The sequence below is a fragment of the Chiloscyllium punctatum genome, chromosome 5 (genome assembly GCF_047496795.1).
Source record: "Chiloscyllium punctatum isolate Juve2018m chromosome 5, sChiPun1.3, whole genome shotgun sequence".
NCBI lineage: Eukaryota > Metazoa > Chordata > Chondrichthyes > Orectolobiformes > Hemiscylliidae > Chiloscyllium > Chiloscyllium punctatum.
In genome coordinates this window covers 40,692,793-40,981,150 of record NC_092743.1, presented here as the reverse complement: position 1 = coordinate 40,981,150, position 288,358 = coordinate 40,692,793, and the positions used below count along the sequence as shown (strand labels likewise).

The 288,358-nt window shown below is 41.2% G+C and overlaps 1 protein-coding gene and 1 long non-coding RNA gene across 4 annotated transcripts in view; both read right to left on the bottom strand.

The window, feature by feature from the left end:
- Nucleotides 1-48,781: 48,781 nt before the first annotated feature.
- On the bottom strand, nucleotides 48,782-270,652 carry smarcc1a (SWI/SNF related BAF chromatin remodeling complex subunit C1a). Of its 3 annotated transcripts, none has more exons than XM_072570120.1 (28): nucleotides 270,486-270,652; nucleotides 250,236-250,355; nucleotides 246,494-246,579; nucleotides 244,270-244,351; nucleotides 243,577-243,669; nucleotides 238,346-238,415; nucleotides 237,364-237,433; nucleotides 231,090-231,165; nucleotides 229,011-229,142; nucleotides 214,153-214,277; nucleotides 209,176-209,300; nucleotides 206,940-206,999; nucleotides 205,364-205,401; nucleotides 195,169-195,296; nucleotides 188,412-188,483; nucleotides 179,940-180,053; nucleotides 174,997-175,150; nucleotides 173,518-173,634; nucleotides 165,289-165,348; nucleotides 160,527-160,785; nucleotides 150,615-150,776; nucleotides 134,917-134,975; nucleotides 131,836-131,962; nucleotides 114,749-114,915; nucleotides 108,120-108,254; nucleotides 101,686-101,941; nucleotides 52,404-52,583; nucleotides 48,782-49,100 (listed from the first exon to the last, which is right to left on the bottom strand). In XM_072570120.1, the coding sequence occupies exons 1-28, from the start codon at nucleotides 270,609-270,611 to the stop codon at nucleotides 49,027-49,029; spliced, it is 3,267 nt and encodes a 1,088-aa protein (XP_072426221.1). In that variant the 5' UTR covers nucleotides 270,612-270,652; the 3' UTR covers nucleotides 48,782-49,026. The 3 variants fall into 3 exon arrangements, with proteins under 3 accessions (XP_072426221.1, XP_072426222.1, XP_072426223.1); XM_072570121.1 differs by having other exon boundaries at nucleotides 131,836-131,959; XM_072570122.1 differs by lacking the exon at nucleotides 250,236-250,355 and having other exon boundaries at nucleotides 270,486-270,648.
- A 16,971-nt stretch (nucleotides 270,653-287,623) lies between these two features.
- LOC140477019 (uncharacterized) overlaps nucleotides 287,624-288,358 on the bottom strand; it is a 1,524-nt gene continuing 789 nt past the window's right edge. Inside the window, exons 2-3 of the long non-coding RNA XR_011960638.1 lie at nucleotides 288,103-288,338; nucleotides 287,624-287,943 (exon numbers count right to left, since the gene is read on the bottom strand). This is a non-coding gene — a long non-coding RNA (uncharacterized lncRNA). The remainder of the gene's footprint in view (nucleotides 287,944-288,102; nucleotides 288,339-288,358) is intronic.

Below are 288,358 nucleotides of genomic sequence, written 5' to 3'. Positions count from 1 at the left end.
CCTTACCAACTTAATAGAGTTCTTTGAGGAAGTGACAAGGTTGATAGATGAAGGAAGGGCTATTGATGTCATATACATGGACTTTAGTAAGGTGTTTGATAAGGTTCCCCTAGTAAACTAATAGAGAAAATGAAGTCACATGGTGTGCAGGGTGTTCTCGCTAGGTGGATAAAGAACTGGTTGAGCAACAGAAGACAGAGAGTAGTAGTTGAAGGGAGTTTCTCGAAATGAAGAAAGGTGACCAGTGGTGTTCCACAGGGGTCAGTATTGGGGCCCACTGTTGTTTGTAATATACATAAATGATCTGGAAGAGGGCACTGTTGGTATGATCATAAAATTTTCAGATGATACGAAGATTGGTGGAGTAGCAGAAAGCATAACGGACTGTCAAAGAATACAGGAGGATATAGATAGACTGGAGAGTTGGGCAGAAAATTGGTAGATGGGATTCAATCCAGACAAATGTGAGGTGATGCATTTAGGCAAGACTAATTCTAGAGTGAATTATATAATGAATGGAAGAGCCTTGGGAAAAGTTGATGGGCAGAGAGTTCTGGGAGTGCAGGTCCATTGTACCCTGAAGGTTGCTGCACAGGTGGATAGAGTGATCAAGAAGGTATTTAGTATGCTTGCCTTCATTGGATGGGGTATTGAGTATAAGAGCTGGCAAGTCATGTTAAAATTGTTCAAGACATTGGGTCGGCCACATTTAGAATACTGTGTACAGTTCTGATTGCCACTTTACCAAAAGGATGTGGACACTTTGGAGAGGGTGCAGAGAAGGTTTACAAGAATATTGCCGGGCATGGAAGGTCCTAGCTATGAAGAAAGGTTGAGTAGGTTAGGGTTGCTTTCATTAGAAAAAAAGGAGATTGAGGGGGGACCTGATTGAGGTTTACAAAATCATGAAGGGTATAGACAGGGTGGATAGAGACAAGCTTTTTCCCCAGGGTGAAGGATTCAATAATGAGAGGTCACACTTTCAAGGTGAGAGGTGGAAAGTTTAAGGGGATACACGCGGCAAGTAATTCACAGAGAGGGTGGTGGGCATCTGGAACACTCTGCCAGCAGAGGTGGTAGAGGCAGGCACGGTAGATTCATTTAAGATGTGTCTGGACAGATGAGTAGGTGGGGAGCAGAGGGATACAGATGCTTAGGAATTGGACGACAGGTTTAGACAGTAGATTTGGATCGGCTCAGGCTTGGAGGGCCGAAGAGCCTGTTCCCAGGCTGTAAATTTTCTTTGTTCTTTAAATCTTAAATTATTGGCATCTGAGAGTATCCTTCAATATTCTTGGAGTTTGAATCAAACGATCAATGGAAGAGTGTGGTTGTTATATTTGGACATTTTAAAGGTCAGGTGTGATCTTGATGTTTTTGCTTTCCAGGCCAAATAGGATCAAAAGCAGGATATTTTCTGAGAAGGATGTCAATTAAATGGTCACGAAGACTTGGATGCTAATAGACCATCTGGATGAGATTTAGAAGAAGGTGACACATTTAATGCCTATCAGGCACGATTAGGAATTGGTAATGTGTGGGAAAAAAATGAGCCGGAAGGTATACAATGGACGTTAATAGTCTGTACAAAACGCTGATAAAGTTCAGTGAGGACTTCCTGAATTCGTTGCAGTCCTTACGTTTGGATTGTGCTAAAGTGTCTCATATGAATAAGCAGCTATTCTTAACTGGCACTGACTCTTTGGCTCACAGCATCACAGAATTGTTACGATGTAGAAGTAGTCATTCTACCCATTGTGCCTACACTGGTAGTAGCCTATCTCCTGTCTTTTCTATATATTGCTGCACACCATTTCTATCCAAATAGTTATCCAATGTGCTCTTGAATGCTTTATTTGAACCTGCCTTCACCACATTTCCAGGCAATGTGTCCCTTACCCTAACTACTTGCTGTGTGAACAAAGTTTTAGATTTTTATGCACATCACTTTAAATCTGTACTGTCACGATCTTTTGTTTTGCAAACAGCAACAGCTTCTCCGTATCTACTGTATCCAGCCTATTCATAAGTTTGGAAACCTCTGTCAAATCTACTGACAGCCTTTTGATTTGAACTTTGGTGCCACATGTATCTAAGTACAGTGAAACATTTTGTATCACATGTAATACAGGGAGATCGTAACAGACAATGACACACAGATCATAGTTTGATTGAACACAGCAAGGCATACAAAGTTATGGTTGCACAGGAAGTGTACTAAAGCAAGATCAACATTAGATTAGAAATTTGAGAGGTCCATTCAGCAGTCTAACAACAACGGGGAAGACGCTGTTCTTGAACTTGTCGGTACAACTGTTTAAGCTTTTGTATCTTCTGCCTAATAGAAGAGGTTGGAAGAGATTATAACCGGGATGGGAGAAGATTTTGATGATGTTGGCAGCCTTTTTGCAGCAACAAGAAGTGTAGATGGTGTCAAAGTATGGGAGGTTGGCTTGCCTGTTGGTTTGGGCTGTGTTCACAACTTTCTGTTGTTTCTTACAGTCCTGGGCAGAGCAGTTGCCATAGCAAGCTGTGATTCACACAGATAGAGTGTAAAAGTTGGTGAAGGCCCTCATGGACACGCTGAATTTCCTTCGCCTCCTGAGGAAGGAGCAGTATTGTTGTGCCTTGTTGACCCTCGCGTTTACATGAGTGGTCCAGGACAGATTGTTGGTTATCGACATTCCTAGAAACATGACGCTCTCGACCCTCTCCACCTCAGCCCTGTAGACGTAGATAGGGATGTGTTCTCCTCCTTTCTTCCCGAGGTCATTGATCAGCTCTTTAGTTTTGCTGATGGTGAGGAAGAGATTGTTATCTTTGCACCACAACCCTAAACAATCTATCTCCTTTCTGTATTCTATATCGTCATTGTTTAATATCTGGCCTACAGTGGGAGTGTCATCAGCAAAGTTGGAGAAGGCACTCGGATGAAATTTGGCTACACAGTCATGAGTGTACGGGGAATACAGTAGGGAGCTGAATACTTTTGGGGGGAGTGAGGGGCTTAGTGGCAGGTGGTGTTCTTAGGGGGCAGATCTTTGTTCTGTCCAAGGAATTTGTTGATTGTTACTTTAAAAATATTCCTGGGAAACAGTCATTCCCTTCAGCATTTATGGAATAAAAGAGGATTTTGTTGTAACACAAAGAATAGATAATACTGCCAGATTTCAAAACATCCCAGAAATTAGACTGGCATCAATGGGACAGAAGAGTTAAAGACAGACTGAATAGAAATGAACAGGACTGCACAACTATTACATGGTCACCTAGGGTGGCAGGATTTGAGCAAGGGGGATGTGAATAGAATTGTGTGACTTTTTAACAAATCAGAAGCAAATGCCAACCAGCAACACACAAAGCTACCTAGGCAGCAACTCACATTCTGTAAATTTCTGACAGATTCTGAAAATGGTAAGCGATTGAAGAGTCAAACAGATTCTGTCTCCAATAAATCAAAGAACTGTGGATGCTGGACATCTGAAACAAATAAAAAAAAAACATAAATTGCTAAAGAAACTCAGCAAGTCTAGCAGCATCTGTGGAGGGAAAACCGATTCTGTCTTTCTAGCTTCTGTGTGTTGTGCATGTTCAAAACAGTTACCCACACTGGCACAGGTACCCCTGAACACACAGCACTTGAACGTGCAGAAGATTTGAACCGAATTCATGGAGGTGTCAGGCTTCCAGTGAAATGGTAACAATTTGGAGGTAGTATTTTGGCATGAAATAAAACATATCATCTAAACGATGAGAGGTTGTAGAACTCTGAGATCCAGAGAGTTCTGGGTGTCCGAATGCATTCATCACAGTAGGTCAGTATCCAGGTAGAACAAGTCATTAGAAAGCTAATAGAGTATTATGCTTTATTTTGCAAGGGGAATTGAATGCAAGGGTATGGAGGTAACGCTTCAGTTGTACAGGGCATTTATGAGATCATATTTGGAGTACTATTTACAGTATTGGTCACCGTACTTATGGGAAGATGTCAATGAGTTGAAAGCAGTTCAGAGAAGCTTTTGTAGACAACTACTGGGATCAGTTAGCTGGAAGGCTGAATGGCAATGCAAAGTAATGCCAGCAGGGTGGGTTCAGTTCCTATACTGGCTGAAGTTAGCATGAAACTCTTCCCATCCCAACCTCTCCCCTCGCCTGAGGCTTGGGGAGTCTCAGGTTAAGCCACCACCAAGTTGTCTCTCTCTAATGAGACAGCAGCCCAAAGGTCTAGTAGGAATGAATGGATTGCCTTAGGAGGAAAGGTTAAAAATTACACAACACCAGGTTGTAGTCCAACATGTTATTTGGAAACATTAGCTTTTGGAGCGCTGCTCCTTCATCAGGTGGTTGTTATCAAAGCTACATGATAAAGTAGCAGCATTCCTAAAGCTAGTGCTTACAAATAAACCTGTTGGACTATAACCTGGTGTTGTGTAATTTTTAACTTTGTCCACCCCAGTCCAACACCGGCTCCTCCACAATATGAGGAAAGACAAGCCCTATAGTGATTGGAGTTCAGAAACATATAAGATCCTGAAGGAGCTTGGCATGTTTGCATGAGGCTGGAACCTGGTCAGAGGGGGAGCAAAATAATTTTCTAAGGGAAAAATGTATCTTATCCTGGCATCAATGAATTTGTAATGCTCATGTTCAAAGGCAGCAAGATCTTTCAAGCTGCAATTCCCTTAACTGGCTGCTAGCCTGTTTATAATAATTCAATTTGGTATAAAATAAACTCTGTAATTGTTTAACTTTGATTAATTTTAATTAATTGAGCTTCATTCTGAAATACAACTTATTGTACTCATTTATTTAATGTTCCTGATTTTGCAGGTGAATGAACAGCAGGAACATTAGTTTTGTGCATGTGAACTGTAGATATTGGTATTTGGACACAGTTATTACATAGTTATTAAGATATGTATTAATACAGTTACTAAAGTATTAAATATTATCGAGATAGTTGGGCAAGCAATATGTTGCTGTTATAGTGTGTATGGGCACTGTTAGACATTGGTATGATCCACAGTGACCACATCTGCAGCAAGTGTTGGCTGCTCAAGGAACTTCTGCTCAGAATTGATCAGCTGGAGTCAGAGGTGTAGACACTGTGAAATGTCAGACAGCAGAGGGGAGGAACCTGGGAAATGTATTTCATAAGCCAGTGATAACCCTTAGGTTAATAACATGAAATTTGGTCTGTGGTCAGGAGCAGGGAGGTGTGACTGCAACTGAGGTGTATATCCTTTGTAGGACCCTCAGCCAATGTCCTTGTCCAACTGGTACAAGGTTCTTGCTCTCCATGTAGTCAAGAGCACAGGGATGAATAAGGGTGATGAACAAACTTACCAAAGCACCATAATTTAAAGGTGAGTGTGTAACCACTTCCTTGGTGTAGGGAGAAAAGAGAAATGTAAAAGTAATAGGGGATAGAATCACTAGGGGAATAGATACTGTTCTCTGCAGCAAAGGACAAAGATTCCTGAAGGTTGTATTGCCTACCTGGTGCCAAAGTTCAGGATATCTGTCTGGATTAAAGAGGTACACAGAGTGGGAGGGGGAAGGATCCAGTTTTCATCTGTGTAGATAGCAACAATATGCAAAAGATGAGGAAAGGGGTTCCATTTAGTGATTATGAGCAGCATGGGACAAAATGAAGAAGCAAAAAGGTAATAATCAAAGCATTACTATCTGAGCCATGTGCAAATTGGCATTGGTAAGAAAGATTGGAGAGGTAAATGTGTGCAAAATAAGTCCCATCACCAAATCACACTTAATTCACAGGTGGAGAGTCCCTGACACTGATCCAGCTCCCTCAGAGCCAGCTCTCAGAGTGAACAGGACCTCTGACACTTTTTTATTTTATTAAATAATACAGTTTACAAACAATTGACATTAATAGCTGTATACAGAGAAACAGCAATTTTACAAGGGAGAGGAATGGCAAAGCCAGGCCTGAAACCCTACTGTTCAACCAGTTTTCAGGGAAATGACAAACCTCAAATCCCTATTTCACTCATTACAAAACAGTAACAATGATATTTGTACATAAAAGACAGTCCAATTACATTAAAAAAAGTGCACACAATGCAGACCCCCAGCAACTCAGCAAGCCCCCCGTCCCTCCCACCTCCCAGCCACTCTAAGGCAGCCCACGCCGATGCCCCTTCCAGCTCACGGTCCACCCCATGTCCCTTCCAGTTCTCGGTCCGTCCTGACACACCTTCCGACCACCTTTAGAACAGCCATCCTGCTTCCCTAACCTCCCTCCCCCTCCCCCACAGGACGACAGCAGTCAGGACTGCCTACCCACCTTCCAGCCTCCCTACCTGCCCTTAGCACCTTCTAGCCACCTCTACGAGGGCCTGCCCTGGTACCTGTCTGGGGTGACAGTTCTGAGGACTGTCTACCCACCTTTGGGCTTTCGGTCTGCCCCTACGTACCATTGGGCTCTCACCCACCCCGATGCACCATCTGGCCTGTGGATTGTCCTGACACACCTTCTGGCCACTTCTCGGACAGCCCTTCCCCTTCCTAGGGACGACAGTGCACAGGGCAGTCCACAAGCCTTCCGAATCTTGGCCTGCCCCTACAAGCCTTCTGGTTCTCAGCTGCTTTGAAAACACCTTCCGAGCACCTCTAGGAGAGCCCGTCCCGATCACCCCTTTTCGGGATGATAGCACTCAGAACAGCCTATCTGTCTTCTGGCTCTTGGGGTGACCGACATCAGGGTGCCACCCACACTCCGGCTCTCGGGGTGACAGCTTTCAGGACAACCTATGAGTCTTCCAGCTCACAGCTAGGCCTGCCAGACCCAGGGACACAAGACAGTGCAGGTGATAAACCCAACAAGTAACATGACAGAGTCAATTATCAGCAAACAGAGTCCTTTCTGGTACACTAGCAGAGTCCATTAGCATAGACCGTTCTCTTCAAAATATCGAGTCCATTCCCAGGAACAGAGTCCACTCCAGTATATAAAGTGCATTGTCAGAAATGGAGTTCACTCCAAACTGCAGAGTCTGTTGCTAATAACAGAGCCCACAACCAAGGGCAGAGTCCACTCCTGAAGGCAGCAAATGCACACCCCATAGCACACAGGTGTTCAGTCTCCATGGAGTCCTGGCCCATCCTTGGAGAACCAGGCCCACTCATGGGAACACAAATCATTGTAAAGGTGCAGTTAACTCACATGGGTTTGGACCACTCCCAAAGGCAGGATCTTCTCCCAAACTCCAGGTTACAGCAAGTGCTCACCACCTAGCACACACAGGTGTTCAGTCTTTGCAGAGGCCTAGTCCAAGGGTCAGCCTACCCACAGGAACAGCTCATCCTGTCAGATGTATTTTCTCACAAGGAATCAGTCCAAATACCAAAACAGTGAAGCTATACAAAAAACAAGGAAAACTAGAGTGCAGGGGCTAAACCCTGCCACAAAATCAACATTGTCCTTTTCACAAAAGTGAAAGAGAAAAGAGTAACACACAGGCTGTAACCAGCCAGTGAAACAATAGTTCCCTAATGAATACCACTTAACAAAACTGGCTTTGTAAACCAGCCAGTTTAAGAATCAGATTTCCCCCAAAAATCACAGAAACCAACACTGGTGGTATACACTGGACGTGTATAGTCAGTCCCTGGAGTCAGTCCCCTCCCTGACACAAAATGAAGAGTTCTTGACTCTGAACCAGCTCCCTCAGAGCCAGCTCTCAGAGTGAACAGAACCTCTGACATTTCCTGTTTATCTCTGTCAGCCAGAGCTCCCTGGTTGGACTAGATTAACAACCCCAATTGGGAACACATATTCTGAAGTCTATCTGGCTGACCTTATTACAATCACCACATTGTAGCTCAAAGATTTCAGTGGGAGAAATGGGTTCCAATTAATGGGCCTCTGGGGGAAAAGAGAGCTGTTCTGTTGAGATGGACGTCCTTAGAACAATGCTGACACCACTGTCCTGACCAATTGTATAACTAGTATTATATAGATAGAGCATTAATTTATCCAGTGCAAAGTTTCCAATTGAAAGGAAGTTTTAAAAAATCAAAAAGAAATGAAAGAACAGAGATGCAGAGTACTGAAGCAGCAGTCATCTATGTGTGACAGGACGGTATTGAAAATATAACCAGAAGATTGTAGCATAAATTAGAACTTGAATAAGTAACAATGGTAAAAGGTCAAAACTTAAGGTTCTTTATCTGAATGCACACCATGTTTGTAACAAGTTGGATGAGTTGACTGTGGAAATAGAAATAAATGATTTTAATAGCTCTTACAGAAATATAATTGCATGGTGACCAGGACTGAGAACTCAATATTTACTACGCAACATTCTCTATAAGATCAGGCAAAAAGGATGAGGACAAGATCACATAGTTAATCGTGGACTATATCAGTGCATTAGGGGCAGTTAGTGGAATAGTGCTCATGTCACTTGACTAGCAATCTAAAACCCTGGCCAATGTTCTGGGGACATGGATTCGAATGCCACTATAGTGTATGGTGAAATTCAAATGCAATAAAAAAAAATTTGGAATAAGGAGCTGATGTAAGGGTGAATGTATAACCAGTGTTGTCTGTTTAAAATATAATCTGATTTGGTAATGTCCTTCTGGCTAGCAAATCGGTCATCCTTCCTTGGTGTGGTCCACATGTGATTCCAGATTCACAGCAATGTGGCTGACCTCTGGGCATTAGGGATGGTCATTTACCACAGCCTGTGAACTAATGAAAAAAAAAGTATGGTACTGACTCGCGGTATCAATGCAATAGATCGTGATGTGGAATAAATTTGGATAGAAATAAGGAATACCAAGAAAAAGAAGTCATGAGTGAGAGTCATCAATAGCCCTTCCCCCAAAAGAATCCCCTCTCTACATGATAACATATAAATCAGTACATACCAGAGGTAGATAAGAAGGGCAGTGCAATTATCCCAGGTGATTTTAATCTGTGTATCGAATGGACAAATCAGATCAGCAAAGGTGACATGAATCAAGGATTGTTTCTTAGAACAGTACATTGCACAACCTACCTGAGAAGATGTTATTTCAGATCTAGTAGTGCATAGTGAAGTATGATTAATAAGAGATCTTGCAGTTAAAAATATAGGGAAAGCAATGGCAACATAGTCTTCATACAGCTTTCTCAACTCATTACAGAGGTATGAAGAAATAATTGTCTAAAGTGGGAAGGGAAAATCTTCTAATGAGAAAGTCAGTTGATGCACAGAGGCAGACATTTACACAGATTTCGCTCAGTAAAAACTTATTCCAGTCAAAAAGAAGGAGTTGATGTGACGAATGAGCTACCCATGGTTAACAAAGGCCAGCAAGGAGAGAATCCAATCGAAACCAAAAGCAGATAAACTAGAGGGGATTGGGAATTCTTTTCGGAACAACAATGCGGAGCTAATAATTTAATAATGAGGGAGAAAATTAGGTGTGAAAGTAAATTAGTAAGGAATATAACCACAAACAGAAAGAACTCCCATAGGTATATAAAAACAAAACGACTAGTTAAAGTAAGTGTGGGATCCTTGGAAGATGCAACTGAGAATTGATAAGGGGGAACAGAGAAATGGCAGATGACTTAAAACAATATTTTGCATTGATGGTCACGCTAGAGGACAGACAAACCTCCAAATGTCAGATAAACAAGGTGTTAATGAGAGGAAGCATCTTGCAACAGACTCTATCATAGGAGACAAAGTATTTAACAAACTAATGGGACTAAAGGCAGACAAATCATGTGGACCTGATGGCCTGCATCCAATAGTTTTAATGGAAGTGGTTGGACAGAAATTGAAGGCATTGGTTGAAATATTCCTGAACTCACTGGATTCTGGGAGAGTTCCCAAAATTGGAAAACTGCTCACGTGAAGCTCCTGTTCAAAGATGGAGGGAGACTGAAAGCAGGAAACTATCGGCCAGTTAGCCTAACACTTGTCATCACAAACGTGTTTCAGTCCATAATTAAGGAAGAAATAGCAGGACATTTCGAAAAGCTAAATGCAATTGAGTGGTATCAAAATAGCTTTGTGAAAGGGAAGCCATGTTTGACAAATTTCCTAGAGCTCTTTGTGGGTGCAACAAGCAGCGTTAATAAAGGGGAACTGGTAGATGGAGTATACTTGAATTTTTGGAAGGTATCTTAATGACTAGAATGCAGGGATAGTGGGTATTATAGCAAAATTTGTAGAAAGCATTAAAGTTGGTAGTAAGGTACACTACAATGTAGAAATAAAAAAATTATAAGTGAATATGGATAGCTTATTGAATGGACCAACATTTGGCAGAAGGAATTTATTGTGGATAAGTGTGACGTTATGCATTTTGGTCAGAAAAATAGAAAAGCAATTTATTATTCAGAGAGAGAGAAAAATCTGACTGCTTTGTTACAGAGGGATCTGGGTGTCTCTGTGCTTGGATCTCAAAAAGCAAGTATGCAAGTGCAGCAGATAATAAGGAAGGCAAATGAGAATGTGGCATTTATTGCTAAAGGAACAGAATATAAAACTAGGGAAGTACTGCTACAACTGTTCAAGACATTATGAGACCAAATCAGGAGTATTGCATACAATTTTCATCCCCTTACTGGAGGAAAAATGTTGTATAATTGGAGGCAGTTCAGAGGATGTTCTGTAGATTGATTCCAGCGATGAGAGGGGTTGTCTTATGGAGAAAGATTGAGCAGTTTAGGCCTATACTTTCTAGGGTCTGGAAGAATGAGAAGAGATATAACTGAAGAAGTATCTAAAGATGCTCAAAGGAATTGACAAAGTAAATGTGGAGAGGATGTTTCCCCGGGAGAGGCACAATCTAGAATGAGGGGTCATGCTTTTAGATAAGGGGTGTCAGATTTAAAACAGAGATGAGGAGGAATTACTTCTCTCAACGTACAACGGATGCGGGACATTGAATAAATTTGAGGTCATAGATTTTTAATTAGCAATGAGATTACAGAAAGCAGGCAAGAAAGTGCAGTTGAGTGGTGGAGCATACTTGAGGAGATGAATTGCCGATTCCTGCTTCTAGTTCTTAACTATAACTGAATAGCACAATTGGCAAAATTACTCTGATTACCTCTTCAGAACGCTCTCAAAATAAAACACAATTTATATTAATGCTGTACTCTGTAATGCCTACTTCAGCACCTATTCCAGCAAAACCACAAGAGTCATGTTATGAATGAGAAGTGCCCACCTCCAAAAGCAGCAGAGTCTCTAGGTCCATCCAATCCCTAGCTACACTGGCCTTACCTTGTTCAATATTTTGAGCTCAGTATGACTCTTCTTTGGCACTCCACTCCTTAACAGCTGAAAGAAAGAGTTTCTGATGGTTTCAATTCTGAAGAAGATATATACTGGACTCAGAAGATTCTCTCTCCATAGATGCTCCCAGCGTTGAGTTTCTCCAGCACTCTGCATTTTTATTTCTGTTCTGAATCTCTGAGCCTGGTAGCAAAGGCACACTATCAGTTGTTTGGGAAGAAAAAATTATGTGGATTTCAAGCATTTTGGAAGGTGATATTCACCATGTTAAATTGTGATGGAAGAAACAGTCCAGTTCGTGTTTTTTTACTTCCAAATATTTATGAGGAAACTGAATTAAAAATTTCCAATCTCACACCAATTTCAATCATTTTTCCTTTGATTAATTTGATTTTTAGATTTTGAAAACTAATTCATTCAAAACTTTACTTGATACAGAATTAAATTGTTATTTTTAAAACATGGATTTTCTTGTTCAAAAAAGAAGAGAGAAAAGTAATACTTTACTTGGAAAACTTATGAAAAGTTCTTTTGAAAAAATGGAGAGATTCTCTCCCCATTTTCTGTGTCTGAAAGATGCAGCGTTGTTAATGATCAAATTATTTAACATTCCCAACCTCAATGATACTGTCAGTGAAACAGCTGTGTCTCAGAGAAGAACAAGGAATAAACTGAAAACATCTGACCATAGATTAGGTCTGACTGTTCTTTTCCCTTCCCTGTGGGGTTGGCTAATTAATTACATTTGTTCTTCAGTTTAACTTCTTGTAAAGATAGTAAATTTAAATAAGGCACTCAGAACTGTTAAATGACACACAACATCCGCTCCAAGAGCACGTTAACAATGCCAATTACTTTGTATTTGCTTTTAATTCATTCATGTGATGTGAGTGACATTGGCGATTGTGAATCCTCTGAGAGAGGGAAGTTGAGAGTTTCACAGGGAGTCCGTGGATGTAGATACATCCACAGAGCTGTTAGGATGGGAGTTCCAGGATTTTGATGCAGCAAAACTGAGGGATATCGTTCCAAATCAGTTTGATGTATGAATTGGAAGGAATCTTATAGATGCACTGCCCTTGTCCTTCTAGTTGATAGAAATCAGGTTTGGAAGGTGTTGTCTGTTCATGCATATATAAATTATTTGAATGCAGGGGACAATTATATATGGCAGATAATTCAAAACCTGGAAATTGTAAGCTGTGAGGAGGATGCAAAGAGGCTTCAAAGGGATTTCGATAGGCTTAGTGAGAGGGCAAGAGCACAGCAGATGGAATATAATGGTGAGAGATTGACTAGTACTAATTTCCAAAGGGACCTACTTGTCCTTGTTCATAAGTGACTCGGAGCCAGTATGTAGATACAGCAAGAAACTCAGAAGGCAAACGGTATGTTGGTATTCATTGCAAGAGGGTTTCAGTACAGGAGTAAGGAAGTCTTACTTCAATCAGACAGAACACTGGTGAGACTGAGTATTGTGTGCAGTCTGGCTCCCTTGACGAAGGAAAGAAATACTTGTTGTAGAGACAGTGCAGCAGAGGTTCACCAGACTGATTCCTGGGAAAAGAACAGAAAGTTCTGGAGAAGCCCAGCAGGTCCGGCAGAACCTGTGGAGAGAAACAGATTTAATACTTTGAGTCCAATATGACTTGTTCGGAACAGAAGGGGGAATGGGAAATCATGCTTTTTTATGCTGTTGACAAATAGGGAAGAGGAGCAAGTAAACAGATAGCACCCAGAGCAAAAGATAAAGAGAGTGCTAATGGTAAGACAGATTTAGATGCAAAATAGATCTTAATGATAGGTGTGAGTATGAGAAAATAGGTCAGCTGTGTTGAGAGCAAACCCATTCTAACAAGGCACTTGGGGTTAGTGGAGGAGCAGTTAATCAAAAAGCAGGACAGTTTTCATGCTCTGAAATTGTTGAACTCAGTGTTGAGTCCTCAAAGCTGTAACATGCTGAAGTAGAAAATAATGCAATTTTCCTCTAGCTTGTATTGGGCTTCACTGGAGCATTGTACCAGTTCTAAGGCAACCATTTTCGCAAATCCTACCATAAATTTTTACCTGAGCCATGTGAAAACTGGATAGAGAAAATCAAAGCAGAAGGACGTCCGTTTAGCTCAAAGTTGTGGGAAAAGTGAATTCTGGTTCATGGGATATTAGCACCATGACTGAGGAAAGTGGGGAATGTACCATTAGGACAGTTTCTACCTGAACCAGAATGAGGCCAGTATCCTTGGGAGTCACATAACTGGGGAAGTAAATTGGTTTTTAAATGAAATAGTGGAGGGATGGTATCAAACTTTGCAAGATCTGGTAAATCAAAGAGCAGAGATAAGGCAAAGGGAAATGATAAATGGACCTGTCATTTTTTTTTTAAGAGAGCATAAATTTAAGAGTTAAATCAGCAGATAGTCCTGGAGGATAAACAAAGTACTCCATATTTGAATGCACATAGTATTCAAAAAGAAAAGATAATTCAGAGAGTAAATGGAGAGGGACAAAGTGAGAAAGGGAGCAATTGAGCTCAAGATAAGGAGTAGTCTAAGAGCTTGAAAGCAGTGCAAGAGGGGCAGTCTGAGAGTGTAAATATGGTGCATGAAGGGAATGGTGAGAGGAGATGAGAGTCTGCACTTGGAATGTCTCCTATTGTTGGCTCTTACCTCAGAAAAAAGGAAGAATTGGTGAGTACTAATACATTTTTACACCAGGCTGATTGGAATTTGTAACTTTTAAATGATCAGTTGGTAGGTCAGGGCTAGGGTAAAGTGCAGGGCTAGGTTTTGTAATTTGTAGTCAGCATTCATGAGGCAGTGAACTACGTGGATACATGTTTAGGGATTGTGGTCATACTGAAGGTTGGATGGATACTAAGCAGTGAGGGAATGGGTGACTGTCAAGCTGTCTAAGAGAAGCATACATGCATGGCTGGAGTTACCAAAGTCTATTTTGCTTGCTAATCAGCATTTCGGCTTTTGATACTTATGAGGGCAACAGTTCCTCAGAAGACACTACAGGCAGCTCAGCTGTTCATAGAGTCAAGGAAGAAAAACAGAAGAATAATAGAAGATTCCATGGTCAGTGCATAGTGTTTCAGCAGTATGACTCTGGGATGTATGTTGCTATTACCCTGCTGCCAGGATGTTACAGTACAGCTGCAGGACATGTTTAATTTGGGGGTCAGGGGGTGGCGTGTGGTAGGATGATCAGTCATAAGTCATGGTCCATGTTGATATCAGTAACTTAGGTAGGAATGCAAATGACTTCTGGGAGCTAGGTATGGCATTCAAAGACAGGAGCTCTAAAGCAGCAGTCTCAGGATTACTCCCAGTCCCACGTGCTGCTGAGCATAGGAATAGGAGCTTTGAGTGATTGAACATGTGGCTGGAAAGTGGGTGTAGGAGGTGGGCATCAGATTTGAGGGACAGTTGATGGAGCACTGGGAGCAGTTCTTGGGAAGGTATGACATATAAAAGCAACATGGCCAACAGCTGAAACAGGGCAGAGATAAATAATGTCATGGGGAGATTTGTTACTGATGGTGGGGAGGCTTTAAAATAAATTGGCAGGGAGATGGAATCCTGAGAGCAAATTCAAAGCAGGTAACAAGAGGCAGAGACCTCGTGAGTCACTCTGGAAGACACAGAAATAAAGGGTAAGAAAGGAACTGCACAAAAAATTGGTTGTATTAAAAGGTGTTTATGGAAAGACAAGGAATGCAGTGAATAAAGCTGATGAGCTGAGGGCAATGATAGACACATTGCAGCATGATATCATTGCTTTATCAGAGAGTTGGCTTTAAGACAGGCAAGGCTACCAGCTCAACATTTGTGGATATAGGGTTTATGTTGGGTTTTCAGGCAGGATGGACAAGAGGATGAAAGCAGTGGGGGTATAGCACTATTGATTAAAGTCATAGTTGTGGAGGAGGGACGCATTTTAAATAAAGCCTCACATTAGGGCACATGACAATCCAAAAATAAAAAGGGACAGCCAAGCTGTTAGGTGGGTGCTATAGAAGCCTAAATAATGGGAGAGAATTAGAGGAGCAAATAGGTCAACAAATGTCTGAGTGACTTCGGGGACTGCTCACCTTTCATAAAAGTGACAGTAATGACATAGTAGGTTGGATATATAGGAAGAAATAATGGGACCTTCTCAGAAAGGCACAGCAATCATCATTAGATATTTTAATCCACAAATATGGACTGGCAAAGTTAGGGGGCAAAGGTAACCCATTGTATGAGGAGTTCATACAATATTTTCCAAATACTTTCTGACAACAGCATGTTCTGGAGCCAATCAGACAGGAGGGTACACCAAAATAAAACAAAGAACTTTGGATGCTGGAGATCTGAAAACAAACTGTTGGAGAAACCCTACAGACATGGTAACGTGTGTTATGAGAAAGTGAAGTTAATGTTTCAAATTCAGTGACTCTTCTTCAGAACTGGAGGTTATACTAGCATTGGTATTGTGCAATGAGACAGGATAAATTCAAGAGCTTATAGTGAAGGCATGCCTAGATGGCAGTGACTATAATAAGCTTGAATTTTCCACTCAATTTGAAAGAGTGTGTTGTGGCTGCAAGAAAAATTTGATAACATTTAAATAAGGGAAATTATGAGAACATGTGCAAGCTAAAGTGAACTGGCAAATTAGGTTAAAGAATACGTCAATCATCACCATCATCATCATTACTGGCGGTCCCTCGCAGATGAGAATGGCTCTCTTCCACTTTAAGGTTGAGTCCATTGAGACTCAGACTGGTGTGGTTTCTGCAGGCTCTGTTACAGTTTGGGTAGAAGATGGTTGTGGAAAGGGATGGTTGGGGCGTTAGTGTCATAGTGCACTCCTTTCACTGTTTTTGTCTGGCTTCTGCTTTTTCATGACAGCAAGTCTCGAGCTGCTCCTCCTCCAATTTGGACAGTATTGGGCCAGTGATTCTCAGGGTCAATAGAGATGCAGTTGCAGATATTTAAGGGGATATTTCAGAATACATTAGAACTTTGATATTCCGAATAGTAATTATCCGAATTTCAGATTATCCGAACAAGATCTCAAGGTCCCATAAAAACATTACACCAAAGAGGTAAGTGAATTCAATTTACTGAAGAACATGTGAAAACACTGACAAAAACAAAGAAACACAAGCACCTCAAGTAACAGCGACTGGATATTTTTTAGATAAAGGTTACTGCTTTGCAAAAATAAATGCTTTTTTTCCACCACTTTACTGGGCCGTTCATGAAAAAAATGGTGGAGAAAGTAAATGTATGTGTGAAGTGGTGTTTCTGTCCGATTGCAACATGAGTTCAGCAGAAACTGCCAAATGCTCTTGTGATTGTAGAAGCTGTTTGGGAACCTAGTTTAATGCTGGGATTTCATATATTTCTGCGATGGCAGGGTTTAGTCCTTCTGCAATTTGCAGAATGTAAAGATTAGTTTGTGTAAATAGCAGACTCATCAAAATTACAGATTTAAACAAACTGTCCGGTAGAGCACAGATTAGCATGGCTTCCCTTTTTAAGGTCAAATGGATTATCCAAATAATTAATTATCCGAACAAGAAACCGCCTGCCCATCTCATTCAGATAATCAAAGCTCTGCTGTACACAGAATAGATATCTTTCAACAAACAAGAAAATCCTAAGGGACAGACCAACATCAGTGGATAACTAGAAAGATTTAAGATAGTATCAGGCTTAAATAAAAACAAATAATTGTGCAAAGCGAGAGACATTTCAATAGATTGGACAGAATATTTTTTTAAAAGAAGCAAAGAGCAACTAAGAAATTAATAAGGAGGAAGGAAAATAAAGTAGAAGAGAAATATTAATAGGCAAAATATAAAAACAGATAGTAAGAGTTTCTATAAATATTTTAAAAAGGAAAATAGTTGGCAAAATGATAATTGGCCCTATAGAAATTGAGTCAGTAACCTTAATAATGAGAAATAAAGAGATGGCAAATTAATTGAAGAATCTTCACTATAGAGATACAAAGAACACCCCAGAAGCAGTTATAATGAAGAAAAGAAAGGGATTGAGGAATTTCAATATTTGAATCACCAGAGAAGTGGTACTGGGTAAATTGTTGGAGTTGAGTCTGGTAAGTACCTGGATCCTGATATATTTCTTCATAGGATCTGAAAAGAAGGGGCATTGTTGCCTGCACATCAAGATCCAGATTATAAATATATAAAGAAGTTAAGTATCCCAATGCTGACTCCTGGGAAACACTACTACAACTGCCCTCTGGCCCAGAAAAATCCATTGAGCACTATTCTCTGTTCCCTATTACTCAGCCAATCTTGTATCCACGTTGAAACTGGCCCTTTTATTCCATGACCGATAACTTTCCTCACCAGACTGTTGTGTGGCACTGTACCAAAAGCCTTCTGAAAGTCCATACATAGCGCAAGAACAGCATTACCCTTATTGAGCCTGTTACCTTCAAAACCTTCAGCAAGTTCCCCTTTAGAAATCTATGCTGATTTTCCCTCATCAATTCACCTTTTTCCATTCTATTCCACATAATTGTATCTCGAATCTTCCCACCACTGAAATTAAACTGACTGGTCTGTAAGTACTGGGAACATCTTCAGAATCTTTCTTGAACAACGCCACAAAGTTTACAATTATCCAATCTTCTGCCACCTCACCCACATTCAGGGGAAGACTGAAAGATTATGGACAGTGCTCAACAATTTCTGCTTCACTTTCTTCTAAAATCCTTCATGAAACCATTAAACTACTTTAAAGTCTAATAACTTCCTCTTGCCTGCTCCATAATTCAATAGAATCATGGCTGTTCCAACATGCCAAATGTTTGCTTTCCTGCCCTTTCCCCATAACCTTCAATTGCCCCACTAACACCCCCCCCCCCCCCCCCCCAGATCAAAAGTCTATCTCAATCTGAAATAGGACTCTTTCAACTGCTCTGTGACAAGGAGCTCCACAGACTCTCAACCTTATCAGAAAGGTAATTCCTCCTTATCTCAGTCTTAAGTCTGTACCCCTTCATTCTGAGACTCTGTTTTACTATGAGGGGAAACATCCTCTTAGCATTTACCCTGTCAAGAGCCATAAGAATCATTTATATTTCAATGAGATCACATAAATTCCAAGGAGTAGAGTCCCAACCTGTTTAGCCTTTGCTCATAAGACAATCCTTCTATACTGGAGAACTTCCTCTGAACTACCTCCAATGAAATGATATCATTCCTTAAAATACGGGCACCAGAACTTCTCTCAGTATTCCAAATGTGGTCTCACCAGCACCTTAAAAAATTGCACTAAGAGTCTCCTGCTTTTATACTCCAACCCCTTAAAATAATGGCCAAAATAGGAGATGTAAAATACTTTATTTTTAACAGGCTTTGTGATGCAGTGGTAATGTACCTAATTCTGACTCAGAAGGCCAGGTCTCACCAGCCCCAGGCATGTGCCTTAACAGGGTAATTAGAACACAATACCTACAGTATTACCTTTTGGAAGCAGTAAGAGGGAAAATTTGAGACTGAATAACACCAAGTGTCTTTCAAGTTAAGGACATTCCGCCTGGCAACAGCTGTCTGATCGCTTGAACTGCAGATTATTAAAAATTATGTTAAGTGCCAAGAGCAGCAGAGTGTGAAAACGCACAGAGCCTGCAGATAGAAATCATCCTCCTCCCTTTCTCTCTTCATGTGAGGACAAAGACAGAAAACTCCAGAAAGCTTAAAAGAGAGACTTCATACAAGAAAGACTTAAGTTGACATAATTTGTAAAATATATTCATTCATAAAATGTCACCATTACTGACTGGACCAGTATTTGTTGTTCATCCCTAGTTGCCTTTCAGAAAGTGGTGATGAGCTCCTTTTTGGAATTGCTGCAGTCCACGTGCTGTTGGTACACCCACAGTGACTTGGAGGGGATCTTGCATGTGGTGATGTTCCCTTACATCTGTTATTCTTGTTCTTCTAGCTAGACGCAGTAGGAGGTTTGGAAGGTGATGTCAATCATTGAATTGAGGGGTGACTATCACTGTGCATATAACATTTCAAAAATCGAAAGGGCTGAGAAAGGAGAAAGACTTTCCACCTTCTGGTCTGGGCTTTAGTCTTTTGCTCTTCAGAATTCTGTTTACTCCATTGGTTTTTTTTATCCCGTCCTTGGTATATGCTGTTCAACCATTTGTGTTATCAATTAGAAATATTTTCTCTTCACAGCGCTACTTAAAGTTGTGTTACAATGGTTATTTTTATGTTCCTAACAAAAACCTGGCATTTTTTTTCCCCTGAGTAACAGTCAGTCAGGCAGGGTTTTTGATTGTCTCATTGGCAGTTTTATGCATTTATACATTTAGTGACGATTTGTGAAACCAGTGGGTCATGATCATCAGTGCACTTACTCCTGTTGAAGTTGTGACACTTACAGAAATTTAAAAATCATCTGAATTGCCATGAAAAGCTGGTCAAATTTGTCCCTCTTCTTGTGGATATATTGCTCTACATTATCAGGTTGATGCCGGTTTTGGTTTTGTTCTGGAACAGTTGGTATGCAGCTAGTTTTGCAGCACACAATCTTTGATTACAACTTGACTTTGTTGCGATCAGCAGCTTTTGCTGTGTTCACTGAAGACAACCTGAAAAAGGGTGGATGGGTACAAGGTTCGAGTAATGTATTGTACAGAATGTCTGGAGCATAGGAGACAGCCAGCAGCTTAGGCAAGTAGTTTGCTGAAATGTATCAAAAATAAGGAAACAATTAGCGTAGTTGAAGTAGTTTAACTGCATATTCATACAAGAGAACAATTAGCAATTAACTGAAGGAGCAGCTTTTATTTGTATTTGATAAGAAAGTCATGCTAAATGACCCCAAGATCACAGGTCATTACCATCACCAGCACCTGATCTCAAATGGTCAAGCCTCCACTCACAGAAGATATGAATTCATAGCTTTCTGTCATCACCGAACAAATTCTACTGCAACTTTGAGTTTTTGAAGGCCCCAGTGATGTTCTACTGTATCTCAGGTACTGCTTCCCTTTGTTATTCCTTCAGCTACAGCTACTTGTGTTGCGACACTGTTCTGTCTATCGACCGACACAAATCAAGTTCAAGACTATCAATTCTGGCCAAGTCCCTTGAAATTTAATCAGTTTGAAATTAATAAGAACGATGAACAATTTTTTGAACAACATGGCTGCTTTTTTGCTTGAGATAAACTGGGACATAAACCAGTTTGTACTGTTATGAAGATGTAGGGGTACTGTACCTTTAAAGGAGCTGAAATTTCTGGCTAGCAGTGTTCTGAACAAGGTAACATTGTAACATTTAGCCAAACTAAGGATCTAAAATCTGGATTTAGGTTGTTGTCAGGAGCAACCATTTAATACACGCCCTTACTGACAACAAAATGGCTTCTTAATGCAAGTAACATAAAGCAACATAACAAAATGACTTCTTGGCTGCAAATTGACAATTTGATTTAAAATGGCTTATAACCCTGTGAAAGCTGCATTCCTAAACTAACTGAACCAAAGATTAGCAGACAATGCTTCCTTCACAGTATGGAATTAACTAAGCTAAATAGGACATTACTAACCGTCAGAGCTAACCTTGGAGATGCAGATGCCGAGAGATAAAATGTGCAAAACAAAGTTAGCTCCTAAGAAATGTCATTGGCTTAACCTATGCCTATAATATCATTTTATTACGTTTGCTCTGTAATTAAGGTTGTACTATTCCTTAAGAACCATATAGAAATTGTCTTTGTTTTAAGCCATTTGCACAGTTTCTCCACGGGACACAGAAGTGTTTAACCTCTGTGTTGCTGGACAACCTGTGCCCAGCTGTGATAATAAACCTGTGACATCTTGTTGAATCAGACCAAACTGCTCATGTTTATCGAGAGACCCCTCCCATGGGTTGAGATCTTCAAAACAACTAGCTAAGAGCTGGGTTACCTTGGGAAAAAACAAATTCAAATTCGGCCAATTTAAATTATACCGCAAGATACCAAACTCCAGTCAAGTTTGAATTTAGTATTTTGACTATATTAAAACCAATGAAACAATCCTATGCTTTGGGATATAAATATCAGACATTTTGAACAGTTACCCAGAGCAGCAAAGAGCACCAACAAAAACAGAAAGATACAGACTGCCCACAGAACTGCTTCCTTAAAGGTACCTTTATCTATCAAAGACCTGTGAAGCAGAATCCCTAAGAAGAAAAGAAGACAGAGGAAAATCAACAGAGGACACTTGGTTAAGCTGACTGGTTTTGAAACATGATTATATTATGTTTTCTAAATCATAATTGGGATTTTTAAAAACGGGGAAAGTGAGGACTGCAGAAGGGCTTATGGCCGAAACGTCGATTCTCCTGCTCCTCGGATGCTGCCTGGCCTGTTGTGTTTTTCCAGCACTACATTTTTCAACAATTTTTAAAAATGGGACTAGTATTGTAGAGGGTTCTGTGAAATGTTGTTGCTTTCACATGGCCATTCTTTCTCTTGTACAATAAAAACAAAAACTGCTGGGGAAACTTAGCAGGTCTGGCAGCATCTGTGGAGAGAAAACAGAGTCAATATTTCAGGTCCAGTGACTGAAGTGTTTGTTCTTTGCTACTAATGACTTTTTTTTCAGCTCTGCACTCGGCCCTCATTGCAGTGTTCGCTGAATGAAAGATTTAGTTACCCTGTTTCTCAAAACTCCTCTTCCTCCTTTATTGAACGGTCAATTTCATTGATTTCCTTCAACAGATCAGATCAATCATCGCGTCACTTATTGACAGTACATTAAACTTTTATGGCTATTGAACCAAAGACTTTACACTACATGCTGCACTTGATTTGATTTTATTTCATTTATTATTGTCACATTTAGGGAGATGCAGTGAAAACTATTGTTTTGTGTGCTAACCACACAAATTTATCTCACAAAGTACATCAAGGTATTAAAAAAACTGCAGAATACAGTGTCATAGCTACAGAGAAGGTGCAAAGAAAAATCAACTCTAATATACAAGAGGTCCTTTCAGAAGTCTGAGAACAGCAGAGAAGAAACTGTTCTTGAATCTGTTGGTGCATGTTTTCAAACTTCTGTATCTTCTGCCTGATGGAGACAGAGTATAAGTAGGGTAGGTGGGGTTTTTGTGTTGGTTGCTTTCCCAAGGCAGTAGGAAGTAGTAGGCAGCAGCAATGGAAGGAAGGCTGGTTTACTTGATGAACTGGGCCGCATTCACAACTCTGTAATTTCCTGCATTCTTGGGCAACAACAGTTCCCATACCAAGTTGTGAAGCATCTGGATAAGATGCTTTCGATGGTGCATCAATAAAAATAGTTAAGAGTCATTGTGGGCACCTGAAAATCCTTAGCCTTCTGAGATGGTAGAAAATTGATATGCTTTCTTGACTGTAACATCAATGTGAATGGAACAGGACAGAGTGTTGTTGATATTTACTCCTAGGAACTTATCACTATGAGCCTTTTTTCTGATGAGATTTTACAGATGATGATGGAAGCATGTTTTTATTGTAGTGTTTGTCTATTTTGCATATTGCGGTGTCATACTGTTGCATGTTTCATTTTTTAAAAACTTAAATTTAAGATTGTTTGATGTTCATCTTTATTAGAAAAGGGGGAAACCAATATCTGGTTAGAAATGTAGGTTTGATAGAGAATTGCAGAATATTCAACCAAAAATAGCCTGTTCCTGTTCCAAGCTGGCTCCTCAACATGCTCTGAAAAACCATTCAAGAATTCACTCTGTACAGTGTACGTGCTCATGAGATTTAACCTGTCTGTGTGTGATATATATATATATATATATATTTGTGTAAATTTTTTGTGTATTATGTATTTGAAATCACTAATAATTACTGCATTTCCCTTGTTACATGAACCTCAACATTCTTAATTTATATCATGCCTGATTTCTAAACCTTTGTGTTGCTGGACAACCTGTGCCCAGCTGTGATAATAAACCTGTGACATCTTGTTGAATCAGACCAAACTGCTAGTGTTTATCGAGAGACCCCTCCCGTGGGTTGAGATCTTCAAAACAACTAGCTAAGAGCTGGGTTACCTTGGAAAAAAACAAATTCAAATTCGGCCAATTTAAATTATACCATAGCACTGATTTGTGCTATGTAATAAATTCCTACCAACATTTAAATAAAACGAAATAATTGATTTGAAATAAATATGAAGTGCTAAAGAAACACAGCAGGTCTGGCACCATCTGTGGAGAGAGAGAGTTCATGTTTCAAGTCTGATAATGATTCTTCTTCGGAATGCTCCACCATAATTTGAAAGCGAGTACAGGATTAAGGATAGGATTCTTGGCAGTGTGGAGGAACAGAGGGATCTTGGTGTGCAGGTACATAGATCCCTTAAACTGGCCACTCAAGTGGACAGGGTTGTTAAGAAAGCATCTGGTGTTTTGGCTTTCATTAACAGGGGGATTGAGTTTAAGAGTCGTGAGATCTTGTTGCAGCTCTATAAAACTTTGGTTAGACTGCACTTGGAATACTGCGTCCAATTCTGGTCGCCCTATTATAGGAAAGATGTGGATGCTTTGGAGAGGGTTCAGAGGAGGTTTACCAGGATGCTGCCTGGACTGGAGGGCTTATCGTATGAATTTAGGTTGACTGAGCTCGGACTTTTTTCATTGGAGAAAAGGAGGAAGAGAGGGGACCTAATTGAGGTATACAAGATAATGAGAGGCATAAATAGAGTCGATAGCCAGAGACTATTTCCCAGGGCAGAAATGAATAACACGAGGGGTCATTGTTTTAAACTAGTTGGAGGAGAGTATAGAGGGGATGTCAGAGCGGGTTCTTTACACAGAGAGTTGAGAGAGCATGGAATGTGTTGCCAGCAGCAGTTGTGGAAGCAAGGTCATTGGGGACATTTAAGAGACTGCTGGACATGCATATGGTCACAGAAATTTGAGGGTGCATACATGAGGATCAGTGGTCGGCACAACATCGTGGGTTGAAGGGCCTGTTCTGTGCTGTACTGTTCTATGTTCTATAATGACTTTTCCTTCATCTGAATTCTCTGTTTGTCACCCTCCCAAGAATAGAATTCAAACCTGCTCCAACAGCACTTGAAAATTTCCCTTAGTTCATTTATCCTGGAAATGCTAAGCTGTGACTCATTCTCCTCGAAAAGGTCCTAATGCCCCAGAAACTGCTTCTGGAACCCCATTTTCTTTCTGTCTATGTCATTGGTACCAACCTGGACCATGCTATCCCTCTTCCAACAACAGCCTGTAACCCTTCAGTTTTTGGATGAGTGGTGCTGGAAGAGCACAGCAGTTCAGTTCAGGCAGCATCTGAGGGGCAGCAAAATCGACGTTTCGGACAAAAGCCCTTCATCAGGAATTCTGCCTGAACTGCTGTGTTCTTCCAGCACCACTAATCCAAAATCTGGTTTCCGGCATCTGCAGTCATTGTTTTTACCTAGTTGATTGTAACCCTTCAGTGACATCCTTCACCCTGGTGGAGTCACTTCCATGACAGCAACAACACCTGTCTGTTCCAACCATTCCGCGATTTAGTTTCCACTCTTTCTTTTGCAGCCGTCCCCACCCCAGCCACCTTCACATACTGCTGAGGAACAGGTTGTGCCATGAATCTGAGTACTGCTGAACCATACATTGTGCCAGAGACTTGGCTTCTTTTGCTGCATTCATCTGAGGAATTATCACCCTTGTGAAAAACAAACTATCTTTGCCTCCACCTGGGGCACGGTGGCTCAGTGGTTAGCACTGCTGCCTCACAGCACCAGGGTCCCAGGTTCGATTTCAGCCTCTGGCGACTGTGTGTAGAGTTTGCACATTCTCCCCATGTCTGTGTGGATTTCCTCCCACAGTCCAAAGATGTGCAGGTGAATTAGCCATGCTAAAAATTGCCCACAGTGTTAGGTGCATTAGTCAGAGAGAAAATGGGTCTGGGTGGGTTGGTCTTCGGAGGGTCGGTGTGGACTTGTTGGGCCGAGGGGCCTGTTTCCATACTGTAGGGAAGCTAATCTAATCTAATCAATTAAGTATCCCTATTTAAAAAGGTTGCACATAGACATTAAAACGTTTAAAAATAAAGATATAGAGGAGTTAAATATCACATGGAATCCAGTGGAAGTTAGCCAATTGGATACAAAATTGGCTTGAAGTTCGGAGACAGAGGGTGGTGGTAGAGGGTTGCTTTTTGGACTGGAGGCCTGTGACAAGCAGTGTGCCACAAGGATCAGTGGCTGGGTCTGTTGCTTTTTCTCTTTTATATATATGATTTGGATGTGAACATAGGAGGTATGGTTAGTAAGTTTGTGGATGACACCAAAATAGGTGGCGTAGTGGACAGTGAGGAAGATTCTCAGAGTATAATGGGATCTTGATCAGATGGGCCAATGGGCCGAGGAGTGGCAGATGGAGTTGAATTTAAATAAATGAGTTGTTGCATTTTGGTAGGACAAATCAGACCAGGACTTATACAGTTAATGGTAGGACCCAGGTAGTGTTGCCAAACAAAGATCTAGGGGTAGAGGTGCATAGTTCCTTGAAAGTGGCGGCACAGGCAAACAGGGTGGTGAAGATGGCTTTTGGCTCACTTGTGTTCATCGGTCAGAACATTGAGAATAGCAGTTGGGGTGTCATGTTGTAGCTGTGTGGGACATCGGTGAGGCCACTTTTGGAATACTGCATACAATTTTGGTCACCCTTCTATAGGAAGGATATTGTGAAACTGGAGAGGGTACAGAAAAGATTTACAATTATGTTGCCAGGAAGAGGCTTCACTCCGTGATGCATTGGAGACTAAGGGGTGACCTTAGAAGTTTATAAAGTCATGAGGGGCATGGATAAGGTAAATAGCCAAGGTCTCTCTCCAAGGGTCAGATATCTGAAACTAGAGCCATAGGTTTAAGGTGAGAGGGGAAAAATTTAAAAGGATCCAAGCGGTAACTCTTTCATACAGAGGGTTTTGCATGTATGGAATGAACTGCTAGACAAAGTGGTGGAGGCTGATACAATGACAACATTTAAAAGGCATCTGGATGGGTATATGACTCAGAAATGTTTAGAGGGATATGGGCCAAATGGTGAAAAATGGGACTCGGTCAGATTGGGAAATCTGGTTGGCGCAGGCATTTGGACAGAAGGGTCTAGTTCCATGCTGTATGTCTCCATGACTCTGTAAACTCCATGGCAGCTTTTAGGTAAGGAGTATACCAAAAAGGGGGATATGGAGATGACGCATCTGCTACTGATTAAATTAGTGTCCAGCATATAAAATAAGGAAGGAGGCATGGAAAGACAGAAAGCTTCATGGCAACTGGTGTAAAAGTAAAATGTTAATTGCAGGAGAAACACTTGAATTGATAAGAATATTAAAAGATTCTTAGCAGAATAAATACCATTATAAAGCAGAATAAGACAACACTAATAAAGTCAAAGAACGGAAATATCTTCAGTGATAAACATTTAAAATTGAAATAATAAGAGATGAAAAGAGTTTAAAAGTGACTAGATAAAACCTGACTAGTTCATTGAGTAATTAAGGAATACAGCAACAAATGAAAGTTGAGGGAACATATTCAGAGGATTAACATAAATGGATACAATGCAAAAACAGTCAAAATAATAAGACCCTTGCAATGAAATTTCAAAATTATAAGGTGCCTTCCTGGGCTTACACTCATCTCTGGAATATTTGGATAACAGGTACACCTAATTATTAAATTTAGCTCCGTCTACAACACCATAGTTCAAACAAAACTCATTTCCAAACTCTGAGACCTAGGACTCTGCTCCCCCCTCTGTAACTGGATCCTCCACTTTCCTGACTCTCAAACTGCAATCAGTAAGGATAGGCAGCAACACCTCCTTCACAATAATCCTCAACATTAGTGCCCTGCAAGGTTGTATACTCAGCCCCTTACTATATCACTTAATACATCCCGACTGTGTAGCCAAATTCAGCTCTAACTCCACTTACAAATTTGCTGATGACACCACAGTGTGGGTCAGATCTCAAATAACAGTGAGACAGAGAAAGCTAAGTGGCATGTTGCAAAAACAACTCTCTCTCTCACAATATCAACTAAACAAAGAAGGTGGTCACTGACTTTAGGAAGCGGACATGCCCCAATCTATATCAATGGTGCTGAGGTGCAGGTTGTTGACTCCTTCAAGTTCCTGGGATTAAATATCACCAATGATCCATATCCATTCACATCAAGAAAGCAGACCATCAATTCTACTTCCTCAGGTGGTTAAGGAAATTTTGCATGTCCACAATGACTCTTATCAACTGCTATAGATGCACCATAGAAAGCATCCTATTCTGATGCATCACAGCTTGGTATGCGAACTGCTTTGCCCAAGACCGCAAGAAGTTAGAGAGTTGTGAATGCAGCCCATTCCATCATGAAAACTAGTCTTCCTTCCACTGACTTCATCTATATCTCCTGCTGCCTCAAGAAAGCAGCCAACATAATCAAAGACCCCTTCCAGCCCGGTTATATACTTTTCCACCCTCTTCCATCAGGCAGAAGATACAGAAGTTTGAAAACATATACAAACAGGTTCAAGAATAGCTTCTTCTCCACTGTAATTAGACTTCTGAACAGACCTCTTGTATTTTAGAGTTAATCTTTCTCTGCACCTTCTCGATATATTCTGCATTCTGTTCTATTACTCTGATATACTTACACAAGATATGACTTGGCTGGCTAGCACACAAAACAATACTTTCCATTGTATCTTAGTACATGTGACAATAAAAATTAAATCAAATCAAATCTCTCACTTAATATGTCATATTTTCTCAGACCTTAACATATTGCATATTTTTGGGACTTAGAGGTAAATTTGTTTTGAATGTTAATGGATATCCTATTCTTAGATATTGATAGATATTGGATATTCCTAGATGTTCTTAAATATTATTGAAATGGATACAACCAACATAAAAATAGATTTTATAACATTTGTTATTCCATCTTTTAGAGTCATAGTCATAGAGATATACAGCATAGAAACAGACCCTTCGGTCCAACCTGTCCATGCTGATCAGATATCCCAACCCAATCTAGTCCCACCTGCCAGCACCCAGCCCATATTGCTCTAAACCCTTCCTATTCATGTCTTTTAAATGTTGCAATTGTACCAGCCTCCACCACTTCCTCTGGCAGCTCATTCCATACATGTACCACCCTCTGTGTGAAAAAGTTGCCCCTTAGTTCTCTTTTATACCTTTCCCCTCTCACCCTAAACCTATATCCTCTAGTTCTAGACTCCCGCACCCCAGGGAAAACACTTTGTCTATTTATCCTATCCATGCCCCTCATAATTTTGTAAACCTCTATGAGGCCATCCCTCAGCCTCTGACGCTCCAGGGAAAACAGCCCCAGCCTGTTCAGCCTCTCCCTATAACTCAAATCCTCCAATCCTAGCAACATCCTTGTAAATCTTTTCTGAACCATTCCAAGTTTCACAACATCTTTCCGATAGGAAGGAGACCAGAATTGCATGCAATATTCCAACAGTGGCCTAACCAATGTCCTGAACAGCCGCAACATGACCTCCCAACTCCTGTATTCAGTACTCTGACCAATAAAGGAAAGCATACCAAACACCACCTTCACTATCCTATCTACATGTGACTCCACTTTCAAGGAGCTATGAACCTGCACTCCAAGGTCTCTTTGTTCAGCAATACTCTATAGGACCTCACCATTAAGTGTATAAGTCCTGCTGAGATTTGCTTTCCCAAAATGCAGCAGCACCTCGCACTTATCTGAATTAAACTCCATTTGCCACTTCTCAGCCCACTGGCCCATTTGGTCAAGATCCTGTTGTAATCTGAGGCAACCTTCTTCGCTGTCCACTACACCTCCAATTTTGGTGTCATCTGCAAATTTTTGATAGCTTTCGACACACAAGCATATTTAAATGTATGACTTGTTAATTTGTTCATAACATTGTGAAATTAGTGAATAGTCTCATTTAAGACTTATTTTTATGTTATCACTGAAATAAGTCCAATCTCTAATGTACTTTGTTGGCAAATGAACATCTTATATCCCTAAAGTATCTGCGCATTTATAGCATAATTAAGGTTTATTAAATTTAAGCAGGCCATTTGGAAAACAGGATTATTATCAGAAAGCTTTTTATCCAGTGAAATAACTATTTTAATCTTACAAACCCAAAACTTTAAGCATTTGTGAACTTGACTGTCAAGAATATGTTGGAATACTATACATTTGCATGGACTAACACCCAAGAAACTTGATAACATCCAGGACCAAAGCAGTCTGCTTATTGGCACGACATCTATGAACATCTGGTTCTCTAGGGATGAAAATGTGCTATCGTTACCTGATCTGGGGTACATTTGACAGTATGTAAAGTAGTGTGGCTGGCTTTCAGCCAGGCTATTCAAAATGGGCAGTAAATGCTGGCTGGTCTTGTTTGAGATACCTACTCCCATGAATGATTTTAAAAAAGTAGCTTGTGTGTTTTCAAAATTCTAGGAAATGCGAACCAAGGTATTCCACAAAGAGTATCACAGTTACTGATCCTGAAATTATACATTGATGTATGATCCACAAGGTGGTGACCAAAAGAAATACTTCTTATTAGCTTAGAAAGGCTGAAACAATGAGATTTAGGGTTATCACTTTTGATAGAAGTAAATTGCTGAAGAATTTATAACAAAGCAGTTTTCTATTTTTAAAATGCATTTAGTAACAGTCACACATGTAGGGGAATGACACAAAACTTTTACTGTACTGAAATCTGAAATGCTCAAGTTTGACTAGATAGCTTGAGGCTCTTTTCAGTAGCTGATACCAACAGCTTATAAACAAAATGCAAAATAAAACAATTGTGAAATTGTATTTTTCCACTTCTCTGCAAGGAAATTACTCAATATAAACACTGTAAGCATTATCTCAAGGATCTGGGCATTCCTGACAAATTTCATGTTTGTTGTTGATCACTCATTTCATTTGAGAAGGTACACTGTCAACAAAACACTGCATTCTATTCCATGCAGATGCACCAATTGTTCCACTGGTGTGTTCCATGATTTTGATCTGACAGTGTGAAATAACAGTGATAGTTTCAAGTCATCACAGTAGGTGGTTTCAATCAACTAGGAGAAAGTGAAGACTGCAGATGCCGGAGATCAGAGTCGAATCAGTGGTGCTGGAAAAGCACAGCAGGTCAGGCAGCATCCGAAGAGCAGGAGAATTGACATTTTGGATGAAGGGCTTTTGCCTGCTCCTTGAATGCCTGACCCGTTGTGCTTTTCCAGCACCACACTAATCCACCTAATCTGCACAACCTTGGACACTATGGGGCAACTTAGCATGGACTATCCACCAAATCTGCACATCTTTGGAGTAAAGGAAGGAAACCAAGTGGTAGCATTGTTTTCATCAGTGATGGGAATTTAAGGTGGAGTACAGGATGTTAAGCAGACTACTTTGCCCTGGATGACATCAAGCCTCATGTATTGTTGGAACTCGGGCAAATCGGTAGATGTGATCCAAGTGGACTTCAGTAAGGCGTTCAACATGGTTCTCCATAGGAGACTGGTTAGTAAGGTTAGATCTCACGGACTACAGGGAGAACTAGCCATTTGGATACAGAACTGGCTCAAAGGTTTTTCAGACTGGAGGCCTGTGACCAGTGGAGTGCCACAAGGATCGGTGCTGGGTCCTCTACTTTTTGTCATTTATATAAATAATTTGGATGCGAGCATAAGAGGTATAGTTAGTAAGTTTGCAGATGACACCAAAATTGGAGGTGTAGTAGACAGCGAATAAGGTTACCTCAGATTACAACAGGATCTTGATCAGATAGGCCAATGGGCTGAGGAGTGGCAGATGGAATTTAATTCAGATAAATGCGAGGTGCTGCTGCATTTTTGGAAAATCAAATCTTAATAGGACTTATACACTTAATGATAAGGTCCTCGGGAGTGTTGCTGAACAAAGAGACCTTGGAGTGCAGGTTCATAGTTCCTTGAAAGTGGAGTCACCGGTAGATAGGATAGTGAAGAAGGTATTTGGTATGCTTTCCTTTATTGGTCAGAGTATTGAGTACAGGAGTTGGGAGGTCATGTTGTGGCCGTATAGGACATTAGTTAGGCCACTGTTGGAATATTGCATGCAATTCTGGTCTCCTTCCTATTGGAAAGATGTTGTGAAACTTGGAAGGGTTCAGAAAAGATTTACAAGGATGTTGCCAGGGTTGGAGGATTTAAGCTATAGGGAGAGGCTGAACAGCTGGGGTTGTTTTCCCTGGAGCGTTGGAGGCTGAGGGGTGACCTTATAGAGGTTTACAAAATTGAGGGGCATGGATGGGATAAGTAGACAAAGTCTTTTCCCTGGGGTGGGGGAGTCCAGACCTAGAGGACATAGGTTTAGGGTGAGAGGGGAAAGATATAAAAGAGACCTAAGGGGCAACCTTTTCATGCAGAGGGTAGTACATGTATGGAATGAGCTACCAGAGGATGTGGTGGAGGCTGGTACAATTGCAACATTTAAGAGGCATTTGGATGGATATATGAATAGGAAGGGTTTGGAGGGATATGGGCCGGGTGCTGGCAGATGGGACTAGATTGGGTTGGGATATCTGGTCAGCATGGACGGGTTGGACCGAAGGGTGTATTTCCATGCTTTACATCTCTATGACTCTAAGAAGGTTGAGAGGTGACTTAATTGAGACATATGAGATAATCAGAGGTTAGATAGGTTGGACAGTGAGAGCCTTTTTCCTCAAATGGCAATGGCTAGCATGAGAGGACATAGCTTTAAATTGAGGTGCAATAAACATAGGACAGATGTCAGAGGTAGTTTCTTTACTCAGAGTAGTAGGGGCGTAGAACGCCCTGCCTGCTACAGTAGTAGACTCACCATCTTTAAGGGTATTTAAATGGTCATTGGATAGGCATATGAATGAGAGTGGAATAGTGTAGGTTAATAGATTAGATGGGTTTCAGATTGGTTCCACAGTTTGGCGCAACATCGAGAGCTGAAGGGCCTGTACTGTGGTATAATGTTGTATGTTCTGTACCCCTTAAGTTTACATACCTCAATCAGATCCCACCCCCCTTCAGCTCCAAAGAAAATAAGTCCAGCCTATCAAGTCTCTGTTCATAATGGAAACATTTTATCTTAGGCAACACGCAGGTGGTGATGGCTTAAGACCTTCTCACTGAGTTGGTAAATTTGATTGCAGATATTTTGTCACTATTCTAGGTAATACCATCAGTGTGCCTCTGATGAAGTATTGGTGTTTATGTATCTGGATCTGCTGGGGTTGATGGTGTCCTTTTTGGTTTTGTTGCTGGTTCTGTTTCTTAGCAGTTGGTATTTGGGGTTCAACTCTACATGCCTGTTAATGGAGTTCTGGGTTGAGTGCCAGGCTTCCAAGAATTCCCTGCATTTTTCTGTTTGGCTTGTCCTAGGATGGATATGTTTTCCCAGTCAAATTGGTGTCATTCATTGTCCATGTGTATGGATACAAGTGATAGCTGATCATGTCTCTTGATGGTTAGTTGATGCTCATGTACCCTGGTGGCTAATTTCTTTTCTGTTTGCCTTATGCAGTATTTTTGACAGTCTTTATATGGTGATTTGTATACAATGTTGGTCCTGTTCATCGTGGGTATGGGACCCTTTATATTTGTTAATAGCTGTCATTGTGTGGTAGTTGATTTGTCGGAGTAGTCTGGTGGTAATTTCTGATATGTCCTTAATGTATGGCAGTGTATCCAGATGTATTGTGTCTTCCTATTGTGGTCTGTTATGTAGGTATCGGCAGACTATGCCTTTTCAGTTCCTGTTATTTCTGAATATGTTGTGTAGGTGTTTTTCTGCTTTGATAGCTCTGGGATGATGTAGTGTGTTATAGCTCATTTGAACAATGATTGTGGGTGTTGTAGTTGAGTACTTGGTTTGTGTGGGTGGCCTTTTTCCTGTCAACTCTGGTCTGTAGTGCCCTCTCTCCCTCCTCCTCTCCCCCCAACATTTACTCTAGAGAACCTGGCAATGTTCTGAGACCTGGGCTTGAATCCTGTGATGGTAGATGTGGAATTTGGTTTCAATAAATATCTGGAATTTGGAGCCCCATGATGACCACTAAAACACTTTCAGTTGTCAGGAAAATCTGTTCTGCTTCCCCAAGGCCCCAGGAAACAAAACCTCTGTCTCCACTTTGTCTGGTCTACATGTGACTCCAGACCCACAGCAATGTGTAGTTGACAGTTAACTGCCCTCTAGGCAATTAGGGATTGGTAACATATGCTGGCCTGGGAAGAGATTCCCACAGCCTATGAATGAAAACAAAAACCCTCTTCAGCGCAATTATGTCCTTCAGTTCATGGTGGCCAGAACTGCATCCAGTATTCCATCTGTGTCATAACCAGTGAGGTAATGATGCCAGTCCCCCTCTCCAAAAGACTTCAGTGAATAAGGTGAGCCCTTCGGACAATCAACAATTGCGTCATAGCCACCACTAGACTTCTAATTCCAACTGTCACTGAATTATGCATTATTAACATCTTGGGAATTATCATTGACTAGAAACTGAGCTGATAAACCAGACAAGGTTACAAGAGCAGGTCACAGGTTGGGAATTATGAAGTGAATAACTCACCTGTTAAGTTCCACCAAAAGTTTATTCACTATCTACAAAGTTTGCATGAATACTCTATGAATACTTGCCTGGATGAATGTCGAGTCATAGAGATGTACAGCGTGGAAACAGATCATTCAGTTCAACCTGACCACGCCGACCAGATATTCCAACCCAATCTAGTCCCACCTGCCAGTACCCGGACCATATCCCTCCAAACTCTTCCTGTTCATATACCCATCCAAATGCCTCTTAAATGTTGCAATTGTACCAGCCTCAGCCACTTCCTCTGGCAACTCATTTCATACACGTACCACCCTCTGTGTGAAAAAGTTGCCCCTTAGCTCTCTCTTATATCTTTCCCCCCCTCACCCTAAACCTATGCCCTCTAGTTCTGGACTCCCCCACCCCAGGGAAAAGACTTTGTCTTTCCAAATACATGTACATCCTGTCCCTCAGGATTCCCTCCAACAACTTGCCCACCACTGAGGTCAGGCTCACCGGTCTATAGTTCCCTGGCTTGTCTTTACCGCCCTTCTTAAACAGAGGCACCACGTTTGCCAACCTCCAGTCTGCCGGCACCTCACCTGTGACTATCAATGATACAAATATCTCAGCAAGAGGCCCAGCAATCACTTCTCTAGCTTCCCACAGAGTTCTCATGTATACCTGATCAGGTCCTGTGGATTTATCCACCTTTAACTGTTTCAAGACATCCAGCACTTCCCCCTCTGTAATCTGGACATTTTGCAAGATGTCACCATCTATTTCCCTACAGTCTGTATCTTCCATATCCTTTTCCACAGTAAATACTGATGCAAAATATTCATTTAGTATCTCCCCCATTTTCTGTGGCTCCACACACAAGCCACCTTGCTGATCATTGAGGGGCCCTATTCTCTCCCTGGTTACCCTTTTGTCCTTAATACCTTTGTAAAAACCCTTTGGATTCTCCTTAATTCTATTTGCCAAAGCTATCTCATGTCCCCGTTTTGCCCTCCTGATTTCCCTCTTAAGTATACTCCGACTTCCTTTGTACTCTTCTTAGGATTCACTCAATCTATCCTGTCTATACCTGGCATATGCTTCCTTCTTTTTCTTAACCAAACCCTCAATTTCTTTAGCCATCCAGCATTCCCTATACGTACCAGCTTTCCCTTTCACCCTGGCAAGAATATACTTTCTCTGGATTCTTGTTATCTCACTTCTGAAGACTTCCCATTTTCCAGCCATCCCTTTACCTGCGAACATCTGCCTCCAATCAGCTTTTGAAAGTTCTTGCCTAATACCGTCAAAATTGGCCTTTCTCCAATTTAGAACTTCAACTTTTAGATCTGGTCTATCCTTTTCCATCATATTTTAAAATGAATAGAATTATGGTCGCTGGCCCCAAAGTGCTCCCCCACTGACACCTCAGTCACCTGCCCTGCCTTATTTCCCAAGAGTAGGTCAAGTTTCGCACCTTCTCTAGTAGGTACATCCACATACTGAATCAGAAAATTGTCTTGTACACACTTAAGAAATTCCTTAAGTGTTTGGAAAGTTAACATCCCCTACCATGACTACCCTATTATTCTTACAGATATTGGAGATCTCCTTACAAGTTTGTTTCTCAATTTTCCTCTGACTATTGGGGGGGGGGGGGGGGGAGGGTCTATAATACAATCCCAATAATGTGATCATCCCTTTCTTATTTCTCAGATCCACCCAAATAACTTCCCTGGATGTATTTTCAGGAATATCCTCCCTCAGCACAGCTGTAATGTTATCCCTTATCAAAAATGCCACTCCCCCTCCTCTCTTACCTCCCTTTCTATCCTTCCTGTAGCACTTATATTGGTATCGTGGAATATTAAGCTGCCAGTCCTGCCCATCCCTGAGCCATGTTTCTGTAATTGCTATGAAATCCCAGTCCCATGTTCTTAACCATGCCCTGAGTTCATCTGCCTTCCCTGTTAGGCCCCTTGCATTGAAATAAATGCAGTTTAATTTATTAGTCCTACCTTGTCCCTGCCTGCCCTGGCTGTTTGACTCACTTCTGTTCTTAGCTGTATGTGTCTCAGATCGATCTCTTTCCTCACTATCTCCCTGGGTCCCACCCCCTCACCTAACGAAAAACAGCCTCAAGTCCCTCAGCGTTTCCTCATAAGACCTTCCCTCCATACCAGACAACATCCAAGTAAATCTCCTCTGAACCCTTTCCAAATCTTCCATTTCCTTCCTATAATGTGGTGACCAGAACTATATGCAATACTCCAAGTGCGGCCACACCAGAGTTTTGTACAGCTGCAGCATAATCTCATGGCTCTGAAACTCAATCCCTCTACCAATAAAAGTAAACACACCATATGCCTTCTTAACAACCCTACCAATCTGGGTGGCAACTTTCAAAGATTTGTATACCTGGACACAGATCTCTCTGCTCAGCCACACTACCAAGAATCTTAGCATTAGCCCAGTACTTTTTATTCCTGTTACTCCTGCCAAAGTAAATCACTTCACACTTTTCCACATTCAGCTCCATTTGCCACATCTCAGCCCAGCTCTACAGCTTATCCATGTCTCTCTGTACCCTACAACATCCTTTGTCACTATCTACAATTCTCCCAACTTTAGTGTCATTTGCAAATTTACTAACCCCTCCTTCTATGCCCTCATCTAGGTCATTTATATAAATGACAAATGACAGTGGACCCAAAACAGATCCTTGCAGTACCCCACTAGTAACTGAACTCCAAGATGAATATTTCCCATCAACCACTACCCTCTGTCTTTCTGCTAGCCAATTTCTGATCCAAACCGCTAAATCACCTTCAACCCATGCCTCTGTATTTTGTGCAATAGCCTCTGTGGGGAACCTTATCAAATGCCTTACTGAAATCTACCACATCAACAGCTTGACCCTCATCCACTTGTTTGGTCAGCTTCTCAAAGAACTCAATAAGGTTTGTGAGGCACGACCTACCCTTCACAAAACCATGTTGACTATTATTCCTCTCTAGATGATTATAAATCCTATCTCTTGTAACCCTTTCCAACATTTAAGTCAGAAGATTGAGAGAATTGGTTCCCCAGGTTGCGTGTCTAAGACCAGAGGGCACAAGTTTAAGGTGAGGAATGAGTAGCTTTGAGATGTGAGGAGTTTCTTCACCTAGAGGGTGGTAGATACATTGAAATGTGGATGGCGGAGATATATGCTCTCACAGCATTTAAGCAGTGCCTGCATCAGTATTTAAAATACTATGGCATTGGTGGCTATGGACCAAGTGCAGGTAAAAGGGATTAATGTGGTTTGGTCTTTGTTGATTGGCACGGACATGTTAGGCTGAAGGGCCTGTTTCTTTGCTGTATGAATCTCCAGCCTAGTACCACAATGTTAAAAAAGATGATGGTCAGATTCATTCTTGATGGTAATTACCTGCTAACTTTGTGAATATTACTTGCCACTTATCAGTTTAATACCCAAATATTACTCAAGTCTTGCTGCATGTGAATATGGATAGCTTCAATATCTGAGGAGTTGCAAATAATGTTGAATATTATGTGCAATCAGCAGATATCCCAGCTTCTGACCTTATGGTGAAGCAGCTGAAGGTGGTTGGGTATTGCAACGCTGCCTAGAAATATTTCATGAACAGTTTTGGCTTCAGGATAGAGAAATATGAGATAAAAAGGTATCACAGTGGAGAATATCATTCAAAATAAGCAACTGATTTTTATTTGAATTTGGAAAAGATCCATTTGAATGTTTCTAAGCGATTCCTATTCCACACACACACACCCCTTACCTAAATCTCAACCACTTGCCCTACTGTCAATCTCTTTCTTGTCAGCATGCTACCAAATTAACTCCAACCTCACATTTTTGGTGCAAGAAAAAAAAACAGCTAACAAAGCTAATGTCTACCTGCGAAAGAAACTAGCTGCTACACCACTGTTAGTCTCCTCTTCTCCCAGAACACGATTTCCTTGTCTTTTCATAACACTTTCAGTTTTACAAATTATGCTTCCTTTGCTCCTTCAACTCACTCACTGCTACTACTTAATGTTGTGCAGTCAATCCTTATCTGTTTTGCAGCTTCTTCATGTTTCAGTCAGGGACTCTTGGTTATAAGCCTCACCAGTCTGATTGTTGGCGTTCAACCAATAGTAACAGAATATATGGAACAGAAGCAGGCCATTCAGCTCAAAAAGTGCATTCCTGTATTATATTTTACTGGAACCATCTTTTCTCATTTAAATCTACCATTGAAGTCATGATTTGGACATGCCGGTGTTGGACTGGGGTGTACAACGTTAAAAATCACACAACACCAGGTTATAGTCCAACAGGTTTAATTGGAAGCACACTAGCTTTCAGAGCGTCGCTCCTTCATCAGGTGGTACTTTATTTCCAGATACATAGCCTTTGACAATAGCACTTTCTCTCAATGAATGTGGCATCGCAGGGGTTTAATATGCCTGACACTCATCCTTTTACTTCAGCCAAGTCTCCCTGATTGGATCAGATTATCAGCCCCAATCAGGAAACTCATTATTTGAGGTCCAGCTGGCTGACCTTGTTATTACCACTACATCCCTCTCCCTCTTTGACCATGGACACAGGATGGTCCAATTCCTTTGAGAAACTCCTGGGACTTTTTAAAAACACTGGGTCAGGTGCCTCCAATCAGAATATGACAGGGGAGGTGCGTAATGATCAGGAGCTCGCCTCATGCACTTGGAGTGCCCTTAATAGATTTTCATTCCCTTCTTCCAGAGGCAAAGAGGTTGTGACTTCCGTCCTGCCCATGTGACACTTCTTCACATATCTCTGCCCAACATACAGGGGCAGTATAGTTTATAGGAGTTAAACAAAGTTTATCAGTCACATCGACGATTGTCATCACAATGTTTAAAGTAGGTAATTATGAATTTACAAAACCCAATGAATGTCAATGTCCTGTGGTAACATGGGAATGGATTACAGACACTGATTATCGTATTCTTCATGATGAGGTATTGATGGGAAGAGATAAAGGCAGAAGGGTTTTGTCTGCAGTAAATGAGAGATTTGCATTCCTATGCTAATGGAGGGGAAAACAGACAAAATATGGGAGGCAGTTTTACATAATTGTGGTCAAGGCTATCAGTCTTGTCTCAAAAGGGCTCTGTCTGGGGCTTCAGGGGGAAAATCGACATGGGTGGCTCCATTTCTGAGATACAGTCAGCCTCCCTCCTACTGAGATGTTCTGTCTGTATCGTAAAAGTACAGGCTTTCTGCTGATACTGCAGTAAGTCCTTTAGTAATGGAATTTTAACCTTTGAGTCCCCAATGTGTCCTGAAACAGAAGCAAAGCATGGAACTAACCCCTCGATGGCATTTTAACTTCCTCAAATCTAATGGAAGGCGATTCAATGCATCTGCATTCAGTACTCAGCATTCTGGCAGTATAATTTGTAATAATAAGCACTTTATTAGAGCCCATCCTGGAATGTGGCCAAAGCTTGGGACAGCACTGCTTTACCAGGGCAGCATGGTGTCTGAATGGTTAGCACAGTGCCAGGGGCCTCGGTTTGATTCCACCCTTGAAAGACTGTATGGAGTTTGCACATGTTCCCTATGCATGGGTACGTTTCCTCCAGGTGCTCTGGCTTTCTTCCAAAGTCTAAAAATTTACAGGTTACATGGATTGGCTATGCTACGTTCCCCATAGTGTAAAGGAATGTGTTGGCAAGGTGGATTTGCCAAGGGAAACATAGGGGTGCAGTGATAGGGTGGTGGCTCTGGATAGGATGCTCTTCTGTGGGTTGGTGTAGCATGAGGCATTCCTTTACAGTAAGCCATATGGGGAGATATCACATGTCAAAACCTTTTTTTTTAAGGTCACAATATGCTAACACATTAGAGGACGATAGTTATTTCATCAGCAAAAGTTAGGGCCTATCTCTGCTGCTGGGAAAACTGAGGGGATTGAAGACATAAATCCCCAGGGCCTGACAATCTCCATCCCAGAGTACTTACTGAAGTGGCTCTAGAAATAGTGAACACATTGGAATAACGTCAGATGAACACAAATATTCAAAAAGGGAGGTAGAGAGAAACCAGTGAATTATAGACCAGTAAACCTAATATCAGTAGTGGAAAAGTCTCAAATGCATTATCAAGGACTTCATAGCGGAGCACTTAGGAAGCAGTGGCAGAATCAGAGTTGGCATGGATTTATGAAGGGGAAATCATGCTCAACAAATCTGTTGGAATTCTATAATGATGTAACTAGAATTGACAAGGGGGAGCTAGTCAATGTGGTATATTTGGACTTTCAGAAAGTGTTTGACAACTTCCCACATAAGAGATTATATGCAAAATTAAAGCACATGGGATGGGGGAAGTGTATTGAGATGGATAGAAAACTGGTTAGCAGAGAGGAAACAGAGTAGGAACGAATGGGTTCTTTTCAAATTGGCAGGCAGCAACTAGTGGGGTGCACAGGGATCAGTGCTAGGAGCCCAACTATTCACAATATATAGTAATGATTTGGATGAGGGAACAAAATGGAACATCTCAAAATTTGTAGATGATACAGATCTGGGAGGGTGAGCTGTGATGAGGATGCAGAGATGCTTGAACATGATCTGGACAGGTCAGGTGAATTGGTAAGTCAATGGCAGATGCAGTATAATTTGGATAAATGAGAGGTTATTCACTTTGGAAGCAAAAACAAGGTGGCAGATTACAACCTAAACAGCTGTAAATTTGCAGAGGGGAGTGTATAGCAGAGCCTGAGGGTTCTTGGACATGTGTCGCTTAAGATAGGTATGCAGATGCAGATGCAGCAAGCAGTAAAGAAGGGAAATGGTATGTTGGCCTTCATTGCAAGAAGTTGCGAGTAGAGGAGCAGGGATACGTTGTTGCAGTTATACAGGGCCTTGGTAAGGCCATGCCTAGAATACTTTGTGCAGTTTTGGTCTCCTTTTCTGAGGAAGGATGCTCTTGCGCTCGAGAGAATGCAGCGAAGGTTTACCAAGCTGATTCCGGGGATGGCAGGACTGACGTATGAGGATTGACCAGGTGAGGATTGTTCTCACTGAAGTTCAGAGAAGTGAGGGGGACTCTGAGACTTACAAAATTCTACAGGACTAGACAGGGTTGATGCAAGGAGGATGTTCCCAACGATGGGTGTGTCCAGAACCAAAAGGTCACAGTCTGAGGATTCACGTTGGACCATTTAGAATGGAGATGAGAAGACATTTCTTGACCCAAAAATAATGGTGAGTCTGTGGAATTCATTACCACTGGAAGCAGTTGATGCCAAAACATTGAATACATTTAAGAGGCAGCAAGATGTAGCACTTGGGGCAAATGGGACCAAAGGTTATGGGGAGAAAGCCATGGACAATTAGCCATCATTGACGATGAATGATAGAGAACGTGCTCAGGTCCGAATGACCTCCGCCTGTACCTATTTTTTTTGGGGGGGGGGGGGGGGGGGGGGAAGGGGGGACGGACTACTTTTTCCTTCTTAGGTTTTCACCTGTCTTAGAGAAAAATGCCTCAGAACAATATTCAAGTTTCCAAGTGCTTCTATTAGTTTTCCCTGTTAAGAGGACATCATCTACATAAATGGCCTGAGGTAGACCTTGCAAAATATTCTCTATCGTCTCCTGAAAAACTGAAGAGGCTGATGATAAGCCAAATGGTAGTCTCATATTGGCACATACTCTTATGGGTGTTAACTGTAGCATATGTCTGAGAATCCTGGTCCAACTGCAAATGCAAATAAGCATAGCTTGTGTCAGGTTTTGTACACAAATCCTCCATCCAACCTCAAAACAGTTTTATTGTTTGAATTCCCAACAAAGTTGAACTGATCCACTGTACTTCAAAATTAGTTTGACTAGTGTTGCCCATACCTGGATGATATCTTCAATCTCCAGTCTTCTGAATCAGGCTTCTACTTTTGCCAATAAGGCAAATGGCACGAGACAGGCTTCAACAGCTTCCTCGTTTCCCCTTCCCCCACCTCATCCTAGTTTCAAACTTCCAGCTCAGCACTGTCTCCTTGACTTGTCCAACCTGCCTATCTCCTTTTCCACCTATCCACTCCACTCTCTCCTCCCTGACCAATCACCTTCATCTCCTCCCCCACTCACCCATTGTACTCTATGCTACTCTCTCCCCACCCCCATCCTCCTCGAGCTTATCTCTCCACGCTTCAGGCTCACTGCCTTTATTCCTGATGAAGGGCTTTTGCCCGAAACGTCGATTTCGCTGCTCCTTGGATGCTGCCTGAACTGCTGTGCCTTCCAGCACCACTAATCCAGTCCCTTATGGAATTGTTGCCTATCAACATGCAAGTTGCTTTGGCTCTTCTGATAGCCCCTAGATCTTCCCAGAAAACCACCTGTTGTTAGTTAATTTGGCAGCCTTTTTCTAATTGAAAAATTAGAATTGAATCTTTCACAACCAGTTTCACCCCATCAAGACTGGGTCTGAGCAGTCTACTACAATAACTAGTAACTGAACCAGCTACCTTTCATAAGAGACCAGAACAGAGGTTGTACTCTTAATCTGCAAAGGTTCCCTGGTAAAGGTTCTCAGCCGAGCTGAAGGTTTGCACAAATTTAACCGAGCAAATTTTAATAAAAGCTGATTTTGCAATCATTGTTGCAGCACACTGTATCAACCTTATTTGAACTGGATGGCCATTTAATCAGATTGGTTTATTGTGACTGTTTCTGATTTGGATGAAGCTCAGCAATTGAACTGTTCCAAACCAGATACAGATGGAGTTTCCAGGGTATGAACTCTCCTGACACCCTCTTTGATACCAGTCTGAATTATCTTATTCCATTTAAGTCTAGTAGAACGGTGTTGCTGTCCAAAATCCACATAACAATTACAATGTCCCACTTCCATTGTCACTGAAATAACACTTCAAAAGGCCAGCATCCCATCAGTTATTGTTTATAAATGCACAGCCTTTGACAACGGTACTGCCTTTCACTGATTCAGGCATTCCAAGGTCTCAACACCCATGACATTTACCCTTTTATTTCAGCCAGGTCTGCCTGACTGGGACTATAAATCTGGTCCAGTCAGGGAACTCATCCATTGAGGTCCAGCTGGCTGCCCTTGTTAGTCACCACAATTGCCATCTATTTCCTTCTCCCTCTAGCTACCCCGCAAATGCATCTGTATTACTTGCTTCAACCACTCCATGATGTAAAGTTACATGTTTACCAGGCTTTAGGCAAAGTGGCTTTCAAATCTCCAGTTGGAGTTCTTCATGGAAGTCAAACTGTAAGGCAACACAATGTGTTTAATCTTTTAACTTCCAGTTTATCAGATGCCCTTGCCATATTTGTTAATCCATCCAATTTAAAACATGGCAATACCTCAGCATGTTAACAATGAAGGTGACTTCACATTCTTGTCCTCAGATGTATCTGTATGACAACAGTCAGACCGACATTTAGTTTAGTTTAGTGTTCTGCTCTTAGCTCACAAAGGTCCCTCATCTCAAGTCACATATAGTGGTACGATGCTCACAATCAGTTCAACAGCTTGCAGGCTCAAAATGAACACTTTGTTTTTCAGCAAATTGTGATACTAAGTCTGAATGGGTAGTCCAGTTCAATAGATATTGAGTCATAGTACCAATGATGACTGAAGCATGCAGAATTTACTTGAACTTCTTGAATGAGCAAAACACATGCCAATGCTGATTTTCTTGGAAGAACTGCCAAAGTTTTCTGTTGGAAATATTTTTAAAGTACTCCTTTAAAATATTTAAAGTATTTCTTTAAAATATTTAGTCACACAATGCTAGCATCACTGGCTACGGTCCACCCTTAATGGTCCTGAAGAATGTGGTGAGCTGCCTTCTTGAAGTGGTACAGACCTTAGAGACAGCTGTCCAAAAAGAAAAGCACCTGACATGAACATGATTGGCAGACAAATAGGCAGAGATCCATCCTAAATAAACATCTAAGCAAAGAATTTAACCCATTTAGAGATTCCATATTAAGATTGGTCTTAATGCATTATTCATCTGTAACTGTTTTGTAGGATAGAACCAAAAAAACAATAAAATGAAATACAAGGAAGCAGCTTTTCTCCGTGCATTCATCTGGACTGACACAAGAAACCAATCCAAGAAAGGGAACATTAATTTATAACAGTACAAGAAGATGTTGATTAGTTAAACCATGATTGGCATGAAATACAGCAGGAACGGTCAATTTTAGTTAACTGAAATTATTCAGGCTAGGCAGTCAGACTCCAATTGGTCACAAGGAATGCAATGGCAATTAGAAGTCTCCATCACCCTTTTCTGAATAAAAATGCATAGAGAATTCATTTTGCCAATAAAGAGCAGAACAGGGTTAATCTCTTTAGTTTACAGTACAAGCAAATACATTACACTGAGCCTGATAATCTTTAATTTCTGGTGTAATTCTTAGTACAGCCCAAATTCATTAGTAAACTTGTCCAATAGCCCGAGTGCATCTCAATTGGACACAATATCTAAGGTTTGCAAGCAACGGCTGGTTGACTATGATTGACACACTGCCAGTGATTGAAGGAGGTGTTGTTGATATGGGACATATGGCTTACATGCCTAGTATAACACTAGCACTGAAATTCATCACATTACTCATTTCCGTGGTAGGCAAAATGTCTTTCGGCTTGATGGCAGCTTGCTAGAGAAAAATAGCAGCATCAGACAGATGGTTTCATCTGTCGCTCAAAATATTTTTTAAGCACATTACCCTTCTAGCCTGGGAACTATTCAGGACCAGAAATGGTAGCTATAGACTCTATCCTGAGTTTGTGCAAAATACTTGTCGGGGGGGATTTTATAAAATGACATATAAACGAATCAAAGGTGACATGAGAAACAAAAACCTTTGAGTTGTTAGGGTATGGAATGCACTAAATAAAAACGTGGTGGAGGCAAATTCAATTCAGGCAACAAAGGTAGCATTGAACACATTTTTGGGGAACAATAACGTGCAAGGCTTTGGGGAAAAGGAAGGAGATTGGCACTAAGTAACACATGATGGGCCAACTGGCCTCTTCTGCACTGTAATAATGCTATTATTCTGGGATCTTGCAAGTCAGGATTTGATTAAGGTGGCCATCAGCACACAGGATTGTTTTGATATGTTTTTTCTGCACATTCGGCTTACGTGGTAAATGAATGGTAACGGCCTTATTCACAAAGTTGACAAGAGACTTATCGTGTAGCACGCGGAAATGTATGTACTGGCCACTGATTACAGGCATGCAAGATATGGTTGAAAAATCGGCCAACTGTTGTTCCATTATTAACACATTGAGGAAACAGTTGTTCTACTTAAACATGCAGTGCATGGAAATTAATGTTTATAAACAAATTCTCTGAAACAGCTGCAGATTCAAATATTGCAAACATGCCCTCCAAGTGGAGATGTCATCGAGACTGCTAATCCCTATGGCAACACACAAACCAAGTTTTACTGCCTTGCCCGAGATTTTTTCTTGAGGTGCACCAAGATTCACATTATTCCCACTGTATCATTGAAATTATGGTGCAATCAATCAGCATCATCTCATACTGCGTGGTGTTCTCGAAGTTTGGTTTCTTGCAATAAACAGAACTGACACAAAAGACAAAAATTTCTGCTTCATATCTTTGATTTTTCAAACAATATTTGGTATTACCAAGCAATGATTTAACCAATTATACTTCACTCTATTACAAATACAGATCTATTACATCTAGAACAGATAACTGTAGCTATTGAAATTGGAGCAGACAAACAAATGTAGTCAGGAATGTTCCAAACTTGTAAAAAGAAGGAAGATCAAATTATTAAAACTTCAAAAAGTAACACAACAAAATGCTCAATAAAAGATATATTAAGGTCAGAACAGAAATGATCAACTGTTCTGATGGACGAATTTCAGTCAGAATTTAAAAAAAACCTACACCCATGAAAATTACTGAAATCCAAATAACAATGAATTTAATAAATATCAAGAGGACATGAACTACCTTAACCAGCTATTGCTTTTTAATTTTCAAGTTTAGCACTTGATCACAAGTACAAAGGCATCGATGGTTCGTTTTCCAAGTGTCTATATCCCTCTTATCAATGCATTTCAAATTTGAAAGGAAATAACCCAGATATACATAAAAATTCTAACTTAAAGTCACAGAGTTTTTTGGTTTAATTTTTACAGGTATTACAGTGGACCCCAAGCAGTACCCGACCAAGCCACAAAACATTGGGAGAGGGAATGAAAAGGGTGATTTAAAGGAGAGGAAAGATCAGTAGAAATGTTCTAAAGAATCATTAAAATGGTATTATGGATCAGTAGAAAGCAGATTCAGGCACACATCCAGACATATGTCAAACAAAAAAATGTTGGACTCCCAACTGTATTTGTCCAACAGCCGCAGCCCGGACAGACTGTCACCCTGTCAGTGAAAGGAGCCTTGGGCAGGGCTGAGAAAGAGAATCAAAAGAATAAAATTGGTTCCAAAGCCACCATTATCCAGTACCATAGCAAAAACAAATCTTAGCAGATTTTATGTTGCATCTTTATACACACAAACCACATACTCTTGCAACTAAAAATAACCAACTTATGTAAAATATATTATTAATATAATAATTGATGCAAAGTTATGCAATTACAAAAATGCTTTTTAAAGTAAGAGTAAGAAGGAATAGAACATAAAAAAGCTCCAAGACATGCAGTGGCCACATGTGTCACACAGATGTCACTTTCAGACATATCTTTACACTTCAGTCATCATTAGATGAATTAGAATGACCGCAGAGACATGGCTGCTCTTTCAATTTAAATAACATTGCAACTCTAACAGCAAATGTTAAAAAGGTAATTTTCAATTAAAAATGAAATGGCCCTTCCCTCAAAAGGTATCATAGCATTGCTGATTTAGAAAAGCGTGGTTGAAGTCCAAATCAGTACGGGGATTGAATCCACAGTCTACTTCCACATGAACTCTCGAAGCAAAAACAAATGATTCACTCCAGCTAACTGTCCTCTATATACCAAAAAATAGTACACTTCCCATAAGTTAAAGAGAAAATACTAAACGCCTAAGAAAGAGAAATGATTTCTTTACTGGTAATTCTGATATTTGCTGAAGCAACAACTGCGACCAAAGCCATTCAGGAATAAGGAGGAAAAACAGGACCAAGAATTTCTGAGGCTTAAGTTAGCTTTTCCAATGTAGTGCTTGAACATTTGTACATGAACTAATAGCATGCTATAAATATCCTGAGTTACATAGAGATCTCTCAGTGGTTTCATTAGACCTCTGCAAAGCATAATTTTACTTGCTGACTAACAGAATACACTGTAGGAAAACAAAACATTGCAGACGAGGGAAATCTGAACCCAAACAGAGAAATGCTGGAACCACTTCTTTGTTCTGATGCAAGGTTACAGAGTTAAATCATTAACTCTTTTTCCATTCACAGTTGCTGAGTTGGATATCTATCATGTTCTATTGAAATTCATAGCATATTGACCAATTAAGTACTATTCAATGCTATTCTCAATCAAAAACAGAGATCTTCCATAACGTAATGGTTGTATTCTTGTGCAATCTCACATTATAGAAAAATTACACTTTAGAAACAGCACTTAAAGTGTTGGTGATGTAATTATGTTGTAACCAACACGTTTTAAAAGTTCACACTTTAGAGAGTGTCCCCAATCTGTCAATTACGTTACATTAACAAAACACATGTTACAGCAGAACAACTTCTATTTATATTTCTGCACTTCCTGTAGCAATTGAACCTGCACCTCCAAATCACCATTTTTTCCTCGATACCGGTCTCAGCTCATTTACTGGCTAATTAGTTCATATTTCTCAGAAGGATACAAGATTTTTGTCTCATTGAGGCTATCATTTAAAAAAGCTGGTCCCAATCACCACGACCAAGCAACTATCAATTTGGTGACCGCAGTTCAAATAGGGTGGAGTTGCCTGGCCCTCAAGCATAGTTTATAGACCTCTGCAATGTGACATACTACAACAGTAAACTAACAAATTCAAATCACTGAAATACAAGAGACACCCGTCTGGACTATTCCACTTTTCGCGCTGTGGGCCTTCCCAAATCTGGTACTCCATGTCAGTGAATCAGAATTCTCTGGGATTTGCATGAAACAGGTACTTTTCTTTTTAAAGTGAATTAATCACAATTAGCTCTTGTATGGCAATTCTGTAGGAGTGACCTTCAAACACCTTACTGCTAAAGGACAACTGCAGCCCAGAGCTGAAAGCAAGTACTCCAAACATAACAGTTCTGTGCAATCTGAAATCAATGTATTGTGTGCTTTGTCTGTAAACCACAGCTCTGCTACAATCCAAAATTCAGCAAAGGAAAGGAATGCATTTTGGCTTGGCCAATTATTTATGAACTAGTTTTGCAAGTTAGACTGAAGAAGCAGATTTATCTTTGATCTTAAGAATTATATAAAGCATGATCCATTGTGTAGAGTACCTGAGGACCAGTTAATGCTTTCAAGTTTGAGAGAGGGAAGAATGAAGAGAATCTTCCTACAAGAAATTAAATTATTTGATTAAACCTGACTAACATTGACAGGCAGAAAGATTTTCTTCCAACAATGCTGCCTTTGGTCAATAATCTAGACATATATATGCTTATCAGCTGAAAGTTCTGCTTCTAAAGCAGATTTACAAGACTGCCTAATAAAAGGTACACCATTTCTAATCATGAATGAACTGCAGTGACAAACAAATCTAATACAAAAGCCACAAGGAGGTAGGGTAGAATAAACCAGTTGTATGAAATCCACACAGACAGGGAGGTAGACAAGTAACCTGACTTTGTTTCTGGAAAAAGTAACTACAATGTATTTTATTTTTTTTGCCAAAGATTTTCTTTTCCAAAAAGAAATTTTTACTGCAATAAAAAGTAGGGAGCAAAAGTAAAATGGGAAGGCAAGCATTTGAATTCAGTGTCTTCAAAAAGGGAGGTAGCTGGACAGAGACGAGTAGGAGATGGTTTCTTGGTTTCACTGTTTAAGTCTCCTACTGACAGTATCATGTGCGAATAATCCATTCACACTGGTTATGGTACTGCAGATGCTTGTGCTGTTGTTGTGGGCACCACTACACCATCTGGCTGTACAGCTGGGCCTGAATCTGGAAAAAAAAAGGCAAGATTGATTAGCTTTAACAGACAAAAGTGTCAATGACTACTCTCTAAACAAAAGGTAATTTGCCTCCTTCCATGGTGAAGGGGCTTATGCCTGAAAAGTCGATTCGTCTGCTCCTCGGACGCTGCCTGACCTGCTGTGCTTTTCCAGCACCACACATTTAACACCTTCCATGGTACCAACCCCACTAACTGCATTGACAATGGAAACCTCAGTTTAACATCTCAAGAGAAGGTTTATAACTTATAACACTCCTTTAACACCACTTAAATGTTCAAGTCTTGATCAACAGAACAAAAAAATAAAAGAGAACAGGGTACGACTAAAGAAGTCAAACCGATGCTCGAAAACCAGGAAACATGGGTTACCTAGTTAAATTTCCATCTGCTTTTTTTGATTTATTCACAGGATGTGGGTGTCTTGATTAGGCGAGCATTTACTGTCCATCCCTGTCTTTACAATTTGCTGCTGAATTGCCTTCTTGAACTACGGTAGTTCATGTGCCGTAGGTTCACTGATAATGCTGTTAGGGAGGGATTTCCAATACTTTAACAAAGCAACAGCGAAGGAGCTGAGATATGTGCGATATATCTACTGCCATTACCTTTTCAGGTTATGGTTTTAGAAGGTGTTATCAAAACAGCCATGGTGACTGGTTGCATTATATTTTCCAGATTATGCATACTGCTACCAATGAGTTGGTGATGGAGAGAGTGAATGTGTAAGGTGGGATGTTAATCAAGTAGCAGCTTTGTCTTGAATAGTACAAAGCTTCCAGAGTGCTGATGGAGCTATGCTCATTCAGCCATGTGTAGAGTCCTCCTCTCATTGTACCTCTGACTTAAGGCATGTAACTGGTGGGTAGATTTGAGAGTCAAGTGAGGAGTTACTTGCTACAGAATTTCTAATCTTTGGGCTGCTTTTGTTGCCACGGTATTTATGCGGCTGGTCCACTTCAGTGCTAACCCCAGGATATTTATTATGGGGCTCATTCCAGTGTTCCAACTGCATTGGAATAGTTACTTTTCAAGCACTCGCCTTCAGTACTACTGTAAAACATTGTCAAGATCCACAGCTTTTGCCGTATTATTCCTTCAGCCTTTCCTTGATATCACATGGAAGAAACTGAATTGGATGAAGGCTGGCATCTGGGACATTGGGGTCTTCAGGAAGAGACAGAGATGATTAGTCCACTCAGAACTTCGGCTAAAGATGTTAACAGGTTCTTTGGTTGTTCTGATCTGCTGGGCTTCCCAGCATTGAGAATTTGTGGGGCTTCCTCTCCCATTATTGTATGACAGTTCACCACCACTCACAACTCGATAGAGTAGGTCTGTGGAGCTTCCTTTTGATTTGTTGGTTGCGGGATCATGTAGCGATATTGCATGCTACTAACCATGGAAGGAATCCTGTATTGTAGTTGCACCAGAATTTTCGATGAATCTGGTGCTGCTCCTGATATGCCAACATCCACTCTTCATTAAATCAGGTTTCATTTCCTGGGTGGTAAAAGTTGACTGGCGATAGGCTGAGCTGGTGGGTACAACCTGGATGGTTGATGGGAGGGATGAATCCGGTTGGTGGCTGGAAGGAAGGGTCAGTAGGTGGAATGGACGGGAGGAAGCAGGGCGGTAAAGTTAGTTGAAATTAGGGAACACAATGTTGGATTCTCCGGGGTGGTGGCTGCCCTGGAGAAAGACAAGACATTGTTCCTCCGATTTGCGGCCTGATTCACTGTGGCAAAGGAGGCAGAGGATGGTAATGTTGGAGGAGGAGGAGGATTGGGAAGGGAAATTAAAATAGGCAGTGACTCAGAGGTCAGGCTTGTCTTTACAGGCCCGGCTGAGATGCTCAGTGAAACATTCCCTAAATTCATGCTTGGTCTCATCCATGCAGAGAACATCAGGAGCACCGAATGTAGCAAACTATGTTGAAGGAGAGGGTCCAGCCAGGGCCCCAAAGAGTCCTTTAAGGTGAAACTGAGGTTCATCTGCCTCTCCTCCAACCTAGTTCCGCAAGTTTACATTTGGTCTCACCAACATGGAGAAGACCACATCAGGAGTACTGGATGCAGTAAACTAGGTTGGAGAAGGTGGTCCATCCAGGGCCCCAAAGAGTCCTTTTACGTGAAGCAGAGGCTCACTTGCCTCTCCTCCAAACTAGTTTAATGCATCCGGTGCTCTTGATGTGGTCTTCTCCACATTGGTGAGACCAAACGTAAACTAAGGGAACGTTTTGCTAAGCATATCGGCCGGGCTGTAAGGGCCAGTGTGACCTCTCAGTCGTCACCCATTTCAATTTCCCTTCCGACTCACTCTTACCTATCCATTCCCAGGCCTCTTCCATTGCCACAGTGAATCAGACTGCAAATTGGAGGACCTCCACCGTATCTTCCCCATGGGCAGCCTATAACCTGGAGAACTCAACGCTGAGTTCTCAAATTTCAAATAACTTTCCACCCATCCCCCGACTCCTTTTCCAGCCCCACCTCCTGCCTTCCATTTCTTCCACCTACACTTCCTTCCAGCTACCAACCGAATTCATCCCTCCCATGGACCATCCAGGTCGTACCCACCATCTGTATTCGTGACCTCACTACTTTGCTCTTCTCTCCATCCATAACTACACCACCCCCCCACCCTCCGTCGTCCCCCCCCCGCCCACCTTATCTACAGCTCCCCTATCCCCATCCCAGAAGAGTTAAATCTAACACATCAACTTCTCCATCTCCTGATGCTGCCTGGCTTACAGTGTTTTTCCAGCCTCCTGCTTGTCTACTTGGGATTTCAGCATCTGCAGTTTCCTTGTCTCTCAGGCAGTTGAGATCAACTAGGTTGCCGTGCATATCCAGTCACACACAGATGAGGCTAGAGGAGGATGGCAGATTTTCCTTACCTAAAGAACATTAACAAACCCAATGGGTTTTAACAACGGACAATGCTTTGTGTTCACCATTAGATAATTTTAATTCCAGATTTACTTGTTTAATTCTAGTTTCACCATCTGCCATGGTAGGACACAAACTCACGTTCCTAAAATAGCAGCTTTGGTCTCTGGATTACAGTGCAATAACAGCACAACACTGCCATATCCGCCCTTCTTGGAAAGGGTCTTCTCAATCCACTGGCCAACATATCTCCCTCAAATTCCCAAATGCAGACAACCTGGTTATTCATCGCTTGGATGTTTATTTTGTTTACATTTCTTGAAATGATCATATGTAAATGAAACACACAGTCCATTGCACAGAAAAGTGAAGGCTATAGTTTTGAGAAAGAAAAAAACTTACACATGCCATTGGTGGCAGCTGCTGGTCGTGGGCCCAGCATGTTACCATGTGCTGCTGCTGATACAATGGTTGGTGTCGGATGGGGAGGTGCTCCTGATGGAATATTTGGAGGAAGGTTCGGTATCATACGACCTGCCATGGCCTGCCCAGTCATCATTGTCCCAGCTCCTGACATCTGACCTATTAGAACAAAATCAAAACAAAACAATTAACTAGTGAGACTGAAGATTTATCAAATCATTAATTATCAAAAGTATACAACCAACTTAGCATACTAAGTTCAATGTAAGTATATTAACATATAAAATTTATAATTATGAACTCAAGTTGGGCATCAACTAAATTAATGCTTCACTTGCATGATTCAATGCCTACAAATACTTTTTATGTTATTGCTAATCGTACATGTAATTCAGCCTTCATGTTGTTTTCAACCAGAGAAGAAAAAGCACAAACTGATTTCAGAACAAAGCTCCTTCCACATTGCCTTCACAATTTGGCTAAGAAGAAACTGTTAATCTGCCCTTCCACAATATTACTGTGGATTCAATGGCATTTATGATAACAAATTGGATATAGAATCATAGAATCCCCACAGTATGGAAGGAGGCCATTTTGACTAATTGAGTCCACACCAACTCTCTGAATAGCATCCCACCCAAGCCAACCACCCCACCCTGTATGGCTGCTATGGATATTTCACCTAAGTGCACATCCCTGGTCACCATGGGTTATTTTGCTTGGCTAATCCACCTAACCTCCACATCTTTGGACTGTAGGAGGAAACTTATGCTGGCATGGAGTGAACGTGCAAACTCCACACAGACAGTCACCCAGGGCTGGAACTGATCTTGGGCCTTGACAGTGAAAGTAACCACTAAGCTCCTGTGAGTTGCGGACTGTAAAGTAAATTATTTTAGTTTTTCATGCGATGTGAACATTACTGACAAATTTACGATAGCCATCCCGAATTTCCCTTGAACTGAATGGCCTTTCCAGGTAGCAGGTTGAAACAAGACAGATTTCCTTTGCTTCAAAGGCCATTAGGAGAAAGTGAGGACTGCAGATGTTGGATATCACAGTCAAAAAAAGTGTTGTGGTGCAAAAGCACAGCCGGTCAGGCAGCATCCAGGGAACAGGACAGTCGATGTTTTGAGCATGCGCTCTTCATCAGGAATGAGGGGTGGTCCAAGGGGGCAAACCACATGGATTTTTAGAAAAAAAGTGATAACTTACTGCCACCATTACAGAGACCCAACTTTATATTCTAAATTTATCAAGTGAATTTAAATTTCACCAGTTGATGTAGTGGATAAGAACTCATGTCCTGATGAGTATTAGTCTGGGCCAGTGATTACCAGTCCAGTGACATGACATCACAGTGACATCATGTCACCATCTCCTTAAATCACTGCAAGTGAGCAAGCTTCTCACTTCATTCATTAAGACAGGCACATCGAGGTTAACGCGTCAGCAGACTTCATACCAAATCCACTTAACCCCACAATTATTGAAGAATCTCAGGTAGAAAAGTGATAACGCACTTCCAGTACTGCTTGAATTCTTCAGTGGTTTTATCTACATAACCAAGGAAAGCTTCATTCATGATTTGGAGCAGAATGCATTTGCTAAACAGTACCATTAAAAGACCACCACTGGTCTCAAAATGGAAAAGGGAGGAAGCTCTAAACAATAATTATTTCTAGTTGTTTTACAATGACTACACCTATTACAAAAGTAAAATGCTATGAAGTATGCTGGAAAACACAAAATTATAAAATAGAAACACAATTCTGAAAACAGTCAACAGGATTTGGTAGCATTAATGGAGAGAGAAAGAGTTAGCAATTCAGGTTATGACCTTTTATTTATTATGGTTATATCTAAAAAGAGGGGAGTGCTTCTGCTACATTTTGTAATTACAAATACATCCATACTTCCAGAAATAACAATACTTTGTTTGATATATTATGTAACAGAATGCATCATCACTGGGACAGAATCCAGAAACTCCTTCCCAAACAGTACTGTGGGTGTATCAGTTGCGAAGATGGCAGCCGCCATCACTTTTTCAAGGACATGTGGTGATAGAAAGTGAGCAATACCCATATCCCACGAATAAATAAAATTCTCTGCTTCCTGTTAGCTAACCAATCCTTTATCTACATCAATATGTTAGTCCCTACACCATAAGGTGTGAGCAGATGTAGCCACCTTTGATGGCATACCTTATCAAATGCCTTTTAAGAATAAATTAGACCACTTTTATCAGTTTCTCTCAAATCGATCATTAACATTATTTCTTCAATAAAAAGAGATCAAACACAATTTTCCTTTTAACAAAGCGATGTAAGCTTTGCCTGATCACACTGTCATGATCTTTTTAAATAAACTAGCACCTTTTGTATAATAGAACTCAGCTAATGGAACAAAATGTAATAGTGAAGTGGAAGCACCTCCATAATTCATTAATTCATTTTATTATCTGAGTCTTGACCATAGTTGCCTGAAACATCAGAGGACAGCACAGGTCTGCATCAAAACAGCCCAAGGTCTCAGACACAGCTGTAGAATTTTGCTATCTGCAGCACTTGAAGTTTCCCAACTCCACTTAGTTTATGCAGCAGAAAAGCATTTGCACTCACTACTGATCATTAAAAATGTATTACAATTACACTATCCCCTTCACAAGATTTCCAATCATTTTTTTCCCAACCACTCTTGCCACAGAGACACACACAGATAAACAGAAAGGAGGAAAAGAACGAACAAACCTCTGTATGGGTCAAAATACAGAGGTTTAACCACTTCCACGATAGAACAGAACGTGGAGAAGTTAACTAGAAGGCCACATCTGCGAGGAGAACTGCTGGCAAGTATGGGCTCAGAGTCCAGTTCATCACAATGATGAGTCCCAAAACTCTCACATAAACCAAGCCAATGGAGTTAAACCATTGACAAACCATGATTTCACCTGAAGTCGTAACATTCTCAAGGAGCTAAAAACTCTCATCGTCTAGGAACATGAGAGGGCATGCTATCAAGTTCACTCAATTGTAACCAGAATCTACAGAAATCAGGAATGTACCTCAACCCAATCCCTAATCACCGGCAAATAAAATTAAAGGATGTGACCTGGTTTGAATGAAAGGGAAAGATAACGATTCCAGGGTGACAACATCATGATATTGATGGAACTCTAGTTGCGGTGTTCACTCAGTCACCAATTACTTTTCTGCACTCTACTCACTTCTGTGTGCCCATTATTTCATTCATATAAAAAGTATGCAAATCAATAGAGTCATAGAGCTGCACAGCATGGAAATGGACACTTCGGTCCAACTCCTCCATGCCGACCAGATATCCTAAATTAATCTCGTCCCATTTGTCAGCATTTCACCCACATCCTCCTAAACTCCTCTAATCACGTACTCATCCAGATGCCTGTTAAAACGCTGTAATTCTACAAACCCCCCCACCATTTCCTCCGGCAGGTCATTCCACTCATGCACCATCCTCTGTGTGAAAAAGTTGCCCCTTAAGGTCCTTTCAAGTTTTGGATTCCCCTACCTTGGGGAAAAGACTTTGGCTATTTACCCTATCCGTGCCTTTTATGATTTTATCAACTTCTATAAGGTGACCTCTCAATTTCAGGCGCTCCAGGAAAAATAGCCCCAAACTATTCAACCTCACCCTATATATTAGATTTCATATTGCAACTCTTGCTGTTACATTGTTTAATCATAGGAAAATTTATGTCTGTTTCTGCATCATCTCTCGGAGTAATTTGTTCTTTTTTAAATAGAGGAAGTGAAACAAAGCTTAAAGTTAGATCTCGCACTGATGTTTCATTTTTGTTACTCTTTTATCCATTATGGTTTGGAGTTGTTAACGGTGAGCTGAAGACCATCTTTGGATTGTGGGTAGCAGCTTGCGTTTAACTTCCAGGCCTGGATATTAATTGCAAGTTGACGCTTGATGAAAAGATTCCAGACTCTTTGAGACTGGGATAAAGCAGTATGTTTAACCAGATAACAGATTCCTGGCCATTGAGGAGGTCACAGCCTGGAAAAGGTGCCAATAAGTCTGGGAAAGAACATGATGGTCAAACATAGGAAGAGGCCAGAGTTTGAACTGGTGTTTGGATTATACTTCTCAGAATGAGTTTAGCAGTTGATGCTACAGCATGCGGGATTTGAACGCTTCCTGCCGAACCTCGCAATGGAAGTTCAGAGAATAGAAACTAAGGTACAAGCATTGTTGGAACTTCCTTAGACTGTACTGAAAAGATAACCCTGAGCGACGTCTTTAAAAAAAAAACAACCAAGAAACCATCATCCCTGCCTGTGAAACAATGCATTGCGAATTGCTGAAGTACTCTGGCCAGTTTTGTTTTTTAAAAACTTTATCCCAAAAACAGTGTTTGCTGGTTTTCATTGTTTTCAGCTCCATTCAAAAAACAAAGTTTAAATAATTGACATCAATTAGATATCTTTGTTGTTTAATTTTGCTCTGATACTGTCACTGGGCTTTTAATAAATGGTATTACGAATAAGTGGTGAAGTCATTTACTTAAGCCACAAACCCTGTTGTACAGAATTGATAATTCAGAATGTTTGGGATCGGTTATTCAAAACAGTCTGTTTATTGAACATAACAGTTAATTTTGAAGGTTTTCAAAAGCTTTAACTTTACTGTGTTACGAATACAGAGGGAGGAAGGATTCAGTAAGAGTCGTAGAGATGTACAGCAAAGAAGCAGACACTTCTGTCCAACTCATCCATGTTGACCAGATATCCTAAGCTAACACAGTCCCAATTTGCCAGAACTTGGCCCATGTTCCTTTAAATCCTTCCGATTTATATACCCATCCAAATGCCTTTCAAATGCTGCAATTGTACCAGCCTCCACCACTTCCCTCTGGCAGCTCATTCCATGCACGCACCACACTCTGCGTGAAAAAGTTGCCCCTTAGGTCCCTTTTATATCTTTGCCCTCTCACCCAAAACCTATGCCCTCTAGTGTGGACTCGTCCACCCTGTGGAAACGACCTTGTCTATTCACTCTAACAATGTCCCTCAAGATTTTATAAATCTCGATAAGGATCACCCCTCAGCCTCAGACACTGCAGGAAAACAGACCTAGCCTATAGCTCAAAACCTCCAAACCTGGCAACAGCCTTGTAAATCTTTTCTGAACCCTTTCAACTTTCACAACATTTTTCCAATAGAAAGGAGACCAGAATTGCACGCAATATTTCAAACAATGTCTAACCAATGTCCTGTACAGCCACATAGATAAGCTGCAGAGCTGGGTTGAAAGGTGGCAAATGGAGTTTAATGCGGACAAGTGAGAGGTGATTCACTTTGGTCGAAGTAACCAGAATGCAAAGTACTGGGCTAATCGTAAGATTCTTGGTAGTGTAGATGAGCAGGGAGATCTGGGTGTCCAGGCACACAGATCCTTGAAAGTTGCCACCCAGGTTGACAGAGTTATTAAGGCGGCAGACAGCGCTTTAGCTTTTATTAATAGAGGGATAGAGTTCCGGAACCATGAGGTTATGCTACAGCTGTACAAAACTCTGGTGCAGCCGCACTTGGAGAATTGTGTACAGTTCTGGTCACCGCGTTATTAGAAGGATGTGGAAGCTTTGGAAAGGGTGCAGAGGAGATTTATTAGGATGTTGCCTGGTATGGAGGGAAGGTCTTACGAGGAAAGGCAGAGGCTGTTTTCATTAGAGAGAAGGTTGAGAGATGACTTAACAGAGACATATAAGATAATCTGAGGGCTAGATAGGGTGGACAGGAAGGGCCTTTTTCCAAGTATGGTGATGGCGAGCACGAGGGGGCGTAGCTTTAAATTGAGGGGGCAATAGATATAGGACAGATGTCAGAGATAGTTTCTTTACTCAGTAAAGAAAGGGTATGGAATACTTTGCCTGCAACGGTAGTAGATTTGCCAACTTTAAGTACATTTAAGTTGTCATTGGACAAGCATATGGACGTACATGGAATAGTATAGGTTAGATGGGATTCAGATTGGTGTGACAGGTCGGCGAAACATTGAGGGCCGAAGGGCCTGTACTGCACTGTGATGTTCTATGTTCTAACATGACCTCCCAGTTTCTATACTCAATACTCTGACCAATAAAGGAAAGCATACCAAACACCTTCTTCACTATCCTATGTACCTGCGACTCCACCTTCAAGGAGCAATGAACCTGCACTCCAAGGTCTCTTTGTTCAGCAACACTCCCTAGGACCTTACCATTAAGTGTATAAGTCCTGCAAAGATCTGCTTTCCCAAAATGCAGCATCTCTCATTTATCCAAGTTAAACTCCATCTACCACTCCTCAGCCCACTGGCCCATCGGATCAAGATCCTGTTGTAATCGGAGGTAATCTTATTCAGTGTCTACTACACCTCCAATTTTGGTGTCATCTGCAAACTTACCAACGATACCTCCGACGTTCACATCTAAATCATTTATATAAGTGACGAAAAGTAGTGGACCCAGCATGGATTCTTGTGGCACTCCACTGGTCACAGGCCTCTAGTCTGAAAAGCAACCCTCCACCACCATCTATCTTTGAGCCAGTTCTGTATCCAAATGGCTAGTTCTCCCTGTATTCCATGAGTCTCCAAGAGGGAAGCTTGTTGAATGCCTTACTGAATTCTATACAGATCGCATCCACTGCTCTGCCCTCATCAATCCCCTTTGTTACTTCTTCAAAAAACTCAATCAAGTTTGTGAGACATGATTTTCCACACACACAGTCATGTTGACTATTCCTAATCAGTCCTTGCCTTTTCAAATACATGTAAATCCTGTCCTTCAGGATTCCCTCCAACAACTTGCTCACCAATGACATCAGGCTCACCAGTCTATAGTTCCCTGGCTTGTCCTTACCACCTTTCTCAAGTAGTGGTACCACATTAGCCAACCTCCAGTCTTCTGGCACCCTACCTGTGACCATCGATGATACAAATATCGCAACAAGGGACCCAGCAATCACTTCATTAGCTTCCCACAGTTCGAGGGTACACCTGATCAGGTCCTGGGGATTTATCCACTTTTATGTGTTTCAAGGCATTCAGCACCACCTCTTCTGTAATATGGACATTTTTCAAAATGTCACCATCGACTTTCCCACAGTCCATATCTTCCATGTCCTTGTCCACAGTAAACACTAATGCAAAATACTTGTTTAGTATTTCTCCCAACTCCTGCGGCTCCACACATAGGCTGCCTTGCTGATCTTTGAGAGGCCTATTTGCTCCCCAGTCACCCTTTTGTCCTTCATGTATTTGTAAAAACCCTTTGGATTCTCCTTAACCCTATTTGCCAAAGCTATCTCATGTCCCCTTTTTGCCCTCCTGATTTCCCTCAAGTATACTTCTACTGCCTTTCTCCTCTGCTAATGATTCTCTCAATCTCTCCTGTCTATACATGGCATATGCTTCCTTCATTTTCTTGAACAAAACCTCAATTTCTCTTGAAATCCAGCATTCTCTACATGTACCAGCTTTGCCTTTCACCCTAACAGGAACATACTTTCTCAAGACTCTCGTTATCTCATTTCTGAAGGCTTTCCATTTTCCAGCCGTCCCTTTACCTGTGAATATCTGGCCCCAATCAGCTTTTGAAAATTTTTCCCTAATACCATCAAAATTAACCTTCCTCCAATTTAGAACTTCAACTTTTAGATCTGGTCTATCCATTTCTATCACTATTTTAAAACTAATAGAATTATGGCCGCTGGCCCCAAAGTACTCCCCCACTGACATCTCCATCACCTGCCCTGCCTTATTTCCAAGTGTAGGTCAAGTTTAGCGCATTCTCTGGTCGGTACATCCAGATGCTGAATCAGAGTGGGACTGCCATTGTGTTAAGTGCATACAAGAAAATTTTCGATGTTTAGAAAGTTAAAAACTCCGACCATAACCACTCTATTATTCTTACAGAGAACAAAGATATCCTTACAAATTTGTTTCTTAATTTCCCACTGGCCATTAGTTGTTCTATAATATAACCCCAATAAGGTTATCAGCCCTTTCTTATTTCTCAGTTCCACCCAAATACCTTCCCTGGATGTATCTCCAGGAATATCCTAAGTATAGCAGTAATACTATCCCTTATCAAAAGCACCACTTCCTCTCCTCTCTTGCCCCCCTTTCTATCCTTGCCACAGCATTTGTATCCCAGAACATTAAGCTGCCAGTCCTGTCCATCCCTGAGCCAAGCTTCTGTAATTGTTATGATACCCCAGTCCCATGTTCCTAACCATGCAGAGTTAATCTGCCTTCCCTGTTAGGCCTCTTGCATTGAAATAAATGCAGTTTAATTTATCAGACTTACCTTTGTTCTCTGCTTTGTTCCTCCCTGCCTTGACTGTTTAACTCGCTTCCTTCCCCAACTGTACCAGTCTCAGATTGATCTCTTTCTTCACTATCTCCTTGGGTGCCACCCCATCACCTTACTACTTTAAAGCCTCCTGAGCAGCTCTAGCAAATCTCCATGCCAGTATATTAGCCCCCTTCCAATTCAGGTGCAATCTATCCTTCTTGTGCAGGTCACTCCTACCTCAGAAGAGATTCCAATGATATAAAAGTGTGAACCTTCTCCCCTGCACCAACTCCTTAGCAACACATTCATCTGCTCTATCCTCCTATTCCTAACCTCACTAGCTCATAGCACCAGAGTAATCCATATATTATTACCCTCGAGGACCTCCTTTTTAAATTCTTGCCTAACTTTCAATATTCTCCCTACAGAAAATCATCCTTGTACCGTCCTATGTCGTTGGTTCCAATGTGTACAATGATCTCTTGCTGGCCCTTCTCCCCCCTTGAGAACATTCTGCACCCTCAGACATCCTTGATCCTAGTACCAGGAAGGCAACACACCATTCTGATTTTTCACTGCTGGCCACAGAAAGATCTATCTGTGCCCCTGACTAGAGAGTTCCCTATCTCAATTGATCACTTGGAACTTGACGTACCCCTAACTATATTAGAGCCTGTCTAGATACCAGAAATTTGGCTGTTTGTGCTACATTCCTCTGAGAACCCACCACCCACTACATTTTCCATAACAACACACTTGAAATGGGGATAGCCACAGAAGACTCCTGCACTACCTGCCTACCTCTCCTTCCTTTCCTGGTGTTAACCCTCTACCTGACTGTATCTGCAGCTTTTCTCCCTTCCTATAATTGCTATCTATCACACCCCCAGCACTTGTAAATTCCTCATTATCTCTAACTGCTTCAACTGATCCATTCAATCTGATAGGATTCGCAACCAAAGACACTTCCTGCAGATATAATCCTCAGTAACTTGTAAAATCTCCCTAAACTCCCACATCCGAAAAAGCATATCACTCTACTAAAGGTCATCTTTGCTCCTTTACAATCTACAGACCCAGAAAATAGCACCGTCTTTTTGCACTAAAAAAATGTCCCTTGCTAACTTAATATTTATGGCTTATATTTTTAAAATTTAATCAAAAGAACCCACTCTCCTTACTACTACAGACTTACAGCAAAGCTATCCAAGTTGTAACATGCATCAATGTAAAATAAACTGAAGACTATGCTTCGTGGACTTGAGGCTAATGGGTACAGCATACAGAAAGCTCATCTCCAGCATCAGGACATGAGCTACGTGCCAATTAGTGTGTGAGCAAGAGCGTGGCAGCAAGAAAAAATGAGAATGCAGTAATAAAAAAAAAAGAGCACAAGTCAATTTGGAAATTATCTCATTTCAAAACAAAAAGGCCATCACAAATAAATACTCTAATGACAACTTTACATGTAACAAGGCTGGAAGCTACTTTACAGCATTTCAAGATGAAAAAATTCATAAAATTAAGAGAGTTGCAGAGGATTTCCAATGACATGGTAAGCTCACCTGACAATATATTCTGTAGGCAATAGAATTCCTGTCTCTTCTGTACTTACATTTCCATGAGGACAAGCAAATTCATAAACTCTCAGTGGAGCCAGACTAAAAATACATGAATTTTTGTTTTCTCTCCAGAAGCCGAGTTGTATATTAAAGACTCTAATCTCAGTCACTGACTACAATAAACTTTACCTAACTGAAGGTAATCAGGCATCAATGTATAATACTCCATTCTGTTAATCAGACGCTCACTATCTTTAAGCCAGATAGAGCTTGACCTATCAGTTTGGACCTTTATATCCTCAGTTCTCAAGCTGGCATTGTCAATAGAAATTACTATCTATAAATAGGCTCTGAAGCTCCATTCATCCATGTTAGTATCAGCCGTGGCTTAGCGTGACAGAATGCAATCTGTGGTTGCGACCACCAAGAGGGTCACTGGATTTGAAACATTAATTCAGTTTTTCTCTCTACAAATGCTGCCATTCCTGCAGAAATTCTCCAGGACTGTTTTTGTTTCAGATTTCCTGCATCTGCAGTTTTTTTGGTCTTATTTACAGCAAGTACAAATGGGTCTATTTCAGATTGGCAAACTGTAGCTTATGGAGTGCCACTTGAATCAGTGCTGGTCCTTACTTGCAATCTGTATCAACAATTTACATGATGGTGTCCAAACGTATGGCAGTTAAGTTTGCTTATGACACAAAAGTAGTTAAGAAATTAATCTATCAGGCGGATGAGTGTTTGCAAAAAGATAAAGAGATTCATTGAGTGTGCAAAATATTGGGACATGGAATGCAATGTGAACAAATACAAACTTTGTTTCTATTCCTGTGATAAAGAACGAGTACAGTATACTATGTAAAAGGAGACTGAGTGCAGAACTTGGTGATACAAAGGGATGTTTTGGCACGAACATTTAGTACGCAACCAACAAAAGTGATTGGAATGGCAGGTGGAAGTTGGTGCTTATTTCATGGGGAATGGAATATACAAGCAGGAAAACTTAACTGAAGCTGTACATAACATTGAGACCACTCTTTGACTACAATACACAGTTCTGGTCTCCTTATTTGAAAGGAAGGCATATCTGCGTTAAAAGATCAGAAAAGGTTCACCTGACTCATACTTGAGACAAAGGGTTTATCTTATGATGGAAGATTAAGCAGGTTAGGCCAATATCCATTGGAGTTTTGAAGAATTTGATGGAAATGTACAAGTCCTTTCAGGGACTTGATACTGTGGTACCAAGAGGATCTTTTCCTTTTGTTGAGAATGTTAACACAATGTAATACCGTTTAATAAGAGGTCTCCCTTTAAATGTTGAGACGAAGGTCATTTTTTTCCTCTGAGGCTTATTAGAATGAGAAATTCTCTTCCTTAGACAGCAATGGAGGCTCGGTCATGGAATTTATTCAAGATTGGATGAGCTTTTTTGTGAAATTAACAAGATGTAAGGAGGTGGATTAGAAAGTGGAACTGAGACCACAAACAGATCAGTCATGGTCTCATTGAACAGCAGACACAAAGTGCTTAATAGCCTATTCAAATTTCATGGTTTCTCCTCTGAGCAACCATGGCAATTAAGCAGTGGAGATGAACCATTCCAGACACTGAAGGACAGCCTTGAACAAACTGGAGCAATTATACCAAATCTCAAAATTACGGCTCAAGAAAGAGGCCTTTTGGCCCATCTTGTCTCCGCCATTTTTATTATTTATACCAATCTCTTGCCATTTCCCCATAATCCATGCACACCATTTCTATCCAAATAATCATCCCCTTTGAATGCCTTAATTGATGCTACCTCCACCACATTTCCAGGCAATACATTACTTGCTATCTGAAAAAGTTCTCTCTCATTGCCCTTGCTTCTTCTACATATCACTTCAAATCTGTGCCCTATTGTTCTTTTTTAAGTCCGTAAGAAATAGGAATAGACCCCCTCAGCCTATTCCACCATTCAATAGAATCATGGCTGATTGGAAACTCATGTCCACTTCACTGTCTCTTCCCGATAATCCTCCATTCTCCTACTGATCAAGAATCTACCACAGTCCTAAATCAATACATGGACTCTGCCACCATAGCGCTCTGTGGCAAGGAGTTCCAAAGACTCTCAACCCTCAAAAAAGAAATTCCTCCTCCTCTTCATCTTAAATTGGCGCTCATATATTCTGAGACTGTAGCCTCCAGTCCTGGACTCATGAGAGGGGCACATCCTCTCAAAGCATTTACCCTGTTAAGCCTCTTAAGATTCCTATATGCTTCAATGAGACAGACAATCTCACATTCCAGTAAGTAGGGCACCAACTGGTTTAAACCTTGCTCATAAGACAATCCCTCCATACCAGGAATCATCCTTGTGCATCTTCTTTGAACTAACTCCAATGAAATAATATTCCTTCAGAAGAAAACCACACTGCTCACAGTACGTCAGAAATGGTCTCACTTTAAGACTTCCTGACTCTTCTTTTCCAACTCCCTTAAAGTAAGGGTCAACATTACATTAGCTTTCAAAAGTACCTGCTGTAATTGTGTGCTAGCTTCTGCATTGAATGCAATATTCAAATCCTTTTGTATTGCAGCTTTCTGTAGATTTTCTCCATTTAAATAAACTGTTCTGTCTTCTCAAGTGAATTTCACATTGAACAGCTTATTCCATTTGCCATATTTTTGCTCACCTACTTAATCATAAACATAAAATCCCTGCAGTGTGAAAGAAGAGCATTGAAACCATTGAGGCCACACAGACACAGTGAAGAGCATCCCACCTCGATTCACCACCTTACCCAATCCCTGTAACCTTGCATTCTCCAAAGGCTAATCCACTTAACCCACACATATTTTAACTGTGGGAGGAAACCCATGCAGACAGGGGGAGAATGTGCAAATTCAACAAATACAATCGTCAGAGGATGGAAACAAACACAGAGCCCTGGCACTGTGAGGCTGCAGTACTAAACAATGAGCCACCCTGCCACCCACATCGATCAATACCTGTCAACTGTTTGCATCCTCCTCACAACTTGCCTTTCCACTATTTTTTATCGTGATCACTCAGTTCCAGGCCTCATTACTGTCTTGGTCCAAATTTGGCATTAAACAGCACATGCAAAACTGTCAATATGAATCATGGCAAGAACTCTCCCTTGGTTGGAAATCATGTCTAACTCAAAGCAAGATGGTTTCAATTGTTAGAGATAATAATCTCAGCCTAAGAAATCAGAATTCATCGGGCCATTGTTCCAAGCTCAGTGAGCTGCATCAAATACTAACCTTCCATCACAAGGTCAGAAGAGAGATGTTCAGTAATATTGTACTTAGTATATTTGCAACTTTTTACATAGGGGCAATCCACCTTAGTGAAGCAAGACCTGTACAACATTTGGCAAATAGCTCACAAAAGATTCACTCAAGAGGGCAATCAAAACAAAGTAGCCTCCATAATAAGCTGTCCCTACAATCACAGTATGATTCTTCTCCTGTCCCTGCTGTAAAGGCTCTAAGCTGCTGAGAGCTACCACTAACTGGGCCAGGATACAGGGACTTTTGCCCAGGATGAAGTGGTTGGGGTTGGGGGTGAGAGTTGGAATCAGCCAGAGAAGGGCAAGTATGAGAAGAGAGTATTTCAGGAAGGTTTGAGGAGGGTGAAGGCTGCAAAAACTGAGGATGAGTAGGAAAAGGAAGCTGCAAGAGTTGTGAAGTAGTTGGAGGTCACAGGAAGGGATGGTGGAGGAAAGAGGCGGCTGCAGGAAGGGAAAAGGGGTGGGGGGAGAATGGGTCATTGCAACAGTTTGGTTGAAGAGAGAGGTAGTGGCCTGCAAAGAAAAACGTGTTAACAAAGGGAATAGTCAACTAACCTGGAATCCATGAAAACCCCAAATTGTTGAGTAATGGAATGCCTTGTTTAAGACTGCATATATTCAGGAACTAAGATGCTTGGATTTTAAAAAAAAATCAAGAGGTTCCTACGGTAATGAATGCTATCAGCTGAAAAATTTAAACGCTGAAGTTCAGATCTGACACGCAGTATATAGAATTGTAATTGCCCGGTTAAATTGATAGAAATGTGGCTAACATCTGGAAAGTGGGACGAATGTAGATTTAGAGAGTAGTCTCTGTCGATGCAAATTTTATGGTCTGAAGGGCTTCTTCTCTCCTGCATGATTCTAAAAAATGCATTCATTGTGACCTCACCAGTCAGCAAAATAGGATCAGGAGTAGGCCATTCAACATGATTGTGGCAAATCAACCAACTCTTCCTTCTTCCCATGCTCTTCAATCCTTTTAGCAATGGTCCCTTTAACGTGTCTGAACTCCACAAGTCACTGTGCACCCACAGGAAAAGAAAGGCAACACTTCCCTTCAGCTTAATGAACAACATCAAGTTGCAAGTAGGTGCACCTTGAATAAATTGCCTTAAAAAGTGCTGAAATATGCCTTAGTTATTTTGAAAAAGAGAATACTTTCTTTTCATGTTGTGGCTTTAAATGCAATGGAGAATGATAATTGTTGAAGATATTGATCAATTATTCTAATTCTTATTGTTATTGTTTGCAACACCAAATACCCCATATGTCAAAGAAATACAGAAGGTATTGGTATTAGCTGACAGCATCACCTCAAAAATCAGTTAAAGAGAATTAATTATAGTTAACCTGCTCAGCCTAAGTAAACATTATTACAAGCATTCTGGCACTGATTCACTTGAATTACACAACTCAATAATTACTCTGCAGACACTAGTGGAGCTTTCTTAATTTATCTTTCATCAGACAGAGTTGAAACATTTCACACGGTTAGACAGTACAGTTGCTTCAGGGTGAAGCCAAAAACCTTGACTGAAGCCAAGTTCTCATCAGAAACACAGAATACCAACGGACCAAATACAATTCATTCAGTAGAATCCTGGACCGAGCTCAGTGTTCTCCTATTTGTCTATCGTCCCGCTTTGGATATAAAAAAGCTACAATTAGGCTGCCAGATTTCATTTTAACCACAAAGACTCCTAGTCCAATGGATGCAGAAAAAGGAAGTTTGAGTGTGTTCAGGCAAAGAAGTCAAATTTTTAAAAAATACTAGATGCAAGGCATGAATATCAACTGGAAATAAATCCTGAAATTGTTCTTTGTAGCATTGTGGGTATACTTGCACCAGATGGAGTGCGGTAGTTCAAGAAAGCACTTTACCAACACTTTCTCAAAACTAATAAGGGATAAGTAACAAAAAACAGTCCTACTGGTAGTGACCATGTCCTATGAAAGAAAGAAAATTGGATCAGCAATAAGCTTTTCAGATCCTTGAACTTCGTTCTGCCTTGCAGTTGAATCAAGGCTGATCTCTCATTTCAAATCCATTTATCAGCATGCTTCTATAGATCTTGAAATGCTTATCCTATCAAAAAATACTGTCCAAAATAGTGACATCCAAGGCTCTAGGGCATTTTTACCAACCATTTTCACCTCCCTCCTTAATCTACACCTTGAGATCCCAATTTTTCATGTTCAAGCATTAGCAGGGGCAAATTATTGTTCCTTGGTAGCCCAAGAGTTCTGAGCCCAATTGTAATATAAAGTTATCCTGCCAGCTAAAGTCAAACATAATGCGGCACAGATTAAGGATCAATCCTGGATGCTCTGAGTTTTTCTATGCAGAGCAACCATCAAGTCAACACCAAAATATTTGAATGCAGAATGACACAATTTTGAGGACTTGCTTGTTAAAAATTCACATTCTTAAATATACCACTGGAATGTCAAGGAACGCTTCCCTATTTTTCTCCAAAGTTACCTTTCAGCAGTTATGTATTAACCCAGTTAAGCACAAAGTAATGGAGTCAGGTGACAAAATAGTTTTGGAGAAGTCACACATTGGACTCAAAGCATTAAATTGGTTCCTCTCCATTGATGCTGCCAGATTGGTTACGTTTTTCTACTTCTTTCTGTTTCTTATTTGCCACATTGCTGGTAAAATCTCTCCACTGCTACCAGGCTTTGTTTATCTCCCCTCCTGGTGGCATCACCCCTTGCTAAGGAACCGAAGAGTAAAGAGCACAATGAATGCCATAAATAAAACCAGCTAACCTGGAACAATCTGGGAAAGCAAACCTCATATCATCTCTCACCATTTCCCATCCTTCAGCCCTCTCTGAACGTATGCTTTATGTGGAGATTTTGAAACACATTCATAGCCACCCCCTCCCATGAACTTCGATGATTAAGATAACACCACTTCCCTGCACACCTCCTTAAAACCTTATTTCCATCAACATCTTTCTCAGGAAAAAAAATCTGTTCTTGGCACAGTGTTAAACTGCGAAATAGGCGGCCTTCTACCAGTCACCTGCCCTAACTATACATTCCACAACTCTTATCCAATAGCCACATCCAACAATAATTTTCACATTGCCTCTGCTCCTCTTCTTCTAATGTGGGAAATTCAATGTTATTTCTCTTAGAAAGACAGCAACTGCTCACTTAACTTAGGTTTGGAAGGTGCGGTCAGAGGAGCCCTGACTGAAAGCAATAGGTCTTGTAAATGGTACACCTTAATGCCACTGTAGTGGTAGGGGTAAATGGTCAAGGTGTGAGACGGGGTGCAAATCAAGTGGGCTGATTTGTCCTGGTGCTGTTCAGTTGAGTTTTATTTGTCCTATTTTGACCTTGTTGGTCAGCCTGCTAATCTCTCCATTTCCTTACACTTCGTTTTTTTTAAATGAAGAAATGCCATTAACCTATCAAGTTTGGTTACAAAAGTACAGTAAACAGTGTATTTCTTCCTTTTCTCTTCCAGGTCAAATATGCTCCTTACTCACTTCTACAACTCACCAGATATCAGTTCTGTAGAGCTAAATCTATTCCAGATTTCAAAATTGTTGCCATACAGAGCAAGGCACTTGCAATATAGAGCCAAAGTGCCCAATGTAAGGTTTGTAAATCTGACTGCAGTCTTCAATCTTCATGTCCCTTGCTCCATCAGAAACTATGAAGCAGGTAGTGCTGCTCCAATGATATCTTCTTTGTCCCATCCTCTACTTATATACTCTGAACTGAATGAAGACTCAACAGCAAGCTCAAAATACTGTAGTGAAAACAAATGCAACAATTCTCATTGGAGTCGGAGAGTGACTCAGCTTGGAATCAGGCCCTTCAGCCCAAACCAGTCCATGCTGACCATGGCACCCAGTCAGCTAGTTCCAACTGCCTGCATTTGGTCCACATCCCTCTAAACCCTTCCCATCCATGTACTTAGCCAAATGGCTTTTTATAAATGTTGCTATTGTACCTGCCTCAACCAGATTCTCTGGCAGCCCATTCCATATATGCACCACTCTCTGCGTGAAGTATTTGGTTGACAGTTACACTTTACTTAGCTTCAACAGGTCAGGAACAGTACTGATGAACATTCCACATGTTCTTTGTTCACTCCTAATTGCCGTTAATGGCGAATCATTACTTGTCCTTGGCAGCAATAATTTTTAAAAGCTTCCCAGCCCATTCACACAGCATGAAGATTCACTGTGGAGTCACTTGTTAGCTTTACATAATAGGGACTGGCAGGATCCACTCGGTAACAATAAGGCAGCTTTCAGTGTTATTTTGTACGATGCCAGCAGACAGCTAACTAAATTTGTTCTGAAAGTAAAGTACTCAGATGCTGGCAATCTGAAATAAAAACAGGAAGGGTCGGAGAAACTCAACAGATCTGCAAGCACATGGAGAGAAAACATGAGTTATTGCTTTGAGACCAATAACTCTTCTTCAGAACTGAGTTGCTGTTCTGAAGAAGTGACATTGGCCTGGGAATGTTAATTGTGTTACGCTCTTCACAGATGCTGCCAGACCTAAACTTGCTCTATACAATTTGGATTGCTCATCTAACACCATAACCACTACAAAAAGGTTGGGTCATCAATTTGCAAAAAAGAAAATGGAGTTGAAAAATGGTATAGGATGGGAAGTGTGGGTTTACCTCAAGTTATTCAAACTGGAATTCTTCATTTTTAAATCTTCTCTCTCACCAACCTATTAGACAATCTAAAGCCCGCAGATGGCAGAGTAATTTGAAGTCAAGAGGGATTTGTACAAGAACCCTTTAGAGGCAATTTTGCATTACCTAATCCTCCTTGAACTGTTCCGAAAGCTTGTAGGAGTAATTAATTGAATTGATGAGGAAAAAAAACTATATTTATAAAGTATTAATATCTTCAAAACACTACACTTAGGTAGCATGATGAGGCATTATATAAATTAGCTTTTAGACCCCCTCAATTCCACAAAGATGCCGACTGAGGGGAATATTGACAAACACTAAGACAAGGGAAGAAAAGAAGAGGTAATCTGGAAGGTGATTAATAATATTCTCCCAAAGATATGTAATCTTCAAGGAAAGAGCAAAGACAGCAGAATAATTAGTTTTAAATAATCATGAGGCAGCTTCAGAAACCAGAGTACTTTCACTCAGATGTCAAAGGGTGAAATGCTGTTCTCAAAGTCAGCACTATTCACCACTTACCTGCCCACTTAAGACAGCAAGGCCACAAGAATGATTAACCTGGGAAATTAAATTGTGACATTGCTTTAGAATAGTATCTTTTCATGTGGCAGTCATTCAGGGAATGGTTGGGCCATCTTATTGGATCACCCCCACCAGAACCTCACAGCATACTGGTAGAAAGAGAACAAGAAAGAGTAAAAGCACAGGGCAGGTAATGTAGGAGGCCAGAGTCCATCTTCCTCTTCAGGAGGTGAGGGGAGGTGATGGAAGATCAATTGAAATCACAGATTCCATCCTAAAAGTAGAAGACAGATGTTTATGGTGGGTGAAAACATGACACCAGGTTCACATGATGTGTCCCTCACAAAGTAATGTTACTGTGCAGCTCAAAGACATTTTGAAGGGACTGGGTGAATAAGTGATGCTCCATGTTGTCACCTGAGCAGGGAACCTGACTGAGGTGTATGAATGCCATTGACAGGGAGGATAGAAAGCAACTACTCCACCTAGTTGAAGGGTCAATAACAAGAGGGCACAATTTTAAGGTGAAAGGCAGGAGGTGGAGAGGGGATTGGAGGAAAAATTATTTCATCAAGAGGGTGGTGGAATTCTGCAACACATGACCTGAGGGAGTAGTTCAGGCAGGAAACCTCAAGCTTTAAAAGGTTATTTGGAGGCTGTGGGTCAAGTGCAGATTTCAGCGTAGCTTGTGCTAGTGTAGGCCTGAAGGGCCAAAAGGCCTCTCCTGGACTTTACAATTCCAGGATTCTAACATAGTTAGCGAAAGAAACGAGTCCAGCAAGCTTTTCATGGTGGGAGCTCAGAAATAATTTAAAAAGTAGGACCTCAAGGGCAGCAATCTCAGCATTGTCCCCAGTGCCACTTATTAGAATTGATCAGATGAATGCGTGACTGAAGGATTATTAATCATATTTCAGAAAATATGAGTTTGGGTCAGGCTTGACGGATTGTCCTAATCTTTTCCATATTATTTTAAAATAAATAATTTTGATAATTTTTTTTAATATTACAAAAGCTAAATACAATTCAAAACAAGACAAAGAAAGAACCCAAAAAATGTCAAAAGTACAAATTGCCCTCGTATACAAATGTATAAATATAAATATTAAAAAGCTCAACTAACTACTTAAATAAACAATAACTAACAAACTAATAATAATAACAACAACAACAACAATAATAATAATAATAATAACATGGCTCAGCAAAACAAAACACTAACTCTTGAATATCGAAAGCATTAATTTTCACATATTCACACCTTCTCAGGTCCCGCTCTCTGGATACTGGACTCGTAAAGCACATTCGTTACAGCTATACAAAAGCCCTTATTAGCGTGGCGGACAAATCTGTGTCCAGGTAGTTCAAAAAGGGCTGTCGTGTCTTATAGAAATTCTCAGTTTTGTGGTGCATCATACTTGAAAGTAAGGATGCTCTAATATTTTGTAAAATGTGCATCTACAGGGATATTCTGGGCAGGCCAAGAAGAGGAGAGATCAGGTCCTTCTCCACCCTAACATCCAAAATCCCCTCCATTGTCCCTGTCGCAGCGCTCCAGTATGTTTGAAGCATGCCACAGGACCAGAGAAAATGGGTAAGAGTGCCCGTACTAACTTTACACATGGGGCATGTTGAAGATACTCCTTGTTTAAATTTTGACAAACTATCCAGAGCCTTGTGGAGAACCTTAAACAATCAAGATTGGGTCCTACTGCAAATTGATATCTTTCTTGCATTTTCCCAATTATCTTCCCATGCCTCTGAGGAGACCTCAATGCCTAGCTCTCTCTCCCATACCCTACAAAACTGATCAAATTCATCTGAGGGCCACCCCATCCCCAGGATATGATATAGAATGCCGATAGAAAGTGTACTCTTAGCTCTGAGCACTCTCTTCTCTATGTTGGATTTGTCGGCATCAGTCAAAAGTGTAGGCTTTTTTTTTAAAAGTAAAAAAAAATTTCTGGTGGATAGCTCATATTTCCACTCTCATTGATCAAAATACATCATTGTGTCTTCCACAAATAAGTCACCCATGTAAGACACACCCCTAGCAGCCCAATGTTTGAATCCTGAATCTGTCATTCCCATTTGAAAACCCGGCATACCCATTATAGGTGTAAGAGAAGATGTTTGGCCAATATTGCCTTCCCTCTGCCAAATTGCCAATCATGCTTTAACAGTATTGATAACTATTGGGTTATGGTAATATTCTCTAATTGTCCTCATTTTGTCCAAAAACAGCAAGCTCGTAAGGGGGGTGGGGGGGAGGGGGGGAATTTGATAACTATATTGAAAGAGGATCCCCACAAGCCTATCACTCACGTAAGTTACAAACAAGCTTAGTTGACAGTTTTTAACATCCGGGAGATCCACTCCCTGCCAATCTATGAGGCAATTGCAGTTTAGTTAATTTAATAAGGGGCCCCTTAACATGCCAAATAAAAGAGCTGAACGAGCCGTTCAGTCTCCTGAATGTTTGCTTAGCAAAAATCGGGGGGAGTATCTGCATAGGGTACAACAAAAAGTGGAGAATATTCATCTTCTGATGCACTATCTGACCTAACCATGAGACCGGAAGGGCCTCCCATCTTTGAAGGTCTTGTTTGATTTAAATAATTGAACAAGATTAGCTTTGAACAACCGATCAAGAACTGGAGTGATGAATATGCCCAAATACATAAAATCCCCCGTGACCATTTAAATGGGAATCAAGACCCAGCACCTTCATAAGACCACCCACAGGCATAGCCTCTGACTTTGCAAAATTAATCTTGTACCTCGAAAAGGTGCCAAACGAACTGATGCACTGTATCAGGCGAGGCACCAAAACTGCTGGATTTGACAAAAAAAAACACGAGGACATCGTCCGCATACAATGAAATCGTACGTAATTTTGACTCCACTTCTGGAGCTGATATATTGGGATCCCTAAGAATGGTGATCGAACCGCTGGCAGAGGCCAATGTAAAAAGCAATGGCAAAAGGGGTTAGCCGTGTCCGCTGCGCTTTAAAAAAAAATTAAAATTGCTTGATTGTACCCAATTGGGGATGACTACAGCGAGAGGGTCACTGTAGAGAACCGTTACCCATCTTATAAAGGCTTTGACCAAGCCAAACCGCTCAAGAGTATTAAAAAAAAGGTACAGCCACTCAACTCGGACAGACAAGCTACTAGCCGAACCTGAATTTATGTTTAGAAACATCCTGAATTCATTACACAAATACTCCACAAACTTGCTATCCTTCAGGATAAAGGGATCCATTCACAATGCACGGGCCCACTATAGCATCCTTAATCTTAACCAACAGGTTCAGTGGAGTATGATCAGAGATGGTAATATACCCAATCGTGCAAGGTGCCACCAAGTCCAGGGAAAAGAAATCAATCCTGGTGTGACATCAGTGTGGATTGGGGGAAAAAACATAAAATCACTGCCTGTCGGGTGAGGAAACCTCCAAGGGTCCACCAACCCAAACTCCACTCATACATCCACTAATTGTTTAATTTGTGCAGAGAGAGGCCTTTGGGCTACCTCTCTACCGTGGAATTCATAAGATAATTAAAACCTCCCTCTATGATGGTATGCCGAGACTCAGGACTGATCAATTTCGAGAACGCATCAACCAGAAACTTTAGGGGATGGGCCGGAGGACAGTAAACATTTGAAACACCATATTCTCCCCTGTTTATCAGAGCTTTGAGGATAACAAACTTCCTCTGTGACTTTAACACACTCTACTAACTTAAATGGGAGATTATTCCTAACAAATACAGCCACTCCCCTTCTTCTGGTATTAAGAGATGAAAAGTAAACCCGATCAAAGCCATTCTGCTGTAGTTTCAAATGCTCCCTGTCATCCAAGTGTTCCTCCTGTAACTAAGCAACATCCATCTTTTCCTTTCTAAGACTGAAAAGCACCTTCTTCCTCTTAATTGGATGAGTGACTCTCCTTGATGTTCCAGGTACACCATTTAATCAAGTCATTCGCCATAACCTTCTGCTGTAACGTTTAGATTCCAGAGAGGAGGAACTCAAACTACAAATCGACAAGCCTTAGTGTTGCAAGATCCATCAAACATAAAAACTGGGGGTGAATCTAAGATGGCGGCGATCTGAGAAGATCACACTGCAGAGCTTCGCATTGCAACAGGAGCGGAATGGTCCTTTAACCCGCCCAACCCAGGTCATCAGGATTTCTTGGGGCGTTGGAAAGATTGTGGAGCCCCAAGAAACATTTAAAAATTGACTTACCTGTATTTTCAGCTGTCCAGAAAAGCCTAAAAAAGGGAGGAGCATCAGAGGCCGGGTCTGCATCAGCCTACAGCAGCCTCGAAGCAGATTACTCTCCAGGACCTGGTGAACCAGCTCTCGAAATCTCGCGAGATGCTGGGGAAACAGATTGAAGAGAAGCTGGCTCCAGTCTCTCTCATGCTGCAGAAGCAAGAGCAGCAGCTGGGAGACCTGGAGAAGAGGACGGATGAGGTGGAGCACAGGGTCACAGTGGTGGAAGCTGATGCCAGTTCATTCAAGGATGAGATCCAAGCCCTGAAGACGCAGAACTTTTCAGCGACGGTGATCCAGAAATGAAAATCTTTTGATGTTGTCAAGAAGACTGAAGGAGCTTGGGATTCAGTACTCCCCGAGATATCCAGCAGTGCTTCGGATCACCTTAGATGGATCCATGCATCTCTTTGACACATCGAGAAGGCAAGAGACTTTGTGGACAAACTAACCAAATTTAAACAATTGTAGTATGTATAAATATTGTTGCTTGGGTATGTGTTTATCATTCTGTAAAAGAAATAGAGGAAATCCAGTTGGAGTTTTGTTTTTCCCCCCTATTGATAATAGTTTGGTTCAAACTATGTCTGGCTGTGGTTAAGATGTACATTTTAAATTTCTAAGTTCGGACATACCAAAGGATGGGTGGGGTATTTATTCCCTTTGTTTTAAATAAGAGAATATTTTTTATTCATATTGATATTCTATGGGGTGTTTATTCTTTTTAGCTTGTGCTTGCAATACGGCTCTAGCTGGGAGAAGTGAAGGTGGTTGAGATGGTTAGATGCCTATTTATGGGCAGTTCGAGACAGGTAGTTGCCCCTTCCGGGCAGGGGGTGGGTTCCCCTACTCAGTGCTATTGGCGCTTTATATATTGGTTTGTTTTCTGGTTTTAGTTGTTTTTTATTTTTAATAATTTTGTATATTTGTTAAATGTAGTGGTTTTAGTTTATGTAGTTTTTATATTTGGTGGACCATGCGACACAAAGGCTCAGCAATTTGTCGTTCGGGTTCCTCCTCTCTGGAATTTAAATGTCATTGCAGAAGATTATGGCTAATGATTTGATTAACTGGTGTACCTGGAATATCAAGGGAAGTCACTCACCAATTGAGTCTTGAGTCTTAGAAAGGAGAAGGTGGATATTACTTTGTTATAGGAGACATATTTGAATAACAAGAAGCATCTGAAATTACAGCAGAATGGCTTTGACCAAGTTTATTTTTCATCATTTAATACCAGAAGTAGGGGAGGGGCTATACTGGTTCGGAAAAGTCTCTCACTTAAATTGTTGGAATGTGTTAAAGACACATGCAGGAGGTTTGTAATTTTTAAAGCATTGATAAATGGTGTTTTAAATGTTTATTGTCCCTTAGCTCATCCTCTTAAATTCTTTGCAGATGCTTTTCCTAAACTGATAAGTCTCAAGTCTTGGCACATGAGATTTTAACTGCCTCATGGACCCCACAGTAGACAGGTTGCCTAAAGGTCCCTCGATACCCTCTGCGCAAACAAAACAGTTATTGGGTTTGTGTGGGGAATTAGAGTTGGTGGACGTCTAGAGGTGTCTCCATCCTACAGGTAGGGATTTCACGTTTTTCTCCAATCTGCATAGATGTCACACGAGGATTGATTTTTTTCTGACCCCTGCAGTAACCCTGGATCTGGTGGCATCCTGCACAATTGGTAATATTGCCATCTCTGATCACGCTCCAGTGTACCTCATGGTTAAAATTAAGGGTGTTACAGTGGATTCAAGGTACTGGCAAATGGACCCCTTTATTCTCATGGAGTATTTCTCTAGGGAATTTTGGGCATTCCTAGACCTCAACATAGGCTCAGTTGATAGCTCACCTATTCTCTGGGAAACTGCCAAAGCTTATGCCAGGGGGTTAGTTATTACATATTCCACCAGTAGGAAGTGGCAGAAGGGTGAGCAGCAACGTCTCCTTGAAGCATGGTTGAAGGAAGCCGAGAAGGCCTATTTTGACAGACCCTCGTTGGTCAAACTACAGAGGATTATGGCACTGCGGTGTGCACTAAATTCCGTGCTCATGCAGGTGGCAAAGAAGGAGCTGGCTTTTGCAAAGCAAAGGTTATACGAGCATGGTGACAAGCCAGGCAAATACTTAACATACCTTGCCAGAAAGAGAAGTGCCCCACAAACCATTACAGCGATTAGGGAAGGGTCTGGGAACCTAACAGGTAATTCTAAAAAGATTAATGCGGTGTTCCAGAGATTCTACTCTAAGTTATATCAGTCTGAGAATTGTGAGGAGGAGCAGGCCAAAATGGAATCCTTTTTTTCGAGATCTGAAGTTCCCGGGTGTGACTCCCAAACAACAGTCCTTTCTCAATGCCCCATTATCAGAGCAAGAAATGCAGGAAGCTATGAGGCAGCTTCAGACTGGAAAGGCGCCTGGTCCTGATGGACTTCCCAGTGAATTCTATAAGGAATTTATAAGTATACTGTCAAGCCCAATGCTGAAAATGTTTAATGATTCATAGAGTCATGATTGTCTCCCACCATCTGAGAGGGGCCAATATTTCACTTATCCTTAAAAAAGGGAAGGATCCGGAAGACTGTGCTTCATACAGGCCCATTTCGCTCTTAAAAAGATCCTCTCTAAGGCTCTTGCGTTAAGGCTGGAGACTTATTATTATACCCTCTATTATTAGAGAGGATCAGACGGGCTTCATGAAGAGTCGCAGATCCTCCAATATTGTAAGGAGGTTGCTTAACATAATTCAAGTGTTCCAACAGCAGTCAACATAGGGATTGGTGATTTCTTTAGATGCAGAGAAGGCATTTGACCGAGTTGAGTGGTTGTACCTTTTCTATATTCTAGACCGGTTTGGTCTGGGTGAAGTTTTCATAAGATGGGTAAAGGTTCTCTACAGTGTACTTCTCGCGGCGGTCACTACCAACGGGGTAAGATCAAGCAATTTTAATATTTCTAGGAGCAGCCGGCAGGGCTGTCCCCTTTCACCATTACTTTCTACATTGGTGATTGAATCGTTGCCAGAGGTCATTCGTGGGGATCTCAATATATCAGCTTCAGAAGTGGGGTCAAAATTACATAAGATCTCACTGTATGCAGACGATGTTCTAATTTTCTTGACAAATCCAGCGGTTTCAGTGCCTTGACTGATACAATGCATTCACACGGTTGGTGCTTTTTCAGGTATAAGATTAATTTTGCTAAATCAGAGGCTATGCCTATGGGTGGTCTTACGAAAGAGTTGGCTCTTGAGTGACTATAGATTCCCATTTAGGTGGTCACGGTGGGGGGGGGTGCGGTTTGTGGATTTGGGCATATTCATTACTCCAGTTCTGGACTGGCTGTTCAAAGCCAATTTTACTCAATTATTTGAAAAAATTAAACAAGATCTCCAAAGATGGGAGGCACTTCCAGTCTCATGGTTGGGTCAGATAGCACTTCTTAAGATGAATATTCTCCCTTGTTTGCTATACCCTATACAGATGCTCCCCCTGATTTTCAATAAACAAACACTCAAGAGACTGAATGGTTGGTTCAGCTCCTTTATCTGGCATCGTAAACGGCCCCTCATTAAATTAGCCAAACTGCAGTTGCCTCACAGATTAGGGGGAGTAGACGTTCCGGACATTAAAATATACCAGTTAAGCTCGCTTTTGACCTACGTGAGTGATTGGGTTTGTGGGGACCCTCTTTCAATGTGGCTAGATATCGAAATCTCCCAGGCAAGGTGCCCCCTTACCAGTTTGCTGTTTTTGGACAAGGTGAGGATTTAAACGTTGGGCAGTTAGGGGTATACCTTGCATGGGTGATTTATTTGAGGGAGATGTAATTATGTCCTTCGATCAGTTAGTACGGAAGTACGAGTTACCTAATAGAGACCGCTTTCGTTTTTTTCAAGTTAGGGATTTTATTAAAAAAAAACCACCACACTTTTGACTGATCCCTGTCAGTACTTTATATCACCAATTGCGGGGGTGCCACCTCAGATGAGTCTGATTGACTCTGCAAGATGTGGGAAAGAGCTGGATGTTGAAGTTTCTTCAGAGGTATGGAAGGATATTTGGGAAAATGCAAGAAAGATATCAATTTGCAATAGGACCCATGCTTTACAGTTGAAGATTCTGCACAGGGTCCACTTAGCCCCAGACCGTTTGTCAAAATTTAAACCAGGGGTATCTTCAGCATGTCCCAAGTGCAAGGTCTGCACAGGCACTCTTACCCATTGTCTTTGGTCTTGTGACAGGCTTCAAAACATATTGGAGTGCTGTGGTGGGTGCAATGGAGAGGATTTTAGGTGTCGGGGTGGAGAAGGATCCTATTTCTCTCCTTTTGGGCCTACCCATTGTATTTCCTGCAGACGCGCGTAAGAAAAAACTTTTCAATATTCTTGCATTCTGTGCAAGGAAGAACATCTTGCTAGGTTGGATATCCGAAAACCCTCCAGGCCTGTCGGGTTGGCGGAAGATTGTTATGGAGCATATTCTCCTGGATTTTCTCACAAATATGGTACACCACAAAACTGAGAATTTTTTACAAGACATGGCAACCCTTTCTGAAATACCTGGACACAGAATTATCTGCCACACTAACAAGGGCTTTTATATAGCTGTAACGATTGTGTTTCATGAGTCCAATATCCAGGGAGGAGAAACTGTGAATGTATGAGTGCTTTTTTGGCTGGGCTGAGTTATTACTATTTATTTGTTTGTTGTTAGGTATTTATTTATTTAGTTAAATAGCTAATTTAGGTTTTTTTAATTTTATACTTCTCTATATATATTTATACATTCGTATAGGAGGGTGGGTTGGGGAATTTTTTTATTATTGGGTTTAGTTTTGTACTATTTTTGTACTGTTTGAATTGCATTGTTTTGTATTTGTTGTAATATTTAAAAATCTATTTTTTCTTAATAAAAATATATTATAATAAAAAACAAAAACGAGGTAAACTAAAACCACAACAGTTAACAAACTGACAAAGCTATCAAAGACTATATACATCAAAATCCAAAAAAACAAATCAACGTATTAATTGCCAATGGTGTTGAATTGGGGAACGCACCCCCTGGACAACTACACATCCCAAAACCCAACTTCCCATCTTGTTACCAATACGGCAGCCCAGGTATTTAAATACCTGAACCAGGCATAAACTGCCTGTAAGTGGGCATCTAGCCATCCCAAACATTTTACGCCCCGCCCTCTCTTTATACACATACCACTCTTTGCATGAAAAAGTTGCCTCTTAGGTCCCTTTTATATCTTTTCCTCGCACTCTAAACCTATGCCCTCTAATTCTGAACACTCCCACCCCAGGGAAAAGACCTCATATGTTTATCCTATCCATACCCTTCATGAGTTTATGAACCTCTATAAAGTCACCTCTCAGCCCTGTTGATCCAGGGAAAACAGCCCCAGCCTGTTCAGCCTCTCCCTACAGCACAAATTCTCCAACCCTGGCAAAATCCTTATAAATCTTTTCTGAACCCTTTCAAATTTCACAACATCTTTCCGATACGAAGGAGACCAGAATTGCTGGCAATATTCGAAAAGTGGCCCAACCAATGACATGTACAGCCGCAACATGACCTCCCAACTCCTGTACTCCATACTCTTGACCAATAAAGAAGTCTACCAAACGCCTTCTTCACTATTGTATTGACCTGTGACTCAACTTCAAGGAACTATGAACCTGCACTCCAAGGTCTCTTTGTTCAGCAACAATCCCTTGGACCTTACCATTAAGTGTACAAGTCCTGCTAAGATTTGCTTTCGCAAAATGAAGCACCTCGCATTTATCTGAATTAAACTCCATCTGCCACTTCTCAGCCCATTGGTCCATCTGATCAAGACCCCATTGTAAGCGGAGGTAACCTTCTTCGTTGATCACCATATCTCCAAGTTTGGTGTCATCGGCAAACTTCTTAATTGTACCTCCTATGTTCACATCCAAATCATTTATATAAATGACTAAAAGTAGTGGACCCAGCACTGATCCTCGTGGTACTCCACTGGTCACAGGCCTCCAGTCCAAAAAACAACCCTTCACCACCACCCTCTGTCTTCTACCTTTGAGCCAGTTCTGTATCCAAATGGCTAGTTCACCCTGTATTTCACAAGATCTAAGCTTGCTAACCAGTCTGCTGTGAGGAACCTTGTCAAATGCCTTCCTCAAGTTCATATAGATCACATCTACATTTCTGCCCTTATCAATCTTCTTTGTTAGTTCTTGAAAAAACTTAAATCAAGTTCAGAGTGATAACTGCAATTGGAAAACACTAATCCGATTTGATAAAGCCAGCATGGGTTTATGAAAGCTGAACCTTATCCAACAGAACTACTGGAGTTTTCTTTGAGGACGTAACTAGTGGAGTTGATAACAGACAGCTCGTCGATGTGGTGTATTTAGATTTAAGGAAGGCTTTTTATGAATTCCTTCACAGAAGCTTAGTGAGCAAAGCAAAGGCACATGCTACGGTTAACATATTGGCATAGATTGAGAACTAGTTGACAGGAAACAGAGAATGGGAATAAATGGATCTTTTCCAGAGTAGCAGGGAGGGCATACTGCTACGCTCAGTGTTGGGCCCAATATATATAAAGTATTAGGATGAGGGAACCAAATGCAACATTTCAAAACTTGCTAATGAGGCAAGACTGGGCAGGATAGTCTTGTGCGTGAGAAGGATGCAGGGGGCTTCAAAGTGATTTTGAAAAATGGAGTGAGCAGGCAAACACATGGCAGATGCAGTACAATGCTGCTAAACTCGAAGTTATACTCTCTCTGTTTTTGCAACCGAGTGTATTATTTAAATGGCGATATGCTGGTAAATGAGGATGTACAAAAGGAATTTGTACTCCAATCAGTGAAAGTAGACAGGCAGGTACAGTAAGCAATTAGGTAGGCAAATGGCACATTGGCCTTGATTACAGGAAGTAGGGAAATCTTACTACTGTTATAGAGGACCTTGTGAAATCAGGCTAAACCTAGAGCACTGTGTGCAGTTTTGGTCTCACTACCCAAGAAAGGTTATACTTATCACAGATGGAGTTCAGCAGAAGTTCACTTGGCTGATACCAGGGATGGCAAAACTGTTCTGAGGAGACGTTGGCTTGTTTGGGTCTGTATTCACTCAAACTTAGAAGGACAAGATAGGACTTTGTTGAAAGTTAGTTTAAAATTCTGGACAGACTAGATGCAGGGAACCATGTTTTCCATGGTTCAAGATTTTTTTTTTAGTGGGAGCAGCGGCCGAGGAAAAACGAACCCGGGAGACTACAGCTAAGGTAAGACAGTTTGTTACAAAATTACTTACCTGTAGCGGGCAGCGGTGTTTTTTATCTCTCTCTTCACAAAAAGAGCGGGAGCAGCAGAGGAAGTGACGGCAAACAGAGGGGCAGCCGGGAAGGAGAACGGTGAGTATAAATACTCAGCCTTTAATCACCAACGGTCATTTGAGTGGGAGCAGCGGCCGAGGAAAAACGAACCCGGGAGACTACAGCTAAGGTAAGACAGTTTGTTTCAAAATTACTTACCTGTAGCGGGCAGTGGAAGTGAGGTTGGAGCGCATAGCTGGGCGGGAAGGCAAGTGATTAGTATTTGAGTGGGTGTGTTCTAGACCCCAGGTGCTACTTTCGTAGGGCCTCCCTCCCACCCTCCTCCTCTAACCTAACTTTAAAGTCCACAGGTTATTGATTCAGTGTTCTTGTTTTTGGAGACAGTGTACAGTCATGGCAGCGCAGGCGGTGGAATGTTCCTCCTGCAGGATGTTTGAGGTAGGGGTGACCACCGATACTCCTGCCGACTTCGTGTGCAGGAAATGCAGTCAGATCCTGATCCTCACTGAACGAGTTAGGGAACTGGAACTGGAGCTGGATGAGCTGAGGATTATTCGAGAGGCTGAGAGGGTCATCGATAGAAGCTACAGGGACATAGTTACGCCGGAGAACAGAGGTAGCTGGGTAACAGTTAGAGGTGGGAAGGGGAAGAAGCAGGCAGTGCAGGGTTCCCCTGTGGTCGTTCCCCTAAAAAATAAGTATACAGCTTTGGAAACTGTTGGGGGGGACAGCCTTGCAGGTGTAAGCTGCAGTGAAGGGGTCTGTGGCTCTGAGATTCAGAAGGGAAAGGGGGAGAAGAGGAGAGCGCTAGTTATAGGGGACTCTCTAGTTAGAGGGACGGACAGGCGGTTCTGTGGACATGGGCGAGACTCTCGGATGGTTTGTTGCCTCCCGGGTGCTAGGGTCCGAGACATCTCGGACCGTGTCTTCAGAATCCTTAAGGGGGAGGGTGTGCAGCCAGAAGTCGTGGTACACATTGGCACCAATGACATAGGTAGGAAGAGGGGTGGGGAGGTCATTCAAGAGCTCAAGGAGTTAGGCTGGAAGCTAAAAGCTAGGACAGACAGAGTCATCATCTCTGGGTTGTTGCCGGTGCCACGTGACAGAGAGGCAAAGAATAGGGAGAGAGTGCAGTTGAACACGTGGCTGCAAGGATGGTGTAGGAGGGAGGGCTTCAGATATTTGGACAATTGGACTGCATTCTGGGGAAGGTGGGACCTGTATAAACAGGACGGGTTGCACCTGAACCAGAAGGGCACCAATATCCTGGGGGGTAGGTTTGCTAGCACTCTTCGGGGGGGTTTAAACTAATTTGGCAGGGGGATGGGATCCGGACTTGTAGTCCAGCAAGTAAGCTAGCTGTGTGTCAGGATGTCCAAGACTATAGGGAGGCTGTGGAGAAGGTAGCACTGACAGGGACTACTTGCGGACACAGAGATGGGCTCAAGTGCGTATACTTCAATGCAAGGAGTATCAGAAATAAGGTGGGTGAACTTAAGGCGTGGATCGGTACCTGGGACTACAATGTTGTGGCCATCACGGAAACATGGATAGATGAGGGACAGGAATGGCTGTTGGAGGTTCCTGGTTACAGATGTTTCAGTAAGATTAGGGAGGGTGGTAAAAAAGGAGGGGGGGGTGGCATTGCTAATTAGAAATGGTATAACGGCTGCAGAAAGGAAGTTTGAGGGGGATCTGCCTCTGGAGGTAGTATGGGCTGAAGTCAGAAATAGGAAAGGTGCAGTCACCTTGTTGGGTGTTTATTATAGGCCCCCCAATAGCAGCAGAGATGTGGAGAAACAGATTGGGAAACAGATTTTGGAAAGGTGCAGAAGCCACAGGGTTGTAGTTATGGGCGACTTCAACTTCCCAAATATTGATTGGAAGCTCTTTAGATCAAGTAGATTGGATGGGGCGGTGTTTGTGCAGTGTGTCCAGGAAGCTTTTCTAACGCAGTATGTAGATTGTCCAACCAGAGGGGAGGCCATATTGGATTTGGTACTCGGTAATGAACCGGGACAAGTGGTGGGCTAGTTAGTGGGTGAACATTTTGGTGATGGAGACCACAATTCTGTGACTTTCACCTTGGTTATGGAGAGAGATAGGTGCGCACAACAAGGAAGTTTTTACAATTGGGGGAAGGGAAATTACGATGCTGTAAGACAGGATTTGAGGAGCATACGTTGGGAGCATTGGCTGTCAGGGAAGGATGTGGTGGAAATGTGGAACTTTTTCAAGGAGCAGATACGACGTGTCCTTGATATGTATGTACCGATCAGGCAGGAAAGAAATGGTCGTGTGATGGAGCCTTGGTTGACGAGGGAGGTTGAATGTCTAGTAAAGAGGAAGAAGGAGGCTTACATAAGGTTGAGGAAACAAGGTTCAGACAGAGCAGTGGAGGGATACAGGAGAAAGCAGGAATATGGCATTGAGAGAGAGGATCAAGCATGATCATAGTAAATAACAGAGCAGGCTTGAAAGGTTGAATGGCTGACTCCGACTCCTAATTTCTATGTTCATATTATTTTTTTCCCCCTGGCTGTAGAATAACATATTATGATCTCAGGAGTCAGGATAGGCCATTTCTGACATATACGGAGAAATTTCTTCACTCAAGGGATGTAAACTTGTGGAATTCTTGACCACAAAAGGCTATGGAGATTAAATCAATAAATAATTGGAAAATGACAGAATATTTTGAAAAGGTAAAGATATCAAGGGAAATTTGAATGAGCCAAAGGGCATAGTCCTATTTTTTAGGTTTCTAAGATGTAACTACACTTGGCTGACTGTAGATAAAATTATTCTTTTGTCTGGTGCTAAAAAGCTCAAACTGTATTTTATGCCAAATCACCATCAGCACATGGGCAGAGGGGACTGGTGGCAATGTGGACAGCAAGACAGATATCAAGAAGTGGCTTTGCACAGCTGTTGATGCCACCATTTTCCGTGACTGGTGATATCAGTATCAGTTCTTGTGCAGACTGTTCATGTTGACTTTAAAAGTTAATTAATGTGAAATTAATGTATCAGTTCCCCATGATGCCTTCACCTTTCAATGGCAGGGCTCTTACTCAGTATGTGCAACAAAATAGAATGCGCCCTATGCTTAATAAAAGGAGCTGTATGTGCAGACAGATGACAGCTTGTGTGGAGCGCTGGCATTGAGCATATGAATAGTGCAAGTTCAACATGGTGCTGCAGTTACTGGGATGCACCATTTCAGCTGACTGAAAGAGGGTAATAAAGACAACAATGTGGGTGCAGAGGCTTCATGAACACTTAGTGGTGAGCTCAGGCCCCTCATAAGAAACCGCACACTTTGGTCAACCCCCAAAAAAGGGCAGTTGTTTCCATCATTTATGACTGACATTGGTATTATCTTTGCAAGTGTAAAAACCTTGCACGTGGCATCTACACCATTTATCGGCTTAAAAAACAATGTAACATTTGGTTGATCAACATGATTAGCTGGTTGTCTGGAGAAGACAAAACAATTTCGAATTAGGCCAATTAGTTTAAATTACACCCCAAAAATACCAAAATCCAATCAAGTTTGAATTTAGTATATTGACAACCTTTAAAGCCAATGACACAATCCGAGGCTTCGGGAGTACAAGTCTGGGGGAAAATAAAACAGCTGGGAGGAGAACTGCCAAGCCACCAGCACCTGCACACTGCCTGGAAAATAGCTCTCTTAAAAGGTACCTTTATCAATTAGTAACCTGTGAAGTAGAAATCCCTATGAAGAAGAAAAGAAAACAAAGGAAGACATCACAAGAAGATTTGACATCTGGCTGGTTTTGAAAAGGTGAATTTTGGTAAATCTTAATTGGGGGTTTTATTGGACTAGAACCTCACTTTCTCAAAGATTTAACCTACTGCGAATCCTCTTACAAGGATGCCTTCCTTGAAGAAGCTCTCTTTCTCCCTCTACAAGGATTTCAGTGAGTCCCACTCCAGCATCTGCAGTCCTTACTTTCTCCTCGAAGGTTTTATTGAACTAGTATTATGGAAGGGAAAGTAAAAGATAGAATAGAGGAAGTAGTTGTTAGTTAATTACTCTGTTATACTTTAAGAAATAAAGTAGTTAATTTTTACTTTAAATAGTTCTTGGCCTCTCAAATTTTAACAGATTACTGCACGAGATAAACATTTTCTGTGTTGCTATTTTAAATTAAGTAGGAGGGTTTACCCTGTGTCATAACACAAGGCTACGGGCCAAGGGCTGAAAAAAGGATTACATTAGTTTGGTAGTTGTTCTTGATACACATGGACTCAATGGGACAAACAGCACTTTCTGTGCTTATAGTTCCCTGATTCTGAAGTGCTGAACAGTTTAACTAGAATACCAAATACCATGAGCCAGGAGTAGGCAGGCAGGATTAGTTTAGTTTGGGAGTATATTCAGTATGGACTGGTTGGACCAAAGGGTCTGTTTCCGTGCTCTATGATTCAATAAGTGCACAGAACCAATGTCGAAGTCAGTGTGAACAAAGATTTTGACCAAAGACACAGTAACTTACTCATTAATTTAACGGACTCATCTGTGGACATACCTGACCAAAACCCCTCCTGTCTTGAAGAACTTCATTGATACGTTTCTGAACTCCTGACTCAGTCTACTCAGGATTGAGGTTGTACCGTGGATCTTCACATGACTGTACAGGTATATTGTAAATCTTTGGGAACATGGGATAGGATTTTCAATGAAGTAGTGGGATTCAGAGTGCAGGATTACATCTGTTTCATCTTTTTCTGGCACCATCAAGGCATTTCGACTTCAAGCATTTTAAATGACTTGCAGCAAGCTCTTTCAGTTACTTACAAGAATGCTGCTGTGCTTCATGGTGGGTGAGGCGAGAATGTCTTGGTTGCATTTGTTCGACTATCATGTAAGTCATAAAACACAAAATAGCAGAGGATGTGCTTTTGAGCCATCCAAATATTGTCCAGTCCACTATCAGTAGCTGATGTTGTAGGAATTCCACCTAAACACTTCTGAAATTGACTCAAGACCATGAGTACTTGTCTCGTAGTCCTCTAATTTAATCCAGAGAAAATGACATTGCTGAAAGAATTTCTCTTGCACTCTGAAGGGGCACTGACACACAGTCCAGGTCTCCCTGCAGTCCAAGAATGTGGTAGTAACAACTGTTAGGGACATTAGGACTTTTGTATTTACTTGTGGAATGTTTATTCTCAAACATTTTGAATAATAGAGATATATAGCATGGAAACAGACCCTTTGGTTCAACATGTTCATGCCGACCAGATATCCCAACCCAATCTAGTCCCAGCACATATCCCTCCAAACCTTTACTAATCATACACCCATCCAAATGCCCTTTAATGTTGCAATTGTACTAGCCATCACATCCTCTGGCAGCTCATTCCATACACGTACAACCCTCTGCGTGAACAAGTTGCCCCTTAGGTCTCTTTTATATCTTTCCTCTCTCACCCTAAACCTATGCCCTCGAGTTCTGGACTCCCCCACCCCAGGGAAAAGACTGTCCATTTACCCTATCCATGCCCCTCATAATTTTGTAAACCTCTCTGAGGTCACCCCAGGGAAAACAGCCCCAAGCCTGTTCAGCCTCTCCCTATAGCTCAAATCCTGGCAACACCTTGTAAATCTTCTGAACCCTTTCAAGTTCTTGATTCACCTCCAAAAGGTTGAGATGGTGTCACTGATCCACTGGTGAATACTGTAAAAATACTGTAGCATCAACTAGGCGGATGGGAAGTGAATCACAGAATTTAAAACTTAGCTAGTGAATAGACAGAGCACATGCTGAACAGGAGCAGACACAGAACTGCTGAGTAAGTGAAGTAATATATTTGGGGGATTGCGTTACCCGAAACACTACTGAGGCAGTATTCCCACCCGTCCTCCTCCTCCTCCTCTAACCCAAAAAAAAGGTTCTGTGCGTTGGATTAGTAAGGTAACATTTTTTTTTCGACAGTCTCTTTGGGGGATTAAGAATAGTTGAAATGGTGGTTATGGCAGTTGAATGTTCCTCCTGCAGAATGTGTCCCTGCTGACTGCATCTGTGGGAAGTGCACCCTACACCAGCACCTTGAAAACCCACGTTAAGGAACTGTAGCTGGAGCTGGATGAACCTCGGATCATTCAGGAGGCGGAAGGGTTGACAGGAATTACAGGGAGGTAGCAACACCTCAGGTGCAACAAAGAGGCAGATGGGTTACAGTCGGGGGACACAAAGGGAACCAGCAGGCAGTGCAGGGAACCCCTGTGGCCATTCTCCTCAATAACAAGTATACCATTTTGGACACCGTTGGGGAGGATGGCGTAAGCCAAAGGGTACAGGTCTCTAGTATAGAGTCTGTCCCTGTTGTCCAGAAATGAAGTGGTGGTTTTGGGGTGGGTGGGTGATGAGCAGAGCATTAATGACTGAGGGCTCCATAGTTAGAGGGACAGAGAGGAGGTTCTGTGAAGTCTCGGATCGTGTTTTCAGGATCCTTGAGGGGGAGGGGGAGCAGCCCCAAGTTGTGGTCCACATAGGTACTAATAACACAGGTATGAAAAGGGATGGGGATTTAAGGCAGAAATTCAGGGAACTCGGGGGGGAAGCTTAGTGCAAGAACAAACAGAGTTGTTATCTCTGGTTTGTTACCTGTGCCACGTGCTAGAGGAGAGAGGAATAGGGACAGAGAGAGGATTGTAACACATGACTCCAGGGATGATGCAGGAGGGAGTGTTTTGGATAGTGGATAATTGAGGCTCATTCTGGGGTAGGTGGGACCTCTACAAACAGGATAGTCTACACATGAACCAGAGGGGCACCGATATCCTGGGGGCCAAATTTACTAATGCTCTTCAGGAGGGTTTAAACAAATTCAGCAGGGGGATGAGATCCTGGAACTATAGTTCCAATGTCCAGGAGGTTGAGTGTAGTAAGGTCAAAAACAACGTTTCAAAGTCGCAAGCATTCACCAGCAAGCAGGAAGGTGGTTTGAAGTGTGTCTACTTTAATGCTAGGAGCATCCGGAATAAAGTGGATGAACTTGCAGCATGGGTTGGTACCTGGGACTTCAATGCTGTGGCCACTCGAAGACATGACTAGAGCAGGGACAGGAATGGTTGTTGCAGTTCTGGAACTTAGATGCTTCAGTAAGAATAGAAAAGACCAAAGAGGAGGTGGTGTGGTATTATTTGTCAAGGACAGCATCATAGTAGCAAAAAGGACATTTGAGGACTCGTTCCACTGAGGTAGTATGGGCTGAGATTAGAAACAGGAAAGGAGAGGTTACCCTGTTGGGAGATTTCTCTCCGCTTCCAAATAGCTCCACAGTTATACAGGAAATGATAGCAAAGGTAATTCTGGATAGGGGCGAGTGTAACAGGGTAGTTGTTACGGGGGGCTTTACCTTTCCAAATATTGACTGGAAGTACAAAAGTTCAAATACTTTGGATGGGTCAGTTTTTGTCCAATGTGTACAGGATTGTTTCCTGACACAGTATGTAGACAAGCCGAGAAGGGGCGAGGCCACATTGGATTTGTTAATGGGTAACGAATCCAGCCAAGTGTTAGATTTGGAACACTTTGGTGACAGTGACCACAATTCAGTTATGTTGATTTTATCAATGGAAAAGGATAGGTATATAACGCAGAGCAAGAGTTATTGTTGGGGGAAAGGCAATTATGATGCAATTAGGCAAGATTGAGGATGCAGAGGATAGGGAAGGAAACTGCAGGCAATGGGCACAATTGAAATGTGGAGTTGATTCAAGGAACAGCTACTGCTTATCCCTGTTAAGTATTTACCTGGCAGGCAGAGAGGAAGTGGTCGTGCGAGGGAGCCGTGGTTTACTAAATAAGTTAAATCTCTGGTCAAAAGGAAGAAGGCAGCTTATGCTTGGATGAGACCATGAGGCCCAGTTAGGGCCCTTAAGAGTTACAAGTTAGCCAGGAAAGAGTGCGAAGAAGAGCCAGGAGGGAACACGAGAAGTCATTGGCAGATAGGATCAAGGAAAATGCTAGAGCTTTCTAGAGGTATATCAGGAATAAAAGAATGATGAAAAGAAAGATTAAGGCCAATCAAGGATAGTAGTGGGAATCCAAGGTGAAAGAAGACGCACAAAACGAACATTTATCAGTATGGAAAAAGACAATGTTGTCACAAAAAATACTGAGATACAGGCTCCTAGAACAGATGCGATCGAGGTTCAGCAATTCTGCGAAGTGCGAAAATAGATAAATCCTTTGGGCTGGATGGGATTTATACTAGAATTCTCTTGGAAGCCAGGGAGGAGATTGCAGAGCCTTTAACTTTGATCTTTATGTCATCATTGCCACAGGAATAGTGCCAGAAGATTGGAGGAGATCAAATGTTGTCCTCTTGTTCAAGAAGGGGAATGGAAATAGCCCTGGTCATTATAGACCAGTGAGCTGGTCATTGCATTACGGGAAAGATATGGAACTTTTGGAAAGGATTCAGAGGAGACTGACGAGGACGTTGCCTGGTATGGAGCTAAGGTCTGAGGAGGAAAGACTGAGGGACTTGAGGCTGTTTTCATCAGAGAAGGTGGTTAAAAGGTAACTTAACTGAGACATACAAGATAATAAGAGGGTTAGATAAGGTGGAAAGTGAGAGCCTTTTTTCCTCGGATGGTGATGGCTAGCATGAGGGGACATAGCTTTAAATTGAGGAGTGATAGATATAGGACAGATCTCAGAGGTAGTTTCTTTACTCAGTGTAGTAGTGGCGTGGAATGCATTGCCTGCAGCAGTAATAGACTAGTCAACTTTAAGGGCATTTAAATAGTCATTGGATAAATATATGGATGAAAATGGAATAGTGTTGGACAGACTGGTTCCACAGGTTGGCGCAACATCGAGGGCCAAAGAACCTGTACTGCGCTGCAACGTTTTATGTTAGAATAGAATAGAATAGAATCCCTACAGTGTGGAAACAGACCCTTCAGCCCAACAAGTCCACACCGATCCATTCCCCTACTATCCTATGTTAATCCTAGACTAATGCACCTAGCCTACACATCCTTGAATACTACGGACAACTTAGCCCATAGGGAGGAAACTGGAGTACCTGGAGGAAACTCACTTGGACACTGGGAGTGTTCTATGCAAGTAGTTCACCTCCTGATTCCCCAAACCCTGTACACCATCTACGGAGCATAAGTCAGGTGAGAGACAGAAATACTCCCCACTTGCATGGATGGGTGCAGCTCCAACAACACTGAAGAAGCTTGACACCATTCAGGACAAATCAGCCCATTTGATGAGCACGACATCCACCAACTTCCAGTCCTTTCACCCTGATGTTCATTCGCAGCAATATGCACTGCAGCAATTCACCAAAAATCCTGAGACACCATTTTCCAAACTCTCAACTTCTTTGATCTTGAAGGAGCAGATATAATGGCCACAACCTGCAAGATCTCTTCACCATCCTGATTTGGGAATATATCACCATTCCTTCACTGACAGCAAGTTAAAACCCTGAAATGTACTTTCTTATGGCATTGTGGGCCTACCTACAGCACACAGACTGCTGTAGTTCAAGAAGGTAGCGCACCATCTTCTCAAGGGCAACTAGAGACAGTCAACAAATGATGGCCGAGCCAGCAACATCAACATTCCATATGAAAAAAAAAAGCCCTTTCTCCAGCCTGAGAAATATCCACTCAGCATTTCTCTATTTCCTAACACTTAGCCAATAATTTATCCATATTGCGTGACATACAAATTTCTTCAACTCTATGACTGCATGAAATGCCATCTGGAAATCCATGTACAATACATCAATTAGCATTACCCTCATCTATACTATCACCTCTTCAAAAATCTCCAGTTTAGTCAAAAAAGATTGCCCCATTAGAAATCCATGCTGACTCTTCCTAATTAACTCAGCTGGTCCCCTAATTAATGAATTCCCTATCAGTACTACTCCTGTTTTCTTCCTCAACTCCTGTACAGTCAGGCCAATTGTGATGTGGAAACTTGGCTCTATCTGTTCTCCCTTATAGAAGATGCACCATCATCAGCTTCCAAAATGGAAAACACATTTATGAGCAGAATGCCAGAGGGCTTCTCCATTATCTGACTGTGATCTACCATTCGTTTGCTTTCTCTAGTCCCTTAAGCTGCAATGTGACTACCTCGCAACACATGCTATCCATATAACACTTAGTTTCGTGGATGAGCCATGGTGCTTCCAGCTGCCGCTCAAGCACCAAACTCCAGAGGTCCAGTTATAGCAGTTGGGAGCATTTCATGCACATATGGTTGTTTAGGACATTGGTAGAATCCATGATCTTGGACATATTACAGGTCACACATGCCACTCAGCTGAACTTACCATAATGTCTTACACTCAAACTTAATTAGTCTTATTTGCTAACGTTTTAAAGTTCTTATTTTAAAGATACGATCCCTGCCTTAACTTAAGTCTCCTTCGGCTTACTTACCCTACTATGACTGATACCACTATTATGCTGGCTCGGAGTTGCACTAATCCTTCATGTTTTTAGTTAATCCCTCAATAACACAATTTTCTAACTTATGGTTATTTCAGGACACTCCCTAATGATAATTCCTTACCAGCCAATTATCTCACTGTTTCAGAGGGAACATAAGACAGCATGCTGAAAATCAAAAGTCCCACTGTTGCTAGAGCAGTCACAATAAACGATTTTATAAATCAATGTAATATTCCCCATTTAAGCAGAGACTACATTTCTACACTTACTAAGAACAGCTATTTATTAGTTTTTGGCTGAACAATTATGAACTGTTGATAAATAATTTGTTCAAACTAACCCATGATAAGATTTCCCATGGCAGGCTCATTCATAAGGTCAGGAAGCATAGGATACAGGGAGATTTGGCTATCTGGATTCAGAATTGGTTGGCTGACAGAAAGCGGAGTGTGGTTGCGGATGGAAAGGATTCTGCCTGGAGGCCAGTGTTGAGTGGGGTCCCGCAGGGGTCTGTTTTCGGGTCTCTGCTCTTGATAGTTTTTATCAATGACTTGGATGAGGAGGCCGAGGGGTGGGTTAGTAAATTTGCAGATGACGCAAAGGTTGGAGGTGCAGTTGAAAATATCGAGGGCTATTGCAGGCTGCAGCGCGATATAGACAGGATGCAGAGCTGGGCTGAGAAGTGCAGATGGAGTTCAACCTGGATAAATGCGAAGTGATGCATTTTGGAAGGTTGATCTCTAATGCTGAATATAGAATTAAAGACAGGATTCTTGGCAGTGTGGAGGAACAGAGGGATCTTGGTGTTCAAGTCACAGCTCCCTCAAAGTTGTCACCCAAGTGGATGGGGTGGTTAAGAAAGCAGAGTGTTTGTTGGCTTTCATTTACAGAGGGATTGAGTTTAAGAGCTGCAAGGTTTTGCTCCAGCTCTTATCGCCCTGGTAAGACCACACTTGTGTCCAGTACTATCGGAAAGATACAGAAGCTTTGGAGAGGGTGCAAAGAAGGTTTACCAGGATGCTGCCTGGACTGGAGGGCTTGCCTTATGAAGAGAGGTTGACTAAGCTTGGACTTTTCTCTCTGGAGAGAAGGAGGTGACCTGAAGATCATGAGAGGCATGGATAGAGTCAACAGCTAGAGACTTTTCACCCAGGCAGGATTGATTGGCACAATGGGTCACTGTTTTAAGATATTAGGAGGAAGGTGTAGAGGGGACGTCAGAGGAAGGTTCTTTACGTAGAGTTTTGGGAATGCACGGCATGCGTTGCCAGCGGCGGTGGTAGAAGCAGAGTCATTCGGGACATTTAAGTGACTGCTGGACATGCACATGGATAGCAGTGAATTGAGGGGTGCATAGGTTAAGTTATTTTATTTTACATTCAGATTAATCCTTGGCACAACATCATGATCAATTTTGCAAAGTCAGAGGCTATGCCTATGGGTGATCTTACGAAAGTGCTGGTCTTAAGGACAAATCTTGATTCCCATTTATATGATCACAGGGGGATTTTATGTATTTGGGCATATTCATCACTCCAGTTCCTGATCAGTTGTTCAAAGCTAATTTTGTTCAATTATTTGAAAAAAATCAAACAAAGACCTTCAAATAAGGGAGGTGCATCCGATCTCATGGTAAGGTCAGATAGTGCATAAGATGATGAATACTCTCCAGTTTGTTGTACCCTATGTGGATGCTCCCCCGACTTTTGCTAAGCAAACGTTCATGAGACAGAATGGTTGGTTCAGCTCTTCTCTTTGGCATGTTAAGGGGTCCCTTATTAAATTAGCTAAACTACAACTGCCTCACAGATTGCGGGGAGTGGATCTCCCGGACGTTAAAAACCGTCAACTAAGCTCGCTTGTAACTTACTTGAGTGATAGGGCTTGTGGGGGAACCCTCTTTCAATATAGTTAGATATCAAATCCCCTCAGGCAGGGTGTCCCCTAACGAGCTTGCTGTTTTTGGACAAAATGAATACAATTAAGGAATGTTGCCATAACCCAACAGTTATCAATACTGTTAAAGCATGGAAGGCAATTTGGCAGAAGGAAGGCAATATTAGCAAAACATCTTCTCTTACACCTATAATGGGTATGCTACCTTTTCAAACGGGAATGACAGATTCAGGATTCAAACGTTGGGCAGCTAAGGGTGCATCTTGCATGGGCGATTTATTTGAAGGAGACACAATGATCTCTTTTGATCAGTTAGCACAGAAATACAAGCTATTCAACAGGGACCTCTTTTTTTTCCCCCAAGTTAGGGATTTTACTCAAAAAAAAACATTTTTGACTGATGCCTACAAATCCAACATAGAGAAGAGGGTGCTCAGTGCGAAGAGTACACTTTCTGTCAGCACTCTAAAATCACCCGGGGGTGGTGGTTGTGGAGCTCAGATGAGTTTGATCAGCTTTGTAGGATGTGGGAGAGAGCGCTAGGTATCGAGGTCTCCTCAGAGGCATGGGAAGATATTTGGGAAAATGCAAGAAAGATATCAATTTGCAATAGGACCCATGCTGGACAGTTGAAGATTCTCCACAAGGTCCACATGGATCCAGACCGTTATTCAAACTTTAAACCTGGGTATCTTCAACATGTCATAAGTGCAAGGTTGGTATGGGCACTCTTACCCATTGTCTCTGGTCCTGTGGCAGGCTTCCAACATATTGGAGCGCTGTGGTAGGTGTAATGAAAAGGATTTTGGGTGTAAGGGTGGAGAAGGACCCGATGTCTCTTCTTCTTGGCCTGCTCAGTGTGTTCCCTGTAGATGCGCAATAGAAAAAAAACTTTTCAACATCCTCACTTTCTGCGCAAGAAAGAATATCATTATGTAAGGCATCCAGAAATCGCCCAGGCCTGTTCAGTTGCGGAAGATTATTACAGAACATATCCCCTAGGATTTTCTCACAACTATGATAGACCACAAGATGACAACTTCTATAAGACATGGCAGCCTGGATGCAGAATACCTGGACACAGATTTGTCTGCCAAGCTAATATGGGTTTTTATATAGCAGTAACAATTGTGCTTCACAAGTCCAATATCCAGAGAAGGGGAACTGCGAACGTATGAACATGTAAAAACTAGTGCTCTCTATATCACAGAGTGAGTGCTTTGTTTGGCTAAGCAGAGCTATTGTTGTTTGTTAGATTGCTGTAGGTTATTATTTATTAGTTAAGTAGTTAGGAGTTTTTATTTTTCTAGATATATCTTTCTATACATATTTATATGTTTCCTTTTCTGGTGTTCTTTCTTTGTATTGTTTTGACTTGTATTGCTTTGTATTTGTTGTAATATTAAAAACCTATTTTTGAATAAAAATTTTGTAAAAATTTACTTTCTTCATCCCTAATGCACAGTGGTAGTGTATGTCATTGACTTCATGCACTGCAGAAATTCACCAATGCTTGCTAGATACTATCTTTCAAGTGCATGAACACTTCCATTTAGAAGGACAAGGACAGCAGACATGCAAATTCCTCTCCAAGTCACTCACCATCCTGACTTGAAATTACACTACTATCTTTTCAGTGCTGCTCGGTCAACCTTGTGGAACTCTCTCTCTAACAGCATCACAAGTGTGCAGACACCAGTGAGACTACTGATGCTCACTATCACTATCTAATGGCAACAAAGGATGGGCAATAAATGGCCCAGCCAGCTTATCCCTGAATTAATTAACAAAGATATGAATAAAAGCACAAACCTCAGACAGGGAAAATATTGGAGTTCAGAAAACATCTAAAACAGATTGCTGGTCATACCTGGGGGAAAGAAGTTGTTAGAGAAGTTAAAGTAATGACATTGAATGTCAAGGGTTGAGTAGTTTCTTTTGTGGATAGTCATTGACTGGCACTTGAATGGCACGAATGATAATTGCTTCTCATCAGCTCACACCCAAATACTGTCCAGGCCTTGCCGTGTATGGACTGGACGGCTTCAGTGTCGCATATGTGAATGTTGCTGAATATTCTTCGTTGATAACTGAAGAGTTTTGAGCTTACAATGCTTGGTAGATCACTGTTGAAGCAGCTGAAGATGGCTGAGCCAGGAAATAAAAAGCTCTCTCTTGAGCAGCAATGTTCTGGAGCCAAAATGACTAACCTCCAATAAGCTAATCATCTTCCCGTATGCAGGGGACAAATCCAACTTGCAAAGAGTTATCCCTCCACCATTCCCAAGGTTCCCATGGAGTTCAGCTTTGGTAGGGCAACTGATTCCACAACCAATAGATTCCACAACCAATAGATCAGATCTAACCTTTGCAGTCCTGCCACATCTAGACACAAATCATGGTGGAATTCAAACAACTAACTCAAGGAGGCAGCTGCATAAGTACCCCCATCCTCAACAACTGGCAGCCCAACAAAAACGATGAACAAGTCAATTCAGCCAATTGTTGCCCTGACACTGAGGACTGTTACTCCCTCATCTCTGCAGTTCAACTAGTGTCTACTTTTGGAGCAAGGCTGTCAAGAGGTCAGGAGACAGTGACCCAGGAAGATGCCAAACTGAGCATCACTCAGCAGATTGATATGAAGCAACTGTCACTGGTAACACGATTGGCAGCTGCTTTCATCAGCAAGTGGACTGATTAGGTGTTAAGTGGGTTGCATTTGTGCTGCTTTTTTGTGGATAGGTCACACCTGGGCAACCCTTGGTCAGACGCTACCACCAAAGATACATACCCGTCCCCACCCCTATCTACATTCTGCAGAGACTATTCTCTCTTGAACTCCCTCGTTAGGTCCACACCCCAACCAAACTACCCTCCACACTTGGCTGCTTCACTTGCTGCCACATAAGTTATAAAACCTGCACCCACATCCCTCCCCTCACCCCCGTGCAAGGTCCCAAAGGATCTTTTCACATCCTCCAGAGACTTTCCTGCACATCCACCCATCTCATTTACTGTGTCCATTGCTCTCGATATGGTCCCCTTTACATCGGGGAGACAGGACGCGAACTCTCACAGCATTTCAGGGAACATCTCTGGGACACACGCACTAAACAACCCCAACACCCTGTGGCCGACCACTTCAACTCCATCTCCCACTCTCACTCGGCAAGGACTTACAAGTCCAGGGCCTCCTCCAGCCACCAAATCCGAGCCACCTGACAATTGGAGGAAGAATGTCTCATTTTCTGCCTTGGGACCCTTCAACCACATGGCATCAAAATCAACCTCAACTGTTTCCGTGGGTGGCACAGTGGCAGGGCAGCACAGTGGTTAGCACTGCTGCCTCACTGCGCCAGAGACCCAGGTTCAATTCTCGCCTCAGGCGACTGTCTGTGTGGAGTTTGCACATTCTCCCCATGTCTGCGTGGGTTTCCTCTGGGTGCTCCGGCTTCCTCCCACAATCCAAAAAAAAAGTGCAGGTTAGGTGAAATGGCCATGCTAAATTGCCTGTAGTGTTAGGTGCAAGGGTAAATGTAGGGGAACGGGTCTGGGTGGGTGCGCTTCAGCGGGTCGGTGTGAACTTGTTGGGCCGAAGGGCCTGTTTCCACACTGTAAGTAATCTAATCTAATCTCTCCACCCCCACATAATTCGAGATCCAAACCGACAACTTGGCACTGCCCTCTTGACTTATCCATCTTCTTTCACACCCGCCCACTCCACCCTCACCTCTGACCTATCACCCACCACCTGCATCCACCCATTGCATTCTCAGCTACCTTGTCCCCCACAAGCCACACCCACAGCCTCCCCTTTATCTCAGCCCCCTTCCCCACCACATTCCTGACGAAGGGCTTATGTCTGAAATGTTGACTCTCCTGCGCCTCGGATGCTGCCTGACCCGCTATACTTTTCAACTCTGACTCTCCAGCATCTGCAGTTCTCACTTTCGCCAACTTGCTATGTTGTCACATAGATGCCAGTTCTGTAGCTGCACAAGAGTAGCTTGGTCAGGGGTGCAGTTGGTTCTGAAGCATGTCTTCTGTACTTTTGGCAGAAGGTTATCAAGGGTCTGGGTCTTTGCAGTATCCAGGTTTCAGCTACTCCTTTCCGTCAAAAGGAGTGAATTGAGTTGGTTGAAAATGGATAACTGTAAGCCTGGGAACCTCAGGAGGAAGCAGAGATGGATCATCGACACACTTCTCACTGAAGCTGGATCAACCTAACTTACACATTGTTTTTGCTGGGTTGTCAATCATGGAGAACAGGGATACTTGTGCAGTTGTCCCCTTTGGTTAGCTGTTTAAGTTCCACCATTATTCATGTCTGGATGTGGCAAAGCGCAAAGGTTAGATCTGATCTATTGGTTGTGGGATCACTTAGCTCCATTTCTGAAGTTTGGCATGGTGTTGTAGCTTCATTACCTCATTTGACGCCTCATTTAAACGTATGACTGGCATTGCTTCTGGCATGCCCCCTTCCATTCTTCACCTAATAAGGATGGATGTCCTTGTTGAGGGCAATAACAGAGTAGAGGATATATCAAGCACGTTACTGGTTGTGGTTCAACACACAGCACCTCACGGATGCCCAGTCGTAAGTTGTCAGAGGTGTTCAAAGTCTGCCCCATTTAACGTAATCTTAATGCCACATAAAGGAGGAGATCTTCCATGTTAAGACTGGATTGGGTCTCCATCAGGAATGTGTAGTGATAAATTTAACCAATATTGTTATGGAAAGATGCATTTGTGACAGGTAGACTGGTGAGGACAAGGTCAATCAGTAGATTCTGATCAGTAGATCTACCAACCAGTTAGTTTCCCCATTGCCTGCTCCAGATTGAATAAAGTAGTGACGAGCTTAAGGACCAGGCAAGCATAATCAGTCGTGGCACTACCAAGCCAGGCATGGGGAAATTCCACAACTGAAATGGAATTCTGCACCTGTGCCACTCTGTGCTTCTGTGAAATGGAGTTTGAAATGGATGGATCTTAACTGATCAGCTAAATTAATGCTGGGAGATGGTATTGCTGGTAGATGGCAGGATATATCCTTGTCCATGTTTGACCTAGTTCCATGACACTTCATGATGTCTGGAGTCAATATTGAGGACTTTTGGTGCAACTCCTTCCTGAAAGTATAACACTGTACTGCTGTTGGGTTTGTCCTGGTGTTGGGACCAGGCATACCCAGGAATTGTAATGTTGGGATCTAGGACATCTGCAAAATGATTCCATGGATATGGTTATGTCAGCTATCAGCCTTTTCCTTGACCTGCCTGTGGGATTGTGTACACAATTTTGGCACATGCTCCCAGACGTTAAGGGCACCTTGATTGATGGCATTGGATTTGTCACAGTTTATTTTATGCCAATGCTGGTACTGAGTAATCTGTCTGATTTCATTGCTTTATTTAAGTTTGGCAGCAGTTTGATACAACTGACTGGCTTCTTGGGCCATTTCGAAGGGCAGCTAAGAATCAAACACATTGCTGTGGGTTTGGAGTCACATGTAAACCAGATCCACATATTTCTTGCCTTGCAAAGCATTGGTCAACGAGGGCTTTTACAACAACTGACAACACAGTCGCTGTTCGATAGGTTTCTATTTTTAAATCTTTACCAAAATCAAATTTTGCCTTCAGCCACGATGGGATTCAAACCAATGTCCCCAGATAAATAACCTGGTGGTCGAGGTTACTAGTCCAGTGACAGTGTGCTATTTGTGGTAAAACGCCACTTAGCAGTAAAGTACAAAAGGAAGGAGGGAGGCAGGCTCGAGCAGTGAAACAGCCAACATGCATGGGTTGGATTGAATTGTCCATTTTTACCCTGTATTTTGTGTCACACTATTTCTCTCCACCTATTCATCTCATCTTTTAATACCGTTCAAACAACCACACTAAGTTTCTGGCCACATTTTTTATTCAACACTCGTGTCCATTTTTTCTTCTTTTACCCTGGGAAATGTTTTGCAATGTTGACGGCAAATGCCAACGACAAATTGCTGTATTTATTGCTCAAATACCTCAACACTACATTAAAATTCCCTAAGCAAAGGATGCTGGTTTCTGAACAGACAATCTGGCCATCTTATCACCTCAGACGATGAGACATGAGAAAACATAAGAATAGTGACAATTACTGAGCTGTGCTAGATGCAAAATTCTTGAATGAGAACTTGTTTTCAGTTTTATATATTCAGTCCAACTGCAAGTATTAATGTATCACAATGATTAGTCTTTTCCATGATATGGGATAATGAAATTACCATGTAAAATGTGAACATTTTATCGACAAGCAATACAACTCGTGCACTTCAAAAATGTTTTCCCCTTCTGACCATTAGTGTCAGAATAATTACAAGATTCTCGTTCTTATGAGCGTAGATTTATGCATGCATCGACGACACGCGACGTCAGTTATATCACTCTCCATAGATGGCACTTGACCTGAGATGGCTAGTATTTATGTTTTCAGAATAATTATATTCTTGGTGGTAGCCTCTGGTACTTCACAGAGGTGACCACAGCCCATGTGTAAATCTAGGCAAAGGCAGCTGTCATCCAAGGCCCAAACAGAGTACTACAAAACAGTATGAAACTGAAGATGCTGGTCATACTTCTGGGCTCTCAGTTGGTAACTAAATACGTCAAAAGGTATTGGATCCAACCAGATACCTTGCAAATTACCTTTTCTGAGTAGCACATCCCATGCTGTCTTCACCAATTAAGTCAAGATTAATGGCAATGAAACTTGAAATGGTGATTAACTGAATCATAAGCTTTCTTACAACACAAAATCCATTTGATCCATTACTTAAACACACAGGGAAAAGTTAAGACTTGGATTTAATCGTACTGACCTAGCTGCTGCTGCATCTGGTGGTGCATCATTGGATAAGGTGGTGGGGGCGTTGGACCTTGTTGCATCATGCCCATAGAGCTCATCTGCTGAATACTAGTTGTGGTCGTGGTGGTGGCGGCAGCATTTTGTGAATGCTGCTGTTGCTGGTGATGCTGCTGCTCCAGCTGCTGCCTGGCTCTCATTTCAGCATATTTCAACTGCTCCATATGGAAGGCCTGTCGTTCTGTGAGCAGTTGTTGTCGCTGCTGTTCCAGCTGAAATAAAGTGCAATGGTAACACACATCAACACTGTCCAAAAAGAGCATGGAGACTGATGTTGGCCTTCCAAAAACTAAGACCTTTACAGTAGCAAGCTTCAAAAGTGTTCAAAACCATCAAATAATTTCCAGAAATAGTCCCACTTGTTGCAAATGTGGATGGTCTGTGCTGTAACCAAGCCCAAATTCAGCGCACAAGTAATCTAGATTATACCAAGAGTTACATTGGAAACCAATTTGAAATCATCAGCTGGGCCTGCAGCGTGACAAAGTTATGCTTAGCAGAATCTACATACATATTATGTCGTATGGAGGCAAAAGGAATTTGTACATAATTGCATCTTTTCTCAACTTGAAAAGGGAATGGAGATAACCAAGTACTTCTGCACACATACAGCAATGCTGTGACCAATCAGAATCTACTGATTGAGAATTATGATTTATGGTCAACTGTTCTTGAAGCATCTTATTTCCAATGGTGCCTCAACCAATCATCACCCTCTCTCTCTCTCTCTCATTCTGTACAAAATGATGTCTCTATTATTTTCAAGTCTGCTTTTACATCAGAGTTCTGATGAGCGTAAGATGAAATGCTTCAATTTCTAGTCTTCTGTGAATAAGTGCACTACTCTGAAAATTTAATCATTCTTGAAAAAATGGATAATTGCACTTGTTCCAAAGTTATCCTGTAAGTCACAACACAAATTAGTCTGATTGATACACAGTCTGTACTCTCACAGTTTGAAGCACAACAACAATCAGTGTTAGAGCCACAGATGTGAAGGAAAAAAATTCAATAATCTGTTTTGCAAATCCTCTCAGTTCCACAATCGCAGCAGTGGTTTTAAGCATCTCTACAGATTGCACCTGTTGCTTGAAAGGACTGAAGTTATTTCCACAAAAAGGATAGCATTGACACCTTGACCTCAGAACTGATTCAGCCCTCAAAGCAGCTGCTCACTTTTGTTGAGTTTTTGCATTGTATTTGCACTAATTTAATTAATGCCAGTGCTAATTAGCATATTTCCTGAAGGAATAAAGGAAATGTATTGCACATTGCAATACAATTACATGCTCCACATCAGTAAACAGGATCTAAGCTGGAAATTAAAAATGTTTCAGTTGAAGTGCTTATATTGAACTAACTGGTGAGAATATAAGCAGTCACCACTTGTTATCTGCTTTTTCAGTTCATAAAATAGAACAGTAAGTTAATTATACAGTCGTCTCTTGATAAGATGCACACTATTCAATTAAGGACAGAGTTTTATGAACGTGCTACACAAAATGTAATCAGCATTTTGAAAAATATGGCTGTTCAAACGATGCATATTTCTAAAACTAAGGACTGCCAAGCAAACTTAGCATTTGTGATCTAAGAAGACATACAAAGTAAAAGAAACGTTGCACTGCCCATGAAAAATCTTAAAGGCTACAGCTAAGGACTTGTCTTTTGTTAAAATGATCCAACATATAAAGCTTCAACTTTCTTTCCCTCTCACTATACTGAGCCCATTGCAATTCCTTTCCTCCTCTGATTGGAAAGGAAAACATTACCCTGGTTGCATCTTTGATGTGACGAGATCAATACTTTTGTCCTTGATCTCAGTTTGTGCAATGATAGAGCTCCAAGTACCAGCACAAATGGCATTACATATCTGAAATTTGGTATAACAAACAGTAATTATACTTGAGAGGCTTTCTTGTTAAAATAAATACAAAACACCATTGACTGAAATGGAATAATAATGCAATGGCATATTGTTATCTGAATTATTGAGATGTTCATCCGTCTAACTATCAACCAGGCTGTGCACTGATATGAGAGAATTTCACTCTCCAGTGGCAGCAACATCTTGTGCATAACCCCTCAAAATTTAAGCTTAAGTAGACACTACTGAATGCTCGTAAGAACGCTCGTTCATCTCATTTACATACATTCGAACACTCTGGATTCATATGACACTGTGGTTTGAGCTCGACTGAAGTCCCTCACTGGCTTTGGTGCATTTTATCGTCATTGTTAGCTGATTGCTTTGTAGTGATTCATTTATGTGGTGCTGTGAACATTGAAAATAAATCCCAAGAGAGCTTCAAAGAGGCAATCAAAAAAGCATGGAAACGAAGTACAAGGTAGCAACGTTCGGATAGTTTGGCCACAAGTTTAATTAGGCACAAGCAAAGATGCTTGTGAGAAAAGTGAAGGTGGTGTTGGAAAGATTTCAGGAGAATATTCATCACATTAGGTTCAGGCAGCTGGACACTTAGCCTAGAGAACTGGGGTGAAGAAAACAGAGAAAGGATGTACAAGATCAGGTGAATGGATCTTGGAGCTTGTGTTTATGATGCAGAAAAGGGAAGAACTCAGCCCAAAGGTTCAATACCAATATAGGTCAGTAAACAAAAGAATAATGTAAAACTAGTAGACAGTAGAAGTTAGGATAAAGTTAGGATTAGCAGTCTACAAAAAAAAAATCTATAAATTAGAAACTGGACAAGACAATGAGGGAATTGTCAGATTTGGAGGTGACAAAGACATGGATGAGATAGATAGGCTGATGCATTTTGACAGTTTGCATTTTTAAAAATAGAGACATTGGAGTGTTGTTTCTGGTCTTTCTGAGGAAAGAGAAAAAAAAACTGCTGCAGAAAGCCTTTCTGGAATAGTGACCTAATTCACTAGGGATCCCTGAAACATTAATGGAGAGTGATTTATGCTGGATCGATTTAAGACAGATGGGGTAAACATTGAGGCAATGAGATGGTTTCCTCAACCAAACATCAAACAAAGACACGAGAAATTTTTAGGTCAGTTCAGGATAGACCTGACAGGAGTTTCAAACAAGTATAGAAGCTGCCCGAGAAACATTTTCTTAAAGCAGTTAAAGGAATAAGTTAACTCAGTAAAGTTTGGTATGTGCAACTTCCAGACCAGTAACATTTAATTAGAAAGCTACAGGTTATTTGAAGCAGAGAATTCTCTCAGTATTAAGCATATTAACCTCAGACTCCACAGTTGAGGGTAAAAACTGTTAAATCACCTTAAAGATCTGGTGGATGAAGGTGCAATTTCTCTGCATTTGAATTTTGGGACTGCATTACTAAGATTCCTGTGTGATGGTGATGGGGTATTCGGTTATGTAGGCTGCTCTATCTTGCTTGGTGTCAAACTGCTTTCATATTGTGAAGCACTGCTCATCTGGACAGATGGCAAATATTCCATCAGACCATAAGACATAGGAGTGGAAGTAAGGCCATTCATCCCATCGAGTCCACTCCACCATTCAATCATGGCTGATGGGCGTTTCAACTCCACTTACCCGCATTCTCCCCGTAGCCCTTAATTCCTCGAGACAACAAGAATCTATCAATCTCTGCCTTGAAGACATTTAGCGTCCCGGCCTCCACTGCACTCTGCGGCAATGAATTCCACAGGCCCACCACTCTCTGGCTGAAGAAATGTCTCCACATTTCTGTTCTGAATTTACCCGCTCTAATTCTAAAGGCTGTGTCCACGGGTCCTAGTCTCCTCGCCGAACGGAAACAATTTCCTAGCGTCCACCCTTTCCAAGCCATGTATTATCTTTTATGTCTCTATTAAGTCTCCCCTTAATCTTCTAAACTCCGTGTATTATCTTGTAAGTTTCTATTAGTTCTCCCCTTAATCTTCTAAACTCCAATGAATACAATCCCAGGATCCTCAGCCGTTCCTCATATGTTAGACCAACCATTCCAGGGATCATCCGTGTGAATCTCCGCTGGACACGCTCCAGTGCCAGTATGTCTTTCCTGAGGTGTGGGGACCAAAACTGGACACAGTACTCCAAATGGGGCCTAACCAGAGCTTTATAAAGTCTCAGTAGCACAACGGTGCTTTTATATTCCAACCCTCTTGAGATAAGTGACAACATTGCATTCGCTTTCTTAATCACGGACTCAACCTGCATGTTGACCTTTAGAGAATCCTCGACCAGCATTCCCAAATCCCTTTGTACTTTGGCTTTACGAATTTTCTCACCATTTAGAAAGTAGTCTGTGCTTTTATTCTTTTTGCCAAAGTGCAAGACCTCGCATTTGTTCACGTTGAATTCTATCAGCCATTTCCTGGACCACTCTCCCAAACTGTCTAGATCCTTCTGCAGCCTCCCCACTTCCTCAGTACTACCTGCCTGTCCACCTAACTTTGTATCATCTGCAAACTTCGCTAGAATGCCCCCAGTCCCTTCCTCCAGATCATTAATATATAATGCGAACAGCTGCGGCCCCAACACTGAACCCTGCGGGACACCGCTCGTCACCGGCTGCCATTCCGAAAAAGAACCCTTTATCCCAACTCTCTGCCTTCTGTCAGACAGCCAATCCTCAATTCATCCCAGTAGCTCACCTCGAACACCATGGGCCCTCACCTTGCTCAGCAGCCTCCCGTGTGGCACCTTATCAAAGGCCTTTTGGAAGTCTAGGTAGACCACATCCACTGGGTTTCCCTGGTCTAACCTACTTGTCACCTCTTCAAAGAATACCAACAGGTTTGTCAGGCATGACCTCCCCTTAGTAAATCCATGTTGACTTGTTCTAATCAGACTCTGCTCTAAGAATTTAGAAACCTCATTCTTAATGATGGATTCTAGAATTTTACCAATAACCGAGGTTAGGCTAATTGGCCTATAATTTTCCATCTCTTGTCTTGATCTTTTCTTGAACAAGGGGGTTACTACAGCCATCTTCCAATCATCTGGGACTTTCCCTGACTCCAGTGACTCTCGAAAGATCTCAACCAATGCCTCCGCTATTTCCTCAGCCTCCTCTCTCAGAACTCTAGGATGTATCCCATCAGGGCCAGGAGATTTATCAATTTTAAGACTTTTTGGCTTTTCTAGCACAATCTCTTTTGTAATGGCAACCATACTCAACTCATCCCCCTGACTCCCTTTAATTGTTGGGATATTACTCCTGTCTTCCACTGTGAAAACTGATGCAAAGTACTTGTTAAGTTCTCCTGCTATTTCCTTATCTCCCATCACGAGGCTTCCAGCATCAGTTTGAAGTGGCCCAATGTCTACTTTTGCCTGTCGTTTGTTTCTTATGTATTGAAAGAAACTTTTACTATCATTTCTAATTCCACGAAACTCCTGATGTATACGTTCGAAAATGATGGCGAGAGTGTGGCAAGCAAGCCACCTCTACATTTTTCAAAACATTCAAGATAAAGCAATCCACTTGACCAGCTTCCCCATTCATTGTCTTACACATTGGCAATGCGCACTGTGTACAAGGCGTATTGTAACAAAAAAGACAACACTCCTTCACCTGCGCCTTGCAAATACACCATTGCTACCTGAGAAAGGACAAAAGTAGCAGACATATGGGAGCTCCACCACCTGCAGGTTCCCCTTCAAACAACTCAATATCTTCATGTGGAACTCCATCATTATTGCTGGGTCAAAATCCTATAATTTCCTTCCAAACAGCAATGTGGGCACTGATAGCCCATGAACTGTGAACAAATTAATAAGACAACTTGCTGCCACCACTTAAAGGTCAATGAAGGACAGGCAATAAAATGGTGACTGAGCCAGTAATGCTCTCATCCCGCAAGTAAGCGAGAAAAGGACCAAGTTAAGATTAGATTACTTAGTGTGGAAACAGGCCCTTCGGACCCAGCAAGTCCACACCGACCCTCCGAATAGCAACCCACCCAGACCCATTCCCCGACATTAACCCCTTCACTTAACACCACAGGCAATTTAGCATGGCCAATTCACCTCACCTGCACATTTCTGGACTGTGGGAGGATCCTGGAGCACCTGGAGGAAACCCACACAGACACGGGGAGAATGTGCAAACTCCACATAGGCAGTTGCTTGAGGCGGGAAATGAACCCAGATCTCTGGCACTGTGAGGTAGCAGTGCTAACCATTGTGCCACCGTGCTGAGAGAAGAGGTTTAGAAAATACTTTGCTCACACAAGAAAATAGTAAAGTTAAACAGCAATGGTTACTGCAACAGTCATGACATGAAAAGGCAATCAATAAAGTTTCTGAAAGAAAAAGTGGACAGGATTACTATTCAACAGGCTGCCTAAATGGCTTTTCTTCAGTCTGATATATTTTTTGATGAACTGCACAAACTAACTGTGACTATTTGCAATGTTTGAGTGTAATAGAAAAGACCTTACTGCTTCTCTCTCTCGATCCATAATGGTTTCCAATTCTTCAAAGTGACGCAGTTTTATTTCCAGCTTCTTCATTTGGGTTTCAACCAGAAGAGCAACCAGTGACTTGATCTTCCTCTCCTCCACTGCTGCAAGGTGCTGAAATAAATAAAGAGGAGATTCAAGAACAGATTCCATCGTGGAACAGTCCAACAAAAATTATTTGCAGATAGTTCTCCTATAATGTGCGTTTATTAAATGTCTGTGATGTAATTTGTGAATTGCTGACTTTTCTTTTGTAAAGCAAACTCCCATTTGCTGTTATGTGATTCTCACCCCGACATTAGGTGTCACGATGCATGGAAGACTGGACTCCACATCAGCGTCAGCCAGCTCGAGCATCGCATGAAGAGCTTCATGAAAGGTACTGTGAAATGTTTGTGCCTGTGGAAAAGCATCATGAAAATGTCGCCACAGCCTGAGGACAAGAAGCTGGGAGCAAAGAGTTGAGACAAGAGTGAAATTTCACTGAAATTGACAACAGTAAAAGGACAATGTTGAGGAGCAGTCTGAAACTTGGCTTTATTGTTTGTATTGAGAGATTTTTTTTCTCTTCTTTTGTTTAAAAAAGATGTTTCGATGTTAAAGTATATCTGCAAACTCATGTAAAGCTGTTTCAGTGGTTAATCACTATGGTTACCGACTGCAAAAAAAAATACTAGTGGAGGGGCTTGGACATGGTCAGTTAGTTGCTCAGTGTAGTCAGTCAGCAAACACTGAACATAGTGGGTAAGTGACAGAAAGGTGGGTGGCACATTATTAGTTCTGGTGCATACACTGTTCAGAAGACATTCAGAGTTAGTCAGGGTCAGATGTTAGCGAGGATAAGAGCGACTGGGGAAGAGGTTGCAGGAAATGGTGAATACAGTAGCAGAGATAGAGTGAGAGTGAGGTATCAATGAGAAGATGGTGGCACTTCAACTAGCAGAGCGGAGAAGGTCGTTAATCTTCTTCAACATTCTGTGCATTCCTTCATATGGTTGAGACTGCATTGGCTGAACTAGGAACCCTGGTCCAGGTTGGCATGGTTCCAGCAGAATGGCGTCCTCTATTGGCCTGGGAGAAAAGGACATCCTGCCTCTGCATCGCCCCATCCCCATCAGCAGCATCTCCATGTTCTTGCCCAAAAGGAAAGGCATTAATTTGCCATTGTCTGCCACATCGAGGGCTTCTTAAAGATGGTGCTTCCTGGCATATCCAGGAAGTGGTGAATTGTTTTGGAAATAGCACATGGTGCTAGAATGTGAGAGAGGGGCACCAAAGGATGGGGCAGAAAATAAATCAGACGGGTTTTATAAAATAAGGTGATAGACGTCTCCAGGCATCATGAACCTCAAAAACCTGACAAAAACACTGATACTTCATCGAAAGGAATTAAGATTCAGTGCTTGTTTCAATCTGGGATCTAACTTGAGCAGTTACCATGAGATGGGATCAGAAGACTGGTGAGAATGTAGTGCAGTGAGCAGGTATAGATGCTAACTAAGAATAACCAATTTAAGATCTTGCTGAATTGCACTACACAGTATTAAAGGTCAGTTACAACAGGTCAAAATTTACTTCGACTGTGCAAGCATTTATGTTATGCTAACTACTACTTGTGTTTTGATTTTGACTGGTATTATTGGTGGTGAGCCCCACTTTGTTTATCCCATGGGCCCCATTATCCCTACTGAATGATTTTCTATAAATGCCGTCGCATGGGAACACAACTATAACAGTGTAGGAGAACTACCTATAATAGCTTGGTCTTCTGGTATAGATTAGGTTTAAAATGGAATGGAAAACAACAGAAAATCTGGAAGCAAAAGTACTTCCAACGATACAAAAGGTCTGCAGTCAATTTCCGTGTCAGGCAAGATCTCTTCATAGTTATTTTCCACAGTTTATTGCTCATAAACAGTGAAATTCAATGAAAAGTCTCTTCTTCCTCAGGCAGCTGAGGAAATCTGGCATGACAGTAAATGCCCTTGCCAACATTTATAGGTGCATCATTGAGAGCATTCTGTCTGGATGTCTCACAATCTGGCATGGCAACTGTACCATTCAAAATCGGAGACGGTTACTGGCCCAGGCAATCACAAAAGCCAGTCTCCAATCTATAGAATCCACCTACCAGGCAGACTGTCAAGGAAAGGCTGCCAGCATTCTCAAAGATACATCCCACCCTGGCAATGTTTTTCTACAACCTCTACCATCGGGAGAAGGTACATAAGCTTGAATACACGCAGTCCGTTTCGAAACAGTTTCGACCTGACTGTTGTTAGAATACTGAATGGACTCTCAAACCCTTAACATTCGTCTGTACCTGTGTTTTTGTCGTTGTACACTTATGAGTTGCTTATCTATGCTCCTTAACTCTCTGATCTGCCTATACTGCTCGCAAGACAAAGGTTTTCACTGTGCCTTGGGAGGTGTGACAATAAATTCAATTCAATTCAAATTAAACGTCTTCTACCATTTGACAGAACACAAGATTCAGCAATTCACTATCCAGTTTCACTTCAACTACCCAACTAATATACTTTGCCTCAGCTTGTAGCCATTCTACCCAGGAAATCTGCTGTCTGGTACGCTATATTCTTTCTACTATCCTCCAAAGGCTAGGATAATGGATTCCCTCCCAAGCCACATATCGACAAAGAAGTGCAGGTAGAGAAAACCACTATTATCCATCTGTTACTGAGGAGTCCAACTGTCTGGTGTGCACACCCAGGGATCTCAACTCAGACATGCAAATCTAAGCAAAGAGCCGATTAGCTTTGGTAATGTGATTGTAGATGAATGACACCCATTCATTCAAAGACTAACAAATTAATAGGACAATGGTTCAGAGGACAGACATCAATGGCGAGGAAGACACTTATAAATCATTGAGGTAACTAAGTTGCCAGTGGAGTCGTCTCAGGCCTGATGCAGTACAAGTCCCAACTACAATGCTGAATGTTCATAATTACTCTTCGATCTCCACAAGGTTGACTTGAGCAAACATAACACATAAATGAGCAAATTGTGCATGGACTCTTTGGCCAGGGAAACAAAAACTGTATCGACAGGTTCAGATCAACACACAAATTGATATGGTATTACAAAAGGCATTGTTCTTTGGTTGAAGTTGAAACAAAGATCCCATCTGCCTTTTCGGTGAAGCTGGAGACCTCACAATGGGCACATGAACGTCAATGCCACCAATTCTGGTCAATCACCTATCAACTGTTATGCGATAAGAAAGGACTTAAATTCTTGAGTTGCACATTTGTTAATGCTGCATTGTTTCCTTTCTAACACAGACTGATAATTAGATTTTCTTCCTGAACTTTAATTTCTTTTTTGCAGAGATGAGTAAGGCTTGCAAATGTTAACCCCAACTGCAGAAATTAGAACTCCAGTAATGGAGAAAGAGAAATTCATTGATTCAAATGTTATTGTAGAAACTACCACTTAAGCAGAATAAATGCATTTTTTTCTCAACAATTAGACACTGCACTGTCAGCTTTGCACGGATGCTGGAACTCATTTCAAGACTCAAAGCACAATGGCACCATACCCATGGGGTCATAATCAAAGCTCACATATCAACATGGTAAGGTAGGAATGCAACATCGTCAGAAGTGTATCTTTTGGATAAAATGACCAATTTGAGCCTTGGCTATCTCCTTGGGTGGATGCAGGAGATCCCATTACTGTACTCAAAGTAGCATAGAGAACTTTCTTAAAATACTAACAGGGAGGTCATAGAGTCATAGAGATGTACAGCATGGAAACAGACCTTTCGGTCCAATTTGTCCACGCGGACCAGATATCCCAACCCAATCTAGTCCCAAATGCCAGCACCCAGCCCATATCCCTCCAAACCCTTCCTATTCATATACCCATCAAACGCCTCTTAAATGTTACAATTGTACCAGCCTCCACCACTTCCTCTGGCAACTCATTCCATACACGTACCACCCTCTGCATGAAAAAGTTGCCCTGTAGGTCTCTTTTATATCGTCCCTTCTCACCCTTAACCTATGCCCTCTATGCCAGGGAAAAGACTTCAGGGAAAACAGCTCCAGCCTGTTCAGCCTCTCCCTATAACTCAAATCCTCCAACCCTGGCAACATCCTTGTAAATCTTTTCTGAACCCTTCCAAGTTTCACAACATCTTTCCATTAGGAAGGAGACCAGAATTGCACGCAATATTCCAACAGTGGCCTAACCAATGTCCTGTACAGCCGCAATATGACCTCCCAGCTCCTGTACTCAATACTTTGACCGATTAAAGGAAAGCATACCAAACACCTTCTTGACTATCCTATTTTCCTGTGACTCCACTTTCAAGGAGCTATGAATCTGCACTCCAAGGTCTCTTTGTTCAGCAACACTCCCCCGGACTTTACCATTAAGTGTAAAAGTTGTACTAAGATTTGCTTTCTCAAAATGCAACACCTCGCAGTTATCTGAATTAAACTCCATCTGCTACTTCAGCCCATTGGCCCAGCTGATCAAGATCCCATTGGAATCTGAGGTAACCTTCTTCGCTGTCCACTACACCTCCAATTTTGGTGTCATCTGCAAACTTACTAACTGTACCTCTTATGCTCACATCCAAACCATTTATATAAATGATCAAAAGTAGTGGAACCAGCACCTATCCTTGTGACACTCCAATGGTCACAGGCCTCCAGTCTGAAAAACAACCCTCCACCACCACCCTCTGTTTACGACCTTTGAGCCAGTTCTGTATCCAGAAGGCTAGTTCTTCCTGTATTCCGAGAGAGCTAACCTTACTAACCAATCTCCCATGGGAACCTTGTCAAACACCTCAAGTCCACATCTACCGCTTTGCCCTCAATCCTCTTTGTTACTTCTTCAAAAAACTCAATCAAGTTTGTGAGACATGATTTGCCATGCATAAAGCCATGTTGACTATCCCTAATCAGTCCCTGCCTTTCCAAAGATGTATACATCCTGTCCCTCAGGATTCCCTCCGACAAACTGCCCACCACTGATGTCAGGCTCACTGGTCTATAGTTCCCTGGTTTGTCCTTATCACATTTCTTAAACAGTGGCACCACGTTAGCCAATCTCCAGTCTTCTGGCACCTCACCTGTGACTGTTGATGATACAAATATCTCAGCAAGAGACCCAGCAATCACTTCTCTAGCTTCCCACAGAGTTGTAGGGTACACCTGATCAGGTCCTGTGGATTTATCCACTTTTATGCATTTCAAGACATCCAGCACTTCCTCCTCTAATGTTGACATTTTTCAAGATGTCACCATCGATTTCCCTAGATACGACATCTTCCATGTCCTTTTCCACAGTAAATACCGATGCAAAATACTCATTCAGTATCTCCCCCATCTCCTGCAGCTCCACACAATGGCTGCCTTGCTGATCTTTGAGGGGCCTATTCTCTCCCTCGTTATCCTTTTGTCCTTAAATGTATTTCTAAAAACCCTTTGGATTCTCAACTATTTGCCAAAGCTATCTCATGTCCCTTTTTTTGTCCTCCTGATTTCTCTCTGAACTATACTCTTACTGCCTTTATACTCTAAGGATTAACTCAATCTATCCTGTGTATACCTGACATATGCTTTTTTTTGTTAGCCAAACCCTCAACTTCTTTAGTCATCCAGCATTCCCTATACCTACCAGCCTTCCCTTTCAACCTAACAGGAATATACATTCTCTGGGATTCTTGTTGTCTCATTTCTGAAGGCTTCCCATTTTCCAGCCGTCCCTTTACTTACGAACATCTACACCCAGTTAGCTTTTGAAAGTTCTTGCCTAATAACGTCAAAATTGGCCTTTCTCCAATTTAGAACTTCAACTTTTAGATCCGGTCTATCCTTTTCCATCACGATTTTAAAATTAATAGAATTATGGTCACTGGCCCCAAAGTGCTCCCCCACTGACACCTCAGTCATCTGCCCTGCCTTATTTCCCAAGAGTAGGTCAAGTTTTGTACCTTCTCTAGTAGGTACATCCACAAACTGAATCAGAAAATTTTCTTGTACGCACTTAACAAATTCCTCTCCATCTAAACACTCAATGTGAGTTAATGACAAGGAAAGAAATATTCATGCCCTTTAAGTGAGGGAGTTCCAGAGACCTAATGTATTGAAAGAAAATAAAGTACGCATCAATAAAGCGTACTGGCTGGAATAAAGTTACAGTTGTGAAACAATGTTCAAGTTGTAGACTATCATCGGACTGTAATCTGACTACACATCCTTTGGTCAAAATTCTTCTATCCTTCATGGAAATAATATGAAGAATGAAAACAGCACTATCCATGATACCAGCTGAGCACAGAGAGGTATGACTCCAACTGGGAAGTTTTCCATAATTGGACTTTTACTTGAACTTTTTTTAACGGTGTACTCGAACAAAATGTGACCCCAAAATCAACCTTCATTACTAGTCATTTAACTCGCTGCTACTGATGTGACCTTGCAGCTAACTGCATTGCTGCGTCTCCCTACATTATGCAGACTATATTTCTAAAGTACATTGATTGAAACATTTGGAAAATGTCCTAAAGGCATGAAAAACACTCTCACTTTAAGTCTCAACAAAAAAAAAGTTAAGTCAATGAAAATTACCTTTGCCTTTGTAGCAGCTGAAGCCAGAGCTGCTGCAGCAGCAGTGACTATGTTTCCTTCACCAATGTGCTGCTCTAATTTCTTCTTCCCAACATCCAATTCTTTGTCTTTGGCAGTGACATCAATATTTTCCTTGTTCTCCTCTTTGTCTTTTTCATCTGCTACAACTATCAGGTTAAAGACAAAGTTACTTTAAGTAGGCACAGAAATTTAAACACAGTCCATAAAGCACAAATGTAGTTTTATGCATGCACTTCTATCTTTTTCAGAACTGAATCAATCCATTTGCCTTTCAAAAGCACTGCTTAGTCTTAGAAATAAAACAGATCATGGAAATGCATGCTTTGTTCTTTGACAGGTACTTAAAATGAGAAGATTTGTAGCTCAGGTTGAGGTTCTGGATGTAGGTTTGCTCGCAGAGCTTGAAGGTTTATTTTCAGACAAACGAAGGTTCATTGAAGATGTAAGTAATCCACACTGTAAGTAATCTAATCTAATCTAATCTAAATGTTACCCAGTATGGTGACGAAATATCTGAAAATGAACATTCAGCAAGCAAACCTACATCCAGATGCTTTAAAACTAATCGAAATCCTGCCAGTTCTCCGAGAAGCACAGCTAGTGCAAAGGTATCTCATTAGTAATTAGACATTCGAGAGTCTGGAGAGATTCTCACCAACATAGAAAGAGCCAAGAGTGACAACAGGCTTGGATACTTGACTTTGTATACACTAAAACATCCAACCTCAGTTCATAATAATCTGCCCTGATGACCCCCTCATCTTCCAAACAGTGAAGTTAGAGAATGACATTGTTGCAGGTTCACTGTAGAACTTAAAATCACATTATTTTGATTTAGTATAGTTTTATCCTAATCTCCAATAATTCCCTAGAATTGTTGAGTGAATTTTGATGTCAACTTCAAATGTGACAAGTTACAGGCACACAGATACAAAACCACTGAAGACAAACTCAGAACTAATGTTACTAACTTCTTCAGAGAAGGTACAACATGGAAACAGAATGCTGTTCACAACCATTACTCATGTTCAGCTTCCACGAACAGTAGGCTTCATCCTATTTAGCCATGGCCAGGTAAATGAGGGGTTACAGGATAGAGGGGGGAGCGCTGGGTTTGGTGGGATGCTCTTCGGAGGCTTACTGCAGATTCAATTGGTATAATGGTATCTTTCCACACGAGGGATTCTATGAAATAGTACTTACTCTATCCATTCCTTTCTCTGTTTTCAATTCTTCAAACATATCACCTCAATATTTCTTCATAACAACTCTTCTAATATTTAAAGGATTCCAATGTTTTCTGATTTCCTTCCATCAGGCAATCTCTCAATGAGATTATGGACCAGGCACTCAAAATAGATTAGATTAGATTACGGAGATTAGATTAGATTACTTACAGTGTGGAAACAGGCCCTTCGGCCCAACAAGTCCACACCGACCCGCCGAAGCGCAACCCACCCAGACCCATTCCCCTACACCTAACACTACGGGCAATTTAACTTGGCCAATTCAGCTAACCTGCACATTTTTGGACTGTGGGAGGAAACCCACGCAGACATGGGGAGAACGTGCAAACTCCACACAGAGTCACCTGAGGTGGGAATTGAACCCAAGTCTCTGGTGCTGTGAGGCAGCAGTACTAACCACTGTGCCACCGTACCGCCCACTGCCACTGTGCTGCCCACACTGTCCTGATTTCCCTCTTCAGTATACTCCTACTGCCTTTATAGTCTTTTAAGGATTCTCTCAATCCCTGCTTCTATACCTGACAAATGCTTCCTTCTTCTTCTTGACCAAAACCGCAATTTGTCCAGTCATCCCGCATTCCCTACACCTACCAGCTTTGCCCTTTTATCCTAACAGGAACATATTGTCTGTTGACTCGTTATCTCATTTTTGATGGCTTCCCATTTTCCAGCCATCCCTTTATCTGAACAATCCCCTGACCCCCCCACCCATTTCAATTTTTGAAAGTTCTTCCCTAATACTGTCCAAATTAGTCTTCCTCTAATTTAGAACTTCAAACTTTTGGATCTGATCTGTCCTTTCCCATCACTATTTTAAAACTAATAGAATTATTAGAATTATTTTCCAAGAGTAGGTAGAGTTTTACGGTTCCTCTAGTAGGTTCACCCACTTAATGAATCAGAAAATTTTCTTGTACACGCTTAACAAATTCCTCTCAATCTAAACCCTTCACACTATGCCAGTCCCAGTCTATGTCTGGAAAGTTAAAATCTCCTACCATAACCACCCAATTATTCTTACAGATAACTAAGATCGCTTTCCAAATTTGTTTCTCAATTTTCCGCTGACACTTGGGATCTATACTACAATCCCAACAAGGTGATCATCCCTTTCTTATTGTCAGTTCCACCCAAATAACTTCCCGAGATGTATTTCCTGGAATACCTTCTCTAATTACAGCCATAATGTTATCCCTTATCAAAAACGCTAGTCCCACTCCTCTCTTACCTCCCTTTTCTGTCCTTGCTATGTCACTTCTGACCTGCAACATTTCAGCTGCCAGTCCTGTCCATCCCTGAGCCACATCTCTCTAATTGCTACGATATCCCAGTCCCATGTTCTCATCCATGCCCTGAGTTCAACTCACTTGTATGCCTGTGTCTAAGTCTTTTTGATCTGGACATCCCTTTGTTCTGCTTGTAAACAAAGCTTTTCACTGTACCTCAATACATGTGAAAATAAATCACTCAAATCAATCTTGCATTGAAATAATGCAGTTTGATTCAACAGTCCTAGCTCATTCTCTACTTTGTTACTGCCTGATCTGACTCTTGCATTTGCTCCCTTTCCCAACCACCCAAGTCTCAGATTGCTCTCTCTCTTCACTGTCCAACACCCGTGACCTCGGCCCCTTAGTAGATGGGCCTGAGCAGCTTGTATTAATCCTTTTCCAATTCAGGTGCAATCAGTCATTCTTATACAGGTCATTTCTATCCCAGATGAGATTCCAATAATTCGTAAGAGTCACTGTATCTATTATTTCAAGTTATTAGTTATTCTAAATTCCTCTTTTTGGTTGTATTTTAACTGCAGTGTTTATAGGCACTTAACATTTGCCTTTTAAAAAGAAGAAAAAATAAGGGTCTGGACTACCTTAAACTATTTTGGGGGGTCAGGGGAATGTTCTCAGATAAAGAGATGGCTGGAAAATGGGAAGCCATCACAAATGAGATAACGAGTCAACAGACAATATGTTCCTGTTAGGATAAAAGGGCAAAGCTGGTAGGTGTAGGGAATGGGGGATGACTGGACAAATTGCGGTTTTGGTCAAGAATAAGAAGGAAGCATTTGTCAGGTATAGAAGCAGGGATTGAGAGAATCCTTAAAAGACTATAAAGGCAGTAGGAGTATACTTAAGAGGGAAATCAGGACGATCAAAAGTGGACATGAGATAGCTTTGGCAAACAGGATTAAGGAGAACTGAAAGAGATTCTATCAAGACATTAAAGGACAAAAGAGAAACTAGGGAGTGAATAGGACACTTCAAAGATCAGCAGGTCAGCGTGTATGTGGAACCGCAGGAGGTGGGGAGATATTAAATGAGTGTTTTGCATCAGTGTTCACTGTGGAGAAGCAAATGGAAGATATGGAATGTAGAAAAATAGATGGTGAGATCTTGAAAAATGTCCGCATTACAGAGAAGAAAGTGATGGATGTCTTGAAATGCATAAAAGTGGATAAATTCCTAGAACCTGATCACGTGTACTCTAGAACTCAGAGAAGCTAAGGATGGGATTGTGGGATCTCTTGCTGAGATATTTGTATCATCAAGGGCCATAGGCGAGGTGCCGGAAGACATCAGTGGTGGGCAAGTTGTTGGAGGGAATCTTGAGGGACACGATTAACATCTATCTGGAAAGGCAAGGACCAATTAGAGATAGTCAGCATGGCTTTCTGTGTGGGAAAATCCTGTCTCACCAACTTGATTGAGTTTTTTTGCAATTGCAAAAGGAGAGGATCAATGAGGGCAGATATGATTGATATGATCGATATGATCGATATGGACTTCAGCAAGACGTTCAACAAGGTTCCTCATGGTAGACTGGTTAGTAAGGTTAGACTGCATGGAACACAGGGAGAACCAGCCATTTCAATGCAGAACTGGCTCCAAGAGAGAAGACAGGGTTGCTTTTCAGACTGGAGGTGTGTGACCAGTGGAGTGTCACAAGGATTGGTGCTGGGTCCACTGCTTTTTGTTATTTATGTAAATGATTTGGATATGAACAAAGAAGGTAAGTTAGAAGCTTGTAGATGACACCAAAATTGGAGGTATTGTGGACAGCGAAGGAAGTTATCTCAGAATACAAAGGGATCTTGATTAGATGGTCCAATGGGTGGCAGATGGAATTTAATTTACATAAATGCAGCTCCATTTTGGAAAGGCAAATCTGGATAGGACTTATTCATTTAATGGTAAGGTCCTGGGGAGTGTTGCTGAACAAAGAGACCTTGAAGTGCAAGTTCATAATTCCTTGCATTTGGAGTCAGAGGTAGATTGGATGATGAAGGTGGAGTTTGGTACGCTTACTTTTATTGGTCAGAGTATTGAAAATAGGAGTTGGGAGCTCATATTGTGGCTGAACAGAACATATTTCACACCACTTTTGGAATAATGTGCAATTCCAGTCTCCCTGCTTTAGGATGCTGCGAAACCTGTAAGGGTTCAGAAATGATTTACAAGGATGTTGCCAAGTTTGGAGGATTTGAGCTATTGGGAGAGGCAGGGGCTATTTTCCTTGGAGCATTGGAGGCAGAGGGGTGACCATATTGAGGTTTATAAAAATCATGAGGGGCATGGATAGGGTAAATGGAAATGGCCGTTGCCCCAGGATGGGGGAGTCCAAACCCAAAAGGCACAGGTTTAGGGTGAGGGGGGGAAAGATTTCAGAAGGGCTGAAGGGCTAACATTTTGATGCAGAGGTTGGTGCTTGTATAGAATGAACTGCTAGAGGAAGTGGAGAAGGCTGGTACAATTACAACATTTAACAGGCATCATGGTGTGTTTCGGAATAGAAAGGGTTTAGAGGGATATGGGCCAAATGAGACTAAATTTATTTGGGATATCTGGTTGGCATGGACGAGTTTGCACTGAAGGGTCTGTTTCCAAGCCCTTGGACTCCATAATTGTCCAAACATCCCATAAACACACTCCTTGGCAAAAAGGAAAATTCAAACACAGATTCGGATATTCAGTGCTTCAAACCAGGAGGAAAAACATGGAGAAAATTCAGAGAGTGCACAACCAGGAGTAATCCACTGATGATTCCAAATCAGTTGAGACCCCAATAGTTTCTGCTTAAAGCTAAACTCAAAAACCTAGAAATCCTGATCTGAGAAAGCTGGCCACATCCATTCAGGCTGTTTGAACAAAAACTCAAGGCCTCCCAAGCGGTTTACCTTCATGGTTCTGGTGGATTGCTCAGTGCCTCTGCCTTGCAACCTCTGCTCAAACAAAAAATAGCAACAAAATAAATTGAAATCACAGCATCATCACAATGAATCTGCACTGCATCCTTCACGTTGGCATCTGAATTGCCAAATGGATCCCAAACGTCTTTATTTATTCACTTGCAGAACAGGGGCATTGCTGGCTGGGCCAGTATTTATTGCCCATATCAAGCTTCTTGAAGTGGTAGCGGTGAGCTACCTTGTCAAACTGCTGTAGGTCATGTACTATAGGTGGATCCACAATCCTATTGAAAAGGGATTTTGACCCAGCAGCAGTGAAGGAAAAGTGCGAATTTCCCAAATCAGCATGGCGAGTGGCTTGGAGATGAACTTCCATATTCCCATGTATCGGCTGCATTCAGTATTCTTGGCAAGACAAACCACTTCCCTCTCTCATTGTTTCTTATGAATTTATAATTACATTGCCACCCATTCTCCATGTTAAGACACCTCAATTTTCTCAATTAGAATCTTGCACAGTATCTCAATGGTTTTCCTAAGTCACAGAATTCTTACAGTGTGGAAACACTTCATTTGGCTTAACAAGTCCAAACCAACTCTCCAAAGAGTATCCTTCCCAGACCTGTTCCCCATAGCTATTACTCTACATTCTCCTTGACTAATGCACCTAATCTACACATCCCTAGACACGAAGGGTAATTTAGCTTGGCCAATTCACCTTAATTGCTCAGCACTGGACTGTGGGAGAAAATCAGGGCAGCCGGAGGAAACCCATGCAGACATGGGGAAAAGTATGCAAACACCACACAGATAGATGCCAGAGGCTGGAATCAAACCCGGGTCCCTGGCACGATCTGAAGCAGCAGTGCTAATCAGCACTCTTCTTGGGGGATGGAGAAAAAAAGTCAATCATCTCAACTTTAGAATATCATGCAATGACACAGCATTTGGATTGTTCATTAATCATATTACACTTGAGCAGACTATTGGATACAACAATGCCTTCAATTCATCCTGCTTCAGCCTTTTCAGCATATGCTCTGCCTAACAGAGTCATAATTTTCCCTTGAAGTATTTACCAATTCTTATCATATTCCAATTCAATCTTCTTCCATTGTCTTTTAAGATTGAATTTTCAAGAGTACAGCAATTTGCCTGCAAATGAACAAGTTCTCTCATGTTTTTTTCTCGCAGCTCACATTTTTCTTCTCCACTGGACACAGTTTCTCCTTTCTCACTACCAAAACTGATCATTAATTGAACACATCAACAAATCAAAAAACAAATTGTCAGAACTCAATGAACAACAGAGTTGGCTTGTCTTGTCATGCTATAAAATTTGAAGCCCTCATCCTGAGATAGGTCAAATAAAATCACCACTGCATTTCCCCATAATTTGCTCCCTTCAAAAGGAATCATCTTTCTCCAAACTTCTTGCATTAGTTCCTCACCATAAACAAAAGGTTAAGCTTAAGATAATGGAGAAAGCACAGCTCTGCAAGCCTTTTCAAAAGTTTTTACAATCCATAGATAGGCCAAGGAAACAAGATTCAGGTAGTTAAATCATGACTGTCATGTTATTCTTCTGCCAAAACAGTAATGACACGAAAGGAATCCACAGCAAGCCAGGTCACAGAACCATAAGCTATACATTAGAAGATCAGTCTGGAAGACTGTCCTTCTAACCGAAATGTCTCTGCAATGGAGGCGGGGACTGGGGGGCATAACACATGTGAAACTGAATTTGTCCATCTGTTTGGCTCTGAATATTACATAGAGTCAAGTAAAGAATCATTAAATTTTGCCTTTTTCCCATTTTACTCTTTTTACCCAATTTAATACTTGTTCACAGAATGCTTATGTGTTCTGTCCGTTCTTGCCCCCCTTCTCCCAAAATGCTCTCCAATTCTTTTAATGACTTTTCTCCAGCCTTAGTTATTCAATCTGCCAGCAAACTGTTTGAAGTAAAGTTCAAGTGAAGCCCATCCCACTACAACAGCTTGCTTCCACCCAGTACATGCCAGTGTCCGTGAAAAAAAGCCATTCCACTCTCACCAAACTTTATGTCAGTTTGCCCTTGACTCTGGTAATAATTCCAAGGTTACTACTTTGGAGGTTCTGCTTTTTAATTTATCTGTTAACTGCTCAAAACCTTTCAATGAAACCTCATTTCTCATACTATCAATGTCATTGGTACCAATATGGATGATAACCACTGATTCCTCTCAAAGTCCTCCTTCCACCCTGAGATTTTATCAACCCTGACAGTTGGCAGACAACATAGCCTATGGGACTTCTGTTCACAGATGTCGAGATTAGCATCTATTCTCTGTCAAAATTACATTCCTTCTTCCTTCCCCCATTTGAACAGGTTCCTGCACCATGGTGTCATGGTCGGTTTAGTCACCCTTTCTGCAGTCCCCACTGTCATCCACACAGCTTGCTAGAATCTCGTAACCGCTGGACAACTGCAGAGGCCGAGGCTCCTCAATTTAAAACCTGAGCTCATATTTTCTTCACCTGTGGCTGTGTCCTATTGTGCCCAATTACAAATTCTAAATGACCAAATTTGAAAGGCATGACCACCTTCAGAAGAAAAAAAAGTGTCCTGGTAACCGTCAAACCCAATTCAACATCTCCTTGTGTAAAAACTCTCTACACCCCGAAGAATCAACCCAGTAAACCATCACTGCTCCTCCAATGCCAATATATTTTTCCTTGGAGACCTAAACTGTTCATTGTATCACACAGAGAATACAGTGTTTACTGTAGTTTTATCAAGAATTCCCTATTTTTATGCAGCACTCTTTGAAATCAAGACGAACATTCTAGTTGCCAGAACTTGAAAGCTAGCTTTTGACGACTTTGGCACAATAACTCTCAAATCCCTGGGTTGCAATCTTCCTCAATTTAAGTAACATTCAGCACCATTATTTTCCAAGTGCAAACCCTCATATTTCCCACATTATATTCCATATGCAAGGGTTTTTGCCAAGTTACTTAAACTATCTCTATCCGCTCGTAGACACTGTCATTCTCACTACTTGTCCTCCCACATGCTTTTGTGTCATCGGCAAATTTGGTTGTTGTATATTCTGTTTTCTTATCCAAGTCATTGATATTCAATTGTAAATAATCACAGTCCCAGCAGTGAACCCTGTAGCACTCCACTCATCACAGGTTTCCACTCTGAAAATACCTCTGAACTGCTGTCTTGTTTTAGTTAGCTAATTCTCTATCCATACTGATATACTCCCCCAAAACGGTGTACTCTTATCTCATTGAAAAGGCACCATATATAAGGCTACTTTTTGAAATACATATGTTTATTCTATTAATTTCTCATCTACTCCCTTTGGCATTGTTGGAGATGGCCACTGTGCTCCACTAGCAGCACAAAGGTTACTTGCCACGAGTCAGCCCAAGCCTGGATACTGTCCAGGTCTTGCCACATTTCTGCGTGAACTACTTCAGCATCTATGGAGTAGTGAATGATGCTAAATATTGCATAATCATAAGCCAACATATCCACTTCTAACTTATGACTGAGGATTACCCTTAGATTATTACGTTTGAGGTCTGACATTTTCATTTATTTCACAGCTGTTTGTATTCTACTTGTCAAATTTGATCTCTATTTTCACCCAGGTCATTGGCACTGACACACACACACACACACACCTCTCTGGCTGCTCACTCACCCCTTTCAGAATATCCAGCAGCCACTTGAAGCACTTTTGACCCCAGCACCTGTGTTTACCTATCACTACTTCACTCTTCCATCCCTCTCCTCACCCAAAACCCTTCCCATTCTCCCTTGATCTGAAGGTCCCCCTACCCCTACCCCTACCTCCATTCTTGAATGAGGGTTGCACCTGAAACATTGTCTTCTCTACCTCTTGATGCTGCGTGGCTTGTGATGTTCTTCCAAAGTAGATACCAGCAGCTGCAGCTCCTTTTTTGTGCCCAGTACCAAAGAGACAATGCACCATGCTTTTTTTCCTCACAGAAACACTGTTTTTATGAGCGAATCCCCGATCACAATTGCTCTCTCACTCATTCGCTTCATCCATTATCACCCCAGCCAAATAAAAAGCCCTGTCACACCATGCAGCTGAACCACTTGGTGCCATGGACCTGACTCTCGTTACATTTCATTGGAGGAATCATCTCTCCCAGCAGGATCCAAGATGGAAAACCTCACTATCTGCCTCCTGCTTTTACTACCTGGTGGTGACCCATTAGCTTTCAGCTTGTGTACTCTTTGCCTGTGATATCTACACCATACTGTACATGCTCATAATAAAAATCTCAGCCTTGCAGTGACTTCAACTGCCACTCCATATCAAAAATGTAGATTTCAAGTAGCTGTAGTTGGAGAAATGTCCTGCACATGTGGTCACTCTGGATACTGGAAACATCTCTGACTTGCAAATACTGTAAATTTCAAGCCTCCAGTTGTTTCCTCCATCAAGAAGTTTAACACAAAACTCTCCTTTTCTAACATACAACTGCCAGTTGAAAGTCCTAACAATGATACGAAACTACTGAAGTAAAATTGAAGCATCAGCTAAACCAGATACACAAAAATAAAAGGATGGATAGACAAGTTTCCTTCACCACTGCCTGTAGTTTGACATGTGGCCATAGCAAGAGCAGAGTAATCGCAAGACAGCATTGTCCACTTGTCTTTTCAATTGCAATTGACCAAATAAAACTAGAAATAGCAATCAATCTTGAGAGAATTTCTTCAGTGAACACATGCATTATTCAGTACCACTACTGGAATAAAATGAAATGAAGTTATTCAGAAAATGCATCTAAAACAGTGCCTCACTTCACAACCTCACTCCCCCTCACCCCACACAAAGCTTCATTAAACACTTAACAGGACTTTGAATGGAGCAAGACCACTGCTTTCAAGATTACAGTCTGCAAAGCGAAGGAGAAACAAACTGAAATCTAGGCATTTAAGAAAAAACAATCACAATTCCATATGTTAACTAGTCTGGTTAAGAGTACAGCAAAGCAGCCCACTAAGATCAGAAAGTCCAAACTAGCCCAAGAATGTTACAGGATACACCAGACATTAGAATTGACGATTAAAGCAAGTTAACACACCAAACCCTTAAATAAACTATCTAAATTTGCATCCTCACCAGTTGTCTTACTTCCTGCCCTCCTGATCAGACTGGCTCTTCAGGACGTGATAGTACAATGAATGTGCTACTGAACGGACACCACAGATATTTTGCATTCCAATTCCATAACAGCACATCAGGGAACTAAATTCAACAAATAAGGCTAATTTTATGCTCCCTTTTTAAAATAGATTTAAAGCTGGAATCAGAAAAGCAAGCATGAAATGCTGTCGGATTTTAAACTCAACCTGTTCACTTCCTTCTGGTGAAGAACATTTGGCATCCTCTTGCAGGGTGCAACTTCAGACTCAAATTAAATGATTAGGTTAGATTCCCCACAGTATGGAAACAGGCCCATCGGCCCAACAAGTCCACACTGACCTCCGAAGAGTAATCCACCAGACCCATTCCCCTACCCTATATTTGTCCCTGACTAATACACCTAACACCATGAGCAATTTAGCATGGCCATTCACCTGACGCACACATCTTTGGATTGTGGGAGGAAACCCACACAGATACAAGGAGAATGCGCAAACTCCACACAGACAGACAGTCACCCAATGTGGGAATAGAACCCGTATCCATGGTGCTGAGGCGCAGCAGTACTAACCACTGAGCTACTGCGCCACCCACTAGTGAACCAGATGGGTTTTTATAACCATTGACAATGGACTCATAATCCTAATTCCAGATATTTATTTAATTCAAATTCTGCCATGGCGGGATTTGAACTCTGTTCCTCACAGTTGTCCAGTAATAATATCACTCGGCCACTACCTCTTTACAATTATGACAGCATCACCTTTGCAGGGCAGTCAGTAATGGTCAAAAATGCAGCATTGATGGAATAATCCACAAAGATGAACAAATTATGGTTGAGTGTTTTGAAACTGTCTAAATTACAAATATGGCACAAGCATCTATTATGTCATAAGTGAGAACTCACAACCAAACAGAATCTCCATAAATAATTGCACACACACCTGTTGTTCAACCTTCCTTGACCTGAATGGCCTATTGTTGCTTAGGAATAGCTCAGGAACTATACTTCCTGCAACTGTGACACATTTATTTCATTCCCATTCATAATGGAGAGAATAAAAGTTGCATACTATCACTGCTGGAATATCTTGCAATGTTGAACATAGTTTGACTGAACCGTTATCACTTCGTGCGAAGGCGGCTTCACACGGAGCATATGCTCAGATAACATTGACCAGCAGTTATGAAAACACAAGCTGCTGGCGACCCAATAGTGCATCATAATTTTTTTCTATATATTCTTCTAGCGGAAGTTGGTGTTGCTGGTATTGTCAGCATTTGTTGTCCAGACCTAATTGCTCTTAAACTAATTGCTGTCCAGGTCAGTAAGGCATTTGGTAAGGTTCCACATGGTAGGCTCTTGCACAAAATTTGGTGTTTCAGGATTGAAGGTGACTTAGCAGTTTGGATCAGAAATTGGCTTGCTGAAAGATGACAATCGGTGGTGGTTGATGGGAAATGTTTACCCTGGAGATCAGTTATCAGTGGTTTGTGCAAGAAACTGTTTTGGGGCCACTGCTGTTTTTCATTTTTAGAAACAATCTGGATGTGGGCGTACAAGGATAGGTTATTAAATTTGTGGATGACACTAAGGTAGGCAGAGTTGTGGATAGTACCGAATGAAGTTGTGGGTTACAGAGGGACGTAGATAAGATGCAGAGCTGGGATGAAAAGTGGCAAATGGAGTTTACGGCGGAAAAGTGTGAGGTAGTTCACTTCAGAAGTAGTAACAGGAATGGAGAGTATAAGGCTAATGGTAAAATTCTTGGCAGTGGAGATTAACAGAGAGATCATGGTGTCCTCATGCATAAATCGCTGAAAGTTGCCACCCAGGTTGATCCGGTTGTTAAGAAGGCATATGGTGTGTTGGCATTTATTGGAGGGTGTGGTTTGAGTGTCAGCACCACGAGGTCATGCTTCAACTAGACAAGGTGTGGCCTTACCCGTGCAAAGCCACATCTGGAGTACTGCATAGAGTTCTGGTCACAGCATTATAGGAAGGATGTGGAAGCTTTGGAATGGGTTCAAAGGAGATTTACTGGGATGTTGCCTGGTATGGAAGGAAGTTCTTACGATGAAAGTCTGAGGGAAGTGAAGCAGTTTTCATTGGAGAGAAGAAGGTTGAGAGGTGTCTTAATTGAGATGTTCAAAATAATCATTAGATAAGGTGGACAGTGAGAACCATTGTTCTTGGATGGTGAAGGCTAACACAAGCGGACACAGCTTTAAATTGAGGGGTGATAGATTTCGGAAGATATTAGGGGTAGTTTCATTACTCAGTGTAGTAGGGGCGTAGAATGGCCTGCCTGCAACAGCAGTAGACGCGCTGACATTAAGGGCATTTAATTGGGAATTGGACATACATACGGATAATAATAGAATGGGTGGAGGCAAGACAGACATCAGATTATTTTCACAGATCGGTGCAACATAGAGGGCTGAAGGGCCTGTACTGCACTGTAGCTTCTGTTTTATGTCATTACAGAGGATAGTGAAGAGTTAACTCAAATTGCTGTGGGTTTGGCATTTTTGGTAGGCCACAGCAGGCAAGGACAGCAGATTTCCTTCCTAATTGGCATTAGTAAACCAGACTTTTTTTAAAACCAAAAGGAGAGATTATATAGTTGCTATTGTACAAGTTTTAATACTAGATTTTTTTTCCTGAAATAAAATTACACTATCTGCCATGGTCATTTTTAAACCCTCGTCCCCAGAATATTTAACAAGGTGGTGTGGATTACTCATCACAGACAAAGCCATAAGCCGTAAAACATAAAGGAGCTCAGTGGCCCTGATGGAAACCAACTGGTTGTCACTGAACAGGTTATTGTTGAGCAGGTGCCACTCAAGAGCACAGCTAATATCTTTCATCACTTTACTGATAAACAAGAGGAGACTGATGGGATGGGAATTGACCAGGTTGGATTTGTCCTGCATTGTGTGTACAGGACATACCTGTTCCACATTGTCAGGTATGTGTCAGTATTGTAACCGTGCTGGAACAGCAAAGCTAAGCTAGCCTCTGCACTATTCAGTGTCTCCAATCATTTCTTCATATCATGTAGAATGAACTAATTGGCTGAAGACTGGAATCTGTGATGCTGGGAAGCACTGGTGGAGCTGGAGAAGTGAATGATTCATTTGGAATTCAGAATTATACTGGAAATCAGAAACAAAAACAGAGATTGCTGGAAAGCAGGTCTGACAGGCTATATGGATAGAAAGCAGAGTTAACGTTTCTGGTTCAGTGACTATGCTTCAGAGCACCTCAGATCTGATCTGTTGTTTGTGGGATTGCTTAGCTCTTTCACTGACTACTTATGGTGTTTGGTGCACAAGTACATATGCCTGGTACATCTCCTGGCTTGCCCTCCTGGACTCTCCACTGAACCAGGGTTGATATCCTGACTTGATGGCAACGGTGGAATTGGGCATGAATGACGGGCTAATAGGTTGCAGATTGTGCTTGCGTACCATTCTGCTGCTGCTGATGGTCCCCAGTTTTGAGTTGCTAGGTCTGTTCTAAGTCTATCCCATTTAGCGCATTGACAGTACCACATGATAGGATGGTGGACATTCTCAATGTAAAGGTAAGATTTGGTTTACACTGGGTCTGTGCAGTGGTCACTTTTACTGCTATGGTCATGGACAGAAGAAGCCCTGCTGGCAGACTGGCAAGGATGAAGTACATTTTTCCGCACTTATTGGTTCTGTCACAGACCCAGTTGACATCTTTTAGCACCCGAGCAGCTTGACTAGTAGAGCTTCTGCGAGGCACTCAGGATGGTGGACACTGAAACCCTCCGTCCAGAGTACATTTTGCACCTTAGCCAACCTCAGTGCTTCCTCCAAATGCTATTCAACATGGAGGAGCCCTGATTCATCAGATCAGGGAGGATGGGGCGTGTTAAATCAGGAGCCTTCCTGACCCATAGAACATAACATCGCAGTACAGGCCCTTCTGCACTCAGTGTTGCGCTGACCTGTGAAACCAACCTGAAGCCCATCTAACCAACACCATTCCATTTTCATCCAAATGTTTATCCAATGGCCATTTAAATGTCCTTAAAGTTGGCAAGCCTACTACTGTTGCAGGGAGTGTGTTCCACAACCCTACTACTCTGAGTAAAGAAACTACTTCTGACACCTGTCCTATATGTATCACCCCTCAATTTAAAGCTATGTCACCTCGTGCTCACCCCATCACCAGAGGAAAAAGCATCTCACTGTCCACCCAATCAAAACCTCTGATTACCTAATATGTCTCATATGTCTCAATTAAGTTCACCTCTCAACCTATTCTCCCTAACTGAAACAGCCTCAAGTCCCTCAGCCTTTCCTCATAAGATCTTCCCTCCAAACCAGGCAACATCAGAGTAAATCTCCTCTGTACTCTTTCCAAATCGTCCACATCCTTCTGATAATGCGGTGACCAGAACTGTATACAATACTCCAAGTGCGGCCACATCAGTTTTGTACAGCTGCAAAAATGACCTCATGGCTCAGAAAGTCAATCCCTCCACTGATAAAAGCTAGCATACCATATGCCTTCTAAACAACTCTATCAACTTAGGTGGCAAATTTCAAGGATCTACATACCGGACACCAAGATCTCTCTACTCATCTACACTGCCAAGAATCTTAGCATAAGCCCAGTACTCTGCATTCCTGTTGCTCCTCCAAAGTGAACCACCTCACCCTTTTCCACATTAAACTTCATGTGCTACCTCTCAGCCCAGCTCTGCAGTTTATCTATGTCCCTCTGTAGCCTGCAACATCCTTCGGCATTCCCCACAACTCCACCGACCTTAGTGTCATCTGCAAATTTACGAACCCATCTTTTAACACCCTCATCCAGGTCATTTATAAAAATGACAAACAGCAGTGGCCCCAAAACAGATCCTTGGGGTACACCACTAGTAACTAAACTCCAGGATGAATATTTCCCATCAACCACCACCCTCTGTCTTCTTCCAGCTAAACAATTTCTGATCCAAACTATTAAATCACCCTCAATCACATGCCTCCATATTTTGTTTAAGAGCCCACCGTGCGGAACTTTATCAAATGCCCTCCTGAAATCCATAAGTTTCACAACAACTGTTTTACCCTCATCCACCTGTTTGGTCACTTTCTCAAAGAACTCAAAAACGTTTGAGAGACACTATCTACCCTTCACAAAACCATGCTGACTATGTAAATATCCATGAAGCAGTAAATGTGTATCAGTAAATAAATATTTCGCTGTGATCTCCTTCAGATAAAAAGGAAACATATGCAAACTACTGAGTGCTCAGACTAAGTTAGACGTGTTCAACAAGTCTCACTGTCTTCTGCCCATCATGAAGCCTGCTTAACGATGACTGATCTGCAGAACTTCTGGCTCCATTCACAATCCCAGTCCAAGGTGAAGTCCCTTGAAGCTGACAAAGACCGAGATATTAATACTATTCTGAAACTAAGACTACAAGACGCATCATCATTTCAGTTGGCCCAGCGTCACAGCTCTTTGAGATGGTTCTCACTGATCGGTTTGTACCACATGATTATTCTTCAATTAAAACAGGATGTTTTTGCATTGGGCCTGTTTTCTAGTACTTTTCCAGTGTATTTCAATTGTTCATGGTCATGTCGGATTAACTCTTAATGGTCTGGTTAGAAAACAGCAATTTTTTTAAGCCTGCCACTGCAATGGGGTAGGCAAAGAGTGGGGTTATGACACTGAACCTCAGGACATGAGACTTCACGGGGTCCACAGTCATTGTTGGGGACTCCCAGGGCAACTCCTCCTTTTCTACTGCTCTTTTCACAAACTTTCCACATTTGTCACTCTCAGAGTCAAAGAGATGTATAGCACGGAAACCTTCAGTCAAAGACATCCGGAATTAATCTTGTACCATTGCCAGCACTTGGCCCATATCCCTCGAAACCCTCCCTATTCATATACCCATACAGATGCCTTTTAAATGTTGTAATTGCACCAGGCTTCACCACTTCCTCTGGCAGGTCATTCCATACACGCACCACCCTCTGTGTGAAAAAGTTGTCCCTTAGGTCCCTTTTTCCCTCTCTCACCGTAAAGCTATGCCCTCTAGTTCTGGTCTCACTCACCCAAGGAAAATAGCCCTTGCTTATTCAGCCTCTCTTTCAAGCCTGGCAACATTCTTGTAAATCTTTTTTGAACCCTTTCAAGTTTCACAACATCCTTCCTATAACAAGGAGACCAGAATGAGCTGGACCAATGCCCTGTACAGCTGCAACATGACTTCAATGCACTGACCAATAAAGACAAGCATACCAAATGCCTTCTTCACTATCCTATCTACTTCTCTCATTTTACTTCACAAAACACTTGCAACCAAAAAAACAAACATTCAATTAATATTTCTGTTCAGTATCCATTTCAAAATGACCAAATCCACAAAAGGCACTTCATCCACCTACTTGGCTTAATGTCAGTACTGGCAGCTTCACTTTCTATAATTTTCTCCGATGCCAGCTCCTTAGGAGATGGGATTTGCATCTTCTCTGTACTTTCAGAAGTTGCTTCAGCCTCCTCTTTTTCAACCTGCTAAAAAAAAGACTCAAGTGAGTACACTACTCTGTTGTAAAGTTTCCTTGTCTTTGATGTAAATTGTTGTGATCAATTTTGTAACAATCTGCACAGATCAAGAAAAAGGAAGGATAGTGCACTAAGCTTTAAATCACAAAGGGCAAAGAACATAAACATACTTCTAGACTGCTTAAATGCTGAGCATGTTACTGGAATAACTAGCGCAGAAAATGCTTTCTCAATTACAAATTGATTATTTAATAATTGAAAGAGGTCACAGACATATGGGAAAGGGGATTCTAGCTTAAGTGACAATGATGATTGATGAGGGTACTGCAGTGTAGCACATTGAATGTTGTCTACATGGACTTTACTGAAGTATGTGATCATGTTGCTCAGGCTAGGCTGGTCCAGAATATTAAGTAACATGGGATCCACACTGAGTTGGTAAGTTGGATTTTAAGTTTGCTTGGTTATCGAGACAGAGGGTAGTTGTAAAGGGGATTTTCTAACTGGAGGTCTGTGACCAATGGTGTTCTGCAAGGATCAGTGCTGGGGCCTCTGCTGTTTGTTACATCAGTAAATGGCAGGACCCTTAGAAGTACTTAAATACAGAGGAATCTTGGGGTGCAAGTCTATAGCTTAAAGTGGCAACACATGGTGATAACTTCTAAAGAAGGCTTTATGGCTTGCTTGCTTTCGAGGCATGTTGCAGTTGTATAAGACTTCAGTTCAGCTACACTTGGAGTATTATGTGCAGTTATAGAGAGGAGGGATGTGGGGACTTGGAAGATTGTGCAAAAGAGGTTTACCAGAATATTGCCTTGATTTGAGTGTTTTAGTTGCAGAGGTTGGACAAACTTGAGAGTTTTTGCGAGAGGATTGCAAGCAATACACCAATAAAAGCACGTAAAATTGAGTGGTATGGTTAAAGGTAGATAGTCGGAGTCTTTTTTTGGCGCCAGGGTGGGAAGTGTCAAATACTAGGGGGCATAGATTTAAAGATAAGGAGGCAAAGGTTCAAAGGAGATATGCAAACAAAGTCTTTTTTGAAACTCAGAGGGCGGTAAGTGCCTCGAACACACCGCAAGGGAAATGGGAGAAGCAGACATCATATCAATATTTCAGAGGCAGTTATATCAACTAATGAACAGGTAGAAAATAGAGCAATACAGATCATGTGAAGGCAGATGGGATTAGTTAAGAATGGCATCATGGTCAGCACAGAAATGGTTGGCTGAAGGACCTGTTCTTGGGCTGTACTGTTTTCTGTTGGATTTACTGGCCTGTTTACATGTTAGAATTACATGCAAATTACTTTTTGGAGACTCGTCACAATGAGATTTTTTTCATCTCAACCAAGCAAATCATTATTATGTCTTTGCTGCAGTAATACCAGACTAAAATTGACAAAGCTTATTGGAAGGGTTAAAGTGATGATTCAGTTTTCGAAGAGAGAAAATAAAACTTGGTTCTCAAGTGCTTTTTTCGAAATTGGGGAGTGCCGTCAATATTTGGAATTATAGCAAATGCTGTGTAGAATTTTGAAAAGGTATTATTTTAAAATAGAATTAAGATGAAATATACTTGGACAGAGCATTTTAAGAAACAAAAATTGCAACATTTATTGATGCAACAACAAACCTTGACAGCTGAAGAAACGGTCATTCATGGGATGACGAATGCAAGTGACGGAAACACAAAGAAATCACGAGTCCAGAAAGCACAAGTTTTGGGAGGTTGCAAGATAAAATGAGTTCAGTTCTGTTCTGAGGAAGGGTCACTCAAATCAAAACATTTACTGATTTCTCTCCACAGATGCTACCTGACCTGAACTTTTCCAGCAATTTTATTTCAGTCTCTGATTTACAGTATCCGCAGTTCTTTTGGTTTTTAAAAGGAGTTCAGTGATAAGCAGGACAAAACAAAGAAGCTGAAACATAGGAACAATGGTTTTGTGTTCAAGCTCATCTTCTTTATGAGACTGAACTACGGTTCCCTTGAACCTATTTCCAGAAAACCCCTCAAACCTAACTCTTTCCCAAAGTACCATGTTAGCTAATACAGTGAGTGAGTGTCTCTTCAAGTCTTGTCCCCATCTCTCCACATTTATAGGACTCACCACCACTTTCTACTGGGCAACAAATGCTGACACAGTCAGACATACCCACAGCCCTTGCAAACTTCCATTCAATTTGCAACTTACCCTTCCTCACAAAATACTCAAAGTTCTCAACTCGCAAATCCAATTCAATTTTATCTGGTACTTGATCTCTTAAAATCCTCAAATCATACTTCCTCTCCTGCCAGAATATCAAAGACATTCTGATGTAAATCTCACATAACATCTCATCGTTATAAGATGAAGATAAACTATTTCTCCTTTTCTTTCTCAATCTGGTTTTAGAGTCTGTGGCATTTGACCTCATTCTCCATCTCCAAAGATACATCATTATCATCCAGTTGAATGGAGCTGCTCTCACCTGGTAACATACTTGTCAATCTAATTAGCCAGACAATCACTTGCTAATGCTTTGCATCCTGTTTCCATCCAACTTTGCCTCATTTTACCATATATTACTTCAAGGATTCCCTCCAACTCTTATCTGTGTGCTTCCCTTCGTAACAGCATCAGACAGCAGTGTTAATTTCCCAAACGGCTGGATACCCTGCACATTTTTGTGGGGCAACGAAGCCTGAACAACTTATATTGGCACAGAACATGATTCAGTTCTATATTGTGGCCAGAAGAGTAGGTCAAAGGCCAAGAATCCATCAGCAAGGAACTGTTGGAGGTATTGTCAAATGAGACTTCAAACAAAGATTGAAGTCATGGCTCTCTGTTCCCTTGAGCAAGAATGAATTCCTCAGTTAGTGTATTGCAATAATATGTTTCCCCATCAAGTACTTCAGAAAAATGACCTAAACTATTAGCATGCCCCCATTTGTGAGATATGCACTACTTCACTCACTTTTTCTGGCTCTTGCCCTTCAGGTTCCTGAGTTTCCATCTTTTCCTCTTCAACATCCCCTGCAGAAATGAAAATGAAAACTTCATAAGACTCTGCACATGAAATGCTGCAATTCAAAATATCTCAGAATATAGCATTGAATGAAAACCTAGCAAGAGTCACACTTCATTTTTATGTTCTGGAAAACCATGTTAGATGATCGGTCATCTCAACACTGCTCCAATTATCCTGTGTTAATGACAGATTGGTACCTGCAAGGAAGAAGACGGTAAGCAATAGCATGCTATTGTACCAAGCTCGGCATCACAATCAATACAGTAGAAATCTACAAAGAAAAACGGACATCAGGAATGCAAAGCTGAGCAAAGTCTCCATGCAATACCACTGAAAGTGAAGTCAATCAGCTGCTCTGATAATTAAACCAATTTGACTTTGAGTGATGAAATTGATTTTTGTTTTACTTTTTATTTTGTTAATATTGTTTATTTTTCAATTTACACTGAGTTTTGCCAACAGCTGCTCCTGTCAGCTCCCTGATAAGCTAATCCAAATTGAGAACACAAATCAGAGTACAGGTTCACAATCCTTTAGCCAAAATTCCCTAAAGCTTCAAAATCTGACTTTTTTTTTGTGAAGCGTTATTATGGCGTGTGAACAGGTGATGCCCAACTCCACACCCACTCAAACCATGTTACTCAGATGTGATGTCGTGGCATGGCCCAGCACTGGCAGACGTCAATTGCATCTCAGTGCTCATACGATTCACACTGGCGTCGGCTGTTAGGAATTTTCCTGTAAATCTCAATTGGGAGTTTTATCGGACTAGTATTATCGAAGGGAACGCAAAAGATAGGTTAGAGGAAGGAATTGCAAATCGTTGTTAGTTAAGAAATAAAGTTGTTAATTTTTACTTTATATAGTTCTTGGGCATTTGAATTTTTTACAGATTACTGCATGGGATAAATCTTTTCTGTGTTGCTGATTTTAAATTAAGCAGGAGGATTTATCCAGTGTCATAATATCCCAAAGATTTAAACAAGTTTCCTCTTAACAATAAAACCGCAGCTCTCTGGAGATTGATGCAAAAAGATTCTAAGGCACTGCTCAAGCAACAGCAGGTTGTCTCTTTCAGGCAAAGCCTACAAGATGCAACAACTCCGGGTTACCCATGGACTTCTGGAACTTCCCTCCCCTTCCCCAACCCTACCACCTGTCAGGTATTCATCATCCACCCCAAACTTCCGCTTTCTGATGCTGAATATTGCATACTCAGCAAAAGGTCTCAGCTTCATCCTGTGTCCCCACCTGAATGCCATCATGTTGTGCCCGAAATTCAATCTCTCCTTCTGTTGTCTTCACCTCTGCCTTGCACAGCTCCAACACTCCCTCCAGTTGGACCCCTCCTTCCGGCTTTTTACCTGCACGCAATCCATTCATTAACAACTGTCGACATGACAATGATCAACTCAATTTCTCTGCCACCACCTCACCCAATCTAATCTCTCTCCCTCTGCACTGACTGCAACCCACCTTCTTCCTCAATAGAGGATTCCCCAACATAATCACCGACAGGGGACTCAAATGGGTCTGACCCATCTCCCACACTTCTGCCCTCAACCCCCTCTCTTGCCTCCAGCAACAGTGGCAGGGCTCCCCCTCGTCCTGACCTACCATCCCACTCGCATCCACATCCAGACGATCATAAGCCACAATTTCTATTTCAGCCACCTCCAGCTAGATGCCACCAAACAATCCAATCCAATCCCATCGTCTCCCTTGTCCAAAGGAACACCCTGGTTCCCTCTTCCTTCACTCCCAACACCCAACCCACAGCCCTACCCCCTGCAACTACTGAATGTGTTACAATTGTCCATTTCTGTCCTTCCTGCCCAGTATCGAAGAGCCCAAACACACTTGCCAGGTGAAGCAGCACTTTACCTGCACTTCTCAATCTAGTCTACAGCATTCACTGTTCATAATGTGGTTACCTCTCCATTGGGGAATCGAATCCTAGACTGGGTCACCACTTCAAAGAACCTCTATGTTCTGCTCACAAAAAAGACAGCTTCCAGCTGCCTGCCACTTTTACACATCACCCTGTTCCCCTGGCCAACATCTTTCTCAGGTTTACTGCAGTGCTCCAGCAAAGCTCAGCGCAAGCTGGAAGTACAAAACCTCATGCCCTGCTTGGGAACCCTGCAGCCCTCTGGACTCTATATTGAGTTCAATAATTTCAGGTGCTGAACTCCCCTCAACTGGCCCCGAGCACACACACCAGGCCTGGTGAGGACACTGTCTGCCATTACACTCTACCTATTATTAGCCATGAACAGTCTCCATCAACAGCTATTCACCATCCCAGTCAGATGGTTATTAACTCCTTTGTCTGTCCAACTGTAGTTCTCACACTTTGGGCTTTGACCCCACCTATAGTTTACTCCTTATCCTCTCCCTTCACCCTATCTCCTGCATATAAATAGACATATCCCGAGCTCCCATCAGTTGAGCTAGGCTTTAACTTGAATTTCTTTTCTCAGATGCTGCCAGAACTACTGAATATTTCCAGCAACTTTTGTTGATGTTTATGAGCAGGCTATCTTTCCCCAATGTCTTAGGCAGTACTTATCTTACAACCAAGAAATGACATAACTATTCTTCGTGGGGCCCCTCGTGTGTAAACTGCCAATGATGCTTCCTACGTTACACTGGGGTTGACTTCAAAAGTAGTTCATTCAAACAAAGTCCTCTGTACTGTCCTTTCTTGATCATGCTTAGTTATCACTGAATTCAATTATATCGTCTCCTCCTGATTTCATGATTTTAATGAACCATTAGAAAGAGAGATCTGTGACAAGACTGACTATTTGCTCTCCCGCCCAGGTTACTGATTTACAGACTATTTTGACACACAATTGAAAACAAAATACTGTCAAAACTCCAGATCATCCACTCTCATGCAAACTCCACTCTCACCGGAGATCAGTTATACATGTTGCCAATGGTTCAATTCAGATCAAGCTTACCATTATGTTATTGAAAGAAATATTTTATTGAAGTTACTCATCTTCAATGCAATAAAATGCATGGATAGGTAAAATAACTTTTTCTGTATGAGAAGGGGCACTCATTGGCTGGCAAGTGGGCTAATGAAAAGTACTTGGAGAAAGCAAAGTTATGTGATGACTGACAGTTAACGACAACTTACTTACATATCACCCAGGCAAATGGATTCTGACTGGTCAAGGCAGTTCCCTGAGAAAGGGTGGCAACTGTTTAGAGTTGAAATAGGTTCAATATGTCTATGTGCCATTTAAATAATGCACTGTAATGGTAGCTGGGATTTGCCTGAAGTTCCAACACAAGTATCAAGTGAGTTGGCAACTGTTGATAAGAGATAATTCTGAGACACAATATTTACCTTGGTTGACATTACAGAGATGCAGCATGTAAAATTTAAGAGAGCTCCAACTCAACTGTTTTTCACATTGAATATTTCAGGGCTGAGCACAACCATAGCCTAGTTTAACAAGCTAGTTATTCCACTCAAATTCAATGTGTCACTTTGGTGCACAAAACTAGAATGATTGCTGCTCATCTTGGAACATCATATCGGAATGAATTACCTCTTCAGGACTGGAACAATGGAGATAAGATAGGCTCACTTGGAATCTAGATAACTTTTATTCCCCAACAGAGGCTACATAATTGGCTCCCCAGTATCTACAATTTCCCATACTGTCCAAAACATGAAAACGGATGACCGGGTTCTTGCATTCCTGGCCTGCAGGCCAGAGATTCAAAGATGCAATGTAGTTTGCAATATAAGCTCAATCCTGCTTAACAATCCATGATGTAAACTACATAAACACCAGATTTCCAGATCTGACTGACTTCATATAAGATATTACACAGGGAACACAACGTCAAGCATGAACATGAATAGAATAGTTATATATTGGATACACTGTCAATTGGGAAGGCCACCAAATGGCTGCCATATTTTTCTCCAGAGCAGATACTCCATCTGGAGTGCTCTGATGAACTCCTGAAACATGGCTAAAGAAACTGTATGAAATTAAGTCTTGTCATTGCAAGAATATGAAAATTAATTCAACAAAATAAGGGAGAATTCACTCCAAATTTCCTGGAAAATATTTTTAGGTGTTTTATTTGTAGAAAAGAATGGCATGGCTATCAGCAATTATGAACTCAGTCGATCAGAGTCCACGTCAACATTAATAATTCTTCTTAGCTCATCCCCAAAGACGACACATGCAAAACCTTTAAACAAATTTCGTGCTTCTAGAAGCAACAACTGGGAAAACATCTTACAACAGTTTCTTTAGCTGCGTGCAGATGCCAGCACATCATAGCCAGTTACCCAGCTGTGGTTTGAGGAGGAAAGATGGTTGAGCCTTTTGGACAAGTCAGGTCATGCATGATAGAAGAGAAATGTAAGTCTAACAGCAACTGCCAATTAGCAGGAAGCGACTGCATTTTCATTAAAAGCGTTACCAAAGCTTTGGCCTCACTGAAAATATACTAAATCAGTGATTTGGAATGGCGCTCATTGTTACAATGAAAAAAAACTAAAAGAATAAAATAATAAAACCCACAACACCCAGCCTATCCTCTCCAGCCTGCTCCTTTATAGTAGCAAAATATGTAAAACATACTGGGACAGTCAAGTAGCCATGAACCAAATTTAAGTAATGTTTCTACCTTAATACTCCGTCCGCTTTGAAATAAAGGTCGACATTCCAAAGAAAACTGCTAGACATTATGATTTCAGCTTACTAAGTCAGCTCAATTTTTTTCCTTTGATTAGGGAAAATACTGCAGATGCTGTAAATCTGCAATTTAAAAAAAACCAAATGCTCAAGCAGCTCAGGTCTTGCAGCATCTGTGGACAGAGAAACAGAGTTGAATGTTTCAAGTCCAAAATGATTCTCCAAGAGTTGCTCAGCTTAATTTCTGAAGACTCAATTTCTTGAGTCCTCACTGGACTTGTTCCATGCTTTTAAAAAAAAAAATCAACTTGAAGGCTGTTCAAGAATTTTGTGCTTTGTGCTATTCTGACTAACTGGATCCCAGTTGACAACAGAACAGTTTGAGTCACAAATTCTTACTGCCCTATTCATGTTGCACTTAAATGTGCCCACATACCTGCTCTTCTAGACCCTATCCATTAATTGGGGTTCTGTCAAACACTGCTAGTCTCACTTATAATTGATTCTGGAACAAGTAATACAACACTCAAGCATTTTTTTATTCCTGATATCTTGCCTGAAAACTCCAAAAGGTGCTGAACTGCTATTTTTAACCTCTGTTTAAGCCAACATTATCACAGACACAGCATGGCAGCATGACATAGTTGTCTGCTGTCTCACCTCATCATTTTTATTTGTTATACTCCTTGGCTTTTACATACATACCTTTTAACTCTAACAAATACTTGTACTGCTCATTTGGTCAGCTTTGCTGCTTCTGTATTTGAGTCATACTCTAATTTTCCATTTGCCCATTCGCTCAAATTATCTTATTTGAATCAGCCCTCAGGCTCCCACTCTCCTCCCAACCTAATTTAAACCCCTCCCCAGAAGCGCTTGAGAAGTTCCCAGCACAGATATTCATCCTTGTCCTGTTTAGATGCACTGTGTACTTGAACAGATCCCACCTACCCCAGAACATGCACCACTGCTTCAGAAACATTATGCCCTCGCTCCTGTTTAATCATCTAATTCTTCTGGCTCAATACGCACTGTCATATGTAACTGGAAATTATCCTAGTTAAGGGTAGCATAAAAGCCCTTCATAGCCATTGGCTATCTCAAATTTTAATTGAACAGAAATATCTGAGAAAGCTCCCTGTGATCACACTCATCATCATGATTTCCCAGTTCAGCAAAAATATTTCATTTTCAAACAAGGTTCACTTGTTAGTTGAGTTGATGAAAGTAGACTGTCATTGACTATTCTGTCACAGAGTATTTGAAGTTCGATTCCAGGTCTGTTACGCTTTCAGCCAGATTTGCTTGTTAATGCATGGCACTTAGCTTCCACACATTTGGGTAGAGATCAAAAAAAAGGGAAAAAAAAGTGATCAATTATTCTAGTCGGGTTGAAAACATGGTGACTTCTCCATCACCAAAGCTTTACATGTGGTGAGGGAATTCCATCTTTGGATAATGCCTGTCTATCTACATTTGATATCTAAATTCACATGGCAAAGTGTCACTTGTCTCTGCTAACAAATGCATCTTGGAAACAGTGGCACGACACCACAACACAAATCCACCTTCAAAAAGGTAAAGAAGGGTCATGCAAATGAGACATTCAAGTACCTGTGCAGAGACAGTGATAAACTAAAGTACATAGAAGCTTATGCCACCAGATGAATGGCAGAATGGGACAAGATAACCACTTGTACTGAAGTAAAATAGTTATTTCAGGGTAATTGATGCTTACATTGCAAAGGATAGGAAGTGAAACTGCAAAAGATGATCGCAAAGGGAACAGTTTGATTAATGAATCAGAGCTACAGCATAGAAGAAAGACCCTTCAGCCCAGAGTCCATGCCGATCAAAAACAGCCACCTAACCTTTTTGATCCCATTTTCCAGCACTTGGCCCAAAACCTTGTCAGCTTAGCACTGCAAGTGTACAGCTAAATACTTTGTAAAACTTTGAGGGTTTTTGCATCTACCACAATTATAGGCAGCAAGTTCCAAATTCCCACCAGCCTCTTGATGAAAAAATGTTTTTTTTGGTATTCACATGAAACCCTTGCCTCAAGGTTGCAAGATTTGTAGCTCTGGTGCTGGCTGTTATGGGTATGCTTGCCAAGCTGGAAAGCTGATTTGCAGATAGTTCGTCCCCTGTCGAGGTGACAACTTCAGTGCTTTGGAGGCTCCTGTGAAGCACTGCTGCAGTGTCTTCTGGAATTTATTTGGTTCTGTTCCTGCTACTTCCAGTTGCTTGTTGTAGTGGCCAGTATTCGCCAAGAATGGATACCCCCACAACTTTATCTGCAGATGCCTAACAGACAAATAGCACGACAAAGACATGCCATGACCAAACTCACTTGGCACGCGACCTTATGCAAAAAAAATTCTGAACTGACTGCCAGACTTATCCAACCACTAGGATTTAAGACCGCTTCGCTCACACAACGACTCACCAGCACAAAAGACCCTATACCCATCATGTGCAAGACAAAGGCAATTTACAAAATTCCATGCAAAGACTGGATGAAACACTAAATAGGACAAACGGGCAAACAATTAGCAATGTGCATTCACAAACACCAACTTGCCACGAAATACCACAACCAGCTGTCCCTCATAGCCACATACAGATGGCAAGGACCACACATTTGACTGGGAGAACACAACAATCATAGGACAAGCCAAACAGAGGTGAACCAGAGTTTTTCCAGAAGCACGGCACTTTTCCACGGACTCCATTAACAAGCACATACACCTCAACCCAATATACCTGCCAAGAAAACAAACAACCGGAACCTGCAACCAGAAGTAGCAGGAATGGAACCAAATAAATTCCAGAACACACAGTACAGCAGCGCTTCACAGGAGGCTCCAAAGCATTGAAATTATCACCTAGACAGGAGATGAAGTGTCTGCCAAGCAACTTGCCAGCTCAGTGAACATACTCACAACTATGACTCCCTGCCTCTTAAATTAAATCCATGCTCCTTTGTCATTGATCGTTGCATCAATGGGAAAGGTTCCTTCCTGTCCACCCTGTTAAAGTCTTTTAATTTTATACATGTCAATCAGGTCCCTCCTCAGTCTCCTCTGCTCTGAGGAAAATAACCCCAATTTCTCTTCCTAATTAAGTTTGTCCAGCACAGGCAACATCCTGGTAAATCTCCTCTCTGGTGCAAATCATATCCCTCCTATAGTGAGGATTCCAGAACTGCACACAATACTCCAGCTTTGGCCTAACCAACATTTCATGCGGTTATGACATAATCTCCTTATTCTCAAGTTCTATTTCTTGGCTAATAAAGCCAAGTATCCATCTGCCTCATTAACCACTTCACATCTCTTTCAAATGTTTTGTCCCCTGTCTAGGTGACATTCTCAGTGCTTGGGAGCCACCTGTGAAGCGCTTCTGTGCTGTTTCCGCCGCTTCCGGTTGTCAGTTCGAGCTGTCCGCTGTAGTGGCCGGTATATTGGGTCCAGGTCAATGTGTTTGTTGATAGAGGCATGGCACTCATTCACAGACTCTAGGAATTCCCTGGCTGTTCTCTGTTTGGCTTGCCCTATAATGGTAGTGTTATCCCAGTCGAATTCATGTTGCTTGTCATCTGTTTGTGTGGCTACTAAGGATAGCTGGTCTTGTCATTTCGTGGCTCGTTGGTGTTCGTGTATACGGATCGTTAACTGTCTTCCTGTTTGTCCGATGTAGTGTTTTGTGCAGTCCTTGCATAGGATTTTGTACACTACCATTATAGGGCAAGCCAAACAGAGAACAGCCAGGGAATTCCTCGAGGCATGGCACTCATCCACAGACTCTATCAACAAACACATCGACCTGGACCCAATATACCGGCCACTACAGCGGACAGCTCGAACTGACAACCGGAAGCGGCAGAGACAGGCCACTATAAATACCGGAGGAAACAGCACAGAAGCGCTTCACAGGTGGCTCCCAAGCACTGAGGATGTCACCTAGACAGGGGACTAAACGTTTGCAAGACAAATTCCCAGCTCGGCGAACAGAACCACAACGAGCACCCGAGCTACAAATCTTCTCCCAAACTTTGAACATGTCTTCCATTAATTTAAGAGACCAGCAGACATCCACACCAAGATCCCTTTGATTCTCAATGCTTCCCAGGTTCTTCCAATTAATTGCACACCCCCTTGTGTTGTTTCTCCTTCTCAGATGCATCACCTCATACTCATCTGGATTGAATTCCATTTACCACTGATGAGCCGGTTTACATCTTCTTTGATTTTCCCCTATTATATAAAAAAAATTACTTCAGATTTATAACTGTCAAGAATTCTCCAAATTCTGTTTTAAAGCAATCTTGATTTTTTTTTGCTCCATTATTGGCAGCTATTCCTCTTCGTGCTGAATGTGGTTCAACCTAAACTTACTTATCTCTTGTCTTTCAAGCCAATTATTAAAACCCACCTGCTCAACCAAGACCACATTCCTGAATATTAAATTTTGTTGGACAATGCTCATGCAAAGCACCTTGGGATGGTTATCACCACCAAGAGAGTCCTATCCTTAAAAAAAACATGATTCGTGGGATGTGGGCTTTCCTGGCTAGGCCAGCATTTATTGCTCATCCCCAGTTGCTTCAAGGACATCAAGAACTTCTTAAACAGCTTCAGCCCATTTGGTGTAGGTATATTCACAAGACCAGGAACAAAGGAGTTGCAGGGTTTTGACCCAACGACATCCAAGCAATGATGACACATTTCCAAATCAGGATTCTGAATGGCTTGGAGAGATTCATACAGGTCATGTTCCCATGTATCTAATGCCTACGTCCTTCGAGATGACATTATTTGTTGAGTTACAAGATGATGTTGAAGGAGCCTCGGCGAATTTCTGCAGTGAATCTTGCAGATGTTACACGCCACAGCTGAGAAGGTCTGTGGGAGTGGATGTATGTTGATGCAGTCCAATCAAGTGAGTGGCTTTGTACTGGAAGGGGCCAAGTTTCTTGAGTGCTATTAGACTTGGACTTAGTTCCTCCATTCAGGGGGGACAACGGACAGCAAGGTTCCACCACAGGTCCATCATAATCTATTGCACTCCAGCACAAGTTATTCCTCCCAAAGGACCTCTCCAAAACGTGTATGGTGTGCTGTGCTTTGGCCAGCTGCATATTTCCCATACGGGTGGTGCCAACCGTACCGCTCTGCAAGGGCAGACTTGGTCTGAGAGAAAAAGCACATGCCCTGTACGGTTTGTCTCTGATGTCCGACAAACATCTGACCAGTCTTCTGCAACACATTTTCATTGGTGATGCTGTCACTTCATGTGATGCCCAGAATCCTATATCAGCAGTGCAAGAGACAATGTGTTCAACCTAGATGACACTTCTATTCTCATCCATACCTTGATGGCTTAGGCTACGATTTCTAATATTAAGGACATGGTAAGTTGAAGCTCTATGGCAGCATGGAGACAATGCAGAGCTGCTCTAAGACTACGTCATTTCACGACCTCCGGTATGGATGTCAATCTTTACATCAACTTCGCTGGAGATATTGTTTTCTTAATAGCTGAAATGATAGATGTCATGGCTATCCTGTTGTCTGATCATGAGAAAGTTTTTGTCCTCTAAAGTCATAAACGTGGTCATCTTGAAACTTAAGAGTCCACCAATCTTGGCATCACTGCTCAAGACTGGTGGTCATGTTTTACAGCCTGTGCTATTCTTTGAACAGTGAGGCTATATCAAAGAGCGAAACCCAGGTCTGTCAACCAGTGGGTTGCCATCAATGCCAGGATCTACATTCACTGTTTGCTTCTTCATGGTGAAATTGTCTAACTGAGAAGAATAAAAACCTTAAATAAAGGCTGGAAAGCTCTGAAAATGAAGGCATAGGAGTAGAATTTCAAATACAAAAAAAAGAAGCAATTACATTGTCGAGAATGTACTGTAGCCCCATAATATCCACGAGAAACAGCAGAGCACATATGTCAGTAAATTTCAGGCAAGTAACAGGGTAATAATAGCAGGGGAATTTAACTTCTCCAACATTAATGAGGGTAGTCATAACATGAAGTGTTTAGAGCCAGAGAGATGTACAGCACAGAAACAGACCCTTCAGTCCAATCCATCCATGCCGACCAGATATCCTAACTCAATCTAGTCCCCACCTGCCAGCACCCGGGCCATATCCCTCCAAACCCTTCCTATTCATACACCCAACCTGATGTCTTTCAAATGTTGCAATCGTACTCGCCTCCGCCACTTCCTCTGGCAGCTCATTCCATACACCTACCACCCTCTGTGAAAACGATACCCCTAAGGTCTCTTTTATATCTTTCCCCTCTCACCCTGAACCTATACCCTCGAGTTCTGGACTCCCCCAACCCAGGGAAGAGATCTTGTCTATTTATCCTAACCATGTCCCTCATAATATTATAAACCTCGATAAGGTCACCCCTCCGCCTCCAATGCTCCAGGGAAAACAGCCCCAGCCTATTCAGCGTCTCCCGACAGCTCAAATCCTCCAACCCTGGCAACATCCTTGTAAATCTTTTCTGAATCCCTTCATGTTTCACAACATTCTTCAGACAGGAAGGAGGCCAGAATTACACGCAATATTCCAACAGTGGCCCAACCAATGTCATGTACAGCCGCAACATGACCTCCCAACTCCTGTACTCAATACTCTGACCAATAAAAGGAAAGCATACCAAACGCCTTCTTCACTATCCAATCCACCTGCGACTCCACTTTCAAGGAGCTATGAACCTGCACTCTAAGGTCTTTATTCAGCCATACTCCCAAACACCTTACCATTAAGTTTACAAGTCCTACTAAGACTTACTTTCCCAAAATGCAGCGTGTCGCACTAATCTGAACTAAACTTCATTTGCCCCTTCTCAGATCAGTGGCCCATCTGATCAAGATCCCGTTGTAATTGGAGGTAACCTTTGCTGTCCATGACACTTTCAATTTTGTTGTCATCTGCAAACTAACTAACAATACCTCTTATGTTCACATCCAAAATTATTAATATAAGTGATGAAAAGTGGTGGAACCAACACCGATCCTTGTGGCACTCCACTGGTCACAGGCCTCCAACCTGAAAAACAACCCGACACCACCACCTTCTGTCTTCTACCTTTGAGCCAGTTTTGCATCCAAATGGCGAGTTCTCCCTCCATGAGACCTAATCTGACTAACCAGTCTCCCACGGGGAACATTGTTGAATGCCTTACTGAAGTCCATACAGATCACGTCTGCCGCTCTGTCCTCATCAATCCTCTTTGTTACTTCGTCAAAAAACTAATTAAGTTTGTGAGACATGATTTCCCATGCACAAAGCCATGTTGACTATCCCTATTCAGTTCTTAACTTTTCAAATACATGTGCATCCTGTCCCTCAGGATTCCCTCCAACAACCTGCCCACCACTGATATCAGGCTCACCAGTCTACAGTTCCCTGGCTTGTCCTTAACACCTTTCTTAAATCGTGACACTGCGTTAGTGAACCTCCAGTCTTCCGGCACCTCCCCTGTGACTATCGATGATACAAATATCTCAGCAAGGGGTCCAGCAATCACTTTCCTAGCTTCCCAGAGTTAGAGGTACACTGATCAGGTCCTGGGAATTTATCTACTTATGTGTTTCAAGACATCCAGCACTTCCTCCTCTGTAATGTGGATGTTTTTTTTCAAGATGTCACCACCTATTTGCCTATATTGTCTATTTTCCATGACCTTTTCCACAATAAACCCTGATGCAAAATACTCATTCAGTATCTCCCCCATCTCCTGCGGCTTCACACAAAGGCTACTTTGCTGATCATTGAGGGGCCCTATTCTCTCCCTAGTCACACTTTTATCTGTAATATATTTGTAAAAATCCTTTGGATTCTTCTGAACTCTATTTGCCAAAGCTATCTCATGTCCCCTTTCTGCCCTCTGCATCCAGAACAGTTACTTAATCCAATACACTGAAGTCCCTAAAAGAGAGGGTACAGTCCTAGACTTAATTTTAGTTAATGACGCTGGGCTAAGTGGTTGAAGTATCAACAAAAGGAGCATTGTGCAGACATTCACCATAACTCAAGATTGTTAAAGAAAAGACCAACGATGGGCTTGAAATCAAAATTCTCAACTTAGTGGGAAGGAGGATTTCAAGATAATCAGATAAGATTTGGTTAGAGTAGACTGCGAGTAGTGTGAGGATGCTGCTTCTTTAACAAGCTTATTTTGCCCTTGGAATTTTTCAAAAGGGGTCACAAAGACAGAGGTTCAGACATGTCTGGAAATATCTACTGGAGAAGGCCTTTGAATCTTTCCTTTCAAATGCTTGTAACATGAGAGTAGCCAGGTCTCCCAGTTCAGGGTTTGTTTTGATTTGAAGCTGCTGGTCAAGTTTTAGCTGGGACAAAGTTCCAGATTCAGCAGAGGGTTTCTGGCTAACTCTCTCCCTGTCATCCTCCCTGTAAGAATCAGTGTATGGTATTGGTGCGTGCGCATGTGTGCGTGCATATATATGTGTGTGCGTATGTGTGAGAGAGAAAGAGGGGGAGGAGAGAGGGGTAATGGGGATGTTGCAAATAGTTGGAACAGCATCATGAAGTCACAATTATGTCGAATCAATGTTCAGAGATGTCAAGTTATCCTGAATTCTGTTCTCGTGTTAGCGTTTCATTCGGTAGTCCATAAAGAAAATCTGTTTTGTTTAAAACTGAGTGGTTCAGCCAGCTGCATCATGCCTGGAATAACCACTTTACACCTGCTTAAAAATAAAACTAGAAAAAAGTTAGAGTCTGGGCTGCTTTCTTGAAATGTTTGCAATTGTCTCACCAGCAAAAAGGAACAGTATCACATCAACCCCGGTTTGACTTAAAGCATCAAACAAAAGGCGCTCAGAATTGTGAATTGTTGTTGCTTAATGTTCACTTTTAGAGTTAAAAATGAAATGACATTATTTTCTTTAAATAGTGGAATTTAGGAGCTCTCTGTCACTCACATTTCAACAGATTACAAAGTGAGGTGAGGTTTTCTGGTGTTCCGCTTAATTAACAGAGGGGCTCAATGCTGTGTGGCAACACTGCCAAAAGCATAAAACAAAAGAACATTGGGAAATATTAGCACAAATGTGAACTTCAGATGAGACCTTAAAGTAAGATTAAATATGCTGATTAAAAACACTATTCACATGTAAGTGTCAAATGTTGCAGGGGCTGAAACAAAACATAGTGCAAAAAGAAAAAGACTCTCCGTGAAATAGTTTTATTGGCCACAGATACTACAATCTCCAAGTATAGTTCAGCCATGACCTCAACTTTGGGATGCATAACTCTTGCCTGTAGGAGTGAGTGTTTTATTCTTGAATCAGTTCCAACAATTAATTCTTCTGATAAAAGGTCCACAAACTACCAGATTTATTGATTTTTAAATAGGTCATATCCTGTAGCTGGTGACAAGGCCACTACCACAAATTGTTACATTGAATTGATCATGCAAACACAATCTGGAGTATGCCAAGGTTAAAGAGAAAGCAGATTGAGCCTTTTGACAAAGTGGGTGGCAAAAGGTACACTCAGGATACAAAGATATGTGGAGAGTTGCTGGATTGCAGTTGTCAATGCAATCCCTATAAGACTTCCTCTCAGTCGTGTCCGAGGCCCAACAACCTTTGGTTCCTCCATCAATGATTTCCCTCCATTCCTGAAGAAGGGCTGATGCCCGAAACGTCGATTCTCCTGCTCCTTGGATGCTGCCTGACCTGCTGCGCTTTTCCAGCAACACATTTTCAGCTCTGATCTCCAGCATCTGCAGTCCTCACTTTCTCCTCGACTTCCCTCCATTATAAAGGTCAGGTGTGGGAATATAAGCCAATAATTGCACAATGGCCAGCACCATTCATGAATCCTCACAAAGACGTAGCCTGTGTCCAAATGAAACAAGTCCTGGAAAACATTCAAGCTTGGGCTGACAAGTGGCAAGTAATATCCTTGCCATACAAATGCCAGGCAATGACAATCTCACCATTGCCCCTTGACATTCAATGGTATTATCATGAAAGCTTTCATTGTCAACATTGACGGTTACCATGAACCAAAAACTCAACTGGACACGGCACATAAATACAGTAGCTGCAAGCGCAGGTCAGAAATTAGGAATACTATGGATTGTAACTTAACGCCCGACTCCCCAAAGCCTCTCCCTCATATACAAGATAAAAGTTAGGGGTGCGATGGAATACCCACCACTTTCCTGATGTACAGACACAACGATACTTAAGGACCTTGGCAGGATCTCAGAGAAAGCAGCCAGCTTGACTGGCACCACATGGACTCCACCAGTGACTCTCAGGAACAACAGTGTGTACCATCTCCAAGGTGCACTGCAGAAATTCAAAAAATCCTTATACTGCACCTTCCAAACACAACCATATGTATCTAGAGGGACAAGGGCAGCATATAAATGGATACATCACCACCTGCAAGACCATCTCCAAGCCACTCACCATCCAGAATTAGAAATAAATCACAGTTGCTTCACTGTCGCTAACCAAAATCCAGGAATCCCCTGCAGAAAGGCATTGAGAGTCTACCGAGAGCACATGGATGACAGCGGTTCAAGACGGCATGTCACCACCATCTTCTCAATCATAACTAGGAAAAGGCAATAAATGCTGACCAGCCAGCAAAGCCTGTGTCTCATGAGTGAGTAAAAGACAATTTCATTTCTTCATGGTAGCCATTTCCAGGCTCTGGTTCGGCCAGAGCATGGCTTGGGAACATATTTTGTCTTGAAACGCAGTTATGCACGTACACACACACACACACACACACAGACACACACACACAGTGACAAGTGTAAACAGTGAAAAAAAGTACTGACAGATGGGTTGTGCTAGCTCATCAGGATCACAAATTAGTGAGGGAACTTAAACACTTATAGAGTAATGCTAGCTCAATTTGTAGGAAAACTACTAAAGTCAATTTAACTCACCACTCTTCTCTGGTTCCTCAGGGGCAGTGCCTGCAATGCCACTGTTTTCCAGGCCATAGGAAGGATCCACTTTCCCAGAAGAGCGAGCCATCTCTTGCACTTTCTTCACATGAGCCTCGACCAGTTCAACTGGCACCTCTTCCCTTACATGAGAAAATTCCTCTGTCAAGATAAATGCAATTATTTGTACACTTTGCTGGCAATTAACAATTTACCCTGCAGAATTCAAAGAAATGATGATTCTCAGCTTCTCACTGAACTAAAAATTTTAATTTAATATCTTAGTGACCACTTTTCAAGCACCATATCAAATGCACTCAACAGTGCCTCTTAAACACAGTAACCTACCAACTGATTAAAATCTAACACCTCGTATTTTTACAAAACTAACATACTTCGTTGCAGAACAAGCTTAAGATTAGGGGTCAGTTTTAAGGGACAAAATCAATAAGGGCTTTTGAAGGATGAAACAAAGTTTGAACTTGCTACCTTGGAAATGATTGGATAATTTAAGTTTTCCAGTTACAATCATAGATAATTATTACAAAAGGATATTATATCAAGAGATATGAACAAGGGTGAATAAAAGTAGGCTCAGGTACAATTCACCCACGATTAATTTGAGAAACAGACTAAAATAGCTGCTCCTGCTCCTCTGGAACTTGACTCATACTTTCAAATTTTTTCCAAAGGGAACTTTTGGAGGTGTACAAGTTCAAACACAGTAACTACATGCATTACTGTCAGAATTAAGATGATTTGCTTTCACACAGCAGCCCTCTCACAACATCTCTGCGCACTTCATGAGGTAACGTACACAAAGCTGAATGGAGCGCATTCACAATTATAGTTGAAAAAGTGGGGTCTTCAGGGAACTCTGAAGCAAAGAGACAATAAGGCCAACTTGCTAAAAAGACAGATTGCCAAGGATTCCAAATATAGAAACAGGCAACCAGACTCAAAGGACTGGAAACTGCAGGTAACGATCAATACGAAGAAATCTTCAACTCTCCCTCAAATACTTGCATCACTTTGAAAGTCCAGTGATCACTGGAATCTATCCCCTGCAATTGGCTCTGACAGTAAATATAGGCCACCACAGTTGGACACTCAGCACCTCAAAAATTTCAAACAGATGCACTCACTTCCAAATGAAAGGTACAGAACAGTCTGAAACAAATGATCCCATTTATTCAATTACTCTTGCAGCCAAGACCAGCTTCTCATTAATCTGTCATAATCATGAGTGGCAGAGCAAAGGTGGACAGCTCATTAAACAGGAAAGCTCTAACAAGATCAAACAAGGTCAATGCTCCTTTGTCTCATTAATATTGAAAAGGCACTTACACCAAAATTTGATCATGGTAGCATTGCAAATGCACATCTTTACCATCAAAAAAGTAGTATTTTCCTGAACCCTAATCTCCCACAAAGACATTGGATAAAAATAATCCATATGCTTTTTTTCCCCTATCTGTCCCTCCAAAGGGAACCAGACACACTTTTCGCACCTACAATAAATCAGGAAGCTCATTCACAGCCATGTAGTCTTGAGAACTTGGAGGTCACACACCTGAGCGAGAGAATATGCTAAGAGTTTGGTACTACTGACCTGAGTCAGAGTTTGGATTAGTGGTGCTGGAAGTGTTTAACTTCCCTTTGCTCACAAATCATTTCAACAAGGTGCATCAGATCAGAATCCATTATAAGTCATCCTTACAGTTTTGGGAGAGTTTCTCAAGAGAAATTCACTGTAATTCACCCCCCACCCCCCCGCCCTCCGTTTGCAAGAAAATTACAACTGTACTGTGAAGACACTCTGGTAAGAATAGAGTAGGAGTGTGCAGAATAACATGGGAATCATTTTGGACAGTGAATGACTTTTTTTTGGGGAGCATTTAATTGCTGCTTTCCCCAAGTAAAGGTTTAACACTCTGCAGAGCTGTCAGCTTTTTGTGTCTCCTCAGAAGTATGTATGCATGCGCTAGCTTCTCATAAAGACAAGTACACCAAACATTTCTTCACCACAGGAATATTGGGGCACTGATCACCCACGAAGAATCCAAAAAAATGTAGTGTCAAGTAGAAATCCCATATTGACCACAAAGGATCACATAATCCAATTTGGATGACAATTAGAAAAGAAAGAAAAAAAATGGTGCAGACCTCAAAAGTACATGAATCTGCAAGTTGCAAAACCACATCTAACAAGTTAACAGTAGATAAACTAATCCGATTTATCCAAACCCATTTGTCAAACTGTTTATATGTTTGTGTAAGTAAGTTTGTCTTGAAAATGAATGAATTATTTACTGTCAACTGAGGAAAATCAAGCTAATTCTGAATACCGAACCTCACAATCAGAATTATATAACTGGTCATATCAACAACCTGGCTAAATTAAAACTGGTTTGATTTGATTTATTTGTATTTATGCACATAAATACAGTGTAAAGCTTTGTTTGCAAACAGTATAGACAGATCATAGCAAGCAAGGTCCTGCATATCATGGGTGCTCAGAATAAGGCATATGAGTTACAATGCTCAGGAGATGCATGAAGCGAGACCAACATTAGCTCAAGTTAGAGAGTCCTTTAATCAGTCTAATAATGGCAGGAAAAAAGCTGTTCTTGAACCTGTTGGTGTTGGAGTTCAAGCTTCTGTATCTTCTGCCTGACAGAAAAGGTTGTTGGACAGCATTACAGATGGGTGGAGTCTTTGATGTTGACAGCCTTTCCACAGCAACAAGATGTGTAAATGAAGCCCACGGATGGAAGGTTGGCTTCCATGATGGTCTCAGCTGTGCTCACAAACTTCTGTAGTTTTATTTTATATAGTCCCAGGCAGCACAGCTGGCGTACCAATCTGTCATATACCCAGATAGCATGTTTTCGATGATGCATCTGTAAAAGTTGGTGAGGGTCCTTTGGGACGTGCCGAATTTGCTAAGCTGCCTGAGGAAGAGGTGTTGTTGCACCTTTTTGACAGTCACATCTATGTGGGAAGTTCAGGACAGGTTATCAATTATCGTCACTCCCAGGAACTTGACTTTGTTTTGACCAGAAGAATGGGACAAGAAATATGCTACGCTTTTCCAGCAACACATTTTCAGCTCTGATCTCCAGCATCTGCAGTCCTCACTTTCTCCTGAATTTCATCCACCTCCATTAATCATTTTTAAATGGACACAGTGATTCCTCAACTCTATCCTTGCTTCTTGTCCTTCTAAATTGTCACACATGCTTCTAAATACTGGATTAGTGGTGCTGGAAGAGCACAGCAGTTCAGGCAGCATCCAACGAGCAGCGAAATCAACGTTTCGGGCAAAAGCCATTCATCAGGAATAAAGGTCAGTTGAGAACTCAGGTCATCCTGCAACCAAATCTCAGTAATAGGCACTACATTGCACTTGTTTAAGCCCATTTGTAATATTAGTTCTTCTGTTTTGTTTTGAAAAAATAATGTTAAGCTTTGTCCTTCATTATTTTTGTATCATTTATATTTTTATTCTTTGCCCCTTCCTGCTATTGTCAGTTTATATTTTCACAAATTCTCCCAACTCTGGCGACTTTTCCACATGGTCAGGTGGAATTGCATGATCCATATGAATACTGTGGCTACAAGATCTTTCCACCAAAGGTCCTCAATCAGCACATTTCAAGCCCACGACCATTTCTATGGAGGAGGACAAGGACAGCATTACTTGCAAGTTTCCCTTCAAGCCACTCACCATTCTGATTTGGAAATACAGAGGAACCTCAATTATCCGGCATTCGATTATTCGAATTTCAGATTATCTGAACAAGATCACAAGGTGCCAAAGCATGGCTAAACTGTGTTATCCAGCATTCGATTAACCAAACAAAATACTCCACGCCCATGGCTTTCTAATGATAATGGTCCCTCTGTGTACAGCCTTCCTTCACTGTAAGTGGGTCAAAATCCTGGAATTCCCTCCTGAAGGGCATTGTGGTTCAACTTACAGCAGATGAAGGCGGCAGCTTACCAACACACTCTCAAGAGGAATCAGGGAGGGGCAATAATTGCAGGTCCAGCCAGCAATACACACATCTCAAGTCAGAGACTGGGAATTTGGTAGCAAGTAACTCACCACCTGACTTCAAATCCTACAATAAAGACATCAATAAAGATAGACAGTCAGGAGTGAGATGGAATACTTACCATTTGGCTGGATAAGTGCTGCTCCAACAACACCGAAGAAGCCTGGCAGTCAAGAGTATAGCATGCTGCTCGATTTGCACCATAGTCACAAAAATTCTCTCTCCACCACCAAACATACGCAGCAGCAGTTTTACATAACAATTACAAGAAGGTGTACAGAAATTCACCAAGGCTCCGTAGACAGAACCTCAAACCCACAAGAATGACCAAGTACAAGAGCAGCAGATTCATGGGAACACCACAATTTGCAAGTACCACTCCAAGCCATTCAACAGCCTCACCAGAACGAGAGAAAGAACCAGGAGAGTCACCAACAAGAAAAAGATGAGGATTCTGCAAATCTGCAAAAGGATGACTGAGAATGGGGACTGCAATTTCATAAAGTGTGTCAAAGAGAGCAGTGCCAGAGAACAGCACTTTCAGAATTTCTGACAGAAAACACCAGCAGAGGGAGATAAGTAAGAAAACAGCAGCCAAGAACTTCCTCAACCTGCTTCTACCTGTCAGAGCGGAACTGCAACTTCAAAAGAACTCAGATCGAAGATTGTTGGGTATTTCTTCCATCTCTCCCATGAGTGGCCAAGTGGTTTAAACTAGTAGACATCATTTCAGGTGAAGAAAATAGTTAAGAAGTTCACTTATAAAACATTTTAAATTAATTACGTAGAAGAAATGGCTAGGCAGGCAATGCATTCCAACTACAGCACGTTGGAACTGCTGGAATCCACGGTACCAGAGCAGCAATTGTTGGTTGCTGGAGGAACCTGGGGCCCGTGCTTATTCTGATATATAGTTATGATCAGGATCATGGCATTCAGGAGAGAATTTCAAAGATGACACAGAGCTTGGAAGGATTGTAACTGTGAGGAGGGTAGTATAGAACTCCAAAAAGAATTGATAGAGTGATTGACTGGGCAAATAGATGGCAGCAGAGAAATAAGAAAAGATGCACTTTGGTCAGGAGAACACTTAAAGTCAAGTTAAAATAAGAGGTACAATTCAAAAGGAGGTACAGGAGCAAAGGGCCCCAAGATATATCTGCACAGGTCATTACGGCAGAAGGATAAGTGGAGAAGGATTTAATAAAGGACAGTTATAGTAAGCATTATTAATGGGGACAGAGTCCAAGAACAAGGAGGTGAGGTTGAATTTGACACTTGTTGGAATATCTCAACGGAGTATTGCGTATAGTTATGGGCTCCATCTTATTGGAATGGTAAAATGCTTTGGAGAAAGTGCAGAAACGATTATAATCACAGCTCCAGCTAAGAGAAACTTCAACCATGAGGTCAGACAGAAGGAGTTGGGACTGTTCTCCCTAGAGAGAGGGTGGGTGGGAGGGAGGGAGTACAAAAGATTTCCAAAATTATGAGGCATATGAGTAGAGTAGATAGGCAGAAGCTTTTCCTGTTTTTCCAACGAACAAGAATGAGAGGGCATTGATTTGAAGTAGTGAGAGCAGTGTGAGAAAAAAAACTTTCACAAAACATATTTTGGATATGAAATGGACTGCCTGAAAAAGTTGTACAGATAGGTTCAATTGAGGCATTCAACAGGGCATTGATAATTATTTGGATAGAAATGCTGTGCACAGAATTGGGAAGTAGTAAGAGAGATTTGCACTAGGTTATGATACTTGGTTGAAGAGCCAGTGCAAGCATAATAGGCCGAATGGCCTCTTTCTGCAGCATAACAGTTCTGAGATTCTGTAATAGTTTAAAAAGTCAAAGATTAACGTTCTTGATCTGAATGCACAAAGTATTTGTAACAAGATAGGTCAGTTGACAACACAATTAATATCGCTTGATAGCTATTACACATATGGGACTGTAAAGTGACCATGAATGGGAACTTAAAATTCAAGTGCATGTGACTCCTGGACTATTTGACAAACAGGCCAACAAGATAGGGGAACATTCTTGGAAAAGGATGGTATAAACTGCAGGGTGAACAGTGATGGAACTGCAATAGATTGTTCAGTGGAATCAGTGGAGGAAATGAGGAATAGCAAGACAAATAAGTCAGGGAGGGAACAGTCAATTGGCCCTCGAAGAGTTGCTTCACTGTCGGATAAAGTATAAATTGGGAATCGATGGAGGCATGCACAATGGGCAACATAACTTTTATGGGTGCTTTTAATTTGCATATTGATTGGACAAATCAGGTGGACAAGGCCAAGACTCAAGATAAAGACCATAAAACATACGAGCAGACCTTAGGCTGTTCGGGCCAATGGGTCTGTTCCACCATTCAGTCATGGCTATTAGGCTTTTCAACCCCATTTTCTAATTTTCTCCCTGCAACCTTTGATTCCCTTTGCAAAAAAGAACTTCTCAGTTTTAAATGCACTCAATGGAGTTGCACAAATTCACCACTCTCTGGCTAAAGATGTTTCTCCTTATCTCAGTTCTCCAAGGTCTTTCCTTTACTCTCAGACTCTGCCCTTGGCTCCCAGTCTCTCTTGCCAATGGAAACAAATTCCCAACATCTGCTCTGTCCAAGCCACTAAGCATTCTTTAAGTTTCAATCAGATCCCCCGCTTCATCCTTCGAAACTGCATCGACTGTAGTGCCAGCATCCTCAAACGTTCCTCTTCTTTTCAGCCTTTCATTCCTGGGACCATTCTCGTGGAGTTCCTCAGGACTCGCTCCAAGGCCAATACACTTTTTCCTTATGTATGTCACCCAAAATTGCTGACAATACTCTAAATGCGGTTTGACCAGAATTTTATAAAGCCTCAAAATTGTATCTGCTTTTATAATCTAGTCCTCTTGAGATGAATGACAACATTGTATTTGTCTCCCTAACTACCAACTCAACCTGCAAGTCTGCAAGAATCCTGGGCGAGGACTCCCAAGTCTCTTTTACTTCAGATTTCTGAACTTTGTCCCCATTCAGAAAATAGTCTATGCCTCTATTCTTACTATCAAAGTGTATGACCTCACATTTTCCCCACATTTTATTGCATTTGTAGAGTGCATCAGGGATTTCTTTTTCAAAGAATTTGCAAAACCAACTTGAGAACAAGCTATTTTTGATACAGTCAGATGCAATGGGCTTAGACTGGAAGTGTCTCTTAATTAAAGGTCTCAAATCAGTGTTCTCAACTTAAATGACGGCAGTTGTAAAAGTAAGAAGAAACAATTATCTCAAGCAGGCAGACAATACACCAAGGGGTAAGTCAGTCGATGAACCGTACCACACATTTAAGCAGACTCATAACAATCATTCAAAATTTACATTGATCACGAAGTAGGATTTGATGAGGGTGAAACATCCACAGTTGACGAAAGTTACACAAAGTGACAAAAACTAGATGCAATCCAGAAGATTGGGAACTTTAAATCACCAGTGGTGGATGATTAAAACGCCAAAATAAAAAGCGAGCATTTATTGTTAAAGTAATTTGACAGGAAATGTAAAATGAAACTGCAAGAGCTTTTTCAAAACACAAAGAGAATAGCTAAACTAAGTGTGGGACACTTAGATGGTGGTATTAATTATCGGGAACAGAGACATAGCGGAAAACTTAAACCTATAGTCTGTACTGACCTTCACAACAGAGGACACTAAAGAAGACAAACAAATCAGATAAGCAAGGTGCTCACTGGAGGAAAGACCTAGTAGAAGTCTCTACTACAAGGGACAAAGTATTTGACAAATTAAAGGGTCTTTTTCAGGTTGAAAAGATTTAACTAGTGGATTGTCACAAGTTTTAGCTCGACAGCCATAATGATTTACCATCTTTTTTAATGACTTGGAAAAGGGGAGAAATTCAGATGGATCCAAATTTGCTCTTGTTTCAGAAATAGGTGGAAGGAGAAGGAATCTGAAAATTGTGTGAATAAGCAAAAACTTGGCAGATGAAGCTTAAATATAAGAAAATGAGATCATGCATCCTGGTGCGAAAATTCAAAAGGCAGACTATTACTTAAATGGAGAGAGCCTCCAAAAACAAGCAGGGCAGAGGAATCTGGGTGTTCTTGTTCATGAAAATCAAAATGGTTACATGCAAGTGCAGCAAGTAACTGAGACAAATGCAATTTTGGCTTTTATTGTTCAGGGGTTGGAGCTTAACAGTAAGGAAATCTTGTTATAAATCAACAGGGTGCTGGTGGGTCTTTGGCCATGGTACTTCATAAAGTTGTAGCCCACAATGTGGCATTGGGGTCAGTTCAAAAAGAGATACACTAGGCTGATTCATGGATGAAGTAACTGCCATATCAAGAACAGCAAAACAGATGAAGACTTTATTCATCATTTAGAAAAATGAAGGCTGAATTATTTTTGTAACATGCAAAATTTTGGGAGAGGTTTGACAGAGTAGATGTTGAGATGATATTTCCACTCATTGTCCAGGCTATCATTATTGCTCATACCGAATTTCCCCAAGGGCAGTTAAAAGTCAAATCACATTGCCATTCATCTGGGGTCACATCGAGGTTAGCAGAAATCCTTCCCTGAAGGACACTAGTGAGCCAGGTGGATTTTAATGACGATCAACATAGTCACCATTAATCTAGTTTCACTTTAGATTTTTATTAAATTCAAATTTTATCATCTGAAATGGTGGAATGCAAACCCATCTCACCAGAAATTCAATCTCGTCTCCTGGATTACTAGCCCAGTGACATTATCACAACACCATCATCTCCCCTGATGCCCCATATCTTGGCACCAGGGAGACAAAACTGCCTTCTGGACTCTGATGTTTGCTGGCGAGGACAGAGTCAGAGTCAAATCTCCCATGCTGCCACCACATGCCTCTTGCTCCACCGAATTAAATGGTTTCCTGCACCATGATGCCAAAATCTGTTTCGTTTTTTTTACCTCCTAGCCCTCAAACTTACCCAAACATGTTGGAAGTACGCCAAATTTGTTGCACAATTACTAAGACAGAGGCTCCTCCATTTCCTGCCTCAATTCCAGTCATCCTTTAATGTCCTTGATCCTTTATCAAATCAGAATCACTAACCTAAGGGATGTGACTGCCTCCTGGAACAAGTGTCCATAAACCTTAATCTTTCGTTGATGCATCACAGTTTACAGCTCAACTCCCAGCTCAAAGGTAGTTTCACGTGCCAAAGAAACAGCATGAGTGCCTTTGCTCTGGACTGCACTAGCTTCTAAGCGCTCCACATCCTGCAGCTGCAGTGTATTACCCATCGAGCCATCTTTATTATGCCTTAATCAATATGATAAAATCGATAATGAATAATTTACAAACCTAATAATCCTAATAAAAATTACAGTTCACAAACCTAATATCAATGAAACGTTTCAATTATCAATAAAATTCCAGGGTTTTAACAGTTAAAGCCAGCCAGCAAAATACTCACCACTCAGCTGCTTCGCTGCTTCCCTGACAAGTCCCCTCCTCATACAGCTCCCTTACTCAACAAACTCTCAAGTTGATATCTGCATCAGCTGCAGATTATTAATGAGAATTGGTGGAAAAGGGACAAGATCTCAACAACAAAACACAAGGTACTTGACCCCATTGATGACTATGCCTCCATTCCAGCTGGACTATTGTTAGCAAGCATAAACCATGCAAGCTACTTTTGTAAAGCAAGACAAAAGCTCAAAGAAAATTACAGATGTAGGGTGAATAACAGACAAAAGGTAGCATGAAGCAGGAGGACAGACTAGCATCAAAGAATATGGCAGGCAAGTCTAGATTTACAGGAATCTAACAGAATGCAAAGGCAAATTCTAGATATTATTTACCTAAAGCAGCCTTGGCAGCTGCTGCAGCTACTCGAGGATCCACAACGGAGGCCAGGAATGCCACTGTGCTCATGACAGGATTCCCAGACTGACTGAAAGGAACAGGTTGAAAGGCCAGAGGGCCAAGGGAGGAGTCAGTGTCTTCCAAATAAGGATCTTCAATGGGCAGTCGCAGGAAATTCAAAATACACTCGTCTTGTGTACGGCTGCCAACGTGCTCGGATACTTTATTCCAGTCATCTTTGTACATTTCCAGAGCCTACAAAGCAAGAAGTAGTGAGTTTTGGTTTTATAAAAGTCAATAGCATTTACAAAATATATTTGCAGTTAATGGAGAACTTAGAAAAATTCAAGGCATGATTCGATGGAGTTCATGCAGCCAAAACCAGAAACTGAAATCAGTCAGTTACATACTCCTCCAGTTATCCAATCAAATTGGATTTTTTAGTAGTAATGGACAATTTCTTCCTCAGGTCTTGTTGATGTGTAAAGTAGATAAACATTAATAGTTGGTTTTTTTTCTCTTCAAATTTTAGCCAGCAGGTGCACGCCCAAACACCAATAGAGCTCACTTTTCTTCTACCAAAGATAACTGGAGTACTCTTAAGCTGATGCTTGCCCACTGGAGTATCTTCACATCAAGTAACTTCTTCACACCAATATCCAGTTTGTAAAGTATCACTGCTCATTCAGGAAACAACTGTACAATCAATAAGCATGCTAAACTCATGCAATTTTCCTCTGTTGCAAAGCCTTGAATAATTCCACACAGAAAATAATTAATTTAGTGCATCATGTCTGTGGCAGCTTTGATAGGACAAAGGAGTGATACATATAACCTCACTCTGATGAACTCCATATTGGTTTCCAAACGTAGTGTAACTAAAGAGATAGTGGGTTCATTGACATGGAATTTCTGTAATTCATTAACATATCAGAATCTTGTCCAAGGATTAGAAGTTAGTAAAAGTAACAAAAGCAAAGAAAATATATAACTAGATATCACTTGGCATACCATCAATAAATTCAAAATTTTCTAGTTTGAAAACTTAAAATTTTAAAAAGCATAATTTTAAAGTGAAACAACGTTTAGAGGGTATTTGAGGAAAAGTGTTTTCACCAAGGAGATTGGTAGCTACCTAGAATACACTGCCTGAGATAGTAGTTGAAGCAGGAAACTTTAACCATTAAAAGCACTTATATGAACACTTATTCCTGCTGAAGGGCTCTTGCCTGAAATATCAATTTTCCTGCTCCACAGATGCTGCCTGACCTGCTGTGCTTTTCCAGCACCACTCTAATCTTGACCTTGAGCACTTCAAATGTCATAACATTCAAGGCTGTAGGCTGAGTGCGAGAGAGAGAGAGAGAGAGAGAGAGAGTAGTAAAGGTAGGAGTATACTTTTGATGGGAGAGAAGTATAGTAGTATATCTTTGATGAGTAGAAGGGCCTATTTTGTATTGCATGATAGTATGATGGTTAGCATTACACTTATACAGCAAATAAAAAAACACAATATAATTACGCAAATTCACTAACACTATAAAAGATAAATGGTGTTTGCCAAATCTGTTAAAGATGAAACTAGCAAGAGTGAAAGGAGTCAATGTTGCATACTTGATTTTGAAGATTTGATAAATTGTCACTCAAGACGTGATCACACAAAAATAACTCATGGGAGGGGATAACATAGTAACACAGATTTAGGATTGTTTACCAGATACAAAACAGTGGGATTAAAAAGGGACATTGGCAATCTGAAGGTCCTAACCAACAAGAGACCCCAAGGATGATTGCAAACAGCTGAGGCTAAGAAATTAAGACTAAATTTGGTAAGGAGAATGAGTGTTATCTATTCAAGTTCCCATAGGTTGGAAAATGAATGGGGAGGACGACGCGAAGAGGCTGCAGAGGGAAAAATACAGGCTAGAAGGGAGAGAGTGTGCAAGATCATGACAAATGAAATAAATTGTGACAAAAGTGTGAAATTATGTTGGTAAGAAAAATAAAAAACAATTTTTAAATGTTGAGGATAGGAAATGTTTGCAGTCAAAAAAGGGTCTTGGGCTTCGTATATACAAACATAAAAGTTGGAGGAACAGGAGGCTATTCAGCAAGCCATAATCTTAGGATTCTCTTGCAGATGAAAAATCTGAATATATTCATGCCCAAATTCAATAACCCAAACCCAAATACAAATAATACATCTTGGCAGGAAATTTCTCAACAGAAATTCAATGAGCAATTCAATTGTTCACTCTGAAGTTGCGGGCCCCATTTCTAAATAGCTGCAGGAACCATTCTCCCTGCACCTATCACGTCAAAAACCTGCAAGAACCTTGTTTCAATAAACTCAGTTCACTGTTCTAAAATTAGACCGAACGTTCTCAACATTTTCTCTCAAGACAAGCCCTGCATCAAAAGGAGTCAACATCATCAATCTTCTTCTCTGAAGATCAGAATTGCACACAGTATGAAGGAGGTGTGGTTTCAACTAACATTGAACACTTGTAGCAAAACTACTAGACTTTATGACTCCAGGCGGTTTGTAATAAAGGTCAACAACATTCAAGTGCCTGCTTAATAAATTGTATGAATCATAAAGCAACAAGATGGGCGCGTGATATGTTAGATTCTGTCAAAGACGCACTGAAGTATCCAGTGAAGAGGACTAATTATAATTGTATATGGCATTGATGAGGCCACATCAGGAGTACAACATGCAGCTTTGGTCTCCTTATCAAAGAGAGAATGTACCTGCACTGCAGGGTAGGCAAGAAAAGGAGACTGGTTCCTCAGATGAGAGAACGGCCTGAGGACAGTATAATAGGCACATGTCTCCCAGAATGAAGAAACAGGTGATATAATTGAAACATTTAAAATTATTAAGACAACTTCCAGGGTCAGCATCTTGGTAAAATAATGGCTGCTTATTGATGACTTGATTTTTTTTTTACAGTGAGGGAGCACTGTGCTTCCTGGCCAATATGGTCTTGGGTCTGCTGCAGTGCTCAAAACGAGGCTCAAGTGAAAGCTGAAAGAACAGCATCTCACTATCCATTTGGAGACTATGTTATCTTCAGGACTCAAATGTTGAGTCCAATAATTTTATAGCCTGAACACTTCCTTCCACGTCATTCATCTACCCCTACACCAGAGGCTATGCCATGACATGGGCTGCTTTCAGCACATTTACTCGTGATCCCCACTAACAACTCTTTTTTTTTCCCTCCCTGGGAGACTATAATTGTTTGCCCACTTAACTGTCGAGCTCTCTCTTTCCAGGCTCCATCTCCAGCTATTCATTCACTCCTTTTTCTCATCAACCTCCACTTCAACTGACATACCAACTTTCTCTCACTACTAAAAGTTCTGGAGAAGCATCAATGGATTCAAAAGGTTAACTCTGCTTTCTCTCAACAGAGATGCTACCAAACGTGATGAATTTGTACAGCAATTTCTGTGTTTGTTTCAGATTTTCAGCTCAAAGTTAATTTTCGTCATATTTTCCAAGAACTGGAAATCTCATGGAGAGAATGGAGGAGATGCTGCTCAGTTCTTTCTCAGAAATGGAGAGCCACACTTCGAATCTAACCATTCTTTTTTGGTAGAGAACTGGCAAAGGAAGATGTCTTGTAGCATTTCTATCGATTGCTGTATTCTGAACTTTAAAGAACGTGACAGTCATTTTGACAACTACTGTCAAACTGTAAGGACATAAGACCAGTGTTTGAGTGTTGAGAGGCTCGGATACCAGGAATATGATGCCACATTAGTGGGATGCTCGATAAGTAGGATGTCAGGACAAGAGAATGTCAGATGAGCAAGGGAAGAGTGCCAACAAGCAAGATGCCAAAAGGAGTAGGGTGACAGGGGGAAGTTGGTGGCAAGGTAAGTGATCTTGGAGATAGGTGGGTAAAATCAGGCCAGACAACAAGTGGCGAAGAGTAGGTGTCAGGGATATTCAGGTCTGGTGTTGGTACGGGTGTCGAGACAGGTTCAGGCTAGTCCACGGGGGTTAGGGAAGTGTCATGCCAGGTCGACTGAGAACTAGAACTGAACTTACAAAACCTGACTCTCAGTGCAGCGTAGTTGACGAGTTCTTCGGTTTTGCTGAGGATTTCAAAGCAACACCAGTTACAAAACACATGATTGAGAAAGGATTATAGTTGTTTTTGAAGGTAATCAGAGAAGATTCACAAGATTCCAGAGGTGAAAAGTTTATTTTATGAAAAGAAACTGATTAGAAGCACAAGAAAAGATTTAACTGAAGTAGACGAGAAACTCAAGAGTATTGACAAAATAGAAATTGAGGATGTTTCCTTGTGTCAGGCAATCCAGGATGAGAGATCATGGATTTAGGATAAGGGGTGGCAGATTTAAAAACAGATGAGGAGAGATTATTTGTCCTGAATGATCATTAATCTGTGGGATTCATTACCAAAAAGTATGGTGGATTTTCAATTAGCAATAGGTTGAAGGGTTATAGAAAGCAGGCAAGCAAGTGTAGTCAAGAGTGAGATCCGCTAGGAGCTTACTTAATGGCAGAGCAGGCTCTTGGGACTGAATAGCCAACGCCTGCTCAGGAGTTCTTATGTTCTTTTTATAACTGAATAGTTCACAATTGACATACTTTGATTATCTCTTCACAAAGCTCTCAAAATAAAACTCAATTTATATTAATGCTGTACTTGTTAACTGCTATTCCCTAACTCTATTAGCAAAGTTACAGGAGTAAAGTTATGATTGATAAGGACCCACCTCCAACAGCAGCAGAGTTTCCTGGTCTGTCCAATCCCTGGCTGCACTGGCCTTACTTTGCTGCAAGACAGAAACATGTACAAATATAAACATCAAAAATGAAAATAGTTGTTGTTTTTGAAAATTTTCACATTGTCCATCTACTAGGCTTCCTCCTGTTTTCTAAGCAGCGAACAGAGAAATCTCAGTCTTCTCCAGGCATACAGGCAGCAAGAGAATGCTTAAAAGTCGTAGTTAGGCTGATCAGAGACCAAATGAGGTATTTACAGATGGAGGCAGAGAGCATGGCTGAAGTGCTAAATGACGATTTTGCATCAGTCTTCACAAAAAAGAGGAGGATGGTGACAGAGGAAATAAAAACTATCACTGGAAGGGTTCAAAATTAATAGGGAAGGGGTCTTGGACAAACTGTTGGCACTTAAAATTAACAAGATATTTGAACCAGACAAGATGTATTTAGGGATTTAAACGAGGTTAAAAATTGTGGAGTCACTGGCCGTAATATTTCAGTATTCCATGGAACAGAGGAGGTGCCAAATGTAAACTAAAAGAAGAATAGTGTGGAAATCCAAACAGGCATTGCCAAGTTGGAGGGGTGGGCAGACAAGCGATGGATCAGTTTCAGTACAAACAAAAGTCAGGTGATGCACTTTGGTCAGAAAAACATTGACAGGCAACATATAAAATGGATGACAATTGTAAAAGGGTGCAGCAGCACAAAGACCTGTGCACAGATCAGTAAAGGTGGCAATACAAGTGCAGAGTACAGGAAACAAAGCATAGTGTTCTCCGCTTTATTAATAGGGGCATAGAGTAAAAGAGCAAAGAGGTGGTGTTGAACTTGTTAGAAGAGTACAGGTGATATGTAATGGGGCAGATTTGATTACTGAGCTTAGGGTGAAGGAACCACAATGGGGCAGTGAACATAATATGTTAAGAGTTCATCCTGCAGTTTGAAAGGGAGAAACTGGAATCAGACCTTATGGTATTACAATTAATTAAACGCAATTATTATGACATGAGGGGGGAGCTGGCCAGAGTTGACTGTAAGGGAACCAAGCAGAGAAGATGATGGAGCAGCAATAGCAAGAGTTTCTGGGGAGAATTCATGAGCCATAGCAGAAGTTCATCCCAAGCCAGAAGAAAGTGGAGGACAAGGTAACTATGGATGACAAGGTAAGTCAAAGACATCATAAAAGCAAAAGAGAAAGTACACAACATGGTGAAAAATAGTGGGAAGCAAGAGGATTCGGGAGCCTTTAAAATCCAGCACAAGATAACTAAAAAAAAGCATTCAGGGTGAACTCCATGTTCACACAGGCAGCCAGGAGGGAGCTTACATTTGCAAGTAAAAGGTTGTTTGAGGATGGGGATAAGCCAGGTAAGTACCTTGTCAGGAAAAGGAGTGTCCCTCCAAGCCATTACTTCGATCAGGGAGGACATGGAAATTTAACCTACAATTCTAAAATGATTAATACAGCATTTTGGAAACTTTACTCTGAACCATACCAATCTGAAAGCTTTGAGAGAGGGTGAGTTAGGATGGAATCTTTTTTGAAGAATTTGGACCTTCTGGGAGTGACTCCTGAACAAGAGTCTCTCCTTAATACTACGCTCTCAGAGCAAGAGGTGCAGGATGCTGTGACACAGCTTCAGAATGGACAGTCTCCCCAGTGAGTACGACAAGGAATTTATAAGTATGTTGTCAGAGCCGATACTTAGTAGGTTTAATGGCTCACATAGTCGTGGTCTCCTCTCACCATCTTTAAGAGCAACAAACATTTCTCTTTCTTGAAAAAAAGAGATCCCAGAGGACTGTGCTTGCTCTTGGCCCATTTCACTCCGGAATGTCAACTTCAAAATCCTAATTTAGACTCTGGCATTAAAGGTATAAACTGTAGTGCCCTCCATCATTAAGGAGGGCCAGATGGGGTTCATAAAAGTTTGCAAATCGACAGGTATTTTCAGTAGGTTACCTAACATGATCCAAGTATGTCAACAGCCATCGGTACAGGGATTAGTGATCTCCTTCAATGTGGAAAAGACATTTGAGAGGATTGAGTGGCCATATCTTTTTTATACTTTAAAGCAGCTTTACTTGGGCGAGACCTTTGTCAGGTGGTGAAGGTTTTGTATAGTGACCCTCTTGCTGCAGTCCTCACCAATGGTGTGTGGCAAAGCAACTTCAATTTTGGCAGGGGCAGTCAGCACAGATGTCCCTTATCACCACTGCTTTTCACATTGGTGGTCAAACCGCTGGCAGAGACAATATGCAGGGATCCCAATATCCCCAGCTCCAGAAATGGAGACGAAGTCACATGTGATCGCATAGTATGGGATGACATTCTTGTCTTATCAAACCCAACAGTCTCAGTGCCACACTTGATACAATCCATCAATTTATTTGGTGGCTTCTCTGATTATAACATCAACTTTATGAAATCAGAGGCCAGGCCCATGGGTGGACTCCGAAGATCCTGAGGATGGATCTTCGTTCCGTTTAGATAGCCACAGGAGGCCTTTCTCTATTTAGGTATATTTATTACTCCTCCTTTTGATCAGCTTAAAACCAATTTTGTCCATTTACTTGACAGAAACAAATCAGACGTTGGTAGATGGGAGGTGCTTCCAATCTCTTGATTAGGTTGGATAGCCCTCATTAAAATAAACATTCTGCCCCGCCTGTTGTATTCTATGTGAATGCTTCCTCTGCTTTTTAACTAAGCAAATATTTAGAAGACAGAATGGCTGGTTCAGTTCTTTTTTTCTGGTATCGCTATTGGATGTTACCTTACAGACTGTGAGGAGTGGGCCTCCCAGATATCAAAAACTATCAATTAAGCTCGTTGCTACCTTATGTGAATGATTGGGCCCAGGGGACCCTCACTCACTTGGGTTGGACATCGAAGCAACTCAGGCAAGATGCCCCCTTTATTAGCCTGCGGTTCTTAGACAAAATGAGAACACTTAAGGAATATTGCCATAGCCCAATAGTCATCAATCCAGTGAAGGCATGGAGGGCAAAGCTGCTAAAACATCATTTTTGACACCCATAAGTGGTATGCTGGGCTTTCAGTCAGGGATAATGGACTCAGGTTTTAAACTATAGGTAGCAAGGGGCATGTCTTGCCTGAATGTTTATTCGAAGGGGACATATTGATGTCCTTTGACTAGTTGGTTCAGAAATATGAATTGCCCAGTAGGGACCTCTTTCGTTTCTTTCCAATTAGAAGTTTCATACAACAAAAGACCACATTAGTAATTGATTCTAAGTCTGACATGGAGAAGAGTGTGTTGAGGATACATTATCTGTTAGCAACGCTCATCATCTATTGGGAGGGGGTCCCTCGGACAAGACCGAACAGCTCTATAAGGTATGGGAGAGGGAGCTGGATATTGAGATCTCTTCTGAAATGTGGGAGGATATCTGGGAAAATGCAAAAAGGATCTTGATTCGCAGAGGACCCACGCCTGAAGGACATGCCTGAAGATTCTCCACAGGGTCCATTTGGCCCCAGACTGCCTTGCAAAATTTGAAGCGAGCATCTCCAATGTGTCCTAAATATAAAATGAGCATGAACACACTTATTCATAGTCTTTGGTCCTGCCAAAGACTGCTGGCACACTGGAATGCTGTGGTAGGCGAAATACGGAATGCCTTGGGATGGAGTTAGAGATGGACCTGGTATCTCCTCTTCTTAGCTTTGTTAATTCACTTTATTAGATGTACACAAAAAGAAGGTTTTTCAGGATCCTCATTTTTGTGAAAGAAAAAACATTCTATTAGGGTGGGTGTTGGAAAATCCCCCAGAACTGGTGTAAGCTAGTCATGGGGCATATCCCCTTGGACTTTCTGATGAGTATGGTGCACCATAAAACTGACAAATTTGGTGGCCCCTTTTGGAGTACCTGGGTACAGATTTGTCCGACACACTTATAAGAGCCTTTTTACAGCCATGGCCAATCTATGCAATGAATCTGGCATCCAGAGAGGAGGAACTACGAACATATGAATATGCATAAACTTATGTGCTCGATGATTGCTTTGATTCGTTGAGCTGTTATTATTGTTGTCAAGATGTTCCTTTATGTAGCTTAGTTATTATTTATGATAGTAGTGGATTTGTTTTTTTAATATTGGTTTGAATTGTTTGGTTTCGTATCTGCTGGAAATATTCCAAAAAAATCTTTCGTCTTTTTTTCGATAAAAATATATTTAAAAACAAAAGGGTTGATAAGATAAAATGCAAAAGTAAGCTAGCTAGTAACACACAATAAGGATGCAAGTTTGCTCACTAAGCTGGAAGGTTTTGCTCAGCGAGCAAACTTACATCCGGAACCTCAACCTCAGCTACAAATCTTCACAAAACTCACTAACATACAACAAGATTGCAAGAGTTTATTTAAGATATTTTAAAAGCTAAGAGACAGGCTAGAACAGACACTGGACAACGAGGTTGCAGAACTCTTAAATCGGGAATGAAGAAATGGCAGAAAAACTGAACAATTATTTTGCATCAGTCTTCAGAGTGGAAGACATGAGCAGTATATCAGACCTTCAAGAGATTGAAAGAGCAGAGGTCAATGTTGAGACCATCATAACAAGAAGATGCCAGGGAAGTGAAAAGTCTGAAGCCAGGTAAATTACTCAGACTAGATGGACTACACCCCAGAGTTCTGAAGACATGAGGTGAGGAGATTGTAGAGACATAGGTGGTGATCTTGCAGGAACCACTGGAATCAGGGAGGCGCCCAGAAGACGATAAAATGGCTAATGTAACCTGCTTAAGAAGGGAAGGAGACAGAAAACAGGAAACTATAGGCCAGTTAACCTGACCTCAGTTCTTCCTAAGACTCTAAGAGTCCTTTATTAAGGATAAGATTGTGGAATACTTGAAAGTGCATGATAAAATAGAGCTGTTTCGGCATGGTTTCATCAAGGGAGATCATATCTAACAAGTCTGTTAGAATTCTTTGAGGTGGTAACAAATACATTAGACAAAGGAGAGCAAATGGACATAATTTGGATTTCCAAAAGGACTTTGACAAGTTGCCACACAAGAGGCTGCTAAATAAGGTAAGAGCTCATGGTGTTAATGGCAAGGATAGAGGACTGGCTGACTGGCAGAAGGCAGAGAGGGGGATAAAAGGGTCGTTTTTCAGCATGGCAGCCAGCGACATGGCATTCCACAGGCGTCTGCGTTGGTTCCACAACTTTTGATGTTGGACATTCGTGATCTGTATGAAGGAACTGATGGCACTCTTATCATCTGCAAACTTAGTAACAATGATAGGTGGAGGGGCAACTAGACTAGAGAAGCGCTTGGGAGCATAAGAGGCTGGGCAAAGACGTGGCAGATGGAATAAAATGTGAGGAAGTTTGAGTTTCTGCACTTCAGTAGGAAGAATAAAGGGAGAGAATATTTTCGAAACAGGGAGAGGCACCAGAAATTTGATGCACATTAAAAAAGGTTAACAAGGGCTGGTCAGTCGGCAGTCCGGAAGACAAATGCCACGTCAACATTCATTTCGGGAGGCTCGAAAACAACAGCAGAAATGTACTATTGAGGCTGTTTAAGTCTATCGTCAGACTGTATTTGGAATACTGTGAGGAATTAAGGATGTGCTGACATTGGAGGGTCCAGAGAAGGCTTGCAAAAAGAAAAGAGGAGCTTGACAGGATTTGAATAAAAGGTTAAACTTCACCAGGGGCTCAAAAGCAATTTCATTTGGATAATAAATGCTGGCCTTGAGCGACATTCCAATCCCATGAGCAATAAAACCATAATTTGCAGACAGCACACCTGCTTGATGACAGAGACAACTCCACTGAGCCATTTCACCTTGGAGTCATCCAGAAACCAAAAAAAAAACCTTTACATTTTGCTCAACCCAAAACTCCTGAAAAGTCAAGCTTTTTGTTTAGAGAGTGGGTACTTCAAATGTGGCCTTACCAATGTCCATACAGCCGTAACAGGATTTCCCAAATCTGTACCCAATGTCTAATATCATCTTCAGCACCTTGCCTTCCTGTGATGTCACTTTCAAGATACTAGGCACCCTCACCCGAGTTCTTTGTTCGAAAACACTCCAAGACCTAACTATCCAATTCCAGCCCTGGAATGTCTAAACAAAATGCAGCACCCCTCTTTATCAGCATCATCTATCTGCCATTCCTCAGTCCAATGACCCAAATGATCAAGATCCCATTGTACTCAGAGATAAACTTCTTCACTGTCCACTATACAACCAATTTTGGTGACATTCACAAACTTAGTAACCATGCCTCCTATATTCTCATCCAAATCATTTACGTAAATGATGAACAACAGTGAACCCAGGCACTAATTCTCGTGGCACATCGCTGGTTACAGGCTTCCATTGACCAGCGATGAAAACCTCTGTCTCCTACTGTCAAGTCAATTTTGTATCCAATCATTTGAGTTCTTACTGGACCCAATGTGATTTAACTTTACTAACTAGTTTACTATATAAAACCTTAAAGAAGGCCTTATTAAAGCACAGGTTGATGCCATCTGCAGCTCAGCCTTCAGCTACCTTAGTCACTTGTTCAAAAAACTCACTCAACTTGGTGAGACATAATTTCCAACGCACAAAGCCATGTTGGCTATCCCAAATCAGTCTTTGCCTTACCAAATGAATGTAGATCCTGTTGCTCAGAATACCCTCCAACAACTTACTGACATCAGGCTCATTAGTCTCTCGATCCCTGGCTTTTCCACACAGTGTTTCTTCAAATCAGTCAAAAATCAACACCAGGACATAGTCCAACAGGATTATTTGGAAGCACTCAGTTTTGGAGTGCTGTTCTTTCATAAGGTGGCTGTGGAGTATAAGATCTGAAGAAACAGAATTTCCAGCAAAAGATTATAGTGTCATGCAACTGTAATAATATATTGAACAAACCGAGATTGTTAAGTCTTTCATCTTTTTAGAATGGGATGCAGGTTTTGGTTCATTAATATGTAAATCCCAGAACTTCTTTCAATTCACCTTCTCAAGATAACCCCAAGTTATCTTGAATAGATGACTTACAAGTAGTCCTGGGATTTACATATGAATGAACCAAAACCTGCATCCCATTCTAAAAAGATGAAAGACTTAACAATCTCGGTTTGTTCAATATATTATTACAGTTGCATGACACTAGAATCTTTTGCTGGAAATTCTGTTTCTTATGATCTTATACTCCACAACCACCTTATGAAGGAGCAGCGCTCCAAAAGCTAGTGCTTTTGAATAAAACTGTTGGACAATAATCTGGTGTTATGTGATTTTGAACTTTGTCCACCCCAGTCCAACCCTGGCTCCTCCACATTGTTGCTTCTTCAATCATGGCAGAACAAGACCCCTCCACAGACTTCCAGCACCTCACCCATGGCTGTCAATGATGTAAATATCTCTGCTAGGAGCACTGCAATATCTCCCAAAGTTTCCCATAATGTTATGGGAGACAGAATCAGATCCCAGGAATTATCTCCCCGGCAGGGGGAAGGCGACCTAGGGAAAAGATTGTCTGTAGTACAATCCTATCCAAGTTTATTTATTTCTCAGTTCTTGCTTCACTGAACAATCCTTTAGGAATTTCCTCTCTGATTACCACCATGATGTTTTTCCTAATCAAGGTCGCCAATCCACTTAGACTCTTCTGACAGCATCTTGTCAGCTGGAACATTGAGCTGCCAGTTCTGTCCCTCCCTCAGCCACATTTCTGTAATAGCAACGATATCCCAGTCCCTGTTCCTACCCATCTATCCATCACTATAAAATATTGGAATAGAAATATCAAGTCAGCCATTTATACTGTGTTTTTGAATGCCAGGGCACAATAACTCAAACATTCTAAGCTCATCATGCCCTTTAGTAAACAGCACTCAAGCTCAAATGACATATTGAGACGTATTCAAGACACGTGGAATTTGTGACCTTCCAGTAAGTAATATCACTTCAGCAGCTCCAAAGGCAAACAGAATTTTATAGCACAGAAGAAACTTATTCCTTCCCATTCTCCTCTTTCTTTATCTTAAAAAGAAATTAATTTGGTGTTACACTTTTGCCGTTACCAAATACCTTGTAAATTCTCAAAATTTGTCAACTTTTCAAGAAGCTTTCAGGGACTTCAGTTCCATCACAGAATATCAGCGGCTACTCATGGTTAATGATGTTTTGTTTAATATTAATTCTTTCTAACCAAAGCAAAACACTTACTTTTGCTAAGGTGCCCTTCTTGGTATACATGTCAGTACGCAGGCCAAAATTCTGCAGGTCAGCGGGTTTGTCCTTTGGTTTTTCTGGAAAGTTCAACATTTGCTGAGAGGCAGGAATCTACACAAGAGTCGGAGATTTGAGTGAACACAGTTTTCAAAATTGTTACTTTGTACAGTCAAAGTCAATTCAAACTTTATTGGTTCATTTCTCTGATCAAACCAAAATCTGTTAAATTAACAGTGTAAAACCGGACAAGCTTCAGTAAATGGTGTGACAGGAAAAAACATCAGGGAGGCATGACTCTATGGAATGCAGTAGATGGGTTGAAAGACAAATTAGCACAAGAGTAAAGAAGCAGGCTCATCAGCATACTGAGCTCGCTCTACCATTTCATCAGATCGTGGTTGATTTAAGTTGCAGCCTCAGTTTATGTCTCCTTTTAACCCTTGGCGAATTCAGAATTTAACTCCGCATTAAAAATACTTGAAAGCCCCACCTTTGGAATTTTTTGCTGGCAAGTAACAAAGACTAACGATCCTCAAAGAAACAAAACTTCATTGTTGTCTTCAGTGGAAGAACTGTTACAGGTCAGCTGTGCCCCCATATTCTAGATTTTCCCATGAAAGGGAATGTTCTCAGTATCTTCCGATCAAGCTCCCCCAATCTTCCTTACTTCATAACATCATCTTTCGTTCTTTTAAACTGCAATGAGAATAAGCCCAACCTTCACAACCTCACTGCATGTTGCAATATGATTCCATCGCAGGAATTCAAACAAAGATGATAAATGGTGTCTGGTAGAAATGCAAAGTAAAATGAAATTCTGTGTAGATACTGATCTAAACTGCAACTCATTTTCTCATTTGATTAGAAGGCAATAGAAATCGCTTCACTGTTCCAAATTTTGTGTGTTTAAACTTAATGGAGCACGACCTAAATGAATGACCATTATGAGAACCTTTTAAGAATATAAAACAAATAAGTTGTAAAAATGTAATTCTGCCACTCAATAGAGTCAGAGAACCCCAAAAACATGGAAACAGACCATTGGCCCCAACAAGTCCACACCAATCCTCCGAAGTGTGCCCCACCCAGACCAATTCCCCTACTCTATTATTCAACATTACCCTAACAAATGGACGTCACCTACACATCCCTGAACACTATGGGCAATCCACCTAACCTGTACGTCTTTGGACTACAGGAGGAAACCGGAGCATCCAGAGGAAATCTATGCAGACGTGCAAAAAACTTGCAAACTCCATGCTGACAGTCGCCAGAAGCTGGAAATGAACATAGATTCCTGGCACTGAGAGGCATCAGTGCAAATCACTGAGCCAAAATGCACCCAAATCACTTTGTAAGTAACCCCATAAACTACCCTTGGCTCAACAGGTTATGTTAACAAGTGTCAAGGATGTGGATAGGGTGCAGAGAGAAGGAGAAATTTCAAAAACAAACAGATGTCTCATGTCTTACTTGAGGAGTCCTGAGATGAACGGGGACCAAGCCAGAGGGGGTATCAGCAAGCACATTGAAGTGAGGGGTAGGGGGAGGACCCATGGGTAGAGGTCGACTGTCGGCATCCACTTGATAATTCACAAGGCCCCATTGTTCAAGGAATGCATGAACTCTAAAACATGAATACACACAGTAAAACATCACAGCACAGAACGTATTAACAATTACCTGGTTTCTGCAGGTACAAGAAACCCCCAAACACTTCAATTATGACAGGTTAAAAAGCACAGCAACTCTGTCGAATTATTGCTGGCAGTAACTCCCTCAACAATAAAATGTTTAAAGTTATCAGGAACTGGTATGGGTGCCTTTCCAGATCACACCCAATACAATGTTCAAAATTCAGCCCAAGTCTGATAACAAAATCACCCAAGGCGTTGAAAAGTCAAATGAAAAATACTACCAATGATCAGCTCACACGTTAAGACCAAAACCTACAGTTTTAGTGCGACACATATCATGAAAACATTTTTATTGAAGTAACAAAATATTGTCAAGATACAGCAGTGAAGTTATCAACTCGGTTTAACTTCAATACACAGAGTTCAGAAACAGGAGCTTACAATATGATCAAGTTAATACTACAACTCATTTGAAGAAAATTAAATTGTTACAGATGCTATCTTTCAGACAAAACAATAAACCAACTCTGTTTTCTGGCCAAGATAACAGATCCCATGCTATCAGTCTAAAGAACAGGGAAACCAGCATTAACAAGTAGGCAAAGAGAGATAAGGTGCATAAAAGAGAGAACGTTGCATAGTACTCAAAAAGGAAATAACACCGTACTCGATAGAATACAAAGACAGATTTACAATGCATGTAAATGGATTTATCTGGCAAATAATACTGGTTAGTTACAAGCTCAAATTGCTAGGAGGGCATACAATTTAGTGACAACTGCTGAGGACTTAGTGTTAAACATTAACCTATCAGAAAAGACAGTCAAGGTATAAAGTAAAAAGGGGAGCATCGGTTTTCTCAGACAAACCATATCTACAGACAGACATTTCCCATGAGCAGAAAAAAGACGGAATCCATTTGGTTATACTGGAGGAAAGATGGAGAGCACATGAGGGTATTCGATTGGCTTCCAAATAGCAAAGCAAAAATCTGCAACACACAACGCATTAATGGAGATATTCAAGAGTTATGTAGGATGGTCAAGTACCCTCAAGTGTCAGTTGGAACAATCCTTAATTTAAGGATAATGAGTAGGAGGACCTTGTCAAGAGAACTGCCTTCGCCAATGAGCTGTCAGTCCAACTGGGGCTATGAACGAGTTCTACCAATTCTAAGGTAAATGGAAACATTTGATCAAGAGTGACCATATTACATGACTTGGGTTAATAATGAATAAGTGCTTAGAAAAATCTGAAATACCTGTTTAAATTTGAAGAGTGGTCAGAGGACACTTGGCAGGGGTCAAACAGAAGCAAAGACAGGAATGGGACAACAGATAATCTTCAAGGAAGAGATGTACATAAAGACCACATCTTTTTATTTTTGTGATTTAAAACAAAAATTCTGGACTAAAATGGCAAAGAATTATTTGCCATATACATGACTCCCCTGACAAAAATCAGTGCTCTTTTTCCTTTCTTTTCTGCAAATATTAAATATTAAAGTATACGACGTTAAGTCCTTAACAATTTTCAACCACAATTACGGTCACTAAATTATATGCCCACATCGACTGGGATTTACAAGAATGGCTGCATATTTTGAAAGAGAGGAGTTTGATAACTTTTGTGAATGCAATTTGTGTGGCTTACATGACATAGGCTCTGAACAAGACAGAAAGAATGTAGTCAGACCTGCAGATTTCAGTAGCTAAAAACTGACTCCCTCAGATGTCCGCAGTAAGCCTTTTTAAATCTGAAGAAAACCAGCTTATCTAGCCTTCAGCAGATGCTGCAGGTTTGTACCTCATAATTGGATAAGTTGAAGACCTTTCATAAGTGAACCAGCCACCCTGTGCCTCCTGCAAACCAGTGGAAGCAGTGGAAAGAGGAAGGTTGAAGAGACAACCTCATATGTACAAAAGGCAACTGAACAAAGCTTGTGAACAAAGACGACCTAACGGTTTTTCCAATTTTCCCTCTGCCCAAATGTTTCTGTTTTCCTTGTTTCCATCTATGTATGCATAGTTTCTTATGAGTTGGGAGGTTTAGGTTCATTTAATTTGATTATTCACTTGTAGCTACAATCTAATAACCTGTACAAAGTATTATTAAATATAGAAACCTGAGTCTACTATCAACCTGTGTCTGAACAAATAAGGCAGTTTGGTAATATTGCACATCAGTTAATAATTAATTTTTATGACAACTGTGGGAACAGTGATTTGATCACCAGTGCACTAATTGAGTACAGCGACAGTCATGCCACAACTCATGTCAGGAGACAGAAAACAAAACGAATATATTGTCCAAAATCCAAGTCAAATGAATTCTTCAAGGCCAAATTCAAGAAAAATATGACTAGCACATGAAAAGTAAATATAAAAAAGCAAAAGAGGATTAACTAATTTCTTTTTGACCAAGCAAATGAAGATTCAGGAATGGAATACAATGGATATTGCCAACAAGTATATCTGACAAAACTTCAAATAAAATGCTAGGTAAAAAACTAAGGCTCATGAAATGGAACAGTCAGTGTGAGCTCAGATTAAAAATAAATGGGGTGAAAACAGCTAGTCACAGTAAATGGCTATTTTTCAGAGTGGGAGATGGTGAACGGTGGTGGTCATCAAGGTTCAGTGCTGTAACTATTGTTTTCTCAGATATACAAACACTTGAACAATTGGAAAATTTAGCAGGAAATAGAAAATAAGCAGAGTGGCACATGGAATTTAATGCAGAAGTAGCAAGGTGATACAGATTAGGGAGAAGCAACACAAACTTCATGATACAGCAATGTCCAGGATAGAGGATCCTGGTGTTTCATGTGCATTTATCATTGAAGGCAATTTGCAAAGTATATGGGAACTTGACCTTCGCAGTGAAAAATATTGAGTGCTAAAGCAGAGAAATGATGCTGAACTTTTATCAAACTCTGTTTTAGCTACAAATAAAGCACAGCATCCAATTCTGGTTGCTTCAAAAGTGCACGTCTTCAAAAGAGGACAAACCAGTTAGATCAAAAGGAGAGTGTTTTCAGCCCAAAGATTTAAATTGGAAAAGCTGGGGTTGTTCTTTTGTAGCACAAGTGGTCGAAGGAAGATTGTATAGAAACGCAAAAAAGATAATGATAGACTGGAAAGGCGGTGGACACCATAAAGATGCTCCCACTTTCAGATCATACTTCTGAATGTTTGAGCAAGAAATGGGGCATGATAGGTGGTGGCACAAAGAAAACATTTTTTAAATAAAACGCAAGGGACAACGTCCTTGTACTCATTGCCCACAGAGGAGTAGAAGCAGAAACACTGACTGTAAAAGTCAATTGGATGCACGCTCAAAAAGGAAATAAACTCTCAGGGCCACAAAGCTTGAACAATAAAATGGAAAAGACTGAACTGCTGAGCAGAGAGCTGGAATGGAATGACATCCTTCTGCACTAAGATGATTTTATCACAATGACAATGCACAAATACTGACAAGTTATTACATTCTGTACGGTAGATGTTACATACTCAAGGGCAATCACTCGCTAATTAATTTGACTGTCCACTTAGAAGATTCCATGTCAAATGGCTATAGGTTCCAAAGGTCCTTCATTGCTAATGAGCCTGATCCTAGGGCTGCTTCTCTGACCACACATTTCCAGGAATTGGAATTGGTCTGTCCTTGAAATGACTGGCATTCCTTTCTCTGGTTGTTTTTCTGTACTTCCTCCCACTGACAGGGGTTCTCAAAGAATTAAATCCTTTCATACTGGAGTTTCCTCCAATGTCATAGAAGTGAAAAACGTTGCTCTGCCAAAATGTGAGTGATTACTAAAGGTGTCAGCAGGATATGAATGAAACAGATAACTACAGATAGTGCGAGGATTAAAGTCATGTACTATTTTAACTACCAACCTACAAGTGGGCTATCAACCACCATCTTCACTTCATCAACCAACAAGTTCAGTCTCAAAACTTGAATACTGTCGTCAAAACCAGGGGAGGGAGAAAGATTGGAATAAAAGTAAACACTGAATGCTGAAAATCTGAAATGCATGCCAAATGCTGGGAAAACTCAGCAGGTTTGGCAGCATCTGTGGAGAGAGGTACAGAGTTAAATGTCCCAAGTCAAGTTCAACTCTGCTTCACATTGGACTACAAACGTTAACTGTTTCTCTCTTCACAGATACCGCCAGACCTGCTCAGTTTCTCAATGTTTTATGAGGCAGAAAGATTAATCAGGAAGGCAGGAGGCAAAATAATATTTCCTCCAATAAGAATCAGACTACTTCACCACTGTTCCTTCACATTTTAAAAGGGAAAACAAGTTTCTCTTTTGTCTCCCCATAGTGAAATAATGACATACTTGAATTGTGAAAAACAAAATTAGCTATTTTTGTTACAACTCAGTCAAAATGCACCTGTTCTCAAGCATTAAGGAATATGGAACAAAGGATTAAAGCACTTTAAGAAACAAAATGTCACTTAACTGAACAGCCAAGCAACATCTACTCCACCCTCAATTGACCCTCTAAGGACAATATTGAAAAACAAACAAGAAATTTAAGTTACTTGAGCTGTTTACAGGCAAACTATAATACATAGGAGCAACAATTCAGTATGCAATGTAAACACACAAAATTAAAAAGCCATTTCAAAAGACAAGCTAACACCACGGTAGAACACAATCTTCTCCAGGTTCAGTAGGAGCTGTACTCAAATTGTCAATTGGTGATTACTGGAGATTTTGAAGGTGTTACCTCTACTCTCCTGCACAAAAAAGCAGTCTTACCTCATTACAGCACAAACATCACCAGTTAAATTTCTGCGACATGATGTACTAGTAAGGTACTCCTGAGGATTTAACCGATAGGTGTCAATCATAAAGTTTCGGTATGCCAGATATCTGTGCAAAATAGAAATAAAAAATTTGACTTTCTTCAGAAGTGACAGATTTTGATCATGATGAGACAGCAACACAAAATCTCAAAATGCATGGACTGAGTTTGTTCCCTCATCAGGTTATTGCCAGTTATACTTGAAATGGTCAGTTGACTGTAGGAGAACACATTTCATGTGTAAATTCGAAGTAGGGAGCAAGAACACACAACTCATTTAACATTTATGTTTTTTGATCATTCTGGAGGCGCATTCAAAATAATTAGCAAACTGGAATTTGATTATAGTATAGAAATTAGTTTTTTTTCTTGATTTACAAATCATGTAATTTTACACATGGCACACCATGGCCTTTAATGCAAATAATTTAATGCTTAAAGAATATTAACAATCATGGTGCTGTCAGCATAGGCTTGTCAAGTAACCATACAGCAATACCATGCAGAACCACTAGCTGGGAAGAACAACTTTCAACAGATTGATTTTCCACTCTTAACTGACTGTAGTCACCTTCAGGAGAGTGGACAGTTGAAACTCTCAAGAAATACTAGTTCAAATGAATCTTCAAACTTTCTAGTGCATGTGTAGAATGAGTATTCAAGTCATCACAAGTTGATTTTGAAGTCAGAACGACCAGCAGGAGGTCGCAGTACACAATGGAACTAACGACAAAGTAAAGGATGAGATTCTGAAGGGATAAGAAGAAAGTGAGGCAGGAATTTAAAAAGATGGTCCTCGAGGGTCGTAATATCTGGAGCACTCAGTGCTACGAGCGAATCAAGGTAGGAATAGAAGGATAAAGGAATAGAGGAGATTAATGCATGGGTGAGGGAGGAGAGGAGAAAGACTCAAATGTTTGAAATAATTGACATCTGCATATGAAGAACTGATTGCACCTGAACCAGACGGGGAGTAATTTACTGGCAGGGAGATGTGCTTGAGCTGTTCGGGAGGGTGTCTGTGTCTCCAGGGAGATAGTGAGCAAAAAGATCACTCAGACTCTCACAAACTTGATTGAGTTTTTTGAAGAAGTAATAAAGAGGATTGATGAGGACAGAGTGGTAGCTGTGATCTATATGGACTTCAGTAAGGCGTATGACAAGGTTCCTCATGGGAGACTGGTTAGCAAGGTTAGATCTCAATGAATACAGGGAGAACTAGCCATTTGGATACAGAACTGACTCAAAAGGTAGGCGACAGAGGGTGGTGGTGGAAGGTTGTTTTTCAAACTGGAGGTCTGTGACCAGTGGAGTGCCACAAGGATCGGTGCTGGGTCCTCTACTTTTTGTCATTTACGTAAATGATTTGCATGCGAACATAAGAGGTACAGTTAGTAAGTTTGCAGATCACACCAAAATTGGAAGTGGAGTGGACAGTGAAGAAGGTTACCTCAGATTAGAATGGGATCTTGATCAGATGGGCCAATGGGCTGAGAAGTGGCAGATGGAGTTTAATTCTAATAAATGTGGGGTGTTGCATTTTGGGAAAGCAGATCTTTGCAGGACTTATACACTTAAATGATAGGTCCTAGGGAGTGTTGCTGAACAAAGAGACCTTGGAGTGCAGGTTCATAGATCCTTGAAAGTGGTGTCGCAGATAGATAGGATAGTGAAGGAGGTATTTGGTATGCTTTCTTTTATTGGTCAGAATATTAAGTACAGGAGTTGGGAGGTCATGCTGTAGCTGGACAGGCCACTGGTTAGGCCACTGTTGGAATATTGCATGCAATTCTGGTCTCCTTCCTAATGGAAAGATGATGTGAAACTTGAAAGGGTTCAGAAAAGATTTACAAGGATGTTGCCAGGGTTGGAGGATTTGAGCTATAGGAGAGGCTGAGATATTTGTATCATCAATAATCTCAGGTAAGATGCTGGATGATTGCAGGTTGGCTCACATGGTACCACTATTTCAGAAAGGTGGTAAGGAAAAGCCAGGTAACTATATAGATTGGTGAGCCTGCCATCGGTGGTGGGCAAGTTGTTGGAGGGAATCCTGAGAGACAGGATTTAAATTTATGTGGAAAAGCAAGGACTGAATAGGGATAGTCAGCATGGCTTTGAGCATAGAAGCTCATATCTCACTAACTTGAAAAAGTAACAGAGAAGATTGACGAAGGCAGAGCAGTGGACATGATCTATGTGGACGTGATCTAGGTGGATGTCAGTAAGGAGTTTGACAAGGTTCCTCAAGGTAAACTGATTAGCAATGTTAGATCACATGGAATACAGGGAGAACTAGCGATTTGGATACAGAACTAGCTCGAAGATAGAAGACAGAGGTTGGTGGTGGAGGGTAGCTTTTCAGACTGGAGGCCAATGACCACAAGTGGAATGCCACAAGGATTGGTGTTGGATCCATTTGTTTTCGTCACTTATACAAATAATTGAGATACAAACATAGATATGCTTACTAAATTTGCAGATGACCTCGAGATTGGAGGTGTCGTGGGTAGCAAAGAAGGTTACCACAGACTACAATGGGATCTTGATCAGATATGCCAATGGGCTCAGGAGTGGAAGATGCGAGTTTAATTTAGATAAATGTGAGGTCCTGCAATTTGGGAAAGCTAACCAGAGCAGGACTTAATACCTTTAAATGGTAAAGTCTCTGGCTTGTTGCCGAACAAAGAGACCTTGGAGCACAGGTTCATAAGTTCCTTGAAAGTGGAGTCATTTGGTATGCCAACCTTTACTGGTCAGAGCCTTGACTATGTAAGTTGGGAGGTCATGTTCCAGCTGTACAGGACATCAGTTGGGCCAGTTTTGGATTGCTGTGTGCAATTCTGGTCTCCCTCCTATAGGATGTTTTAAATCTTCTTTGAACTCTTTCAAATTGCACAAGGATGCTGCCAGACTTGGAGGATTTGAGCTATAGGGAGAGCCTGATTAGACAGGGGCTATTTTCCCAGAGCGGCAGAGGCTGAGGGGTGACCTCATAGAGGTTTATAAAATCATGAGGGACACGAATAGGGTAAATAGACAAGGTATTTTCCCTGGAGTGGGAAAGTCCAGAACTTGAGGGCATAGGTTTCGGTGAGAGGGGAAAGACTTAAAAGGGACTGAAGGGCGGATGGTGAGGGTGGTCCATGTATGGAATGAGCTGCTCGAGGAATTGGTGGAGACTGACACAATTAAAACATTTAAAAAGGCATCTGGATGGGTGTATGAATAGGAAGGGTTAAGAGAGATATGGGCCAAGTGTTGGCAAATGGGACTAGATTAATTCAGAATATCTGGTCAGCATGGATGAGTTAAACTGAAGGGTGTCTGACTCTATGATTAAATATCCAACTAAACAGGCTACATAATGAAACATGGCCACGATCTTGTCCCAAATATGCAAGTGATCCTCCCAATTGGGTTCAAAGTCACTTCAGCATTTTAGCAAAACATGGTAACTGCAGTAATTGCAGCAAGTTAACTATTTTCCTGTTTCCACCCAAAAAGGAGCAGATCCTTTAAACATGACAGACAAAAAGGTAATGGCATTTAACCCATCTGTGATTTTTATTAGATTGGTCCCAGATTGAAAGCTCGCCAGCAGTGCTTTTGAAGAAAAGAAGAAAAATAAAAAAACAGAAGTTAGCTTAACATCAATTACTGGGATGTGTTATTAATGAAGTCCTAAAATTAAAAACCACTTGGAAAAGCATTGTTATGGCATAGTCTTCATTTTCATGCACATGATGCGGGTATCCTTGGCAGGGCAGTATTTATTATCTTCCCATAACTGCTGTTGCCTTGAACTACTACTGCAGGACAACAAAGTGGTTTGCTTGGCCATTTCAAAGAGGAGATAAGAGTCAGTCACGATACGGTTGTTCTGGAGGTACATGTAGCGCAGATCAGATTTTTCAAATTTCAACTTGTGTCTTGGTCTGATTCGAACCCCAAGAGCATTAACTTCAGTCACAAAATTACTATTCCAGTGACATCACTAGGCCAACCTGTCCCACTAAACTTATGATTTGTTCCAATCTATATGGTTTACTTTTAAAAAGGAGAGAAATAGTGTTGACAAATTTATTAGGGTTTTTTTTGAGGGCGTGACTCGTAAGATAGATTAAGAACCAGTCAATACAGGAAACCTGGGTTTTCCAAAAGAATTTGAGAAGCTGCCAAGTAAAAAAAAGGTTAGCTCGCAAGAGGAAGCTATTGAATTTGAGGGTAACCCATTAGTATGGATAGAGAATTGGTTAATGTTTGGGAGAAGATTTGTAGCTCGGGTACTCGTTGTTGTGGTTCTGTTCGCCGAGCTGGGAATTTGTCTTGCAAACGTTGCGTCCCCTGTCTAGGTGACATCCTGAGTGCTTGGGAGCCTCCTGTGAAGCGCTTCTGTGCTGTTTGCTCCGGTATTTATAGTGGCCTGTCTCTGCCGCTTCCGGTTGTCAGTTCGAGCTGTCCGCTGTAGTGGCCGGTATATTGGGTCCAGGTCAATGTGTTTGTTGATAGAGGCATGGCACTCATCCACAGACTCTAGGAATTCCCTGGCTGTTCTCTGTTTGGCTTGCCCTATAATGGTAGTGTTGTCCCAGTCGAATTCATGTTGCTTGTCGTCTGTGTGTGTGGCTAAGGATAGCTGGACGTGTCGTTTCGTGGCTAGTTGGTGTTCTTGTATACAGATCGTTAACTGTCTTCCTGTTTGTCCGATGTAGTGTTTTCTGCAGTCTTTGCATGGGATTTTGTACACTACATTAGTTTTGCTCATGTTGGGTATCGGGTCCTTTGTTTTGGTGAGTTGTTGTCTGAGCGTGGCTGTTGGTTTGTCTGCTGTTATGAGTCCTAGTGGTCGCAGTAGTCTGGCTGTCAGTTCAGAAATGCTCCTGATGTATAGTAGTGTGGCTAGTCCTTTGGGTTGCGGCATGTCCTCGTTCCGTTGTCTCTCCCTTAGGCATCTGTTGATGAAATTGCGAGGGTATCCGTTTTTGGCGAATACTTTGTATAGGTGTTCCTCTTCCTCTTTTTGTAGTTCTGGTGTGCTGCAGTGTGTTGTAGCCCTTTTGAATAGTGTCCTGATGCAACTTCGTTTGTGTGTGTTGGGGTGGTTGCTTTCATAGTTTAGGACTTGGTCTGTGTGTGTGGCTTTCCTGTAAACCTTTGTGGTGAATTCTCCGTTCGGTGTTCTCTGTACCATCACGTCTAGGAATGGGAGCTGGTTGTCATTTTCTTCCGCTCTAGTGAATCGGATTCCTGTGAGTGTGGTGTTGATGATCTGGTGTGTGTTCTCTATTTCTGTGTTTTTAATTATTACAAAGGTGTCATCCACGTATCTGACCCAGAGTTTGGGTTGAAGTTGTGGTAAGACTGTTTGTTCTAACCTTTGCATTACTGCTTCTGCTAAGAGTCCAGAGATCGGTGAGCCCATGGGTGTTCCGTTGATTTGTTCGTATATTTGGTTATTGAACGTGAATTGTGTTGTGAGGCACAAGTCCATCGACAAAACCCTAGCCAAAGAAACAATAGCCAACCTGCGGGACAGACATAACAGACAACAGGCGAACAGAACCACAACAAGAATTGGTTAATGGTCAGGAAGCAAAGAATGGGCAGAAATGGGACAACTGAAACGTATGCACTTCACAGGATGCTGCCTTCAGTGGCTTTGCCACAAGGAGCAATGCTGGAACCCTAGCAACTTATATTTGATACTAATGTCTTATTAAGTAGTGATAGAGAGTTTTTGATGGTACAAAGCTAGGTAGAAAAGTAAGTGATGATTAGGGAAAAGACAATCTGTTCAGAGATGTTGAAAGGTAAAATAAATTCGCCACAAGATGTCAAATGGAGTTCATGGGGAGAGAAAAAAAAAACACGACTTGTACACTTTGGTCACAAGAACAGAAAAATTCATTAATTTACAGTTGTGTGAAACTGTAAATGTACTTGGAATAAAAGTTCACATTCAGATGCAGTAAAAGTTGGGAAAGCAAATGGCCTATACCCTCAATTGCAAGGGGATTGTATTTCCACAATCTGTGGAGTAAAACACTTTGAATCTAGTACAAAACGTTTACAGATTGAACTCAAATCATTAACTGTTTCTCTCTCCATCGATGCTGCCAGACCTGCTCAGTTTCTCCAGCATTGTGGTTGTTTCAGATTCCTGAGAGCCACAACATTTTGCTTTTTCACAAGAAAAAAAAGTCAGCTTGGTCCAATAATAGGGCTTTGATGAGACCATGTCTGGTGCATCTGTATTGTTTTAACATCCATATTTGAGGAAAGACGGAGTTGCATGGAAGGTGTACAACAAAGGTTCATTAAATTGAGCCTTGGAATCTGATTTCTCATCAAACTGAGTATATTGAGTCAAAGTCAGATAAATTTCTCGATTCAGGGAATCAAGGGATCTGGACAGCAAGCTGGAAATCAGAATTGAGGTCCATAATCAGCAATGATCATAGTTAATCATGGATCATGCTGTATGACTGTATGAAATTCTAAGATCCATTTTGAGGCATGCTGCTTTGATTTATTTTTCAAACAATCTTATGTTCTTCCCTTATTTTCCTGACCAGCACACCAAGTGCGTTTTTTTTTGGAGAACTCAAAATATAGTGATCATTTGGCAAATGTCAACTTCACTCAACCATAAATGATGTTGAAAATATTTTTAACCCAGAAAATAGATAAAAACCAAATTTTGAAAACCAAAACAAAACTAAATAATTACTCATGGCAAATAAAAGTACATTACTTTGTGTAGTAGTTATCCAATACAGTTATTTACAAACAAAACTCACTTCAAAAAGAATTGTATCTTTCGGAGATGCTTTACACAATAAGATGATGAAATGGTATACTTAGGAAGATAAATTCTCAGCATGCCTCTCTCGCTCTACTGCACCTACCAAATATTTAAAGCATTTTATAAAAAAACTAAAAACGTCCACACCTGACTGTTTCCCTTTTTTAAAAAAAAGTCTTGTGGAAAAGAGCAGACTTCAGAATGGTGTTATCAACTTTGTGGGCTTAGACTTAAGGAGGGAATGTTACTATTTAAATATCTTGTGTTAGGGAAATATAACTGAAAAGATGGCACAGTCATTTGGCTAACTGCTAAAATTTTAAAACGTGAGAAAATAAGCCTTACACTTGTCTAAGAGCTGTGGAAGAAATGTGATAATTTAATGAGCTAAGCTACTGAATAGTCTTGTGATATGAACCCATTTAATGTGGAATTGCTGCAACTGTCCCTACACAAAGGAAGAACGGTTAGAATCAGCAAAGACCCTCTTGGAGAACAGTGGCAGTGCCCTTACCTCTGAGCCAGGAGGTAGGGCTTCAAGTCCCACCTGCTCCTGAGGTGTGTAACAACATTTCCGAGCAGGTTGATGGGGAAAAAAAAGTTCAATTTTAAAAAAAAAGAATTAGTACAACCACAAGACATGTACAGACTGGTCAACCCTGGAGGGCAACAGTATCAGCAACTTAAGGCAACATCTCATCTGAGATGAGACTGATAACCTGCAAGGACTGAAGACTGTGAGACCTTAACTTATACAAAGGACAACCGTGAGTTCGGGACTCAGGACAGCAGATAATTTGCACGAACCATCATGCAAGACAAACTCTGACTCAGTACTCATTGAAGACCTTTGGTAGCAAGAGCCAGAGCAACTCTACCTCATTAGGTAGTATTCTCACGTCCAGGTTACTGTATCTTATTTTGTCATTTATTAATAAATATACAGTTCCAAATGGATCCAGGAAAAGAGAGCTTATCTGCAAGTCTAGTTCAGTTGAGCGGGACTCTGACACTCAACAATAGCAAATCATTAACATGTTGCTGTTCCTGCTGTCACAACCTCTAGCAAAATTCATGTTACTCAATGAAACCTGAAGTCTACAAAATACCAGAGTAGGCAGATGTACACAAAACAAATGTCGGTCGTTCATGGAAAAGTCAGTCTGTTGCTAACTACAATCGGCACTAAGCAGTTGCTGCATACCACGAACAATTCTTGAGGAAGAGCACAGGTAAAAGCAGAATTCCATCCAACAATATTTCCAGAAGGGATAATGAGATTTAAAATTAAAACCTTTAAAAAAAAGCGATAAAACCACAAGTTCAAAATTGTAATGAATCTGATTTCAAATAAATGGAAATGAAAACAGCCATTGGACAAAATCCATCAGGTAACAATATTAGTAGGGGTCAATACACAAGTTTTATCTGAATGAACACACTCGATAAAGCTTTTGTTTGCAAACAATATCCTATTCAGTCAAAAGTAAAGTGGGAAACCCGAAACAATGCCAAGTACCAATAATCAATTTAAAAATTAAAATCAAAACTTGGAAATTGCTTTTCAGGCTTATTTCTCTATGTGAATAATAATTTAAAATTTATTGGGCAAACTTACATTTCTGGACTTTTCGACTTATTTTTCCCATTGAAGAATTCTGGCAAGGCACGACGCTCAATCTCATGTATACTAAAAGACAGGGAAATGCAAATCATTAACTCTAAGCAAATTTCTAAATTCAAGAATGAAAGAACTTCACACCCTGCTATAAAATAAAAAATCCGAGAAACAAGATAAAATAGCAAGAACATAAAGGACTATGTTAACTCTCAGAAGCTCTTCAGGAAAAATAAAAATTGTTAATTTTTCTGAACGTTTGAAAGCATCCTTTTCAATTGAATCTTTAAGTGAGATAATCAAGAACATTTACAAATTGTTCAAAAGTCCCTCAATCCACATTTTTACATTATCCTGTAAATTTAAGTAACAAAATACAAAATCATGAAATCTTGCAAGCCAACATGCTCATCAACATATTGCTCGAGACTCCACCAAGATTCCACACAGCAAATTCCCATTCACAGCCTGTGAAAAACTGTCAAGGAAGAATATAGTTGGGCAGCTTAACTCTTAATTTCAACTACCCAACAATCAGATCATAATCTGGCTCAAAAGGGATGGAGAGGACCTTAAATAAATACAAGCACTTTTTTTGGCATGAGAGAGAGGAGGAGAATTCGATAAATACTGAAGGACAGTCTAAACAACAGAGGCAAACTCTTACAACAGCATTAAAAATTCAAACAAACTGAACCATGCTCAGATAATGTTCGGATAAACCATCAAGACTGGAAACAATCTAGTGACTTGCAGCAACATGCAACGATCCAAAATAAATACATTTGAACTTCTAAACCATCCAAAAAACTTCAAATCAGCACAACAGGTTTATTTATAAACTGTTTTTAACAACCTTGGGTTTCTCAAAAATCTGCCATACCACAGAGTATGAATGACATCATTCAAATAACATCGCTGGTGCACATGAGTTATTCTGTCGAGGGACTTTTGTTCACATAGCAACAATCGTTGAAACTTGCAACTTTAAAATAACCTATTCTTTCGCAGTCCTTAAGGATCAAGGATGACATGTTTCTTCTCAGAGTGTTCTGTGACAAGGTCAATGGGCAATCCGCAGAATCTGCCATGTGGTTAGGAGATGAAGATGGTTCTTCGAGGGTATCAGACAAATGAACTCAAGTGGTTTCTGCACCCTCTCAGATGCCTAAACTTTGCCTCTGTGTGCCTCAGAAGTATGTTCAAATAAGGCTTTGTGATTAGAGTTTAGGAATAAAGAAGGGGCAGTCACACAGCTGGAAGTATATTATCGGTCACCAACCAGTAAAGAATAGATAATTCACTGAGGTGTGTAAAAATAACTGCAGGGTAATTAGGATCAGGGGACTTGAACTTCCGCAACATCAATTAGGGAAGGTAATAGTCCAATGGCATTTTTGCTGAACTATTAATCCAAAAGATCCTCTTGCATTCTACACCTTTTCTAATAAATCCCAAAGATGGCTTGCGTTATTAATTACTCCCTAAACGTGATCTGCCATCTTCAAAGGTTTGTGTACAGATACACCCAGATCCCACTGTTCCTGGATTGCACCTTTGGACTTCTATCACCCATATTCTTTAGAAATAAATTAATCACCTCACATTTCTCCAAATTTAATCCAATCTGTCACTTGCCCACTTGTTCCACCAACTTGCCTTTATCCTTGTCAAGTTGTGCACTGTCCTACTTAGTTTGTAATACTAGCACGTTTCATATCACCTGCAAACTCTAAAGTTTAGCCATGTACACTGAAGTCTCAGCTATTAATCCGGGACAAGAGGAGCAAGGATAACAACACTGACACCCTGCATCCAGCTCCAAAATAATCACTTCTTTTCTACCACTTAGCCAATTTCAAAATCATGTTGTTTGCACATCTTTTAAACCAAGAAATCTAACTTCACTACCTGTACAGCACTGCTTCAAATCCTTCCTCGGAGTGCATATATTCACCACATCAACAACTTCCAACAATCAACCCTCTCGGTTTCCTCCTCCTCAAAACAAAAAAATGTCAGCACATTACTTGGACATAATTTTTCCTAATGTCGTCCATGCTAGGTTTCCTCAATTCGCCTGCATTTGTCCAAGTGAGTACCAATTTTGTTCCAGTTCAATGTTTCTAGAAATTTTCACACCACCAAAGTCTTAACCTATATGCCTGCAAATAATGGGCTTCTGTTTACACTCATTCTTGAGGAAGGACATAATGTTAGCAATTCTTTTGTCTTGCAGCACCAAGGAGACAAAAAAAAAATCTATGGCTAGTGCCTCCATAATTGCCATGGTTGTTTGTCTCGTTATCTTGGTATGCACTTATCGCGTTTGAGTTCCCTCAAATGCAGATAGCCTCCACCTAATCAATTTTTAGCCTCTCTGACATTTGAAATGCCTTTTTTTCCTTGGCTGGGGCTGCAATTTCTTCCTTATTAAAAGCAAATGCAAAACATTCTTTAGTACTTCACCTGTGGCATCGACCTCCATGCATAAATCCTCTTTTTTTGGTGCCTAATTGACCCATTGAGCACCTTTTTTGTTCCATCTGTCCACAGACCATCCGGGATTTTCAGTTTACCTCGACTGCCAGTCTCTCATAAGACCTCCTCTTCGGTTCTCTTCTTTGAGGCTTCCATATTCAACCTCGCTCAACTGTATTTGCTGCCTGACAGCTGCTAGAAAATAGTTCTCTTCTGCACTTGAATTTTATCTCATTGTCATTCACGAAGCTGTTTTCTTTGCTCTACATTGCTCATTTGAAGGAATATATTTTGACTACGCCCAGACGCTTTGAAGATAACCTATTATTCAGCAATTCAGTTTCCTGCAAATGCGACATCAACTAATTCGACACAAGTTGGTTCTTAGCCCAAAGAAGGTGGTTTCCACCTACAGCAACACCAACCATCACAGTTTCCCCAACCCACCCCAAACTTAATAACTTTTAGTTTCAATTGTTCTGTGCCCTTCACCACCTTCAGCTGACGAAGGACTCCAGCCCAAAACATTGATTTTCCTGCTCCTCAGATGCTGTCTGATTTAGTGTGCTTTACCAACAACACACTCAACAAATAAACCTTGGCCAGTCATATCCAAGTTCAAAGAAAAGATAAAGCACAAGTCTTACACTGTACCACAACTTTCAGTAACCTACAGAATTGCTGCCATTCTCAAAGTACGGTCAAGTCATGTTTATTATGGCGGATTGTGTGTCAAATAAACACTCCAGACAGAACACAGTTCCTGGCTATTCTTCTTGAATAGGTGCCTGCAGAATTAGGGTTTGCATCCATCCCATATAATTAAAGATTTCATTTTATTTTGATTTCATTTGTGGTTTTATACCATCAACTGGAAGTAAAAATGGTAAAAGTGGTTAACCCTGATGCAAATTTGGTTGTCCAACTCAGTGTTGCAACAATATAAAATTGCATTCAGAAGGATCATCACCAGTCAATATAAATTTTCTGAGTTGACTTTTCCTGCAGTCATGGAAATCGAATTATTTAAAGAAATTAAAGTTTGATTGCGTCAAGGTAGAACTCAGCCAGGTGTGTTGCAGGATTATACTTTTATGTCTTTTGACTTCTTGTCATCACAAAAACCAAATTAACCAAGACAACCCAGAAAGAAGAAACAGATCAATAACTTGAATGGTAAACATGTTAACACTTGATGTGTTCTCAAACATTCCATGGGGGGGGGGGGGGGGTGCAGTGGGGACCTTGTTCACAGAAACTCCCATCTTGCAATAATCATTCACCAAAAACAGTGTAGATTCAGAAAAGCCTTGAGCTTTCTCAATGTTTAGAAACAGGATTGAGTGAATCAGCTAGGTTGACATCTCTATCCAGGAGAAGGTGGTACTATTTTGCTTTTATGCAGAAGAGACAAGTATCAAAGCCTCGGTCAACCAAAATGCAAGAATTACAAAACAACCATTTCTGGTGCATTAAATTTCAAATTGCTTCTATTGCTGAAGAATTACTAGCTCATGAACAAATTACATTTTCCCCAAATACCAACCTGCGATGATCAGTGACCGAAGGATGCTATTACATCACTAATATTGGTACATTGGTACCTTGAAACTGCTCAGAACAGTGAGTCGATCATGTGAGGATGTAAATTCAGCTCCCTTAACCATCCCTGTGCTCAGTTGCTAAAAATAGCTCCCAATCAAGCAATGTCTCACTTTAAAATTCCCATCCATATTGACCTAGTTTCAGCTCTTAAGTCCTAAAACATGAGAATTTTCTCCCACAACTAGACTCTCATTTTACTCCAAAAGGATCTTTTCAAATCTACCTCTTTGACCAAGCATTTTGTGTCTGCCCCAACAATGTCTTATACGAATCAGAGTACAATTATACTTCATTTCATGATTGTGAAGCACTTTGCACTATTTTGTTCCTTTCAAATCTCTGCTCAGTTAAGTGCACAACCGCAAATGGCTTCTTGCAAAGATACAATGGACAATTGTGAAACAAGCAGAAGTCACAGTTTATTAGTCAACTTGGGTAAGCAATTCAGAATATATGCCCAAAATTGAAATTCACACAGTAACCAAAATAAACTTGAAACTGCAAATTTCAAGTAAAATACATTATTAATATTAGGACAAATCTTCCCATGCTGGCCAAAGCCCTGTAATCACACCTATGTTACATCTTCATTCACAGCATTAACTAAACTCCAGGTCCCTGTGCAACCTATTCTCAGTCTTAACACTTCATTAGAACTCTCACTGATTAGTTTATTTTTTAAAAATCATTTTTGTTTGAAGCTGTGAACTTTGAGCTGAGAACTGAATGCGATTTTTGAACTGTAAGCAGCATTAATGTTTTTCCTTCCAAGAGAACAAACTGACATTTGTTCATAAAAGCCAGGCCTGGAAATTACGAAGACATTGATTTTTGTTGATAGTGCTTGACAGAAACTTCAGCTCTGGAGAGGCATTTTATTCAGAGAGTAGATGTTTTAATGTAAGAGGATTTCATTCTCATACAACTAAAATATAGTTCAAAAACTGGCTCGAACTTCGATTTGTCAGTTGAAAAATCAGAAGGATTTTGGCTACCACAGCTCCAGGAGAGAGGTTAGATTGCTGCCTGGTTGCCTTTTCTTTAATTTATTGAAAGTTCAAAGAACGGAATCTCCATTGTAAGAATTAAATGAATATTCCTTGCAGCCTATTGGAAGCTATCTGCACACACCCATACGAGCAGAAAACAAGATAAACTCCCATGTACTGATGTTGTAGATCATGGATTTTGCTTTAGTAACCTGACCGCTTCTAAACTTTTTTCATTTGATTTGTCCCTTGCTTGTCTGTCTTTGAGTGGGGGCCAGGAACAAAGAAGATTGGGTTTAAATCATAGAAATTACATCACAGCACCTTGTGGTTTACTCTTTGATCAGCGAAAGCTATTGCGGTATTAATAAATCGCTAAATCTTGTTTAAACTATAAACCTGGTGTCTGGTATCAATTCCTCCAAGTCTAGTAAGAGTTATTCAAAAATCGAGGAAAGGTTTGAGGGTGATTTGAATATTTTAAATTTTACTGTGTTGAAAATATATGGATAAGGAAGGGGATTTGGTTGTCCAACTCAAGTGATATAACATAAAAGGATCATCACCAGTCCATGCAAATTTTCTGAGTTGACTTCTCCTGCAGTCATGGAGAGCCGATTATTAAAAGAAATTACTTTTGAGACAATTAATGGGCCACAATTGGTTCTGTTAATTACCTGCTGGAGAAAGCAGTCAATGACCAGTGGGATGCTGGTCACAGACTGCTCAGTGAAAAACAGAGCTGAAAAATAATTGCGAGCAGTATCTCCAATGAACTCTCTTGTACTTTCAGGGTTCATATCTACTCCCAAACTAGATCCACATTAAAACAACTCATTCCTGATTGTAGCCTCAACAAGGCAGCACTTGAACTTAAAATCTGAAATTTCATCAGTTAACTTGAAGTTTCCTTACCTTAAAATCCTTCCTGTTCATTATGTTCCCCTTGAAGTGACATAACCTGATTCAAAGCCCCTGAAAAATACTGCTTGGCTCTACACACATCGGCAGAAAGACATCACGCTTTAAAGCAAAGTTTCTAGCATTACAAGAACAAACCATGGAAGCTCACTGTGCAGGAGATCACATCAAACTGTAGCCTAAACTGATACCTGATAGCACTCAAACCTGAATAGACTATACCACTGATGCACAAAACAAATCTTCATTGCCAGGTTGGCAAAAGTTGAGCACTATAAATGCCCAGAGTTTAAATCAGTTGAGTTATTTCATTCCAAACAACAACTGGGTTTCTTAATTGAGGCCAGAATCTTTTGAATCAGAGTAGAGTCAGTGCTGACGGATACAGAGGGAAAATTAGATCTAACAGAACAATGTTACTGCATCACTACTTATGCACAATCACTGAAAAAGAACAGCTACTGGAGAAGTCCCTGACATGACAGAAAAATTCAGCCTTTGACCGAGAAGATTAAAGATAGAAGAGAACCAAGTTAGAGGCGTACCTCCAAAATCGCTCGAGACGCCAAACGATCACCCAGGAAAGAAAGGCAAAAAGCTGTCCTTATTGTGGGAGCTCCGTCCACTACTGTATGCATCTTCGTACCACAACAGGAAAAAGCCAGTACAGTGCTGAGATACATTTAAGAGAGACTCTTCATTGATATTTTTCTAAATTTCACTGACTGACTTAAATGGTAACAAACAAAACTTTGTCTGACCTGTTATAGTCAAACCATGCTGAATAGCTAGGGATAATGATGTGATGTGTCTGTTCAGTGACATTATCTTCGGCTTGGTCCACAGGACGTATATGATCACCTTTGGCATTGGAACTGTCCTCTTCTTCCTAGAATAGTTCACAAATCATTTGGCTCTCAGTTAAATCACTGGAAATCAAAAGGCATGCATAACACTTGAATGAATGCCAGGACAAAAACCAGAAGAACTGCAGATGCTGTAAATCAGAAACAAAAACACAAAAACTCAGGTCCAGCAGCATCTGTGGAGAGAAATCAGAGTTAATGTGGGTCGAGTGACTTTCGCCAAGTTCAATTTCAGTTAATGAAATACAATTGAAAATACAATGTTAGACAGGCAGAACAGCTTTGGGTCGAGGTGTCATGGTATTTTAATTAACTCAACTATAGCTTTAAATTGATCGAGAGATTTCCATTTAACACTTTACAAAAAAAAAATCAAACATTTGTAAATCACAAAAATAATGAGAATTCTGACATTTACTTTGAAAGCTCTTCAGAGTTGTAAGTATCTGCAACTTGTTATATCTACAAAACTCAGAATGGACATATGGTTGTTAATCACCACATTATCACTGAAGATCAAGAGTCAAAGATGTTATCATAAGTAGATGACAAGGAGGCAACCCAAAGATTGCTCTCAAGCTGATGGCATCGTGATCAATAGAAATACTCATGCCGTGTGTCCAACAAGCGACTTGAGGTACCATGTGAGAGTGTTTTTGAGACCAATGGGATTATAGTTCCAGTGTGGTTCAAAATCTTGAAGTTTGTTTTCTAAAAACAAAATTGTCTCGATTCACTAATTTTATTTGTTTTCCAAGTAAAGTTCAGTTCTGATGTGGAAATCAAATATGCAAAATTGCATGCTTTCATTTTAGCGACAGACTTTGTCGTTAAAAACAGAAACAAAACATTTTCAATGAATCCGGGTTACAGTCTGGCATCTGATTGGTCCAGTTGGGTTCATAACATCAAATATCACCACTTCTGAGCTTATGATGTATAGCAGGTTACTGATGAAGCAACAGAAGATGGCTGGGCCTACATCACTACCCTGAGGAACTCCAGCACAGATGTGGAGTTGAGATGACTGAATTCCAATAACAACCATCTTCCTTTGAGATGGATATGACTGAAATCCGAGTTTTCCCCAATTCCTCAGGAATGTCGCTTTGCTCAGCTTCTTGATGCCACACTACGACAGAGTCATCCAGCACAAATACATGCCCTACGTCAACGAATAAAGACCAAACTATCCCTTCACTGCACTTGGTCCATTAGTCTATTATGTCATAGCACTTTACATACTCATGCTGATGTTTCTTAAATACTGTCAGAGCATTCGCCTCCACTAGCCACTCTTGCAGCATGCTTCCATGTATCTACCTCCTTCTGGGTGAAAAAACTCCTCCTCATACCTTCTCTAAAATCACTCGTTCCTTAACTTCAACTTATGCCATCTACCTTGGGGAACAGATTCTCACGATCGTCTGACTATACCTCTTAATTTTGCATACCTCAATGAGATTTCCCCCTCAGCTTCAAGAAGAACAAAACCAGCCTTGCAAGTCTCTGTTCATAACTGAAGCATTTCATCTCCAGCAACATGCAGGTGAATCTCCTTTGGGGAGATGACGACCTAGTGCTATTATCGTTAGACTATTAATCCAGAGACACTGGCAATGTTCGAAAGACCTGAGTTTGAATCCTGAGATGGCAGATGTGGAATTTGATTTCAAGAAGTATCTGGAATTAGCAAACTAATGATGACCATGAAAACATTTTCACTCGTGAGCAAAAAACTCTGGTTCACCAATGCCCCCAGGGAAGGAAACCACTGTATCCACTCTGCTTTGGTCTGGAGTCACTTGTTGACCAGACAATGCATAGTTGATAGTTAACTGCCCTCTGGACAATTCGGGATAGGTAACAAATGCTGGCCTAGGCAGAGATTCCCACAGCCTATAAATGAAACTTTTAAAAACCCTCTTATGACATTAATAACATCCTTCAATTAGAATGGAAACTAAAACTGCACACAGTATTCCATCTGTGGCACAACCAATGAAAGCTTAAACCGGGTAAGGATGCCAGCCTTCCTCTCCCAAGGACTTCAGTCAATCAGACAGGCCCTTCAGACAATCAATCAATTAGCTCATAACCACCAGTGGACTTCTAATTTCAGGTTTTTTTTTATTTCTGACTTGGCCAGGTATGTTGTTTAATCTTGTAAATCCTAACAACAATGACAGGTGACAATAGTGGAAAAGTTTCTTGGTCAGCTATGTTTGATGTCAAGTTCATTCCACAAACCTCCAGCAACAGGTTTGGGACTGCTTCAAGACAAGCTTACAAGTTTCACAAATCAGAGGTGCTTCAGCCCATAATGCATACTCAAACAAAATACTTTAAGTCCACAAACAACAGCTCATACAAAGAAAGGAGTGAGAAAAGTTGAAACGAGGAAAGCTGGCACAGTTATCTTTGCCTTCAACACCAAATCCATTCCCTGACTACAATTTGCAAATGCAGCCTTGATATCCATTGGCAGCTTTGGCTCAGGTATGTGAGAAGCTGCATTACTTGAGCAGAACTCAAACAGAGCATTTGGGAGTGGGTTATTGTTAAACTGGTGTTGCTGGATAGCACTGTTGATGACTGCTCCCATCACTTCACTAATATTGGAGCACAGGCCAGTAATTGTTGCTGGATAGCAATATTTCAGATGTATTGGAACAGGTAGACTGTGGATGCATCAAGTTTTGGAGTACGGGTCTTGAGCGTCATTGTCAGAATGTTGTCAGAGTTCGCAGCTTGAGTAGTATTCATAACAGTGCGAAGTGGTTATAGAGTCGTAGAGATGTACAGCATGGATACTATGGTCCAAATCGTTCATGCCGACAAGATATCCCAAATTTATCTAGTCCCATTTGCCAGCACTTGCCCATATCCCTCTAAACTCTTCCTATTCATGTACCCATCCAGATGCCTATTAAAAAGTTCAAATTGTACCAGCCTTCACCACTTCCTCTGGCAGCTCATTCCATACACGCACTACCCTCGGAGTGAAAACGTTACCCCTTAGGTCTTGTCTAACTTATCCTATCCATTTGCCTCATGATTTTATAAACCTCTAAGATCACCCCTCAGCCTCTGACACTCCAGGGATAACAGCCCCAGCCTATTCAGCCTCTCCTGATACCTCAAACCCTCCAACTTGTAAATCTTTTCTGAATCCTTTTTAATTTCACAACATCCTTCCTATAGGAGGGAGACCAGAATTGTATGCAATGTTCCAAATGTAGATTAAAGTCACCAAAGATTATTTACGTTCCTTTGTTAGAAGAGCCAGTAGTTTTTCTTGTATACCGTGTCCTACATTGTGGTTACTGTTTGGGGTCAGTAGGTCACAATGATTTCCCATAACATGCCCTCTCCTTCTGGACTCCCCCACCCAAGGAAAAAGACTTTGTCTCTTTACCATATCCATGCCCCTCATGATTTTATAAACCTCTATAAGGTCACCTCACAGCATCCAAAGCATCAGAGAAAACAGCCCCAGCCCACTCAGCCTCTCCCTATAACTCAAATCCTCCAGCCCTGGCAACATCCTTGTAAATCTTTTCTGAACCCTTCCAAGTTTCACAACATCTTTCCGATAGGAAGGAGACCAGAATTGCATGCAATATTCCAAAAGCGGCCTAACCAATCTCCTGCAGAGCGCAACATGACCTCCCAACTCCTGCACTCAACACTCTGACCAATAAAGGAAAGCAAACCAAACGCCTTCTTCACAATCTACCTGTGACTCTACTTTCAAGGAGCTACGAACCTGCATTCCAAGGTCTTTATGTTCACCAAAACTCCCTTAGACCTTACCATTAAGTGTATAAGTCCCACTAAGATTTTCACCTCTCATTTATCTGAATTAAACTCCATCCGCCACTCCTCAGCCCATTGATCAAGATCCCATTGTAATCTGAGGTAACCTTCTTCACTGTCCAATACACATCCAATTTTGGCGTCATCTGCAAACTCACTAATGGTATCTCTTATGCTCACATCCAAACCATTTATATAAATGACGAAAAGCAGTGGACCCAACATCGATCCTTGTCACACCCCACTGATCACAGGTCTCCAGTCTGAAAAACAACTCTTCACCACCACCACCAGTCTTCGACCTTTGAGCCAGTTTTGTATCCAAATGGCTAGTTCTCCCTGTATTACATGAGATCTATCCACTCCCTAGTTACCCTTGGGTCCTGAATGTATTTGTAAAAACCCTTTGGATTCACCTTAACCCTATTTGCCAAAGCTAACTCATGTCCCTTTTTTGCCCTCCTCATTTCCCTCTTCAGTATACTCCTACTTTCTTTGTACTCTAAGGATACACTCGATCTATCCTGTCTGTACCTGACATATGCTTTTTCTTAATCAAACCCTCAATTTCTTTAGTTATCCAGCATTCCCTATACCTACCAGCTTTCCCTTTCACCCTGACAGGAATGTACTTTCTCTGGGTTCTTGTTATCTCATTTCTGAAGGCTTCCCATTTTCCAGGCGTCCCTTTACCTGCGAACATCTGCCCCCAATCAGCTTTTGAAAGTTCTTGCCTAATACCGTCAAAATTGGCCTTTCTCCAATTTAGAACTTCAACTTTTAGATCTGGTCTATCCTTTTCCATCATATTTTAAAATGAATCGAATTATGGTCGCTGGCCCCAAAATGCTCCCCACTGACACCTCAGTCACCTGCCCTGCCTTATTTCCCAAGAGGAGGTCAGGTTTTGCACCTTCTCTAGTAGGTACATCCACATACTGAATCAGAAAATTTTCTTGTACACACTTAAATTCCTCTCCATCAAACCCTGAACACTGTGGCAGTACCAGTCTATGTTTGGAAAGTTAAAATCCCCTACCATAACAACCCTATTATTTTGAGAGATAACTGAGATCTCCTTATAAATTTGTTCCTCAATTTCCCGCCAACTATGAGGGAATCAATAATCAATCCCAATAAGATGATCATCCCTTACGTATTTCTCCGTGGCACCCAAATAACTTCCATGACGTACTCCCAGGAATATCCTCCCTAAGTATAGCTGTAATGCTATCCCTGATCAAAAACGCCACTTCTGCTCCACTCTTGTCCCTCCTTTTGTCCTTCGTGCAGCATTTATACCCTGGAACATAAAGCTGCCAGTCCTGTCCATCCTGGAGCAACATGTCTATAATTGCTATGATACCCCAGTCCCATCTTCCTAACATGCCCTGAGTTTGTCTGCCTTCCCTGTTCGGCCTCTTGCATTGAAGTAAATGCAGTTTGATTTATCAGTACTACCTTGTTCTCTGCTTTGTCGTTTACTGCCCTCACTGTTTGACTCACTTCTTTTTTCAACTAGCTCTCATCCATTTCCAAATTATACAGCTCTACCAAAAACAAAGTAAAACAGAGACTTCAGTTTGTTTTCCCCCAATTCATAGAAACAGGGGCATAGCCCATTCTCCCCTCCATTAAATACAATCATGGTTAACTGAACATTTCAATGCCCTTCACTCATCCTATCCCAATAACATGGTGTGCCATTTGTAATCAGATATCTCTCCACATCTACCTTAAAAATGCAAAGGACAGATTCTGGACAGAATTCCAAATGTTGACATTATTCTGCAGTCGACAAAAAAACCTCTTCATTTCAGACCTCAGTGGCATCTCCCTCATTTTTAAATTGTGTCCCCGGTTCGAGATTCCGTAACAGGTGCAACATCTCACTTGTCGCTACATTCGCTATGCGTTGAAGTATTTTGTGCATTTCAACGAACAATCTTCAAAGTTCTACAGACAACAGGTCTAGTGGTGCCCAATCTCTCTTCGTACAACAATTCTACTATCCTGGAAACAACTTTGTGAACCCTTCCTGCACTTAGTGTATGGCAATATATCTTACTCAGAGATAAAGAGACTTAAACTGTCTCACCAAGCTCCTAAACAATTAAAGGAAGACTTGATTACTCTTGTATTCAAACAAACCAAGAGTTATTGTTCCTTAGCGGTAGTTTCATTCACTGCACCTGAACTGACAAGCTTCGCTCCTTTGTACACCGACACTTTCCCATTGCTCACTGTTTAAGAAATATTCTGCACATCAGTTCTTCTACACATCATTTTTCCCATGACATATTCGAAGTACCATATTCTTGCCAGAGCTGACCAAAGTCCTCCTGAAGATGCATCACATGCTCCTTACCAAAGAGGGAGATGATGGCCTCATAATATCACTCAACTATTAATCCAGAGACCCAAGTGATGTTCTGGGGATCAGAGTTCAAATCCAGCCAGGACAATGGGTGACATATGAATGCAATAATAAGCGGTGATTAATAGTGACCAAGAAATCATAGGTTTTTCTGACTATCACCAATCTGGTTCGCTAATGCCACTGAGGGAAGGATTTACCTGGTCTTGCCTCAGTACGACTCCAGACCCTTGACCCTTAACTGCTTTCTTGGCTTTTAGGTTTGGGCAATAAATGCTGGTCTGAGCAGTAAAACCTCATCCCACAAATTAAAGAAACATTCCCCTTAACTCTGGATTATTTGCTAATTTGGAAATATTACATTTGATCCAAATCATTCAGCTGTAGTGAACAGCTGCAGTCCCAAGTACTGATTGATCCAGTACCTCGTGACAGGTACTGGATTGGTACCTAGTGCCAATCCTCGAAAAACCCATTTATTCTTACTCTCTTTTAATGACAAGGATGACAAATTGTATAATTATACTATTCAAGGCAGAAAACAATGGTATTTCACTTGTGATCACTGCATTCTTGGTGACCAAATTTCCTAAATATTAATTTCATGAACAGACTTTCACTTCTGGGTTTGAAGACTGGCTTCAATAAGGGAGCAATTTGCAGACCAAGCTGTCAACAATTAGCAAAGGATCTATTCAGAAGATATTTAAGATATCATAAAATAATTTAAAATGCGATTTTATCCATGGAATGTTTCCCCTCAACAGGCATCACAAAATAAAAGTGATGAGTATAAGCCTCACCACTGTTTCGGAGCTACAGATTGAAGTATGCAAATGAAGGTTGTTAAAAGGCATATCTTGGCTATTCAATCTTTATTTGTTTCTTAGATTTTTTTCTCTTCAATTTGTTTGACCTTTTGCAAGGTTAAGGATTTTTGGAGCAAGAATCAAGTCACTAACCCACGGGTGGTGTGAGAGCAGGTAAAGCCAAGAAAGAAATCATCAGCACATGCACAACTTTCGTCGACTGCACATTCGTCAGACCATGCCTGACTGGAAGAGACCACTACAGTTTATCGACATTGGTATATCTGGTTAACCAGACCAAAAAAGTAAAGCAACCCAGGATGACCACTCAGTGGGTCTGGCAGCATCAGTGGACAGAAAGCAGAATGGACCAAAAAGGTCACCTCCACTTTCACTCCACAGATGCTGCCATACCTGCTGAATTTCTCTGGCAGTTTCTGTTTCAGATTTCCAGTATCTGGAGTTCTTCGTTTTATTCCAGGGCGGATATTACTTATTTTGTTTTTTTGGTAAGGAATGACAATGAACTGACGTGAAGAGGAGGCGAAAAAAAGTTAGCCAGTGATATTGAGACACATTTCACACATGTTGATGGGATAATTGTTTCAGAGCACAGTGTGGGTGATGAATTACCAAACTAGTTGAAAAAAAATTATCAACCTGAAATCAAAGAGAGAAATAAGGAAGGAGAGGATCAAATATGAAGGTAGGCTAGACAGTAATATTAGAAATGATAGTCAAAGTTTCTTTCAATACATGCAAAGCAAACGACAGGCAAAAGTAGACATTTGGCCACTTCAAACTGATGCTGGAAGCCTCGTGATGGGGGATAAGGAAATAGCACGAGAATTTCATGAGTACTTTGCGTCAGTCTTCACAGTGGAAGACATGAGTAATATCCCAACAATTAAAGGGAGTCAGGGGGCTGAGTTGAGTATGGTTGCCATTACAAAAGAGATTGTGCTAGAAAAGCTAAAAAGTCTTAAAATTGATAAATCTCCTGGCCCTGATGGGATACATCCTAAAGTTCTGAGGGAGGTGGCTGAGGAAATAGCGGAGGCGTTGGTTGAGATCTTTCAAAAATCACTGGAGTCAGGGAAAGTCCCGGATGATTGGAAGATCGCTGTTGTAACCCCCTTGTTCAAGAAAAGATCAAGACAAGAGATGGAAAATTATAGGCCAATTCGCCTAACCTCGGTTGTTGGTAAAATTCTAGAATCCATCATTAAGGATGAGGTTTCTAAATTCTTAGAAGAGCAGAGTCTGATTAGAACAAGTCAACATGGATTTACTAAGGGGAGATCATGCCTGACAAACCTGTTGGTATTCTTTGAAGAGGTGACAAGTAGGTTAGACCAGGGAAACCCAGTGGATGTGGTCTACCTAGACTTCCAAAAGGCCTTTGATAAGGTGCCACACGGGAGGCTGCTGAGCAAGGTGAGGGCCCATGGTGTTCGAGGTGAGCTACTGGGATGAATTGAGGATTGGCTGTCTGACAGAAGGCAGAGAGTTGGGATAAAAAGGTTCTTTTTCAGAATGGCAGCCGGTGACGAGCGGTGTCCCGCAGGGTTCAGAGTTGGGGCCGCAGCTGTTCACGTTATATATTAATGATCTGGATGAAGGGACTGGGGGCATTCTAGCGAAGTTTACCGATGATACGAAGATAGGTAGGTAGTACTGAGGAAGTGGGGAGGCTGCAGAATTCGTAAAGCCAAAGTACAAAGGGATCTGGGAGTGCGAGTCGAGGATTGTCTAAAGGTAAACATGTAGGTTGAGTCCGTGATTAAGAAAGCGAATGCAATATTGTCATTTATCTCAAGAGGAGAAAGTGAGGACTGCAGATGCTGGAGATCAGAGCTGAAAATGTGTTGCTCGAAAAGCGCAGCAGGTCAGGCAGCATCCAAGGGACAGGAGAATCAACGTTTTGGGCATCAGCCCTTCTTCAGGAATGCGCTTTTCGAGCAACACATTTTCAGCATTTATCTCAAGAGGGTTGGAATATGAGAGCACCGTTGTGCTACTGAGACTTTATAAAGCTCTGGTTAGGCCCCATTTGGAGTACTGTGTCCAGTTTTGGTCCCCACACCTCAGGAAGGACATACTGGCACTGGAATGTGTCCAGCAGAGATTCACATGGATGATCCATGGAATGGTAGGTCTAACATACGAGGAACGGCTGAGGATCCTGGGATTGTATTCATTGGAGTTTAGAAGATTAAGGGGAGAACTAATAGAAACTTACAAGATAATACATGGCTTGGAAAGGGTGGACGCTAGGAAATTGTTTCCGTTAGACGAGGAGACTTGGACCCGTGGACACAGCCTTAGAATTAGAGGGGGTAAATTCACAACAGAAATGCGGAGACATTTCTTCAGCCAGAGTGTGGCAAGCCTGTGGAATTCATTGCCACAGAGTGCAGTGGAGGGTCGGGTCGCTAAATGTCTTCAAGGCAGAGATTGATAATTCTTTGTGACATCAAGAATTTAAGGGCTATGGGGAGAATGCAGGTAAGTGGAGTTGAAATGCCCATTAGCCATGATTGAATGGCGGAGTGGACTCGATGGGCCGAATGGCCTTACTTCCACTCCTATGTCTTATGGTCTTCTTACTCCAAGGAGAAATAAAACTAAACAAGGGATAATGTCACAAAAGATTACCATAATCAAATTACAAGACAAGACATCAGCTTCTAACATGGTGTGATCAAAATGCACAAAATGATGATGCAAAGGCTATGCTCTCATTCGCAACTCAATAGCCAAGTGCTTATGCAATAAATTCTTAACTATGCTTTACACATACAACATGTGACATAAATTTTTGCCCACAACGTGCAAAGCTGTGTATAAAGAAAAGGAATTGAATATCTCCAAATGTAATTGAACAAGTCATTTTCCCTCAATATTCAAACTTTGATTACTGTTTTCCCTCCAACAGCATGTAATCACAAACACGTTTGTCAAAATGTTGTCAATACGAAGTGGTACAGAAACACAGCTCTGGAGCCTAACAATAGATTAGTTGCCATAGTTACCATTTCTCAACAGTGACTGGGTGAGCAGAACTAGCTTTTATGTTAATTACCTTCCCTCCTGCAGACAATGGTTCATCCTCTTGCTCATCTGCAACAAGATCAATTCAGGATATGTTATTAGCTTGCACAAATGCGATGAAGCCTTCATAAAAGGTGAAGACTATGTCAACAGCCAGAGTGTAATCATCTGATTTGTCATGGATTTGCTAATATTACACTATTCCAACTGAGCTACAAAAATTAATCATTGCACCAAGTAGATTCAATGTTACATTTACATCAGACAATAAAGTTACTTGCATGTGTATCCCATTGGATACCATCAGGTCACTAGCTACAATTTTTAGTGCACCTTTCCAGCTCTTGCTGGCCTCCTCATTCTATCCTCTGTCTTCAATCTTTGGATCTGCCTAGGTGGATCTTTAAGGAAAGCAGAGGTAAGCAGATGCCTCACAATATACTTAATGCTTCTTCAGGTATGAGTCAAATGATTAATTTTGATTATTTTTAATAAATCTGTTCAGATGTTTTCTGACACCTGTGCTTGAACAGGGACCACATGGAGTACTTAATGAAGTTTGAAGCCATTTTACTTTTTTCGAAATGAGTACCATCACGCATCAACCACTTCTCATTGACCAAGACAATGTCCTGGTCAAGCAACATCAAAATTCAAATGACCATTGCTTTCAAATCCCTTCAGTGCCTTGCCCCTTCCCACCTTGGCAGTCTCCATAAATCCTGTAACAAGCAAAGCTATCTACACAACTCAGACTCTGACCTTCTCAACTTCAATTACTCCACGAATGACCATACCTTAGTTGCCTTGGCCCTATGTTCTTGAGAAGCTATATTGTTCCAACTCTTGGCCACACTTGGTTCCTCAAAATACTCCTGATAAATCTTCCTCTTTGAGCAAGCTTTTGACCATCTTGTGTGACTTCATGTAATTTTGTTTAATCAATACCCCTTTGAATAACCATGGATGAAACAATATGTTATATACATTTCAACACCAACTTCAAATTCAACATTTCTTGGAAATCAGAGGTAAATTTGGTCAATAATTAAAATTTATGTTCTTGCCACTTCCCAGCCCAATCTCTGATATTGTCAAAGTCTTGCTGCAAATGGACACTGGCCTCTTAATGTCTCAAGAGTGGCGAATGTTGCTGCCATTCTGCAATCATCACACATCTCCACCTTGAACCTTCTGATGGATGAAAAGTCATTGATGGAAGCGGCTGAAGATGTTTTGAGCTGAAAACACTACCTTGAGAAACTCCTGCATTGAGGCACTGACATGGAGATGATTGCCTTCCTACAATATCAAACATTTTCTTTTGGCTAAAATATGACTCCACCAATTGGGAATTTTACCCAATTCCCAATTACTCCAGTCACAAAGAACAATCAGAGGGTCATGCAGGGTAAGAGAAGGCAGAGAAGGGTCCTAACAGAGGCACAAATTCAATGGTCTCTGCAATGCAATTTCAACAGCTAAAAGCAAGCTTTAAAAGCAGAAACTGTCTGCATTTCCCAGGGGTGATTTATCTATCGCTTCAGATAAATGGAAAAAAAAAATCAAGGTTCATCAGAATAGTGACAATTACAAAGTATAATTACCTAGATCTGCAATTGTGCCTCCCTTCACAGGTGTGTGTTCACTGTCCTTCTTGGGATTCACTAGTGTAAAAAAAAGTTATAGACAAGCCATCAAAAATGTACTCAATTCCATGCATTTCATCAGTGAGATTTTTAGATGACAGCAGATTGGGTAAAACTTGAACTTGCATACAGCTTTTTGCAACTGCAATCTATTGAATCCACTTGCAAACTCAATCCAAGTTTCTCTTCAGGAACAAAGGTATTTTGCATCTGCAACTCCATGGCATAGAATTATTTGCACTGAATCTGCTTTCCACCGACGACAAAAACTTCACTCTTCCATCATAGTCATAACCTTAAATTCACATTTTCATCACTGACATCTCAACAGAATTTTTAACACCTTCAATTGTGTAAAGTCCTTCATCAATTTAAAACCAAACCTATTCTACTCCAAATGTCTATGTTGGTACGTTCATATCTTTAAGCACAATTCAAGTTTGATTTGTACAAAGTTAAAAATCACACACCACCAGGTTATAGTCCAACAGGTTTAATTGAAAGCACACTAGCTTTCGGAGTGTCGCTTCTTCATCAGGTGGTAGTGGAGGGCTCAATCCTAACACACAGAATTTATGGCAATAAACTATGAAGGAGCGACACTCCAAAAGCTGGTGTGCTTCCAATTAAACCTGTTGGACTATAACCTGGTGGTGCGTGATTTTTAACTTTGTACAACACCAGCATCTCTGAAGTTTGATTTGGATTTTTTTTCTTATTCTTGTATATTCAGAGAACCTCTCAGTTGTCTCTCATCTGAAGCCAAAACTTCTGAACGAACTCGAAGTAGCTCTTGCATCTAAGATTGCTATCAGTTTAGAAGGTCTGCTGAGCAATATAGTTCTCAGAAATACCTGAAGATGAAACAGATGTTTGCATTTTTATTGCTGACACAATAACCTCAAAGCTTGAATCTCAGCATTCAGTCTTTCTGTCAAAATCTTACAAAAAAAACCTAAAGCCTGCAGAACTGGTGAACGGGAACAAGCAGAACCCAGATCTCTCTCAACAACTTGTCTATAAATATTTCAAATACACTGTAAAGACCACATCTTTTATTTTTCCTTTTTTTGGGATTGTGGACCACAGTAAGAGACTGAGGCAGAAGTTGTTGCATTTCTCAAAAAAAAAAATTACCAGTGCTCACTGTGAGCTGCGTTTACCCTGTTGCTTTATTCAACCAGTAAGGATAAGATGTATAAAATGCAACAGCACCCTGGATGCGTGCAGAGCAAGTTTTGCCAAGACGCACAGACTGCTGACTCATTTATGTCAACGGGATAAGGTGTGGAGACTAAAAGTCATTCATATTCCAACAATACTCTCATTGGCACCAGGGCAGATGGGTTACGTCTGGTGGATAATAAAGAAACAGCAATCTTTACACCACAAACGTAAAAGAGTTTCTCTGTGTGCAGTGAAGAAACAAAAATCTGCAAGATAGCTAGCTATTCTCTCCCACAAGTTGCGAAAAGCTGCTGCCTCCAACCAGTGACTGAAAGACTGAATAAAATGTGTCAACTGCCCTGTGCAGTAAAGAACTGAAAAAAATTTGGAAAGAATAAGCAGCTCAAAGATTCTAACAACTTAAAGTACAAGAAACTTCATTAAATCCTGTGGACGAAACTGCGTTGCCCCAATATCTATTATTTTCCACTAAGAACATGCATGTTTGTGTGTTGAAGTTTGTGTGAGGGTTCGAGTTTCAGCTTGGAGAGTTATATATTGATAATACAGATTTGTTTGCCTGTGGTTTGAATTTTTTTGTCGTAAGTGATTATGGGGTTGGAGTATCAGTGCACTTTCTCAGTGGGTTGTGACAAATAGCCAGGAGACTAACAAAGAAAAAACACTGACTTCTTTCTCCCCCTCAAATCTCATTTGGGTTTGGAAGGATCAGGATTTGGAATTTTATCCTGAACTGCTATCCTTCAACCAGAAGCGTATCCCTCCACCTCCACAAAAAGTGGAAGGGGTGTTGCTCTTTATAAATGAAGTGCTGAAAATAAGTGTGGCAGAAGGTAACTAGCCCAACTGTGAACAGTATGCAGTTGAAAATAAAAAAGAACCCAGAAGTATTGGGATTAACACTACTGAAAAATTTTCAGCATGTGAAACTTCAATATTATACTAAAACACTGTTTTTCAAGAGCCATTACAATAATCTGAATGACAGAAGAGACCAGTTCCTTACCATTTTTAGGTAAAATAACTTCTTCTACATTTGGTACAGGAGTGGGATCCTCCATGTCTTTGGTCAGGTCTTCCTGCTCCTCTTCATCTTTCTGCCCCCTCCTCTTTAAGTATGGTGTCAGCTGACTACAGGCAAAACAGAAACATTATGAACTTTAGTATCAACACAACCTAGTTATGCATTTATAAAATTTACTTTCATATATTAAGCACGATTGTAGAGACGGCAGGGGTACCTCAGTTCTTCACTTTCTCATGCTAATTGCAATTTATATATTCCACTGTAAAAAAGGACAGACATGAAATTTGCTCCAATCACAATCAATAATATTCCAGGTGAGAAAGTAAAAATAAAACTTGCCCATGTAGAAACATCAAAAATTGGATGAATAGGCCATTTGACCCTTCGAGACAACTCTGCCATTCAACATGAGCATGGCTGATGGTCCAACTCAGTACCCTGTTTCTGCTTTTACACCATACCTTATATCCTTTTCGCCCTAAGAGCTACACCTAACACCATCTTGAAAACATTCAGTGTTTGGCCTCAATTGCTTTCTGTGGTAGAAAATTCCTCATGGTCACAATTCTCTCTACCCTCAAGCTGAGACCCCTTCTCTGGAGTCCTCCAGTAATTGGGAAAATCCTTTCAATTGTTACCTTGTCTAGTCATGTTAGAATTTTACACATTTCTATGATTCTTCCAAGCTCCAGTGAACCTTGTCCAAACCAATCGTCTCTGTTCACATGTCAGTGCTGCCATCTGAGTAAATTAGTCTAGTATTTGGAGAATACCTTTAAAAGAATCAATTGCTGTGTCATGGTTTCCGACGTAGTTGAAAAACCATTTCACAACCAAAGACATTCAGAACAAAAGATTGAAAGAGAGATGGGCTGAATTCATCAACTCAAAAACCAGCCAGATTTTCGGCTCCATGAATCCTCCTCTGCTCGAAATATTCATCCACTATTTCCTTAAAATAGCTCCCAATTTCTCCTTGAATTACTTATTGTGGCTGAGAATTGCATACGCCATAAGATCTCAAACCAACTTGTCCCTACTTAACTATGGTCTCTTGAATTTCAATTGATGAAAGCACTGAATAAAGGCAAGTTTTCTTGCTTCTCACAGGAATATTATACCCTCACTCAAAATTCGAAAGATAATGATCACTATTTTTGAGCTCCGACTGAATTGCATCTGAACCTTTGACCAATTACACTGGGTTAACTAATTCCTGTGGACTACAGCTTTTCATTCTCAGTGACAGGCTGGTGAATTCATCCCCATTATTCCTAATTTTGGAGGCAGGGTGAAATATATAAACACCTGCTTCCATTTAATTTTTAAAACCTTTGCAGATACATTAGCTACCCTTCAATCTATAAAAATTGTTCCAGAATCTAGAGAATCTTGAAAGATAGCCAAAGTTTCTATTATTCCTATTTTCACTACCTCAAATATCAAGGGATATAGATTAATGGATTCTGGGAATTTGCTGACCTTAAATCCTATCCATTTCCCCAACACCATTTGCTTCACTCATGAGAACCTATGTTCCTGAACATATTTGCAATGTTGTTTGCCTCCTCCTTTTGAAAGCAGACCAAAAGTATGTAGTTACTTGGTCTGTTACCTTCATTCCACATTGTAACTACCCGTTTTTTTGCCATGCATAATAAAGGCATCTTCATTTGTCTTCACATACCTACAAAAGCTTTGAGAATCAGTATGTTAAGTTTCTTGCAAGCTTCCTTTCACACTCTTCTTCCCCGTCTTAAATCAATCTCTTGGTCCTCCTTCCTTGGATCTAAATATACCAGTAATTTCCATTGTTCACTATGGTGAGGTGACCTTTCCCATTTTATTTGTGTCCCAGACAGGAATGAACAATTATTGCAATTCACTGTATTTTTTAAACTGTTGGACAGTGCTTATGCACTGTCATCCCTTGAATTAACATTTCTCAATTTATTAAAACCAACTCATGCCTCATACCATCATATAGTTTTCTTCATTACGATGGAGAGCAACATAGCTGATTCTGAGACTCAGTCCTGAATCTAAATAAAAGGATATTATCATATCTGCAAAGCCAACTATTCCTTTTTGCTCACATAACACCCAGTCTAGGATGCCCTATGGGATCCAGAAAAGCATCTCTTACATACTCCAAGAATCACTCTTCTACAACAGTGGCAGAGATTTTGATTTGCCCAATCTGTTTGCAGAGAAGTAGCAGCCATACTTGCATCTGTACCTGTGTTGCTTGAGACACTAATTTCCTGTTTCATGACTTCCCCAACATTAGCTCTACAGTTTGGAAGTTTATAAACAACTCCACTCGTGTCTTCTGTCCCTTGATGTTTCGTAACTCTACCCATACAGAATCTACTTTACTGCAGCTAATTTTCTTGTGCTGAGAGCTCAGAAGTTGAGACTGTTTTCTTGGACAGAAGGCAGCTCAGAGAAGATTAGCCAGAGATTTTTAAAATAATGTGTCGGCTAGATAGATTACTTATGGAGAAGCTGTTCCTTCTTGTACAGGAGAAAACAAAGGTAGAGATTTAAAGTGATGTGCAAAAATGCAAGGGTGATGTGAGAAAGCGAGTACAGCATGGGATGCTCTGCCTGGAAACGTGGAAGGGGGAGATTCAATTAAGGGATTTCATAGGGCATTAGATGATTTTTTGTATAGAAATGGTGTGCAGGAATATGGGAAGAGGAAGGAGATTGGCATTAAATAATGGAATCAGCGTGTGCATTATGGCTCAAATGTTCTCTTGCTGCACCACAACAAGACTGTAATTATTGTCCATTCCTTTCAAATAAAGGCCCATTTTATTTATGTTCCCTCTTAACTCAAGAACCTCAATGTTAGATTTTTGAGATTCATGGACAAAAACTCCCCAAGTCCTCTATCCTGCAACTTTTTGCAGTTTTTCTCCATTTAAGTAATATTTTAGGTCATATATTCTCACTGCATAACCTCATGTTCTCAAATTACGTTTCATCTGCAAGGCTTTTCTCTACTCCCTTAACCTGTTTACCTTCCTCTACAGACTCTGTCATCCTCACCACTTGCTTTCTCACCCATTTTTGGGCGATTATAAATTTGGTTAGAGCACATTAATGTTGCTCATCCAAGTCATTAATATACATTGCACAGAATTCTGGCCCCAACGTTGATTGCTGTGGCACATCACATATTAGAGTTTGGGATCATGAAAACATCTACCATATCCAAACTATCATCTGGGAGTTAACCAGTCCCTATCCATGCTAAATATGATCTTGAACAGGACGGGTTTTGTGTACTGTTAAGTAGCTAACTTGTGGTACCTTACCAGACACCTTTTGAACATCCAAATATATCACAATATATTTTGCAGTTATCAAGGAATAACTCCTCCTCTGGCATTAATAGAAAGGTGGTCATTAAATGAAACAGTTGAAAACAATTGGTAGAGGACACAATCCTGAGAAACTCCTGCAGTGATGCCCAGTGGCTGAGATGTTGGACCTTGAACAACCGTAAGCATCTTTCTTTGTGCAAGGTATAAATCGGGCTCCTAAATGCGACGCTCCACCAAATGCAGACTTAACATCAAGAGCAGTGGTTCTCACCTCACCAACTAACCTCAGCACTTCTGACCATGTTTGAATGAAGACTGTAATAGGTCAGGAGACGAATGGCCCTGGTTAAACGCAAACTGAGCAAGTGAACTCTGAGCATGTTCCATTGAACCCTTCCATCATTTGGCTGATATTCAAGAGTAGACTGATAAGACCAATTTGTCAGGTTGAATTTGTCCTCCTTGATGATACACCTTGGCAATTTTCCACCTTGCCGTTTGCATATCAGTGTTGTCATTGCTTGGAACAGCCCTGGCTTTAGTTTGGAAAATATGGCTTCGCATTACTGATAAAATGTCAGCAGTGCTAACAGCTTTTTCAGTATCTAGCACCACCAGCAATTTATTCATTTTGTTGGCGGAACAAATAAAATTAGTTCAATTGTGGAATCTGAGGGGTTGGGGACCTTAGGGAGAGGTAGAAAATTTGATTATCTAATTGGCATTTTTAGTTTAAGGTAAATGGAAACCCTTTCAGAATGAAGTTTTGCAGTGATGGCTGGGTTTCCCCCAAAATATAAGATAGCATTAGAATTTACATACTGTTATGCTTTACAAAAAGATGCAACTAAGAATTCAAGTTAACTTTAATTTTATTTAGTAGTGGGACCTGGGTGTAACTAGTCAACCAGCATCTGCAGCCGTCCAGAGTATAGTTTAAGTCAACCACATGGCTGTGGGTCTGGACTCATGTATAGGCCAGACCAAGTAAGATTGATAGATTTCACTCCCGAACGTACAGTAATAAATCAGATGGGTTTTTGTAACAATCAAGAACAGTGACATGGCTATTATTGTTGTTTCCAAAACTGAATTCAAATTCTACTATCTGTCATATTAGATTTGAACCCACGACTCAAGAACATTAGCACAGTATTCTGATTACTAATCTCGTAACTTTCTCATTATGTCTCTGCTTCTAACTAATATTGTCATCACTGCACAACCTGTCATCGCAGTTGAACCCAGTGTCTTGATTTAAGGTTTCTGTGAATGTGTGCGCATCTGCGAACTCATGATCATCACAGAAAGCCAAGCTCTAAAAGGAATGCAATTCAGAAACTGGACTCTCCATCAGCCCCAATTCTCTGGACTTGACTCATGCACTCCATTACCTCTATCCATATGTTCTCATAACAAGTTAATCAGAACACTTCAAGAAAAAAAAGCAGAGCAGTAATAAAACTAGAGTATTCCTACTTCACACCTAACAGGTTTTTTTTCCTGTTGCTGTAAAAACAATGTCAAAAGGAACAGCTCAATGGATAGAAAAACACCAATTTCAACCATCCACCAAAACCACATGCTCCCGGAAATCAATCTGTGAGGCAACTTGACTCACCCTTTCTTTCCACTTTTCTTTCTTGACTCAGCAGGTGTCGATATTGGTGAAGGGGAACGGGAATGTTTTCTTTTCTTGGCACCAGTTGTTGACTTTCTGTCCTTCCTATCCGGTGTACGGGAGTCCTGGTTGAAATAGATCAGTAACTTAGAAGTGTTCAACATTCTGACTACAAAGCAATATTAACAAAGTTATCATCAGCTGGGTGAATTGTTATTTTAGAATTCAAATGTCAGGTTATTTTTCTTGATCCATGGGGAAAAAGGTTGTAATGTGTTTGAGCAAGAATGGCAGAAAACAAGAAAATGCTCAAACTACACTTAGTCATTCAGTAGCTCTGAAAACCAAATATAATTTGTGAATCTTTCTCATTAGACCTTCTCATTAGTGCTCCCTCTCTTACCAGGTACTGCCATGTCTTCGCTTTAGTTTTGCTTAACATTTTCTGCTATGCTGTCATTGTTATATTATTGATGCTAATTGAGGCAATTGGAGTTTAAGTGATAGCGGTTTGATGATTTTAACTATTTCTCAAGAGGTAATCTGGAAATTAGAACTTGGTGTCAATAAAAAAAAGTGATCGTGTATTATTCCAATATTGAACGGTCATTAAAAACCCAATCAGTTCACAAACATCTGTTTTGAAACCAATTCTCTCCCCACATCCATCTGGCTAATGCATTCTAAGTTCATAAGAAATAGGGGCAGAATTAGACCATGTGGCCCATCAAGTCTATTCTGTCATTTCAAATCATAGCTGTTACGTAACTCAACCTCACTTTCTGCCTTCTCCCCATAACCATTCAACCCATAATCAATTTTTTAAAAACCTAACTCCTCCTTAAATTTACTCTGTCCCAGCATTCACTGCACTTTGGGGTAGCAAATCCCACAGATTCACAACCCTTTGGGAGAAGTAGTTTTTCCTCGACTCTGTTTTAAACTTGCTTCCCCTTAAGCTAAGACTGTGACCTCTCATCCTAGAATGCCTCACAAGAGGAAGCATCCACTCCACATCTATTTTATCCACACCTTTTATCATCTTGAATACCTCAATTTCATCTCCCTCATTCTGCTAAATTCCAGAGAATACAAACCTAATCTGTTCAATCTCTTTTCACATGACAAACCTGTCATCTATGGCAAGCAAACCTCCTCAGAAGTGCTTCCAGTGCCAGTACATTTTCCTCAAAGAAGGAGATAAAAACTGCACACAGGTTCAGGTGCAATCTCACAGATACCTTTTACAGTTGCAACAATACTTCTTTACCTTTATAATTTATTCCTTTAGCTGTAAAGTCAACATTTCATTCTCTTTATTATCTCCTGTACCTGCATGCTAGTATTTTGTGACTTGTGAACGAGGACATCCAGATCCCTCTGACTACAGCACCTCGAAGTCTCTCCCCAATTAGATAATTGGTCGCCTTGCCATTTTCTGACCAAAATGCATGACTTCACACTTATCCAAATGACTTAAGCTCAACATCAATCTAGTTGAATTACAATTTCCTTGAAACTACAGAAGCAAACCACTCAGTTGCACCAAATCATTCCAACTCTTTAGTCATTATGACATGGAACACAGGAGGAGGCAGCTATTCAGACAGTTGAGCCTGCCCCTCCAATTAATAGAATCATAGTTAATTCGAGGAAATCATCCCCCCCACCCTAAGTGGAATAAAAAGTTTAATAACCTTGCATGCAATTCCCACATTCAAAATATAAATTCCAAAAATAAAATTTTACAAAAAATTACTCCTCCAAATTTTGTACAATTATCGTGACATTAAAGCGAAGATGGTTCCCAAGTTACTGGGAAGATGAGGAATTGCTTGGGGGGGGGGGGGGGGGGAAAATCGCAGATCAGTGTGGAATTTCAAAAAAAAAACATAGGCAAGTTGGCAGATCAAAATCTGCGATACAACTTAGTTTATGATAATTAATAACTTGCAGATTCTGCATGTGCAAACTGTATACATCACAGTGTGATAAATGCCAGAGTGGCACAATCTCAGCTCAGTTAACTGAGTAAATACTTGACCAGTAGAAATTGGAGGTTTCAAAATAAATAATGGTTATGAAGCAAAAGGCAGCATGCAGCTTTAATACCTTGCTATAATTACAAGGAGTTCTCTGATAACATGACAGTCACATTCCAACAAAACCTTGCTTAATAGAACATTCTTAATAGAAATAATGGGGTCTATGGGAAAAGTGGGGTTGGGGCAGACCAGCCAAAAATAACACTCACAATCATTCAATCATCCAAAAGTCTAACACAAGGTATAGCACAGCCTAAATGAAAGGTTGAAATCGTGTTTATGATTGAAACAAAAGTAAATTTAACAAAGTACATTTCAAATACACAAGAAAATGGTCCTTTGTACAATATCTCTCACAGAAAGCTATTACGCCGGTAGTTAACATCTGTGCACGTGCAGGATGGCACAAAGACCGGTGCTGACATCAAGCAAAGAATGGCGCAGAGACTTCGGCGCAAGCATAGAACTGCACCAAGACTGGCACCAACATGCAAACTGATCCCTGCTGGAATCAAGGTATGGCCAAAGGCAGGTGAGCATTGTTGAAAATACCATTCCCTAATTCTTGAGCAGCATTACAGCCACATCGGTAAGCTGAAATGTGCATTATTCCAGAACTCCCTGTACTGCTCGCTACAATCAGTAGTGGGGTGTAGGTGGGGGATATGTTTTAAAAATTATTAATGGGAGTGAAAGAAACATGTTCTTGTGGAAGCATAATTGGAGGCACCCAACGAGGTGAGGAATGTGTCATACCGAAGTCTTGAAAGCAATTTAATAACAACCAGACATGGAAAGAAAAAAAAATGTTTTACTAATTCAACCATGTTGTGCACTTTCAGACCCCATTGACCCGCATTTTGATCTTCAATGTTCCTGAACACTTCATCTTTCAAATCACTCAACCTTGATACTTTTGAGTATTTTATCATTTCCCCATTCATCCACTTCCTACTGAAACTCAATCGAAGGCTTAGGCAATATTACATGTTTGTCAATGGTCATTTTCACCAATAGCGCTTCACCCATCAGATGAACATCTTCACTAAAAAGTCCATTTCTTTTCATATCGTCGAAAACACTAAAAAAAAAGTAAGGGACAGAATGGACAAAAGGAGGACACAACAAACAGTTTCGCTCTCAAATACAAAGAATACCCTGGAGCCAAATGGCACAAATGTGCTCTCAGGTGAAAGATGGACATAATGAGAGCTCACAAATGGCGGATGACAGAGTTCTTTTATTTACTGACACATCCTGACTTCATTTAAATCGTGATGTGGAGGTGCCAGTCTTGGACTGGGGTGGACAGCTGCCTAATGAAGGAGTAGGAGCTCCAAAAGTTTGCAATTTCAAAGAAACATGTTTGAACATTACCCCAGTGTTGTGGGATTTTTGACTGATTTAAAATCAGTCATTCAAATATTACAAGACCAAATATGGTGATTCTTATAATTCAGGTTTTTTCAGAACAAAATCATATCCCTTCCATTCATGTTCCAACTCCTGCATATATACAACAATAAAACTACAGTACATCCAAAACAACAATTGATCAGAGGATTTCATTCCTTGAAGGTCTTCCTTCAAGTTATACAACACAGATACTTGCACATTAGCAGTCCACTCGGGTGGAGGCTGGATTTTCACCTGGTGAGTGAAACCTCAGAAGAAGTGACATACAAGCAAACAACAGAACAAGGGACAGCTGCCCAGAGTCCACAATTTGGACCTGACCTGCAGAGGTCTGCTGAGCTCAAGATGCAAAGCACCAGCACAGTTTATTGAGAAACACAATACCAGGGTGGATCAACAATTTTGTCATGTCTCTACAGATACGCTACACACCACAAAGTAGTTACAAGGATAGAAAAGTCCAACCCAAATTGCCAATGGATTGATGGTGCGAGGAATGTAAAAACTGCAGATAGATCATCTAAATCAAGCTTCATGATAATTTGCCATATGAATTAATGTAGAACTCAACCACAGCTGTGCCAAATTTGATATCAATGATTTATTTTTATTCATTCAGAGATGAGCATATTGTTGCCAAACTACCCAGTTACATCCTATTTCCAATTACAACTAAGAAATGGTCTTCATTACTTGCTGCAGTCCTTGGGATGTAAGAACACCCACAATGCTGTCAGAAAGGGACTAAAGGATTCTGAACCAACAACCGCGATAAGAATAGCGATGTAACTCAAGGTTTGGGCATTCCCATGTATCTGCTGCCCTCACCTTTCTAGTTGTGGAATCACAAGTTTGGAGGGTGCTGCTGACAGGGCCTTTCAGGAGTTGCTGCAGTGAACCCTGGAGATGATACACACTGCTGTCATTGTGCACTTGGTGGAAGGACATAAAAGATTTAAAAAGCAGTGTTTATTTTCCCAGAAGGTATCAAGAACATTAAAAATGGTTGGAGCTGCACTCATCCAAACAAGCAGGAACATGCCTTGTCGATGATGGGCAGGCATTGGGGAGTGAGGTGGTGAGTTACTCGCTGCAGGATGCCCACTTGTGATGATCTCTTGCAGCAACTGTATTCACATGGCAGGTTCATTTTCATTTCAGATTCATGCTAACTCTCAGAAAGTCAACAGTAATATAATAGAGAAATTCCACGATCATGTCTTGACGTGGAGGCTGTTGCTTGATGACACTTGTGTGGTGCAAATATTATGTCATTTATTTGCCCAAGATTGAATGTTCACTATATTCTGAATAACTTGGACTGCTTCAAAATTTAAGCAGTATCAAATCATGAAATTATTAGTGAATAGCCACACATTTACCTGACAAAGGAACAGCGCTCCAATGGTTGTGATTGCAAGTAAACCTATTGGAGCGTAACTGGTGTTGTGTGACTTTTGACTTGGTCCACCCCAGTTTAACACTGCCCCTCCACATCATGATGGAGGGAAAGTCAATAATGTCGCAGCTGAGATTGTTAGGATACTCAAAAGACTTAGGATACTCACTTGACGAACTCATGTAGTTGAAATGATAGTTTCTGCTGTTGGGAGTCAATCTTTAATCATACTAAATATGACTTGAACCAGCAGACAGTACTGCCCTTAATCAATCACCAACAGCTTCAGATTTGCTGGAGTTTCCTGATGCCACACACACTAGAGTGCTGTCCATACATCAAAGGTAATGACCCGCACTTAGACAAAAAGAACTGAACTTGAGACTTGGAACAAAGGCTGCAATAACTATTGGAAGGAATTCAACATCCATCTCGAGCTTCACTATTCCACAGGTCAGAACATAATCTAATAATTTTACCCAATTTATGATATCGTTATTTGCATGCTCTCCACTTTGAACTTAAAACACAAATGATAATTGGTGAAAATAATCCAAAACACCTGCACGATAAAAAGAGAACATAAAACAGAGTACTCTTGGCAAAGATTCACTGAGAAAATAATGTTTTGATCAAGAATGTTTGTTCCAAAGTTTAAAAAAATAAAAATGCAGATCACCATTCATGTTCCATTGTCTCTCAGGAAACACAGCATCAATAAGTCTTCCAGAAGCTCTCCAAAAGAATGATGGGTCTTACAATTGCTATAAATTTCCGATAAATTGGTGTGTCTTACAATTGTACACTCCACAACCACCTGGTAAAAGGAGCAGCACTCCAAAAGTTAATGCTTCCAATTAAACCTGTTGGACTATTAAACCTGGTGTTGCCCGATTTTTGAACTTTGTCCAGTCCAACACGGGCTTGTCGAAATGCTGCAACAGCAATCTTTCTTCTGCCTGACAAATGGTCACAGAGTAAACACAGATTTCTCACAGCCTTGGGTACCAGTTGCAGCCTCCAACAGAGGTTACCAAGTTTAAAGAGCCACCTTAGCTACTACTCAAACTGGTCTTGGCTTCCCATGTCAGAAAATAAAATAAAAGCTAAACGCTTTGATACCATTTGCTAGGAATACAGGATAAGTCTACTCTCAAAGTAAAACAGGGCTTGACAGATCATTAGCTTGTCCAGCTATTTACAGCGTCTATTGGTGACTGATTGCCTCATACGAGCATGTTCCATGTTTTTGAACAATAAAACCTAAAAGTATTGGCCTGACAGACAAGTCTAGGGGCCCAGGCTGAGAGGCAAGCGCGTGGAGACAGCGAGGCCTCATGTCCTCAAGCCTGGCAGGCATGAACTCAAATGAAAAGCACTTGAATTGGAGTACTTTTTAAAGACACTTTTTATTCTTATTACAGACTTTGATTAAGTGGAGTACTTTTTAAAACTCTGTATTCCTACGCTGGACTTTTTTTTACTCTTTCAATTAAACACAAAAGTATTTGTCCCTCGGTAACCTGACCTAAGATTACACCAAAGACGCAACATTACAAACATTTCACCACACTCATTCAGATACGCATGACAATAAAGGGGTCTCTATTTCAAAATTAAAAAGTTCATAAAGATCTAAAACAGCAGCATCTTTTCCCCTAAAAATGTTTTTTTCATTTTTTTCAGTCAATTCATCCCAGTGACGTGTCGCTCCGATTTAACTCTTCAATTTCTTGCTTAATGGACGCTTAACAAGTTTGATGGCCAAGAGACCTCGTTGCAGTTCTACTGACATAATCCTATTGTCAGTTATCCTAGCTTGAAAACTTTGACACATTCCCTCACAGCTTGGAGACTTCACAAACTTGAAAACCTGCGCAATGGCAAAACTGTTCTTTTGAACTGGAAATAAACAATTCCTCTGCTTGGGAAAAACAGACTGGGGCCACTGTGTTTGGAGTGCAGTTGAGCAGAACCAAGTTTGTTTTTTGCCTGTCCATCAGAAGCTCAGCATTGCAAAACACTGCAAACAGCTTCACAGATATCTAGCTCAGTACTTAATGCAATCATGTGTTTCACAGAAATTACATTTTCAGTCACTTATCCAAATGACCTTCTGACCTCTCAAAAAAAATGTACTTACCCTCATATAACTCAAACTAAAACACATTTCCCTCAATTTTAAAAATCCAAATTACCAAAGCAACTGGCAACAAACTTAAAAAGGAATTCAAAAATCCATTACAGGCATATAAATAAAGGTGGTAAAATCAGCAGTGAAGCCAATTCAGAACTAAAAAAGATGATTTACGCATAGCTATGGTACAGCTAAGGTATTAAATCGTTCTTTAGCTCGGATTTCAGCAAGGAAGTTGCTGCTACCTAGCTCCGTGCCAGATAAGAGCTGTTCAGGCACCTGATGGATGAAAAATTAATACGTCGGCAGTACATTAACCATGGGTGACTTAATCTTCGTGTACACTGGAACAGTTGGATTGGCAGAGGAAAATGTCAGAGTTTTCAGGAGCATTTTCTAGAACAATACATTTGGAATCGACCAGAAATCTAGCAATGTGTAATAAGGCAGGTTTAATGAAGGAGTGACTATAAAGGATGCCCTTGGAAACAATGATGAGAACTTGGGAGGTGGGGGGGGGGGGGGGGGAAAACGTGGGTCAAAACCAAAATGAGTTAACTTAAATAAGGGGAATGACAAATGAACAACGACACAGCTGCATGCGAAGACTGAGGAAAGAGTTTAGCAGAAAAGAATAACAAGAGCAGCGTTTTAACAAAACAGCTCATGGCTCATAGGAAAGATGTATACCGGTGGAGGAGGATGATTCTTGGAAGAGAATCAATTAACTATGGTTTCCCAAGAAAGTTAAGGAGAGCATTGAAAAAATAAAACACATGGCAACATAAAAGATTTGTTGTAGGCCAGAGGATCAGTTTTAAAACTAAAGGATGACGAAATAAAAATATACAGAAAGAGAATAAACTGTGACAGTAATCTTTTAAGTATCATCAACACAAACAAAACAAATGCAACTCCCTTAGAGAGCAAGACTGGGAAATAATAATGGGGAAATCAGGAAACAACAGAGTAATTAAACAAATACTTGGCATCAGTCTGCACAGTAGAAGACATAAAGAACATTCAAAAATGACTACTTCAAGGAGCAAGAGGAGGACAGACAATAACTTCAATGTCTAAAGAACAAAGTGTGAGAGGAAATTAATGCGGTTAAAGACTGATTGAAGTCCCCTCGTAACCATGGATACCTAAGGTCGTAACTATAATGATAGTGGATGCACTGCCAGTAGCCTTACAGGATTCCAGAGATTGTGGAATAGTCCCAAATAATTAGAAAACTGCCAAGAAAGCATCTTTATTTAAAAAGTGAAGTCAGCAAAAACAGAGCAGGTAGCTACAGACAAGTTCTGCCACTCGTCGGGAACATATTAGTCTGTTTGAAAGGATGTAATAGCAGAAGTTACAAATAAATATGAAATAGAGTCAGCATGGTTCACAAACGGGAAATAACAACTGACAAATTAATGGAATTCTATTAATGTAACAAAGTTGGATAGATACAGGAGAAACATGTAATTTATTTGCATTTTCAAAAGACATTTGATATGGTACCAGACGATATTCCTTAAGAAGCTAAGACCTCAGTGTTGAAGATAGCTTATTAGCATGCACAGAGGAGATTGGTTAACTAATAGAAGACAAAGTTGGGATAAGGAGGCATTTTCAGATTGGCAACCTGAACTCATGGGTGTGCCACAGTGATGAGTGCTGCAGGCACGATTACCTCACACATTGATGACCTGGATGAGGAAAGTGAGGCCAAGTGGTGCAAGACAAAAATTAGTGGGAAGTTAATCATGAAAATAACGCATAGAGTCTGCAGCAGGATGTAGATAGATTAACTGAATGGACAAAAACTTAGCAGATGTAATATAATGGAGAAAAATGTGAAGTTATGCACTTTGGCAGCAAGAATAGAGGAGCTATCAGTGAAAGACGACTGCAAAAAATGAGAGATTCCAGAGTTCTTGTCCATAAATCACAAAAGCTAACATCCAAATTCAACAGTTATTTCTGAAGGCAAATGGAATATTGGCATCTATTTCAAAAGGGAATAAGGTGTTAAAGTTGAAGGTTTCAATAAAACTATATAAGGCATGCATCTGAACACAGCTGGAACACTGGACAGTTTTGCACCTCTCATCTCACGAATGTTATACTGGCATTGCAGGCAGTCCAGAAAAGGTTCACTCAGCTGATACCAAATATACAGTGACTACCTCATAAGAGGCGAAGTACTTGTTGGAATATACATGAATGAGAGGCAACATTATTGAAGGAGAATTCTTAGGGAACTTGGAAGGGAGAATACAGATAAATTATTTTCCTCTGTAACTGAAATGAGAAGGAATTTCTTCTCTCAGGAGGGCATTAAATCTGTAGAATTCTTTAGCCCAGAGGGTTGTTGAGGGTTGGTCATTAAGTATATTCAAGACTGAGACAGACTTGCTTTTTAAATCACTGAGGGGATCAAGGATTCTGGGGACAAGACAGAAAGGTGGAATTAAGGATTATCAGACCAGCCATTATCTCACTGAAAGGCAGAAAAGACTTGATGGGCTGAAGGGCCTACTTCTATTCAGACATCATATGACCTTATTGCCGTACTGAGCCAAGTGTGTGTAAAAACTGCAGAAGCACTGCCCATAACTGTCCATCTTTCATACTAGAGTATCAGAGGACTGCAGACTTTCAAACATGTTATTCATGAAAGAATTTTTAAAAGACCTAAGCAGACCATTCAGTTCTCCTTCGAAAAGAGAAGGTTGACAGGATTTGAGAGAAGTATTCAAAAACATGAGAGAATTGGAGGGAGTAGATAAAACGAAACTATTCACATTAAACTAAATTGCACATATTTAAAAAGTTAATTGGCAAAATGGCAACATAAGGGCAGGAAAGCCATTCAGTGATGAGTACTGCTGCCTCACACCGTGAGTGACCCAGGTTCGACTCTGTCCTCAGGCAGCTGGCTATGTGGAGTTTGCACATTCCCTTGGGTCCATGAAAACTTCCCCCCCACAGTCGAATGATGAGCAGGTTAGGTGGATTGGCAATGATAAATTGCCCACAGTATCCAGGAATGTCTCAGTTACTTTGGTTAGTCGTGGGAACGGGGCGAGTTTGGGTGGGATGCTCTTCAAAGTATCGCTGTGGACTTGATGGTCCAAATGGCCTGCTTCCACACTGTCAGGATTCTATCATTCTCTGAACATGATCTTCATTTTAAAATAAGGCAACAAAACATTAGGCTCTTCTATATACTATCCGAGTGTATGGTGGAGACTGATACCATCATGGTATTCAAAAATAGAGAATTGGATCATTACTGCAAAGGAGAAATGTGTCGAACTGTGGGCAAAAGGCAATGAATCCCTCAGTCTTAAAGAGTCCAAATTCAAAATCGACACTTCTAAACAAAATTAGGTTGTGAACACAGACATTTCCTTCCCAATGGACAAGCAGTTACAAGACCACAAAGATGGTCATCGTATCGAGACAAGTCATTGAAACGTGAACAAAACTACATAGATAGTTCTTGAAGAAGTCATTAAATGCAAAAGGCCTTTACTGTGGCTAATGGCTATGCTTTAAAAATTAGGAGAACAACTCTTCCCAATTGCAGCGATTGGAACAAGGTCAACCAGGTGAATCTCAAAAGTTATGAATTTCCTGAGTGGACCAAGTTAACAACTAACACCAGGTTGACAGACATAAACAGCAACATCAGGGGCTCTGTTCATTCTCAGAGCCAGCTCAGAGCTAGATGGGCCAGCGTCATATCACATACTTGTAACTAAAGGGTGAACTGATGACAGGATACTGGTCTTCATGGAGCTATTTCAGCGGCAACAAGCGTAAAAACATGGCCCTGAAGAGATTGGTTTGCAACAATTACCTTTGATTTGTGGTGCCAGAAATGATCACCATGCAGTGACTTGGGAAGCTTACAGGTTCAATCCTGCCAAAGACTGGGCACAGTATGTGGGAAGAATGTATTTTCTTTTCCTGGGCAAATAATTTTGGGGAACATGAAAAGTAACAAGTAATTAAGATGACTTCATGTGGACCCACGGCTTTTGCGATAATTATAAGCCTTACGTTTCATGAGGCGCCAGATAATAAAACCTTTCAAGTGGTGATGGATTTAGTGAAGGAATATTACGACTCCAAGCCTCCTCTAACTCGGAGGTGCTATCGGTTTTACTCAGCAGCTTGAGAACCATGGGAATCATTATTGGGATTTTTGACTTGATTAAGACAGAGGCATGAGATTTTGGTTTAGCCCTTTGTGAGATACTGTGTGGTATGTGGGATTAATGACATGGCCATGCAAAACCGCGTACTGGCTGAAGCTCAATTCTACTTCAAACAAGTGCTACAACTGGTTTTGTCATTAGAAAACACAGCAAGTGGAGCATATAAGTTGCAGAGTATTCCAATGTAAGTGGATAGCCTCGCCAGTCCAACTGAGCTTGGGAACACCACCTGAGTGAAGGCAATTGCACAGCCTTAGTCAGGACATATCCTGAGCAGAGGGACTCCAAGTCAGCACACAACAAAACCCTGAAAACAAAAGCAAGCCTCGGTTAAAAATTTCTTCAGAATCCAGGTTGACAGGCCATTATAGTTTCTACTGATACTTGGATATGGAACAGCACAAGAGTCCCACCAGGCCTGGACTGAGTAAGAGAACTCCGGTCAATATCGAGGAACATGCACACTTGGAAAGTCCACCTACCACTGGTATCGAACAGATAAATTGCTTAGCAATGTCCAAATCAGAAACAAACAAAATAAAATATCTGCTTCAATGGTCAACCAGTTCTGATGGAGGTCAATACTAGTGCAGCTGCATCATTGATTGTGGAACCACTCCTCACAAAAACACAATCTGGACTCCTAACTTTAAGTTTGCATAAGATCTTGGCCAAACTTGGAATTTATACTGGAAGAACTCCCGCAGACTAAGGGTACAACTTAGTTTCCACTGATTGACATAAAAGGTTTGGGCCCAAGTTTGATGGGGCAGAATTGGTTGAGAAAGAGTGGATTTGATTGGCTCAACATTTTGATCAGAAAATGGCTGCCTGAGTGAAGTCCTAATTAAATGCCTGTAAGCTTTTCAAAGTTCTATCAAATGGTGAGCACAAGTCAATTTCACAATTCTGCTAGGCCCGCCTAGTGCCATTTGTCTCAAGTGCAAAAGCAGAGGCAGAAATCACAAGGCTAGAAAGCAAACGAATCAAACTAGTAGAGATGACAGCCTTCAGCTAATCTGATTCACCTCATGTGATATCAAATGAATGGAGGATCTAAATACTGCAGAGGCTAGAGGCTCTGATAACAATAGAACAGAAAACTTGTGCTCCAGAACCTGCTGTACCCACAACCAAGCTGTTCCAGTACAGCTACAAACAGTGACAACTAGCCAACACAACAAACTGAAAAAGTTTGAAGTTTCATCTTGGACACAAAGCAGGACAAATCCAACCTGAACAATTACTGTCCTACCAAACTTTCAAATCGTTACGTTATGAAGGTGGAAGGGGTACTCTACCTTAAAGAGGATTGAAAGACTTTGCAAGCACAGAGTGCTAGAGAATTTACAACGTAACATGTGGCCCAGCAGCCAGCAGTACCTGGGTTACTCGGAGACAAAAGCAAATTCAAATTCAACCAGTTTAAATTATGCAAAACTCCAAACAAGTCTGAATTTGCTATTTTGACACCATTAAAACAATTTGACGTTTTGGGGTATAAGACCAGGAAAAACTGAACAGTTGAGAGAGAACTGCCAAGCCACCAATATATACTGACTGTCTGCAGAATAGCTCTCTTAAAAAGGTACCTTTGTCTATCAATGACCTGTGAAACAAAAACCATAAGTAGTAAAGACAGACAGAGGAAGATACAAAGACAAGATTCGACAGCTGGCTGGTTTTGACATTTGAATTTTCTTTGCTAAATCTTAGTTGTGGGTTTTATCGGACCAGTATTATAGAAGGGAAAACAAAAGATGGGTTAGAGAAAGGAATTGTAGATAGCCCTTAGTTAATTATTCTGTAACAACTTTATTTCTTAAAGTGTAAATTTTTAAACTTTAAAATGGTAACCTTTGGGATAGTTCTCGGCCTATCTAGTTTTTAGGGATTACAGCACGGGGTGAATCTTTTGAGTGTTGTCAGGTTTGAATTAGCAACAGGGTTTACAATTTGTACCAAACATTGTTCTCACAATTTGTACTAAAATGGAAGACGTCATAAACAGTGCTGTCAAGCAGCACCTGCTCAGCAATAACATGTTCAGGGACACCCAGTGTGCATTCCACTAAGTCATTCAGCTCCTGACTTTATTACAGCCTTGGTTCAAACATGGACAAAACAGAATTCCAGAGGTGGGTGTGACAGCCCTTCATATGAAGGCTTCATTTGACTGAATGTGGCATTGGAGGACCCTGAGCAATACTGAAGTAACTGGCAACTGGGGGAAACACTTAATGCCATTTGGAGGTTGGTGGCGATTGTTCATGGGCAGTCATTTCAGTTCCAGCAATTCTTTGCAGGAGTTCCTCAGGATGGTGCCCACAGCCCACACACCTCCACTGACTTCATTGACTTTCCCTCCATCATAAAAGTCAGAAGTGGAAATGTTCACCAATGACTGCACAATGTTCAGCACCGTTCACAACTCCTCAGGTACTAAAGCAGTTCACGTTCAAATGCAACAAGATCTGGACAAGGTCCAAACTTGGGCTGATCAGTGGTAAGTCATATTCACACCACACACATTCCAGGCAATGACCATCTCTACTAAGAAACAATCTAAACATGACCACTTGAAATTCAATAGCATTAACATCAGTGAATCCCCCCCACTATCCACATCATGGAGGTTATTACTGATCAGAAACTCAACTGGACTCACCACAGAAATAAAAGAGCAAGCCAGATGTTCAGAATACTGTAGCAGCTAACTCACTTCCTAATTTCCCACCATCTTCGAGGCACAAATCAGCAGTGTGATGGAATACTCCCCAGTTACCTGGATGATTGCAGCCCCAACACCCAAGAAGCTTGGTAGCATCCAGGACAAAGTATCCCACTTGAATTGGTATCACATTCACAAGCCTCCAGCACCAATGTTCAGTCCACACAGCTGCTCTGATCTGCAAGTTGCACTGCAGTAATTTGCCAAAGATTCTTCGACAGCACTTTCTAAATTGATGACCACTTCGAACTATAAGAACAAGGGCAGCACATACAAGAGAACACCACCAAGTTCTCCCTGAAGCCACTCACCATCCTGACTTGCTCATATACTGTCATTCCTTCACAGCTGCTCGGTCAAATATCCCAGAATTCCTTCGCAAACAGCATTGTGGGTCCACCTGCTACAGTTCAGGAAAGCAGCTCACCACAATCTTCTCAAGGGCAACATGGAATGGGCAATAAATGCTGGCTGCAATGCCTACATTCCACAAGTGAATCAAAAAAACTCGTCAAGACAAGCTTCCTTCCTCCAAGGGCATTTGCGAACCGTTCAAGGTGTGTCCCTACGTGTGCGTATTTTATAATATTCAATTTGAACTCAGTACGAGTATTATTAACACAAAATAAGTTGATACTCTCAAATTACCAAGATAAAGGTTGAACTCAAGACCTCTCAAATGATCTGTCATAACTACACATCAAATACACCAGATCAATTCATCCAAGTCAAAAATAATGAAAAATCACGAGACCACAAGTCTCAGCTCTTGCACAAATTTATGGATTCAGTAATAAAAGGTCACCCTGAGATATAGTAAAAATTTATGCTTGATCCATCAGTCTGTCACTGTGTATATGCACAGTTTAAGAGTTACAGAAACGCAAGAGATTCAATGAGCATACTTTACCTCTTCAGCTACTGTCCTGATAGGAATGCGCTGTCGGTAGCTTACAGGCTTTCTGTTGTCATCAACTTCATAGTCCTCTTCATTCATCCACTCATTGAATACATCAGTGTCCAGGATCCACTTAGCATGCACCTGGACAGGTCAACAAAAGGTTACAATGTGAAATGGTGGACAAAATGCCAAAATAAACAAACAAAGTCCTGGAGAAACTCAGCAGATCTAGCATAATCTGTGAAGAGATAAATGGAGTTAACGTTGAGGTTACACTTGTTCCCCAAAGGAAATAGACACACGATTCAAAACATTCACTCTCTTTCTCCACAGATGCTGCCAGACTTAGAATCACTCCAAGACTTTGTTTTTATTTCAGGTCTGCAGTATTTTACTTGTGTTTGATAAGCTGCTCATCCGAGTTAAGGGATGGATTACATTTTCAGTTGGGGGTCAAGAAAACAAAGATTTTATGTGTGATCCAGCAAGAGAACACAGTTGCTCCTGTATTATAACAGAACCACTTAACAGTGTAACAGAGTAATCTACTGAGTAGATGAATCTGATTGAACATGTTCACAGGATGCGACTACTCTTCCTATATGCCTCATGCCTTAAAGTTGCAACCAATCTTCATGAAATTCACCACAGATGTTCATCTGCTTCTCTTGTATGCAGAATTGATTCATGTCCCAGCAATTCTGGTCAGTACTCCTGTGTTGTATGGGGATCTGGTAAACATGAAAAGATTTTCTCCTTCGCTTAATCTGGCTACAATCCACTTGACAGTTTCATGGTCTTCAAGAGTGATGTTTCCACATCAGTTTTTGATTGACCAGAACCTATTCTGAACCCTGCAACCATGTGTACCAAATCCACTGGTGCCACCCAGCTCCACAACCACATTTTCCACCTCAATATTTAGGCTATCCGAAGCACTAACAACAATAATGCCTGTCTCAAGGCCCCCTATGCGACTTAGCAATTAGCTATCATGCATAGCCATTCAGGATTCAATACAAGCAATCCTGGCAATTTGTTCTATTTCCAAAGGGGCACAGTGCCTCACAGCACCATAGGTTTGATTCCAGCTTCAGGTCAATGCACGTGTGAAGTTTGCATGTTCTCTGTTTCTCTGTGTGGGTTTTCTCTGGGTGCTCCAGTTTCCTCTCTCAGTCCATACGTATGCAGGCTGGCCATTGTGAAATTGTTCATAGTATTCAAGGATGTTAAGGCTAGGTGGATGAACCATGGTAAATGTGGGGTCACGGAATACAGTCAAAGGCAGGATCTGGGTAGCATGCTCTTCAGAGGGTTGGTGCAGACGACTTACGTCAAATGGTGTGTTTTTGCACTGTCGGGTACTGTGGTTCTATGTATTACAATTAGATAATTCTACTCTGAATTCAGTTGATTTGCATTTCTGGTTTCCAGATAAATGTTCTGGGCCCCAGGATGAACATGTAATGAAGGGAAACGTACTATATTGTACAAAATGTTGCCAATTACAGGAAATGTAAAATGCCACCTTGTCTGGTTCCAGAAAGCAGATGATGAAGATTCTAAGGCATGCTCAGAGCTCCATGCCCCAAAACCAAACAGTCCTCCAGAACTACTACAAACTTCGCAGTCCTTTTGATTATGGCAGAACACAAGATTCTAGACTGCAGTTTGCAGAATCCGTTGCACTTTCCTAATTAAAAGCAATTAATTTTAGGTGAACCATATCAGAGCCTCTGAACAACTGACAGAAGTGTTACCTGGGGGAAAAAAAATGGCATCATACAGGATTTTAATTATATACTCACAACATGGCATCCAACTAACTACTTTCCTTATGAATGTGTGTGTGTGTGTGTGTGTGTGTGTGTGTGTGTGTGTGTGTGTGTGTGTGTGTGTGTGTGTGTGTGTGTGTGTGTGTGTGTATGCATTCATTTGAAATGGTGCATTAGTGACTGGTGCTAGCAGAAGTAATTTCCTTGTACAGTTCCACACTTAACTGTTTCTGGGTTTTTGCCCCTTTTGTTATCTTATTAGTAATTCTTCATTAATCAGATCATTTATCTTGCAAAAATATACTTGACTTACTTTCCATGGCCTTTCTGGGATTGGTGGTTCTTCAATTTCAGCTTCAATTTCATTGGCCGGCATCCAGGTATCATAGCTAGCAAATCAAACAATATTAATCCAGTCTTTTGAAAAAAATTCAAAGACTAAGAATACTTTTATGAATTGAGACATAGCTATGTATGTGAGTGGGAGACAGGAGACAAAGAGAAAAAAAAGAGGAGGGGTGGGAGAGGAGGTAAAGAGAAAGAGACTGAGCATGTGAGAGAGCGCCAGAAATTAGTGGTTATGAATGGCACACATCTAACAGTTCAGATAGCAGATCAGATACAAAGAATGTTTCTTTTTTTAAAAATCACCTCTGCCCCAAACATCCTCACATAAACAACAATTAACACCAATATTTTGTTTTAAGCAGCATGGTAATCTGGAGATTTCCACATGAGGCAAACTGAACTTGACCAACTTAAATTAACTGTTTGGCCATTCACTAAAATGAACAAACAGAAATAAAATCAAGACAATGTTGGCCATCATCCATATAATTTTAGCTCCAATAAACTCTAGCAAACAGGTAATTTATTCCTGATGAAGGGCTTTTGCCCAAAACGTCAATTTCGAAACTCCTTGGATGCTGCCCGAACTGCTGTGCTCTTCCAGCACCACTAATCCAGAAAGAAGTTAATTTACAGCAGCTTAGTACCTGTTGTTTTCCAGATCTAAATAAAGGTGATCCTGAATCAGTTTCACAGACTGTGAAATACATTTTTTATCTTGACAATGCAGTTCAAGCCTGTGTTTACTCACTCTACCATTCAAAAGAAAATAGTTTATTTCTGCCATCTTGTACCGGTATCGCACACTCGGACTAGTTTGGGTTCTAAGAATTTAACTAAAGGTTTGATCTTCGTGAACAGTTCTCAACAGGCACCACCTAAATACACAACTAAAATAACTTCCATATCCAAAGCACCTATTAAACAGTGACAGAAGACTGAACATTGTGAAGACCGGCCAATATTTACCGGGCTCACAACGAGCACCTAATGCTTTAATTAAAAATACACTCCTCTCCATCAATGTTTTTCCAAATGATTTGGCTTCCACTTTCTAACTTGCTCAGCAAAGGGGAATCATTGCCCTAAAAAACCATTGATGTCACCAGTTAACCTTCACTATTTCAACAGTGCGAATATCACCAACAAACGTTCAGTGAATCCGGAATCCCTGGGAAGAAAATTGAAGCCCTACAGTGTAGAAACAGACCCTTTGGCCCAAAAAGTCCATACCGACCTATTCCCCTACTATTCTACAATTATCCCAGACTAATGCACCTAACCTACACATCCTTGAACACTATGGGTAATTTAGCCCATAGGGAGGAAACCCACTCGGACACTGGGAGAATGTGCAAACTCTACACAGTCACTCGAGACGGGAATCGAACTTGAGTCCCTATTACTGTGAGGCAGGAGTGCGAACCACTGAGCCACCATGCTGTCCATTAAAGAAGCAAGGGTGATATCACAGAATACCAACAGTGTGGAAAAAGATCATTTGGCCCAACAAGTGCACACCAACTCTCCAAAGAGTAACCTGGCCAGACCCATTCCCCCACCCAATTACCCTACATTTCCCCCTGACTAACACACCTTACCTACCCACCCTGAACACTGTGGGCAATTTAGCATGGCCAATTCACCAAACTGGCACATGTTTGGATTGTGGGAGGAAACCGCAACACCTGGGAGGAAACCCACACATACTTGGGGAAAACATGCAAACTCCACACAGTCACCAGAGGCTGGAATCAAAGCCTGGTCCTCTGGTGCTGTGAGGCAGCAGTGCTAACCACTGAGCCAGTAATATGTGAAGAAATGCTTTCTGCAGTAGAAGGACATGATTAGTAGCTTGATATATGGCATTCAATTATTCATAACACACCAGCAATGCCAAAGAACTGATGTAAAAATTTTAGTATGCACGCTGACCAGTAAATACTCCAATTTGGGAGTATAACAGCTTTCCAAAAGGTACATTAACATCTGAAGTTACAGATCCCAGCAATTCTCTTCAACAGCAAAAATATGATACATGTGGCAAGTTTCTGGATTTATAAACCTTCAAATGTTTAAATCAAGAAGAGTAACCGCCAAAGTAAAATCTGAAATACCTGCCTGTTACTTAACGAAATGGAAATAAGGGGACAGTAGCAACATACACAGCCAACCCCATAAAGGGGACAACTGTGCAGGAGTGAAACCTGAGTCAGAGTCAGCTTTTACAAATAACTGTTGCTGATGCTGGCTTGGGGTTCAATTGAACTTAAACTACTGCACATCTCTTACACTCCCCATTCCACTGTCAGGACAATTCTGCTAAATGCAATTACTATCTCTGGACAACAGTTCCTTGGACCTGTCAAGCAATTACATTTTAAAAGGATTTAAAAGAAGCACTGTCACATAAATCAAACAGTCCAGGAAACTATTGCCATACTTAAAATATATTCCTGTTACAGTATAACACATGGAGCTATATAAAGGGGATAGTGGTAGAAAAGCCATGATGGTTCCTCCGACAAAGAAATGTACCTTAGGATAGCAGTACAATTTTTAAAGCTTTTTTCATCTTTCCATTAATACAAGACCACAACATTGGTCTTCCCAGCAAATAGTGATGCCAACTACCTCCACAATATTTCTAAAACTTCCATGGTCACGACCTGTGGATTTACCTTGTGATGTCCTTGGTAGCCTGTCTTTCCTGTGTACTATCTTAATGTCTGTAGAAGACAATTTGCTTTCTTGCAAACCCATTATTTTCTTTGAAAAAAGGTAACGGAAGAAACAGATCTAAATTTAAGTCTAAAATCATTAATAGAAACCAAAAACACCAAGTGACCCAAAGGTGAGCCTTGTGGAACACAAATGGAAACTGCTTTCCAGACCCCAAAAATATTGGTAAACCATTCCCATTTGTTTCTTGTTACTAGGTTGATTTTGGATCAAACTTGTTACATTCACTTATGTAGCATGGGCCTGAAAGTTTCATAATGGCCTGCAATGTGTAGTTGACAAAAGCCTTGCTAAACATTCACTGAGACAATATCCACTGTGCAGCTCTCATCAAACCTCAGGGTTACTTACTCAAAAAAAATCTTCATTTATTATCTTGCCTTAAAAAGAAAACAACACTGACTCTTAACTCATCCTTCTTTTCCGAATAACAGTTAAGCCTCATAAAGCAGTCTCCCTCCACCCCCATCCCAGGATTTAAAATGAACTGCAATTGCACGCCCTCTATGCCAAGTATATATTTCCTTGAGCCAGGGATCCAAAACTGCATTCATTTCTCCAGTTGCTGTCTTACTTGTGTTTGAAACAATTGGAGAAAGATTTGTTTGCTCCTGTTCTCAAATTCTCTTTAGTTAGCATACGCTTGGGCACAGTCAAAATTATTGACTGCACTCTATGTTAGCTTGCAGTGATTCATGACCACGGATTGGATGAAATTGAGAAGACTGGACCCTCATTCCAAAGAGTTCTGAAGAATGACTAATGAATTCACAGAAATTTACAAAATTCTGGTCAAAAACCAAGGGACAAGACAGAAGGGACACACTGGATAAATTAATTAGAAGTAGTCTACAATGCTCAAGAAGAACATGGGGAAAGAATATTTAAAAAATTACAGAAAGAGGCCATTCAGCCCTCTGCGCCTGCTCTACCATTCTATACAATAACAATCATCCAACTCGGTACCCTGTACCTGCTTTCTCTCCTTATACTTTTGATTCCTTTAGGCCCAACAACCACATCAAACTTCAAAAACAATCAAATGTCTTGGCCTCAACTGCTTTCTGTGGCAAGAGAATTCTAAAGCTTATCACTCTCTGGGTGACAAAGTTTCTCCTCATCTTAGTCTGAAATGAGCGATCCAATATCCTTTGTCTGTATTCCCTAGTTCTGGGCTCCCATTCATCAGGAACATGGTTCCGGTGTTTATCCTGCCTCCTGTACTGCAGGAATTTTTTTGGTTTCGAGGATGCCCCCCCATCATTTTTCTGAACTCCAGTGAAAATTGTCATAACTAATCCAGTCTCTCAGGTCAGTTCTGCATCTGAAGAATCAGTCCATTGAACTCCTTCCACAGCCAGAACGTCCTTGTCAGAAACTGAAACAAAAACAGCATTCATGTAGTCTCACAATTCTCTCATCATGAAGGCTGACATGCCATTTGTCTTCTTTACTGCTTGCCCCACCTGCATGCTTACTTTCAGCAACTGGTGTCCAAGGAAATCCATGTCTCATTGCACATCCACTTTTTCCCCCAATCTACCACCATTAAAAAAAAATTTGCCATTGTTTGTACTGCCAAAAATTGATATCATCACACTTATCGACATTATACTTTGCTTGTCATGCATCTATCCACTGATTTAACTTGTCCAAATCACCATTGTGCATCTTTGTATCTTGGTCACAGTTCATCCTTCCACCCAGTTCTCAGTCATCTGCAAACTTGAAGATATCATAGTCAGTTCCCTCATCTAAATCATTAATTCACATGGTGTTTGGCTGTGGTCCAAGCATTGATCCGGATACTATCCCATTAGTCACTCGGAAAAAGACCTCTTTGTTCCTTCTCTCTTTCTTTTTGTGCCAACCATTTCTCTATTCATGTCAATATCAGCACCCAAAACTCCTCTCTTATGTGAGACCTGATTTAAGCAATATTCTGAGAGGCCAAGTAAACCATACCAACGAGCTATCCTTTCACAACGCTACTTCAGTGAGGCATTCGACCAGGTTCCGCACAGTAGACTGATTAACAAAGTTAGATCACATCGAATACAGGGAGAACTAGCCATTCGGATACTAAATTGGTTTCAAGGTAGCAGGCATAATGTGGTGTCGGGGGTTGCTTCTTGGACTGCAGGCCTGTGACCAGCAACGTGCCACAAGGATCGGTACTGGGTCCACTGCTTTTATCAGTTAAATAAATGATTTGGTTGTGAATGTCGGAGGAATGGTTAGTAGATTTGCAGATGACACCAAATTTGGTGTTGCAATGGAGAGCAAAGAAGGTTATCGAAGAGTATAATGGGACCTCGGTCAAATGAGACAATGGGCCAAGGGATGACAGATGGAGTTTCATTTAGATAAATGTGACATGTTGCATTTTAGAAAAGCAAATCAGGGCAGGACTTGCACACCTCATGGTAAGGTCTTGGGAGTATTGTGAAACAAGGAGACCTTGGGGTGCACTGTCATAGTCCCTTGACGGTGGAGTTGCATGTAGATATGATAGCCAAAGCAGCATTTGGTATGATTGCCTTGCTGGTCAGTACGTTCAGTATCGGAGTTGCAAGGTCATGTGGTTGCACAGGACATTGGTGAGGCCACTTTTGGAATACTGTGTTGAATTCTGATTTCCTGGCCAATGGAAGGATGTTGTGAAACTTCAAAAGGGTTCTGGAAAGATTTACAAGGATTGTTGCCAGGATTGGAGGGTTTGAGCTCGAGGAAGCAGCTGAATAGGCTGGAACTATTTTCCCGGAGCATCGGATGCTGAGGGGTGACCTTGTTAGAGGTTTATGAAATCATGAGGAGGGGTATGTATGGAGTGAATAGTGAAGGTTATTTTCTCAGAGCAGGGGGATTCCAAAACTGGATGGCATACATTTAAAAAATGAGAGGAGAAAGATTTATGATCATAAGACATAGGAGCCAAAATTAGGCCATTCAGCCCAGAGTCTGTTCTGCCATTCAATTGTGGCGGAAAAGTTTCTCAATCCCATTCTCCCACTTTCTCCCCATAACTATTAATACTCAAGAACCTGTCTATCTCAGTCTTAAATCTACTCAATAAAAGGGATCCAAAGGGCAATGTTTTCAAGCAGAGGGCAATGTGTGCATGGAATGAGCTACCAGTGGTGGTGGTGGAGGCTGATGCAATCACAGCATTTAAAAGGCATCTGGATGGGCATATGAATAGGAAGAATTTAGACTGATATGGACAAATGCTGGCAAATGGGACTAGATTGATGTAGGATATATGGTCAGCATGGACAAGTTGGACTGAAGGTGTTTCGAGGTTGTATATCTCTCTGACCCTACTAGTGACATGCTCAAAGAATGCTAGTAAATTTGGTCAAGCATAATTTCTTTTCCATAAATCGATGCTGACAAAGCAACGACACACTTGCGATGAGCTGAGTAACGTTCTTTTGAAATAGAATCATACAGAATTCTATAAATTCTAAAGCAGTTCTCATGTCAGTAACACATACCTATCTGGAAACATTCCCCAATGGACCAGGACTTGCTTTTCTCGCTTCATAACAGGTCTCAACCACTCCTCTGCAACAGATAATCATTGAACTATTACACAAAGAAATATACACACAGAGGAAAAGAGCACCTCAACAGTATTTTTAAATATCTTCCACACCAAGAAACAACTGAAAATTCTAACAAATGACAGGACATGCAAATATGCAAATTGTTTTTAGCAGGTGTATACAGAGGAACCTCGATTACCCGAATGCCAATTATCTGAAAATCGGATTACCCCAAGGAGATCAAGGTCCCAATGGAAACATTACATCAAAGACATGTTTCCAACAGTGATCGCGCCTTTTGTTCAGAGTGAATAAACAGACACCGTCTCCAAATAACGGACCTCCCACCCTCCCTCTCCCCACACTTTCCCTGGAGTTCTGCACAGGGGTGTACCCTAAATTCCCCCTTTCCCATATAATCTCTTCAGTGTTGCCCTGTACAGGGCAAAGGTGGAACCAGTCAAAATGTTGTGGCTGTGTGGGGGGCATGTGGCTCTGGCTGTGTGGGGCGTGCGCACACTATTTGGAGACTTACCCCACAGAGGCAACTGCAATATTACTGCTTGTGTCCAGTCCAACTGTCCCAGAGCAGGAGCGGGTGTGTACAGGTTTGGGGAAGCAGTGTTCGGGGATGTTTTGCATGGCGGGGGGGGGGGGGTGTAAAGGAGTTGGGGGGCAGTGCTGCATGGGGTTGAGGGTGGTGTTGAGTGCTTCTGCAGTGTCCTGAACGAGGAGCAGACTTTAAAAACTCCCAGCCCCAGAGGATAGGCAATTAAATCAATAAACCAAATAACCGATTATTCGAATGACATAGTGCCCGCCCATCACATTTGGATAATTGAGATTCCCCTGTACTTCGGAAGAAATTTTCAAATCTGTAAAGTTTGATAGACATTGCAATGACTTTCGGTGCCATTAGCATTTTGCTCACCTTCATCGAGAGAGTTCGGAATAGGATAAATTATATGGGAGGCTTTTGACTTATCTTCTGTAATTGTTCCCTGGGTGAGAAATGTAAACATGATAGTTAGCAGTACAAAACGTTTGCTTGACATGAAGTGCATCTGAAGTATTGGGCATTTAAGTCTTCAAAAATCATACAAAGGAATGACTTCCATTTGTTCTGCTGAAGGATCGCGAGCAGTGCAGTCAGCTGTAACTCAGAGGATGCAGATGAAGGTGGTGGGACTGTCCTGAATCAGGGGACAGTTAGAATTGCTTGGCAATCCTCAGACTTAAAAAAGGTAGTAAAATAAATGGGTTGTGTAAATATAAAAGTAGAAAGGACAAGAGAAAGGTCAATCCTGGGACTGATTTCACGTTAAACAATAAGATGAGGTAACATTGGCACGAACAAGTAAAAGCAAGACCAATCAAAACTCAGAACGGTTCAAATGTAAATAGTTAAAAATCACACAATACCGAGGTTAGATTCCAATAAGTAACTTCTGCGATAAATTCTCTGTCTTACGATCCTATACTCCACAATCACCTGATGGACGGAGCAGCGCTCCGAAAGTTAGTGCTTCCAAATAAACCTGTTGAACTATAACCTGGTGTTGTGTGATTTTGAACTTTGTACACCCCAGTACAAGACTGGCATCTCCAAATCAAATGTAAATATCATTCATGACACTGTTTAATTCCATAATTGAGTGGATGCAAATGAAGCTCTTTGGCTCTAATTGTCTCCCTCACCTTGCTGTTCTTTAAAAGACAAAGAACAGTGTTTGATACATCTTTACTTAGCTGCCCATAAGTAAATTACAGCCCCATGTGTCATTAATTTTCTTAAATTAACACTTCAGTCAAAAAGATGAAATGGATTTCTTAATTGATCAATGAGGGCAAAAATATAACTTTCCAATATTAATCTCAAGGTTGAACACGGCTGTTTTAAATCAGCTTTGCAGCCTCAACTAGATAAGACAAGGAATATTACAGGTCTTACCTCTAACTGGATCCTTAAATTCTTGATTATGGATTAGTGGTGCTGGAAGAGCACAGCAGTTCAGGCAGCATCCAAGGAGCTTCGAAATCGACGTTTCGGGCAAAAGCCCTTCATCAGGAATAAAGGCAGTGAGCCTGAAACGTGGAGAGATAAGCTAGAGGAGGGTAGTCACGGAGGGAACAGTCTTTGAGGAAGGCGGAAAGGGGTGGGGAGGGAAATCTATCCCTGGTGGTGGGGTCTGTTTGGAGGTGGCGGAAATGACCCTAGTTCTAAACTTCCAGCTCAGCGCTGTCCCCATGACTTGTCCAGACTTGTCCTACCTGCCTATCTCCTTTTCCACCTATCCACTCCACCCTCTCCTCCCTGACCTATCACCTTCATCCCCTCCCCCACTCACCCATTGTACTCTATGCTACTCTCTCCCCACCCCCACCCTCCTCTAGCTTATCTCTCCACGCTTCAGGCTCACTGCCTTTATTCCTGATGAAGGGCTTTTCCCGAAACGTTGATTTCGAAGCTCCTTGGATGCTGCCTGAACTGCTGTGCTCTTCCAGCACCACTAATCCAGAATCTGGTTTCCAGCATCTGCAGTCATTGTTTTTACCTTAAATTCTTGGCCCATCAATGGCAAATCATTCAGACAAGGTGACAAAACCTCCTCCACCGTAATTGTCAACACCAGTGCCCCACGAGGCTGCACTCAGGCCCACTAATATATTCCTCATACACTCAAGACTCTGACTAAATTCCACTTTAACTCCACTTACAGGTTTGCTGATGACACCATCATGTAGGTCAGATCGCATAACAGCATACAGGAAAGAGACTGAGTGTTTAGGAGCATAGTGTAAAGACAACAAATCTCTCTATCAACACAGCAAAAAAAAAGGAAATGAGCTGGTCACAGTCTTCAGAAATGAGAGTGGAGCCTGCCTCTTTCTGATGCTGAACTGGATGGAGATTGTCAAGAGCTTCAAATAACGGGGAGTGATGACCAACAATCTGTCCTCGTCCACCCAACACCCCCTCCACTTCAAGAGGGGAACAAAATTCAGCATATCCACAAAGACAATAACAATTTTTTTTCTAGGTGCATCAAGAAAGCAACTTATGCAGATACATCACAGCTTGGTATGGCAACAACTCTGCCAAAGACCACAGGAAATTACAGAGTCACAAACACAGCCCAATTCGTCATGCAAACCAGCTTTCCAGCTATGAACTGCATTGCTGCTGAAGTAGAGAAACCAACATAATCAAAAGATACCTCCCATCCAGTCATCCTCCCCTCTTCTGTTGAGCAAAAGATTACGTTTATTACATTATACAAACAGATTCAGGAACAGCTCCTTCTCTGCTTTTATCACACTTTTGAACGGACTGCTCAAATATGAATGGTGATCGCTCTCTCGCAGCACATTCAAGGCTGCTGTAACACTATTCTGCACTCTTATGTTACCTGAAGCACTTAGTACAGCATGATCTGCCGACAGAGCATGCAAATCAACACTTTTCACTGTATCTCAGTACATGTGAAAATAAGAAAATTAAATCTGATTTCTCTAATTTGTGCATTACCATGACAACAAAAGCCTAAATGCAAGAAACTGGGTCTCAGTCCAACAGCCAAATCTTCTAGCAACTTATGACAAGACTGAAACATTTAAAAAAGAAGTCACCACTGCAAGGCAGACTGTCAGACATACTAACAGCAAAGGCCACTATTCACTCTTCCCAGTCTTTCCTGCTGAATTGATTACAACCACTGGCAGTGCCACCTGCAAGACAACCAAAAGCCAATGTAGTTCACTTGCAAACTTAGCGAGTTTCACAAGAGCATATGAATAAATATACAATCAGATCATAAGTGATCTGATGCTCAACATAAATTTGGACATTTTTCCTGAAAAAAAAAACAAACTATTTCAGTTGTGAGAATTCTAAAACTGTATCAGCAATCTTGGACGTCAGAAAGTTGAAGTTCGGTGTTCATCTGCTGGAGATTATCCGAATATAAAGTGGAAGCAGATGCAAAATGGATAATTTGCAGCATTTCATCTTGACATGGTATATTATCAAAATCTCATTCCAGACCGCTACCAAACAGAAAAATACAATAATATAACTAAATAAATCCACTACATAAGAAAACCACAGTTTCAGAAGTTAAGTAATGAGGGGCTAACTTGGTGAAACAACTACATTGGTTTCCATGAGCACCAGCGCAAAATGCGAACAATGTAAACTGCATACTAACAGACTCAAACGTACAGCACGGAAACAAACCCTTCAATCCAACTCACCCATGCCGACCAGATACTCTAAATTGATCTAGTCCCACTTATCAGCACATAGGAAGCATTTAGAGGGATATGAGCTATGAAAATACCCATCCAAATGCTGATTACATATTGTAATTGTACCAGCCTCCACCACTTCCTATGGCAGCTCATTCATACACGCATCTTTGTCTCAAAAAAGTCAGGAATACACATGGAAAGGAAACAATGCTCGACTTGTCTGAACAAGAACTTTTGATCAGAACTCATCTGGAATATTGACAGCAGTTGTGGGCGTCAGGCCTTCGGGAATAGTCCAAAGGAGGAGCTCGAAGAACCAAAATGTTAAGTCTGCTTTGTTCTTGGTGTTGCAGGGCCTGATGAGATTTTCTAGCACTTAGTTTTGATTCAGATCTTCACTCTCTGTCGGATTGTGCTTTTGCCTTACAGAACAAACTTGACTATGGAAAGGCACAATAAGTTTTCCAGAATAATACTGGAGCTTAAAAGGTTTAATCAGGACCTTCTGTATTCTTCCATGTACATGGAGACATTGGTCATGTCAATCCACGAGCAGGAGGATAATTTGCTGCCTGCTTTTCATTTTGTTACTTTAGAATTTTGTTTATCCAAGAATTCTTCCTGATGATGCAAGTAACCAAGAATTTTCTGTTTCTGCAGTTCTCAGTCACTGTTTCTGCCTGCAAGATATCTGGATCACCCCCATCCCATAATCACAATGTCCAATCATCTGGACGCTTTCATGACAAGTAATTTTGTGCACTAACACCACATGTTCACCGTGGGAACTGCCACCACAGCACCATCTGCAGGCAGATTAGAAACTGCAGAAGATGCTGAACATTAACTACCAAACCAAATGTACAAATCGATGTGTTACTGGAAGACATGTGACACGACAATTCTCCCAAATTGAATTGAAACCATTGCTTTTGTGCAGCTCTCTGCACAATTGCGGAACACATCGAAGCAATTTATAGCCAAGGGACTTTATGAGAGCAAATACCTTGGTTATAAAATTTGCACTTCAAATGCAGGAAAATTGAAACTTTCAATTGAAACTGAAATTGATAAGTAGCAAGCTCCACAAAAAGTAACATGAAAATAATCAGATCATTTGTCCTTCAGTTCAAATCTCAAAAGTAAATAGTGACCAAGATATCAGAAATAACTGCCTTTCTCATTCAAAGTTATGATATGGGGTTTTGTTTTAAATTCTACCGAGGGGATAGGTAGAGGCCTCGGTTGCTCACCTCATCCAAAATTTAGCATCTCAAACAGCAAAACATTTCCTCAGTTTCCACTGGAATATTAGCCTACATTTGTGCACTCAGGTCTGGAAGTGGAATTTCAAGCCACACAGCAATAATTGCAAAGAAAAAGACAGCAGAGGTGAAGAACTCAAGAGGTGTCTACACAGCCAAATGGTTTCCCATTATTACATTCCATACAAAGTAGTCATTCAAAGTGGTGTCATGTCAAGTAATTAGCAGAACTAGAGGGAAAAATTGAGAACTTGACTACATTTAGCAACCAAATCAATGCAGAAGGGAAACAATTAGAGTGCAAGGTTCTTCAGACTTAAAAATTGAACTGACAGGTCGTGAAATTTCAGTTTTGTTTTTAAAATGAGAAGCTCAAGGAATAAACAATACCAAACTTCTCAGTACATTTAAGACAACAATTAAGTTGGAACAGAAGAAACATGTCATGAAAGATTTTAACATTTCACTTTTTCTGAAAACAAAAGCACGATGGTACAGTTTAAAGAAGAAACAAAACAATCAAAATACATATTGCAATTGTACAGTAAGGTTAACTTTTAGGTGAGACTTCAGGAAATGAAAAATATTCAGTGACACAAAATGGACACAGGAAGTCAAACATATTGTCGAATCAAAAATAGCATACCTGATGCCTTTTAACAATATCTTTACATTTATTTGCCAGCTTTGGGTCAAGTTCAGATGGGAGGTAGATTGTAGGTCTTGTTAAACAGTTATTCTGAAAAAGAAACATTTTGTACAGAGGTATTACTTGACCTGTCAAACATTAGATATTTTTGTTTTCTCCAAGGGTTTCAAACATGAGAACACAATAAAAGCATACCACCTAAATGAGCACTTCATGGAAGTTGAAGCTTTTAAAACCTAATGCACTGTCCATTCATACTCTCTTATATCCATTTTGTTATGTTTGAGAAGAGTATGTTAACCAAGGCTGCAAAATTCCTGCTCATGAGGGTAACATGAATCCTAGACACGAACCCAAATGAGAACCAGACAGACAAGGCATCCAAGTCTGCCATTACACTTAAAATAGCGGCTCAAGAAACATCATGCTCATATCACAGGAAGAACAGTCAGTGTTCATATCCTGACGCAGAATTTAGGATTGCAACCGTCTAAATCCAAAGCTACAATTCAAACAAAGACATTCCTGATCAAAGACTCTCCTGCGCCTTAGGTGCTGCCTGCCCTGCTATGCTTTCCCAGCACCAAACTTTTTGACCTTCGAGCAGAATCAGCAAATCCTCTTAATTCATTAGGCTGACAATTTTAAAACTGAATACAGATTTTAACTAGCATTAAATAAGATACTCACCTGCACCAGTGTCTTCTCTATCGTCATAAACATTTCTACATTACGATCCATTCTGGAAGGATTTTGCAAGTCGAATCTTCTCCTTAAAAGAAAAGCCCCAAAATACTCATTAGATAGCAACCATGCACAGAAATTACTTTCAGAGATCATAACGACCACAACCAGGTAAGCTCTATCCAATCTTGCACTTTTTTTGTCTTTTGCTCTAAATGAAAACAAGTTAATTCCCATGAAATAAATAAACCGCACGAAGTAATAAATGATGAAACCAAGAGAAAATCATCCATGAACAGTATTCACCTGGCCAATTTAAAATTTGTGCAACGACCGCATCTTTTTATTGTACATAATTTTCCACTGTGGACTTAATTTGGAAAAGTAGAAGTTGTGAATGTGGTGCTGGAAAAGCACAGCAGGTCAGGCAGCATCCAGAGAGCAGGGAATCGATGTTGAGCATAAGCCCTTCAGCAGGAATAAGGCTTGTTTGCAGCGGTAGGGAGGCTGAGAGATAAATGGGAAGTGATGTGGGGTTGGGGGGGGGGGGGGGAAAGGTAGCTGCAAATGCGATAGGGATAAGATATAAGATGAGGGAGAAGGTGATACATTGGAGAGGAGGGTGGACCAGGTCGATGATAAACGTGGTGGTCAGGTCAGGAGGGCGGTGCCAGGGTGGGGGCCTGGGAATGGTGTGTGTGTGTGTGTGTGTGTGTGTGTGTGTGTGTGTGTGTGTGTGTGTGTGTGTGTGTGTGTGTGTGTGTGTGTGTGTGTGTGTGTGTGTGTGTGTGTGTGTGTGTGTGTGTGTTGTGAAACATCGGGAGAATGATGAGGAAACTACTGAAATCACTGATCCCTTGTGGTTGCAGGGTCCCAAGGTGGTGGGGTGTAAGGAGTACTGCCTCCAGGCTTCAATCAGGATTTGGCGACGGAGGCGGCCCAGAACCTGCATGTTCTTGGAGGAGTGGGAAGGGGAGTTGAAATGTTCAGCCACAGGGCATTGGGGTTGGTTGGTGCAGGTCCCAGAGATATTCTCTGAAATGATCCGCAAGTCGGCGTCCTGTATCCCTGATGCAGAGGAGACCACATCAGGTGCAATGGATACAGGAGATGACATTGTGGAGGTGCAGGTAAATTTCTGTCTGATGTGGAAGGATCCTTTATGGCCTTGGATGGAGGTGAGGCCTCAAGAAACCAAACACGACTCAGGTGAGCATTTTCCAATGGAAAGGCCTTAGACCTCTGGAAGGACAGGTGGTGAGTTTTTCCTTTGTTTCTAATAGAATACCTGAAACTCGGAATCAGTTGCTTTCTCCCACCAGTTGCTGTAAGCAGAAGGAAAAAAAAACATTACAGCAGAAAGGCTGCAAAGTGGAATGGGGGTTAACAAATTAGCCATTATCTCAGAATGGCAGAGAAGACCTTATGGCTCAATGACTTAATTGTGTTCCGACGTCATTTGGTCGATCAACATTCATAGTGTTATACTGATGAGCAAATACCTACACAAAAACTGTGGTACAAGACCAGGTCAGAGGCTCAATTCTCAGTTACTCACATCTCAACTCTCCAAATTTCTAAACCATCTGCCATCTACAAAGCCCAAATATGATGGAATATTATCCGCTTGCCTGGATGAGCCAAGTTCCAACCACACATGAGACACTTGACACCATCCAGGTCAAACCTGCCCGTTTGATCAGCTGTTCAACACCATAAAAATTCACCCCCTCCACCAACGTCGCACACCGGCTGCAACACATAGAACACCATCGCAACTTACCAAGGCTTCTTTGGCAGCACCCTTCCAACTACTATGATGTCAATGATAGAAAAAGAAGGGCAGCTTGTCTCCACATGCAAATTCCCATTCAGGCCACTCACGACCTTACTTGGAATTATATTGCCCTTACTTCATTCTTGCAGAATCCAACTTCAGAACCTCCCTCAATAAAATTGGTGGTCCACCCACATCAGAAAGAGTGTGGACAGCTCCCACTGGAATTGCCATAGTCTCTAAGGGCATTGAGAAATGGATAACAAATGCTGGCCTTGTCACAAGTATGAAAGTTTACTTTTCCTAATTTTTATTTAGCAATTTATACATAGTGAAAGCATTCCTATTTCGAACCAAATGAAAATGGGGTCACATACGCAGATTATTGTGCAACCCAAACTCAGTTGAATCTAATCCTGACTTCAATTTGAATAAGATTCTGGACGAACTTACCATCCCTGTTCAGTCTTGAATTTGTAAGCAGCACCTAGGATATGACCCAAGGGTCCTGCAGCTTTGAAGTCGAGGAAGCATTTTGCCTGTATTTGACAAAACAAAGGTCAACACTGGTTCAACAGTACAGCACTTCAGAGAGCATTTATAATTTATTTCAACAGTATACCTGATAGCAGAAACAGCTATCCATTGTAGAGATCATCTAATTTGAGGAAAGTTCTTGAAGGTGAACAACAGAGTTAGTTTTGTTAACGATTGGGAGTCTAAGATGTCCAGTTTCTATCCGGTCTCAAAACATTTTGCTAACATATCATGTCAAGAGACACGTCTCCAAATCAAAGAAGTTTACTGCGTGACAAATGTTAGAGTATTTTTGAAATCATTCCCCCGCTCCCACCCCCCCAAAAAAATTGTGCTCCCCCGACTGAGACCAAGAACTAAAAGAAGTTACCAGTAGCCAATTCACTTCATTTTAAGTTTCTTGACAGTGCTGGTGGAACTCTGAATGTGAAAATGCTCATTCAAATGTTTCCCATTGATTTGTGGCTTTCTGTCATGTTGCTCCTCTCTTAGTTCAGAAAATGTTCGATGCTGCAAAAGTCAATTTTCAAGTTCTCCAAAGTGAATTATTAACGCACTGAAACCCTTCAGAATTTCCATCAGCACAAAATCCCTTTTATACCAGGTTCCAAAACTGGACAGAGTTCCAGACATGGCTTCTGAAACATCACCCCACAACAGCACAAGCATTCCCTTCAATCAGAGATGCCAGGTTTCAGACTGGCCTGAGTGATGCCATCTTATGGGGTTGTCCACAATTGGCAGGATGTCAACCACAATGGTGTGTGTTAGGGCCTCCATTACGCACAGTAATTATTAACAACTTGGATAATAGTATCGCAAATCGAATATCCAAATATACTGATGACACAAACTTTGGCAGCATTGTAGACAATGTAGACGATAGTATGAAATTACAAAGGGATGCTGATAGATTCTACGAAAGGGTAAAACTGTGACAAACCTGAGTTTAAATTAAGCAAGTGAGGAGTTATCCATTCTCAACTGAAGAGAAAGAGAAAGGGTAATTTCTAAATAAGTTTATTATAATGGATCAACTAGGAGAAAGTGAGGACTGCAGATGCTGGAGACCAGAGTTGAAAAGTGTGGTGCTGGAAAAGCGCAGCAGGCCAGGCAGCATCCAAGGAGGAGAATCGACGTTTCGGGCACAAGCCCTTCTTTAGGAATGAGGCTCGTGTGCCAAGCGGGCTGAGATAAAAAGGTGGGTGGGGGAATTTGGGGCAGGGGTGCTGGGAATAAGATAGGTGGAAGGTGGTGAGGGTGATAGGCGGGAGAGGTCGGTGCTGAATCCAGAGGTTGGGGAACTGAGATAAGGTAGGGGGAGAGGAAATGAGGAAGCTCATTATAATGGATGTCCAAGGAGTCTTGGGGGTTCAGGTGCAAAGGCCTTTAAAATGCCAGGAATATTTGGCAAAAATAAGCAAGCAAGCTAATACAATGCTGGCCTTAAAATCTAGAGGACAGCAGCACAAGAATGCAGAAGGTATGCGGCAGCATTACAAAACCATAGTTTAAGCTTCACTTTGAGTACCATGAACAGTGCACAGATGTTAAGACAGAGGGCACCAAAAGTTAAGGCACCAAATCTTAAGACAGATATACTGGCCTCGAAGGGTGTACAACATAGGTTTACCCGAGTTAAGTTATTAGAAGAGATTATACAAAATTAGGCTTGTGTTCCCTATAATTTACAAAGTTACGGGTGAGCTCATTAAAGTTTTCCAAAGATTAATAGTAAAAGACAGGGCTGGTTGGGGATTTGAGAACGAGGGAACACAGTCTGAGAATTATGGCCAGACCATTCATAAAAGACATTAGGAAGCACTTCTACACACAAAGGGTGGCATAGGTATGGAAGTCTCTTCCACAAACAGCAGTGGATGAGAGATCAGTTCTTCTTTTTAAACTGAGATAGATAATATATTTGCTTCATAAAAATTTAAGAGATATGGGCCAAAGCAGCAATTTGCACTTAGGCCACAGCTCAACCATGACCTCCCTGAATAAAGGAATAGCTCAAAAGGCTGAATAACCAACTTCTGTTCCTATGTCCTATATTCCAAGAATTGTGCGCTCTGCAACTGGAGATGTGATTTTGTTGTCCAGAGGCAGCTAATAATGGAGCTTCCTCCAGCATAAGTGCTCTGCCACTCACATCCCAGCAAATGCAGACATTGTAAACCTGCTATGTCCTGTTGCTCAAAGATTGCCTTAACAATGAGGTTAAGGGGGAGGGGCAGAAATTCCTTCAAATACAGAGGTCAGAATGTCCAAAGATCAGCTGCAAAGCGATGATATATGTCCTATCTCACGACCCACTTCAACACCTCCAGTATGTAAGTCATTTATGACAACGCTGGTTTTAGATAGGCTCATCAGGCAACTCCAACACTGGAATCCAACACCGACTACCCATACACCTACCACCATCAGTTCGTGACCGCTAATCTTAAACCAAGACTGCTATTTCCAGCTTAAAAAAATTGCCCAACTCCATCACGTCCTCTGTTCAACTATTTTAAGGTTCATTCAATCCTCTCAACTTAAGCAGTCAAACTTTTCTCCTGGTAAGCTTTCCATCTAACCTTTATAGTGTACAGTCCACACTATAGTTCGAAAAAAAATCTTGTAAAGCCATTAACTCTGTGCTACTTACCTACGTGAGAAGTAGTCCGATGTCACCCTACTGCTGAAATTTTCATTCTTGCTCCAAAATACTTGCCACCTGCACCCTCAAATCTTGTTCTCACATAACCCTAGTTTTTACGAGCTTGGCCCCTTTTCCAACCATCTCTACTTTTTTTTCTGCACATCAGGCTTCCTTAAAACCACATGAATCAAATTTTGTTCGTGCCCAAGTATCTTTTATAAAGTTCAAGTTCATTGGCAAAATTTGATACGTAGTGCTCCTGCTTTGGGACATGTCACCATAGGCCAGCCCTTTCAGAGAGAGCAAGAGCAAGAAACCATAAGACAAAGTAGCAGCAATTTGGCCATTCAGCCCATTGAGTCTGCTCCACCATTCAATCATAGCTGACAGGTTTCTCAACTGCATTCTCCTACTTTCTCCCTGTAGGTTCTAGAGTATCAAGAGTTATCTACCTCAGTCTTAAATGTACTCAATGATCTGGCCTGCACAGCCTTCTGAGCCAATGAATTCCATAGACTCACCACTTTGGGCTGAGGAACTTTCTCCATATACCCCTTGCTCTCAAAAGCTATGCCCTCAAGTCCTGCTCTCTCCTACCAATGGAAACATTTGCCCAACATGTACTCTGTCCAGACCATTCACCTGTTCCCTATGTTTCAATTAGATCACCCCTCATTCTTCTAAACTCCCTCAAGTATAAACTGAGTGTCCTCAACAGTGACAAGTGATGATGATTAACTTGAGGACCAGCACTCCTCAGGAAAGGACAGAGACTGAGAAGGAAACTCTTGCACAGTTTTCAATTTCACCTTACATTTTGAATGCAAAGTTTCAAACTGGGCTCGTGGTATCAAAGGTGCCATTTTCCTGACTTAGTTGACAAATCCATCGAAGTCAAAATAGAAAGATTCAGCTGCCCACACAGCTAATCTTATTTTGATCTCAACTAATTCATACATGACCATTTGTAACAGCTGACAAAACAGATCGTGCTTACAAGTTACTTACTGGAAGTTTAGTTAATGCAGGATTATTAACATGCTTGCCAAATGCATCTTCCTGAAACTGAAGCAACTGCACCACAAGACCAGCCAGTGTTTTGTTTGAAGGTGAATCTGCCTGTACAAACTGAAAAATAAAACTGATTAAAAGGCTTTATAGGGCAAAAAAGGTAAAAAAAATCTCTAAATGCTGTACTTAAAGGACATGAGGAAATACTGAGACACATGGTGGGGGAGAGAAAACGAGAACTTGATTGATTTTTGATAGCATCACCAACAAGATTTCAGTCATGTTTAGTCCTGATTTTGTGACAATTTCACACATGAAACCACGAACACACCACACAGTATAATTTCGGACTGCATCCTTCTGAAATGGAAATCTCTTCATTTGTCTGTGCAAGTTCAACTCATAAAAATCAGAATATCAGAGTAATGCAAAGTGGTTTAAAATGGTGGGGATGGTAGAATACAAATATTAATTCAAGAGGTCTCTCATGCTCAGAGTCACATGATCATTACTGCTGAACTAAGACCATCTCCAATAAGACACAGGATTTAACCATGTCCCCATAACATTCACTAAGTCTTACCATTAGTGAATTCCCAACCTTCCCCACAATCAATATTCTGGTGATTATCACTGAGAGCACTTAACCGGACCAGCTACATTAATTGTGTGACTACAGGATCAAGTCAGAAATGAGAGACTCTGCAGCAAGTAACTCACCATTCATCACCCCAGCATTTTTGAGGAAATGCGATTAAAAAAAACTTGCCATTGGCCGATGGGTGTAGATTCAACAAAACGCAAGAAGCTGAACACCATCCAGGACAAAGCAATCCACTTAACCAGCACCCTATAAATCACTTTCAACATTCACTCCCTTCAATCCTGACACACACTGGCAGTGTTTGCAGTACCTTCCATACTATTTCCGTTTCTCACACTGCCTCCTTGTGTCGTCCAGTTTCCCCCCCTCAGTCGAAGCAAAACACTCAGACATTGTATAGTTTTACCTCCTTCGTCTTTATCCCGGGCCCTGGAAAGAGAGAGAGAACGATCGCCCACGTGGACAGTGACATGAGTTCTTGGTCTTCTCTTTGGAACAGCAGATTCTGAGTGAATCATGTATTTATTTTACAGGGAGAAGCATCCAGAAAAGGCAACATACATATTAATTGGGTAACCATTACAGAGAGTGTCAATAGTTAAGGTTAAGCCATCTGGTGTTACACAATGAATGTTCTTAACCTTCACATAATGAATACTTCTCACCTTGTTAAACTGACCTTACATATTGAATACTTCTAATTTTGTTAAATAGCTCAGCATAATGAATGCCTTTCCACCTTGTTAACCCATTACCCTTGCCTCCAGCACCCCACTGTTAACTTCAAGTTCTTATCTGATCTGGGTCATGCTCATGCTGAATGTCTTGTTTCACAAAACTCAACTTAACTCTTGCCCCACATGCTCATACCCTATACAGATTCTCACTTGAACCACAACTTACAAACCTGTAACCTCTACCATCCTGAAGGGCAGATGCACAGACGGTTGGGAACATCATCAGCAATTCCCTCCAAGTCACATTATTATGACTTGGAACTATAATCACCATTCTTTCACTGTTGCAGGTCAAAACCTTGCAACTCCTTTATAACAGTACTGATCTGATTTATCATCATCACACACACGTCAGTAGTGAAGAGTTTTGTTTTGCATGTAGATTATACCATACAAAATGCATACAGTAATAGATGTCACAGCTGCAGAGAAGGTACATAGACAGTGAGATCAACATTAAATTTCAAATTTGCAAGGTACATTCAGAAGTCAACTAACAATGGGAAAGAAGTTGGGGATGTCCCTATACCCGAAAGGACTATCGCAATTCAAGAAGTTAGCTGACTACCCTAATAAAAGTAGCTACAGAGATTATAGATACATTGGTTGTAATTTTCCAGAAGGCCATGAATTCTGGAGACGCACTGGCAGACAGGAAGACTACAAATGTGATATCTATCTTCAAAAAGGAAGGAGGGCAAAAAGCAGGTAACCACAGGCCAATTAGCCTATGGAAAAATGCTGGACTCAATTATTGAGTAATAATAGCAGAACAGGAAGGTTCATTTTCAGACGTTTTGTCACCATACTAGGTAACATCATCAGTGAGCCTCTGATGAAGCACTGGTGGTATACCCCACTTTTTATTTATGTGTTTCTGTTTCCTTGGGTTGGTGATGTCATTTCCTGTTCTTTTTCTCGGGGGGGGGGGTGGTAAATGAGATCAAAGTCAACGTGTTTGTTGATAGAGTTCTAGTTGAAGTGACATGCTTTGAGGAATTCTTGCACAGCTCTGCTTGGCTTGTCCTCGGATGGATGTGTTGTACTAGTCGAAGTGGTGTCCTTCCTCATCTGTATGTAAAGATACCAGTGAGAGTGGGTCATGTCTTTTTGTAGCTAGTTGATGTTCATGTGTCCCAGTGGCTGGTTTTCTGTCTGTTTATCCAATGTAGCATTTGTTACAGTTCTTGCAAAGTTTTTTGTATTGGAGCTGCATTAGAACATTATTTCAACAAGCCACCACACATTGCAGCACAGAGGAACGACAAAGAGCAGAGGAAAAACAGCAACCAAAACACAGGTATCCCTTTCACAGCCAATTGTTAACATATTTTAATTTTTCCAGGACACTCTGGAACTGCCAACTAGTCATATCCACAGGTGCTTTTAAGTTCTGAGTTCAGAATAGCATTCACTCTCTAAGCTAAGGTACAGTACACACTTAACTTCATAACAGTATAGAGTCAGAGAGATGGACAGCATGGAAACAGACCCTTTGGTCCAACCTGTCCACGCCGACCAGATATCCCAACCCAATCTCGTCCCACCTGCCTGCACCTGGCCCATATCCCTCCAACCCTTCCTTTTCATATACACATCCAAATGCCTCTTTAATGTTGCAATTGTACCAGCCTCCACCACATCGTCTGGCAGCTCATTCCATACACGTGCCACCCTCTGCGTGAAAAAGTTGCTCCATAGGTCTCCTTTATATCTTTCCCCTCTCACCCTAAACCTATGTCCTCTCGTTCTGGACTCCCCCACCCCAGGGAAAAGACTTTGTCTATTTATTCTATCCATGCCCCTCGTAATTTTGTAAACCTCTGTAAAGGTCATCCCTCAGCCTCCGACGCTCCAGGGAAAACAGCCCCAGCCTGTTCGGCCTCTCCCTGGAGCATAGATTCTCCAATCCTGGCAACATCCTTGTAAATCTTTTCTGAACCCTTCCAAGATTCAAAACATCTCTCCGATAGGAAGGAGACCAGAATTGCACACTATATTCCAACAATGTCCTGTACAGCTGCAACATGACCTTCTAACTCCTGCACTCAATACTCTGACCAATAAAGGAAAGCAGACCAAATGCCTTCTTCACTATCCTATCTACTTGAGACTCCACTTTCAAGGAGCTATGAACCTGCACTACAAAGTCTCTTGGTTCAGCAACACTGCCTAGAACCTTACCATTAAGTGTACAAGTCCTGCTAAGATTTTCTTTCCAAAATGCAGCACCTCGCATTTATCTGAATTCAACTCCATCTGCCAATTCTCAGCCCATTGGCCCATCTGGTCCAGATCCTGTTGTAGTCTGAGGTAACCTTCTTCACTGTCCACGACACCTCCAATTTTGGTGTCATCTGCAAACTTACTAACTGTACCTCTTATGCTCGCATCCAAATCATTTATGTAAATGACAAAAAGTAGAGGACCCAGCACCGATCCTTGTGGCAAGGCCCTAAAGGAGCCTTCCACATCCAAAGTTTTACCTGCACATTCACCAATATCATTTATTGTATCCGTTGCAGTCTCCTCTACATTGGGCAGACTGGACACCTCCTTGCAGAGCGCTTTAAGGAACATAGAACATAGAACAATACAGCGCAGTACAGGCCCTTTGGCCCTCGATGTTGCGCCTCCATATGCCTATCCAATGCCCGTTTAAATGCCCATAAAGAGGGAGAGTCCACCACTGCTACTGGCAGGGCATTCCATGAACTCATGACTCACTGACCTAACATCTGTCCTATACCTAGCACCCGTTAATTTAAAGCTATGCCCCCTCGTAATAGCTGACTCCATACGTAGAAAAAGGTTCTCATGGTCAACCCTATCTAAACCCCTAATCATCTTGTACACCACTATCAAGTCACCCCTAAACCTTCTTTCCTCCAATGAAAACATCCCCAAGTGCCTCAGCCTTTCCTCATCCGATCTTCCTAGCATACCAGGCAACATCCTGGTAAACCTCCTCTGCACCCGTTCCAGTGTTTCCACATCCTTCCTATAGTATGGCAACCAAAACTGCACACAATACTCCAGATGCGGCCGCACCAGAGTCTTATACAACTGCAACGTGACCTCAGGACTCCGGAGCTCAATTCCTCTACCAATAAAAGCCAGTACACCATATGCCTTCTTCACAGCACTATTTACCTGGGTGGCAACTTTCAGAATCTGTGTACATGGACACCAAGATCCCCTGCTCATCCAAAAACATCTCTGCGACATACACACCAATCAACCACACCACCCTGTGGCCCAACATTTCAACTCCCCCTCCCATTCTGCCGAGGACATGGAGGTCCTGGGCCTCCTTCACCACCGCTCCCTCACCACCAGACGCCTGGAGGAAGAACGCCTCACCTTCCACCTCTGAACACTTCAACCCCAGGGCATCAATCTCGACTTCAATAGTTTCCTCATTTCCCCTTTCCCCACCTCACCCCAGTTCCAGACTTCCAGCTCAGCACTGTCCCCATGACTTGTCCTCCCTGCCTATCTTCTTTTCCACCTATCCACTCCACCCTCCTCCCTGACCTATCACCTTCATCCCCACCCCCATTCACCTATTGTACTCTATGCTACTTTCTCCCCACCCCACCCTCCTCTCACTTATCTCTCCACCCTTCAGGCACTCTGCCTGTATTCCTGAGGAAGGGCTTTTACTGCTCGATTTTACTGCTCCTTGGATGCTGCCTAAACTGCTGTGCTTTTCCAGCACCTCTAATCCAGAATCCCACACTCCATTGGTCACAGGCCTCCAATCTGAAAAACAACCCGCCACCACCACCCTGTGTCTTCTACCTTTGAGCCAGTTCTGTATCCAAATGGCTAGTTCTCCCTTTGTTCCCTGAGATCTAACCTTGCTAACCAGTCTCCCATGGGGAACCTTGTTGAACGCCTTACTGAAGTCCATAGAGATCACATCTACTGCTCTGTCTTCAATCTTCTTTGTTACTTCATCAAAAAACTCAATCAAGTTTTGTGAGACATGACTTCCCATGCACAAAGCCATGCTGACTATCCTAATCAGGCCTTGCCTTTACAAATACATGTACATCCTGTCCCTCAGGATTCCCTCCAACAACTTGTCCACCACAGAGGTCAGGATAACCGGTCTATAGTTCCCTGGCTTGTCTTTACCACCCTTCTTAAATAGTGGCACCACGTTTGCCAACCGACAGGCTTCCGGCACCTCACCTGTGACTATCAATGATACAAATATCTCAGCAAGAGGCCCAGCAATCACTTCTCTAGCTTCCCATAGAGTTCTCGGGTACACCTGATCAGGTCCTGGGGATTTATCCACCTTTAACCGTTTCAAGACATCCAGCACTTCCTCCTCTGTAATATGGACATTTTGCAAGATGTCACCATCTATTTCCCTACAGTCGACAGCTTCCATATCCTTTTCCACAATAAATATTGATGCAAAATATTCATTTAGTATCTCCCCAATGTTCTGTGGCTCCACACAAAGGGGCCCTATTCTCTCCCTAGTGACCCTTTTGCCCTTAATACCTTTGTAAAAACCCTTTGGATTCTCCTTAATTCTATTTGCCAAAGCTATCTCATGTCCCCATTTTGCCCTCCTGATTTCCCTCTTAAGTATACTCCGACTTCCTTTGTACTCTTCTAAGGATTCACTCGATCTATCCTGTCTATACCTGGCATATGCTTCTTTCTTTTTCTTAACCAAACCCTCAATTTCTTTAGTCATCCAGCATTCCCTAAACCTATCAGCCTTCCCTTTCACCCTGACAGGAATGTACTTTCTCTGGGTTCTTGTTATCTCATTTCTGAAGGCTTCCCATTTTCCAGCCGTCCCTTTACCTGCGAACATCTGCCCCCAATCAGCTTTTGAAAGTTATTGCCTAATACCGTCAAAATTGGCCTTTCTCCAATTTAGAACTTCAACTTTTAGATCTGGTCTTTCCTTTTCCATCACTATTTTAAAACAAATAGAATTATGGTCACTGGCCCCAAAATGCTCCCCCACTGACACCTCAGTCACCTACCCTGCCTTATTTTCCAAGATTCGATCAAGTTTTGCACCTTCTCTAGTAGGTACATCCACATACTGAATCAGAAAATTTTCTTATACACATTTCACAAATTCCTCTCCATCTAAATCTTTAACACAGTGGCAGTCCCAGTCGATGTTTGGAAAGTTAAAATCCCCTACCATAACTATCCTACTATTTTTACAGATAGCTGAGATCTCCTGACAAGTTTCTTTCTCAATTTCCGTCTGACTATTAGGGGGTCTATAATACAATCCCAAAAAGGTGATCATCCCTTTCTTATTTCTCAGTTGCACCCAAATAACTTCCCCGGATGTACTTCCAGGAATATTCTCCCTCAGCAGAGCTGTAATGCGATCCCTTATCAAAAAGGCCACTCCCCCTCCTCTCTTGCCTCCCTTTCTACCCTTCCTGTAGCATTTGTATCCTGGAACACGAAGCTTCCAGTCCTGCCCATCCCTGAGCCATGTTTCTGTAATTGCCATGATATCCCAGTCCCATGTTCCTAACCATGCCCAGAGTTCATCTGTCTTCCCTCTTAGGCCCCTTGCATTGAAATAAATGCAGTTTTATTAGTCCGACCTTGTCCCTGCCTGCCCTGACTGTTTGACTCACTTCTGTTCTCAGCTGTATCCATCTCGGATCGATCTCTTTCCTCACTATCTCCCTGGGTCCCACACCCCCGCCTTACTAGTTTAAATCCTCCCAAGCAGTCCTAGCAAATTTCCCTGCCAGTATATAAGTCCACTTCAAATTTAGGTGCAATCCGTCCTTCCTGTACAGGTCACTTCTACCCCAAAAGAGATTCCAAAATCGTGAATCCTTCTCCCATACACCAGCTCCTCAGCCATGCATTCATCTGCTCTATCCTCCTATTCCTGCCCTCACTAGCTCGTAGCACTGGGAGTAATCCAGACATTACGACCCTTGAGGACCTCCTTTTTAAATTTCTGCCGAACTCTCTAATCTCCCTTCAAAATCTCAACCTTTTCCCTTCCAATATCATTGGTTCCAATGTGGATAATGACCTCTTGCTGGCCCCTCTCCCTCGTGAGAACATTCTGCACCCTCTGAGACATCCTGGCATCAGGGAAACAACACATTCTGCTTTTTCTCTGCTGGCCACAGAAACGTTTGACTGTACCTCAGACTACAGAATCCCCTAACACAGACGTACTCCTCAAGCATTAGAGCATCTCAATACCAGAAACTTGGCTGTGTGTGCGACGTTCCTGAGAACCCATCACTCCCTATATTTTCCAAAACAGCATACCTGTTTGAAATGGGTATATCCACAAAAGACTCCTGCCCCAACTGCCTACCTCTCTTTGCCTTCCTGGAGGTCACCCATCTATGTGACTGTATCTGAGACATCCCCCCCTTCCTATAACTGCCATCCATCACATAGTCTTGCTGTTGCAAATTCCTCATCGCTTCTATTTGTCTCTCCAACCGATCCACTCAATCTGATAAGATTCGCATCCAACAGCATTTATGGCAGCTATAATCCCCAGTAACCCTTCAACTCTCTTTAAACTCCCACATCTGACAAGTAGTACATATCACTGCAAAGGCCATTTTTGCTCCTTCACAATCTACAGACCCAGAAAATAACACCGTCTTATTCCTCTACTGCAACTGCTTAAATTCAGAGCTATGGCTTATATTTTAAGTTTAATCAAGAGACTTCTCTCCAAAAACATATAATCAAGAAAGAATCCATTATACCCACTACTGCAGCCTTTCTATTGGACAGACTTAAAACAACAATTAACTTACCTGATTCTGTGCTGTGAACTTCACCCAACAATTCCTCCAAGATTAGTTGTGAAATTCACTGTTTGTTAAATGTTCACAGATGCACCCCGATGTCCAGCGACACATGAATTCAAAAACAGCAAAGGCAGTAACTGTGCAGGTTCTCTCTCTCTACTGCACTGTTCTCACCATGTGCTTCCTTTTGTCTACTCTTCTCCCTTTTAAAACTGCTGTTGTTTTGACTTTTGTTTCCAAAGTTCCAAAACAATGCAACAGCATATAAAACAGTAATAGCTGCTCCTGGAATTCGAGGAAATCACCTCCAGCACCTAAAATACCTCAATAAAAGCAGCTCTTACAGCCAGAAATTTTTCCCATCCTCCATCTTTGATTACCCAGCATTCTCAGTATAATGTCAGAAAATTTAACGTTGTTAATTTTGAAAGGAGAACAAAAGAACAGACTCGTTTATAAGTGGAGAAAAACTGAAAAAAGCTCCAACACAAAAAGGGACTTGGAGGGTATTTATGCATGAAACACAAAACAAGCACACAGGTGTAGCAGATAATCCGGATTTGCCTAGACAATTATGGTTGATCAGTCGATTAAGTGGTGCACGTGGAATGTCAAGGGGTGTAATGCACCAGTCAAAAGGAAGAAAATATTATCGCACCTCCAAGAAAGAAAGGGTCGATATAGCTCTCCTACAGGAGACACACTTATTGGATAAAGAACACTTGAAATTCCAACAGTGTGGATTTGGTCAGGCCTTTCCTTCTTCTTTTAGCTCAAAAAGCAGGGGAGTTATTATTCTTATTCGGAAGAATTTCCCTTTCAAAATCCTAAATCAGATAAAAGACAAATCTGGACGATATATTCTGATTAAAGCCCTTGTAAATGGAGAGGAATATGGGATTTTAAATTTGTATTGCCCCCCCGGCACATCCTTTTAAATTTGTAACGGAAGCCTTCTCAAAATTGATGGCTCTTGGTGCTAGTCATACAATTAAAATCTCCACCTGTAATTGTATTATGGATCCGGAAACAGATAGGATTCCCAAGGGTACTGCAGGAGTATCTCCCAGATCTAGACAATTGATGGTCTTGAACAAAGAATTAGGACTAGTAGATATATGGAGATGTCTTCATCTACAGGGCAGAGATTTTTCTTTTTACTCCTATCCACATAAATGCCATACCAAAACCTATGTTTTTTGGCCCCTCAATCTTTTTAAATTCCATATCACCCTGTAAAATAGGCAGTATAGCAAATTCCGATCACGCTGCTGTATATATGGAAATCAAGGCGAGGAACAATGAGACATCCCCCCGGCATTGGCGTACCGGCCCCTTCCTGATGAAAGATAGTAAATTTGTAAGGTACTCCTCTCAAGAATTTCAAATTTTTTAGAAATTAATTTAGGTACGGCTAGCAATCCATCAATGATGTGGGAGACCAAAGCTTACGCGTGAGGTTTGATCATCTCATACTCAGCGACCCAGAAAAAATTAAAGGGAGAACAACAGCGTCTGCTTGAAGCTTGCTTAAAAGCAGCTGAAACAGCATACGCTGACAAATTGCAAAGGATTACGGCCCTTAGGACAGCTCTAAACACCACGCTTACCCAAACGGCTAAGAGGAAAATATTATTTGCAAAACAAAGGTTATATGAATTTGGCAATAAACTTGGTAGACATTTTGCATTTCTTGCAAAGAAAAAGAAGGCCCCTCAAACTATCACGTCTATCAAGGAAAGTACGGGTATTTGGAGTCATGATCATAAAAGGATTAATGCAATCTTTAGAAAATTTTATTCTGATTTATATAAATCGCAGGATTATGAAGACAGGACGAGGAGGCTGCAATCATTTTTTTTTAAAAACTTATTCCTTTCCGGACCTAACTCCGGAACAGGTGTCAGTCTTGAATGTTCCCCGAACAATCCAAGAAATACTTGACGCAATCAGGCAACTTCAGAGCGGTAAGGCACCTGGCCCAGATGGCTTTCAAGCTGAATTCTATAAAGAATTCACAGGAATATTGGCTGGTCCACTTATGGACATGTATAACTATTCATATAGTCAGGGCTGTCTCCAGCCTTCGCTGAAAGAGGCAGATATCTCTCTTATCCTTAAAAAAAGGAAAGGACCCAGAAGGTTGCACGTCATACAGACCAATATCCTTGCGAAACGTAGATTTTAAAATCCTCTCGAAAACGTTAGCATGGAGACAGAAAGGGTATTGCCACATATCATAAAGGAGGATCAGACGGGGTTTATTAAGGGCCACAGATCATCCAATAATGTTAGAAGGGTTTTGAATATGATTCAGACCTGCCATCAGGGAAAGATACCAGGAGTAGTAGTCTCATTAGATGCGGAAAAGGCATTCGATAGGGTTGAATGGTCATATTTGTTTTACACATTGGAAAGGTTTGGCGTTGGACAGGTGTTTTCCAAATGGGTCTCAAGACTATCGTGATCCCAAAGCAGTTGTGATTACCAATGGATCAGGCTCGGGTAGCTTCAGTGTGGATAGGGGCTGCTGTCAGGGATGTCCTCTCTCAGCAGTGCTATTTATGCTAATAATTGAGCCACTAGCAGAAGATATACAGGCTGACCCTAATATAATGGCCGAGGATTGGTACAGGTAAACATAAAATTACCCTTTATGCAGATGATGTTCTCCTATTCCTCAGTAATCCTCTTGATGTCCGTGCCTCACTTAATCCACATTATTAATACATTTTGTGCATTTTCAGGCTATAAAATTAATTTCTCAAAATCGGAGGCTATGCCAATGGGTGGCTTTGCTGGGATACCCCACTTAGCGGGCAGATCCCACTTTCCCTTTCGGTGGTCCCTGGAGGGTTTTTTATATTTAGGTATTTTTATTAATCCAGTATTTGGTCAGTTATAAAAGGCTAACTTTGTGCATTTACTACAGAGGATAAGGCAGGACCTCCAAAGATGGGGAGACCTTCCAATTTCCTGGCTTGGTCGAATAGCACTAATCAAGATGAATGTCCTGCCCTGTCTCCTATAGCCTTTGAGAATGCTTCCAGTGATGCTGCCGAGGCTGGCACTACATAAATTATATGGCTGGTTGGGTTCCTTTATCTGGAATCATACAAGCTGAATAAGCTACAGCTTCCACAGGCAAGGGGAGGATTTGATTTCCCAGATTTCAGGAAATATCACATAAGTTCCATAGCTGATTGTGGATCAGACAAGACCCAATCAATCTGGCTGGACATCGAGGCTTCTCAAGTAAAATGTCCACTTATTAACCTTTTATTTTCAGACAAGAGGAAAATCATCATGGATCACTGTAAAAACCCTATCATACTAAACACAATTAAAGCTTGGAATATAATGCGGCAAAATGAGGGCAACTCACATAAAACATCCCCCTATGCTCCGATAGTGGGAGCATGGGGATTTCAACCGGGGTTTACAGATGCCACTTTTAAACTCTGGAGATCCAGGGGTATGTCTTGTTTAGGGGATCTATTAAAAGAAGGGGTCCTGATGTCTTTTGAACAGCTGCGTCAGAAATTTGGATTACCGAATGGAAACCCCTTCTTTCGATACTTCCAAATTCGAGATTACATACAGAAGACAATTACGCTATTAGATAGTCTTTATAAATCAGACAGAGAACGTAGAGTGCTACGGCCAATGGGGATATCTTCCGTCAGTACTATTTATCATTTACTACATGACGAAGTATCGGGAGATATGGACAATCTGCTTAACACATGGAATCAAGATTTGGGACTGGAAATCTGTATAGAAACGTGGAATGATATTTGGGAAAACGCCAGAAGAATCAACATCTGCAACAGAACTCAGGCTATCCAGTTGAAGATACCTCATCGGGCCCATATAGCACCGGATCAATTGGCAAAATTTAAGGCAGGAGCATCCCCAATGTGTCCCAAATGTAAAATAGAGGTGGGCACTCTTGTACATTGCCTATGGGCCTGTCATAAGATCCATAGATATTGGACTAAAGTAGCAAATGTTCTGACAGAAATCTGAGGAACGGAAATCAGAGTGGACCCTGATTTTGGGCTTTTCGAACTTACCCTCTCTGGATAGGCACAGGAAGAGATTGTTTTCTCTTCTCTCTTTCTGTGCAAGGAAAAATATTTTGGTAAACTGGGTGGCTGAAGGCCCCCCTGGACTTTCAAATTGGCACAGATTAATTATGGAATGTATTCCCCTTGACTTCCTTAACAAATATGGTGAACCGAAAGACCGAATTATTCCATAAAATATGGCAGCCCTTCTTGAATTATATAAATACAGATATTTCGGCCAACACAACAAGCGCTTTTATTTAATTGAGATAGCGAACCTGGCTGGTCGGGGCCCCTCGGGAGAGGAATCCCGCACGACTACGGGTTTTGTTACATTTGATGTTAGTACATTCCGAGCAGGTATCTCAGTACCCAATTTCTGTGTTATCCATTTTTTTTTTCCTTTCTCTTATTTGAGTAATGTAAGAGACTTAATTATACACTCTGGTTAGTCGTAGGTTAGATTAGTAGTTAGTTGAGTTTTGATTTTTTTCCCCCCCCTCAGTATTTTTCTTTTGTTAAATTTTGGTTATTATTTATTTAAGATTTAATTGTGTATCAATGTTTATACATTTACCAAGTATCCATAACTTCCCCAAAGAAAATGGTGTTTTTTTAAACAAGTGCAATGTGTTTACTCCATATACCATTAGGGAAAAATCTATACAATTCTGAGCCAACAATAGTCAAACACCAATACAGTTCCAAGTAAGGATGGTGTGGAGCTTCGTCAGAGACATATTGAATTGAATTAGCTTTATTATCACATGTACTCAAATGAAAAGTTTATAAGTCACCTCTTACAGCTCCATCTTAGGTACAAAGGCACAGAGGTACAGCTTCTTCAGTTGAGGCAGTGATCGTGCTGCTTCCATATCTTTGAAGTAGCATACAAGCATGTAGAACTGACATCTTGTAATATTTTCATGTTTTGAGTTTAGGTGGGTTAAGTGGCAAGTTACATTTGAACCATACAAGTGCCAACAAGAAAGGACCTTAGCAGCATCCCTTTGACATTCATACACATTACAACTGAGCATTTGAGAGTCGAAAAATTGAATATTGCAGAAAAAGGATATTTTGTCTCAACCTTTCATGTTACAATCACGAGCACTATTCCTAAGAACATCAGTTCACAGTTCAAATGAACAGTTACACTGCACAAGAGTGCCAGTTGGTCTACAAGTTAATGCCTTGGTCAAGCCGTTGCCCTGGAAAATGCACTGAATTGCTGATGATTGACTGTTAACTGCCAAGCTTCATTTAAAATTTTGAAGCGGGCAATTTGACTCTGAAGAGAGAGCACTGTCCCGAGAGAATAAACAAAATAAAGCGATATAATTTGATGAGTTGAAACAAGCTCAATATATGTACGTTATTACCTGCAAAGAACAATGCCCTGTGCATCCACAGGAACACTGGAATAAGAGTAGATCATTCAAAAAAATCACAGTTGATCTCACTTTTCAATGTCTTTTACTCAAAAACCCTACATGCCATTGATAGATTTTGGATTGCCAATCTCTGCCTTGAAACAGAAAAATTAAAAACCTGAGCTTCAGTTGCCTCTCTGGTAACGAATTGCAAAGATTTACTAGCCTCTGGGCAATAAAAAAAACTTGTCAAACCTAAGTGGCATTCTTCCTTTTAAATCGTGGGTTTTTTCTGACTTCCCAATAGGGAGGAACATATTCCTGCATCTATTCTGTCTATGCCTTGAAAGTATTTTACTGGGTTCATTGAGACCATTTCTGATTCTTCAAAGCTCAGAGAATACACAGACCCAGTTTATCCAATCGTTCCTCATAAGACAGACTCCATCCTAGGAATAAGTCCAAAATTCATTGTACTTGGTCTATGACATTATCATCTTTCCAGAGTTAAGGTGATCAAAGCTGCAAGTAACATTCCAGAAGCAGTCCAACTAAGCTCCAATACAACTAAAGCAAATAACTACTGAGAAAGTTCTGAAGGACAGAACTAATCTCCAGTTAGTGAGGCAAGATTTCATCAGGGATAGTCAGGATGGCTTTGTCAGAGGGAAATCATGATGCCATCTTTTGAGGCTAAAACCAGATGTGTAGATGTGAATCATGCAGTTGATGGAGTTCATAATGGATTTCAACAAAACCTGTGTCAAAGTCCTACTGGGAGACTGAAAGAAGGTCAAAAGCACATGGTATCCAGGGTAACTTAGATCCAAACAAATCGAAAGAACTGCAGATGCTGTGAATCAGAAACGAAAACAGAAATTGCTGGAAAAGCTCAGCAGGTCTGACAGCACCTCTAGCAAGAAAGCAGAGTTAACATTTCAGTTCAACTGGAACAGAGGAAGGAGCACTGGACCTGGAGTATGAACTCTAATTTCTCTCCGCAGATGCTGACAGAACTGGTGAGCTTTTCCAGCAATTTATTTTGTCTCGTGGATCCAAAATTGGTTTTCCTGTAGAAAACAGAAGGTGGAGGTAGAAACGTGGGAGGGAGGGGAGAAAACAGTCTAAAAAAGAGATTAAAAGGCTTGCGGATGACATGAAGTTTAATCAGAGAATTGAGGAAGAAGGTCTTGTGTTACAGGAGGATATTAACATTTTGGTGAAGTGGGCAGATCAGTGGCAGATGGAATTCAACCCTGGTAAGTGTAAGGTGATGCATTTTGGAAAGACTAACAAGATTAAGGAGTACTTCATGAATGGCTGAACACCAAAGAAACACAGAGGGAACTTAGGTGATTTTCCACAAATTCCTGAATATGGAAGAACAAGTTAATAGGATAGGTAATAAAGCTAAGGAGGACACTTGCCTTTATCAGTTGTGGCATAAGATTGAGAAAGTGTGTAAGGTATGGAAAGAGTTAAGCTTTGAGTTTTGTGAAACAAGAGGTTCAGCTGAGCATGACTCAGATCAGATAAGAGCTTGCAGTTAATAATCGGGTGCAAGAGGCAAGGGTAATGGGTTAACAAGGTAGAAAAGCATTCATTGTGTAGAATTATTTAACAAGATTCGGTAGTATTCAGTATGTAACGTCAGTTTAGATTAATTAGATTTCCTACAGTGTGGTAACAGACCCTTTGGCCCAACCAGTCCACATCGACCCTCTGAAGATTAACTAACCCAGACTCATTTCCCTCTGACCAATATATCTAACACTATAGGCAATTTAGCATCATGAATCCACCTGACTTGCACACCTTTGGACTGTGGGAAGAAACCGAAGCACCCGGAGGAAACTCACGCAGACATGGGGAGAATGTGCAAACTCCACACAGACAGTTGCCAGAGGCTAGAATCGAACCCGGGTCCATAGCGCTGTGAGGCAGCAGTACCAACACTGAGCCACCGTGCCGCCCCAAACAGGTGAAAAGTATTCATTACGTGAAGCCAGTTAACAAGGTTAAGAACATTTATTGTGTAACACCAGATGGCTTAGTCTTTGTTGTTGATGCTCACTGATTGTAACGGTCACCCAATTAATATGTACGTTGCCTTAATTGGATGCACCTCCCTGTAAAATGGCTATGTAGTTCATTGAGAAACTGCTCTTCCAGAGAAGACAGGGAACTCATGTCTCTGTGAACATGGCAATTGTTCTCTTTCCCTCCAGGGCCCGGAATACAAATGAAGGAGGTAAAACTATACAGTGTCTCTAAGCGTTTTGCTTCGACTGGGGGGGGGGGGGGGGGGGACAGGAAGACAAGATTAGAAGAGAGGTTACATTGGAGATGGACAGGAGACACAGAGTCACAGAGACGTACTGCATGGAAACGTGCCCTTCGGCCCAACTTGCCCAGGTTTCGCAATTTAAACTAGTCCCATTTGCTTGTGTTTGGTCCCCATCCATCCCATCCACTTACCTGTCTGAATGTTTCTTCAATGGCAAAATCATCTTCACTTCCACCACAACCTCTGGCAGACATTCACTACCTTCTCTGGGTTTTTAACCACAATCAAAAAAGGTCACATTGTTACCAATAGACGAGGCTTGTATTTCAGACTTTTTACCAAATTCAAATTCTACCACCAGCTATGGTGGGCTTTGAACACAGTCCCCAGAACATTGGTCTGAAGTGCTGCATTACCAGTCCAGTGACATTACCACAACATACGATTGTCACTACAGGACTGAGATTTATTACCTATTCTTAGTGGCCAGAAGGGACAAGTATGGAATTAGAGTCATACATCTGCCAAATCTAGTACAAACGAGCTGGAAATTACCTTCTTTATTATATGACATTGAATGAGAGGATTATGACAACTACCAAGCAGCTACATGACAACTTTCACTGAACGCTGTTTTTGTATTTGGAGCTCCTAAATCCAAGTTGTCAAACGGTCAAGAGAGGGGTGAATTCCTGCTCTCTGGATTCAGTCTTGTGACCTGCACTACTTAAATAAACCAAAGAATTGCATATGCTATAAATCTGAAACAAAAACCAGAAACTGCTGGAGAAACATAACAGGTCTGGCCTCCGTAATAAACCCACCAACTCCTAGTTACCTGGACTAAACATCCTCACACCTAGCTTCCTGCAAAGATTCCATTCCAGTCTCCTCGTTTTTCTGTTTCATCTGTTCTAATACTGGTACCTTTCACAATAGGGCCTGAGAAATAGCCACCTGTTTCCTCAACTGAGGATTACCTGACTGGGCCTTTAGCTATGTCCAGCCTATTTCCTGCAGAACTGCCCACAGGCTTCTTGTCCCTCTCACAATATTAATTGGGTTCCCTGGTGCTCCTTTTCCCCAGGATCCACATCCAAAAGGATTAAAAAAAACTACCATTTCCACCAGCTCTGGTAGAATGCCATCACCAGTGAACCATTGTCTTCCCCTTTCTCATTCGTGTTTCACAGGGATTGCTCCCTCTTGGAAGCACGAGTCCACTCCACTTGCAATACCTCACATGCAATTACAGAAGGTGCAACACCTGCCAGTATCCCTCCCCTTCTCCTCACTGTCCAAGGATTCAGATACAGGTGTATCAGTAATTCACTCACTCAGTCTGGACTACTATATTCACTGCTCACAATATGATCTCCTTAACAGTAGGGAGACAAAACAAAGACTGAGCAACCACTGTATTAAATACCTACATTCTTTGCAGAAAAATGATCCGGAACTTGAAGTTGCCTGCAACTTCAACAGACTACTATCCTGCCTGGCCAATATTTTGGTCTCAGACCTGCTGCAGTACTCCAGCTAGGCACAGCACAAGATGAAAGAACAGCATCTTACTTTCTGCCTGGGGTCCTTACAACTTTCATGACTCAATATCAAGTTCAAAAATTTTAAGGCTTCAACATTGCTGAGATGATTTTCATCCACCCCTCCACCTCAAGCTCGGTCATTACTTAGGCTGCTTTGAGCACAGCCCCACTTTCACTAACTTAAGATGCCTATAAAGAGGTCTTCTTTCTCCCAACTTATCATGAGCTATCCTTTTATCTGCCCAACAGTATCAGAACTTTTGGGCTCTGCCTCCACCTCCATCTATCACTGACTTCTTGAAAACAGCATCTCCTCTCCTTTCTACCTCCATTTTCAGCATGCATACTACCTTTCCTAGTTACCATCAGTTCTGAAGGAGGGTCACTGAACACAAAACATGAATTCTGCTTTCTCTCCTCAGACGCTACTAGACTTGCTGAATTTCTCCAGATATTTCTGTTTATGAACCTGAATTATTTGTTCAATTAACTCGCACATTGCCACACAGCCCTCATTTTCGGATGAGATTCGTTACATATGGAAATAGGCCCTCTGGCCAAACAATTCCACACTGACCCTCTGAACAGCAACCCATCCAGAGCCATTCCCCTCCATTTACTCCTGACTAACACTATGGGCAATTTAGCTGACCTGCACATGTTTGGATTGTGGAAGGAAATTGGAGCACCCAGAGGAAGCCCATGCAGCAAATTTAAAAGTATTTGTCACAGATCAGCTGCAGGATGTTCAAATTGCTATTTTTTTTAAAAAATGCACACAGATCCCAATTTGTGGTTTGCCAAGTGCAATTTTCATCAAGGTAAGCATAATACTTAACTAAGTTTTTCTGAAAAAGCCTAGATGCGCCGATTAAACCGGCATTTCTTTTTTCGTGAAAGTCAGCTTGCAATGCCTTTGTCTAAATGACAGAAGCAGCCACTGCAGTGTTAAGACAGCATACTGGATGTGACAAAGTGCTGGAGAAACTCAGGAGTTCAAGTAGCATTTCAGGTAGAGAAAAACAGCTTGAACAGAGTCCAAGGCAATTCTTCTGTTTAACTGTGTTCCATAAAATTAACTAAACTTGAAACGTTAACTCTTTCTCACACCACAGATACTCCTGAGCAGTTGAGATTCTCCAACACTATTTTTGATTTGAACTTTTATCATAGTATTTGGCTATTATGCTGAACATGACCAAAAATTACAGTCAAAGCCAACACTCAAATTAAATTTTTGTCAAGAGGCATAGCAGAGCTCCTTATTGTTTGCTATGAACTTGTGACATGGCAAAAGGTGTGACTTCCATTAACTACTCCACAACTCACCCAAAAATAGGTAGCACAGCAGCATGTGCTATAATCGCTCTGACTACAATGTGATCAAACGTGCGTGGTAAAACCAGTCGTCTCTCAGTCAAGTCAAGCAACAATTGACTGTTTCATTTATGCTTTATACCAGTTGCTAAATTCGTGATAGACAAGTGGGTAAGCCTTTATCCAAGTGTAAAGTGCCAAATTTTCAGAATTTTTTATTTTAAAAATTGAACTAATTTATTTTGTCCAGCCAGGTAAACTTCCACCGTCATGTCAATGCTAATCTGTATGCATTTCAAAATATTTTGAAAACACTGCAAAAGTGAAACTTTTAAATTTTGGTTAATTACCTTACATTGAATATTGTAATTATTCCAAACAAAAACACAACTGGATTTGATTTGGTCAGTAATCTCTTTCAGCAAAGATTTCTCCACAAGGGGAAAAAACTTGACCACTCACTGCTTTCACATCTAAATTTGCAAACACTAACAATAATCAAAAAGTATAACAAAAATCCCCAAGATACTGCATTCAAAGCATTGCCATTTAATCCCAAATACCTGTCGATAATACTTTATATTTCCTATATACGCTTCATTAAACTAAACCAGAACAGGAAACACAAATATCACACAAAGGTGTGATATCTATTGCTCCACCTACAGTTAGAAGAAAGCGAGAACTGCAGACGCTGAATAGACGTTTCAGGCATAATCCCTTCAGGAAACCTGCTGAAGGGCCCGAAACGTTGATTCTCCTGTTCCTCGGATGCTGCCTAACCCGCTGTATTTTTCCAGTACCACACTCTCGAACTCCACGTCCAGTTATCCAATCAAGGAGCATGGAACCATCTGTTTCCGCTTTACAAACGGCACTCTACACTGTCTGATGCTGGTCGAACAGATCGATCCGTTCTTTCTTTCTGTTGCGAACTTCTCTCGGACTGAATACAACAAATAACTTTCAACATCAAGTTAGCAAAAAGTGACTGGAGAAGCCAGCTTCCCACAGTTCTCTGAACCAGAGTTCACTCCAACTTTGAGAATCTATCTTTATGTGTGAACTTTTACAAGTGATTAGAAAATATAACACGAAGTTCAGACAATAAAATTGAACTCCCTGATGATCTGCAACTTAGGAAAAAAAAAGGATCTTCCCTCTATGTAGAAAATCTCGCCCTCAGAAATTACAAATATGTTTATAGGAGGCTCATTCCCCCGCCTTGAATGGAGCATCGCCGGCCCCCCAACCTCCTCCTCAACACAAAGCAACCAAAAACTCTTTGGACCACAGCTTTACGAGATGGTGGCCTCCAGCAGGGAAATTTTATAAACGATCTTTGAGACATTTAATAAACTAAAAATGGGAGAAATCCTCCTCCGTGTCTCTCTCACGCCTCACACTGCACAATAATTGACCCTTCAAAAGCAGAAGGCCTCAGCCGCCATTTGCAGCTGAGACACCCAGGGGAAGACGGCTCAGTCTCTCCGGCTCGCGTCCTCGAACACTCACTTTCTTGTAGTTTTTGCCCAGCCACAACCTCAGGCCGTCGAACTGCGCGACGGTTTCCGAAGCCTCCAGAAACCTGATGTTCGGGCCTCCGTCTTTCTTACGAGACGCTCCAACTGCCGCCGCCATCGCTCAGCTCTCGCGCTCTCACACAAACAGAACAACAAGGCAACAAAACCAAACTTTATTGTTCCGGGCACGCGCATGCGTTATGTTGTCCTCGGGCCAGAATGCAGTTGGTGCAGTGTTAAAAGCCAGGTTCACAGAATAACAATGAAAAAGGGACTTGTTCTGTCATTCGTCCCCTCGTCGGCCTTTTGAGCGAGCCTTGCCATTTAAGATCATGCCAAGTGAGATCATGGCTGTTCTTGTACCTCAATTTCACTTTCCTGAAACAAAAACAGAAATTGCTGGAGAAACTTATCCTTGATAAATACATGAGGAGCAAAAGAGTCACTGGGGAGAGAATAAGGTCTCTGAAAGATCAACCAGGTCATTTGTGTGTGGAGCCACAAGGCATAGCTTTGTTTGTGGGAAATTGTATCTCACAAATTTGATTCAGTTTTTGAAGAGGTAACCAAAGAAAGTAGATGAGGGCAATGTGATCGAAGTTGTCGACATAGGCTTTAGCAAGGCATTGAACAAGGGACCGCACGGTCGTGTTACGAAGTGGAAGGCGTGTACTGTACCTTTAAGGAAGAGTGAATGCTGTTCTAAACTGAGAGCTGACAAGCACCTGCGTTGACTAGCTAACAGTCTCAGATAATACTGGAAAATTGAAAATATGCAACATTGAGCTGTGAAATACATATGTGAGTTGGTTGGTTAATTTCAAATTGTTGTCAAAACAGCAATCAGTTCAAATCATGCCCCAGGATACTAAAACCCAATCGAGTTTGAATTTATTGTTTTTGTCAACAAAGAACCAATGAGATGATCTGATGTCGGGGATGTAAAAAAGAACAGGCATTTTGAAGGTCAGAAAGAGCAACTGACATTGAGATAGTAACTGCCATTGAGAAATACTGCCATTCAAAAACACTCTCGATCAAAGGTACCTTTATCATATGAAACATCTTGGCAATAAAAGAAAGAAGGCAACCAGGGAGATCTTCAGCTGAAAGAAGACAGACACTGGAGATGACAGCCACTGTATGGTTTTGAATTAAGTTTATGTAATTTTAATGTGTTTTTTATTGGAATAGTATATTGCTCGAGAGTTGGAGGCAGACAATAAGCAGTTAAGAGCAAGTGGTCTTAGAGTTGTAAATAGTTGTTGTTTACTTTTCACCTTTAGAGTTCAGGAATAACTTGATATTATTTTCTTCAAATAGTGGAACTTGGAAGTTCTCTGTCACTCATTGTAACAGATTACAGGGTGAGGTGAGCTTTTCTGGGTGTTTGGTTCAATTAGCAGAAGAGTTCACCTCCATGTTGTAAAGTGGGTTGTGGAGTAAGGTTAAATCTCATGGGATCCAGGGACAGCTAGCCAAGTGAATACAAAATTGGCTTAACTGTAGAGGACAGAGCGTGGTGGTCAGGGGTTATTTTTCAGACTGGAAGCCTGTGACCAGCGGTATGCCATGGTGATCGGTGCTGGGTCCACTGTTATTCATCATTTATATAAATGATTTGGATGAGAATTTAGGAAGTATGGTTAGAAAGTTTGCAGATGACTCTCAAGATTGTAGTACAACAGACAATGAAGAAAGTTTTCTGGGAATATAGCAAGATCTTGATCAACTGGGCCAGGAAGCTGAGGAATGGCAGATGGAGTTTAATTTAGCTGAATTTGAGGTGCGACATTTTGTTAAGTCAAACTAAGGAAGGCCTGACACAGTCAATGGTCGGACTGTGGAGAATGTCATAGATCAAAGAGATCTAGGGGTGCAGGTTCATAGGTCCTTGAAAGACAGGGTGTCAAAGAAGGCTTTCAGCATGCTTGCTTTCATTGATCAGAGCAAAATAGGAATTCGAATGTCTTTTTGCAGCTATGCAAGACGTTGGTGAAGCCACACTTGGAATACTGCAAGCAGGTCTGCTTGCCTTACTGTAGAAAGGATATTATTAAACTCGAAGGAGTGCAGAAACAATTTTCTCGGAATCTACCAGGATTATAAGGTTGGGACTTTTTCCCTGGAGCATGGAAGACTGACAGGTGACCTTACAGAGATTGATAAAATTATGAGAGGCATAGAAAAAGTAGATATCCAACAGCTTTTCCCTTTTGGAATAGGAGTCTAAAACTTGAAAGGTGAGAGGTGAGAGATACAAAAGGGTCCAGAGGGGCAATTGTTTCAAACAGAGGGTGGTAGGCATCTGGAACGGGCTGCCAGTCAAGTAAGATTTCATTATTTAAGAAACATTTGACAGGTATGTTAAAATACTAATTCGAGACGGCTCAGGGAATCCATGATGGACTTGACCTGTAAGCCTCTCTTGGTTCATCCCGGAGATTTTACTCTGTAGTAGTCTGGAATATAAAACTCTTAGAGACAGTTTAGTTTAGATTATTACCTGTATTTACCAATGGCATCAATGTTACACTATAGATACCTGTAAGCCAAGCTTGAGTGAAGGTTCTAGAACCATTAGCAGAGTAGCAGCACCAGCTCTTACCCCTAAGAGCTCTTCAGGCTATTCTCCTTATTGCTGCAAACAAACTGTCTTTACACAGAAGTTAGTATTAAAATTACAAAACGCCACATGTTCTTAATCAGACAAGCAGCAATCAAATGGAAAACGTTTGCAGAGGAAGAGAAACTCATTGACCGGTCTGTGTACACTTGACTGATTAAGATACATGCTTCCGTCCTTTTCTCTTATTGAGTATGAGTTTTGTTAAGAGTCTTCGATATAACCAGAACTTCTAAGTATCCAACATCCCACTTGAAATATGCGCGCCTCCAGCCCCCAAGGTGAGTAGGATGTATTTCCACACATTCCACAAGTGAACAAATGTTATCACCTTACTTACACCAATGCAGTGACACTAAGAACAGATGTCCTCAATTCTTCTGAACAAATGCTTTGTAGAATACCTATGTTCTGTTATTAAAAATGAACCAAAATGGAGGACAGTCCCCTGCAGAGATGGCCTTGAGTTGAGATGACTGACCTCAAACAATGATAGCCATCTTCCATTCTGCTGAGTCTGATTCCACCGCATAGAAAGTTTTCCCTGACTCCCATGAACTTCAATTTTGCTGTTGCTCCCAAATGCCAAATGGTCAAATGCAGCCTTAATGTCAAGGACAGTTGCTCTTATTTCACTTCTGGAATTCTGCTCTTTCATCTTATTTTTTTAATCAAGACAGTGATAAGGTCAGCAACTGAGTGGCCCTGGCAGATTCAAAGAATGAGTCAGTGAGGAAAATGATAAAATTGGCAATAACATTAGAAGTGGAGTTGCCTGACAAAGCTAATGCAGAGGGAATTGAACAATTGGCACAGTTTCTGGGATTGGAGGAAATACAGGAAGGACGAGGTCCACAGTATGGTGAGTCACTTGAGTTAGCAAAAATTCAATTAGGGTTAAAGTATCTTGAAATTGAAAAGGACATGTTTAAGCAAAACCTTCACTTGAGGGAGAGAGGGAGGAGAAAGAGAGAGCATTTAAGAAGCTGACTAGCAATTCAGGACTGAGAAAGAATAAAGAAAGATTAAAGAGGACAAAGACTGAAAATACCTGCTGCTTTTGGTGGTACTTGGTGACTTTCCAAAATCAGGTAAACAGGTTAGGACTTTATTTGCTAGAGTTTAGAAGAATGGCGGGAATGATCTTATTGCAATGTGCCAAATTCTGAGCGGGCTTGACAGACTTTATGTTGAGAACATGTCTCCATCAATGCGGCAATCTTGAACTAAGGACCTCTTTCTCAATAATAAGAGATGCAAAGGAATTTGTTCTCCGATGACATGAATGTTTAGAATTCTCTAGCCCAGAGAGTTGTGGAGGCTCAATCACTGAAAGTATTTAAGTGAAGGGAAGTAGATTTTTTAAATATTGGGGAATTGATGCCAATGACAAGTTGGCACAAGTGTGAAGTTGAGGCCTGGGGCAGATCAGCCATGATCTAATTGAAAGGCCGGGTAGGCTTGAGTAGCTAAATGGTTATCTTTTGCTTATATGTTCTTATCGTCAATGTATCCTTCATTATCAACATTGACCAGGAACTGAACTGGACTAGCCACATTAATGCTATGGAAAAAAAACAGGTCAGAAGCTAGGATTTCTGCTCTGAATAATCCCATCTCTTGATTCCCTAAAGCCTGACCACCATCATAAAACACATGTCAAGAGTGTAATGGAATACTCCCCACCTGCATGGATGAGGACAACTCCAAAAATACTTAAGATGTTTGACATCATCCAAGACAAAACAGCATACTTGAAAGGTACCACATCCACATTCATTCTGTCATCGATGCTCACCCACTGGAGTGTGTACCATCCACAATATACCCTGCAGAAATTCACCAAAGTTCCTCAGACAAAATCTTCCAAACTAGGAGATAGTGAGGACTGCAAATGCTGGAGATCAGAGTCAAAAAGTGTGGTGCTAGAATAGCACGGCGAGTCAGGCAGCATCCAAGGAGCAGAAGAGTCGATGTTTCGAGCGTAAGCTCTTCATCAATTCTCCTGCTTCCAAACCTACAACCATGACCATCGAGAACAACAAGGGCAGCAGGTACCGAGCAACACCACTGCCCGCAAATTCTATGCCAAGTGCCTCACCATCTTGAGTTAGAATTATACTTCTTTTAATTCACTTGTGGGACCATCAGCATTGCTGGCTGGCCAGCATTTATAATTTCTCACTAGTTGCCATTGAGAGCTGCCTACTTGAACTACTGCAGTCTATATGCAGTGTTACAGTGTAAACTTCATAACTTTATAAACTGTTCATAGGTTGAAATAAGCAGCAATAACTGTCTGGAATAACTATTAAGGGGCAAGAACAAACTTATACAGAAATTTAAAATAATTACACATGTCTGGGGGCAGAAGAAACCAAAGCTACCTGAACAAAACTGTTTTAACTTCTGCTTATAAATGGTTGTCTTATGCCACATGGACAAATGATTTAAGTGCAAAGAATTTAAGGAGTTAATTTCAAGACAGGTGGTCTTCAAATAGACAACTAAGGCTAAATGTAACAAGGAACAAAATAGTTACTTCTGATAAGGAAGAAAGCTGCAGACTCAAGGACTCAAGACAGTAATCAATATTTGATTAATCTGAGGTAACCTTCGTTGTCCACTACACCTTCTATTTTGGCATCATCTGCAAACTTACCAACTATACCTCCTATGTTCACTTCCAAATCATTTATATAAATGACGAAAAGCAGTGGACCCAGCACCAATCCATGTGGCACTCCACTGGTCACAGGCCTCCAGTCTGAAAAGCAACCCTCCACCACCACCCTCTGTCTTCTACCTTTGAGCCAGTGGAGGATTTTTTTTCAGACTGGAAGCCTGTGACCAGTGGAGTGCCACAAGGATCAGTGCTGGGTCCACTACTTTTTGTCATTTATATAAATGATTTGGATGCGAGCATAAGAGGTACAGTTCGTAAGTTTGCAGATGATACCAAAATTGGAGGTGTCGTGGACAGCGAAGAGGGTTAACTCCGATTAAAATAGGATCTTGATCAGATGGGCCAATGGGCTGAGAAGTGGCAGATGGAGTTTAATTCAGATAAATGCGAGGTACTGCATTTTGGGAAAGCAAATCTTAGCAGGACTTATGCACTTAATGGTAAGGTCCTAGGGAAGTGTTGCTGAACAAAGAGACCTTGGAGTACAGGTTCATAGCTCCTTGAAAGTGGAGTCGCAGGTAGATAGGATAGTGAAGAAGGCGTTTGGTATGCTTTCCTTTATCGATCAGAGTATTAAGCACAGGAGTTGGGAGGTCACGTTGCGGCTGTACATGACATTGTTAGACCACTGTTGGAATATAGCGTGTAATTCTGGTCTCCTTCCTATCAGAAAGATGTTGTGAAACTTGAAAGGGTTTAGAAAAGATTTACAAGGATGTTGCCAGGGTTGGAGGATTTGAGCTATAGGGAGAGGCTGAACAGGCTGGGGCTGTTTTCCCTGGAGCGTCAGAGGCTGAGGTTTACAAAATTATGAGGGGCATGGATAGGGTACATCGGCAAAGTCTTTTCCCTGGGGTCGGGGAGTCCAGAACTAGAGGGCACAGGGTTTAGGGTGAGAGGGAAAAGATATAAAAAAGACCTCCGAGACAATGTTTTCATCCAGAGGGTGGTAGGTGTATGGAATAAGTTGCCAGAGGAAGTGGTGGAGGCTGGTACAATTGCAACATTTAAGAGGCACTTGGATGGGTATATGAATAGGAAAGTTTGGAGGGATATAGGCCGGGTACTGGCAGGTGGGACGAGATTGGGTTGGGATATCTGGTCGGCATGGATGGGTTGGACCGAAGGGTCTGTTTCCATGCTGTACATCTCTATGACTCTATCTAACCTTGCTAACCAGTCTCCCATGGGGAATTTTGATGAAAGCCTTACTGAAGTCCATCTAGATCATGTCCAGGCTCTGCCCTCATCAATCCTCTTTGTTACTTCTTCAAAAAACTCAATAAGTTTGTGAGACATGATTTCCCACTCATAAAGCCATGATGAGTAACCCTAATCAGTCCTCGCCTTTCCAAATACATATACATCCTGTCCCTCAGGATTCCCTCCAACAGCTTGCCCACCTGTCAGGCCTTTCGGTCTGTACTTCCCTGGCTTGTCCTTACCACCTTTCTGAAATAGTGGCACCACATTAGCCAATCTCCAGTCTTCCGGCACCTCACCTGTGACTATCGATGATACAAATATCTCAGCAAGAGGCCCAGCAATCACTTCCCTAGCTCCCCACAGAGTTCGAGGGTACACCCGATCAGGATTTATCCACTGTTATGCGTTTCAAGACATCCATCACCTCCTCCTCTGTTATATGAACCTTTTTTGAAGATGTCACCATCTATTTCCCCGCATTCTATATCTTCCATTTCCTTCTCCACAGGAAACACTGATGCAAAATACTCATTTAGTATCTCCCCCATCTCCTGCAGCTCCACACATTGGCCACCTTGTTGATCTTTAAGAGGCCCTATTCTCTCCCTAATTACCCTTTTGTCATTCAAAAATTTGTTAAAACCCTTTGGATTCTCCTGAACCCTATTTGCCAATTTGTCCCCCTTTTGCCCTCCTGATTTCCCTCTAAAGTATACTCTTACTGCCTTTATACTGTTCTAACGGTTCTCTCGATCTCTCCTGTCAATACCTGACATATGCTTCCTTGTTTTTCTTAACCAAAACCTCAAATTTTCTAGTTATCCAGAATTCCCTACAGCTACCAGCCTTTCCTTTCACCATAACAGGAATATACTGTCTCTGGACTCATATTATCACGTTTCTGACGGCTTCCCATTTTCAGCTGTCCCTTTACATGCGAACATCTTCCCCCAATCAGTTTTTTAAATTTCGTGCCTAACACCGTCAAAATTAGCCTTCCTCTAATTTAGAACTTCAACTTTTAGATCCAGTCTATCCTTTTCCATCACTATTTTAAAACTAATAGAAGTATGGTAACTGGCCCCAAAGTAGTCCCCTACTGACACCTCAGTCACCTGCCCTGCCTTATTTTCCAAGAGTAGGCCAAGTTTTCCACCTCTAGTAGGTACATCCACATATTTAATCACAAAATTTTCTTGTACACACTTAACAAATTCCTCTCCATCTAAACCCATAACACTATGGCAGTCTCAGTCTATGTTTGGAAAGTTAAAATCCCCTACCATAACACCCTATTATTCTTACAGATAACTGATATCGCTTTCCAAATTTGTTTCTCAATTTCCCACTGATAATACAATCCCAATCAGGTGATCATCCCTTTCTTATTTCTCAGTTCCACCCAATAACTTCTCTGGATGTATTCCCAGGAATATCCTCCCCAAGTCCATCAGTAATGCTATCCCTTATCAAAAATGCCACTTCCCCTCCTCTCTTGCTTCCCTTTCTGTCCTTCCTGTAGCATTTGTATCCCAGAACATTAAGCTGCCAGTTCTGTCTATCTCCGAGACACATTTCTATAGTTGCTATGATATCCCAGTCCCTGAGTTCATCTGCCTTCCCTGTTAGGCCTCTTGCATTGAAGTAAAGGCAGTTTAATTTATCAGTCCTATCTTGTTCTCTGCTTGTCAATGTCTGCCCTGACTATTTGACCAAAAGTATACTGAAAGGGAAAATCAGGAGGAGGAAAAGGGGACATTAGATAGCTTTGACAAATAGGGTTAAGGAAAATCCAAAGATAATTTACAAATACATTAAGGATCACAGGTTAACTAGTGAGGCTGCCTATGTGTGGAATCACAGGAGATGGGGGAGATACTAAATGAGTATTTTGCATTAGTGTTTACTGTGGAGAAGGATATGGAAGACATAGAATGTGAGGCATTAAATAGCGAAATCTTGAAAAATGTTGATGTTACAGAGGAGGTGGTACTGGATGGCTTAAGACACATAAAAGTAGATAAATCCCAAGGTCCCAATCAGGTGAACCGTAGAACTCTGTGGGAAGCTAGAGAAGTGATTGCTGAGCCCCTTGCTGAGTTATTTGTATCATGGATAACCACAGGTGAGGTGCCGGAAGACTGGATGTTGGCTGAGGTGTGCGACTGTTTAGGAAAGGTGGTAAGAAAAAACCATGGGAACTATTGACCAGTAAGCCAGTTTGAAGGGAATCCTGAGGGACAAGTTTTACTTGTATTTGGAAGGGCACGATTAGGGATAATCAACATGGCTTAATGCATGAAATACTGTGTCTCACTAACTTGAGTGAATTTTTTGAATAAGTCAAGAAGAGGATTGTTGAGGGCAGAGCAATGGACATAATCTATATGGACTTCAGTAAGGAGTTCAACAAAGTTCCTCATGGGAGACTGTTAACAAGGTTAGATCATATGGAATACTGGGAGGACTATCCGTTTGGAGACAGAACTAGCTCAAAGGTAGAAGACAGAGGGTGGTGATGGAGGGTTGCTTTTCAGACTGGAGGCCTGTGACCAGTGGAGTGCCACAAGGATTGGTGCTAGGTCCACTACTTTTCATCATTTATATAAATGACTTGGAAGTAAGCATAGTAGGTATGGCTAGTAAGTTTGCAGATGACATCAAAATTGGTGGTGCATTGGACAGCGAAGTCAGTTACCTCATAGTATAGCGGGATCTTGATCAGATGGGCCAATGAGCCAAGGAGTGGCAGATGGAGTTTCATCTAGATAAATGGGAGGTGCTGCATTTTGGAAAGGCAAATGAGGGAAAGACTTCTACACTTAATAATAAGGTCCTGGGGAATTATGCTGAACCTTGGAGAGCAGATTCATAGTTCCTTAAAAGTGGAGTTGCAGATAGATGGGTTAGTGAAAAAGATGTTTGGTATGCTTGCCTTTACTGGTCAATGCGTTGAGTACAGGAGTTGGGAGATCATGTTGCGGCTGTACAGAATGTTGGTTCAGCCACTTTAAGAATATTGTGTGCAATTCTGATCTCCTATTGTAGGAAGTATGTTGTGAAATGTGAAAGAGTTCAGACAAGATTTGTAAGGATGTTGCTATGGTTGGAGGGTTTAGGAGGAGAAAGTGAGGACTGCAGATGCTGGAGATCAGAGCTGAAAATGTGTTGCTGGAAAAGCACAGCAGGTTAGGCAGCATATAAGGAGCACGAAAATCGACGTTTCGGGCATGAGCCATTCTTCAGGAATGAGGAAAGTGTGCAAAGCAGGCTAAGATAAAGGGTAGGGAGGAGGGACTGGGGGAGGGGTGTTGGAAATGCGATAGATGGAAGGAGGTTAAGGTGAGGGTGATGGGCCGGAGTGGGGTGGGGGCGGAGATGTCAGGAAGAAGATTGCAGGTTAGGAAGGCGGTGCTGAGTTCGAGGGATTTGACTGAGACAAGGTGGGGGGAGGGGAAATGAGGAAACTGGAGAAATCTGAGTTCACCCCTTGTGGTTGGAAGGTTCTTCGGCGGAAGATGAGGCGCTCTTCCTCCAACCGTCGTGTTGCTATGGTCTGGCAATGGAGGAGTCCAAGGACCTGCATGTCCTTGGTGGAGTGGGAGGGGGAGTTGAAGTGTTGAGCCACGGGGTGGTTGGGTTAGTTGGTCCGGGTGTCCCAGAGGTGTTCTCTGAAACGTTCTGCAAGTAGGCGGCCTGTCTCCCCAATGTAGAGGAGGCCACATCGGGTGCAGCGGATGCAGTAAATAGGGTTTAAGCAATAGGGAGAGGCTGAATAGGCTGAGGCTATTTTACCTGGAGTGTCGAAGGTTGAGGGGTGACCATATGCAGGTTTTTAAAATCATGAGGGGCATGGATAGGTTAAATAAATAAGGTCTTTTCTCTTAGGTGGGGGAGTCCAAAACTAGAGGGCCTAAGTTTAAGGTCAGAGGGGAAAGATTTAAAAGGGACCTAAGAGGAAATGGTGGACGCTGATACAATTATAACATTTAAAAGGCTAGGATGGGAGCATGAATAGGAAGGTTTTCAAGGGATAGTGGTCAAATGCTGGCAAATGGGACTAGATTTATTTCGGATATCTTGTCGGCATGGATGAGTTGGACTGAAGGATCTGTTTCCATGCTGTACATCTCTATGACTCTCATGTTTCAAGTCCAATATGAGTCCACTTCAGAACTGCAGTTGTCTACACAGCGACTGGTCAAGTGGACCAAAGTCTATTTTTGTCTTTGAAAAACCTTACTTTTAAGCATTTTGGTTTTTCTGACTTTTATCTTAGATGGAGTGAAGGGAGAAAGATGTTTCCTGCTTACCGGTTCTGCATGATTCAATTGTTCCCACTAGTCTGGAATAAATTTCTACTCAACCAATCTGAGAACTGCCATTTGCAGTTTTTCCTGAACTCAAAAACTGAGGACTCAATAATGCAACAATCTCATGGCTCCAAAAGCAGCACTGCCTTGTGCAGCTAAAACTTTGCACCACTTGAAGTGACGATGGCTTGAGCAACAGCTTCAGGAAATTGGTGGGTTCATCCTTGCAATGGCGGAGATGCAGTAGCTTTGGTATTGGCTTCAGTGGTGGCAGCATGGTGGGTCTGTCTGGAAATCCTTGCTTTGGCAACCTCTGGGGCAGCTTTGGTGATAGCACCCCATAACCACTCCATGAAACTAGATTGCCATGGAGAGAACAAAAGATAAACTTCATCCTAACTTTGTCTTAATTATTCAGAGTCATATAGTCATAGAGATGTATAGCACAGAAACAGATGTTTTGGTTCAACTCATCCGTGCCAACCAGATATCCCAACCTAATCCAGTCCCACTTGCCAGCACCTGGCAAATATCCCTCCAAACCCTTCCTATTTATATACGCATCCAGATGCCTTTGTAACTACATACCGCTGAATTGTGGTGACTTACACACATCTTACTGAATTTTCATAGACACAAATGCTGATAAATTGCTATTCTCCTCTATTCTGGATTATAACACATCTTAGGGTTACAGCTTCAGAAAAAGATATTGTCTGTTTAGGATTAGGATGAGGAGAAAATATTTAATTCAAGTGAAGTGAAATTTACCCTTGAAATGTCAGCAACTTTTGACTGAATGTAGCAACAAGCAGCACAAGCAAAATCAATGGGAATTAAGAGGAAAAACTTTCCATTGGTTAGAGTCATACATAACACAAAGGAAGATGTTAGAGGTTGTCAGAAGTGAATCATCTCAACCCAAAGCATGGCTGAAGGAGTGCCTCAACATTGCCACAACTTCTTCAACTGCTTCATCAATGACCTTCCTCTAGGATAAGATAGGTATGAAGATTTTCACTGATGAGTTCACAGTGTTCATTATCCATTTGATAAGGTATTAGAGAAATGCATGTCCATAAACTGGAGTCTAAGGTTCATAAGAGAGAGAAAGTTACCTGGACAATTTGTTTTAAGAGAAACTCACGTACCTTAAGGTAGTTAAATCCAGATTTAGTCGACAATCAAGGAAAGGAGGTTTTGACCCTGATTGAGGCAGGTAATAGGATCCAAAGTTAGCACTGGGGTAGCCGTTGCACTTGTCAAAGGGTTCAAGGTTCTTCCAGCCTTCTGTGTGACAGCAAGACCTGCGGGACAGAAAAGCAAACTACCCACAGCACCATGTGTAAGAGGCCATTCAAATGAGAGGAGTAAAAGTAAAGAATTTGCAATACAGAACAGTATAGTCACATATTCCTGATTGTTCTACAAAGAACATAGAACAATACGGTGCAGAACAGGCCCTTCAGCCCTCGATGTTGCACTAGCCTGTGAACTATTCTCAGCTCGTTCCCCAACACTATCCCATCATCATCCATGTGCTTATCCAAAGATTGTTTAAATCTCCCTAATGTGGCTGAGTTGACTACATTGGCAGGTAGGTCATTACCACTCTGAGTAAAGAACCTGCCTTTGAAATCTCTCTTAAATCTATCACCCCTAAATTTGTAGTTATGCCCCCTTGTTCAAGCTAACGTCCTCATCCTGTCCACCCTATCTAATCCTCTGATCATCTTGTATGTCTCTATTAAATCCCCTCTTAGCTTTCTTCTTTCCAATGAGAACAGACCCAAGTCTCTCAGCCTTTCCTCATAAGACCAGGCAACATCCTGCTAAATCTCCTCTGCACCTTTTCCAATACTTCCACATCCTTCCCGAAATATGGTGACCAGAACTGTACACAATATTCCAAGTGTGGCCGTACTTGTGTTTTGTATAGTTGCAGCATGATATTGCGGCTCCGGAACTCAATCCCTCTATGAATGAAACCCAACACACCGTATGCCTTCTTAACAGCACTATCAACCTGGGTGGCAACTTTCAGGGATCTATGTAGCTAAAAATAATAACAAAGGATGAGTAATAGAGGATGAGAAACAGAGTTGCAGAAACAGTGTGACAGAATTAGTGGCAGATACAAATGTTAGAAACAGAGGTTGAGAAACAGTGACAGAAACAGAATGGCAGAAACAAAGGGTGAGAAACAGATGCAGAAACAGAGATTGAGAAATATACTGTCAGAAACATAGTGGCAGAAACAGAGTGGCTGAAATAGAGTGGCTGAAACAGAGGATGACAAACAGGATGAGAAATAGAGTGGCAAAAACAGAATATGAGAAACAGAGGATGAGAAACAGAGTGGCTTAAACAGAGTATAAGAAACAGAGTGGCAGAAACAGAAAGTCAGAAACAAAATATGAGAAACAGAGTAGCAGAAAGAGAGTGGCAGAAACACAATATGAGAAACAAGTTGAGAAAGTAGAGGATGAGAAACAGAGTGATAGGAACAGAGGATGACCAGAAGGCTGTGTTGATCAGGACATTTCTTTGGCCTGAAGAGGAACTTGGAGGAAGGATGTAATTATGGTGCCTTATGTGGGTACCAATGAGACAGGATCCCTGAGAAACAATTCCAATAGAAGAGAAAAGCTCTTCAGATGATTCCACCTTTCAAAACAACACTGCTGACATGGATTCCTTCTTCCATTGCTTTGGTTTCCTGCCCACTGTGGTTAACAGGACCCTCAATTGCATCCAACCTATCACCCGAGTTCCGCCGCTGCCCCTTCCCATCACTCACAACAGGGTGATCAGGTCCCCCTTGTTCTGAATTTTCATCCCACCAGCCTCGCATTCAAAAGATCATTCTCCATCATTTCAGACAAGTCCAGCTGAACCTCCCACCAAAACCGTCTTATGCTTTTCGCTAGGATCATTCCCTCCAGAACACCTTACTCCATTCTTCAACCACCAACACCTCCCACCTCCCCCCTCAACCTCCTGCGGCATTTTTCCATGTAATCACAGAAAGTATAACAGCTGCACCTTCACCTCCTCCCTGCTCACCATTCAAATGCCTAAATAATCTTAGCAGGTGAAGCAGTATTTCACCTGTACCTCTTCCAATCGTCTGTATTGTTTTCACTGCGCCCAATGTGGCCTACTCTACATTGGAGAAAGCAAACACAGACTGGATGACCACTTTGGAGAACACTTGTGCTCCAAGTGGAAGCATGACCCCAATGTTTCTGTAGCCAGTCATTTTAACACAGCGTACTGCTCACATGTCCACATTTCTGTCCTCGCATGCTGCAATGCTCAAGCAAATCACAGTGAAAACTGAAGGAGCAGCATCTTTCATTTAAACTCGGCACTTTACAATCTCCTGGACTCAATATTCAGTTTAACACCATTCCTTCCCTTTCTTTGAGCTTTGCTTTTTACATTCTCTGTAACCATGTCCTCTCTCCCCTCCCCTCATTGCAATGGAACTGCCTCTTCTTTCCAGTCTGGCAATTGATCATACCATTGTTTTGCTGTTTTCACATTCCACACGATCAACATCCTTTGTCCCCCAGCACTCCAACACCACCTTCCTCTCCAATTATTGCATAAATGCTGTCCCCTCCACACTTCACTTCAGTGCTGATGAAGAGTTATTTAGACACAAACATTAGCTTGCCCTCTCTCCATGGATGCTGCCTGACCTGCTGTGATCTCCAGCGTTTTTTGTTTTCAGTCAAGGAAAAAGCTTAGGTCAACTTCATCATTTATTGAACTGAAGAATGATCGATATCGCTTATTGATTTATAGGCAATATCATATCACCAATGTTAAAATCAAAACAACTGTGACAGACAACTTAATCCATCCTGGTGATCTGGAATTTTTATCTTCAGAATTTTGTTTACCCTGTCTATATATTTCCATCCATAATAAACTCAAAAATCTAGGCTCCCATGCCAATGCAGAACAAAAGCAGTACTGCACTACCTTTTAAAAGAGTCATTAAACTGAAGTCCCATCTGCTCTCTGACTTGGACATAACATATTCCCTTGTGTTGTTTCAAAGAAGGGCAGTGGAGTTCATCTGAAGTCCCAGACAATATTTATCGCCAATCGTCATCACTAAAACAGATTATCCAGAAATTATTTGTTTGTGGGAGCTTGCTGTCATGTTGACTGCCATTTTTCCTGCATTACACCAGTGAAAACATTTTAAGTTATTTATTGGTTGTGAAATGCACTGACATATCATGAATTTATGAATAATGTGATATCAATAACTTCCTTCATCATTTCCATGTATCCACACAATGTCCATGGTCAACAATTAAACAAATAGCGGCACCAACTGTCTTACTGCTGGCACTTGAGAACAATAAAAATATTTGTCAGGAAACTGGGAGAGCTTCCTGCTCTTCCTTGATTCATGGCATGGGATTTTTGTTACATCACCTGAGAGGGTGGCTAGGGTTTCAATATGACTTTTCTGTAAACCCTGCATTCTGTCAACACTGTATTGAAATGTCAGTGCCTTGTTGAAATTGTTGATTGCACAGCTAATTATGTTTTGACCACAACTGGAGTGCTGTGTACAGGTGTTGTTTCATATATATATACTTTTGGAATTATGTTGAAGGAATGGAAATGATAGCACACATTGTTTCAAAGTTTCAGAGACATGAGTTCAACTTCCACCAACTTTTCAACAAACGTGAGATAAAACGCTAATCTCACAAATAATGGTCATGAAATACCAGAGTAGCTGTAAAAAATTCCTCATTCATTAATGCCCTTTGGGAATGGAAATCTACTTTAGTGGGTCCAGCTTCCATATTACTCCAAATCTACAACAAACATTGATTCTTAATAGACCTCTTATCAGCCTAGTGGAATTTAAATTAATACATTTGAATTATTTAATCTGAATTTAAAGCTATTGTCAGTAATGGCAACCATGACAAATACATTTTTGCAAAAATCTTTTTGGTTTCTTGACATCTTTTAGGACAATGCTTCCCACTGTGACCCTGTTACAAGGCTTGAAAATTGTCACAACCCCTCATTGAGAATTCTGAGAGTGAGGGCCTGTTAGAATCTGAGCATGGCCATTGTGATTTGGTCTGAATTCTGGGGCAGCCATCACTGTCTCAGATCTCACATCCCAAAATTTTAGCTCACAACCCTCTTTGGGAATCCCTGTTTTCGGAAAGAAAATTTGCCATCTTTACCTGGTCGAGTCTAAATATGACTTCAGACCAAAACATAGTTGATTCTTAAATGTTCTCTGAAATGGCCCAGCAAAACACTCAGTTCAAAGTAAATTAGCAACACATGTCAAATGTTGGCCTTATCAGCAATGACTACATCCTATTAAAACAGTCGTCTGATCAAGCCAATCAGTTACAGGAAGCTCATGACTATATACTCAAATGTATTCAGGAATGGGCACCAATGCCACAGTCTAAAAATGGATAAAAAGACTTTTTTTAAAATTATAAAGTGAGGGGACAAATACATTCAAACAACTGTTCCCAGTCATGGAGGCATTTATAAAAATAAAACATTGAGAAAATTCATAGAAATAAAACTGGAACAGATGGCAGGGGAATTTTTTTTAAACAAAGTTTGTAAGGCTAAAGGCATAGTGCAAGAGATTGTATCCAAGCAAAAACTAAGTTAACATTAATAATTGGTTAGTAAGATAGATGGTTGAAATAAAGAGAGATGTGGGGATGTCTGGGAACAGAGTAGGCATTCAGATGAAAATACCATTTCAAAAAATCCAGCACAGACTAAGGTGTGAACAGTAAACATACACTAAGACAATGGAACGTATCTAACCGTCCAATTAACACAGTAGTATTCAAACAGGTTCAGTGTGTACCCCATAAGAGCAAAAATTCCACTTTTATAATCAAATTCCACTTTTATAATCAAGCAACTCTGATGAACACCAACACCAACAATAACTTATATTCCAAGTTCTTTCACAAGACAAAGTTTGATGTCACACCTGATCAGGAAATAATAGGTCAGTAAAAGTGTTACATTTTAAGCAATGCCTGAAAAGCAAACATGGAAACAAAGAGGTTTCAGGAGAAAAGCTGTATATATTAAAAAATAAAAAGCAAGAGGTTAGAATATGAGGAATATCAGCGATCTGAAAGGTGAAAGGCTGGTGGGTGTTGCAGAAAGGAAGGGCCATTGCTATGAAGAGATAAAAATGAACATTTGAAAATATAGACTGTGCTGGACCAGAAGCTAATTTTGGCCAGCGGTAATGGGTGAGTGGGATGTGGCATGTGTTTGGACATTGGCAGCGTATAACAAAGATAGGTGATATTACAAAGGTGGAAGCTGAGTTAGGTTGGATTTTTTTTAAAAAAGTTATTATATTCAACACGGATTAAAAGAAACGGTTTGGGAATTGTGTTCTGTGGCTCTCAGTAAGTGGTCATGCCTTAAAATTTGTCGAACCTTGTTGCCTTTCCTTGATGATATTCACAAACAAACTTTGCTGCTCCACCATCTGAAAACTTCTTCATTGCTTTTGTGCTTCCTTTAATTGACCTTCTCCATTTTTCTCCAGAGCCATATTAGACAGCTTTCCAGGCTTTGAATTTTAGGCACATGCAACAAGAGATATAAAATTGGTAATTATTTTCGACTAAATTCTTACATTGAGCATTCTTTGCTTGGCAAATGCAATAAAAGTCATTGGTATTCTAGCTCAGGTTAACTTCTGGCAGTAATCTTCTGACAATATTCTTACCATGTCATTAAACTGTGATACCTATTCCAGCTACTGAACACTATCTTGGCCTCTGCTTTCCCACCATTTCATCCAGCCTTAATAAGATTCCTCATTTATTGTCAGTTTTCATCACTTCATTCATTCGATCCATCATTATCTGTAGGTGCTCTGTTGTGGTGGCCACTTGGGTTTTGTCTTCTACTTTAAGCCAAGTCCGATCAATCAGAAAGTCAAAATACTGCAAACGAGGAATTCTGAAAAATAAATTTAAAAT

Excerpts from the sequence above, each read along its gene's own strand:
- smarcc1a (XM_072570120.1), bottom strand. The coding sequence starts at position 270,611 with ATGGCGGCGGCAGTTGGAGCGTCTCGTAAGAAAGACGGAGGCCCGAAC. Across the intron at positions 250,356-270,485 it reads TGGGCAAAAACTACAAGAAA|TTTGTACAGGCAGATTCACC; the intron begins GTGAGTGTTCGA and ends TTTATTTTTCAG. Across the intron at positions 231,166-237,363 it reads TGGGGAATGTTTCCAGATAG|CTATGATACCTGGATGCCGG; the intron begins GTATGTGTTACT and ends TTGATTTGCTAG.